General features: G+C 47.3%; 5 protein-coding genes and 1 pseudogene across 23 annotated transcripts; 2 read left to right on the top strand and 4 right to left on the bottom strand.

Moving 5' to 3' along the window:
• Positions 1-34,168: 34,168 nt before the first annotated feature.
• LOC308614029 (stress-induced-phosphoprotein 1-like) lies at positions 34,169-38,612 on the bottom strand (annotated as a pseudogene). Its single transcript has 3 exons — positions 38,558-38,612; positions 35,312-35,355; positions 34,169-35,239 (listed from the first exon to the last, which is right to left on the bottom strand). The product of its transcript is annotated as a stress-induced-phosphoprotein 1-like (transcript).
• Positions 38,613-58,843: 20,231 nt separating this feature from the next.
• Positions 58,844-68,564, bottom strand: LOC308613649 (uncharacterized protein C15orf39). 2 transcript variants are annotated; one of them, XM_081227444.1, is made up of 3 exons: positions 68,483-68,564; positions 62,270-65,125; positions 58,844-60,310 (listed from the first exon to the last, which is right to left on the bottom strand). In XM_081227444.1, exons 2-3 carry the CDS (start codon positions 65,073-65,075, stop codon positions 59,943-59,945), a joined length of 3,174 nt encoding a protein of 1,057 aa, XP_081083570.1. In that variant the 5' UTR covers positions 65,076-65,125; positions 68,483-68,564; the 3' UTR covers positions 58,844-59,942. The 2 variants fall into 2 exon arrangements, with proteins under 2 accessions (XP_081083570.1, XP_081083571.1); XM_081227445.1 differs by having other exon boundaries at positions 60,222-60,310; positions 62,218-65,125.
• A 23,587-nt stretch (positions 68,565-92,151) lies between these two features.
• Positions 92,152-213,996, bottom strand: PPCDC (phosphopantothenoylcysteine decarboxylase). Of its 14 annotated transcripts, XR_014015281.1 has the most exons (9): positions 213,973-213,996; positions 209,079-209,287; positions 196,210-196,305; positions 195,198-195,326; positions 191,189-191,357; positions 172,217-172,377; positions 159,227-159,412; positions 106,099-106,256; positions 92,152-92,389 (listed from the first exon to the last, which is right to left on the bottom strand). XR_014015281.1 is itself a non-coding variant. In XM_081227469.1 (6 exons), exons 2-6 carry the CDS (start codon positions 209,262-209,264, stop codon positions 190,714-190,716), a joined length of 666 nt encoding a protein of 221 aa, XP_081083595.1. In that variant the 5' UTR covers positions 209,265-209,287; positions 213,973-213,996; the 3' UTR covers positions 189,595-190,713. The 14 variants fall into 14 exon arrangements, 2 of the variants coding, with proteins under 2 accessions (XP_081083596.1, XP_081083595.1); XR_014015282.1 differs by lacking the exon at positions 159,227-159,412 and having other exon boundaries at positions 92,204-92,389; XR_014015292.1 differs by lacking the exons at positions 92,152-92,389; positions 106,099-106,256; positions 213,973-213,996 and adding exons at positions 116,712-117,444; positions 213,888-213,960.
• Positions 213,997-215,205: 1,209 nt separating this feature from the next.
• Positions 215,206-234,464, bottom strand: SCAMP5 (secretory carrier membrane protein 5). Of its 3 annotated transcripts, none has more exons than XM_081227467.1 (9): positions 234,346-234,464; positions 226,317-226,434; positions 223,756-223,875; positions 223,108-223,162; positions 222,215-222,343; positions 219,863-220,019; positions 218,684-218,785; positions 218,135-218,252; positions 215,206-217,869 (listed from the first exon to the last, which is right to left on the bottom strand). In XM_081227467.1, exons 4-9 carry the CDS (start codon positions 223,112-223,114, stop codon positions 217,675-217,677), a joined length of 708 nt encoding a protein of 235 aa, XP_081083593.1. In that variant the 5' UTR covers positions 223,115-223,162; positions 223,756-223,875; positions 226,317-226,434; positions 234,346-234,464; the 3' UTR covers positions 215,206-217,674. The 3 variants fall into 3 exon arrangements, with proteins under 3 accessions (XP_081083593.1, XP_081083592.1, XP_081083594.1); XM_081227466.1 differs by having other exon boundaries at positions 226,317-226,425; XM_081227468.1 differs by having other exon boundaries at positions 223,822-223,875; positions 226,317-226,425.
• A 28,616-nt stretch (positions 234,465-263,080) lies between these two features.
• Positions 263,081-264,542, top strand: RPP25 (ribonuclease P/MRP subunit p25). The gene has a single exon (XM_081227471.1). The coding sequence runs from the start codon at positions 263,244-263,246 to the stop codon at positions 263,883-263,885; it is 642 nt and encodes a 213-aa protein (XP_081083597.1). The 5' UTR covers positions 263,081-263,243; the 3' UTR covers positions 263,886-264,542.
• Positions 264,543-272,964: 8,422 nt separating this feature from the next.
• On the top strand, positions 272,965-284,128 carry COX5A (cytochrome c oxidase subunit 5A). Of its 2 annotated transcripts, XM_081227472.1 has the most exons (6): positions 272,965-273,164; positions 274,484-274,624; positions 277,641-277,757; positions 279,525-279,646; positions 281,304-281,426; positions 283,963-284,128. In XM_081227472.1, exons 1-5 carry the CDS (start codon positions 273,059-273,061, stop codon positions 281,415-281,417), a joined length of 600 nt encoding a protein of 199 aa, XP_081083598.1. In that variant the 5' UTR covers positions 272,965-273,058; the 3' UTR covers positions 281,418-281,426; positions 283,963-284,128. The 2 variants fall into 2 exon arrangements, with proteins under 2 accessions (XP_081083598.1, XP_081083599.1); XM_081227473.1 differs by lacking the exon at positions 274,484-274,624 and having other exon boundaries at positions 272,970-273,164.
• The last annotated feature ends 2,817 nt before the right edge of the window (positions 284,129-286,945 follow it).

Genomic DNA, 286,945 nt, shown 5'->3' with positions numbered 1-286,945 from the left:
TTCTAGGTATTTTTTTGATTCCCTCTTTGATTTCTTCAGTGATCTCTTCGTTATTAAGTAGTGTATTGTTTAGCCTCCATGTGTTTGTATTTTTTACAGATTTTTTTCCTGTAATTGATATCTAGTCTCATAGCATTGTGGTTGGAAAAGATACTTGATACGATTTCAATTTTCTTAAATTTACCAAGGCTTGATTTGTGGCCCAAGATATGATCTATCCTGGAGAATGTTCCATGAGCACTTGAGAAGAAAGTGTATTCTGTTTTTTTGGGGATGTAATGTCCTATAAATATGAATTAAGTCCATCTTGTTTAATGTATCATTTAAAGCTTGTGTTTCCTTATTTATTTATTTATTTATTATTTTTTTTTTTTTTTGCGGTATGCGGGCCTCTCACTGTTGTGGCCTCTCCCGTTGCGGAGCACAGGCTCCGGACGCGCAGGCTCAGCGGCCATGGCTCACGGGCCCAGCCGCTCCGCGGCATATGGGATCCTCCCGGACCGGGGCACGAACCCGTATCCCCTGCATCGGCAGGCGGACTCTCAACCACTGCGCCACCAGGGAGGCCCTCCTTATTTATTTTCATTTTGGATGATCTGTCCATTGGTGAAAGTGGGGTGTTAAAGTCCCCAACTATGATTGTGTTACTGTTGATTTCCCCTTTTATGGCTGTTAGCATTTGCCTTATGTATTGAGGTGCTCCTAAAATAGGTGCTCCTGTTGGGTGCATAAATATTTACAATTGTTATATCTTCTTCTTGGATTGATCCCTTGATCATTATGTAGTGTCCTTCTTTGTCTCTTGTAATAGTCTTTGTTTTAAAGTCTATTTTGTCCATTATGAGAATTGCTACTCCAGCTTTCTTTTGATTTCCATTTGCATGGAATATCTTTTTCCATCCCTCACTTTCAGTCTGTATGTGTCCGTAGGTCTGAAGTGGGTCTCTTGTAGACAGCATATATATGGGTCTTGTTTTTGTATCCATTCAGCCAGTCTGTGTCTTTTCGTTGGAGCATTTAATCCACTTATATTTAAGGTAGTTATCGATATGTTTGTTCCTATTACCATTTTCTTAATTGTTTTGCATTTTTTATTGTAGGTCTTTTCCTTCTCTTGTGTTTCCTGCCTAGAGAAGTTCCTTTAGCATTTATTGTAAAGTTGATTTGGTGGTGTTGAATTCTCTTAGCTTTTGCTTGTCTGTAAAGGTTTTAATTTCTCTGTCGAATCTGAATGAGATCCTTGCTGGGTAGAGTAATCTTGGTTGTAGGTTTTTTCCTTTCATCACTTTAACTATGTCCTGCCACTCCCACCTGGCTTGCAGAGTTTCTGCTGAAAGATCAGCTGTTAACCTTATGGGGATTCTGTTGTATGATATTTGTTGTTTTTCCCTTGCTGCTTTTAATATTTTTTCTTTGTATTTAATTTTTGATAATTTGATTAATATGTGTCTTGGCATGTTTCTCCTTGGATTTATCCTGTATGGGACTCTCTGCACTTCCTGGACTTGATTAACTATTTCCTTTCCCATATTAGGGAAGTTTTCAACTATTATCTCTTCAAATATTTTCTCAGTCCATTTCTTTTTCTCTTCTTCTTCTGGGACCCCTATAATTCGAATGTTGGTGCATTTAATATTGTCCCAGAGGTCTCTGAGACTGTCCTCAATTCTTTTCATTCTTTTTTTTTTATTCTGCTCTGTGGTAGTTATTTCCACTATTTTATCTTCCAGGTCACTTATCCGTTTTTCTGCCTCAGTTATTCTGCTATTGATTCCTTCTAGAGAACTTTAAATTTCATTTATTATGTTGTTCATCATTGTTTGTTTACTCTTTAGTTCTTCTAGGTCCTTGCTAAATGTTTCCTGTATTTTCTCCATTCTATTTCCAAGATTTTGGATCATATTTACTATCATTATTCTCAATTCTTTTTCAGGTAGACTGCGTATTTCCTCTTCATTTGTTTGGTCTGGTGGGTTTTTCCCTTGCTCCTTCATCTGCTGTGTGTTTCTCTGTCTTCTCATTTTGCTTACCTTACTGTGTTTGGGGGCTCCTTTTTGCAGGCTGCAGGTTTGTAGTTCCCGTTGTCTTTGGTGACCCCAGTGGCTAAGGTTGTTTCAGTGGGTTGTGTAGGCTTCCTGGTGGAGGGGACTAGTGCCTGTGTTCTCGTGGATGAGGCTGTATCTTGTCTTTCTGGTGGGTAGGTACATGTCTGGTGATGTGTTTTGGGGTGTCTGTGACCTTATTATGATTTTAGGGAGCCTCTCTGCTAATGGGTGGGGTTGTGTTCCTGTCTTGCTAGTTGTTTGGCATAGGGTGTCCTGCACTGTAGTTTGCTGGTCGTTGAGTGGAGCTGGGTCTTGGCCTTGAGATGGAGATCTCTGGGAGATTTTTGCTGTTCTATATTACGTGGAGCTGGGAGGTCTCTGGTGGACCAGTGTCCTGAACTCGGCTCTCCCACCTCAGAGGCACAGTCCTGATAACCAGCCAGAGCACCAAGACCCTGTCATCCACACAGAAAAAGAGAAAAAGGAAAAAATATATATATATCGTTGCTCCCAAAGTCCACCGCCTGAATTTTGGGATGATTCATTGTCTATTCAGGTATTACACAGAGGCAGGGTACATCAAGTTGATTGCGGGGATTTAATCCCCTGCTCCTGAGCCTACTGGGAGAGATTTCCCTTTCTCTTGCACAGCTCCTGGGGTTCAGCTTTGGATTTGGCCCCGCCTCTGCTTGTAGGTCGCCTGAGGGCATCTGTTCCCTTCTCAGACAGGACGGGGTTAAAGGAGCAGCTGGTTTGGGGGCTCTGGCTCACTCAGGCCAGCGGGGAGGGAGGGGTACGGATGTGGGGTGAGCCTGCGGCGGCAGAGGCCAGCGTGACGTTGCGCCAGCCTGAGGTGCGCCGTGCGTTCTCCCGGGGAAGTTGTCCCTGGATCACGGGACCCTGGCAGTGGCGGGCTGCACAGGATCCCAGGAGGGAAGGTGTGCACAGTGAGCTGTGCTCGCACACAGGCTTCTTGGTGGCTGCAGGAGCAGCCTTAGCGTCTCATGCCCGTCTCTGGTGTCCGCACTGATAGCCGCGGCTCGCACCCGTCTCTGGAGCTCGTTTAGGCGGTGCTCTTAATCCCCTCTCCTCCCCCTGGAGGAGGAGAAACAAAGAGGCGAGAAATAGTCTCTTGCCTCTTTGGCTGTTCCAGACCTTTTCCCGGACACAGTCCCGGCTAGCCGTGGCGGACTAGCCCCCTTTAGGCTGTGTTCACGCAGCCAACCCCAGTCTTCTCCCTGGCGTCTGACCTCCGGAAGCCGGAGCCTCAGCTCCCAGCCCCCACTTGTCCCGGCGGGTGAGCAGACAAGCCTCTCGGGATGTTGAGTGCTCGTCGGCACCGATCCTCTGTGTGGGTATCTCTCTGCTTTGCCCTCTGCACCCTGTAGCTGTGCTCTCCTCCGTGGCTCTGAAGCTTCCCCCCCCTCCACCACCTGCAGTCTCTGCCTGTGAAGGGGCTTCCTAGTGTGTGGAAACCTTTCCTCTTTCACATCTCCCTCCCACTGGTGCAGGCCCCATCCCTATTTTTTTGTCTCTGTTTTCTCTTTTTTCTTTTGCCGTACTCAGGTGCGTGGGGAGTTTCTTGCCTTTTGGGAGGTCTGAGGTCTTCTGCCAGCATTCAGTAGGTGTTCTGTAGGAGCTGTTCCTCATGTAGATGTACTTCTGATGTATTTGTGGGGAGGAAGGTGATCTCCACTTCTCACTCTTCCACCGTCTTTCTTTCCTTCCTTTTTAAGGCTGAATAATATTCCATTGTATGCATATACCAATTTTTCTTATTTATTCATCCGTCAATGGACACTTAGGTTGCTTTCACATTTTAGCTATTGTTTAATAGCAGCATTATTCACATGGGTGTACAAATATCTCTTTGAGAACCTGCTTTACATTCTTTTGTATATATACCCAGAAGTAGAATTGCTGAGTCATATGGTAATTCTATTTTTAATATTTTGAGGAACCACCATACTATTTTCCACAGTGGCTGTACCATTTTACATTCCCACCAACAGTGCACAAGGGCTCCAAATTCTTCACATCCTAAAAGGGAACTCTCCTACATCGTTGGTGGGAATGTACACTGGTGTAGCCACTATGGAAAACAGTATGGAGGTTCCTTAAAAAACTAAAAAAAGAGTTGCCATATGATCCATCAGTCCCACTCCTGGGCATATATCCAGAGAAAACTCTAATTCAAAAAGATACATGCACCCCAATGTTCATAGCAGCACTATTTGCAATAGCCAAGGCATGGAAGCAACCTAAATGTCCATCAACAGATGAACGGATAAAGAAGATGCGGTATATATATACTATGGAATACTACTCAGCCATAAAAAGGAATGAAATAATGCCATTTGCAGCAACATGGATGGCCCTAGAGATTATCATACTAAATGAAGTAAGAAAGAGAAAGACAAATGTCATATGATATCACTTATATGTGGAATCTAAAATATGATACAAATGAACTTGTTTAACAAAACAGAAACAGACTCACAGACATAGGAAACAAACTTATGATTACCAAAGGGGACAAAGGGGCATAGGGATAAATTAGGAGTTTGGTGTTAGCAGATACAAACTACTATATATTAAATAGATAAACAACACTGTATAGCACTAGTATACTGTTCCCTACTGTGGGGAATGATATTCAATATCCTGTAATAAACCATAATGGAAAAGAATATGAAAAAGAATATATATACATGTATAACTGAATCACTTTGCTGTACAGCAGAAACTAACACAACTTTGGGACTTCCCTGGTGGTGCAGTGGTTAAGAATCCACCTGTCAATGCAGGGATTTGAGCCCTGGTCAGGAAGATCCCACATGCTGTGGAGCAACTAAGCCCATGTGCCACAACTACTGAGCCTGAGCTCTAGAGCCCGTGAGCCACAACTACTGAGCCCACGCACCTAGAGCCTGTGCTCTGCAGCAAGAGAAGCCACAGCAATGAGAAGCCGCTTGCCACAACTAGCGAAAGCCCGTGCACAGCAATGAAGACCCAATGCAGCCATAAATAAATAAATAAATAAATAAATAAATAAATTTATTAAAAAAAGAAACTAACACAACTTTATAAATCAACTATACTTCAATAAAAAAAATTCTCGGGCTTCCCTGGTGGTGCAGTGATTGAGAATCTGCCTGCCAGTGCAGGGGACACGGGTTCGAGCCCTGGTCTGGGAGGATCCCACATGTTGCGGAGCAACTAGGCCTGTGAGCCACAGCTGCTGAACCTGCGCGTCTGGAGCCTGTGCTCTGCAACAACAGAGGCCGCTATAGCAAGAGGCCTGCACACCGCGATGAAGAGTGGCCCCCGCTTGCCACAACTAGAGAAAGCCCTCGCACAGAAACGAAGACCCAACACAGCCAAAAAAAAAAAAAAATTCTCCACATCCTTGCCAACACTTGTTGTATTTTTTTTTAATAATAGCCATCCTAATGGGTGTGAGGTAGTATCTCATTATAGTTTTGTTTTTGTTTTTGTTTTTGTTTTTGTGGTACGCGGGCCTCTCACTGTTGTGTCCTCTCCCGTTGCGGAGCACAGGCTCCGGATGCGCAGGTTCAGTGGCCATGGCTCACAGGCCTAGCCACTCCGCAGCATGTGTGATCTTCCCGGACCGGGGCACGAACCCATGTCCCCTGCATCGGCAGGCAGTCGGGGAAGCCCCTCATTATAGTTTTGATTTGTGTTTCACTAACGATTAGTGAGGTTGAGCATCTTTCATATGCTTGTTGGCCAGTTGTATATGTTCTCTGGAGAAATGTCTATTCAATTCCTTTGCCCATTTCCAAGTCTGGTTGTTTTTGTTGTTGTTGTTGAGTTTTGGGAGTTTTATATATATTCTGGATATTAATCCCTTATCATATGTATGATTTGCAAATATTTTCTCCCATTCTGTGGTTTGCCTTTTATTCTGTGGATAGTGTCCTCTGACACTTTTAATTTTCATGAAGTTCAACTTGTCTTTTTTTCTTTTTTTACTTGTACCTTTGGTGTCATATCTAAGAAATCATTGCCAAATCCAATGTTGTGAAACTTCTATGTTGTCTTCTAAGAGTTTATTGCTTTAGGTCTTACATTTATGTCCTTGATCCATTTTTAGCTAACTTCATTTTTTGCATATTGATATCTAATTTTCCCAGCACCATTTGTTGAAAAGACTGTCTTTTCCCCATTGAATAGTCTTGGCTCCCATGTTAAAAATCATTTTACCATATGTGAAAGGATTTATTTCTGTGTTTTCTATTCTATTCCAGTAGTTTATATGTCTGTCTTTATGCCAATACTACCCTGTTTTGATTACTGTAGCTTTATAGTAGGTTTTGAAATCAGAGTGTGAATCCTCCAACTTTGTTCTTCTTTTTCAAGATTGTCTTGGTTATTTGGGGTTCCTTGAGATTCCATACGAATTTTAGGATGGGTTTTTCTATCTCTGCAAAAAAAGTCATTGAAATTTTGATAGGGATTGCATTGAGTCTGTAGATCACTTTGGATAGTATTGACATTTTAACAATACGAAGTCTTCCAATCCATGAATATGGGATGTGTTTTTATTTCTTTATATTTCTTTAATTTCTTTCAGCAGTGTATTGTATGTTTCACTGTACAAGTCTTTCACCTCCTTGGTTAAATCGATTTCTAAGTATTTTATTCTTTTTGATCCTACTGTAAATGGAATTGCTTTTATAATTTTCTTTTCAGATTGCACATTGCATATAGAAATGCAGCTGATTTTATGCATTGACTTAGTATCCTGCTACTTTGCTGAATTCGTTTATTAGTTCTAACAGCGTTTTTTGGTGGAAGCTTTAGGATTTTCACCTTATAAGATTATTTGCAAAGAGAGATAATGGTACTTCTTCCTTTCCAACTTAGATGCCTTTTATTATTTTTTTTCTTGCCAAATGCTCTGCCTAGAACTTCTAGTACTATGTTGAGTAGAAGTGGTGAAAGTGGGCATCCTTGCTTTATTCTTACAGGAAAAGCTTTTAGTCTCTTACCATTGAGTATTATATTTTCTGTGGGTTTTTCATATATGGCTTTTGTTATGTGTAAATACTTTCCCTCTATTCCCATTTTCTTAAGTGTTTCTATTATGAAAGCATGTTTGAACTTTGTCTAATGCTTTTATGTTTTTTGTTTATTTTTGCATCAATTAAGATGATCGTGTGGTTTTTCTCCCTTCATTCTGTTGATGCGGCTTACTGATTGATTTTATATGTTGAATGATCCTTGTATTCCATGAGTAAATCCTTTGTGGCCTTAGTGTATAATTCTTTCAATATGCTGCTGAATTCTGTTTGCTAGTGTTTTGTGGAGGATTTTTTAAAAATAAATTTATTTATTTTATTTATTATTTTTGGCTGCACTGGGTCTTAGTTGCTGCACACGGGCTTGCCACTCTTTGTTATGGTGTGCGGGCTTCTCATTGCAGTGGCTTCTCTGTTGCGGAGCACAGGCTCTAGGCACACAGACTTCAGTAGTTGTGGCTCACAGGCTTCGGTAGTTGTGGCTCACAGGCTCTAGAGCGCAGGCTCAGTAGTTGTGGCGCACGGGCTTAGTTGCTTCACGGCATGTGGGATTTTCCTGGACCAGGGCTTGAAGCCGTATCCCCTGCATCAGCAGGCGGATTCTTAACCACTACACCACCAGGGAAGCCCCTTGTTGAGGATTTTTGCATCAGTGTTCATAAGCAATTCCACTTCTGGGTCTGTGGTTTTTTATAGTGTCTTTTTTTGTCTTTTGTATCAGGGTAATGCTGGCCTCAGAATGAGTTAGGAAGTATCCCTCCTGTTCAATTTTTTGGAAAAGTTTGAGAAAGATTGGTATTAGTTCTTCTTTACATGTTTGGATGCATTCACCAGTGAATCCATCAGGTCCAAGGCTTTTCTTCGTTGGTAGATTTTTTTTTTTTTTTTTTGCGGTATGTGGGCCTCTCACTGTTGTGGCCTCTCCCGTTGCGGAGCACAGGCTCTGGACGCGCAAGCTCAGCGGCCATGGCTCACGGCCCAGCTGCTCCGCGACATGTGGGATCTTCCCAGACCGGGGCACGAACCCGTGTCCCCTGCATCGGCAGGCGGACCCCCCAACCACTGCACCACCAGGGAAGCCCTGTTGGTAGATTTTTGATTCCTGATTCAATCCCCTTACTCTAGTTGTAGGTCTGTTCAGATTTTCTATTTCTTAATGATTTAATCTGGGTAGGTTTTGTGTTTCTAGGAAATTTTCCATTTCATCTAGGTTATCCAATTTTTTGGCATACAATTTTTCATAATAGCTTTATAATCTCTTTTATTTCTGCAGAATTAGTAATGTCACCACTTTCATTTCCAATTTTAGTAATTTGAGTCTTTTTTTCTTAGTCCACTAGCTAAAGGTTTGTCAATTTTGTTGATTATTTTGAAGAATCAACTTTTTGGTTTCATCGATTTTTCTCTATTGTTTTTCTAACCTGTATTTCAGTTATTTTAACAGCAGGGAAGGGTCGGGGGAAGGGATAGTTAGGGAGTTTGGGATTGACATGTACATGCTGCTATATTTAAAATGGATAACCAACAAAGACCTACTGTATAGCACAGGGAGCTCTGCTCAATATTATGTAGCAACCTACATGGGAAAAGAATTTGAAAAAGAATAGACACATGTATATGTATAACTGAATCACTTTGCTGTACACCTGAAACTATCACAACATTGTTAATCAACTATATTCCAATATAAAATAAAAGTTAAAAAATATATTTTTCCCTAGAAAAAAATCTAGTTGAAATTAGATTCTGGTCCTAATTATATCACCTGCTGAATTCTGTGATCTTGGGCAAAACTCCAGACCTGGAACTAGTGTATTTCAGTTATTTCTGCTCCATCTTTATTTTTCTTTTCTTTCCTTTTCTTTTCCTTCCTTTCTTTCCTTCTAGTTAGTTTGTTCTTTTTCTAGTTTCTTACATTGTAAAGTTAGGTTATTGATTTGAGATCTTTCTTGTTTGTTTGTTTTTGTTTTTTTGTTTTCTGGCTGCATGGCATGTGGGATCTTAGTTCCAGTGGAAGCTTGGAGTCTTAACCACTGGACTGCCAGGGAAGTCCATTTTTCTTGTTTTTTATTTTTTTTATATTTATTTATTTATTTTTGGCTGCATTGGGTCTTAGTTGTGGCACGTGGGCTCTTCATTGTGGTGCACAGGCATCTCTCTAGTTGTGGCACGCAGGATCTAGAGCATGCAGGCTCAGTAGTTGCAGTGTGTGGGCTCTCTAGTTGTGAAGCATGGGCTCAGTACTTGCAGTGCATGGACTTAGTTGCCCCACAGCATGTGGGATCTTAATTCCCCAACCAGGGATCGAACCCGTGTCCCTTGCATTGGAAGGCAGATTCTTAACCCCTGGCCCACCAGGGAAGTCCCATAAATTTTTATAATTGTTATATCTTTTGGCTGTATTGAATGTTTTATTAACATATAATGTCCTTCTTTGCTCTTGTAAACTTGTTTTATTTAAAGTCTGTTTTGTCTGATATTTGTATAGCCAGTCCTGCTCTCTTTTGTTTACTATTTGCACAGAATATCTTTTTCCATCTTTTCACTTTCAACCTGTTTGTGTCTTTGAATTTCAAGTGAGTCCCTTGTATAATTGGGCCATGTGTTTTTTTCCAATCTTCCAATCTGTCTTTTCATTGGAGAATTTAATCTACTTACATTTAGAGAAATTACTGATATGGAGGGACTTACTTCTGTCATTGTGTTATTTGTTTTCTATATGCCCTAAGCCTTTTTGTCCCTCATTTCCTGAATTCCTGTCTTTTGTTCTTTAGTCAAATTTTGGAGTGAAATGTTTAAATTCCTTTCTCATTTCCTTTTGTGTATATACTTTAGCTATTTTCTTTGTGACTACCATGGGGATTATATTTAACATCATAAAGTTATAACACTCTAACTTGAATTTGTACAAGTTTAACCTCAATAACATGCAAAATCTCTTTCTAAAAAAAATTAATTTATTTTTTATTTTATTTATTTTTGGCTGTGTTGGGTCTTCATTGCTGTGTGCGGGCTTTCTCTAGTTGTGGTGAGTGGGGGCTACTCTTCCTTGTGGTATGCAGGCTTCTCACTGTGGTGGCTTCTCTTGTTGCCGAGCACAGGCTCTAGAGTGCAGGCTCAGTAGTCGTGGTGCATGGGCTTTTTTGCTCTGCAGCATGTGGGATCTTCCCAGACCAGGGCTTGAACCCGTGTCCCCTGCATTGGCAGGTGGATTCTTAACCACTGCGCCACCAGGGAAGTCCAAAATCTCTTTTCTTTTACAGCACTATCCCTACCTCTTTTGGTTGTTGTCACAAAATGACATCTGTGTACATTGTGTGCCCCCAAACAAAAAGCTAATAATTCTTTTAAATGCATTAGTCTCTTAAATCTTGTAGAAAACAAGAAGCGCAGTTGCAAACCACTGTTACAATAATACTAGGTTTTTAAATTGCCTATATATTTACTTATATTGTGTTCTTTATCCATATGGCTTTGAGTTACTGTCTAGTGTCTTTTCATTTCACTTTACAGGACTCTCTTGAGCATTTCTTGAGCAGGCCAGGTCTAGTGGTCACAAACTCCCTCAGCTTTTGTTTATCTGGGAATGTCATGATTTGTCCCTCCCTTTTTTTCTCTCTCTCTTTTTTTTGCTGTGCTGCACAGCTTGCAGGATCTCAGTTCCCCAACCAGGGATTGAACCTGGGCCACAGTAGTGAAAACCCAGAATCCTAACCACTAGGCGACCAGGGAACTCCCTCTCCCTCCCTTTTTTTTTTTTTTTTTTTTTTTTGCGGTACACGGGCCTCTCACTGTTGTGGCCTCTCCTGTTGCAGAGCACAGGCTCCAGACGCGCAGGCTCAGCAGCCATGGCTCACGGGCCTAGCCACTCCGCGGCATGTGGGATCTTCCCAGACTGGGGCACGAACCCATGTCCCCTGCATCGGCAGGTGGACTCTCAACCACTGCGCCACCAGGGAAGCCCTCCCTCCCTTTTGAAGGACCATTTTTGTGGATATAGGATTCTTCACTGACAGTTGCTTTTTTTTTTCTTTTAGCACTTTGAGTATATTGGCCGACTGTCTTCTTTGGCTTCAATTATTTTTGTTTTTTTAATTTATTTAATTAATTTATTTTTTATTTTATTTTTAAATTTTTGGCTGCATTGGGTCTTTGTTGCTGCACGTGGGCTTTCTCTAGTTGAGGCAAGCAGGGGCTACTTTTTGTCGCAATGCTCACGCTTCTCATTGTGGTGGCTTCTCTTGTGTGGAGCACAGGCTCTAGACAGGTAGGCTTCATTAGTTGCAGCACACGGGCTCAGTAGCTGTGGCTCACGGGCTCTAGAGCACAGGCTCAGTAGTTGTGGCACACGGGGCTTAGTTGCTCCATGGCATGTGGGATCTTCCCGGACCAGGGCTCGAACCCGTGTCCCCTGCATTGGTGGGCGGATTCTTAACCACTGTGCCACCAGGGAAGCCCATTGGCTCCAGTTTTTCTGATGAGAAATCTGCAGATAATCTTTTTGAGAATCCCATGTATTTATTTGTATCTCTTTTGCAGTTTTCAGGATTCACTTTGTCTTTTGAAAGTTTGGTTATAATGTGTCTCCATGTGGGTCTTCTTTGAGTTCATCTTACTTGGAGTTCATTGAGCTTCGTGGACACTTATATTCATGTCTTTCATCAAATTTGTGAAGCTTTCAGTCATTATTTCTCCAAATATTCTCTTGGCTGTTTTGTCTCCCTCTTCTCCTTCTGGGACTCCCACAATATATATGATATCCACTTGATGATATCTCATGGGTCCTCTGGGCTATGTTCAATTTTCTTCATACTTTTTTCTTTCTGTTCCTCAGCCTTGATAATTTCCTTTGTCCTATCTTCAAGTTCACAAGTTTTTTCTTCTGCCTGTTCAAATCTGCCTTTGAATCGCTCTAGTGAATTTTTCATTTTGGTTATTTTACTTACAGCTCCAGAATTTCTTCTTGGTTCCTTTTTAGGTTTTCTATCTCTTTATTGATATTTCCATTTTATTCACACATCATTTTCTTGACTTTTTCCCATCTTCCTTTGTTCTTTGAGCATCTTTAAGACAGTTGTTTTAAAGTCTTTGTCTAGTATATTTGCCATTATGTCTTTCTTAGAGATAGTTTCTGTTGAGTTCTTTTTTCTCCTTTGAATGGGTCATACTTTCCAATTTCTTTTTATGCACTGCAATTTTTTTGTTGTTGAACACTGGACATTTGAATCTAATAACGTGGTAACTCTGGAAATCGGATTCTCTCCCTTCCTCAGGGCTGTTTTTTGTTTTTGATTTTCTTTATTGTGTGTATGGTTTTTAAAAAAATTGATGTAGCTTGTCTCTGTGCTGAGGATCAGCCTGAGGTATATAGTTAATGTCTTCTTAGGTCTTTTCTGAGCCTTTCCTTGGGCATGCTTAGTAACTTTCTAATTTTCCCTGTATACGCAGTTGTTTTTGAGAAGCCTAATTTTCTAGTTGTTTTTGAATGTCTGGCTCCTAAAAGGGGAAAAATGAAAAGTGAAAATGGTGCTAGCCTTCTGTATCTCTTGGAAATCACTTCATCAGATGGGGTGGGGTTGCAACAATGGGGGGAGGTGCAACAACAATGGCTGCCCACTTCTCTTTCTGCACCTCTGTGGTCAGAAGCAGAAATCAGCAATCAGCAATCATAAGAGATCTCCAGGAATTCCCTGGTGATCCCGTGGCTAGGACTCTGTGCTCTCACTGCCAAGGGCCCAGGTTAAATCCCTGGTCAGGGAAGTAAGCTGCATGGCATGGCCAAAAGAAAAAAAGAACAAAAAAGAAAAAAAATGATCTCCAACATTCAGAGGACAGGGTCCTTTTACCCACCTTAGCTCCCATTAGGTCCATTATACTATTTTCTTCCTTTTGTTCATATTTGAAAATTTTTAAACAAAAAGGTTTTTTTAATTTTTAAATTAATTTTTGAAAAACAGACACAAGAAACACATTAGTCAAATATAATAAAAGGGTATTTTAAGACTCTTCATTTGAACATCTATCTGAAAAAAAAAGACAAAAATTGGACTTTGAATGATGGACTCACTGAACATTTGATGATTTTAAGGAATTATTATTCATTTTACTTTTCAGGTCTTATAATAGTCCCGGGCTTTTGTTAAAAAAAAATCCTTATCTTGAAGATATACAAACTGAATTATCTATAGGTGATGTTATATGAAGTTTGGGGTTTGATTAAAATAATCCAGTATAAGCAGAGTGTGGAGAGTATATAGGAAGCAAGAGTGTCTATATGTCAATAATTATTAAAGATGAATAATGGGATTATTATATTTTCTTCTATATAGATAGAAAATTTTCATTAAAATGGGGTAAAGGGCCTCCCTGGTGGCGCAGTGGTTGAGAGTCCGCCTGCCGATGCAGGGGATACGGGTTCGTGCCCCGGTCTGGGAGGATCCCATATGCCGCGGAGCGGCTGGGCCCGTGAGCCATGGCCGCTGGGCCTGCGCATCCGGAGCCTGTGCTCCGCAACGGGAGAGGCCACAACAGTGAGAGGCCCGCGTACCACAAAAAAAAAAAAAAAAAAAAAAAAAAAAAAAAAAAAAAAAATGGGGTAAAAATATTCATTTAGATGTACATGTGTGTGAATTTATAAATAAATCTTTCTCTATATCTATCTATCTATCTATCTATCTATCTCTTTATTTCCTATTCCATACCTGACCTTCAACCTGGATAGATTTCCTTCTGCCTGAAAGTACCTCTTAGGTCTGCTAGTGACAGATTATCTCAGTTTTTATATGTCTGCAAGTATCTTCATCTTGCCTCCTTTTCTGACATATATTTTTGCTATGTCTTGAATTTGAAGCTGCAGTCATTTTCTTTTAGCCCATTGAAGGTGTCATTCTATGGTCTTCTGGTTCCTGCTGTTTCTGTTGAGAAGTCAGCTTTCAACCTCATTCTTGCTCCTTTGAAGGCAAGCTGACTTTTTTCCTCAAATTCTTCTAAGATTTAAAAAAATGTGTCTTTGATTTTCTGATGTTTTACCATAACGTAGCTAGGTGTATAATTAATTTTATTTATCCTGCTTGAAATTTATAAGACTTCATTATTTGAAAAACATTCTCAGTCATTATTTTTAAAATATTGCTTCAACCTCATTACTTCTTTCCCCTCTTTGACTCCAGCTGAAGGCATATTTGATCTACTCAGTGTATCCTCTGTATCTCCTACTCTCCCTTCTGCATATTTTATTCTTTTGTCTCTTCATGTTTAATTCGAATATTTTCTTCTGACCTATCTACCAGCTCACTAATTCTCTCTTCATTTTTGTCTAATTGACTATGTAAACCATCCATGGGGTTATTAATTATTGTACTTTTCTACTTCAAATTTTGTTCCAATCTGCTGTGCCATTTTTTTTTGTAGTTTTGTAGTTTTTGAAGTTTTCTCAGTCTTTTATCTCCTTGAACATAGTAAGCATGGTTGCATTTTAGTCTGTGTCTGTTGATTCCAATATCTGGAATCTCTGGGGGTGTTTCTTTTTTCTTTTCTCTTTTTTTTTTTATAACCATGCCTGACTGGCTTGTTTTATTAGAGAAGAGGATGTGGAGTTAACAACGTGAAGACAGTTGGTACTGATCTCGGAGAGACAGCAGTGAGTGGTGCTGAAGAGACATCTTAGTTCCCTGCCCAGGAATTGAACCTGGGTAGCCTGGACGAAAACCAGGAATCGTAGCCAGTAGCCCACCAGAGGCTAGAGGCTAGAAGCAAAGTCCCCCTGGCTCTTACCCCATTGAAAGCAAGAATGTTTCAGTGAGGCACAATCTGTAAGAACAGGTACAAAGTTTATTATTAGAGACACAGCACAACAAGTGGGAGAGCACACAGAGAAACAGTTTGTTTATTTAAGACAGAAGCAGGCAGAAATACACACCTGAAGAGAAAGAATATGGGCGTCCTTCCTAATGAGGAGGAGCGCAGTACAGAGGTGATTCAAATCACTTATATAGGGCAGTTCTTCCGGGTCTTTGTTTACCTTTGGCCAATTATCTTGTTTCTTTTTTCACACCTGACTGGTCCTAGGACCCTTCCCAACTTGCGTGCACAATTTTTGCTAAGATGGATTCCATTGCAGAGGCCTGTGGCGGTATGTCCACACTTATTATGGGGTGGCACCCTCTCCCTTTTTGACCCCCAAGGAGCCTTCCTGTGCATGTGCAGACAGGGAAGTTTTCCTTGACCTCAGGAGCGGTCATCGTATCTCTTTACTTCAGCAGAGCTCAGCTTCTGCCACTAGTTTTGTCCTTGGAGCGTCTGGGTGAGGACAAAGCTTCAATTTTACTCCACTTGACAAACACCAGCTGTCCAGCCCAGGGGCCCATCTATCTCCTAGCTCAGTATCTGAGGTTGGGAAGAACATCCTCCCTTCCCCATACATGCTCACTGCTACAAACAAAAAATAACCAACTATGAGGGAGCAGCTGAGACAGTGACTGGGGTTCAGGGGAAGGAGACATGGAAGTTAAGGGCAGCAGAAGAGACCATGCATGGGCTGGGAGGGCCCAGAGGCAGCAGCTGCATGAATAACATGAGTACAAGTCTCCGTATCTTCCACATAAGTCTGAATAAGTACGGAGAGATAAGTTGTCACTTTCCCCCACCTTCTCTCCCTTCTGCTTCATGCTGCTTGCTGCAATCCCAGCTCCTTTTTCCACATGAGGGCGAAAGGAAGGGGAATGACGAGTATGTCGTCACTAAATTGCAATCAGACTCATATCCATGATCTGGATCTTCCATGCTATTACAAGATTCTTCAATGTTCACTGAGTGCCTAGGGGTAATTCTTTTAAAAAAATTTTTTATTGAAGCATACTTGATTTAAAATGTTGTGTTAATTTTTTCTGTACAGCAAAGTGACTCAGTTATACATATGTTACCGACCAGGGTTCTTGGCCTCCTTAATCAATAGAAATTGATCAGAGGACAGACAAGAAATTCAAGTAAGGCTTTATTGGGGCCCCTGCTGCAGCAGAGGGGAGCAAGAACAAATAACAATTTCCCTTGCTAGCTCCCTCCCTCAAGGTGGTGTGAGCTGATTCCTTTATGGGGTGAGGGTAAGGGTGTGTCCAGGGTTCTGGCCGGAGGGGTGGCTTAGACTGTGTGCCTGCCCCTTAGGTGGTGCTGTGTGCTGGGGGCATGCACAGTACCCTGCCTTTGCCCTGGGCTCTTTAGAAGGGGCAGTTGGGCTTTTTGGTCTCTTTGTATCTTGTCCAGAATTTGCCCCAACTGCGCATGCACACAGTTATTTTTAGTCCCTTATAGTTTCTTTGTATTTTGTTGCTCAAGGTGATGTTTGACCAGGTCAAGCACTGCAGCACTGTGGCACTGCAGCAAAGGGTCCCAGGTCCCAGCCTGTCTCATTTCCCCCAAGAGACTCTACACCTTTATTCTTAAGGGGTAAGGGGCTGAAGGTCTCTTCTTCTGAAACTCTTCCTCCTGGACGGGCTGCACACCCTAGCCTACCCTAGAGGTGTAGAAGTCCCTCGCTGATTGTTTCAAGGACTTGTAGGGACCTGGGCCACTCTCCGCTGGAATGGGTTGAATGCCTTGAGCCGTCATGAGCCTTACTTCAAACTGTTGGAGGCTAGAAGACACAACCTTAACCAGAAGGTTAAACAAACAAAGGCTAAAAAGGGGAAGAACAATAGCCATTAAAGGGCCTAGAAAGGGAAGGAACCAGGTTAACTTTGGGAGGGCTTCCTTAACTGTTGACCAGACAGCTGAGGCGGTATCACCCCTGCCAAAATTGTGAAGCCACTTTGCTCAGGCATATATTTCCTTAATATTAACTTCTACCTGTCCTGTCACATTGATCCAGGTGCAGCAGGAAGTATTAGTTATCACACAGACTATCTGTCAATGGTGCCTGACTTTTGAATAGATATCTCAGATCTTCCACTGGCTCACAGGTGTATTGCTCTTCTGTTGTGACCTGCGGGGCTTCTGAAGGTAAAAGCTTTAGTGTGGACAAATGTACCCAACTAGATATCCTTTGAGTTTGACAGCAGTGGGAGTGGCTAAAATTACTTTATAGGGGATCTTCCATTTTGGCAATAGTTGGTCTTCAGGGATCCAACTTTCCAGGTTTTACGAACTTGGTCCCTGGGGTTTATTTGTGAAGGAACTGCTCCTTCCTCTGTGTTTTTAGTGGGAGCTGCCAGTGCTTTGTGGGCATAGTCCTGGATTGCCTTCTGAACTTGTCCTAGATTAATAATATATCTCAGGGCCTGGTTTACTTCCTCATCCAGTACAACGTCAGTAGTAAGAAAAGGCCTCCCATAGGTCGTTTCAAATGGCTTAAGCCTCAGACCACTCCTGGGGGCTACACGGACCCTGAGGGGTGCAGTAGGAAGCAAGCTGGTCCAGGGTTCATGAGTGTCTTGGCAGAGCTTTGCTAAGGTTTTCTTTAAAGTACGGTTCATTTTCTCTACCTTCCCTTTCTCTACCTTTCCTTGGCACTGGGGGTGCCAAGAGGTGTGTAGCTTGTAATCTATCCCTAGGGCCACTGTGAACCCCTGTGTGATTATTGTTATAAAGGGCCTGTTATCACTCTGCAGGGACTTTGGAAGTCCAAACCAAGGAATTATTTCTTTTAAAAGGGACATACAAACTTCCATAGTCTTTTCAGATCGGGTAGGGGAAGGCTTCAACCCATCCTGTGAAAGTATCAACAAACAGCAGAAGATATTTGTATCCTCATCATGGGGGTATTGGGTGAAATCTAACTGCCAGTCTTCCCCCGGGTATGTCCCTCGGCACTGAATTGGCCTGAGTAATGAAGGGGGGATTGGATGGGTCTGTGGGTTATTACAGGCACATAAATCACAGGCAAGTGTTACTTGTTTTACTGTTCTTTTAAGCCCCTTCCCTGAAAAAGCCTTTTGCATCAAGTCCCATAGCGCATCCTCCCATAGTGGGTGGCATCATGTAAGCTCTTACTGAGCTTCCACTGTTGGGCCTCAGTGGAAGGCCCCCTCATTAGAACCTTATCCTCCTTTTAATACCAGCCAGTGCTTCCTTTCTCATAGTCCCATTTCTCAGCATTTTCTTGTTCCTGTGGGGAATACTGGGGAAGGCTAGGGAGTTCAGGGGGCCATAATTTGTTCAGGTTCCTGAAATCAAGCTGCCTGTTTTGCAATTTGATCAGCCTTGCTCTTCCCTTGGCTCACAAAAAATCCACCCCTCTGATGGACCCTACAGTGGGCTACTGCTACCTGGGTCGGGAGCTGCACTGCTTCTAAAAGAGCCAGAATCAAATCTTTATGTTTTATGGGGGAATTTCTGGGGGTTAACATTCCCCTTTCTTTCCAAATAACAGCATGAGCCTGTAGCACATGGAACCCATAATTAGAGTCAGTAAAAATATCTAATTTCTTATCCTTCCCTAATTGCAAAGCTCTCATTAGTGCAATTAGAATGCCTTCTGGGCTGACGTCTGGGGTGGCAGGGCCTTGGCTTCTATAACTTCATCTAGACTAACTATGGCATACGCCGCCTTTTGGGTTCCCATTTCTACAAAACTGCTCCCATCAGTAAACCATTAGACCTCAGGGCTGTCAAGAGGCTCATCTAGAAGATCAGACCTGCTGGAGTAAGTTTGTTCTATGGTCTCAATACACGGATGCACTGAGTCTCCACTCTCGACCGCTGGAATCAGAGTTGCTGGGTTCAGGGTTTGGCATACCTTTAAGGGAATGTCAGGGGTACCCATTAGGAGGGCCTGATATCTTGTTAACCTTCTGCCAGTCAACCAGTGATGTCCTTTGACTTCCAGCACAGATTGTACCTCATGAGGGGTTAACATCTAAGTGTTGTCCCAGGGTGAGCTTGGAAGCCTCATTAACCCACAGGGCTGTGGCTGCTACTGCCCACAGGCAGCTTGGCCATCCCAGGGCCACTGAATCCAGTTGTTTTGAAAAGTAAGCCACTGGCCTTTGATCCAGTCCCAGCTTTTGGGTCAGGACTCCTAGTGCTCTCCCTGACCTCTTGTGAACGTATAGGGTGAAGGGCTTGTCCAGATTTGGAAGCCCCAGTGCTGGTGCTCTGCTCAACCCAGGCTTTTGAGTCTCAAAGGCCTGCTGGTAGTCCTTATTCCACTGAAGGGGTTCCCTTTCTTCTCCCTTTAGAGCCTCATATAGAGGTTTGGCTATAAGGCCATAATTTGGAATCCAGATACAACAGAACCCAGCTATCCTGAGAAAGCCTCAGAGTTGCCTCTGTGGTTGGAGATGGTAATGCATTAATTGCTGTTTTTCGATCTATGGCCAAGGGCTCATGCCCCTGGGCTCAAAAGAAATCCTAAAGGGCTTCGCTGGCGGCGCAGTGGTTGAGAGTCTGCCTGCCGATGCAGGGGACGCAGGTTCGTGCCCCGGTCTGGGAGGATCCCACATGCCGCAGAGCGGCTGGGCCCGTGAGCCATGGCCACTGGGCCTGCGCGTCCGGAGCCTGTGCTCCGCAATGGGAGAGGCCACAACAGTGAGAGGCCCGCATACCGCAAAAAAAAAAAAAAAAAAAAGGAATCCTAAATATTGAATCTGTTGCTGTGAGATCTGAGCCCTGGTTGAAGAGACTTTACATCCCCTTTTTGCCAGAAAATTTGGGACCCTAACAGTATTTTGATCTGAATCTTGTTTGGTCTCACTACTTATCAATCAATCACATCAATATATTGTAGCAGAGTTCCCTTCTCAAGGCCCAGTTTCCTCAGTTCCCTTGCTAACATGTTTCCCAAAAGGTGGGGGCTGTCCTGAAAACCCTGAGGAAACACTGTCCAGGTATACTGGGTAGCCTCCAGGGTGTCAGCATCCATCCAATTCAAAGGCAAAAAGGATGTAGGGGAATACAGAAAAACGCATCTGTGAGGTCCAAAACAGAAATACTGAGCGCTCCCCGGCACATGGGTGAGGGTGTATGGGTTTGGCACCAGTGGGTGAATAGGGATGGCTGCCTCATTCACTGCTCATAAGTCTTGCACAAACAGATATTCCCCGTTAGGCTTCTGAATGGGGAGGATGGGGGTATTGCAAGGGGATTGGCAGGGCCTAATGAGTCAGTGTTTTAGGAATTTGCTGAGCAGCAGTTGGATTCCCCTCAGGGCTTCAGGCTTTAAAGGATATTGTCTTTTCCAGGAGTATTTTTCCCCAGGCCTTAAACCCCTTTTTTTATTGGGGGAAGACGTTTTGCCCTTTCTGGCACAGATGTATTCCAAACTTCAGGATCTACTCATTCTCTAACACCTTGGGGGATGTTTTGGGGAGAATTATAATGACGAGCAGGTGGGTCATCTGGGGCTACTAATAGATGGCATTCTCTGTTTGAATTCTCTACCCCGTTGGACTTCACCCTGTCCTAAGAATATACTAGCTCCTAACTTATTTAGCACATCTCTCCCGAGGAGAGGGACAGGGCATTCTGGCATATACAGAAAGGAGTAAGTAATATTAATGGACCCGATTCTGCAGGCAAGGGGAGATGTAAATCGCCTTACTTTGGGCTGTCCATCAACTCCCATCCCAGTACACTCGGTTGGAGAGGGGGACAGCTGGCCAAGTCAGAACAGAGCAGGCGGCTCCAGTGTCTACAAGAAATTTAGTTCTACCTGCCACATCAAGGGTCACCTGAGGCTCCACTGGAGTAATGAGGATCTATCGAGTGGGATCTGGAGCCAGGCAGGTGCTCAGTCGGTGTGTGGGAATCTCTCATCAGAGACATTCACAAGGAACTGGGGCCAGTCAGAGTTGCCCCTCGGGCATCCCACTAGAGGGCGCACAGGACATTCCCCCTCCCAGTGCCCCCCTTTCTGACAAAAGGCACACTGATTCGGGCCCAGGCAGCTTCTTGGTGGTCTGTCCAGCCTCCTCAGCCCTCCAGGGTCCCCTCAAGCTGGTGGGTGGATCAGAGCAACCAAAGCTACATTTTCTTTATTAGCCTCCTCCTTTAAGTCACGGTTGTTCTAGACCTTGAAGGCCTCCTCTACCGAGGTTGACAATGGGGTTTGGGGCCCAGCCTCAAGCTTTTGTAATTTTCTCTGGATATCAGGAGTAGCCTGGGTGATAAAACGCATGGCCAAGAGTGTCCTTCCTTCTGAGGACTCAGGGTCTGTATTGGTGTTCTTCCTGAATGCGTCTGTCATCCAGCTCAGGAAGACTGCCAGGTTTTCATCTTTTTCCTGTGTAACCTCTCGGACCTTATCATAATTTACAAGCTTCACCCTATACCTTTTCATTCCTTCTGATAGGCAAGTGATATAATGTCTCATCCTACCCTGGCCTAGATGATCTTCATAGTCCCAGTGGATCATGTTCTGGGATTGTGTTCTCACCTGCCTGATAAATATGGTGGTGTAGATTGGTTGCCAGTAGGCCATCTCCATGTTCCCTGGCCTTCCTCAGTAAACGCTCCTTTTCATCTGGGGTGTGACAGTGGGCCAGGATAACCATGATGTCCTGCCAGGTGAGAGAGAATGTCAACCCAACCTGATAAATTCATCCCTAAAATTGTCAGGGTTCTCTGAGAACCTGCCAAACATCTCCTTACAGATTCCTAAGTCTCCCATTGAGAAGGGGACATGCACTCTAGTAATCCCTCTGTCCTGAAGGGGGTAAAGGCCTTGTGGGGCAGAGGTGGGGGCTAACTTTGAACCTGATTCAGAGTGACAGAAAGTTCCACTACAGGTTACCCTGGAGGGACTAGTCTCTCCCTCCTGGGGCAATGGAAGATATAAAGGGACATAGCGAGGCAGAGTTTGGGATTGGTCAGAGGGACCCAGAGAAGTAGGTGGCTCCGGGGAAGTAGGTGGGGCTTGATCTCCCCCCTGAGAGTTGGGGAAGGTTAGAATGGGGTCATCTAAAACATCGGGAGTGTTTTCTGATTCCCCAGGCTTTTGATTACAGGAGCTGCATAGAGCTGGGTTTTGGTAAAGGATCATGAACGCTTGAACGTAGGGAACCCCAGTCCATCTTCCCATCTTGTGACAGTAAAGGTCCAATTGCAAGATGGTATTATAATTTAGAGACCCATTTTCAGGGCATTTTTCTCCATTCCCCAGCTTATATAAGGGCCAGGTAATGTTACAGTAGAGTTTGTTTTTCCCTTTTCATCCCGTCAATATTGAAAAATTTCCAATTTTTTTGGTGTATATTTTTAAATTTAATTTAATTTATTTTTTTATACAGCAGGTCCTTATTAGTTATCCATTTTATACATATTAGTATATACATGTCAATCCCAATCTCCCAGTTCATCCCACCACACCCCCTCCCCGCCACTCTCCGCCCATGGTGTGCATACATTGGTCCTCTACACCTGTGTCTCAATTTCTGCCCTGAAAACTGGTTCATCTGTATCATTTTTCTAGGTTCCACATATACATGTTAATATATGATATTTGTTTTTCTCTTTCTGACTTACTTCACTCTGTATGACAGTCTCTAGATCAATCCACGTCTCTACAAATGACCCAATTTCGTTCCTTTTATGGCTGAGTAATATTCCACTGTATATATGTACCACATCTTCTTTATCCATTCATCTGTCGATGGGCATTTAGGTTGCTTCCATGTCCTGGCTATTGTAAATAGTGCTGCAATGAACATTGGGGTGCACGTGTCTTTTTGAATTATGGTTTTCTCTGGGTATATGTCCAGTAGTGGGATTGCTGAGTCATATGGTAATTCTATTTTTAGTTTTTTAAGGAACCTCCATACTGTTCTCCATAGTGGCTGTATCAATTTACATTCCCACCAACAGTGCAAGAGGGTTCCCTTTTCTCCACACCCTCTCCAGCGTTTGTTGTTTGTAGATTTTCTGATGATGCCCATTCTACCTGGTGTGAGGTGATACCTCATTGTAGTTTTAATTTGCATTTCTCTAATAATTAGAGATGTTGAGCAGCTTTTCATGTGCTTCTTGGCCATCTGTATGTCTTCTTTGGAGAAATGTCTGTTTAGGTCTTCTGCGCATTTTTGGATTGGGGTGTTTGTTTTTTTAATATTGAGCTGCATGAGCTGTTTATATATTTTGGAGATTAATCCTTTGTCTGTTGATTCGTTTGCAAATATTTTCTCCCATTCTGAGGGTTGTCTTTTTGTCTTGTTTGTAGTTTCCTTTGCTGTGCAAAGGCTTTTAAGTTTCATTAGGTCCCATCTATTTATTTTTTATTTTATTTCCATTACTCTAGGAGATGGATGAAAAAAGATCTTGCTGTGATTTATGTCAAAGTGTGTTCTTCCTATGTTTTACTCTAAGAGTTTTGTAGTGTCTGGTCTTACATTTAGGACTCTAATCCATTTTGAGTTTATTTTTGTGTATGGTGTTAGGGAGTGTTCTAATTTCATTCTTTTACATGTAGCTGTCCAGTTTTCCCAGCACCACTTATTGAAGAGACTGCCTTTTCTCCATTGTATATCCTTGCCTCCTTTGTCATAGATCAGTTGACCATGGGTGCGTGGGTTTATCTCTGGGCTTTCTATCCTGTTCCATTGATCTGTATTTCTGCTTTTGTGCCAGTACCATGTTGTCTTGATTACTGTAGCTTTGTAGTGTAGTCTGAAGTCAGGGAGCCTGATTCGTCCAGCTCCGTTTTTTTCCCTCAAGACTGCTTTGGCTATTCGGAGTCTTTTGTGTCTCCATACAAATTTTAAGATTTTTTGTTCTAGCTCTGTAAAAAATGCCATCGGTAATATGATAGAGATTGCATTGAATCTGTAGATTGCTTTGGGTAGTGTAGTCATTTTCACAGTATTGATTCTTCCAATCCAAGATCATGGTATATCTCTCCATCTGTTTGTATCATCTTTAATTTCTTTCATCAGTGTCTTATAGTTTTCTGCATACAGGTCTTTTGTCTCCTTAGGTAGGTTTATTCCTAGGTATTTTATTCTTTTTGTTGCAGTGGTAAATGGGAGTGTTTCCTTAATTTCTCTTTCAGATTTTTCATCATTAGTGTATAGGAATGCAAGAGATTTCTGTGCATTAATTTTGTATCCTGCAACTTTACCAAATTCATTGATTAGCTCTAGTAGTTTTCTGGTAGCATCTTTAGGATTCTCTATGTATAGTATCATGTCATCTGCAAACAGTGACAGTTTTACTTCTTCTCTTCCAATTTGTATTCCTTTTATTTCTTTTTCTTCTCTGATTGCCATGGCTAGGACTTCCAAAACTATGTTGAATAATAGTGGTGAGAGTGGGAATCCTTGTCTTGTTCCTGATCTTAGAGGAAATGCTTTCAGTTTTTCACCATTGAGAATGGCGTTTGCTGTGGGCTTGTCATATACGGCCTTTATTATGTTGAGGTAGGTTCCCTCTGTGCCCACTTTCTGGAGAGTTTTTATCATAAATGGTGTTGAATTTTGTCAAAAGCTTTTTTTGTATCTATTGAGAGGATCATATGGTTTTTATTCTTCAATTTGTTAATATGGTGTATCACATTGATTGATTTGCGTATATTGAAGAATCCTTGCATCCCTGGGATAAATCCCACTTGATCATGGTGTATGATCCTTTTAATATTTTGTTGGATTCTGTTTGCTAGTATTTTGTTAAGGATTTTTGCATCTGTATTCATCAGTGATATTGGTCTGTTGTTTTCTTTTTTTATAGTATCTTTGTCTGGTTTTGGTATCAGGGTGGTGGTGGCCTCATAGAATGACTTTGGGAGTGTTCCTTCCTCTGCAATTTTTTGGAAGAGTTTGAGAAGGATGGGTGTTAGCTCTTCTCTAAATGTTTGATAGAATTCACCTGTGAAGCCATCTGGTTCTGGACTTTTGTTTGTTGAAGATTTTTAACCACAGTTTCAATTTCATTACTTGTGATTGGTATGTTCATATTTTCTATTTCTTCCTGGTTCAGTCTTGGAAGGTTATACCTTTCTAAGAATTTGTCCATTTCTTCCAGGTTGTCTGTTTTATTGGCATAGAGTTGCTTGTAGTAGTCTCTTAGGATGCTTTGTATTTCTGTGTGTCTGTTGTAACTTCCCCTTTTTCGTTTCTAATTTTATTGATTTGAGTCCTCTCCCTCTTCTTCTTGATGAGTCTGGCTAATGGTTTATCAATTTTGTTTATCTTCTCAAAGAACCAGCTTTTAGTTTTATTGACCTTTGCTATTGTTTTCTTTGTCTCTATTTCATTTATTTCTGCTCTGATCTTTATGATTTCCTTCCTTCTACTAACTTTGGGTTTTGTTTGTTCTTCTTTCTCTAGTTCCTTTAGGTGTAAGGTTAGATTGTTTATTTGAGATATTTGTTGTTTCTTGAGGTAGGATAGTATTGCTATAAACTTCCCTCTTAGAACTGCTTTTGCTGCATCCCATAGGTTTTGGATTGTTGTGTTTTCATTGTCATTTGTCTCTAGGTATTTTTTGATTTCCTCTTTCATTTCTTCAGTGATCTCTTGGTTATTTAGTAACGTATTGCTTAGCCTCCATGTGTTTGTGTTTTTTACATTTTTTTCCCTGTAATTGATATCTAGTCTCATAACGTTGTGGTCAGAAGAGATGCTTGATATGACTTCAATTTTCTTAAATTTATTGAGGTTTAATTTGTGACCCAAGATGTGATCTATCCTGGAGAATGTTCCATGCACACTTGAGAAGAAAGTGTAATCTGCTGTTTTGGGGTGGAATATCCTATAAATATCAATTAAATCTATCTGGTCTTTTGAGTCATTTAAAGCTTGTGTTTCCTTATTAATTTTATGTCTGGATGATCTGTCCATTGGTGTAAGTGAGGTGTTAAAGTCCCCCACTATTATTGTGTTACTGTTGATTTCCCCTTTTAGAGCTGTTAGCAGTTGCCTTATGTATTGAGGTGCTCCTATGTTGGGTGAATATATATTCATAATTGTTATATCTTCTTGGATTGATCCCTTGATCATTATGTAGTATCCTTCCTGTCTCTTGTAACATTCTTTATTTTAAAATCTATTTTATCTGATATGAGTATTGCTACTCCAGCTTTCTTTTGATTTCCATTTGCATGGAATATCTTTTTCCATCCCCTCACTTCAGTCTGTATGTGTCCCTAGGTCTGAAGTGGGTCTCTTGTAGACAGCATATATATGGGTCTTGTTTTTGTATGCATTCAGCGAGCCTGTGTCTTTTGGGTGGAGCATTTAATCCATTCACATTTAAGGTAATTATCTATATATATGTTCCTATTACCATTTTCTTAATTGTTTTGGGGTTTTTTTTGTATGTCCTTTTCTTCTCTTGTGTTTCCCACTTAGAGAAGTTCCTTTTGCATTTGTTGTAGAGCTGGTTTGGTGGTGCTGAATTCTCTTAGCTTTTGCTTGTCTGTAAAGCTTTTGATTTCTCCATCGAATCTGAATAAGATCCTTGCTGAGCAGAATAATCTTGGTTGTAAGTTCTTCCCTTTCATCACTTTAAGTATATCATGCCACTCCCTTCTGGCTTGTAGAGTTTCTGCTGAGAAATCATCTGTTAACCTTATGGGAGTTCCCTGGTATGTTATTTGTCATTTTTCCCTTGCTGCTTTCAATAATTTTTCTTTCTCTTTAATTTTTGCCAATTTGATTACTATGTGTCTCGGTGTGTTTCTCCTTGGGTTTATCCTGTATGGGACTCTCTGCACTTCCTGGACATGGGTGGATATTTCCTTTCCCATGTTAAGGAAGTTTTTTACTGTAATCTCTTCAAATATTTTCTCGGGTCCTTTCTCTCTCTCTTCTCCTTCTGTGACCCCTATAATGCGAATGTTGTTACGTTTAATGTTGTCCCAGAGGTCTCTTAGGCTGTCTTCATTTCTTTTCATTATTTTTTCCTTATTCTGTTCTGCAGCAGTGAATTCCACCATTCTGTCTTCCAGTTCACTTATCTGTTCTTCCACCTCAGTTATTCTGCTATTGATTCCTTCTAGTGTATTTTTCATTTCAGTTATTGTATTGTTCATCTCTGTTTCTTTGTTCTTTAATTCTTCTAGGTCTTTGTTAAACATTTCTTGCATATTCTCGATCTTTGCCTCCATTCTTTTTCTGAGGTCCTGGATCATCTCCACTATCATTATTCTGAATTCTTTTTCTGGAAGGTTGCCTATCTCCACTTCATTTAGTTGTTTTTCTGGGGTTTTATCTTGTTCCTTCATCTGATACATAGCCCTGTGCCTTTTCATCTTGTCTGTCTTTCTGTGAATGTGGTTTTTGTTCCACAGGCTGCAGGACTGTAATTCTTCTTGCTTATGCTGTCTGCCCTCTGGTGGATGAAGCTATACAAGAGGCTTGTGCAAATTTCCTGATGGAAGGGACTGGTGGTGGTAGAGCTGGCTGTTGCTCTGGTGGGCAGAGCTGAGTAAAACTTTACTCCACTTGTCTCCTGGTGGGTGGAGCTGGGTTCCCTCTCTGTTGGTTGTTTGGCCTGTGGTGACCCAACACTGGAGCCTACCTGGGCTCTTTGGTGGGGCTAATGGCGGACTCTGGAAGGGCTCACGCCAAGGAGTACTTCCCAGAACTTCTGCTGCCAGTGTCCTTGTCCTCACGGTGAGACACAGCCACCCCCCGCCTCTGCAGGAGACCCTCCAACACCAGCAGGTAGGTCTGGTTCAGTCCTATGGGGTCACTGCTCCTTCCCCTGGGTCCAGACGCGCACACTACTTTCTGTGTGCCCTCCAAGAGTGGAGTCTCTGTTTCCACCAGTCCTGTCAAAGTCCTGCAATCAAATCCCACTGGCCTTCATAGTCTGATTCTCTAGGAATTCCTCCTCCCGTTGCCGGACCCCCAGGTTGGGAAGCCTGACATGGGGCTCAGAACCTTCATTCCAGTGGGTGGACTTCTGTGGTATAAGTGTTCTCCAGTTTGTGACTCACCCACCCAGCAGTTATGGGATTTGATTCTATTGTGATTGCGCCTTTCCTACCATCTCACTTTGGCTCTCCTTTGTCTCTGGATGTGGGGTATCCTCCTTGGTGAGTTCCAGTGTCTTCCTGTCAATGACCACTCAGCAGTTAGTTGTGATTCCTGTGCTCTCGCAAGAGGGAGTTAGAGCACGTCTTTCTACTCCGCCATCTTGAACCAATCGAAAATTTTCCAATTTTTAAGGATACACTCCAGAGATGTTTCTTCTGGCTTAGAAGAGGATCGTCCCATGTTGAGTAAGCTGCAGCCAAGAGCACTTCTAGAAATGAAGTCCAACATCCCAGAGACATTTTACCAGGAAGCTTTTGTCAGAAGGGGGTTGGAGTGTCCTCCTAAATCCCTCTTGCCTAATGGGATTTTGAGTGTCCTCTACTCTCCCATCACCTAACCATATGTCTCTGGTCAATCCAGTCCCTCAAGCAAGGGGTCCCCAATAAGGAACATTTGAACCAGTGCCAGTACATTGCCAGGGCTCTCCCTTGAGGGGGATCTGTTGTCTATAAAGCTTATGTCCTATAACAAGTTTCCCTATGTTGGGGTATATTCCTCCAAATTGAGCATCTATAAAGACTAGGACGTGGGCTGCTTGGAGTTGGCCAGCCCAATAGGTAGTCTGTAACAAGGTATGGGCTGCCAAGGCCTGGAGTGAAGGGGGTCCTAGAGGTGCAAAAGGGAACTCCTGGAAGAATTGGAGGTGGGCACAATGGAAGATGCCATGGGGGTCAGGACCTGAGGGCCTAGAGGTGGGAGTATTCCCACAGGGGATTTTTTGGACATAGAGTAAGGTGAGAGACTAGACAGCAGAAGAACCCCAAACCCTTTCCCCTATCTGTTTGGTGGCTACGATAAAATTGAGGAGAGCCTGATGATTCTATCTGACACAGGCAGCAGCAAGTTTGGACAGTGTTTCCCATGTAATTTAACATACCAAATGAACCCAATTAGTTTAGGATCTCTCTTTGGGGTGCTCCAGGGTCCGTTTGAAGCATCCAAAAGTTAGCTGGAGGTCAAAAGAACCTTAATTAGAATTTCATATTTGGGAAGTCTGTCAAAAATTTCAAGAAGTTTTAAAACACCTTGTCGGATAGAATTGTAGGTCGCTGTGAAACAATTATTCCTTGAGCTAAGGTGAAAAAAATATTTCAAAAGTTAAAACAGGGACTTCCCTGGTGGGGCAGTGGTTAAGAATCTGCCTGACAGTGCAGGGGACACGGGTTCGAGCCCTGGTCCGGGAAGATCCCACATGCCGTGGAGCAACTAAGCCCATGCATCACAACTACTGAGCCTGCACTCTAGAGCCTGCGAGCCACAACTACTGAGCCCGAGTGCCACAACTACTGAAGCCCGTGCACCTAGATCCCATGCTCTGCAACAAGAGAAGCCACCCAATGAGAAGCCTGCGAACTGCAACAAAGAGTAGCCCCCACTCACCACAACTAGAGAAAAGCCCGCACGCAGCAACAAAGACCCAAGGCAGCCAAAAATAAAAATAAATTTTAAAAAATTATTTTAAAAAAATAAAAATAAAAACAGATCACTTAAAGGCACAGAAACTCACACAATCTGTTATCAAAAGCAGCATTCCAGGAAAACTTTGTTCTCTTATGAGAGAGAGAAACCAAATCCAGTCTTCCATTAGCCTACTCTTAAGAAAATCCAGGGGCTTCCCTGGTGGCGCAGTGGTTGAGAATCTGCCTGCCAATGCAGCGGGCACGGGTTCGAGCCCTGGTCTGGGAGGATCCCACATGCCGCGGAGCGACTAGGCCCGTGAGCCACAACTACTGAGCCTGCGCGTCTGGAGCCTGTGCTCCGCAACAAGAGAGGCCGCGATAGTGAGAGGCCCGCGCACCGCGATGAAGAGTGGCCCCCGCTTGCCACAACTAGAGAAAGCCCTAGCACAAAACGAAGACCCAACACAGCCAAAAAATAATAATAATTAATTAATTAATTAATTAAAAAAAAAAGAAAATCCATTTACCTAATTAAATTTAACCCAACTTTAGAAAATCCTGACCATATACAAAATTCTTTTCTCAATGTTCCTTTCCCACAAACCTTCTGCAGCTTTCTGTAGCCATATTATCCTGTCCCTTATTCTTTCCATTCAAAAATAACCAGCTCTAGGACAAAAATCACCCTTTTTCCTTTAACGAAATATATTTCCATTCTTCATACCTTCTTTTCTGAAAACAAACATCCTACTTTCCTTAAGCAACCATGAACTGTCTTTTACATTAGCATTCTGTAGATTGGTAGAGAACGTCTCAAGGCGGCACCAAACAGCTTTAGTTTCTCTCTCACAAGAAGACAAAAGTAGGTAAATTTAGACCTGTTTAGCAATTAATATTCCAATATTTCATCTTATTTGAAATGGCCTGGATACTCAATGAGTTCCTATCGTTTAACTTAATTTAGTTTCACGCTACCAAAATTTGGAGAGACTATTTAGATGGACATTTCCAAAACATAATTATTCCTATAGAGTTTACCAAAAAGCTGTTATCTCAGTTACTGTTACTTAAAAATTTAATCATATGAGATTATTTTCCCTGTTGACAAATTTCATAACAGAAACAATATGCATTTATTAACTTTCAGTAACCCTACATACTGGGACTCCTGGGACTTCCCTGCTGGCCCAGTGGTTAAGAATCCGCCTGCCAGTGCAAGGGACACGGGTTCCAGCCCTGGTCTGGAAGATCCCGCATGCCGCGGAGCAACTAAGCCCGTGCACCACAACTACTGAGCTTGCACTCTAGAGCCCACGAGCCACAACTACTGAAGCCTGCGCGCCAAGAGCCTGTGCTCCGCAACAAGAGAAGCCACTGCAATGATGAACAGCCCCCGCTCGCCGCAACTAGAGAAAGCCCGCAGGCAACAACAAAGACCCAATGCAGCAATAAATAAATAAATAAATAATGTTGATGACTCTAAAGACAGGTCTGTATTAATTAAACCCATAAGCTTAAGCTAGCTCTAATATCAGATATTAATTCAATATTGAATATGTCCCAGATCACATGAACCTGAAATATATTCTGGTGAGTTTTCTTTTAAATTTCTGAGAATGTATATAAGTACTCAATTTTCTTTAAGTTAATTAAATACAGCTTATTTACAAATTAGTTTTTACATAAAGACAGAACCAGAGATCTCAGAGTTTTCCCGCTTGAATTTAAAAACCCTCTTTTTTTTTTTTCCCCCTCAGTCTGGGGGACTACAGATGAATCAGGTGGTTCCTGAGAGCCCAGGCAGAGTTACATTACAAAGGCAGAGGAGAGAGAGGCAAGCTCCTCTCTTCTTTTTTGCTCTTTAAAATCTCACTAAGTAGGACTTCCCTGGTGGCGCAGTGGATAAGACTCCGTGCTCCCAAGGCAGGGGACCCGGGTTCGATCCTTGGTCAGGGAACCAGATCCCACATGCATGCCGCAATTAAGAGTTCTCACGCCATAACTTAGGAACCCGCCTGCCACAACTAAGACCCAGCACAAACAAATAAATTAATTAATTAAAAAAACAAAAAATCTCACTAAGTAACCCAAGGCTGGAGTCTCAGTTTATGTGGGCTGCATTTTCATTTCAAGGCGTAAATGCTCCACCATGCTCACAATGTTGGCAAAGACTTGCACGAGCAGTTAGACAGACAAAACTACATAAAACAAAGGTCCTTTCAAAAACATGTACCAGGGGGCTTCCCTGGTGGCGCAGTGGTTAGGAATCCGCCTGCCAATGCAGAGGACATGGGTTTGAGTCCTGGTCCAGGAGAATCCCACATGCCGCGGGGCAACTAAGCCCGTGCACCACAACTACTGAGCCTGCACTCTAGAGCCCGCGAGCCACAACTACTGAGCCCGTGTGCCACAACTACTGAAGCATGCGCTCTAGAGCCCGTGAGCCACAACTACGGAGCCTGTGTGCCACAACTACTGAAGCCTGCGCGCCTAGAGCCCGAGCTCCGCAACAAGAGAAGCCACTGCAATGAGAAGCCCGTGCACGGCAACGAAGAGTAGCCCCCGCTTGCCGCAACTAGAGAAAGCCCGCACACAGCAACAAAGACCCAATGCAGCCAAAAAAAACACATGTACCAATGACAGAAACTTATAGATACAAACAAGGAGTCTTCAGGATGAAGGGGGATGGAAGCATAAGGGTGAGGACCAAAGGAGAGGTAAAGGGAGGAGGGACAGAAAAGACTGAAAAAGAGAAAGAGACAGAAAGAGATTGCTATTTCAACCTGCCCCCTGTCGGTGTCTATTCAGGCAACAATCTGTGCGCTTCCAGAAAGGGCCAGTGAAGGAGGGAGCACCCCGTCCACTGCCCACCGGGTGATCAAGCCTGGAAACCAGCCAATTATACGTCATCTGTGGGTTCCCAATCCACAGGTGGGACTCTCACCCACGTGTACACCAGTATATAGAAATCTGCTGCTTCAGCCCGTTCCCAACAGGACTACTATTGGAGGCAGGAAAATAAAGGCAAGAATATTGGGACGATCAGACTTCCAGGTGCTATATGATATGAGGTTTGAAGCTCTATCACTCACAAATCTCCAGTCAGGGATAGCCCACTGGACCAAGGTGTGAGGTGAGCCTCTCCCACCTCTGCTTGTCCCCTGTCAAGGTGAGCCATTGCCAGCCAGAGGGAGCAGGTCTCACGAGCTGAGAGGAGTGATGCTGTAGCTGCCTGATATCCACTCTCTTGGAAGGATAGGACAGAAGTAAAAGAGGACAGAGAGAGAAGTAGAGAGGTTTCAGGAGAGGGAAAGGGACAAAGGGGAAAGAGAACGTGGTGAGGGAAAAAGAACAAGGCGAGGGGGAAAACGTTGCCTGAATGAGGGTACTGAGGCCCTCAGGGGCCAAGAAGGCAGGCTTACCAAACGTGGTGACTCTGAAACAAGAGGTTCAGGAGGCTGCTTGTCACCACAGGGTAGCTGCGTTCAGTGGTCCCAGAGGTGCCCAGATCCTCTCCTGGGAAGGGGACAATAGTCCCTTCGTTGTGTCACCACAAAGTATGTTACTGATCAGGGTTCTTGGCCCACAAAGTATGTTACCGATCAGAGTTCTTGGCCTCCTTAATCAATAGAAATTGATCAGAGGCCAGACAAGAAATTCAGGCAAGGCTTTATTGGGGCTCCTGCCGCAGCACGGGGGAGTGAGAACAAACAACAGGTTCCCTTGCTTGCTCACTCTCTGAGGTGGGGCGAGCAGGTTCCTAATATGGGGTGAGGGTAGGGGTGTGACCAGGGGTCGGGCCAGAGCGGTGGCTTAGGAGATTTGCCCATTGCTTTGGTGGTGGTGTGTGCAGGGGGCATGTGCAGTCCCCTGCTTTTGCTTTCAGCTCTTCAGAAGTGGCAGTTGGGCTTTTTGGTCTCTTTGTATCTCGTTGTCCAGAATTTGCCCCAACTGTGCATGCACGCAGTTAGTTTTAGTCCCTTATATTGATACTTCCTTTGTATTTTGTTGCTCAAGGAGATGTGTGTCCAGGTGCAAGCACTGCAGCACTGCAGCAAAGGGGCCCAGGTCCTTTGTCACAGGATATTTCTTTTCCATTATGGTTTTTTCATATTCTTTTCCATTATGGTTTGTCACAGGATATTGAATATAGTTCCCTGTGCTATATAGTAGGACCTTGTTGTTTATCCATCCTGTATATAATAGTTTGCCTCTGCTAATCCCAAACTCCCAATCCTTCCTTCTCCTACCCACCCCACTTCAGCAACCACAAGTCTGTTATTTATATCTGTGAGTTTGGTTTTGTTTCGTAGATATGTTGATTTGTATCGTATTTTAGATTCCACATATAAGTGATATTGTATGGTATTTGTCTTTCTCTTTCTGACTTACTTCGCTTAGTATGATAATCTCTAGACCCATCCATGTTGCTGCAAATGGCATCCTTTTGCTATTTTGATGGCTGAGTAATATTCCATTGTGTATATGTACCACATCTTCTTTATCCATTCATCTGTTGATGGACATTTAGGTTGTTTCCATGTCTTGGCTATTGTAAATAGTTCTTCTATGAACATAGGGGTGCATGTTTTTCAAATTATAGTTTTGTCTGGATGTATGCCCAGGAGTTGGATTGCTGGATTATATGGCAACTCTTTTTTTTGTTTTTTGAGGAACCTCCATGCTGTTTTCCATAGTGGCTGTACCAATTTATATTCCTAGGGGTACTTCTGCACCTGTTCCAGGATGAGCTGCATGGCCGGGTCACTCATTATCTGCTGCACCTCAAGGCAGCCACGGCCCATCACTTCACATCTTCAGGCTGTCGTGTTGGTTGTACTGGGCCATGAGGTAGCATTGGTAACCATCTGCTGCTTCCTTTACAGTTGGAGTCCAGGTCTGGTGCCTTCTGGTAGACAGTTGTGGCCTTTGGGTAGTCTTTCGTCACTTCTAGGGCAGCTGCTTTCCATGTATAACCCTTGATGAATGTTGGCTCTAGCCAGATACATTACGCACAGTCCTTGAGTGCCATCTGAAATCAAGCAGGAAGCTTGATTGCTGTACAATTTAGCATCTTTTGAGTTCTGTTTGATGGCTTCCGTTTAATGCTTCCTGGCCTGGGGATAGTCCCTTTTCTGAAAACATGCATTGCCTTTGTTCTTCTCCTCTAAAGCCCACTCAGGGTTTATGTAGGCCAGTCACTCTTGCTCCTGCAGGATTTTCTCTTCCTGTTGGCATTTCTTGAGCACATCTGGGGTTCAGTGCTCTGCCAGAGACTTGTTGTAGAAATGGATGGCATCCTTGTACTTTTCTTCTTTGAAATAGGCGTTGCCAATTTGAGCATAAGCTCTGGTAGTCTGTCAGTAGTCTTCTTGGCCAACTTCAATGGCCTTCTCAAAAAGCTCCCGGAATTCACTGTAGTTGCCCTTTTCAATGTACATGGCTGCTTGGTTGGTCACGAAAGTAATGTTGGTGTGGTCCAGGCCTGTGGCTCTGTCATAGAGCTTCAAGGTTGCATCAGAATCTTTCTTCTTACAAGCATCATTCCCCAATTCTTTTCCTTTCAGTGCCTGCTTCTTACTCTCCTGAAGATCTTTTTCCATTGGCTCTGGCTTGGTCTCCTTTTTGGGAGGAAGTGGTGGTGGAGGTATTGTCCTGGGATCACACTCCAACTTCTGGTACAGACTGGACATGTTGAAAGGGTTCATGAATTTCCTCTCTGCCAGCCAGGCCTCCATACTCTGTAAACCCTCTTTGAGCTGAGGATTGTTTGCTTTGTGTTTTAAACCCTCCTCATAGGTTCACTTGGCTTCTTCAAATGGGTTTAAGGACTCAAGAGCTTCTGCTTTTCATGAATAGCCCTTGCCCCAGTCAGGCTTGAAGGCAAGAGTTTTGCAACCATCCTCTGAGAGTGTTTCTATTGTCTGTTGTTTCTGCTAGCTCTTGGTTCAATTGTCTGGTCTCCTCCTGTGCTTGGCTGCCTTAGTTGTGTGCCAAATATTAAAAAAAAAAAAAAATTAGTTTGTAGCATGTTTTGAGGATTAACACAATGTTATCTCCCTGCAGAGACAATTTTGTTTTCCTGTCCTGGTGCCTGAACTCACTGGAAATTAAAGATCATTTTAATCCAATTTTAGGGATTGAGACTCAAAGCTGGGCTGCAGTCTACGTGAGGTCTGGCTTCCAGATCACCCTTACTCCCAAGGTACAGCCTTTGAGGGTCTCAAACCAGTGGTCTGTGGATTTATAAGAGCCATTCACACACCCTTCCCCAAACTTTGGCAGGCCCTGGGCTCCTACTTTTGTCTCTGTAGTAATCTAGAAGCTGTTCAAAGTACTGCTCAGCTTCCCAGCTGCCTTTTTAGGATTGGCAACACCGCCCCGCCCCCGCTGCCTGCCATGGGAAAACAGCTCCAAATGCTGAGCCTCCCTCTCTGAATTTTTGTCTCCTCCTGTATCTTGCTCTAGGAATTCTTCACTATTGTGTTGACCCTCTGACAGCTTCAAGCAGATTTTTGTTTCTCTGCAACCAGAGTTTTTATTAAAGGTAAAAATTGCACTGCTTTTCCAATTTCTTCCTTGGTCAATGGGCAGTTCACACTGCCTACTCCTTCTTGAGACAGGAGCAAAAGCATGGAGTTGGAAATGAACCTGGAAAGGATGAGGGTTCCCACTTAGCCCAAGTGGAGGGTGCTTGCTGGGGAGACATGGAGAAGGGTGAAGAGAGGAAAATCATGAAGGGCTAAGAGCGCCTAAAAGACTGGGCTGCCTGAAAGAAATGCATGCCCCCAAAGACTGTCCACTGCCCCCATGAAGGGAGCCCCGCTCATGTTGGCTGAGTTGGGGGCTGCTGAGTCAGAGAAGGGAGGCCATGCAAAGTTTCTACCCAACACAGGTGTAAAGTCAGGGCTAGGGCAGTAAAAAAAAAAAAACCAGAAAACCCCAAATAACAGTGGTTTGAATAAGACAGACATTTATTTCTCTCTCACACCAAACAAGTTTGGAGGTGGGTAGTCCACGGTCAGTCAGGTGAATTTACAAGGATGTCTAGGACCTTCCTTTTTTGCTCCACCATCTTCCACTCACAGCCTCTACTTCATGGTCCAAGAGCTTGAGTTTCACATTTCAGTCAGCAAGAAGGAGAAGGACAAAGAGTAACACCTTTTCCTTTTGGGGACACTTACCCTACATCCCTCATGGCACTCATCCTATTGGCCAGAATGGGGTCACATTGTCACACCCACTACAAGGGAGGCTAGGAAATATAGTCTTTATTCTGGACCACCCCATGCCCAGCTAAGAATAAGGGATAGTGGGGACTTCCCTGGTGGTCCAGTGGTTGAGACTCCATGCTCCCAATGCAGGGGGCACGGGTTCGATCCCTGGTGGGGGAACTGAGAAACTAAGATGCCACATGCTGCACAGCACGGCCAAAAAATAAATTTAAAAAAATAAGGGATAGTATTAGTAATGAAGAACGGGAGGAGGAATATTCAGGGACAACTAGTGGTCTCTGCTAGTGCCCTCCCCTTTCCTATCCTGTCCTCTCCCTCTCCTCCAGGAAGCCTTCCCTGACATCTCCAGTACTTACTAAGTTCCATTTCCTCTGCTTCACAGCTCAGAGGGTCTGATCACTGTAAGGAAATTTTGAATTAAAAAAAAATTACTGGATGTTTCCAATGGAAAACTATGCATTGTTTTGATTAGAACACATTCTTCTGATGCTCTCTCTCTATATTTTTAAACAAGCATCTCTTTTTTTTACAACCTGTACCTTGTGGATGACTGATAACAGTGCAAAATAATTGTTTATAATCATGCAAATAGATTGTTCACTGGAGATTTAGACCCTCCCCCTACCAATAGAAAAAGCCAGTTTTACATGTATTTCTAAATTTATTTAAACATTCCTTTATTCCATATAAATTAAGGCTTCTTTGAATTCTCCTTTGAACTGGTTGTAACATCTGCCTGGTTCCCTCATTAATACTAAGTTAAACACAATCTTTAACATTTGTTCATTTTTTATCTGTATGAGAACCATGATTTTCCTTTTTTTCATCATTCAACGCCATACACAGCCTGACTTGGTAAGGGGGGGTATCCAGCCAGAGGTTCCAGCAGGACAGATGCCGGTCTGGGCAGAAAAACCCAGGAAAAATGGCTCTAGGTGTCAGACCCCTGACCTTAGAGGACGCACCTTTGGAGATAAAGGGCAGGTCTGGGGCCAGGTTTCCTACTTGGGCACCATTATTCCCGGGGAGGAAGGACAGACAGCAGGTGAGGCAAAGGTGGACAGGGGAGAGGCAGGGAAGAAGTCAGTTCGTCTGATTCAGCAGGGACATCTATTTGTCCTTGCCCCTGACAGGGGCTCACAGAGTGATTCTCACCCCGTCGATGTGCTTGACAGAGGTGGGTTGACATCGTGGATACCTGGGTGATGCAGCAGTGGGCAGGGCTGTAACTGGAGAACTGGAGACCCTTCCCCAACTCTGGGGGAGCCTTGACTGGGCCCCTGAGCTAGGGAACTGGGGGCTCTGGAATGTGGCTCCCTCCCATGCATGAGCTGACTCACCTGTAGAACTTTGCTAAGGCTATTCTCTTGGCCCAGAACACCCTCCCTGGAAGCACACTGAGGGAGGAAGGTGCTGTTTCCTCTCTTATACCGCCTCTCCTGTCCCTCCTCAGCCAGCACATGGCCACCTCAGCAGTCGTGGCAGGGGTGGATCGAGGGGAGAGGGCTGGAGCTGGGCTGGGGAGTGGGCCAGGACTAAGGTCAGCCAGGCAGGCTGTCCAGAGGCCTCCAATGGCTGTGGAGAATGAAGAATTCAGCAGAGGATGCAGAGGGTCCCAGGCTCCCCCATGTTCTTCTCCCTGTTCCTCCTGTGAGCCCCCTATTCTGTCCTGGTCAAGCGGCTGGAGCCCTTGGGCCATCATAGCAACACTTCTCTGAGGAGCAAAGGTAACAGATGGGGAATTAAGGTCTGGATTGGGCAGGCACATGACAAGGGGCACACGAGGAATGTAAGCTGATTCCTCGCCCCACCCCAACTCCTCCACCAGAGGGCTGGGAGCCCGGAAGAGAGAGCCAGGAAGGGGAGGCCCACCTTCGAAGCTGGAGAGGCCTTTACCTCCAGAAGGTACATAGGCAAAGCTGAGCATCTGCCAGCCCCACGGCTGGTGTGTCTAGGCAAATGTCTGCCTGGTCAGCCCTGGGACCACCTGTCTTGTTCCTCCCTTTGGGGTCCCACCTTGCCCTCTGCTGTCATGTTCTCCAGGACTCTTTGGGTCTCCACACACCCTCTCTTCTGGTGCTGGACTAGGGTCACAGGATGACCCCTAGTGCAGACCCTCCTCCTGCCCCAGGAAGCCACTGCCCCCCATGATCACAGAGAGAGAGGGTTCCCCTCTGTACTCTGCTGTGTTAGGAATGGGGCATGGGGGCGGTGCAGAGCTCTTACACAGGACAGTCAGACTATAATCGCGCTAGACTGTGGTCCTCTCAGGGCTGTGGAGCTCAGGAGGAGGAGGGAGGCACTGGCACCCGCTGCAGTGCCAGGGAAGGACCTGGTTGAGGGGCTTGAGCTGCTCCACAGGAAGAGAAATACTACCCAGCCCTTGGTGCCAGATCCCCATCCTGCCCCAGAAGCTGTGAATCTTCTAAAAGTTCTTGTATTGAAATCCTTGATCTCAAGCTAGAATTCCCACTCAATTTATTTCAGGTACGAGGAACAGTTTATTTCAGGTGTTGGGATGGCCATGCTGTTGGAGCTCAGGGGAAGAGCAGCGAGACCCCAGGTCTAGCCCAGCTCAAGTGCAAATTCCAGTACCAGCCCTGTCATAGACTGAGCCCCATCCTTGTGCATAACCTAAGCCCTGATCCTAGACACAGGCTGAGCCCTGATCTCTAGCTCCTGATTGAGCTTTCTCTGTAAAATTGTTCTTGATCAGCAGGGGCTTGAATGGGGAGAGTGAGCATGTGCTCATCTCCCACCACTGGAGCCTGAGCCCAGAGCCCTTGCCCGGTGGTGTGCAGTGGTCTTCAGGCATGCTTCTGTCCCTCATCCCTCTCCTGTCCCTGGGAGCTCCTGCTTTGACCATCGCTGCTAAGCCGGCCTCAGAGCTGAGAGAATCTTCAGCCCTGCCCCCAGCTTTGGCCCTAGCCTCGCCTAGACTGGCCTGGCCTGGCCAGGAGGGGCGCTGAAGGGGCCGGGAGATGAGAACCCAGTGTCCTAGGGTGTGAGTGGCCTTTGCTCTTGGACTGGAGCCATCAGAAATCAAATCTTCCTGGCCCTGAGGGTGCCTGGGAAGGGGGTGGCCCTGCCAGCCTGGGCAGAGGTTGGGGTTTCTGCAGTCACTCCATCCTTTGTGGAACACTGACATCTCCGGAGACAGAGACTTCCTGGCATCACCAGGTAAGACCTGGGCATCCTGGGAGCACAGGCAAGGGAGATGGAATGGGGGTGCCAGAGTGGGTTGGCTGGCCTGGGAGATGGGGTCACAGGCCAGGGTCGGGGTGGGGGTCCACTTATGGAAGGGCAGGTGGGAGAATGGGGGCAATGGAACTAGGACTGGAGGTATAAGTTGTCAAAGACCAAAGCCTGCCCTGAGGAGGGCATCCACCCCACAACCTGGCCAGGCCTGGACTCAACCTCTTCACCCTGAAGGGTCTGGGGTGCAGAAGGCAGCCTCTGGGTGTGCAGACAGAGGAGTGCAGGTTTACAAAGCAGTTGAGCTGTGATTGAACAGAGGGAAAGGGCTGGGCTGAGAGGTTTGCCTGATCCTGGGATGATATATGTGTTAGGGCTGGGTCTGACCGTGGAGGACTTTTCCCTTAGAGGGAGTGCCTCCAGGTAGGAGTTGCTGGGCGGTGGCAATAGGCAGGCGAGGAGGGTGGGAGTTTCCAGCCTGATTTCCTGCTGTGAAGGGTTCTAGGGATTATCTCCCCTTAAGGGGTTTCTGCGGTCTGCCTGTCCTGAGTGACCTGGGACAGACAGGTCACTGACCCTCTTGGAGGTCACACACAGGCCAGGAGCCTGGTGGGAGAGGCTTGAAAGAGCTGAAAACTTCCTACCGCTGCCGGGGGTGGGATTGGCGGGGGAGGGATGTGGAGCATGGTCTGAGCCCCAAGCCGAGCTGGCTCCCGTGAAGGCACCAGACCCCTGCCCTTCCTGCCCTCAGCAGCTCAAAGCTTCTGAGGGCCGCCCTGGTCTTTCTCCTCCTGTGTCTGCAGGGGCAGGGGGAGGAAGCGGGGTGGCGAGCGGAAAGCAGGAATGACTGCAGTAATGACCAGGAGGAGGCTCTGGTTGAGATTCCACACCGTTCTGGGTCTGCCCAGAATGCCAGGTCTGCGGGGGTACCCGGGAAGGACCCCTCAACCCAAAGCCCACCCATCTCCCCACCCAACATCCCCAGTCCAGGTCTCTGGCCAGGATTCCACAGGGGCCCAGTTGGGGCGGGCAAGATGGGGACTGTTCTCTGATCTGCCCTCCTCCAGACTCCCCTCCTAGCCTAATGTGGTGGGAGCAGGGACCAAAGTGCCTCAGGAGCTGGGGCAGGGGATGGGGCGTGGCTGTCAGTGTCACTGTCCTCCACTAAGTCCCATCCTACCTGGACACCAGCAGAGCTCCCACCACGGTTAGCACCTCTGCCATCATCACAGCTCTACCGTGACTGACACTGTCGCCACAGCCACCCCACCCCACCGTCAGCACCACTAACGCCCCCACCCACGCCCGGATCATCTGAACCACTGAGACCCTCACCACATCCATGAAGAGCACCCACCTCGCATTTGAAGACTGTACAGAACTTTTCATTCTTCTTCAATAGGTTTTCAGGCCTATAACCTCTCGGGCTGTGGGGCTGGCACATTCAACAGGGTCTGCAGCCCAAAGGGAGAAGGGCTTTGCTGGAGGGTCAGGCAGCAGGGGCTTGCAGCTGAGCTGCAGGGCAGAACTGTGGAAAGGGGCCGGGCAGATGCAGCTCAGGGAGTGGCTGGAGGCTTCAGCTAACCAGAGCTCACAGCTGGGCAACCTTCCTTTCCTGAAGGGGGATCCAAGCGGAGTCTCCCACCTTCCATCTTCTGCCACCTTCCATCTGGTCCTGGAGGCTTGGCAGCCTGAGCGGGTGCCTTCAGCATGAACGGGCAGTGGCTTCCAGCCGCTGGGCTTCTCCTGGCTGGTAAGTGGAGGTGCAGCCCCTGGGGGTGGGGGACCTGTCCTAGACCCCGCCCACTCACCTGGGGGACTTCCATGGCTCCCACATCAGGGCTGACCTTCCTTGTCTTCATGTCAGCCTGGCTTTGGTCAGCTCAGAGGATCCTGAGATGGGGCCACGATCCCCTCCTCAGTCCCCACACTTGGGGCTCCATGAGGGCACTCAGCGTCACCCACTTGGGGGAACCTGGCATGGGGCTGGCTCCCAAGGGGCTTGTAGCCAGGTGTGGTATTACAGCTTTCAGAGATGGGTCCCCTCCCTATCCCCCCACCCACCTTCAGCCCTCAAGAAGCATCCTGTGTTCTGGGAATGGAATATGGAAACAATGCCTTGTTTCCTTGCTGGAGGTTAAACAGCACTTCCCAGCATCCTCAAGCAGCCTGGGTCTCACCAGAAAAGACTCCTTTGAGGAGGGGTCCTGCCATGGGGTGGAGCTGGGATGGGAGAGAAGAGAGGGACCCTTGAGGTATGCCCCTTTACCCTCACTGTCCCCCTTTCTGGTGGCAGGGCAGAGTTCCCCTGTCTCTGGTGGGCTAGGGCCAGAGAAAGGAAGTTTCTCCAGAGGTAGCCCAGTGGTTTGGGGCAGAGCCAGGGCCAGGGTTTGGGTCTCCTCAGGCGCCCTAAAGGAGGGAGGAGGCAGGGAGGGCAGGCATCTAAGAGGCTGTGGGCCAATCCCACCCCACCGAGCAGCTGGCAAAACAGGCCTCTCCTGCCTTGCAGCTGTCCTGGTGGTCTCGGCTTCTGCCCTGCCCCTTCTTCCTCCTCACAAAGACCTGGGTCCGTCTCCCTTGGCTTCTGGCACATGTGCTTTGCAAGGGGACAGCAAGAAGATCCTCCTCCCATCATTAAACTCCTTGGTGACAGTCCTCGCTGGAGTCTTTCCCTCAGCCAAGAGGCCAGGGGAGGCTCCTGGCAGGAAGGCAGGAGCCCTTTTTCCAGAGGCACCTGGGGACCAGCAGGCTCTTCTAGGCTCGCTCCTGGACTTGCCTCTCTACTCGGACCAGCCTGCCCCTTTGGGAACCAGTGGGGTCTCAGGCAGGGCCACACCCAGACCAGCTCCATCAGCAGTAGCTGAGCCTGCAGCCCACAGGGCCCCTGAGTCCCAGCCAGTGTCCTACGTGGCTGGACCTGGAGAGGAGATCTTGGTCACTGGGTCTCCAGAGATAGCTGCCACGCCACCATCACAGGCTTCTCCACAACCTCTGGCCTGGTCCGTGGGCAGGCACACCTTCAGCCCCAATGCTTGGGTGCCATCTGCATCAGGGGCCAGCAACTTCAGGCCAGGGACCACCCCACTTCTGACATTGGCTCCAAAGGCCCCAGAGAAGGCCGTGTCCTCAGCACCCCAGGGCCCACTTGCGTCTACATCGATCAGTGACACGTTGGCTGCCACAGAGCCTCTTCTCCCTGTAGCAACAGTGTGGTCAGGGCTGGACACGGCCTCCACAGCACTCGCAGTGGGCTCAGGCTCACCCAGAAGTGGTCTGGCGTCCAGTCTGGGCCCAGCGCCCAGTGGTCCTTCAATGTTGCCATTGCCCTCAGTGGTACCCTCTTCACAGTCATCATCAGCATCACTGCCACTGTCGTCCCCACCCTCATCCCCGTCACCTGCACTAACATCACCATCACCAGTCCTGGCCCCAGTTTCCCCTTTCACCACCGGAGCCAGAACCTCTCCGGATGCTTCTGCATCTGAGCTCCCACCTACAACCTCAGGCCTTATCTTCAGTGTTTCCAGCGTCCCACCTGCCCTGCCACCTCTGGTGGTTACAGGAATGGCTGCTCTTTAGCGGACAGTCCAGCCTGGGCTGGTGGTCCCTGCCAACCCAGCCCCCTTGACCACCCTCCCCCTCGGATGTGCCTCTGGCCTTCCCGCCAGCTGCCCAAGTGTCCCTGGAGGTGCCACCTCCTCCCAGTCGTCTTCCCTGCCTCACCCTGGCCAGGCTGTCTCATTGCAGGACTCAGGCTCCCCCTCCCCAGGACCCAGTCGCGTGACTCACTCTGTGACCTTCAGGATCACCAATGAAGCCTTCTCAGCGGCGCTTAGGAACCCTGCCTCCCTGGAGCACCAGCTGCCGAGTGAAAACATCCGACATCAGGTGCGGGCTTCTTCCTCCATCTGCTCAGGCGTGCTGACCCCAGCCCACCCCCTATCCCACTTACCTCTGAGCACCCAGGCCCGTCCCACCTCTGTGCTTTGGCATGGGCTGTTCCTCCACCCTGGGCCACCTCGCGCCCTCCGCTGCCCTTGCTGCCTGGCGAAGGCTGCCTCCTTGGAGAGGCCTCCCCTGGTGACTCAGACCCCCTGCCCTGCAGAATCAGCATCCCTCCCTCTGTGAGCTGCCTTTCCCACATCGTCCCACCCCAACCTGTGGCTCTCCACAGACCTCAGCTCCCTGAGGGCAGCCGGGCACAGGGCTGGGTGCCCACAGGGGCTCTGGAAGTGTGGAGTCAATGAAACTCACCCTGTGCCTCTCCTCGGTGTGGGGAGGAGCATGTGGGGTGCAAGGTGGGAGCCCAAAAGGTAGAAAACTGACCCTGTCCCGTGAGTGGCTCCAGCAGGAAGGGAGAGCCAGGCAGAGACCCTTGCAGAGAGTGGGTGTGGAGAGAGCGCTCTCCCAGGAGGGCGGGGAGCTGTTACGGGATAAACAGAAGACTGATTTAGATTGCCAGGGTTAGGGGGTTGCCCAGAGAACACCTTTCTTTCTTTTTTTTTTTTTTTAGTATAAATTTATTTATTTATTTATTTATTGGCTGCATTGGGTCTTCGTTGCTGTGCGCGGGCTTTCTCTAGTTGTGGCAAGTGGGGGCTGCTCTTCGTTGTGGGGCACGGGCTTCTCACTGCGGTGGCTTCTCTTATTGTAGAGCACGGGCTCTTGGCGCATGGGCTTCAGTAGTTGTGGCACGCGGGCTCAGTAGTTGTGGCTTGTGGGCTCTAGAGCACGGGTTCAGTAGTTGTAGCACACGGGCTTAGTTGCTCCGTGGCATGTAGGACCTTCCCAGACCAGGGCTTGAACCCGTGTCCCCTGCATTGGCAGGCGGATTCTTAACTACTGTGCCACCAGGGAAGTCCGAGAACACCTTTCTGAGAAAGGGGAATTTTAACTGGGATGGAGAGAAGGCAGCCAGATAAAATGGGGAGGGGCTTTCTAGACAGAGGGAACAGCGTGTGTGAGGACCCTGAGGTGAAAAGGTGGGCAGAGGCTGAGGCCCAGGGCCACGGGTGAGAGGGGCTGCATGGAGAAGACATGAAACCCAGGGTGGGAGGGGGAGAATTAGGAGGAGGGGCTGTTGTCCAGGTGTGATGGCAGGGTGGCAGCTGTAGGGATACAGGACAATTGGATTGGAGAGTGATTTTCAATAATACTACAGAGAAAGAAAGGCCTGGGAAGGCTGTGTGTTTGCTGGACAGCGGGAGGCGCCCTGCGGTTCTCAGTAGAGGGTGATCGGCAGGTGGTCCCTGGTGGCCATGCAGGGAAGTCTTGGGTGGCCCCCGGCAGTCCAGGTGGCCAGTGGGGCCATTGCAGGGGCCAGACCAGAGATAATGAGAGTGGACGAGGGTGGGCTGATGCTGTGGAGAAGTGGGGGGCCACGATGACCCTCAAATGCCTCTGTCTGTCCTCAGCTCCAGTCCATCTATCACGAGGCCTTCTCCAGCTTTGAGGGTGTCGGTGTCCTGCTCTTTAGGTAAGTGAGTGAACCTTTCAGGGTCCACCACCTGCCTGCCAGCCGGTCTGTGTCTTCTCAGGCCACAAGAGCACTCGCCCAGGCTGCCCCGCCGTGCCCAGCCCCACCAAGGCCAGAAGCACCTCAGGGGCCAGGAAAAGCCCTGAGCGGGCGGGCAGGAGGCCCACATCTGGTTCTGCCCCTGGCTGCGTGACCTCAGGTGACCTCCTGCCTGCTCTGAGCCCCAATTCCAGCTGCAGAATTTGGGCAAGGGTGCCAGGCATTGCCTGAATGTGGTGGGAAAGGCAGAGGACTTCTCTGGGGCCAGGAGCCCATAAATGACATGTAAACAGATGCAAATCCCCTTTCTGGTTCTGAGCCCCTGGGGATGCTGGGGGGACCTAAAGCCAGATTTGCCAGCAGATGCCAGCCCTGCAATCTCATAAAAAAGGTTGAGAAGGTCCAAATCATCACATGTGAATCGTGAGCTCACCTCCCTCTCTCCAGACGCCCTGCTCCTGTGATGCCACCAAAGATGGTTTTCTCAGTCTGGCTCAGGTTGACTTCCTGATTGCTCACAGCGGCCGTCTCCCTGGGCGGGATTCCCAGTGTTCCCATTAGAACCAGTTTGTTGGGGTGTCCAAGGGAACCTGCTTTCCCGAGCACCTGCTTTGTGCTCTGCCGGCTGCACCATTAGTCATCACACAACCCTCCAGCAACGGAATCATGACCCGCGGTTTAGCGAGGAGGCAGCTGAGACCCAGAGGGGGGCTGTCACCCAGGGACTTCGTCCATGGCTCCGCCGGTGGGTTCCCCTTCCTTGGGACACTGGCCTACTTGTGCACCAGCCAGGTCCTCCTCCAGCCCCCAGGGCCCTCCCTGCCCCCACTGGACCCCTGGTAAGGATGTGTCTCTGTCCCCAGGCCTGACTCTGCAGCGTGAATGCCTCCCTTGTGTTTGGGGGCCTCACCCCGGGCCCCTCTGCCCGTGAAGTCCTCTGGACTCTGTACCGCACAGTGAAGGCCGCAGGGAAGATGTTGGGGAACCTGTCCCTGGATGAGAGCAGCCTCGCCTCTGATGGTGAGTCTCCGCCCGCCCCCCCCAACCCCCTACCTCAGTGCCTTCTTGCCTGCCCACAGACGGCTGGGGGTGCTCCCTAGAGGGGCCCAGCTCCTGCCCTGGCCATGAGGCAGCGCATGGTGGATCAGGAGGCTTCTGGGGCCTCCTGAAGTCCCAGCCATGGCTCTGCAGGGTCCAACCTGACCGACCTGGCCCTGGAGACCATCAGCACCCATCTCACGGCCATGAGGCCCTTCCAGCCCCCGCTCCTCCTGCCTGGCTCTGCCCCCTTTGTCCTGCTGGAAAAGATGACCCTCCGACAGGTGAGGTGGCCTCTTGCCCTCCCTCCGAAGCCTGGAACACCCACTTTGCCTGCCTTGACTGCAGGCCTCCGTGGCTTGGGGGTGAGGCGTGGGGCGGCACCCAGCCACGGCCCTGTGGGGGGAGGCAGGCATGGAGGGCACACAGCCCCGCCCGATGCGCCCCCGTTTGAGGGTGACGCCCCGCCTGGGGGTGGGGAGGTTGCCTGAGGGAGGCGACAGCTCTGTCCCCGGGGCTCTGTAACCAGACACCCCTATCCAGGGCCAGCACTAGGGCGAGGAAGTGAGACACCCAGGACGCAATGTTTAGGGAGGCGCTCAGTTGCCTCACCCCAGGCCTGCCCCCACCCCATCCCACGCTGGGTCTCAGGCGTGACAGTCCCCAGGCCTGCCCTGACCTCCAGGACTCCCCACAGGTCACACCCGTGGTGTCAGGATTCTATACAGCGCATCCCAGGAAGACGCCCTGCTCCTCTTCAGGTGGGTGGGGCTCTTCCCCTGCTGCCCAGCCTGCCCTGCTCCTCTCCTGGGGGCCACCCTGGGGCAGAGGGGCGCGTGACTCCGAGCCAGGCCATGGGAGCCATGGGCTGGGGGCCACCAGGGGAGGGCTTTGTCCCAGATAGCTCCAGCTGGCCCTATAAAGCTCTGCCTAGGAGGTAGGGAGCCCTAGTGCCTGAGGGTGTGCTGGGGTGGGAGGGTGGACACCTGCTTCTAGAAACATGTGCTGGCGGAGCCTGTAACCCCTGCACTCCCCTCTTACACTCGCCCTAGTAATGCAGACAACTGGGTGGGCGTTCACATCGAATACAAGTTCCAGACCCCCATCGGTACCCACCTCCCAGGCTTGGCCACTCACCTGGCCCAGAGCATAATGGATCCTGCTGTCCAGAAATCCAGCATCATGGCCAATGGTGAGTCAAGGCTGGGATCCCTGTGTGTCTCTGGCCAGCAGCCTCTTAATCTCTCTGGGTCTCAATGTTCCTCCTCTGGAGAATGGACAGAATTTCATTTCGATGGGGAGCTGGATAGATAAGCTCTGTGGGCCATCGTATCTGTCACAGCTACTCGACTGCTCCCTTACAGCTAGAAGGCAGCCCCAGACAATATGTAGACAGACGGGCATGGCTGTGTGCCAATACAACTTGATGGATACAGAAACTTGTATATCACATAACTTTGATGTGCCACAAAACACTATCCTTTTGATGTTTTTCAACTATTTAAAAATGTAAAAACTATTCTTAGCTCATGGGCTTTAGGTAAACAGGCAGCGAGGCTGGATTGAGCCTCAGACTGGATGTGGCTGACTGCTGGCTGAGAGCATAGAGGTTGGGGTGAGCAGCCCTGGGGCAGGGCTTGGTTCTCTCCTGGGATCCTCCAGGGCTCCCGGGAGAGGGGGCTTAGGCTGATGCCCACCCACCTCTCCGCCCCTCTAGCGGAGAAAGCAGAGCTGGTGCAGTATGAATTGTGGCTGCAGATCCTGGACCAACCTTTCACCAAGGCCTTACGGGACAAAAGCAGCCCTAAGTCCCAGAAACTTCGGGGGATGCTGATGAGATGGGTGAAGTGGGGGCGGGGGGGAGAGAAGGGAGGAGCAGGAGGCTGGAGGCTTCATGTGTGGGGACCTAACAAGGCTGCAGCACAGCTGTGACCCTCTTCATCCTCTCTGCTCCCCAGCTGACCACCGTCCTCAGGCCTCTGCAGAACTTCGGCCAGGCGGTGGTGGAGAAGTTCCAGTAAGGCTGTGGTGGCTCTGGGTGACCTGGGGCCCAGGGCTGAACTCTAAGGGTGGGGCCAGTGGCTCAGAGAAATGGCCTTCCTGAGACCCCCAGGCTGTCTAGCTTCCTGACACTGGTGATGATCCTCCTGCCGGGCCCAACCCACTGACAGGTGCCAGGGTGGGTGCCACCTTCTTCAGGGCCGCGCCGGCCCGAGCCCTCATGCAGGACTGCGTGCTCTGGGGTCTGCATGCCCTGCAGAAAGCTGAGGGCCTCTCCGTGGAGACGGTCAGCCCAGACCTCGGTCAGTGCCTCTCTCCCGGCTTCCCTCTCTCTGTTTCTGTGTCATCCGATTTGCATCCTCCCTCAGGCTCGTTGCCTTGCTGCCCCTGCTTTGCCCTGATTCTGAGGCCTGCTTCCCCCTCCTGCCCTCCCTTCTTCCTGGACTAGCCCCCAGCTGGCTGCTCTTTAGGGTCCAGGCCCGGCTACTCCTCTTCCCGGGAGCCCTCCAAGGTGGCCCCAGCTCTAGAGCTCTATTCCTGTAGCACCTTCTGGGCCAGGGCCCCTCGCCTGGGACTTCTCTGCAGGCCTGGCTTTGCCTTCTCAGGGGTCTGTGGTCTGGAAGAATGGGGACCCACCCAGCCATCATCTGCCCACTTTGTTCTGAAGCCTCAGGTCAGCTTTGCACCCCCACCCCCAGCTATGCTGTGGCGCTCATCATCCTGGGGCTTCTGCTTGTTGCACTCACCCTCGTCCTGGTGAGTGTCTGACTGGGCCAGGGTCTTTTCCCGGGAGACAGGCTGGGCCCTTGACCCTCTGAGTCAAGCTGAGGGGTCACTCCCCACCCCAGGAACTGAGGGGCTTCCAGCCAGGGAGCTTGGCCTGACCCCACCCTTCCCGTCCCAGGTGCTGACGCGGAAGGCCTTCTTCGGAGTGTCCAGGTACAGAGGTAAGTTCTCCCTGCCCCACCCCCGGGACGTTTCCTCTGGATGGGGTCGGCCTCCCAGCCACCAAGTCCTCGTGCAAACGTTTCTCAGTGGGTGTTGACAGAGCCTGGGTGGTACAGTCACTGTGCCCCAAAAGCTCACCCCCTCTGTCATGGGGGGGTGAACCCGGGGTGGTCAAGCGGAACCCTCTAAATGCGCTCCACTTAGCCCCAGAAATGCTGCAGAGGGTGGGTGGTCAGAGACAGAACTTAGGGCCCCACGTGGCCAGGAGAGCTGGAGCAGGGAAGGATACCTGGGGAGGGGAGCTTGCCTCTACCACCGGAGGACCAGGCAGCGACTCCTCCACGCCCAAGTGGGGACACGTGCCCCAACTCAGTGTCCCCTTTGACCCCAAAGCCAGGAGGACGTGGGGGAGGGCAGGTAGCACCATTCTGGGTACACTGTTGTTCCTGACTCCTGGCTTTTGTCCTTTCCCCACCCCCCAGGCGCCCCTTCCCGCTGCTGCTCCCCACTAAAACTGCACCCCAAACCTCTCCTCCTCCCGGCCCCGCCCCCAGCCTTCCACAGTCAGCACCTCAACCCTGACAACGAGAGCCAGAGCAGCAAGGCACCACCTGAGGTCACACAGCAAGGAGGGCTTCTTCCCTCCTAGCTCATCCAAGGACTAGACTCCCAGGGCCGCGACAGAGGCAGGGTGGGGGCGACAGCGCCTCACCACCCACACCAGGGACACCAGGCGTGCTCTAACCACGGCGGCACCCCCCTCCTCCCGGAAGGTCTGGGAAACTACTCGATACCATCGTCATACTCAGGTTCGGCCCTGGGGGGTGGAACAGGATAAGATGAAGGCCTGAAGAAGATGAGGGCAGGGGAACAGAGCTGGCGCCCTACACCTGGCCTGACACGGTGGTGGGGCTGGAGATATCATTGGTCTCAAGCCGAACTCCGGTCCTTTTGGGGTATGGAAAATTAAATGACACGGTGCAATCAGAAGCTGGTACAAAAGACTGCTTTTGTTTCTAGGCAGTCATCCAACATGAGGACACAAGAGGGGTTCAGAGCAGAGCCCACAGGAGGAGGAGGTGGGGGCAGAAGACTGACAGGGTCAAGGGTGGGAATGGGGACTCTTGGGGGCAAGGCCTGGTCCCAGCCCCACCTCCGCCTTAGGGCCGGCCACCCTCAGACCAAAGGCCTTGGGGTGCTGGTGGCCGAGGTGAGGCCTGGCTGTGTGCCAGGGAAGGTTGGCGCCACGGGGCAAGCCGGGCTCAGAGAACAGACCACCCGGCTGGGGAAGGTCTAGAACGGAAGCTGAGCCGACAGCTTCTCAGGGGTGGAGGGTGGGGCTTCGGAGGGGGAGGCAGCTTTCCTGGACGATAGCCAGGGAGGTGCAGGCCTCGGCCCGCAAAGCTCCAGCGACTCCTGGGCCCGCTGGGACGTGAGAGATTTGGTACCACAGGGCGGTGGTCCTAGAAGGGAAGGAGACTCGAGTGTAGTCTTACCCCAAAGGCTCCCTCGACCTACAGAAGAGCCGGCAGGCCCGGTGAGGGGACCCAGGAGCCCAGGGCCCAGACCATGGGCTTACCTGGCCAAAGCTAGCAGCCAGCACCAAGATCCAGCGAGGGTCAACAGGAAGGTCACCATGCAGAGGTTGACTGTGGCTGGCGGCCGATTCCTCTGCACTTCTGGAATACTTAAGCTTTCATTCATACCCCTGAAGGGCCCCTGCCCCCCAAGCCTCTACCCCTTAGTACCCGGAAGCTAGCCTGATATCTGCACCTATCTTGGGTCAGCCCCCTCTCTCCACGACTTCTGACTCAAGGGCCAGGACAGGCCAGGGACTAGGAGGCGGCCCTGCAAGATGCTCCCCCAACCGTCAGGATGCCTAAAACATCCCTGCTAGTGTTTTTCTTAGGGAGGGAGGGTTATGCCAGCCTTGTTCTCCCAAGCTGCCCCCCTTACCATGAGAGTCCCTGTAGGTGATACAGGAGAGAAGGGGGTGGGATAAGCAGGAAAGAGCCTGAGGGCCAAGGCTGGCCAGTGAACGCAGAGCCCCTCTTCTCTTCAGCCTTTGGTCACCTGGCCCTCCACAAGCCAGGCTGTGGAGCATCACGTGAGGCCTTGCATGAAGATACAGTTCAGACACACCCAGTGACCTCTGTGGGTTTGAAGGAGAAGGTACAGGGAAGGGAACCCACACGTGGGGACCTAGCATGGTCTCTCTAGTGACAGTACCTGCAACACATAAAGAGAAAGGGTCTACCTGGCAAGGGGAGCCAGCCACGCGGACACCAGCCTGGACAGACATCACCAGGGTCTACAGGATGGCGGAGGGGCCTGGCAAACGAGCAGACCCTCATGCAGACGAGTCTTTCGTAAGCAAGTCTTCTCCATGGGCCAGATGGGGCCTGCGGGACACTTCCCACAGCCCACCGTTACACGGAATTTAATTCTCAGCAGCTCTGGAACTGTGCAGTCCCATTCTCCAGCTGAATAAACAGAGGCTCAGAGATGAACATGCAGCGCGACCGTGATCACTCCGCCTGCTGCCTCCTCCAGAACTCAGTTCGTTCCAGAAACCGAACACTCATCAAGCACCTGTGAATAGGTGCTATTATCCCCATCTTGCAGCCGAGGAGAGGGAGGCAGAGGAGTTAAGTGACTTGCCCAAGGTCACAGCCACAGGGCTCCAGAGCCTGCGTTCTTGAGGACCACATGCCCACAGCAGGGCGGTGCCAGCATGTGCACCTGAGAGGTGGGAACTCACCCAGAGGACAGGGCGTGCAGCCCCAGGTTTTGGGAGGTGGCAGTGCAGGAAACAAGCCGGCCCATTGGGCCAGTGGTTCTCCAGGGTCTGAAGGGCAGGGAGATGCTGTGAGCCACGCCCCCACCCACCCCAGCGACACTCACTGGGAACCTTGAATCAGCACCTGCCAGAGAGCAGGGAAGGGGCTCAGCCCCCGCTGCACCAGGAGTGGGAGGTGGGCAGGGATGGGCACTCTGCCTCCAAGCAGCCTCAGGTGGGTGAGAGGGGACCAGATCTCTTGCCTCACCCTTCCCCCCCACCCCAAGGTGCCCTGCAGGGGAGAAAGGGCAGCTGCCCACCAGGCCATTGCTCAGATGGAGAAGAGCCTATGGGAACCATGGGGGCTGTATCCTAGAAGGAGAGCATGACCTCCTGGTTACTCCAAGGCCAGGCCCAGGCCTACCAAGGTGGCCACGTCTCCAATGAGGGCCTGGTAGATAAGAGACGCAATGTCCCTGAGCGGTTCTATAGTTGGCCCCCTTTGCTGAGGAAAGGAGGGATAATTGCCTCTCACGTGGAACCTAGGACAAAACAAAGCATCAGTACCACATGGGTACATTCTAGGGAGGGAGAGGCCAGGGGCAGCATTGTGTGTGCTTGGGGCAGGGTAGGAGATACGGAGAAAACTGCCTTCTTTGAGGGCCTAGGAGAAAGATAAGCAGAGAGGACCTCCCAGACATTCTGCCTCAGGCCCTTTTCCAGCCACCCTCTAAGCAGGCTCAGCCGTAACTTGGGTGGCACTATTCTTACTGTCAGTATGATTTCCAGGCTGAGCCGGGGGTGAGGGAGAAGCAGTGCATAGGTGACGTGCATGAGACAGAAGTGGAGAGGGGCATGGCAGCCTTGGAGGCCAGGCCTGGGGCTTCCGACACGGTACCTGCCTTGGGCACGGGCAGGCCGTGCTGGAACAACCTGCCAGCTGTGGCCTCCCACTCAAAGGTATCCAAGTGCCAGGCCGGGACTGGAGCCAGACTCCCCTCAGGGGCAAGAGACAGAGTGGGATGGGACATAGGCCACCCAGCCATTACTGGGGTTTGGGGCCTGCTGGCCAGCTGGAAAGACAGAGGGACTCTGCTTGAGGGAAGGACTGGGCCTGGACCACTCAGACCTACCTCTGTGACAGGGGCAGTCCCATCCTCCGGTTAGACTCATAAGCTGACCAGAGGGGACCTGTAGTCCCCCCAAAGTCCCCACCCCCTCCCGCCCAAGTGGGCACCATAAAAAGGGGTGCAGAAACACTAGGCACTCCTCCCAGCTGGCTGTGGCTTCCTGTGGTAGTCTCCAGGACCCCTGAGTGAGTCGAGCTGGGGGTCCCAGCAGCCAAGGTGGGAGGAGAGCTGGGTCCCCCCAGTGGATACTGGATAGGAACACAGCAGAAGCTGTGAGAGCTGGTTCCTCAGGACTGAGCAACTCTGCACAGATGTCCTCAGAGACACTCCCGCTGCCCAGTTCAGCCCAGAGAGCCAGGGCCTGGTGCCAAGTAGGCTCTCTGCTTGAGAGGAACGTCCTGGGGGTCATTACACCTCTCTGCCCAGAGGCTCAGGTGTCCAGGCTCTGGGTGGGCCAGCAGTCAAAAAGAAGGGGGCCGTGGGTCTGGGGCCCTGGTGTGTGTCCCCCAGCAGTCAGAGGTCTTGGTGGCCACAGAGCCAATGGGTAAGGGAGAAGGGGGACTGGGCTCTGCCCCACTGAAGTCGGTGGCACCAGGCTCCAGAAGGGTCCCTGGGAGGAAGACCAGCACGAGAGGAAGTATTGCAGAAACCTCAGGCATCTCCTCTGCAGGGTGGGCCCAGCTGGAGGGCCCATATCAGGGAGGTGGGCCTTGGGGCCACAAGAGAAAGGGTCTACCTGCTGGTGCCGCATGGAAAGCAAGCCTGGTGGACAGAACGTGGCATCAGCTGAGCAGGGCGAGGTCTCCCTGAGGCAGGCTTGCACCTGGACACAAGCCTCCTCCAGCAAGAAAATACAAAGTATCATTATAAGGGACTAAAAATAACTGCGTGCATGCGCAGTTGGGGCAAATTCTGGACAACGAGATACAAAGAGACCAAAAAGCCCAGCTGCCCCTTCTGAAGTGCCTGGAGCAAAAGCAGGGGGTTGGGAGCAAAAGCAGGGTACTCAGCATGCCCCCTGCACACACCACCACCTAAGGGGTGGGCACACCACCTGAGCCACCTCTCCGTCCCGACCCCTGGACACACCCCCACATAAGGAACTGGCTCACCCCACCTCAGCTAGCGAGCAAGCAATGGAACCTGTTGTCACTTGTTCTCGCTCCCCCCTGCTGCAGCAGGGTCCCGAATAAAGCCTTGCCTGAACTTCTTTTCTGGCCTCTGATCCATTTTTACTGATTAAGGAGGCCAAGAACACAGTCGGCAACAACCCCACCAGTCCTGAGGAACGCTGGAAGAGCCCGGGATGCCAGGGGCTGGGGTCAGAGGTGCCCACGACCAGGAGAGGGGTCGGAGCTACCTCCAGATGGAGCAGCACCAGGTCCGGAGAGGCTCCAAGCTGGACAACTGGCAAGGGCTGGGGTACCAGAAGCTGGGGGCCTGGGATGCACACTGGGCTGGAAGGCAGTGTTGGGGAAGCATCAGGCAGATCTGGTGGGGACCTGGTTTAGTAGCTGGGACTCGTGCCACCTGCTAGGCTTGGCTTTACCAGGGTGGTGGTGGACAGGGCTGGGGAAGATGCCCCAGGAAGCTGGCATCCGTGTGTCCTCAGGACCAACAGGTGGCAAGCTGAGGGATGGCAGGGAAGGCTGGTCAGGGCTACCTTGGCTCTCCCACACTGAGGAGGCGCCAAGCTTTGCAGAAAGGCAGGCAGGGCCCAGGACTGCCGGGGCACCCAGGCCTCCCCGAGCAGGGTCTCTTGCCCACTCACAGTGGATGGGAGCCCAGGCCTCACTGAGGACACTTCAGAAGGAAGGGCCAAGGCCCCAGCAGGCAAGAGGCTGGCGGAAGCCCCTAGCTTCTCTGCCGTGAGGCCCCAAGCCAAAGCCCCAGTCCCTCCGACAGTGGGGCTTGGGGAAGGGAGGTTGGTAGGGTCTGAGGACAAACAGCTGCCACGGTTGGAATCGCAGGCTGTGAACTATGGGGAGGAGAGAAGACCGCCCGGGCTCACCATCCCCACCTGAGAAGGAGAGGGGCTTGTAGATGATTTTATCTGGTGGCTGGTGGAGAAAGGAGCAAGAGACCCCCCCTGCCAGGCCTAGAAATCATTGGAGAGGCCTCTTGAGGTCCTTCCAAGGAGCACAGGGGCTCAGAACATCACTCCCAGGAGCCCAGGTTCTTGCTGCCCTGAGAAGGCACAGGGGCCTGGGGGTGGGGTCCCTAGAGGACAGAGGCAGCGGTGCAGGAGGCAGAGTGACCAGTTCAGGCTGAGGCTGGGGAGGGGTGGAGGGGGTGTCAGGTGGGGTGGATAGCTCCATCGATGGACATACAAGCCTCTGGGTGGGCAGCAGCTAGGACGCCCAGAGTTGGGGTCCCCAAGGAGGCAGCAGTGTACCCAAGGAGCCCCCCATCTGCCTGCCAACCTCAGTCCAGCCAGGGGAGCCAGAGGAGGGGCTCTGCAGCACCTCCCCTGCCCTGGGGCCTGGGAGGGCTGCGTTAGATTGGGCTGCGGCACCCCCTGGGCCGGGGGCTGGGGGCGCTGCCCGAGAAGAGGTCCCGAGAGCACAGAGGACAACAGCCAGAGCAGAGCCCAGCGCTCACCGGCCGGAGCGCCCCTGCGGCCTTCCTCACACCCACGCCCTCCCCAGGCTTCTTCAGCTGGGGCCGGGCCTAAGGGGCAGCAGGCAGGGCTGGAGGCACCACTCCCACTTCCAGAGGGGCCTGGGGGGTCCGAAGAGGCACATTCAGTCAGGTGGGAGTTGGGCCTTACTCCATTTCCCCTGCAAGGGGCGGAGGGAGAGCAGCCCGGTCACTCCAACCCCCTCAGTGACAAGCCAGGGAGGAAGCCGTGGAGGTTACCGAGGGGAGGGGGTTATCCTCGTACCCCTCAACCCATGCATAGCCTCGCTCTCCTCCTCCCCACGACACCCGCTCGAGACAGAGCTTCCCCCTCACTCACCTCCTTGCAAGCTTGCTCCTGGCAGCAAAACTAGCTGGTTGGGCCCCCTCAGCCTTTTGTACTGGGCTGGGAAGCCAGGTGGGGCAGCCAGGGGGCAGGGCCTCACTCAAGCTGGAGGCTCACCTGAGCGCCCTCCTCCTTTTATTAACTTAGGTCAAGAGGTGCACGTGATGTCTAGCAAGCCCACCTGGGTGGGGAGAGAAGCCCAGCCAGGGCAGGTCTGGGCCAGGCCAACAGGGGGCGGAGCGGAGCGGAGCCAGGTACAAAGGTTCCTGGGCTCCCCGCTGGCCCAGAACCCTCAGGACTGGCTCTAGGTGTTAACACAGGCCCTGACTTGATGTGACCATCAGCAAGTTCCTGTACCAGTTTCCCCATCTGTAACTTAGAGGGAGTAGTAGTCCGTGTTACTGGAACACCTGACTCGGCATCACCTTCAATTAAAACCCAGGTTCCTGGGGCTTCCCTGGTGGCGCAGTGGTTGAGAGTCCGCCTGCCGATGCAGGGGACACGGGTTTGTGCCCCGGTCCGGGAAGATCCCACATGCCGTGGAGCCGCTGGGCCCGTGAGCCATGGCCGCTGAGCCTGCGCGTCTGGAGCCTGTGCTCAGCGACGGGAGAGGCCACAACAGTGAGAGGCCGGCGTACCGAGAGAGGAAAAACAAAAACAAAAACCCAGGTTCCTGGGCTCTGCCCAAGACCCTTCTCAACGGGGCCCGGGAAACCATTTCCCAGGTGATTGTCTGAAAAGCTCTGCCTGGGCGCAGCCCAGCCCAGGAGCCTTAGCCGGTTACAGGGAACGGTGGGGTCAGAACCGAAGCAGAGTGGGCCCCACTGCAGTTTCCTTGAGGGCTGGGGGGCACCCAGCACACTCAGCTCCACACCCTATCCCCCCCTTCCTTGCCCTCAGCTCTTAGCCACCAACATCCCCACCAAAGAACGGAACAGGCTTTGTGAAAACCTGTGAGGGGCGGTAGGCTGCCTCCCTGACAAGAGTCCTGGGGCGGAGTTCCGTTCCGTCTCCACCACCTCAGGCTGGGCTCCCTAGGATGCTGTCCTATCTCCTCCCTTAACAGACCCCTCAGGCCAGGGCCAGGCCTCTCCCCTCAGACTGGGCTCCCAGGACACAGTTATCCCAAGGGAGGCAGCCACCTCCCCACACCAGCTCCAGCTCCAGCTCTGCACCATTACGGTCTTCTAGGGCCCCAGGCGGACTCTCGAGGCCTCAGATCCTGCCAGGTAATTGTGCGCAAGATGCATGCCTGGCACGTGACAGGGACAGACACAGTAGGTGTACAAGGCAGGCAGGAAAGGAGGGAAGAGGGCAGAGGAAGGAAGGAAGGAAGGAAGGAAAAGAAAATAAAAAGTAAAGAAGGAAAGAACCGGAGCCAAATCCAGCAAGGCCCTGGTAGCCGGGTGGGTGAGGCTGGCAGGGTGCAGAAGCCCAGGGCCTGGGGGTTCAGAGTGACCTCACCTACGTTGCAATCCTGTCTCTCCCGACCTACGCTAGTAGCCTGGAGTGATTCAAACTCTCCAACACTTCAGCTTTCTGTAAACATGAACCACACCCCAGCTCTTCAGGTTGCAAGACAGAGTTGACGTGGTAGGAGCAGGCTGGATTTGAGCCTTGTTTCCGGGCCCCGCCTCCTCCCATCTTGTTCCTGCACTCCAGCCACACCTATTTCCTCTGGGACCCTGCACATGCTGTCCACCTGACTCAGGAAGCACTTGGCACTCATTTACCCACATCTTCCTACTTGGCTCCAAGGCCCACTTCAGGCAGCACCTCTTCTGGGACCCAAGGACACCTCCTCACACCCCGGTTAGGCCAGGTCCCCTCTGAGCTTCCATGGCACCCTCCCCCCAGGCTCTGCACTGCAGTCACCACATGTGCTGGAGTTACCTATCTCCTGACCTGTCCCCTTCCCAGGCCAGGGGACTCCAAAGGCCTGTGTGGATAGAGTACTGGGGGCAATGGGTCTACACAAATAGTGTAGCTGAGCTCAGTGAAGACCCACAAATATTAGGATAGATGCTGGTAGGTGTGACCAGCCCTGACTGGCTCTGCCCAGACTGAGTGGGAAACCACAACGAGGAAGCAACCTCAGCAGCCCTGAGGTCAAACCTCTGTAGGAATACATGCCAGCAGAGGCAGGGTGTCTGGAGGGAACCTAAGCCCAGCTAAGGTGTAGGAGGGGCCATCCCTCAGTGGAGAGATGGGGACAGCTCTGTTTTACCTAGCCCATGGCAGGCACATCCTTGGTCCTGGCAGAGAGGCACACAATAGGGTCTGGTGACCAGCATTTCTCACTGGGCAGTGGGGCTACCTACCAGCAACCACCAGGACCCACATGGGTCTCAGGAGGGAGAGGCTTTGCCTGAGCAGGGAAATGGCTGCCCCGTGGGCATGTGGTGAGGGCCCATGTGGCCGGAGCTAGTGGGCACAGCGGGCTTGTCGGCCTCAGCATCTTCTGGGCTGGGAGCAGGGAGAGCTGCAGCCTCTGAGTGAAGGGCTAGCGATGACGTCACCTGGCGATGACATATGAAATCTATGACCTCCCCCCAAGACACAGTCAGGCCCCAGGTCCAAACACAACCCAAATGCTTTTATGTTTAATGGCCTGCCTCCAGGGCCCACAGCCTTATTACAGACCTTAACTAGGCCAAGGGCCCGGCTTGCCAGCCTCTGGCTCAGTTCAGCACTCTGCAAGAAGGTAACCCACAGCAGGACTGGCTGATGGGGCCCTGGCTTGGGGAGGGCCAAGGTCCTTAGTCGACATCTTCGGAGACCTCCCAGGACTGAGCTGTCACTCAGCCTGTCCCTTTTTTAGTCCCTGAGTCCCTGCAGCTGCTTGGCTTCCGGCAAACACACAACTTTCCTGGGAAAATGCACCAGGTTGGGGCGGCACCTCAGGGAAGTCACTGGTGTCAATTCAGCACAGGCCGGGGTCTCCCAGGGGTGAAAGCAGCAGGCCCAGGACAAGGATGCCAGCCCCAGGCTATATCCCTGCACCCCCTGTAGTAGGGGATGGGAGGGGAAGGCTCCCTCAGGGAGTTCCAGACTCAGGAGTTAGGGCCCAACCCCAAATGCTGGGGCTGTATGTAGCCCTAGGCTTTCCTGGGAAATGACTCTAGAAAGTGTGTGAGCCATATACACTGGACAACATACCACTCTCTAAGATGACCAAGTCCTATGACACATCAAGACTTTCTAGAGGAAGGTTCTGCGGGCCTCAGCCTCCTATTCCAGGCCCTGGCTGAGATCTAGGCTCCTGTCCTGGGCAGGAAGCAGAGAGCAAACCGTGATGGGTGTGTGTCAGGCATCACCCCACAACACCCCTGTGAGGTAGGCTGTGTTGTCCTATCTTACAAATGGGGAACTGAGGGCGCAAGAGAGGAAGTGGTCCGCCCATTTACACAGCAAGGAACAGGAGCCAGGATTCAAGCCCAAGTCTGTCGGGCTCCAAAGCCCACACGTTTTCTCTAAGGAAGAAATAGGAAGTAGTCCTTTCTGATAAAGGCCCTCAAGTTAAAAGTTCAGGGACTCTCAGCCCAGCCTGGGGTGGGGGGCGGGGGCAGGGTAAGAGCTGGAGAAACCCCAAGGCCATGCCCACTCCTGGCCTTCAGCAGCTGGACCGGCAGAAGCGGGGCACAGAGAGTGATCCCCAGATCTCCAAACAGCAGAGGCGACCAAGGCTACAGCTGATGGCTCTGGCTGCCCAACAACTGTGGGCGGGGCGCGGTCCGGTCAGGTCCTGAGGCCTTGTGGCCCCAAGTGGGCAGAGCCAGGCCATTGAGCCAGGCGGATTCGAGCAGGCTGCGGAAGCGCGCCCTCATCGCGGGGCCGGGCGAGCTGGCACCAGCAGCAGGGGTGGGTGAGGCACCTCGGGACCCTTCTCCAGCAGTTGCCTCTGCTTTCTCCAGGCCAGGGGTTGGTGGCTTCCTCCCCGGCTTTTTGGCTTTGGGGGCAGACAACTTCCAAGCCAGGTCTAGGCTCTCTGGCTCCTCTCTGGCCACGGTGGGCTCTGAGGAGGGCACAGATCCAGCCTCAGTGTCAAAGTCACCTGGAAAATGAACATACCGTCAGGCTGCAGACCCCCAACACCCTCAAGTCCCATCTCTAGGCCTCCAAAGCCATCTAGACCAGTGGCTCTACTGTCCCAGGTCAGGGCGGCCCTGGCAGGGTCACAGACATCATGACCCTTCCCAGCATGTGCACACTGGCCAGACTGTCATGCCCGTCAAGCCAAAAGGGTGTGCTTCTCCCCAGGTGATACCAGCACTCTATCTAATGAGGGCACCCCCCCCCAGGAACCCTTTGGGTGCAAGGACAAGAGGAAAGGGGCTCAACAGGCCAGAAACCATTGGTCTGATCCAAAGGCTCACTGAACAGGTGGGGAAACTGAGGCACAGAGGGAGAGGACCCTGCCACATATAAGGGTGCCATCATTCTTCTGCCACATCACCCCCAGAACCGGAACAAGAGCCAGGCAGGGACTGCCCAGAGAGCAGTGCCTGGAGGGAGGGAGTGGAGGAAGAGGTGGAGGGAATGGGAGGCGGCTTCTGACGAAGAGCACACCTACTGGGAAGCGAGGCTGCCAGGGGAGCACTGTCTAAGGACACCACTGAGGAGTGGCCCCATAAGGATACGGGAGGGAATGGGGACGGGGGCACCAAAATGCAGCCAGTGGTAGGAAGCTGGGCCCCAGACTCTTGTAGGCTTGGTCAGAACAGGAGGGGTCTGTGACGTGCCTGTGACCCACTGTCCGGAGGACCTGTCCCTCTCTGGGCCCCAGAGAGCCCAAATGTATAGAGAGAAGACTGGCTGGGGGGCTTGTGAGTGAGGCATGACACCCACCTTCACTCTTTCTCACCCAGGAATAGAAGGCTTGTACTTGCATTTTCTTTGCACCCCATTAGGGCAAATGCCCCAACTTTGTAAGTGCTCAGCAATGCTCATCACCCACACACCAAACTCCACATCAGCACCTCGCTGCCTCAGGCCCCCTCTCCATCCCGATATGGAGTCTGGACCAGGTAAATGCCCAGGGCAAGGCTGCCAGGATCGGGAGGGGACAAGAAAGAGTTTCTGTGGAGACACAACCAGAGGATGTAAGGCAGGGGGACTACAGAGCGGGCCTCTGGCCTCAGTGCCAGATGTCCTGAAGTAGGACAGGCAACGACAGACACCACTTGACACCATCACCAAAGCCGCGGCTGAAGAATGATCCTGATGGTACCCGCCGTGAGGCACTACAGCCACTCCCAAGAGCAAGGTCCAGCTACCTGAACTGATGCAGAAGATGCTCTCGGACACAAAGACAGCACATTGGGGAACTCTGTGCACAGGTTATTTGGTAGGGAAAAGCAAACCACAAAATGATGCTCTGACTTGCAGGCAATTTCTGTGTGTGTAAATATCTGGGAGGACTGGGGAATTACACATTTAGAAGTGTTCAGGGAGGGAGGGTGGGACCCCTCCCAGGTTTGGGATATGAGGTGCTGGATGAGTGCAGTGCTGCTCACTGAGACAGGAAAGACAGGGGTGGGAAGTGAGCTCAGGGGAAAGGTCAGGAGAGTGGTTTGGGAGGAGTTAAGGGTTGAAGAGACCCCAGGTGCAGAAGCCCAGCATGCAGTCAGGTATTTGGGGCTTGAGCTCAGAAGAGGGGAGGTGGGGCGGGACAGACACAGGGGGAGATGACCTCAGACAGGCACAACGGAGGATGAGGGGGGAACCTGGGAGGGTGCTGCGCCAGGGAAGGCCAAGTTTTCCTGGGGACAGAGCAGTTGGCATGTTCAGAGACTCACAAAGGAGGCTGTGCAGGCGTTCATTAATGCTGGGGGTGAAGAGGGATGGGGGCGTCCACAGAGCCTACCCTGGAAGGCCAGCCCCCTCCCCAGGCACGAGCTCTTTCCAGAAGCCCGGGAATCCCTCAGCCCCTGGCTGTGACCATTCACACAGCCCACACACCTGTCACTCGCTCACACAGCTCCGGTGGCTACTGGGGCTGCCCCATGCTCACCCAGCTGGCGGCGTACACAGTCTCGCCACTGAAGGCCCAGCAGGTCAGGGTAGATATCGGGCAGCTGGCGCAGCGCCAGCAGCTTCAGCATGCGCGACGTGCAGCCGTGCAGGGCGCGCTCCCGCAGGGCCCGCTCCTCCGACAGCGTGGTGGGCCGCAGCTCCACGCGATGCTCCAGCAGCACATGGTCCACAGAAGCGGGTGGCAGCCGCGGGAAGAGCCGCTCCTTCACCAGGTGGATGGGTACGAAGATGGCCCCGGCCCGCACCACGTGGGGGAAGGGGCACTGCTGCGTGCACACGAAGCTCTGCAGCTGGGACAGCAGCTTGCTCAGCAGCCCCTGCACACCCTGGCAGTCCTGCCACGCCGCCCGGCCCCAAGGCCCAGACATCTCAAGCCACTCACGCAGTTTTTCCGGCGGGGAGTGGGCCACTGAGCCCGAGATGGCGTCACACAGGGAGGCATGCAGTCCTGCAAAGTGTTGCTCTGGGGAGTCTGCTGTGGCAGGAGTAGAAGCTGGAGCGGGACCTACAACTGGAGCTGGAGCCGGAGCCGGAGGTGGAGCTGGAGCTGGAGCCAGAGCCAGAGCCAGAGCCGGAGCCGGAGCCGGTGCCGGTGCAGGCGATGGAGCCAGAGCAGAGGCCGAGGCGGGGGAGGTCATGGCTACAGCTGGAGGGCTGGGCAGCGCCAGGTTGAAGCAGGCCACGGGCAAGGGCTGGGTGAGAATCTGTAGTCCAGCAGGCACAGGTGTGGGGGTGGGTGCAGGCTGGGCAGGGGCTGAGGTGGGCACAGCTGGGACCACGGCTGGAACCACAGTTGCAGGCAAGGGTGCTGGCCGGAGGATCTTGAATTTTCGGAACATGAAGGCCACAGAGCTGTGGAAATTGGTCCTTGGGGTCACCTCTGTGGTCACTGGCACCCCAGGCAGGTCTGGTGCCTCTGTGACTACCTTTTTCAGGACTTGCCGATCTGAGACTGTGTCTCCCACACCTGGCATGTCGGAGACTGTGTTTCCCATGCCTGGCACATCCACAGCTGCGGTGGGCTTGGCATGCCCTGCGGGATGAGGGACCTTGGTAGGGGGGGCCTCTGCCGCGGTCTTCTTCACGCTCAAGTCCAGTGCCACCTCCTCCTTAAGTGAGGCATGCACACTCGAGGGGGCTTCCTGGCCAGGCAGAGATCCCCTGCAGTCTTTGTCATGGCTCTCACTGGGGGCTGGGGCCGGGTCTGGCTCAGCTGTGGCCTCAGGCGCCTGCACGTCCAGGTAGTCATGGTAGGGGGCCAGGCTGAAGACATTGTCAATAATAGGCATGGGTGGGGAGTTGGGTGCCAGTGTGCCCTCGTTCTGCGGAAGAGACTGGCGCTCCTGGGCACAGGGTGGGAGTGCCGGTGGGGTGCGTGGAACTGGACTATCTCCAATAATGATGGGTGTCCCAGGGTGCTCATCGAGCTGGGGCTGGAGCTGCTCTCTCCTGCAGCTGGGCAGCCACATCTTCTCCTCAGCTTCCTGCACTGGCTTCTCTGCAGGCCTTGCAGGCTCTAAGCATGGCTGGCTGGCAGGCAGAGGCTGGCATGCCCGCTGGAAGGCACCGGGCTGTGGCACAGCCTGCACACTGTTCTGGGAAGGTGGCGTCCCTCCGAGCCCTGGGGATGCTCCATAGAGAGAGAGGTCATCCCGGGCGTAAGGAAAGCCCAGCGTCTGGGGGGCAAAGTCCACTGGGCAGCGTGGGGCAAGAGGTGGCTCCAGCTTGAGGTCTGGCGAGGGTGCTGGGAGGGGGGCAGAGGGGTAGGAATAAGTATCCAACCCCACTGGGGGCATATAGGGTGTCTGAGCTGCTTGCTGCCTCAGGTACGGGCTGCTTAGCCCACCAGCTGGGTACCCGGCCCCCTTGTGGGCTCTCAGAGGCTGTGGTGGAAGCGTTGAGCCATAGCTGCCCTGCTTCTCTGGGCGGCGACAGGCTGGAGGGCAAGGGAGGGCCGGTGCGGGATGGGGCAGCGGATAGTGGGTGGGCACTGCATCCTGACAGGCTGGTCCCAGAGGTTGGGCCAGCTGGGTCCAAGGACTGGGGGGTCCCTCGGACAATGCCTGCTTGGGGTCCCCAGAGTAAGGACCTGCATACTTGGAGGCCAGGAAGCCCGTGCTGTGGATGGTCCGATACTTCTCCAAGAATGCCTGGCACGGGGAGAAGCTCACCGAGGAGTCTTTGCCAGATGTCCCAGCTGGCACCCCACGCAAGAAGGTGCCATCCAGGGACTGGCCCTTGCCAGGAGCTGGGGGCAGAGAACAAGATGGGTCGGCGGGGGGTAACAGGGATCCAGTCACCAGCGTCCAATCAACATCCAGAGGCCTCTTTGCTGCCCCTTCCCCCAGGCAGGTTGAGAGCCCATAACACAGAGGGTTGCGGTAGACAGGTTTGGGTGCCGCCAGTGGTGGGCCTGGGTAGGAGTGAGCCTGGGGACCGAAGGGTAGGAGCTCAACGGGGCCGGATTCCTGTACTTTCTCGGAGCTTTCTGTGGGTGGGCGGTAGAGCAGGCAGCTGGTCAGAAGGTTGTCTGCCCGAAGTGGGGGTCCTGCCATGCTGGTGGGGTACAAGGGTGGGTATGGGGTCCAGGATGCCAACCGCTCAGACCCTGTCTTCGGAGGACCCCCCATGGGGCAGGAGAAGTAGGCACCCTTGTAGCTGCAGGGGTCCTGGTTACCAGCAGAGGGGGGCAGGCTGTGCCCGGGCCCAGAGTCTGCCTCTAGGCGGGGCAGCTTGCCATACATCACAGGCCCCAGGGCCCCCAGTGGCCGCTTCTCTGCCATCACTGTGAAGGCTTCAAGCCCTCCAGGGCCCCAGCTACTCAACTGCTGACCTGGGAGAGAGAGGGAGAGGCAGGGGCTGTCAGAAAAACAGGTTACAGGCAAGCAACAGAAGGCTGTTGCTCTTACTGGCTCGTTGCCATGCCCAAGAACTTGGCACTTAGTAAATGCTCAATAAAGACTGTATGGATGAATGAATGAAGGCATGAGCCAACTTTATTTTGTAAGCTGCAGAATCCTTTGTTTAATGAATTCTTGTACAGAAGCCCTAACATACCCCCGCCCCCACTCCAGGAGCCCCTTCTGTCCAGCTTTCCTCCACATGACTCCCAAGACCCCTTCCACAATTTCAGACTTTGTATAAAACAGTCTGAGGATCGCTTCGCTTGGCTACTCCTCCTGCCCACACCTCCACCCATTTACAGATGAGGAGACCCATTCATCCCAAAGTCACTGATGAAAGAGATGGAGGAGAGGCAGGCTTCCTCTCACTACAAGCTCTTATTCCAAGATGCCATAGTGATCTCTAGATGCCTACAGCAGCCAAGACGTGGAATCAGGCACTGTCTACAAATTCAGATTTCCTGTGATACTCTAGATCTCACTTTCTGACCTGCCAGTCTCATCGAAAATAGCAGAGCCAGGCCTGGAACCCAGGTCCCTAGGCCCAGGAGGACAGATACTGGGCTTGGTTTTAGAGGGCAGTACCCCAGTGCAACCCTTTGTATAAGCCCCACCCTGCACCCTAGACCCACCCCAGACCCACCCCCAGGAGGAGAGCAAAGGCTGTCCAGCAGATGGTGCTGTGGCGCCAACAGGAAGCTCCCAAAAGGGGAGGGGAGGAGAACCTGTGCCCATCCCAGCCCCTAAACTGCAGCTATTCCAAGAACATGGGGGCAGCATAGGACCATGGAGCAGGTGGGGAGGCGAGAGGATGTGAATATGCAGGGAAGGAGCTTCCAGGGGTCACAAAGTGCTAGTTGGCAACGACCCCCATTGTATTGATGGAAAAACTGAGTACCAGAGAAAGACTAAGGTCCTCAAGCAAGGCCAAGCCAGGATTGGGACCTAGGCTCAGAGAGGTCAAGTGTGGCTTTCCTCAAGGCAGCAGGCACCCAATGGCCCAGGAGGGGGTCGTCTGAGGCCAGTCTACTAGGACCACATTGACCTGCTTCTACCTCCCCCAGTGCCCTGTTCCCCGAAACCCTCAGGTGGCTTAGAAAGGATGAATCAGCTCAATCTTGCTATCATTAGGCCAAGGGACAGGTGTCACAAGTTTCTATCACCAAGCCAAGACCAGCCCCCCCTCTCAGTCTTCCTTCCGGCTGGTGGCCAACGACACCCACGTGCTCAGAGACCAGCAAGTTTTGAGGACAGAAAAAGCCAAGGGTAATATGGGGGCCAATGCCTACCCTCATCCCAGCCTAAGTGCACCAAGGAAGCCAGACACGACTCAGAAAGAAAGCTGTCTCATCTCCGGGCCAGAATCCAACACCTCAGGCCAGCCTGGAGAAGTGGATGCTCCGAGAAGGCAGGAAGGAGCACCAGAGCAACAATACCGATAGCAGCGCCCTATGACAGGGCCCTGCACCCCAAGGGGAAAGCCCCCACCCTGCTGCACAGCAACTTTGCAAGAAGGGGTTGTATGGTTTGGGGAGTGCTGAGCCCCCCTGCCCTTGGGGAGCTCTGGGTTAATAAGTGCTAGCTCTAGTCTCACCTCCCCCATACACTCCTTGGGGGCCTTCTCCATACCCACCCCCGGCCCCAAGAGCCCTTCTCTCCTAGGTTCTGCCCATTGTGTGCCCTTGACCCTGGAGACTTCCTGAGACACCCCCCCCCCGGGACTTAGCCCAATAAAGATAAGGCCACTTGGGACCCCCAAGAGTCTTTGGGGGAGAGATGGGGGCTCCAGGGAGCCAGCAGAGGACTATGAAGGGTATGGGGGTAACATTACCTCCGGCTCTTAGGAGATGGGGAGAGCCCAATATTTTACACACTCCCTCAAGCGAGGCCCTCTCCACTCTAAACGGTAGCCAAAATGTAGGTGCCTCCTTCCCTCACACACACGCAGCAAGAGGCAAGCAATTGTTCGGAGAAGGGCGGGACCCCAGGAGGCAGAGTCACATCACCCTTTGGGCCACCGAGCTGCTTGCTGGCTGAGGTTGCGGCTGGGCTGGGAGGACCAACCTCAAGCAGCGCCCAGGACAAGAGCCCACCACCGCTGTGCCATCCCTGCCCTACGCAGCAGGGGGAGCAAACAGCTCCGTGGCTCAATTCCCTCTTCCAACGCCTAAGGGGTCTCCGGATGGACGCTGGGCAAGACCAGGAAGAAGAGAGCGATCCTGCCCAGCTGTGGCCAGCGCTTGGACTCTCTGAGAGGGCTGAATCGGCTCCCCTTCCCGTGTTCTCACACCTCCCCCAGCTGAGGCTCAGGGCCCTGCCCACGCTACAACCGCATCTAGGGGCAGCCCAGGCTCTCGTGGTGGGGGAAGGGTCGCGGGATCGGCTCCACCCCCTTTCCCCTACCTGCCTGGCCCATAACTCCGGTGCCTGGGGCCCTCAGCCGACCTAGCTTTGGGGCTGCCGCCACACCCGACCCCAGCGGCTTCCGGGTGTCCCCATGCCATGCCCTGCCCTGCGGCGCTGGGGCGCACGTGCACCCCAGCAGGCCGATATACAGGCCGCCGCCACCCATGCAAACCCGTGCCTGCAAGTATGTGCCTGGCCCATATCTGCACACACGCCCCTCCAGAACTGCGTTCTCCCCTCGTTCGGGCCCCCGCGCACCCAGCCCCACGGACCGACACCCAAAGACTGGCGGGAGAGCGGGGGCAGGGCGGCGGGGGCGGGGGGCGGCCCGGCAGCAGAGTCCGGGCAGCCACCGCCTCGGGGCGATCCCGCCAGCCTGGGCTGCGGCCAGAGGGTGAGTCAAGCCGTAGCGAGGAAACCGCAGGGCCGTCCCGTCCCAGTAGGGCGCGTCCAGGGCCCCGCGGCGCCTCAGTGCCAGACGCCCCCCAGGCCAGCCCCCGCCGCCCCCTCATCTCCGCCCGAGCAGTCCACGTGAGCCGGGCCCCGCGGGAGGCCCGAGGGCTTAGCCTGAGCTCCTCTTCGCCAGCCCCACGCCGGAGGATCGGGCGCCGGGGCCCCGCCGGGGCTCCAGAGAGCTACCAGGCCCCGGGGGCCTCAAAGTCCGGGGAAAGTTGGGGCAGCGGCGCTACCCCTGCCCCGCAGCCCGCCAGCCGGGGGTCCGCGGCAGCCAGGAGCCACGCCACCTCAGCCCAGGCCCAGAGCGCTCCATCCCCGGGCCGGCCGGCAGGGGCGCCCTGGGGCAGCGCCACCCGCCCCTTCCCCACGCGCCGCCCGCAAACTCGGCCCAAGTTTCCGCGCCCGCCGAGTGGGCGAGCTCCTACCTGCAGCGCACCGGGGTTCCCGCTGCTGCTGCCCGGGGCCGCGGCCGCATCCTCCAGCGCCGCCGAGGCCGCGGGTCCTTGTCCTGCCGGGCCCTGCACGGGAAGTCGCGGTGAGCACCGAGCCCGGAGCCACCCTCCTCGCTGCCTTTCGCGCCGCCGCCGGGCGCCGTCTGCGGTCCCAGGCGGGGCGGGCTGGGGGCGGAGCGGGGGCGGGGCGGCCCGCGCGGTTGGGGCAGAGCCCGGCCGCGCCTCTGGGAGCTTGCGCTCCCCTGAGCCCCGGGGTGCGAAAGGCCTGCCTCTGCCAGCCCTCTGGGGACCGGGCCGCGGGCGCTGTGCACAGTCTGTACCCACCGCACTCTGCGAACCATCGCCTGGCGCGCCCATCCCACGCCTTCATTCAGTTACTCCGTTAGATCATTCATTCATTGTCATTTTCTAGCTATGCGGCCTTGCGCCTGCCACTTGACCTCATGATCTTTAGTTTCCTTATTTTAGTAAAACTGGGATTATATCATAGTGGTTGTGTCGTAAGGCTTAAAAGAGTTTGTATTAAAATATCTGGCTCTCAAAAATATAAAATAGGGCTTCCCTGGTGGCACAGTGGTTAAGAATCCGCCTGCCAATTCAGGGGACACGGGTTCGAGCCCTGGGCCCGGAAGATCCCGCATGTCACGGAGCAACTAAGCCCGTGTGCCACAACTACTGAGCCTGTGTTCTAGAGCCCGTGAGCCACGACTACTGAGCCCACGTGCCACAACTCCTGAAGCCTGCATGCTTAGAGCCCGTGCTCTGCAACAAAAGAAGCCACTGCAAGGAGATGCCCATGCACTGCAACGAAGAGTAGCCCCCACTCGCTGCAACTAGAGAAAGCCCGTGCGCAGCAACGAAGACCCAATGCAGTCAAAAAAATAAATAAATGTATTTATTTATTTTTTAAAAAAAGATTCTGCAGCCCCATTGAGTCGTGTCTTAATTCAGAGACCACTTCACAAAGTATCTTCACTTAATCATTGTCTTCTCCATTCCTTTTAGGCATCACTTAGACACCTTGGACTACAAAAGAGGTATCACAGGGCAGGGGACTTGGGAGCCACTTTGTAACTTTCTGAGACTCAGTTTCCTTACCTGCAAAACAGGAACCATGAAACCTGCCTCACAGACTGCAGTGAGTGTTGAATGAACAAAATCAGTGTGGGAAATTGCTTGTAAACCATAAAAAGTTTGTAGAGCTGACTATGAGCTCCTGAAGGCGTGACCTTGCCCTCTTCTTCTCTATCCCAAGGTCATGTGCAGAGCCTGTGGGGAGAGGTGCCTATCAAGCCTTTGTTGGATAAAAGAAGGTAATCAGTACAAGGTGGCTGCTTTGGGAACCCCACCCCGGCCCCCCCAACCCCGCACCGTGTGTTTATTAGGCTGTGGTCTTGGAGAGGAGGAATGGTACTGTGGCTGGAAGGAACAGTGTGAGCAAAAACAGAGAAGGGAATAGTTTGCCCTTATGTGGGCTTCCTGGCTGGTGTTAACAACGAACAGTGGCATAGAGAAGCCTGGAAGGGAGGTTTCACACTCACCACCCGCTCCAACACACACACCAGGGCTCCACAGGCTCCACAGGAAGATTCTCCCCCTCCACCCCACCCCAGGCAGACACTGATTACTCCTCCTGGCTCCCTGGGAAGGCGAGGTAAAAGGTCAGCTTCCTGAACCTCTGCTTGTTACCTGCACATGGCTATGAATAACAATGCCATTCTCTCTAATGAGGCCACCCCTGCTATTTACAAATTTCCTTCCTCAGAGGAGCTCCTTCTCACCCCAGGGGAGGGAGATGTCGTGCTGGTAGCCACCCTACAGGCAGAGAAACAGAGAAGTGTGGTGCCTTTTCCCAAGACACACAGCAATGCTCTCCCCAATCCTTTCAGACCCAGCTATAGACATTGCCTCCTTCAGGGAGGCCCCCGGATTGCTGTTAGGGCACTCTCTGCCCTCTCTACTTCCTCATCCCTTCCCTCCTCCTGCTCAGCAGAGGAATATCTCAGTGCTGGTGGGTGGGCAAGGCAAGAAGGCAAGGAGCTCCGCCTTGAACGTGGCCCTGCCGTCCATCGCCCGATAGACATGATCTCATTTAATTCTTACAACAAACATATGAGGCAGGGGTGTGAAAAACAAGTGAACTGAGGTGTGACCTACTGAGCTGAGTCACTTTAGACAAACCCCTTAACCTCTCAGTTTGCTCATCAGTCAAATGGGAATGATTAGAAAATGTCACAGGGCTCATGCAGATCCAAGGAGTTCACAGCTTGTTTTTCATAGCAAGTCCTCAACCAGTGATAGCTCTAGAGGTGGAGGGGGAAGCGGCTTGCCCACATAGCCAAGAAATGGAGGAGCTGGGACTCTCCCCGCTGCCCAGGACTATGTGACCCCAAACCCTTCTGAGAGAAGGCTCAGGCACAGCTGGTGGTCAGGAAGCCTCTGCCACTCAAGCAAGCAGAGCCTGAGCGGTCCCCTGTACCAGGGGCTGTCAGCCTGGGCTCAGGGCATCTCAGGGGGTCTGGATTGGATAGGGCCTGGGGTGGGGCAGGTTCATAGGATCTGATCAGCGTGTGGTGAGCCACTTCCCAAAGATGTGCTGGAAAACCAGGGTTTCCTTCTGCAGGGAGGGCCAGGTTAGGGGCGGGGGGAACCTGCTACTCTTCCTGGGTGAGCAGGGAGTGGGGACCCCCCCCGCAACTCTGGAGGAGCCCGACCCCACCTCCAGAGGAAATCAGTCTCTCAGAGGGGGATCCCAAAGACCAAGAAAGGGAGAAGACTTTTCACTCGGCCACTCTGAAGACCATGCCTGCCTTCTGGCTAGAAAAAAAAGCCCGCACACAATAATTTGGGGACCTTACTGCAGGAGAGGGAGGACTCTCTGATTAATTAACAGCCAGAGTGGATTGACTGTCCTTCCCTTCCTTCCTTCCACCAACTACTGAGGACCCACAGGCTTTATGCTGGCAGTGAGTGGGACCCTGGTACTGTTTCCCTGGCTAGTGAGAGAGATGGATATAAAATAGAGCATGACACTCTCGTGTGATGTTTGCTGGTGTGGGGATGGGGCTGCTGTGGCCTGATAGAGGCCTGAGGGATAAGGTACTGGGCCTTGAGTCAGGGGAGGGTCCCCCATTCTGGCTATGCCAGAGCCCAGCCACTGGCAGGTGGGGTGGGGTAGGGGGTCTGGCTAGGTGCTGGAAGCAGTGGGAAACATTCCCTCCCTGACTCCAGAGAGGTCTTTCTAATGCCCACATCTGACCCTGTCACCCTCCCTGCCCCCAGCTTGGAGTCTCCCATGGCTCCCCAGTGCCTTCAGGATCCAGTTTCACACTCTGGCTTCTGCCTGCCTCCTGACTGACCCTCCCCAACTGGCTTGCCACTGCAGCCCCCAGAGCCAAAGTTTTTTGCCGGGTCACACCTCCATGCTTTGGAATATGCTCTCCCTGAGCTTTGGCTGCCTGTCCAGCTCTTTCTTTGCTAACTCCTGTTGGTCTTCAAGGCTCAGCTCAGACCCCTTCCTCCAAGAAGCCTTCCAGAGCTCCAGGCTCAGTCTGGTCACCTCTTCTGAGGCCTCATAGCATTCTGAACTTATCTCCATGCTAGCCATGAACTTATCTCCATTACCTAATTGCAAGCCTGGCTCCCATACTAGCCTGGGTCTGCCTGAGCGCTGGGACTCCAGTGCCCAGCACAAGGCTAAGTCAGGCTGTGGTTGTGAAGTGAAGGGTTCATGGCAAAGGGGGACTGTGCACATCCGAAAGGGAAGAAAGGCAGAAAAACCTCCCCGGGCCCAGAGGTGAGAGCCTAAGAGGAGCCTCTGCTGCCAAAATCTTCCCTGAAGCACCTGCATTTCCCCTCTCAGCCTCTCAGGACCCAAAACCGCAAACCCGAGGCCAGCAGCATCCTGCTGGCCAACATAGGGAAACTGAGGCCCAGAGAGGGGCAGCCACATGCCCAGGGTCTGGGGCAGGCGGGCCTGGAACGCAGGTCTCCTGAAGGCCTGTCCAGTCTGAACACTGGCTTCCTTCTTGTTCCGATGCTGCCTCCGCATCCCACCCCCAGGAGGGAGAAACACCTGGCTGAGCTCCACCTGCACGCCTCCTCAGAGGCCCCCAGCCTGGGACTGGGAGTGAGGCGAAGAGGAGGAGGAGCCCCTGAGAGAAGGGGAGAGGCTCATGCATTTCCCCCTCGGTGTCACAGGAGGCTGCTCCCCCCATCCTGAGCCTGGACTCCTGCCAGCCTCCCTAATCACCTCCTTTCCTTCCCCATCCAGGGCCATTCTCTGGGGATCCCCTCCCCCGGGCCTCTGTGCCCTGGGCAGAGCAGCCCAGCTGTTTCCAGGATGGTGGTTTGGGCCTGGGCAAGCTGTACCCACAACCCTGACTCCTGCCCAGTGCCCGCCTCGCTTTGGTCAGGCTTTGGCCTCCATAGGGAATTACCTTCCCCCAGCTCCCCAGTTCAAAGGTCTTGGGAGGCTGCCAACCCAGCTCCTCCTGGCCCTGCCTGGGCCCCCTCCCGCAGTGCCGGAGCACCCTCCTGTCCTACCGTGGGCAGGCCGGGTAGACTGCCCATTGAAGCCTTCCTAAGGCTGGCTGGGGCAGTGGGGTTTGGGCCAGGTGGTTAGCGCTGCCCCCACGTTAGTGGCCCTCTGGGGTTTCCATCACTTAGGGCTGGTTACCAGGCAACTGCATCCGAGGGCTCGGCTCTGTCTTTGGGCTGGCACAGCCGCTGCTGCTGAGCGGGGAAGCCTTGAAGTCAGGCCAGCTCCGGTCATGGTCAGGAGGCCTCATGTGCCTGGGAGGGATGGGGGTGGTGCCTCAGATCTGTAATCTCAGAAACTCCTTATCATTCTCTCAGCTTAGACCCATAGCCCTGCCCCACGAAAGAGGTCTCCAGGGTCTTCCACACAAACACCCACACTCAGAGCCTTCAGGTTTCTGGGAGGTTGAGGGAAGGCTGAGTGGGAGCAGACAGGGGCACTTTTCCCTCTTTAGGGACCCGGGGTGCAGCCCTGTGGCCTTACTGACCAACACTCTGTGGCCTGAGGTGGGGTCCATGAGGAGAATGGTTTCCCAGGTTACAGGCCTTGGGCTTCGTGTCTAAATCCTGCTCTGCTTCTCAGTGGTTGTGTGACCTTGGACATGCTGATTGCCTGTCTGAGCCTTGGGGTGCCTCGTCTGTAGAATGGGATGGTAACCCCTGTCTCATTAGGCAGTGTTTAGCCTGTAAAATGCTAATTAAAACTTTGGCTCCCCTGGTCCAGGAAGATCCCACATGCCGCAGAGCAACTAAGCCCATGCGCCACAACTACTGAGCCTGCGTTCTAGAGCCCGCGAGCCACAACTACTGATCCTGCGTGCCACAACTACCGAAGCCCGCATGCCTAGAGCCTGTGCTCCACAACAAGAGAAGCCACCACAATGAGAAGCCCGCGCGCCACAACGAAGACCCAATGCAGCCAAAAATAAATAAATAAAATAAATTAATTAAAAAAATTTTTTTTGGCTCAGGGAGGCCCCCTTGGGGCAGGGATTGCCTCAGTCAGCTCCTTTGGGGAGGTCCCCTAATTGGACCCCTGAGCCCTAGTAATGATGCAAACTCACCAGGCAGAGGATAACAGGCAGGGAGGGAGGGGAAAGGGGGAAGGAAACAGGTTGGCAAAAAAATAACAACCCCCCTCCCATTGTGAGGGGAGGGACTCGAGAGTCCCCAGATTGTCACTTAGTTGCTGTGTAACTTTGGATGGGTTGCTTGACCTCTCTGAGCCTCCAATTCCTCATTGACAAGTGGAGATAATAGAAACTCCAGCCCCAGAGTGTTGCTGTGAGAAGATATTCAAGGAAAGTACCTAGCACAATGCCTGGCTCAGAAGTAGGGACTCAGAAAATTGGAACAATTATCATCATGTTATTAAACCTGTATTACTACCAGTGACTGTTCATACCCATTATCTCATTGAGTTCTGAGAGCACCCTGAGAAGAAGGAGAGGGGGGGCAGGCATTCACCTGTGGGAGGTGTTTAGCCACCCAGCTTTGTCTCCTGATTACCTGGCCTGGGGGTCCTGGGCCCCCTGAGGGGTGTGGAGGAGCCGGGGCTGCAGATCAAGCAGAAGGTCACAGAGCAGTCTGGGATGCAGATGGAACCAGAGCCTGCAGAGTGGGGAGGACTTAACTAGGCAGAAAGGAGCAGAGAGGGTATGCTTGGTGGGGGAACAGCCTCGACAAAGGCCTGGAGACCAGAGAGAGTGCAGAGTGTGGTCAGGAGCCACGGGAGCCAATGGGGCTAGATGCGGAGGGCGCTGAGACACCTAGGCCGATGTGAGTGACAGTCACATACTGCCCTGCTGAGGCCTGGGGTCTGGCCCTAGAAAACCAAAGACCCCCTTGCTCCAGGGTGCTGAGAATGACTGTGCCAGAAAGGTGGGCTGTGAAGAGGGGAATCCTTTCTGGTTGCATCAAGGTGGCCACACTAACTCGCCTGCCCTCTGGCTGGAGGTCAATCTCATCCCCCATCTGTGAGCCTCCATCATCACAGAGCATAAATCCATCTCCCTGGGCTCTCCAGCCCCCTCGGGAGGCCACACAGGCCTGTTCTTGAGGGACAGAGCCCAAGCCAAGGTCCAGAAAGAGCCAGGGCTGGCATGGCATGAGCCCAGGCCCTGCCAGGATGACCCAGCTCAGTGATGTCACCGCTGTTCTCACAGGCAGCCTCAAGGGCCCCCAGCCCCACATCTGCCACCCCAGAACAGGGGTGTCCTCCCTCCTCCTCCAGTCTCCCCTGGAGCACAGCACTCTGCCTCCCAGTGCTCAGTGAACCCTTCCAACAAGTGTGGCCTCAGAGCACAAGTCTTCTGGTGGCAAGAAAGCCAGGGCCAGGGCTGAGGTGTGGAGGAGACCAGGACGTTGCAGGACAGCTGGCCAGTGCTAGTAAATCAACAATTCCTGAGCAAACACAGCCTGCTCTGAACCCAGGCCTCCTTCCTCACCCTCTGCCGGCAGCCCCCTCCCCTCGTGCAGTCCCTACAACCAGGCCATCTGTAGCCGACTCGGCTCCAATTAGCTCAGTAATTAGCACCTCATCGGCCTGTCTGCCTTTGAACAGCTCCCCTGGGAAGGGGTTTGAGGAGGTCTCCGTGACCTCAGGGCCCAGGGCTGGGGCAAGTTCATGCAGGCCCAGGGGCCAGGCTGCAAGGCCCCTGTCAGTCTCCCTGCACCCACAGGTGTCCCCAGCATTCACTGATGTGGTATTCCCAGCACAGGGCAGCGGAGCCAACTGAAAAACCCCTCTGGGATTGGAGTAGGGGGATGGGAGGCAGAGGAGCCCCTCCCAGGACAAGCCTTCTCCCCGCAATCGCTGGGACCCTTCTCAGCACCTCCTCAGCAGCTCTGCTTATTCAGGGACCCCTGGCTGGCAGGGATATCAGGGTGACGGGCAGGGGAAGCGTGAGAGGACAGCCAAGTCCGCAAAGGAAGGAGGCAAAACCGATTGGGGTCAGATCAGGGAGCTGAGGGGGGTGTGGGGGGTGTGGGATGGCCTGTGACTGGTGGGGTCAGAGAGGGCCTCCTGCAAGAGACAAAAGGAAGTGGAGAGATGTGAGGGGTTGTCAGAGTGTGTGAGGCCACAGCGCAGGGGCTCTGGCGTGAGGGGCAGGCCAAGATGTCCCCTGACTGAGCTCAATTTCCTCATCTTTTTTTTTTTTTGGCTGTGTTGGGTCTTCGTTGCTGCACACGGGCTTTTCTCTAGTTGCGGTGAGCGGGGGTTACTCTTCATTGCGGTGCGTGGGCTTCTCATTGCGGTGGCTTCTCTTGTTGCTGAGCCCGGGCTCTAGGCGCGTGGGCTTCCATAGTTGCGGCACGCAGGCTCTAGGGCGCGTGGGCTTCAGTAGTTGTGGCACGCAGGCTTCAGTAGCTGTGGCTCGCGGGCTCTAGAGCGCAGGCTCAGTAGTTGTGGTGCACAGGCTTCGTTGCTCCGCGGCATGTGGGATCTTCCCGGACCAGGGCTCGAACCCGTGTGCCCTGCATTGGCAGGCAGATTCTTAACCTCTGCGCCACCAGGGAAGCCCTCCACATCTTTAACAGAGGAACAGTCATAGTAACAGCCCCCAGGTTCCGGGGAGAATTACAAGATGTGGGGTGTGGGGCGGAGCAGCAGTGCTACAGAGGTGAGCGTCACAGGAAGCCAGCTTTTGTCTCCCTCCCCAGAGTCAGAGAAACACTGGCGGAGGGAGAGAGGCCTTGACAGGGCTGCGGGTGCCCCCAAGGTACTGCTCAGGCTTGGGGGAGGGTGTGAGGGAGGGCATGTCAGGCCCAGGTAAGCAACCAGTGTGAACGGCGCAGGAGAACCAGACAGGCGGGAAGTCAGCCTCACCCCAAGCCAAAACCCACAGATCGGGGCAACCTGGGGCTGACATCGGTCTGTGGTCAGCCACGAGACTGGAGCCCTAGCAGCAGGAAGGGCAAATAGGGTGCAGCTGGGGAGGACACTTGGCCAGGGCAGGGTCTGCCCCTGCAGTGAGTCTCCTCCGGTTCAGTCTAGAAAAGTCCCATTGTTGCCTCAGTGTTCTGGTGCCAGAAGTCCCTGTAAGTGTCTCCTTCCCTGGGATAAGCATTACCTTATTAAAGATGCTCTGGTGAAAAAATGCCACCAGCCACTTAACCCAGTCCCAAATCCCAACTTGCCACTCGTGGCTGTGGGACCTCAGGCAGGGCCCTTCACCTCTCTGAGCTACCGGGTCCTTGACTGTGGGATGATGATCCTGCCCCAAGTTCATGGTGAGGCTCCAGTGGCCAGTGTTCTCAGGCACTTGATTGGGCCTGGCAGGCAGTAAGCACTCCGGGAGCCTGTGTTCCCCCTCCTTTCTCAGGCCAGTTCCTGAGAAGGCCTTGGGACCCTGAGAAAGTCGAGGTCCACTGTCCCTTCTCTAGAAAGGAGAAGTTCTGTGAGTCACGGCGGAAAAGCCAGAAAGACAAAACGGCCTCCCCAGTCCCTCCTCCCCCCAGAGGCTCCATGCTGGAGGGGAGCGGGCAGGCAAGTCCTTCCAATAACATCTGCTTCCAAGCCTCCAGCTCCCGGCCCATCTTCATCCCAATCCTGGCTCCCAGTTCCAGTTCTATCCCCATTCCTATCCCAGTTCTGAGGCAGCCACCAGGAAACACAGCAGGACGATCCTAATAGGGCGAAAGGCCTTGAGGTGGGTTTGTTCAATTAAGGGAAAGGGACTCGGAAACCATGGCTCCTTGCCTCCAGTGGGCAATGAGGGGCACCTGCTGCCTCTGGCCTGGTCCTCCTTGCCCACAATGATCTTCTGAGTGTCAAACTCAAGTCCACGGGGGCTTCTTGTGACCCACACCACGGGTGCTGACGGTGGGGGGCAGAAGTATCAGCCTCTGGTCAGCCTGAGCCCTGCCTGTGACCATGGTCCCTGTTTGTCCCCAGAAGGGGCAGCATAAAGCCTTGAGGGCAAAGCGTTTGTGACGTCATTTGGAGCCAACTGTGGAGACTGTACTTCTCAGCTGGGAAGGGGATGCTGAGGGAAGCATCAGGGGAAGCTGGTGAACCCAGGAAGTGGATCTGGCTTGGACGTGAAAGGCCTGGGCCTCTCGCTGGGGCCCACGTGACCACAGCCGTGATCAGTCTTCTTTATTTCTCAGTCAGGGTCTGCCCAGAACCAGGGCCACCTCTCATCCACTTCTGCAACCCCTTCGGTCCCAGGCACCCCTGTGGACTTTGAGGGGCTCCCTGATTGGCTGACTCCGTGACTCCAGATCAGTGCAGGTAGAGTGCTAATCACCCCCCAGGGCTGTGGCTGGGAGCCAGTCCCTGGGGAGCCAGGACTGTCACCATGACCTGATAGGCTTCTGCCAGGATGCTGGCCTCCCGACCCCGTGACAAGTCGAGACAGGCCTCACAGAGCAGAATGAGGGCCCTCCCTGAGCTTGAGAATGTGCATCCGGGGCCACGGGACTGGAGGACAGGGGCCCACACTGGGCTGGAGAGGCCAGGGGAGATGGGTGCCCTGTCCTCAGCTCAAATCCTGCCTCTGCTGCTTCTTAGCCTTAGGCAGGACACTTCATCTCCCTGTAGCACAGCTTCTGCAGGTATAATACTAGGATAATTGTCACCCACCTTGTGGGACAATCAGGCAGACTAAGTGAGGTTGTGAATGTGAGGTACCCAGCGTGAGCTGGGGCTCAGCAATGCTCAGTGCTTCCGGGAGGTGAACCCGAGGGGTGGAGTGGACCAAGCTGGGCTGCGCAGCCGGAGGTGCGTGTGCATGTGGGGGACTGGCCTGGGACAACCAAGAGAGCCCCCTCTCTCAGTACAGGCCTGCACCGGGGTGTCCACTGCCCCCCTCCCCGGCCCTCCTTCAGCCGGACACATTCCCTCCTCTACCCCTCCCCATTTCCTGTCCAATCGCCTGTCCACCTGGCTGCCTGTGGACTCTGTCCAGGACTATTGACTCTTCTCGTAATGAGGACAACATCAGTCCAGAGCCTCACAGTTCATGAAGCTTAGCAGACTGTAGTGGACAGAAGTCTCCCGAGCTGCGGGTCAGTAGGCCAGTCTTGCAGAGGCGGAAGCCCAGGTGAAGTGACCTGCTCAAGCTCTCACTGCCAGGAAGCAGCAGCTCCAGAAGCAGACCCCAAGCTGTGGTTCCGCACTCCCAGCCCTGTGTTCCTGCCACTGAGCTTGGAATGGAGCTCTCCCAGCTAGGCCAGACTCACAGGAAGGAGCTCAGAGGACCAGGAGGAGAAGATGTTGCAACCCCACAGGAGCACAACCCCTCACGGACAGACACACCTCGGAACATGGCTTTTCATTCATTCTTTCCCCCATTCATTCATTCATTCATTGGCTCACTCCTTGGTGTTTTTTGGCTGTGCTTCACGGCATGCAGGATCTTAGCATCTTAGTTCCCCGACCAGGGACCGAACCCGTGCCCCCTGCAGTGGAAGCGCGGAATCCTACTGGACCGCCAGGGAATTCCCCCCTTGTTCTTTGTGTCCTGCACCCTGCCAGGCCTGTTATGCCAGGGTATGTGTGCCCTCTGTGTGTGCCCCCAGGACCCACTAGTCACCCAGGGCCCTAAAAGCCCCCCTGGCCTCTCCTTTCTGGCCCAGAATAAGGAGGTGTTGCGGGGAGGGTGTTCAATCACCCACTGCCCCCGACTCTGGTTTTGCTCCCCCACCTCCGCCCCCCACCCTCCCCCATCCCCAGCCCCTGTCCCTGAACTCACTGCTTTGGGGTTTACACTGAGTTCCTCCACCAGACTAGCAAAGGCAAGTTTGCATCCTGGCTGCACCCTAGCCGAGCTTTGTGACCTCAGGCCAGTCACTGGACAAGGTTGATCAGTTTTCTCATCTCTGAAATGGGGCTCATACACTTTTCTTCCTTTTTTATGGTGGAAGCAAATGAAAAGCACTGGCACAGCCCTCACTGGCTCACCCTCTCCCACTTGAAGCCCGGGCTGCCACCACCCCACCCCTACCAAACGGGAAGACCTGTACCATCTAGACGGGCTGGGTCGCAGCTATTCTTTGCCTCTCAGTTTCCTCATCTGTAATTTAAGAATAAAAACACCTAATGGTATGTTGTGAGACTAAATTAGAAAATCAATGTATCTGGTGTACAGGTTCATCATAAACAATAGGAATGAATGGATAAATAAATAAACAAACCCTTGAGTCTGCTCTAACTTCTTCAAAACCAAACCAAACCAAATCAAACGCTGATTAGCAAACTCAGATGCTCTATTGCTCATAGCGTATCACTCGGGGCTCCCATCGTGGGCCCCATCTCTGTGTCTTTGAGGTCCCATAGGCTGGACACATTTGCAGAGGCAGGCTGCCCAGAGGAGGTTGGCCTAGGGTGGCCCCAGAAAGAGGCAGGAGGCTGAGTCTGAAGTCGGGATGAGGCCCTACGGGTATTTCTCTGACTCAGGACGATCTAGCCACAGTCCAGGGCCTGTACTATGTGCAGGACCCAAGCGGCTACTGTCCGAGGGGCCTCAAGTCTTTAGCTTTCAGCAGAGGCTCCACACAGGGCTGCTGCCAGCCCACCTGGTCTGGGAAAAGGCACCACGCGGGGCAGACAGAGCCCTGTGCCAGGGCGCCTGACGGGGAAGCAGAGCATGTGCTGGATTTCAGGGGCTGGACATCCTTGTGCATTGCCCAACCTCCAACTGGCAGGGACTCAGTGACCCTCCAGTAACTCTGAGGCTGGCCGAGTGGCTTCTGTTTCTCCAGGCAGACTTCCCACCCAGCAGCTCACCCTGCGCCCATGGCCTCAGCCCACTCCTCCCCACGCTGGACCCCCACACCCTCTCCAGCCCTTAGCCCCTCAGCACTCACCGGCGCAAAGCAGTGTTGGTGTTAGGCTTTGACCAAAGGTCGGGACAATGCAGAGGAGCAACGTCACAGCTAAGCAGGTCAGACAATGAAACGGTGGCCATCTTGTCTTAAAACCCATCAGCTGTTTCCTGTCCCGCCACTCCCGACTCAGGTTGCAGCTTGCTGACATCTTCCAGGGATTCCCCCCCAACCCCCGTCTGAAATGCTTGTTCTCCCATCCTCATTCCTGGCAATTTAGCACCCCACCCCAGCAAACCAGCTATGTCTCCCCATTTCTGAGCCCGCCCAGGCAGCTTGCTAAACTAAGGGCACCTATCAGCCCAGGCCTCACAACCTTCCGCTGCAGTGTCTCTTTTAACAAGCTACACCCGTTCTCAGACAGTGCTTTCTTGCCCACCCACGTAGAGAAATGGACAAAGAATGATAGGAAGATTTATTCCTCTGGGATTTTTTTCTTCTTCCCCATGAGTTTGGTCACTTTTCTACCTCATCATTTTTAATCTGTGAAAGTCAGTCTCAGACAGGTGCTCACAGATGGTGAGCATGTGTTACAGGTTTATCATAAACTGGTTAGCAAAGGAACCAGTCAAGGAAAACAAAACACAATAGATTCCTCCAGTATCCTGGGAGAAGCTGTGTAATAAAGTGACTTGCAGCACAAACACTAAAGCCAGACTACCTGGTTTCAATCCAAGTTTTGTCCCTTTCTAGCTGTGTGACCTTGAGCAAGGTGATTTAACGTCTCTGTGCCTCGATTTCCTCACCCATGAACAATGGATAATAATAGCACATACGTCATAGGGTTGTTGTTGTGCCTGAAATCTATTGAATTCAAATTAAGTGAATTAATATGTGTACGCTACCAGCACAGTGCCTGGCACACAATAAGCATGAAGGACTGTTAGCTATTGTTATTATGAGCAAGTTTATATAGGAGAAGATAAAGGAATGTTAGATAAGGTTGTTTAACTATGTACAGGTCTGGTTAGCTTTACCGCCCGTAAAGCTGTCACATTCATATCAGCTGCATGGGTTAAACCTGGGTCATACCAACTAGGACAGCCCTCAAATTACCAGGTGTGGACTGTTAATCAGAAATACCAGCTGCAGAAGTTGCGTGGGGTTTTGTGTGTGTGTGTATGTGAGTCTGGGATATCTTTCTTTCCCAGACTCCAGCCTGCAGTCCTGTGATTATCAGGAACATCTTTTAATCAAGCAGAGCCTGGGGAATGAGAGGTGGCAGAGGAGAGAGCTGGGGAGCCTGTTCCATCACAGCCAGGTGGTACTGGCAGGGCTTGTAGAGGGCTTTGCTGCCACTAAGAGATGGCCGGGAGGTGCTGCTGTGCAGTGAAGCCTGGGACTGGGCAGCTGAAAGGCTTCTCTGTGGTCCTGGCTATGGGAACAGCTCTCAAGGGCCAGCCATGGTTTCTGGCCACTGGCCACACTGTCTTCTGAACCCTTGGCCTGTGTGGAGCTCCTTCCCTGAGTTCCCAGAGCCCTGTCAGGCTCCAGAATCCTCTGCCCAGCGTTCTGCTGGCCTGAGTGTCCTGTGGAGGAGGGGAGGCAGGACTGCAGGAGGACCCAGCCAGGCTGAGCTGGGAGCCAAGAGGGGCTTGGCAACTTGTGGAGAACTGGCACAGTGCCTCTGTGGCAACCCCCCACTCCACCCAACCCGCTGGAGCCGCTCAGGACCTGACACAGCATTCAGTTAATAAAGCCGTGTTGATGTTGCCTGGTAAAAGTAAACCCAAGACACAAGGTCACCTGACATTTAGTAGTTCTATCCAATAGAAATATAATACCAGCCATATGTGTTTTTAAAATTTTCCAGTGGACACGAAAAAAAGAAGAAAACAGGTGGAATTAAATTTTAATATATTTAACTTAACCCAACTTATCCAAAATATTGTTTCATATGTAATCAATATATGAAATTATTAATGACATATTTTACATTCTTTTACTTCAAGCTAAATCTTTGAAATCCTGTGGGTATTTTACACTTCTTGCACATATTCATGCCAACTAGCCACTGCACGGGAGGGAAAGAATCTTCCTCTATCCTCCCAGGTTCAGCTGCAGAGGCCAGAGAATTAAACTGACAAAGGACAGATTAACAGGAGAAAAAAGGGTATTTCGTATGCACACAGGAGCCAACAAAGGAAGTAACTGGCTCATTAAATGATTAAAGTTAAAGGTTTACAAACCTAACTTAGGGAAAATGGGGGGAAATAATGGCTTCTATGGGGGAAATAATAGATTTCTCTAGGAATGATAAATGGGTTTTTAGGAGAACCAACATAAGAAAGTTTGTGATAATATTTGTATATACAAGTATGAAAGGTCTCTCATCTTCTTCAGGGCCGTGAAACTCCCCTGGAGAGGGGATTTATGGTAGCTTCGTTTTCCCAGAAGTTGCTGCTTTTCGTCAGATAAGGGAAACTCGCAGGAGGCTTTTTTCTGCATCTGTTGAATCTCAAATATCTTCAGCTTAAAATGATCTTCATGCCAACTCTGGGGTTCCAAGTGAGTCCCCAAACTACACTTCAAGTGCTCAACAGGCACAAGTGGTTACCTTATTGGACAGCGCAGGTGCAGAATCACCAAATCGGTGGGTGCCGGGACCGGGCAGCTCCTAGAGATCGGGCAAGCATCCCTTCTGCCTCCTTGACCTGTTCTGGCCCACACTCTGCTTGAGAGTCTGCCCGGGGCGGGGGCCCACAGCCTCCTCAGGCAGCCTGTTGCTCGGATCAGGCTCCGAGGTGCAAGCTGTCGATATTGAGCGGCAATCTCCCCCACTGGTTGTGCACCCCAATACCTTTTCCAAAGCGCTGGCACAAACCCGCTGTGAGGGTGGCCGGCAGGTCTTCCTGTTACCCAGAGGGTCCGTGTCCCACAGCAAGTCGGGAGAGGGAGATGCTAGGATACTAGAGTCATCCTTGCTCTGCGCGGCTGAGTGGTCCCCCAGACCCCTTGGAGGGGAGGGTCTGCGTTCTGGGACACCTGGCTTTGCGAACACCCACTACACCGCTAAAGTAGAAAGCCCGGCTCCGAGCCACAGCCAGCTCGGTCGGGACTGGCCCCTCGCGCTGGGCTCAGGGCGCACCTCTTCTTCCCCCAGCTGGGAGGCACAGAACCCTAACGCAGCCCCCTGGTTTCACAGGTGGGGAAACTGGGGAGCAGTTCTTGTGCTGCCACGGCATAGTTCCTTCCCTCTAGCTGAACCGGTGTCAACGAAGTCCCAGGGGCCTCCGGAGAAAACCTGGAGGCCTTCCTGGCCTGGGGGGCCCGGGGAGAGAGGCTCCTCGCCGGCCCTCTGCTCCTCGGACACAGGCGGCGGGCGAGCGAGGGCCGCGGGGACCTGGCGGCCGGGGTGGGAAGCTCCCGTGAACCGTGATGTAACTCGGCGCCCGGCTTGCAAGAGCAGCCCCAGGCGTCGCCTAGGCTTGTTTACCTGAGTCCGGAGTTTACCGGGGGTGGAGCCATAGCTGCCTCGGCCCCGCCCCCGGCATGCCCCGCCCCGCGGGGCCCCCATACCCCTTGCTGGGCGAGCGAGGCTCCCTCCTCCGTGGGATTCCGAGGGTCCGGAGCCTCGGAACTGAGATCCAGGTCCTTGGTCTTCTTTCAGTCTTAGACGTTTGAAGAGCCGACGCAGTGGCGGTGCCAAAGGTGTGACTCTGAAAGGGCCTGAGCCCCCAAAGCAACTCAGAATAGCATTAAAACTAAGTAAAAAGCTGGAGCTTGCTCTGCCCACGCAACTTCAAGACGACTGCCCGTCTACCTGAACGTACTAGCGTCTCCCCTGCAGTGGTAGCAAGTCCCTGCATCTCTCTAGGTATCAAGTTTCCTCATCTCTACAATGGGGAGCAGGCTTCTTCCATATGATGCATTGCCATGACAGTCTCTGATTCTAGGCATTGTGGGAAGCGCGTCTGTGGGCCTTCCAAAAGTCGGCCTCCGGGGGAAATAAAACTCCAGTATTTCCCGGGGGCCCTTCCTAATTTTGCTGCCATGGAGATAGAGTTTGCTTTTGATTGGGAAAAGTTGCTAACACCCTGGAGGGCTGAAGGGCAGAACTGCCTAGGGGCTGGGACTCAAGGTTGCCTCCAAACTCTCTAGCTGCAGCCCCTCCCAGCCCCATTCCCAGGCCTGGCTCGCTGGGGCCAGTGGAGTGCCTGTGTGCCCAGCACCCAGCCCAGCTGAGCTCTCAGGCCAGACTTAGGCCTCCCACCCCCAGAGGAGAGGCAGAAGTCGAGACAGTGTGTGGCTGGATGACAGTGGGTCTGGATGGAGCCCAAGGTTGGGGTACTGCTGATGCCAACGAGAACTCCAGCAGCTGTGACCTGTGCTCACTGCCAAGGTTTTCCCACCCATACTCTCAGTTCCCTGGTGAGGCAGGCAAGCTGAGTCCAGATAAGGCAGCTGAGGCTCAGAGAGAACAGGGTAGCCCCACATCACCCAGTGAGTTGGTGCCAGAACTGCAACTAGGCCCCAGACCCCTGTTTTACTCCCACTCCTGAGAAGGACCCAGACCCCTCATGTTCCCACTCCTGAGAGGACATGAGCCCTGTGAGCAGGAGCAGTCCAGGAGGGCTTCCTGGACTGGAGGCCGGGTCCGAGCTAGGTAAGGCAGGAGGGTCAAGATTTGAGGAGGGTGTGAGATAGGAAGTGTTCTCTGAGCTGGGAAGTAAGAAGAGAGGGGAGGTTCCCCTGGGGAGAGAGCAGCCCTCGGGAGCTGTAAGAAGCGAGGGTATGGGAGGTCTGGCCAGAGAGGAGGGTCTGGGGGTCAGTTGGGGACTAGCAAGTAATAGTCCAGGCCAGTGAAGTTCAAGGGCAGTTATTGAGTAGGGGCGGGCAGCAGACCAGATGCAGGATAGAGAATGTCGGTGTTGGGGGTAAGCTTTCCCATCCTGCCTCCACTTCAGGCTCTCCCATTTCCCAGCCCTTGGGCATGTTCTCTTCCCTCTGTGGGCCTCAGTTTCCTCATCTATAAAATGGGGGTCATCTCCCTATCTCTCCCTCACGGCTGAGAAGGTGCTTTGTGATTGGACTTTACATACTTGAGGGTGTGAGGGACTTGTGTACAAAAGTGACAAAGCAAATGGGGTCAGGGAGGACTCTTTGAGGGGCTTCTCCTTCTCCTGGATTCCCTGGCTCTACAGGAAGAGGCTCCATACACTTGCTTCCCCGAACCCTGCCAGCATGTCTGGGAGGCCCCTGGGCTTAGCAAATATTTGTGCCTCTGATCTAGTCGGTGGCTGCCAGAACATTCTGTCCTGCTGCCCATTCGTCTAGGCCTCTGCCTCAGGCCATGAGGATCCTGAAAGAAGACAAAAGTGTAGGGTTGGGACTTCTGGGTCCTTCCCCCTCACCCCTCCTGCCTTTTCCTCCTGAGCCCCTCATCCCAGTTTAGTCTTGAAGTTCATAACCCTGTGCTAGGCACTGTGCAGGGGACAGGGGACAGGTGGCTCTAAAGAGCCTCTCCTAAGAGCTAGGACCTTGGGCCCAAATTTGAACTCAGTAGCTGTTCTGCTGTGTGGTCTTGGGTGAGTCCATTACCTCTCTGAGCTTGTTTCTTCATACCTGAAATGGTGGTGAAATGGTTTGGGTCAGTGCCTGGGCACTTAGTAAGTTGTTTTTTTCCCTAGCCTTCCTTCCCTGGCTCTGTACTGTGTCCGTAGAAGCTTGGGCCTGCCCAGTTTAGCCAATAATAATAACAAGAGTAAGAAGTTTCCAATGTGATCGAGTGCTCTGTGCAGTGGTGTGCTGGTAAATGTTTAACAACCAGCTCTAAGAAAAAAGGTCCTGGTTTGCAGCATTTGCCTGATTTCTGTCTTGTTAATATTATCACCAGGCCGCTTTCAAGCTTCCAACATGACATCACTGAACACGGAGTTGGGAGCCGGTGAGAGCTGGCTCCAGCACAACACTGCATACAGGATTAGCTACGTTACTCACCAGGCTCAGTGCAAAATGAAAAAATCGCAGGGTCCCTTGTTCGAAAAGCAGGGAAAAAGCTAAAGCTTTTTCCTTCTTTCTGCGATTTCTCTCTCAACCCATCCTAATGCTCTTTTTATTTATTTAATGTCACACTCCTTCCAGCATGGGGATACTCACAGGACAAGCGCAGACCCTCACAGGTGGGCGGTGGGGTAGGCAAGTCCCAAGACTTGGCACACACGTATAGGATCCACAGACTACCAGGTTGTCCCTCATATCAGCCACCAGGCACGTGCTCCAGGAAGTTGAGTCAGGCATGTTGTCTTCCCACAGGCCCACAGTCCCCACCCACGTCCCAACCTTCAAGCCGGGCTATGCGAGGCACCCATATGGGAATGGGAAAGAGGCTTGTCCTGGCCAAGCCACCCCACTGGATGCACCATATTGCTGCCTGACCAGAGAAAGGTGGCCAGTGGTTGCAGGGTAGAGAGGAGGAGAGGCCAGGTGAGGCCAGGTGTACCAGAGGATAAGAATGCGGTCTAAAGAGGCAGGAAGGTAGCAGGAGGTAGGACAGTGCTGTGAGCAGGAAGCCCCAAGCCCCTGGCACTGGCTCCATTACCCCCCTGCACTTTCTTTACAAGACACAAATTCAAAGATAAAATTATGAAAAATTTCAAGATGCCGATCAATCTCAGTGCATTTAACCAAGCTAGGTGTCCTTCTGAGTGCAGGGCCCTGTGGGCTGTCCTGGTCTCAGACCCATGAAACCAGTTCTGACTGTATGTGTCATCCAAGTGAGAGAGGAATGGCCCTACAGGGTCCTCCCTCAGGAACTTCTGTCCTCAAGTCAAGAGATACCTGGGGATCCTGGGCCAAAGAGAGGCCAAAGAGACTCGCAAACCCTCCCTCTTCAGAAAGAAATCTCCACCACCTTGGGGGAAGCTTCACAGGGCATTGCAACTGGGCAAAAACTTGTTCAACAACAGCAAAAATACAGCCTGTTATGGAACATTTATCATCAATGATCTGCATGTCTCATATTGGCATTGTACCACTTTCCTCTTTTTGTAAAAACTTCATAAAAATGTGTCTTTTGCTTCTAAACAAGTGAAAGATAACATTTTCAAACATCCAATTCACCGCCCACCTGAACAACATATAATTGGTTGCATTCATTGGTCTATGGAGCACCCACAACTGTAAAAGTTTTCTCTATACTGATATTTGTCCTGGGGATTGAAGCCAAATATTGACTCAGTTTTAGCAAATTTAGAGCAGCAGCTTCTTGGCTTAAAAAAATATTTCCACTTAGCAGGAATGGTTGCTTGTTCCTTTAAGGAGAATGACCATGGGGTCCCAGGCCTCTACTTCCTGATGATGAGAATGTGGAAGGGGCACTTTTCACACCACATCAGCCTCAGACAAGGGTGTTATGGTTTAATTTTTCAGGAGTGGCCGTATGCCCTAGGGGGCAGCTGCTGGAGGGACATCTCACCAGGGAGGAGGGCCGCAAAGTGAGGGCAAAGGATGAGAGGACCCCACAGCTCTGTCCAGGTGATGCCCCATCATGGGGGCCCAGGCTCAGCCCATGAGCTCTCAGGCTATGCTACACCAAGGAGGGGCAAGGGGGCCTTGCTGTTCCAGGTGAGCCCTCACATGCACACACAAATAACCAGGCAGGAAGCCACCCAGATACCTTAGCCTGAAGTGCATTGTGGTGCATTGGCTATAAACTACTTTATAGCATATTGAGAAAACCTGACGATTAAGGAACAGTGGGCATCCCTCCTAGCATGTTCTTCAACTGACCTCCTCATAGAAATTCAAACCATAGTGTTTTGAGTCTAACCCAGGGCCCTCTTTAACACTCTGGTGTTCTTGGGCAAGGTCCAGAACACATCTAAGCCCCTGTTTCTCCATCTGTAAAATGGAAACGTGATGCATGTCTTCAAGGTTGTGGTCAGAATTAAACAAGATGCATGAGTGCGTGTGTGTGTGTGTGAGTGTGTGTGTGTGTGTGTGTGTGTGTGTGTTTATGTTTATATGCCAGACACAAAGCTGGTGCTACAATAAAAGACGGCAATACGGGTGGCTATTATTATTATTACTATTGGCAATCAAATAGTAAAGACAGGGTCTGATTCACTTCTGGGTCCCTGGTACACCATAGGTGGTACTGGGGAATGTGAATTCAACTACTGGGCCTTGGCTGGGCTACGACTTAAGAATGGCTCACGCGGGTGTGGTCACAGGCAGCAGAGGATGGAGGTGTGAGTGAGCTGTGCTGGGCCCCCAGCGGCCTTTCCCCCCTGAGAAACAGAACTGGAGTAAGGAGGCCTGTAGGGGAAAGGTCATCCTCAGCAAGCGCTCTCATTTCACAGATGGAGAAACTGTGTCAATCTGCCATGAATGTATTACACTAATTCCACTGGCTTCAAAGTAACTTTGGAATCCAAACAGAATAGTATCTGGGGGTACAAATCTTGGGTGCTTGCTCAGATTCCCCTAACAATCTGCTTTATTCCACCTTTCCCAGCTTTATTTCTCTTTTCTTCACCCTTGCTACCCTGGGCTTGCACCTCCCAAATAAAGTATTAGCATCTTAATCCTTGCATCAAGCTCTGTTTTTCAGAGGACCCAGGATAAGACGGGCAGCATTACCAAATTATTTGTATTTATTATAGGATTATTCAACATAAAAGATCCCCATATAGAATTATTCCATCTATTCAGATAAAAGTCTCTATGAATATGTACACCACACATACACATTTCTTTGAGCAAGAGTAGAAAGACCACAGTACCTTAAGCTCCAGGTGGATGCCTGTGATGATCCACTTGCTGTTACAGGTGCTCTCTCACCAAGACTGGTGGCTGCCTAGAATGTTATTCTGCATCAGATCTCATTGGAAGCTCTTCACAGCAATACGCAGAGTCTCCTGCCAGAGATTTGCCTTTTATTTCAGAATTTTCTTGTATATTGCTGATAAATAGAGCAAGGGGGTAAGAAAGCTCTGGGTCCTTATACTCTGCAGTGGGGAACTCTCTTTTTGTAATTGGTTCCTATGGAGTTTTTTCCACACCAACAACAAATTCTCCAATGCCAACCGGGCGCCCAACAATTTAATGCAATTCTGACACTATTTACCTGGAGTTAGTGTCAGATCCTACAAGTTGAAGGGCTTAGTTCTGTAAGATTAACTTACTTGAGATGCCAGTTGCAAATGGGGTGTCTGGGGGTACCCATACTTCTGCTGGGCTGACTACAAATTCAGGAGTTTCCACAACTCCTCTCTCCCAAGTTCAATAATTTGCTAGAATGACCTACAGAACTAAGGTTTATTTTAAAGGATCAAATAAACCAAATGGAAGAGACGTATAGAGCAAGGTATGGGGTGGGGTGGGGCGGGGTGGGTGGTGGTGGTGGTGGTGAGATGAGAGCTTCCATGCCCTCTCCAGGGTTGTCACCCTGCCACACCTTGATGTATTTACCAACTTGGAAGTCCTCTGAACCTCACTGGGTAAGAGTTTTTATAATCCAATCACCAGGGCCCCTTCCCCTTCCTGGAGGTCGAATGAGGTGGGTGGAGTGGAAAATTCCCATTTTCTAATCACATATTTGGTCTTTCTGGTGACCAGTCCCCATCCGGAAATTATCTAGAGGCCCCACACTGAGTCACCGCATTAACCTGAATTCAGGTAAAGTCAAAGTAGCTTGTTATGAATAATAAAAGACATTCCTATCACTCAGGAAATTACAAGGGTTTTAGGAGCTCTATGCCAGGAATAAACAAATATATAGATATATTTAAATTTACATGTACATTTATATAAAAATATATTTAAATAATAAATATATAATTTAGAGATATATTACATGTATATTATATATAGAATATTATTTCACATATAAAATATATTCTATAATATTATATGTTATAGTATAAATATCATATATAATACATAGTATTTTTATCATACCACAGTTCCCCTCAGGGCACTGCCATTCATTTGTTTACTGGATTGGCTATGTGCAAATTAACTAAGCTTTTAGGTGTGGCTCTTGACAGGTTTAGCGAATATATGCTGGTTCTGCAATCCCTTCACATTTGGCTGTAGGTCTGATAGATATGCAGATTAGGCAGCCCTCATATGTTGATGCTGATAAGATGTTGTGATCACCATATCACTGGAACTTGGGAGTCATAATTCATGAAGTCATATAGTCCACATTTTGAGTATACTCTATACAGTTTACACCCTCTCCTTGGATCCTCTAGACTGAGGATCAGGTAGATGAGAGATGAAGGCACTGAGACTCAGAGAGAGCAAGCAACTGGCCCAAAGGTCCACAGCAAGGCAGTGGCAGAGATGGGTGGAACACTCAGCCCAGAAGCCCTCCCTCTGCAGCCATTGGCTTTCTGTCGCATGACATTCCCTCTGCTAACCATGTAGACAGGTCACACTCAAGCTGGTCTCCTTCTTGACAGCCCATGTCTTGTGATTGAGGACTGTCAGAGCTAGGAGAGACCTTACCAATCTGCTGTGAAGACAGGGAAACAGGCCAGTGGAGGCGGAGCCAGAAGTGGGACTCCCAGCACCTGTGGCTTAGCCCCCGTTCATAGGCTTGAGCTCCGGGGGTATGACTAGGTTCAAATCCCAACTTCACCACTTATTCTCTGGGCCTTAGGCAGATTAACCTCAATTTTTGCATTTATAAAGTGGGACTAACAGCAGCACTCACCTCAAAAGGTTACTGGGAGGAAGATTAAATTAGATAACACATATAAAGCTTTATAATAGGGCTGGCACACAGTACACACTCAATATATTTTTATTTTTAGTATTATTTTTATTATAATCACGGTGGGGAGGACAAACTTTTCCTCTGCCCATTTAGATTCAGTGACTGGGGACCTGTGAGTTAAACTAACAAAAGACAGGTTAACACAAGAAAAGGTAAAAGTTCATTCACAAAGGAGCTCACAGAAAATGTGGCTCAAAGAAGCAGTTAGAAATTGGGGCTTATATACCATCTTATTTTGTTTCCTGACTTTATTGAGATATAATTGACATAACACTGTATAAGTTTAAGGTGTACAATGTGTTGATTTGATACACATACATTGAAAATGATTACCACGCAGCATTAGCTAACACCTCCATTACGTCACACAACTACCATTTCTTTTTTTGTGGTGAGAATATTTAAGATCTACTCTCCTAGCAACTTTTCAGTATGTAACACAGCATTATTAACTATAATCATCATGCTCTACAGTAGACTCCCCATAACTTATTCATCTTATACAGGGAAGTTTGTACGCTTTGACCATCATCTGCCCATTTCCTCCACCCTCCCAGGCCCTGGCAACCACCACTCCACTCTGTTTCTATGGGTGCAACTTTTTTAGATTCCACGCATAAGCGATATCGTATAGTATTTTCCTTTCGCCATCTCTTCCATTTAAGCATAATGTCCTCGAGGTCCGTCCTTGCTGTCACAAATGGCAGGATTTTCTTGTCTCATAGCTGAATTATATTCCATGGTGTGTATACACATATACCACATCTTCTTCATCCATTCATCTGTTGATAGACACTTAGGTTATTTCCATGTCTTGGCTATTGTGACTAACACTGCAGTGAACATGGGGCTACAGCTATCTCTTAAAAATCTCACTTTCATTTCCTTTGGATATATGCCAAGAAGTGGAATTGCCGGATCTTAGGGTAGTTTTGCTTTTAATTTTGTGAGGAATCTCTAGACTGTTTTCCACCAATTTACATTCCCAAGAACAGTGTACAGGGGCTCCCTTTCCTCCACATCCTCACTACCACTTGTTATTTCTTGTCTTTTTGATGACAGCCCTTCTAACAACTGTGAGGTGATATCTCATTGTGATTTGGATTTGCATTTCCCTGAAGATCAGTGATGTCCAAGCACCTTCTCATGTACCTTTTGGCCATTTGTATGTCTTTTCTGGGAAAATGTCTATTCAGTTCTTCTGCCCATTTTTAAATTGGACTGTTTGGTATTTTCCATTTGCTTTGGGTTGTATGAGTTCTTTGTATATTTTGGATATTAACCCCTTATCAGATATTATATACCATCTTAATAGGGAAAGAGGAGAAAGGGCATTTATGGGAAAACAAACAGCTTTTAGGAAAGATAAGTGGGCCCTTAGGAGAAAAGCTGGGAGATGTGAGAGGTGTTGTGATAAGGTCTGTTCAGGTGAATTCTTATCCGGGTCTCAGGTGACTGGAGTCTGTCTCCTCTGGTTGTGAAACTCCCAGGAGGGAATTTATGACATGTGAATTCTTTTGGGAGGCTCTGCTTTTAGGCAGATAAGGGGAAGTTTAGAGAAAGGCCTCCTCCTGCATCTGTTGATTCTCAAATATCTTCAGCTCAAAATAATCCTTAGGACACAGTGGTAGATTTTGGAGATGCAGGCCTAGGCTGGAGGGCACCTGTCGGTTTTCAGGACACCTTCCAGACTCTTCTCCCTGGCTGAGGTTGGGGCACTTATGGCCTCTGCTCCTTATCAGAGCTTGCTCAGGGCTAAGCTGGAGCCATTCCATCCCCCACGCCTCCGACCTGGGGCAATGGGGTGGCTGTAGGCTACACTAGGGAACTTCATCCACAGGTGCATAAAGCTGGGATGGGGGGAGGGGGCACTACTGCTGGGCTGCAAAAGTCCCCAGGCCATTCCTCTATGAGGGAGACTGACCCTTTTCCCTGCCCGTCCCATGACGTCAAGGTCCCCCAGGGTAGGGAACTTGCCTGGTCCCCCTCTGCAGAGCTGCACAAGCCAGCAGCGTACTGAGCACACGTGACTCATGGTGGACCGTTCTTTAACACTTCCCTCCTCTAAGTGATTACACTGTAAAGATCGTGAAATGAAATGAATACATTCCATAATGAAGTAAAGTTTGCATTTATCAAACAAAAATATTACACCTCCTACTTGGCTCTAATTTCACAAATAAAACCTCCAAGCTGTCACACAGAGTGGCAGAATTGAAACAGAACCCTCAAGTTCTGTTTCTTTGTCTTTACAATCACTGTGCTGTCCTTGCTTATTTAGAATCCACTGTTTAAATGCGGGAATTTGTGCTGCAGGGACTGGAGATGGGGCGGCCTGGTTAGGAATGACAAATGAAACTGTGCTTGGAGCTTGGCTGGCCTGTGTGTAACAGGGAATTCTCTGAGTGAGCTTTCCTGTAGAACACAACGTTTATTAATGAATATGCAGTAAAAGTGGTAATTTGAAGCTTATTTTATTTATTATAAAAATTACAGTAATTGGAATAATTGTTTAGAACATCAACCAATAAAAGACTTTCAGAGGGGAGCATTTTGCCACTGACAGGGTTTAGAACTGCCAGTACATGGGAGAATAAAAGGCAGATAGACTTTATTCTGTTACTGTTTTAAAGTTCTCTGCATACATCCCCCTCCCCGCCTTATTGCCTACACTTGGAGTATTCAGCTTCCACCATCCTGACCTTTGCATATCAATAGCACAAGCTGTCCCCACCCTCATGACCACCCTCAGGCTCATCGCCTCTCACCCTTGAGCCAGAAGTTGGCTGGCCACATTGCTGGGATGTTAGGCCCCAAGGCCAAGATGACTTCCTACTTTCTCTGGCCTCTAAGACCTCCCCATCCCCTACTCCACCCCAACCCAGTCCTGGCTGAACAGCCTCCTAGACCTCAGTTCACTTGAAACAAGCTCTTAGACATAATTCAAGTGGGCAAACTGAGGCTGCAAGAGGGAAAGAACCTCTCCCGGCGTGAAGCTGAGGGCAGGAGCCTGACCCAGCTGCCAGCCCCCTTGGTGACTGCTCAGCCCCAGCTCAGCTTCCCTGCAACAGTTAGGCAGGAGGAAGGTGAAGAAAGGCCCTGGGATGGGCTGGGGCACCGCAGCGTTGATTTGCATCTCATCTGAATAGGCCCCTGCCTCTCACACCCAGAGCAGCCCCACTTATAGAATCCCAGGGCTCAGGAAGATCCCTTCTGGCCCCCACCACCTCCCCTGTGCAGTGTCACTGAACTCCATTCCCTATCGGTGCCCATCCATGACACAGCCTCACCCTTCCTGTGCCTGGTTGTGAAGCAGTTCTCCCTGGGAGAGGTGAGCAGCACGGGAGGGGCAAGGTCTATTGGTTCCACCCCAGGCGCTTCACCTGAGCAGCAAGCAGGTCTGGGCCTTGAGAAGGGAAACCCATCACTCACCTGGGTCCCAGAGGCACTAGAGGGAGGTAAGGCCCAGCCCTGAAGAACCTGAGGGGACTGTGGTGCTTTGGTCTGATGCTGGGCAGAGATGACCTTTGGACGCCAGTCCTGCTTTCACCTGGCTGTGAGAATGAGTTGAGTCAGGTGACAGGAGCTGGGACAGAAACAGAGCTGGGTGAGGAAGCTAAGGGCCAGCTACTGATGCCCCCAGGAGAGGCCCATCCTGAGAGTGGGATATTCAGGCAATGACCAACCCTCCAGCCCCCAGCCTTTGCTCAGACAGCCCAGTGGATTTGGGGAAGAGACACCCTTCTTGGCCATGCTCCCAGAGAAGAGTCTCATCCCATCACCTGGGGCCCCTCTGGGGGCCCTTCTGGAAGCCATCACAGCCCTGCTAACGCCCACTGTCTACTTGTACTCCTCCAGTGACAGAAAGCTCATTAGTTCCCCGAAATCGTGATCACAGCCCCTAGTGAAACTGTGCAGGTCCCTGTGGGGCTCCAGGGCATGGAAGCCTTTCAGACAGTTGCTAATCAGGGAAGGAAGGGGATGCAGTGACAAGGGTGGAGGAGCCAAGAAACAATAGTGCAGCCTTGGGGAAGGGTCCTGGTTCTGCCTCAAGGGATACACATAACAACATCTTTGAGCTCTTTACAGAGCTAAAACCCCCAACAAATGGAAGATGTTAGCATTCTTCATTCCAGAAGAGCTCATCAAGGGACTACCTGAGGCCAGATTAAAGGAGTACAGACCCTACACACACCCTAATCCTTACTAGCAATCCCGCCCTTGAACCATTGCTATAAAACTCCTCACCAAATCCTCCCAGATTGGGACACACTTTTTTTTTTTTTTTTTTGCGGTACGAGGGCCTCTCACTGCTGTGGCCTCTCCCGTTGTGGAGCGCAGGCTCAGCGGCCATGGCTCATGGGCCCAGCCGCTCCGCGGCATGTGGGATCTTCCCAGACTGGGGCACGAATCCGTGTCCCCAGCATCAGCAGGCGGACTCTCAACCACTGCGCCACCAGGGAAGCCCGGGACACACGGTTTTTGAGGGCACAGAGCCCACTGTGTCCCCCTCTGCCTGGCAAAGCAATAAAGCTATTCTTTTCTACGTCACCCAAAACTCTATCTCCGAGATTTGATTCAGCACTGGTGCACAGAGGTCAAGTTTTCAGCATCACTAGCTCTGCTGGGAAAAGTTTCTTCTTTTTGAGCTGGAACTTCTCTCTCTGGAACTCACCCCATTAGCTGGCCTGGCCCCAGACACTGCTGTAGGCCCCAGACACTTTTCCCTTTTTCCCTTCTAGGTTCTTCGGCTGGATTAATAATTAAATTGACAGAGGACAGATTAATAGGAGAAAAACAAATTTCATACATGTGGGAGCCCCATAAAAATATGAGACTCCCAAGGGCAGACAGGAGTAATTGAGGCTTATACACCATCCTGAGCTAAGGAGAAGGGTGTAGGGTTCGGGGCTTCGAAGGGGAGGAAGACAATTCACAAGGCAATGAAAAGAGCAGATGTTTGATAAACAAATGTTCGTCATGCCCTGAAGATAAGTCTTCCTGATGTGAAAAGTTATCCTTCCTGGTACAGGCCCCTCTAAATTCTTTTAGGCAGTTAGGGAGGAAGTAAAAAGCTCTTCCTGAGCCCTCCGGGGACCCCACTGTCTTCAGTTCAAAATAATCCACATGCGAAATTGACACCTTCTGGGGTGGCATATTCTGCTTCCCCTCACTGTCAAACCTGCCAGTGGTGTGGGGTGTGCCCCACAAGTTCTGATTTATGATCAGTTCCCTCCAGCCTCCCCACGCCACCACTTCTCGGCCAGTCTCAAAGTCTGCTCTGTTTTTTATCACCTCATACTCTCTGGGGGGGCATAAGACACTAGAGGGTTGCAAGCCAAGGCTAGAGGCCTGCCTATCAGAGGTCTCATAAGTGCCAGGAGCCTCCTGGGTTCCCCAGCCCTGGGGGAGGTGGGAGGAGAAATATGGGAGGCGAGGAGTTTGGGATCACTTCACACTTGGGGAGGTGAGGCTCAGAACCATTAGTCAACTCTTTCTCGCTTTCACCTTTCCCGAAAGGAAGTGAGGAAATACCTCCTGAAAACAATGGCCTATGTGCCACCTGCCAGGGTTGTGTTTGTCCAGTGAGCTCAGGCCTCTCAGACACGCAGGGAATGCAGAAGACCCAGCCTGGAATAATGCAGGAGCACCTCCACATGCACACACACACACACACACACACCCAGCCCTGGCTCGGCACCTCCCCAGACACAGGAGGGCGCTCACCCTGCACTTGATTTACCCCCCATCCTGCCCACGTGGGCTTGTGGACCACTGCCACCCAACTGCTAGAAGAGGCCAGTGAGCTGGGGCACACTCTCCTCCAGCTAGACTTAAGGAAACACTTCTCTTTTTTTTGGCCACGCCACACGGCTTGCAGGATTTTAGTTCCCCGACCAGGGATTGAACCTGGGCCACAGCAGTGAAAGCACCAAGTCCTAACCACTGGACCACCAGGGAATTCCCAAGAAAACACTTCCTGAGGCCACAAACAGTGACCCAGGCACTATGGGGTTCCAGGCTCTGGATGAGCTTTGAAAGCAGGAGGGATGCCCAAGGGGTCAGGCAGGATAAAGCTCTCTGCAGAGTAAGGAACAGGCAGGGCCGAGAGAGGGGGAAGGTCGCCCAGTGCCTGAGCAGGTACTGAGGCCTAAGCATGGAGATGGGGGCACACGCCCACACCCACTGACAATGCACGCCCCTCCCCAGGTCCTCCACAACACAGGTGGATCTTTTACTGCCTTGTCTCTCCTGGTCTCACAACAGTCCTCTTTCACAGCTAATTCCTATCAGAGACCTGGAGACCCGGAGTTTAAACCTCATGCTTCAGCCCGGCCTTCCCCAGAGCCTTTCAGACCTCTCTGGGAAGGGCCAGGTAATCCCCAGGATAGGCTGTGCAGGGGTCAAGTTCAGCTCAGGGTTCTGGTTTTCACATCAGCATTTAGTCCCAATCACTGTCTGGCCTGCTTGGTTGCCTCTGAGGGCATGTCACTCCAAGATTCCTTCAATGTGGTTTCAGTTCCTGGGGTGGGGGGGCGGGGGGGGTGTTCCCCTCTGATTCTTGATCCTGACATTGATCTCACAATCCCACCTACCTCAGACCCCTTCTTACCTCTTCTAGCTTCCCCTCCAAGAGGGGTCAGGGGCCAGGGAAGGGGGTGCCTAGGTCAGCTCAATGACAGACTCAGGATTAACAGCTTTTAGGGCATATTTGATAAGATTTGATTTCAGACCCCAGGGGCCTGAACACTCCCAGCAGAGGCTCCAGTAAGTCAAGTGAGGCATCTAGGGGGCAAAAGTTTAGGAGGCTCTCACCCTCAGCGTCCTGAAAGTGCAGGGTCAGCACGTAAGAGTGAGTGTCTCTTCAAAACAGTCTCTGACATAAATTGTACCAATGTTTTCTTAGGTCAGTCTCCCAGGCAATAGAAATAAAAACAAAAATAAACAAATGGGACCTAATCAAACTTACAAGCTTTTGCACAGTGAAGGAAACCATTAAAAAAGTGAAAAGACAACCTACGGAACAGGAGAAAATATTTGCAAATGATGCAACCGACAAGGGCTTAATCTCCAAAATATACAAACAGATCATACAACTCAACAACAACAAAAACAAACAACCCAATTGAAAAATGGGCAGAAGACCTTAATAGACATTTCTCCAAAGAAGACATACAGATGGCCAGTAGGCACATGAAAAGATGCACAACATCACTAATTATTAGAGAAATGCAAATCAAAACTACAATGAGGTACCACCTCACACCAGTCAGAATGGCCATCATTAAAACATCTACAAATAACAGCTGCTGGAGAGGGTGTGGAGAAAAGGGAACCCTCCTACACTGTTGGTGGGGATGTAAGTTGGTACAGCCACTATAGAAAACAGTATGGAGGTCCCTCAGAAAACTAAAAATACAACTACCATGTTATCCAGCAATCCCACTCCTGGGCATATACCTGGACGAAACTATAATTCAAAAAGATACATGCATCCCTATGTGCATAGCAGCACTATTTACAATAGCCAGGACGTGGAAATAACCTAAAGGTCCATCTACAGATGAATGGATAAAGAAGATGTGGTACATATATACAATGAAATACTACTCAGCCATAAAAAAGAATGAAATAATGCCATTTGCAGCAACATGGATGCAACTAGAGATTATCATACTAAGTGAAGTAAGTCAGAAAGAGAAAGACGAATACCATATGTTATTACTTATATGTGGAATCTCAGATCTAAAATATGGCACAAATGAACCTATCTACAAAACAGAAGCAGACTCACAGACATAGAGAACAGACTTGTGGTTGCCAAGGGGGAGGGGAGGGGAGGGGGAGGGATGGACTGGGAGTTTGGGGTTACTAGATACAAACAATTACATTTAGAATGGATAAACAGCAAGGTCCTACTGTATAGCATAGGGAACTATAGACAATCTCCTGGGACAAACCATAATGGAAAAGAATATTAAAAAAAATTATGTCTATGTGTGTATAACTGAGTCACTTTGCTGTACAGCAGAAACTAGCACAACATTGTAAATCAACTATACCTCAATTTAAAAAAAAAGGGGGGCTTCCCTGGTGGCGCAGTGGTTGAGGGTCCGCCTGCCGATGCGGGGGACACGGGTTCGTGCCCCGGTATGGGAGGATCCCACATGCCGTAGAGTGGCTGGGCCTGTGAGCTGTGACTGCTGACCCTGTGCGTCCAGAGCCTGTGCTCCACAGCGGGAGAGGCCACAGCAGTGAGAGGCCCGCGTACCGCAAAAAAAAAAAAAAAAAAAAAGGGGGGGGGGGAATTCCCTGGCGGTCCAGTGGTTAGGGCTAGGTGTTTCCACTGCCGGGGGCCGGTTTCTATTCCTGGTCGGGGAACTAAGACCTGGCAAGGCATGTGGTGTGGTGCCCACCTCCCCCCCTCAAAAGAGTATCTCTTTATTTTTATTTTTTTTTATTTTATTTTATTTATTTATTTTTTTAATTCTTTGTTATGGGCGGCGGTCCCTTGCATTGTCAATTTTTTTTTTTTTTTGATGTTGGAGGTAGGAGTTTTTATTAATTAATTTATTTATTTATTTTTGCTGTGTTGCGTCTTCGTTTCTGTGCGAGGGCTTTCCCTAGTTGTGGCAAGCGGGGGCCACTCTTCATCGTGGTGTGCGGGCTTCTCACTATCACGGCCTCTCTTGTTGCAGAGCACAGGCTCCAGACACGCAGGCTCAGTAGTTGTGGCTCACGGGCCTAGTTGCTTTGCGGCATGTGGGATCTTCCCAGACCAGGGCTCGAACCCGTGTCCCCTGCATTAGCAGGCAGATTCTCAACCACTGCGCCACCAGGGAAGCCCTCTTTATTTTTTTATTATTATTATTTTTTTTGGTGTAGGCACTTTGCTGGCCTTACTTTAGCCCCAGGTTAACATCAGGGGAGAAGAATTGAGGAACCGGGTCTTTCTGCAGGCAGGCAGACATGAAGGAACAGAGCTCCTTGCAGCCAGAACCCAGGAGTTCCAGGCTGGCTCCAAAAGGAGAGGAGCCACCATGCAAACACAGGCAAAATGTTATGCAAATCAGCCTTTTGGAGGTTTGCATGGGGGTGAGGGTGGGAGGCTGAAGGAAGGAGCACCAGTAGGCAGTCTGAAGGGAGGGCACCTGGGTGGATGCTGCACCCATTGCGCAAGGGGAGGTCCAAAATCACTTCAAACTCCCAACCAGACCAGGACTTAGTAAAGCACAACTTATTGAGATAGTCGATTGCCACTTTAGGTCTATTCCGGTGAATGAAAAAGACACCTTAAAGTATTTTATTTACTCAGTGATGGGGAGGTGCAGAGACAGGTGTTTGTGGGGAGGAGAAGAGTGGGGCAAAGCAGACAGGGGACACAGAATCTTCTCAGAGGCTGATTCTGCTTATCGTACCAGCCACTCAGAGTGCCTCAGCCAGACCTCCTTCAGGCCATCCCAGGCGCCTCTTCCAAGAAGCTCAAAGAAGCTCTCCTCCTTGGGGTCCTGCCTTGGGCTCACCCTGTAACCAAGCAGGACCCTCTGTGGCCTTCCCAGGATAGACCCCCTCCCCCATATCCTCTGCTGTAGCTTCTCTCTGAAGTACCCAGATAATAGTATCTCATGCATATTTCCTGAGTCTTTCAGATGCTAAAAACCACTGCTAAAAGGAAGAAATTAACTACTTGATGATCCTGAGCATGGCACCCCCAGACCTACTGGTGCCTAAGGACTGATAATGTTAACCACTCTGTTACCTCAACATCAACCAGAGAATTGTTCATGAGCTGATCACATACCCCGGCATGCCCTTCCCTCTCCTGGTCTTTAAAAGTGCTTTGCTGAAACCCTTCGGGAGTTCAGGGGTTTTTTGAGCACAAGCCACCCCTTCTCCTTGCAAGGCTCTGCAATAAATCTTTCTCTGCTTCAAACTCTGACATTTTGATTTGGTTTGTTTGGTCTCTGTGTGTCGGGCACACGAACTTGCATTTGGTAACAACCCCATCAGCGGTTTAGCCTGAGGGATACTGGGGGACAGGACTGGGAGAAGATGGAAAGGAGAAGCTGTGCTGTCCTTTTCGTCTCCCTGACACGAAGTGCTGGCGAGTAATGTGAGCATGACTGGGGAAGGCATTCTAGTCCCCTGAATGTCACTTCCATTGGGAAGCCCTCCTTGACTTACCCTCCCCACCCTCCTCAGTACCTCCTGGGCCAGGAAGAGGGGCCTGGCTGAGTGAGGCTTGGGAGATCCAGAGTTGTTTTGCTGATTGCTCTTAGGTGTCCTGCCTTCTCCATCAGACCATGTCATTCCAATCAGATGTGATGTCATCTCCCCATCCATCAGTGTCCCTTTCAGAGCAGCCCTGGGAGAGCTGGGCTGTGTGTCTGCCCGTGGATCTCCCTTAGGCTGAGCCCTCCTCCCCCACCTGTGGGGTCGCATAGAGGATCTTGTGAAGATACCCCATACACACACTCTCTCTCCCCAGTTCTCAAGACATCACTGGGGAAGGAAGAGGACAGGATTATGGAGAATTGGCCCAGAGGCCCAGAAACTGCTGGTCACACTGCGACACGTGTTCTGAGTGCAAGTCTCCCCCGGCCACCCCATATGTATCTGAAACAATGAAGCTGTATTTATTACTTGCAAAAAGAAAAAAACAAAACTGTACTTGCTATGAAAGCACAAAATCTGTGCAACGCAAGAGCTGATCTTACACAGGGTATGGAAAGCATTCTGTTCAGCAATTGGCTGACTTTCAGAAGCCAGACTGTTTGCAGACTGGCTGACTTTCAACCTTAAAGTTTAGGAATTGGTTGCCTTTCAGAAGCGGTAGCGCTGGGGAATAAGGCTGTTGCTGATTGGCTGGCTCTCAGAAGCGTGCTCACTGGAATGAGACCACCACTGATTGGCTGGCTCTCAGGGTACTGCCGTAAGGCTGTCGATGGTGACTTCTGCCAGGTTTAAAATGGATCTGTTAGTGGCTTAGGGCTTGGCCCCAGAAGTCTTTTCTTTTCTTGAATTTAGAAAATAGAAACGTTTTATTTTCACCTCCCCCACACTCCTGACTTCTTCCCTCTCTGACCAGCCAAGCACTGATCATCTGTGCCCCAACTTTGTCCAGAAGTTAGTCTGCCCAGACCGGGTCATTCATTCCTTCAACACCTCTTTCTCGGGTGCCCACAATGGGGACCAGAATTCTAGAAAGCAGACCAGATCCCTTCCCTCCTGGGGCTGGATACACCCTCCTGAGCCCAGAGCTGGGCATCCAGAGGTGTTTAAATATTTGTTGAGGGGAGGCATGGTCAGTTCTACCTCTCAGGCCTCCAGGGCAGGCAGAGGAGACCTTGTGGCTCCGGGTCTGGCTTGCACTAGGGTCCTAGAGCAGCTGGGTGAGAGAACTCAGCTAAGGGAGGAGAGAGGGGCCCTGGGGAAGTTGGGGAAGTTCAGAGCACAGCACAGTGCTGCCTGTTGCATGCTCAGATAACCACTGGCTTGGGCCTGGGTCCCAGAGCAAGGAGAGGGCTGCCTTTAAAGACAGCAAAAGCCTAGGAGGTGCGTCTGTGGAACCTCTGTCCAGTGCAGAGAGCCAGGTGGGGACCAATGGCTTGTTTCCCCCATATTATTTATAGACTCTGCTTTGTTCCAAAGAAGATTGGAACCTAAGCATTAAAAAGATTGGAATCTGTCAGTCTTCCTCACTAGACATCCCCTGCATGAGTGGTTGAATGAATGAATGAATGAATGAATGAATGAATGAAAGGCTGTAAGGGGATTGCATGGTGGATTTGGCAGAACTGGTAGAAGCCATACCCTTCAGTTTTTTTGCTCCTGTAAAATCTAGCCTCAGCACTTGCCACTCCCCCCACGCACAGCTTACTGGTTTCTCATATCTGGGACCTAGTCTGAGTCCCTTATGACCCAGCAGGGGTCCTGGTCCTCTCTGGGAAGTATTGTGGTCCTTACTCTGACTCTATTCCACCCAGCACTGGAGAGTTGAGGGTGTTCTGATGGTCTGCATTAGTTGGCTTTAACTCTTCTAGAAAATGTTGAGTACCTTTGGGAAAAAACAAAATACAGTAATTTGGGTCCTAGGTCAGAAAAACAAATTTATGTTTGGCTTTGGTCTGGGTTGGTTTTGGCCTTTGGCCACTGGTCAGGAGAGCGAGAGGGCAGGGAAGATTGTCTTGGCCCCAAAGCAGGAGAAGTGGGTTAAAGCCCAGCTCTAGCCAGAATCACATAAGGAACTGGGCCAGGCCTTCCCCTCGACTATTTATGTTAACACACATTTACTGAGCACCTGCCATGTACTAAGTATGGTGTGGGGCTCACATAGACTCTGCCCCAGCCCTCAGGGGGTTCAGAGTCTAGTGGGGAGACAGATAAGTGAGTAGGGCTTTCAGCGTAGAGTGATCAGGGAGTGAGCAGAGGGGCTGTCTGAGTGCAGTGGAGGCCCCAGATTCAGCTTAGGGTGAGAGGTGACATCAGAAAAATGTTATGGAAGCAGGACCAGCTACATAACCTGTATGGCCCCAGGCAAAATGAAAATGCAAGGCCCCTTGCTCAGATTTTGAGATGGTGATGGCAGAGCATTAAACCAAGCACTGGGCCCTTCTCAGCACAGGGCCTGTGTGACCGCACACATCCTACACCGACAGTGCAGGCCTTGCTTAGAGGAGGAGACACCTGGGCTGTGTCTGAAGCATGAGTGTGAGTGTGGGGGAGGGGAAGGGGGTGCATTGCAGGCAAGGGTGCTATGCAGGCCATGAAACAGCCCTGTGTGTACGAGGACCTGGCAGCTGTGTGGAATTCCCAGAGCCTTGTTTCCTCAGATCTGGGTCTTAATACCTATCCAGGAGCTGATGCAACCCAGACAAGGTTTTCCCAGGCCTCAGGGATTATATGAGGCTGCCAGCATCCTTTCTTGTCAGAGGATAGGGCTGGGAGTGGCACACCATCATTTTAATCTGACATTATTGGGAGATGTTTTTCTGTTTGTTTTTTGGCTATGCTGCATGGCTTGCAGGATCCTAGTTCCCCGACCAGGGATTGAACCCGGGCCCTCTTGGCAGTGAGAGTGCAGAGTCCTAACCACTGGACCACCAGGGAATCCTCCTCATCCTTTCTTAAGAAATAGAAGTTACTTTTTGTAATGTATTTGGCAAATAAATAAACATACAAAAGTGAAGTGAGAAGCCTACATTGGTTTCCCTAAAAAAACTAAAAGTGGCTGCTCTGTGAACTCCCCAAATCTAGGCTCCATGGGGCTTGCCCTCTTGATGTCATATGTCCCTGGAGAAGCCATAAGTGACACACAGCCAGCCTTGCTGAGCGCCCAGCTGGACGAGGGGCAGACAAGTTCCAGGAGTTGGGATTCAGGAAGGACCGGCTGGAAGGCTCCTGCCCCGCCAGTTCTCTACTCTCTGCAGGGTAAGGCACCAGCTCAGGCCAGGAGCTGCTGAGAGGGCAGCCTTGAAAGCCAGCAGGGAGATAACAGAAGACGGAGAAACCAAAGCCTCCCCTGATAACCCACCAGGAAGCCAACACAGAACAAAACAGAGAGATAAGGGGCAGACTGCCTTTCTCAAGGCCAAACGGTTTTAAAAGACACTCCTTGGGGTGGACATTGGGTTTAAAGACTGGGCTGATAAAGAGATCCTTTGGTGGGGAGCTAAAGAGATAAATGAGTCTCCACCAGCTGGTTTGGTGACCTCCAACAGGACTGGGCTCCTGGATGGATGGCAGCTGGACGCCTCCAGTGCTCTGAGTTCCGGCCTCATCCTCCATGGTCAAGGCTGGGTTCTCCTATTTCAGGCTCCTCGGGCCTCCCGTTTTAGTCTAAAGTGGGTACAGATTTGTTTGGTTTTTAAACAAAGGTAAGTAGACTGTATGTCTAAGAAATGCTCAATCAAGTGTCTTTGAGCCAAGGAGGGCCTTGGGGGCCATGTGGTATGACAAAGGCCACCATGCGACCTTGGCTGCTGCTGGTGTGCCTGTGCCCTGTGACTGACTTTCTGTGAGCCTCTGTGTTCTTGTGGGCAACGAAGACGATGAGCTCAGTGGGGCAGGGCTTGGGGAGGAACAAGAGACAGTAGATATAAAGTACTCAGCCAGTACTGCCGCTGCCTGGGTGCTGGGCTTTAGAAGGCCTCACTCTGGTCCTGCCCTCCCTGCTCCACTGGGACCAAGAGTAGAACCCACACTCCATTCTAGACTACACTCTGGGTCCCCTGCCTACAAGGCCCCCAGCCCACTTTCCAGACCTGAGCTGGTTTCTGCCCACCTTATGTTCCCGAGGGCTGGCCAATGGTGCTGTTGTGCAAGAGGACATAGGGAGAGTTTGAACAGACGTTCTGGGGTGCCAACACACATGAGTCCTAGGCTACTCATGGTGCTGTGATAGAATATGTTCCAGTCACTCCTGTATTTCCAACCACCCCGACACTTAGTGGTGTGAAACAGGAACAATCATTTTATTGTTATCTCTTACGGTTCTGGAGTTTGACCGGACTCAGATGGACTGTTCTGTTTTCGGGTCTCTTATGTGGTGGCAGTCAGATGCTGGCTGTGGGCACTGCGCCTCCACCTATGCTGGTGTGCGCCGGGACTTCCTTGCGGCATAGCAGCTGGGGTCTAAGAGCAAGAGTCCTGAAAAGGATCAGGCAGAAGCTGAAACTTTATATCTCAGAAGCTATAACTTTCAGTTATAGAAATCATATAGCATCGTTTCTGCTGCAGTCATAAGGCTGCCCAAATGAGAGGGCAGGGCACACAGGCTCCACGTCTTAATGGGACTTGTGTCAAAGTACATTGTAAGAAGGTACTTGGATATATTGTGGTGGCCACCTCTGAAATATGCAACATGCCACCAAAGAGAAGGGAAGTCAGCCACGGGTAGGAGCCTCTGTATGTTCTCTTGCCGCAGGCCTGCAAATGATACAGGCGGTGGCAGTCTTTTGTCACCCAGGTTCCTCTGATCTAGGTGTCCACACCTGTGGGAAGCCATTCTGTTTAAACCAGAAGGTGTCCAGCCAGGACCCCATAGCCAGTCTCCCTGACCTTGTGAGTCCAACAGCAGCAGCTAGGGTACAGGCCTCAGAGGGGAGGAATGATTGAATTAGTCCCAAGAGTTCTTTCTGGCACAAGACTCACCAGGAAACCCCACCCTTTCCCCTCCAGGAGCAGAAGGAGGGAGAATCTGCCACCTGGCCATGAGGTCTCCTATCCCGATGGAGAGCCCAAAGCCCTAAGTTCTAGGCCTCAGTCACTGTGTGATCTTGGACAACTCACTTGTCTTCCAGCCTCACTCTCTCCTCCCCTGTGAATCGGGATGGCGGGCTGGGCTGGCCCTAAAGCCTCTGCCCACTCCTCCACACCCAGCAACAGTGACTACCTGTTCACACAAGTCCCAGCTCTCTCGTTACCTCCTTAGGAGAACACATCACCCCTTCCAGAATATACCCATCCCTGGCTCTATGGGGGCAAACCTGTTCTGATTTTGATCACAGCTATTTTCCAGATCAGTGCCCAACAACAGGAGATGTTTGCTGCATCTGACTTCACACAGCCTCTCCTAGGGACTGGCCCATGGCTGGGGCTGCCTCATCCAAATCTCTCCCTCTGTGGTCTTCTTCTCAGAGAGGAACCCTGGGCTGGAGGTGCAGATTTGCACCATTCAATCGGATGGTTCAGCAGCAAGCATTTTCAGTTTCTAGGACATGGGAATGGCAGCCCAGCAGGAGGGAAAGGCATCTTCAGTTTAATATGGTGGGAGCTATACTCTCAGCAGGGAAAAGGGTCAAGGTCAGGTTAATGAGGAAAATCAGGGCCTCATGCAAGCTACAGGGTGCATCCCCCACTCTGTGATCTTCGGGAGGAAGAAGTCCAGCAGGGAGGAGAGTTTGCTCTCAGGTCCTTAAAGGGAGAAAATGCAAGCAGCTGGGGCTGGTGGAGAGCAATGGGCTGGGAGGGAGGACCCATCACCACCCCCAACCTCAGAGGGGAGCCCGCCTGCCAGGGAAATCATACACACCCAGGGGGCCATCTGGGAGGTAGCGCTGGGTTTCAGTGCTCTGTGGGGAGCGGTGGTCAGTCTTATGGGGGGAGAGTTTGCAGAGACACCAGTCCTGGAAGGTTAGAGAGAGGACTGAGGGGACTGTGGGGAGAAGAGGTGGCTTAAGAAAGGAGGTTGTGGGCTTCCCTGGTGGTGCAGTGGATAAGAATCTGCCTGCCAATGCAGGGGATGCAGGTTCGATCCCTGGTCCGGGAAGATCCCACATGCCACGGAGTAACTAAGCCTGTGTGCCACAACTACTGAGCCTGCGCTCTAGAGCCCACGAGCCACAACTACTGAGCCTGTGTGCCACAACTACTGAAGCCCGCACGCCTAGAGCCTGTGCTCCACAACAAGAGAAGCCACCACAATAAGCCCGCGCACCGCAATGAAGAGTAGCCCCCGCTCGCCACAACTAGAGAAAGCCTGTGCATGGCAATGAAGACCCAACACAGACAAAAATAAATAAATAAATAAAAGGGAAAAAAGGAGGTTGTGACCAAGCTGAAATGGAGAGCCCCCCACCCCTTTACAGGAAGAGACCTGCCCTTACCCCTAGTATCCATCCCAGCCCATGGTTTGCCTCTGTCCCCTGGGTCTGGGCAGTTTGGGGACTGAAAGTATTCATTTCAGTAAGCTGTTTAAGCTTCCCATGGAGGCGGCAAGGACTAACAAAGACAGAGGTGACATTGTGTATAAAAAGGGGTTTACCTTGCATGGGGTGCTGAAGAGTAATGGCTTGCCTAAGGTTGCCAGATCAAGCAAATAAAAATACAGGGCTCCTGTTACCAAAGGCAAGATGGTGTGCTCGACACACAATGAGGCCAACCAAACCAAAAAGTTGGAAGAGCCAAGAAAGGTTTGTTGCAGGGCCAAGCAAGGGGGACAGGTGGCTTGTGCTTAGAACCCCACGAAGTCCCTGATGGTTTTCAGGGAGAAGTATTTATAGACAAAATTGGGGGGTGGGACTGCAGGGTGTGGCGTTCTTCCGATTGGTTGCTGGTGAGGTAACAGGGTGGTTTTCCAGGAATCTTGTGCTCAGCCTGAAGTTACCATCGTCCACCTGGGTGGGGGCCTTAGTCCCTGTAGAAGAACTCAAAGATTTTGTTATGTATATTCCTTGAGGAGGAACCAGGATCCTGCTTTAATAGCTGCACTATAGTTTCTTGATTGTTCCTCCTTTGTTTCTGCATTCCCTTACTTCCCTGATTAGCAACTGTTTAAATCTGTTCCCTGGAACTCAGGGAAATCTAGGAGGCTGAAGCCTTTATCCTGCAAATAAGGAACAAGGAGTGAGGGTGGGGGGCAGATCGCAGAAAGGCTTTTGTGCCCAGGAGGGCCCCACTGGGTCCTGCTTGGCTACAATAATACTAAGACATTATTTACCCTTTTCATTATGTTATCATTTGACTGATCACTCAAAAGAATGGTGGGTAAATCTGTTAATACCTTAGCACAAATTAAGGCAGTGGCACATGAAGGGATCAGGATATGCCACCCCAAAGTATACCATTTTGGCATAAGGATTATTGTGACCTGAAGGCAACTGAGAATCAACAGATGCAGGAAGAGTTCTTTATCCTCGCTTTATCTACCTAAAAGTAGGGCATCGATTTCCCTTTGCGGAGGTGTTTCCCTCAGTACCAGGAAGGGAGGAGAGACTCATCACTGGAGATGAAGAGTGAACACAAAGATGAGTCTATGTAGACAGACCTTACTAGAATAACCCTTATCTTCCATCAGTTCCTTCATATATTTCCTAGCCACTTTCCCATGGTTTACTATTCCTCAAAGCCCAAACCCCCTTTCCTTTGTTAGAATGATATATAAGACCCCAACCCTAATAACTTCTTTGAGGTTCAGTTCTTTTCTGTAAACTCCCATACATGTAAATATTAATAAAAATTGTATGCTTTTCTCCTGTAAATCTGTCTTTTGTTTGTTTACATATTCTGGCCCCCATATTCTGAACCTAAGAGGGTAGAGGAAAAGTTTTTCCTCCCCACCACACCAAACTATACTGGTAGTCATTGTAGGCTTCATTGCTGTGTATTTGCAATATGAATGCCCTTGATGGAGCAGTAAAAAATATTAATTTTATTAAATCTCAATCTGTGAGTAGTGCATGTCTGTCTTTTTAATATTCTGTGTGAGAAAGGGGAAAGTATGCATGAAGCACTTCAACATCCAAAGTATGTTGGTTGTCTCAAGGAAACGCACTTGTGTGATTCTTTGAGTTGCCAGCCAAACTAGCTGTTTTCGTGGAGTACCATTTTTACTTGAAAAAAAGAGTGACAAACACTGATGATTCAGACTCTGATAATTTGACAGACATTTTCTTGAAAATGAATGTAGTGAACCTGTCACTTCATGGAAAATGATGGACACTAATTGTTGCTTACAGTAAAATTTGAACTTTCAAGCAAAAGTTAGAATTTTGGAAAACTTGTATTCACTATGAGCTTCACAGCTTCCTACTGCGATACTGAAACCAAGCAGGACCCTGTGGGGCTCCTGGGCATGGAAGCCTTTCAAACAGTTGCTAATCAGGGAAGAGAGGGTATGAAGAGACAAGGGAGGAACAGCCAAGAAACAATAGTGCAGCCTTGGGGCAGGGTCCTGTTTCTGCTTCAAGGGTTATACATAACAATGTCTTTGAGTGCCTTTTTTTTTTTATCATTTAAAGCTAAATTTAATTCTTGTACAACCATCTTTGTATTTTTGGATTATTTTCTTTCAATTTTTTTTTGAATTTTATTTTTTTTTATACAGCAGGTTCTTATTAGTTATCCATTTTATATATATTAGTGTATATATGTCAATCCCAATCTCCCAATTCATCACACCACCACCCCACCTCTTTGAACTCTTTACAGAACTAAAACCCTGAACAAATGGAAGATGTTAGCATTTTTCATTCTGGAGAAGATCATAGTTTAATAACCTTGAGAACTTCATCAAGAGACCACTTGAGGTCAGATTAAAGGAACCAGAGAAGCTCATTAGGAGACCAACTGAGGCCAGATTAAATGAGTGCAGACCCTGTGCACACTCTAATCCTTATCAGCAACCTGCCCTTGAACAATTGCTATAAAACTCCTCACCAAATCCTCCTAGGCTGGGACACAGTTTTGAGGGACACAAGCCTGCTGTGTCCCCCTTTGCCTGGCAAAGCAATGAAGTTATCCTTTTCTACATCACCCAAAACTGTCTCCAAGATTCGATTCAGCATGGAGGCCAAGTTTTTGGCATCAAAACTGGGATATAATAAGAAATATGTATTTGGTTTTCCTCCATTTATTTGCACAGAGCTCCAATAATCCTTGGAAGTTCCAGAGTCATAGGGGTGAGAGAAGGTCTTTTGTTATTCATCATAAACCCCTTTCAACCACACCTGAGTTTATGCTAATAAGATGATTTCTGAAGGATGTTGGGCTGGTTGCCAGAGGAACTAATCATAAGATTGAGGGGATTGTGAAACCATGCAACTCAGATTGGGACTTGAACCCATGTGCTTGGACTTGAAGCAAGCCAAAACCCAGATTGGGACTTGAACTCATGTTCTTTTTCTTTTTTTTTGGCTGCACCACACAGGATCTGGGATCTTAGCTCCCCGACCATGGACTGAACCTGCACCTCCTGCATTGGAAGGATGGATTCTCAACCACTGGACCACCAGGGAAGTCTCAAACCCACATTCTTTTAACTGAGATCACACACCTAGTCTCAGGACTTAATGAAGCTCAGGTTCTTGATGTCACACTACAGAAAGAATTCAGTGAGAGGCAAAGTGACAGGTAAGAAGTGGATTTAGAGAGAAACACACTCCACAGACAGAGTGTGGGCCATCTCAGAAGGTGAGAGCAGCACTGGGGTATGGGGTTGTCAGTTTTTATAGGGTGGGTAATTTCATAGGCTAATGAGTGGGAGGAGTATTCCAGTTATTTTGGGGAAAGGGTGGGGATTTCCAGAAATTGGGCCACCACCTACTTTTTGATCTTTCGTGGTCAGGGAGGCTAGAGAGGAGTGGGGCTCCTAGCAATACTCCTGAGGCTGGCCTGGCCCCACTCCTCCCTCTGATTGAATCTGCAGGGCTGGGCACTTCTGCTCCTTCCCACCAGGAGCCTGGAGGACGAGGGGGAAGATGGGAGGGCTGAGGCCACTTGGTGCCCACTGACTTTGATCAGCCTGTGGTCCCTTCCCCCTCCCAGGGCACTCCTCTCAGGGATTGGGGTGACCAGAGACTTGCTGCCCCAAGTTACCATTAGCCTCTAGGGCCAAGATGACTCTACTAAGTAGAGCTCACCCCACTCTCTCCAAGGAAGCTCTTGGCTCCAAGAAACAGAGACCTCACCTGTGTTTGCTTCCCTTCCTCAGGCTGTTTTGCCCTGATCCCTGGTGGCCCCTGAGGCTGCCGCTCTGAATTGAATGTCCTGAACTAGAATGCCTTGTCTGCTACAATGACTTAAGAACCATATGTGAGTCCTGGCTCTCACCTTGAGCAAGTTACTCTACCTCCCTGGGCCTCAGTTTTTCCAGCTGTATAATAGGGAGGGTAGTATCAACTCCTGGCTGGCCTCAGAACTGTCACAGTGCTGGTGGGTGTGTCACTTAGCTTATGCTATTGTATTACAATGAGCACATAACGAGGCTCGAGTTCCACTGGAAGTTAAATCTTCCACCATCTTGGATCTAGTTAGTTCTAACCAGTTTTTGTCATGTCCTGTGGCTATGTCATTCTTTTAAAGGTTGTGCCCTGTCCTCTTCTCTCCTGTTTCAGTTGGATCTTTTGGTCCATCCCTTACCTCTGGGGAGGAGAGCAGGACTTGAGGCTGACTTAATCATCAATGGTCAGTGATTTAATCAATCTTGCCTCTGTAATGAAGCCTTCATAAATACCCTTAACCAAAGGGATTTGGAGAGCTTCTGGGTTGGTAAAAATATCCATGTGCTGGGAGTTGGTGCACCCCAACTCCATGTGGATGGAACTCCTGCACTCAGGACCCTTCCAGATCTTGCCTTATGTACCTCTTTATCTGGTTTTTCATCTCTATCCTTTATTTTATCCTTTATAACAAACCGGTAAATTTAAGTGTTTCCTTGAGTTCTGTGAGACATTATAGCAAATTATCTAAAAGGGGGTTGTGGGAACCCCAGACTTAATAACTGATTAGTTGTCAGTACAAGTGACAACTTGGGACTTGTGGCTGGCATCTGAAGTGGTGGCGGTCTGTGGGACTGAGCCCTTAACCTGGGGGTCTGCTGTAACTCCAAGTAGTTAGTGTCAGTTGGTGTCTAGAAAACTGGTTGATGTAGGAAAAAAAATCCATACATTGTGTATCATAAGTGTTGTGAAAAACAGCAGTTTTTTCTTTTACTGGTACTTAAAGACTTTCCTGATGAGATTAGTAGTGATAGTAACAAATGTGATTTTTCAATATTGTATAATTAAATGTGTTAAGATTTGGAAGATCTGTATAACTCAATCAGTATTTTCCAAATGACAAATGTATGATGTTACAAAGTCATGCACATATAAAAGATTCATTCAAAGTGCAAGACAGGACAATAGATTTTAAGGTAACAGAGTATGAAAAATGTTCTTGCCGTGGTTTCAGATTTACATTGCAACTAACCTTTAAGAAAATGCCACTTGTTGAATTTTGATGTGCTATCAGAAAAGAACATCCACAAAAGGCTATTAGAAGGTTCCTCCTTTTTCTAGCTATATATCTTTGTGACAGAGTTTTCTTCACTTACTTCAACCAAAAAAATGCATTGCAATAGAGTGAATGCAGAAGCAGATATGAGAACCAAGCTGTTTTCTATTAAGCCAGGGATTAAAGAGGCTCTCAAAAAATGCAAAACAAAGCCATTCTTCTCATTAAATTTTTTTGTTTTGGAAAAAATAGTTTCTTTTCATAAAAATATGTTCTTTACATTAATATATAATTGGTTTATTATAGTTATTTTTAAATGAATTAATATATGAATATTTAAAAATTTTCTTAGTCTTAATTTCTAATAGCCCTCATTAATAAAAGTGCTTTTGGGTCCTCAATAATTTTGAGTATAAAAGGGTCCAAAATTAAAAGTCTGAAAACCGCTGCAAAACAGAGTGAATGTCTTCATCTCACTCCTGAATCTCAGCCTACTGTTTGCTTCTCTCCAAAGACCACTGCTGTGGACAATGTCTTACCTATCCTTCCCTACATTCTCTGTCTTTATACCCAAAAGGTACTCACTATTCTGCACCTGGATCTTCTCAGTAGCAAAATAATGGACCACAGGAACTAGTCTGTATCAGTATATATATATTTGCTATGTTCTTTTTAATGGCTGCATTATATGCCTATTATAAGAATTTAATGTAATCAATTAAACCGTTCCTCTGTTGCTGAACATTTGGGATTGTTTCTAATTTTTATTTTATTTTATTTTTTAAATAATTAAAACAATGATGCAATGAACATCCTTAGAAAAGTTTTAAACAGGGAAGTGATACAATCAGATTCACCTGTTTAAAAAATCATGCAAACTGCTGAAATCTGAAGTAGACTGGTGGATTGTATCCATGTCAATTTCCGGGGTGTAGCTATTATTACTATTACAAGAGGTCATCATTGGTGAAAGCTGGGGGGATGGGAACCAAATGAAGGGAATCTCTCTATTATTTCTTATAACTGCATGTGACTAAAATTATTACAAAATAAAAAGTTTAATTAAAAAAGAACCCTGACACCCATTAGGATGGATGCTATCAAAAACAAACAAACAACAAAACAAAACAGAAAATAACAAGTGTTGGTGAGGATGCAAAGGAATTGGAACTTTTGTGTACTGCTTGTAGGAATGTAAAATGGTACAGCCATGGTGGGAAACAGTATAGAAGTTACTCAAAAAATTAAAAATAGAATTACCATATTCTCCTTCTGGGTATGTACCAAAAAGAATTTAAAGCAGGGTCTCAAAGAGATATTTGTATATCTATGTTCATAGCAGCATTATTTAAAATAGCTAAAACATGGAAGCAATTCAAGTGTCCATCAACAGGTGAATGGATAAGCAAAATGTGGTATATATATCCAAAGGAATGTTACTCAGCCTTAAAAAAGAAGGAAATTCTGACATATCCTACAACTTGGATGAACTATGCTAAGTGAAATAGGCCAGTCACAAAAAGACAAATACTCTGTGATTCCACTTATATGAGGTTTCTAGAGTAGTCAAATTAATAGAAACAAAAAATTGTGGTTGCCAGGGACTGGGTGGGGGGTAGGAAATGGGGAGTTGTTGTTTAATGGGTATAGAGTTTTGGTTTTGCAAGCTGAAAAAATTTTGGAGACTGGTAGCACAAGAATGTAAATACACTTAACACTACTGAGCTGTATACTTGGAAATGGTTAAGTTGGTCAGTTTTATGTTATGTGTTTTTTACCACAATTAGGAAAAAAAAACTGGAGGAGGACTACTGAAAAAACATCACTCTGGCTGCAGCAAGGTTTGGAACGACCAGACAAGAGGCAGGCAGGGCTCCTAGCAGAATGTTCCTATTGTCTAATGCTAGGGCTTGAACCAAGCAAGTGGCATGGAGCTGAAGCGGCTGTGATAATTGAATTATTGGTCCAAATCTTTGCTCCCTGTAAAAGAATTCTCCATCCATACCCTTGTCATAGTCGACAGAGAATACTTTCCCACCTTTTGACTTTGTGTTTGGCTATGCGACTTGCTTTGGCCATTAGGAAGTTTGTGAATCTGACAAGAGAAACTTTGAAATATGCTTGCTCACAGGACATGCCCTCTTGTGCTGCAGTAACCTATCATGATAAAAACATTCCCTGGACAGCCACTGCTCCATCAGTCTGGGTCCTGGAATGAGTGTCCAGGAACAGACCATATGCCCTGGGTAGCCACTGGTCCAAGGAGAATGAGAGACATGTAGAGCACACCTGAACTCAACCTGGTTTGGAGCCTGAAGCTAGATGATTCAAGGTACAGCTGACTCACAGACCCATGAGCATGACAATGTATGGTTATTGTTTTAAGCTTCTGAGTGGTTTTTGTTTTGTTTTGTTTTTGGTATAGCACAAGTAATCATTTTATAATGGCACTTTAGGTACACCTTGAACTTTATACAGTGTTGTATGTCAATTATATCTCAATAAAGCTAGAAAAAAAATAATGGCATTTAGCAGGCTTTTATAAACTCAACCATCATTTTGCTGACAGCAGAGCTTACCATCAAGCAACATTTAACCCCCAAACACAGAAGACATTCCAAAGGCAGTCAGGAGAGTGCTGAGATGGTTCAAGTTCACATACAGACTGCTAGTGAAAGCACAGAGCGAAGAATCCCAGGAGACCATTTCACAGATGGGAGTATAGAAGACTAAGACCTTAGCTATAGTTCATACCAGGGTGTTGGTATAATTGCTGTAGGAAAATACAATCAATACCTCTTAGCATAATCTTTCTGGAGTGACTTGAGTCTGGGAATTGAAATGAATATATTCTTACTGGTTGGGATTATTTGGTTAAGATGCTATTTGGAATAAACATTATCCTGTGATAATGAATCACTGGTCCTTGCAGGATGGAAGAGGCCCAGAATAGTTAACTTGCCCTCAGGTTAACTTGCCACCAAGGAGGCAATTGGTCTTCTGGAGAAATGGTATTAAATAGGGGACTTGGTGTTCATCTCTGTTGCTGGCAGTTTGGACATTCGTTAGCAACAGTAGTTAAGTCAGCCTTGGTTAGTGGGAACCTACACTGTTTGTTGGGTTCATGCATGGTCTCCATCCCTCTGACTGTGGCTACTTCCTTCATGTGTCCATTGTGACAGCACCAGAGTGACCAATGACTGAAGTTGGCTGATGTCAGATGGCCAAGTCATCTTGGTATCTAGTGCCTTTTCCATGGTGAATAAGTTTCTGAGTTTTGGGAGGTCATTTATTACACAGCCACATTTTAGCTCTTAACAGACTAATAGAGAGGCATTAAAAATTTATTATGGAAAATTTCAGACATATACAAAAGTAGGGGAAATAGTATGATGAACCTCTGGGTATGTGTGTGTCATATGGCCAATCTCGTTTCACCTATACCCTTGCCCACTCCTCCCTCAACTCCTGGATTATCTTGAAGCAAGCTCAAGAGATCATATTATTTCATCTGTAAATATTTCAGTATGTAGCTCCAAAAGATAAGGAATTAAAATAAGACAATACATTATACAAAAAATCATTAATAATTCATTAACAGAAACAGCAATCCAGTCAGCATTTATATTTCTTTGATTATCTTATAATTTTCTTCTCTTCTTTTCTTTTTTATTTTTATTTTATTTTTAAAATTAATTAATTAACTTAGTTATTTATGGCTGTGTTGGGTCTTCGTTGCTGTGCGCGGGCTTTCTCTAGCTGCGGCGAGCAGGGGTTACTCTTTGTTTTGGTGCGCGGGCTTCTCATTGCGGTGGCTTCTCTTGCTGTGGAGCATGGGCTCTAGGTGCATAGGCTTCAATAGTTGTGGCATGCCGGCTTAGTAGTTGCGGCTTGCGGGCTTAGTTGCTCCGCGGCATGTGGGATCTTCCTGGACCAGGGCTCGAACCCGTGTCTCCTGCATTGGAAGGCAGACTCCTAACCATTGTGCCACCAGGGAAGTCCCTTGTAACACTGTTTTGTGAAAGAAATTGGATCATTCATCATTGTAGTTTGCCACAGTCTGGACTTGGCTGATTTCATCCTTGTGGTACCATTTAGTATGTTCTTTTGTCTTCTGTATTTTCTGTAAATTGAGCAAATTCAGATTCAACTTTTTTTTTTTTTAAAGACTGCTTCTTAGGCGGTGATGTGTGCTTCCATCAGGAGCACCTAATCTCTGGTTGGCTCTCTTTTTGTGACATTTGCAGCCATTGATGTTCACTGCCTGGATTCATGAGGGGCTGTGATATTTTAACCACATCACTTATTCTTCTTTTATTAGCAGGCATACTTCTACAAAGTGACACTTCCCCTCATTGATTATTTACTTACCCTGAGGGAGAGATCATATATAAAAGACAGGCTGAATATTTGATGCTTTCCTTTTATTTACCAGTTGCCTAGCAGCCTCCTAAAGGGACAAATGAGTTACTTTTAAAAATGCATATGAATCAGTGGATTTAAACATGTTTCATGGGTGTCAATCAGTCTATTACAGTTATTATTCTTACTGATGCTCAAGTAATCCTTCCTTTGGCTAGTGGAAGTGTATTCAGGTTGGCTCCTGTGTTTTGATTTGTTTTGTTTTAGGCCGTGTCATGTGGCATGCGGGATCTTAGTTCCCGAACCAGGGGTCGAACCTGTTTCCCCTGCATTGGGAGTTCGGAGCCCTAACCACTGGCCCACCAAGGAAATACCAGCTCCTATGTTCTTTTGACACAATCCTGGTAGTGTTTCACAGATCCTTATGACATGACAAGATGTGAGTTATCTACTTTTCAGAAGCACTTTTGCATCGGCAGTGCTTGATGACTGATTGCATGTCAGTGGCAGTGGGAGGGAGACTCACTCCTAGTTTTGTTTGTTTGCTTGTGTTGGCTGCACCACACAGTCTGCGGGATCTTAGTTCCCTGACCAGGGATTGAACCCAGGCCCGTGGCAGTGAAAGCGCAGAGTCTTAACCACTGGACCGCCAGGGAATTCCCTCACTCCCAGTTTTATGACTTGCAAAGCTATGTGGACAGTGGTGTCACTCGCTGCTTGAGAAGAAGGAGCAGGTTTGGGGTCAAGGTTGAGGCTGAGACACCTGGGGCAGAGGTATGCTCTGTGGCTCTGCAGCTCTGCTTGCTACCTTCCATCCCATCCTGTTTTAGTCACACATTTATCAACCCATCCTTGATAAAATGCCAGGTCTGTGGGGGTCATGAGAGAAGTGATTCTTGCCCCTGAGAGCTCTAGGTCCAGATGCAGAGACAAGCTTCTTTCTCCTGAAATAACAAGGGCTGGGGGCGGGAGACCAGAGTGGTCAGAGAAGACTTAGAGGGCACTGTGGGGAGGACATACATCTCCGGCCATCCCTTAGGGCCTTGGGGACTTGAGCAGTACAGCCCTAGCACACAGGAAGGGCAATGGCCATCACTGCAGACGGCCATGGGGTGGCTGAAGACAATGGTACTCCAAGGCCCCAGCCAGCTGCAATCTTCCACATGGCCCAGGGCACAAGTCAGCACAGCCATGCAGGGCAGCCACGAGGGGTCACTTTCCTCCTCTGGTGTCTGGGCATGAGAAAGCACTGCTCTTCTCCAAACATGGCTTGGGCTCCAAAGAGGGATGTGTCTTGTTGTTGCGGTGTGCTCAGCTTGGTTATATAACCCTCCCAGCCGCTGACATATACACACACTTGTGCATTCACTTGTGGGACACAAAGCACATGCGTTCAAATTAATAAACTTGCCTCATGTACAGTCACGCACAGCCACCCACTGCCACATACACATACAGAGGAAGTGCAGAAGAGGAGAGCTGGCCCTGTTCAGAGGGTGAGAAGACTGTGTTTGAATCTGGCTCCTTCACTAGGCCCCTGGTGTGTGGACCTCAGATTACTGATCTGTAAAACAAGATGTTGGCCTTAATGTCCCTGTCCCCGAGGTCCTTGCTCATGCTGACAATCAGGTTCTATGGTTTTCAACGTACATATGCATTCCTAGGAACTCTGGGGACCCCCTGACCAAGCCAGAGGATTACCCCAGAGATGCTCTAATTTCCCTAGAATATTTAAGTGTGCTGTCCCCCCATCACAAAGGCACATTTTAGCCAGAAGGAGCCCTACACCTTCTGACTCCCCAAGCCCTCAGGCTGAACCTTGCTTTTTCCCTGAGTACCTCAACCCAAGGAGAGTGAAATGCTCACCGCGTGGGCCCCCAGCTGGGATGGAGGGGCAGCTGGCTCTAGCTCTGTACCTGCTCCCTGGGCCTGGATTCCCCACCCACTTCCTCAGACCTCCAGCAGTGACAGTAACCAGTCTGTAAGTTAGCGGGGGAGGGGGTGGGGGGGCAGGTCACTATTTGCCTATGGAATTGGGATTTGCCAGCCTTCGAAGGCCTATGGGGCCCTGGTAGGTTTCTTGGGTGGATAGGAAAGCTCTGTGTGTGCCTCCTGGCTCCCTCAAGCTCAGTTTGCTCACTCCCAGGCAGCTGCCAAGGGACCCTGAAGCTTAAGGGATCCTCTAGGTTGAATGTGGTTTTTCGGAGAAGTCCTGTGGGGAGAAGGGAAGACTTTTCCACAGAAAGGCAGACTATGTAGTGAAATTGGGGAAGCTCTGAACTAAATCAACAACTTATACACTATGTGCCTTTGGGCAACCTCTAGGCCTCAGTTTACTCATCTATAAAATGGGAACCAAAGTGACTATCCTAGTACCGTCTGAAGGATTCACTGAGAAACTGCCTATAAAGCACTCAGCATGGTGTCTGGCACATAGTAAGTGTTCAAAATCTAGTAGCTGTTGTTATTATTATTGACTGAACTGTCTTTCAAAACAGGGCACAAAGGTAGGTTCTGGGAACTCCAGAAAGGGATGCTTGATTTCTATATTCAACAAACTTTGAAAGGAATATTAAAGTACATTATAAGCATTTTGAAAATAATGACTTTTACTTCTGTATCTGGCAATATGCAGACAAATTGAGTAGTGAAATCCCTCTCTAAAAATGTTGAATATCAAAAATGTGCATGTTAAAGCATAGATGAACTAGTGTAAAGTAAGAGAAACAGGCCGAAGCCAGAATAACAAGAGAGCATGATCCTAGCAGGGTAAGCCTTAACTAGAGCCGGTGCTCCCCTGAGGGACTGGGCTGTAGATGGACCTCCGGGCACCACGTGAGTACTTCTGACCCCCACTCTGATTCTAGCCACTGCAGAGGTGACCATTTTCATGTGGACCTCGACCAGCCTCATGTAGGTGTCACCTCATCTTGGGCACTTGTGATCTACCTCTCGTTCCTGTCTGAGACTATTTGACTCTGCAGGGCAGGATGACCTTGGGAATCTCTTGGACCTTCATACATGTGCAACCCCTAAGTTCAGAGGACTTAATATCTGTAGGGCCACTCTTGATCAGTGGGGGACAGGAGCAAATAATAAATGCTTCTCCCTTTAGTCTCCATGTCACAAGGCTCCTCAGAAGATCCTGTGAGAATCAAGAACATATCAGAGGTCCCCTTGATAAGGCGATCTTGTACTGGCTTTTGTTTCTTTGTTTCACTTTTCCCAACCCTCACTCCTGTTCCCTGGGGTCAAATTAACTGCATGCAAGTTTTGTCTGAAGCTCTGCCTTAGGAGAAACAAAACAGAGCAGGAAAGAGAAAGAAAATGTCTTAAGTCTGGGCCTGGGAAGGAGGTTATCAAAGACCCCTCCCCTCCCCCCAATTTGGGACTTCTCAAAAGTCAATGCTCTAGGGGAGAAACAGGGGGAAAAATACCAACTCACACACAGAAGACTTTCCCATATTTGCTTAGCTCTGGGTGGAGCAGGAACACAGGGGATAAAAAAAGCCCACTAGTTTTCCTGATATAAAACAACATTCATGGGCTTCCCTGGTGGCGCAATGGTTGAAAGTCTGCCTGCCGATGCAGGGGCCGCGGGTTCGTGCCCCGGTCCAGGAAGATCCCACATGCTGTGGAGCGGCTGGGCCCGTGAGCCATGGCCACTGAGCCTGTGCGTCCGGAGCCTGTGCTCCGCAACGGGAGAGGCCACAACAGTGAGAGGCCCGCGTACCGCAAAAAAAAAAAAAAAAAATTCATGTGGAGGGAAGCCCTAAATCATATTCTTTGTGAGAGTGGAAAAACTCCAAGCAAAAATATATTTAAAAGTTGTTCTGGGGCTTCCCTGATGGCGCAGTGGTTAAGAATCCACCTGCCGGGCTTCCCTGGTGGCGCAGTGGTTGAGAGTCCGCCTGCCGATGCAGGGGACACGGGTTCGTGCCCCGGTCTGGGAGGATCCCACGTGCCGCGGAGCGGCTGGGCCCGTGCGCCATGGCCGCTGGGCCTGGGCGTCCGGAGCCTGTGCTCCGCAATGGGAGAGGCCACAACAGTGACAGGCCCGCGTACCGCAAAAAAATAAAAAATAAAAACAATAAAAAAAAAAAAAGAATCCACCTGCCAATTCAGGGGACATGGGTCCGAGCCGTGATCCAGGAAGATCCCACATGCCGTAAAGCAACTAAGCCCGTTTGCCACAACTACTGAGTCTGGGCCCTAGAGCCCACAAGCCACAACTACTGAGCCTGTGTGCCACAACTACTGAAGCCCGCACACCTAGAGCCTGTGCTCTGCAACAAGAGAAGCCACCACAATATTAGGCCCACGCACTGCAACGAAGAGTAGCCCCCGCTCGCCGCAACTAGAGAAAAGCCCGCACACAGCAACGAAGACCCAACGCAGCCAAAAATAAAATAAATAAATTTATGGAAAAAAACAAAGAGTATAGTATTGACAAAAGGGTTGATACATATATCAGTGGAGCTGTTAGTAATTAAACAAGGAGGCCTTCAGACTGAGGTGGCTCTAATGCGTTGTAAGCAAACCAAACCTAATCCAGAGTAAATTCCTGTAAATGCCCCAAGGTTAAAAAATTGAAAGTGAAGAACAACCAATCACAAACAGTCAACTAGGCTTTTCCAAATAAGGCAACTGCTTAAGGTATAGCAAATCAAATAATTTCCTTGTTTTGCTTCCATCTCTGCTCTATAAAAGCCTTTTCCCGCAGCTCCTGCTGGTAGAGTGCTCTTAATCACCCTTGGTTTGGTGCTGCCCAGTTTGAATCCATGTTTGCTGAAATAAAGTCTTCCAAATTTTAATGTACTTTAGTTTATCTTTTAAGAGATCAGAATTGAGATCCTAAAGGTACGCTCATGCATATATGGTCAATTGATTTTTGATAAAGGTGTCAAGTCAATTCAATGGACAAATAATATTCTTTTCAACAAATTGTACTGGGATAATTGAACATTCAGTAAAAAAAAGAAGAAGAAGAACCTCAGCTCATAAATCACACCATATTAAAAAAATCAACTCAAAATGGACCATAGACAAAAATGTAAAACCTAAAACTATAAACCTAAAACACAGTAGAAAAATCTTTGTGACCATGGGTCAGGCAAAGCTTTCTTAGATATTATACCAAAAGCACGATCCATAAAGAAAAAAATCAATAAACTATATTTCATAAAAGTTTTTTTTTTTTTTTGCGGTACGCGGGCCTCTCACCACTGTGGCCTCTCCCGTGCGTTGCGGAGCACAGGCTCCAGACATGCAGGCTCAGTGGCCATGGCTTACGAGCCCAGCTGCTCCACGGCATGTGGGATCCTCCCACACTGGGGAATGAACCCGTGTCACCTGCATTGGCAGGCGGACTCTCAACCACTGCGCCACCAGGGAAGCCCATTTCATAAAAGTTTTTAAGGTTTTGCTCTTCAAACACTATTAAATAGATGAAAAAGCAAGTCTCAGACTGAGAGAAAATATTTGCAATACACATATCTGATATAGGACTAGTATCCAGAATGTACAAAGAATTCCCAAAAGTCAGTAATAGGAAGGGGAACTTCTGGCTGAAGTGGCATGAAGAGGTTGGCAAATACTTCCATCCCAAAACAAGTATAAAACTGGACACATAAAAAACCAAAAACCAAAAACAAACCAAAAAACCTTTGCAGTGTTTTGGAAATTAGCCAAAGGCAAACAACAAATTGAGAAGCATTTATTCATGAAAAAATGCTAGAACTTTGAGCAAAAACAGTGGAATTTTGCAATCTTTTTGCCTAGGGTTGCTCCCATTACCCCCCATTGACAATGATAGTGTTAACAGGGTGTGGATGAAAACCAGAAGTATATCCACAAGAGGGGATACACCTGAAATGAAATAGGCAAAAACAAAAATTTTTATAATGTATTTGTTCATTTTGACTGTGCCAGGTCTTAGCTGCTGCACACGGGATCTTTGCTGCTGCATGTGGATCTTAGTTGTGGCATGCAGTCTCTTAGTTGTGGCATGCAGACTCCCAGCTGCAGCATGCATGCAGGATCCAGTTCCCCAACCAGGGATCAAATCAAGGCCCCCTGCATTGGGAGTGTGGAGTCTCACCCACTAGACCACCAGGGAAGTCCCCAGATAGACAAAAACATAAACCAGCAGCATTGTCTGTAAAAGTAGGAAACAAATGAAAAAAAACCTGTAGTTTTGCTAGCCTGGCTGGGAGAGCAGCACACCAGCAAGAAACTGAATGGGGAGATCCTGGAAATCAGAGAGCCATAGAAGGGCTAGATCAGCTCTCCGTACATTCCTGGCTGACTGGGAAAGTATGCACATTCACAGAGGAGATCTACAAGAGCCCTAGCAGAAAGTGAAGGCCAAGGCAGTCCTGAGAACTAGATGAACTTTGAGTAAACTTACAACCCACATACAGATCAACTGGCAGAATGGAAATCTTACAGAGTCAAGGTATTTGAGCACAACCTCATTTAAGTGGAATCAGACAGTATTTGTCCTTTTGTGACCAACTCATTTCACTTAATTTCTTTTAGAAAGCATAAAATTATATAAAGCAATAATTATAACATAACATTGTATTGTTAAGTTCATAACATATATAAATTACATATGAAACTAATAGCACCAAAGAGGGGAGAAGAAATGGAGCTGTATTGGAGGAAAGTTGCTATATTTAAGCAGAATTAAATCAATATAAAAGTAGATAGTGGGACTTCCCTGGCAATCCAGTGGTTAAGACTTCGCTTTCCAATGCAGGGGGTGTGGGTTCAATCCCTGGTTGCGGCGGAGCTAAGATCCCACATGCCTCGCAGCCAGGAAACCAAAACATAAAATGGAGGCAATTTTGTGGCAAATTCAATAAAGACTTAAAAAAAAAAATGGTCCACATCAAAAACAAAATCTTAAAAAAAAAAGTAGATAGTGATGTTAGGATTTTAATCCTTAAGCAACTACTAAGAAAATAACCTTTAAAATATAGTTAAGGTGCTTCCCTGGTGGTGCAGTGGTTGAGAGTTCACCTGCTGATGCAGGGGACATGGGTTTGTGCCCCGGTCTGGGAAGATCCCACATGTCACAGAGCGGCTAGGCCCGTGAGCCATGGTCACTGAGCCTGTGTGTACGGAGCCTGTGCTCCACAACGGGAGAGGCCACAACAGTGAGAGGCCCATGTACCACAAAAAAAAAAAAAAAAAAAAAAAATATATATATATATATATATATAGTTAAAACAATCAACAGAGGCGTGAAGGTAGTACACTAGAAATATTTATTTAACACAAATGAAGGCAATAAAGGAGGAACAGAGGAGCAAAAAGGACATGAGACATAAGAAAATAAATAGCAAAATGGATTGACATAAATGAAATCATATCAATACTTACATTAAATATAAATGGTCTAAACATTCCAGTAAAAAGACATAGACTGTCAGAATGTCTAATAAAGCAAGATCCAACTATATGTTGTCTACGAGAGGCACATCTTAAATTCAGAAGTATAAATAGGTTGAATGTAAAAAGGATGGAAAATCATATATCATGTAAACAGTAACCATAAAAGAGTGGGAGTAATTACATTAATATCAGGCAAAATTAGACTTTAAAGCAAGAAACACTACTACAGACAAAGGGATACTCCATAATGATAAAAGAATCAATGTATCAAGAAGATAAAACAGTTATAAACAAACAAATAAATAAGCAGTCAGTAACAGAGCCCCAACACTTATGAAGCAAAAGCAGACAGAATTGAAAGGAGATATAGACAGTTCAACAACTATAGTAGGAGATTTCAATATGCCTCTCTTGGTAACTGATGAGCAAATGATCAGAAAATCAGTAAGGATATAAGAGACTTGAACAATGCTCTCAAGCAATTTGACCTAACTTTGACAGAAAATTCAAACCAAAAACAGTTCAATACATAGTATTTCCAGGCAAACATGTAACATTCTCTAGTCTCTAAGACTCTCTAAATTTTAGACCAGAAAACAAGACTCAAGAAATTTAAAAAAGACTTAGATCACACAAGGTATGTTCTCTATACACATTTTTTTGATTAAATTAGAAATCTAAAAGAGAAGAAAATTGAGAAATCTCCAAATATTTGGAAATTAAGACACTTCTCAATAACTCATGGATCAAAAAAGAAGACAAAGTAGAAATTAGAGAATAAATTGAACTGAATGAAAATTCAAACACAGCATATCTATATTTATTGGATGTCATTAAATCAATGCTTAAAGAGTAATTTACAGTTTTAAATGGCTTAGGTTAGAATGGGAGAAAAATCAAATATCAATAATCTAAGCTTTTGTTTCAAAGAATTTGAAAAAGAAAAGCAATCAAACCCAAAGTAAGAGGAAGGGAGGGAATAATAAAGATAAAAGCAGAAAGCTATGAAATAGGAAAAAAATATAATAATAATAAATAAAAGAAAGAAAAAGATAATCAGTGAGGGCTTCCCTGGTGGCACAGTGGTTGAGAGTCCGCCTGCCGATGCAGGGGACACGGGTTCATGCCCCGGTCCGGGAAGATCCCACATGCCGTGGAGCAGCTAGGCCTGTGAGCCATGGCTGCTGAGCCTGCACGTCCGGAGCCTGTGCTCCGCAACGGGAGAGGCCACAACAGTGAGAGGCCCGCGTACTGCAAAAAAAAAAAAAAAAAAAAAAAATCGGTGAAACCAAAAGTGGTTCTTTAAAAAGATCAACAAAACTGATAAAGCTTACTGGTCTAACCAAGAAAAAAAGAGAATACACAAATTACCAAAACCAGCAATGAAAGAGGAGACATCAGAATACACCATTTACAAAAAGCCTGCAGCTGACTTGATACTTAATAGTGCAAACAGAGTGCTTTCCCCCTAAGATCAGGAATAAGGGAAAGATATTCTCTCTCTCTCCCTTCTATCCAGCCCTGTACTGGAGGTCCTAGCCAGTGCAAACAAGGGAAGAAAAAGAAATTAAAGGCATGCAGATTGGAAAGTAATAAGTAAAACTGTCTTTAACCACAGAGGTCATGATTCTGAATGTAGATAATTCTAAGGAGTGTACTTTAAAAATTAGTAGAATTAGGACTTCCCTGGTTGTCCAGTGGTTAAGAATCTACCTTCCTATGCAGGGGACACGGGTTTGATCCCTGGTCGGGGAACTAAGTTCCCACATGCTGTAGGGCGACTAAGCCACATGCAGCAACTACTAAGCCCATGTGCTCTGGAGCCCATGCACCACAATTAGAGAGAAGCCTGTGCACCACAACTAGAGAGAAGACTGCACGCCACAACTAAGAGCCTGTGTGCCACAACTAAGAGCCAACACAGCCAAAAATAAACAAACAAAATAAAATAAATACTTTTTTAAATTAGTAGAATTAATAAGCAAGTTTAGCAGGGTCACGGTATGCAAGATAATTATGCATAATAAAAAACTTCCCATAAATAAAAGCCAAGGCACAGGTGACTTCACTGGTGAATTCAATCAAACATCTGAAGAAGGATTAACACCAATTCTCCACAAACTTTTCCAAAAGTTAAAAGAGGAGGGAACACTTACAACTCATTTTATGAGGCCAGAACCAAAGACATCACAAGGGAACAAAACAAAACAAACAAAAACAAAAAAACTATATACCAATATCTCTTATGAATATAGATGCAAAAATCTTCAACAAAATACTATCAAACTGAACCCAGAAACATCTAAAACAGATTATACACCATTACAGAGTAAGATTTTTCCCAAGAGTGCAAGGTTGACTCAACATATGAAAATCAGTCATGGAGTGGTCAAGATGGTGAAGTAGGAAGACCTTAAATGCACTCCTCCCACAAGCACACCAAAATTACAACTATTTACAGAAGAACTATTGATGAGAAAAACTGGAAAACTAGCAGAAAAGATCTTCTACAACTAAATATATATCGGAAAAATCACAACAAGATGGGTAGGAGGGTGAAGACACAGTATAGTCAAGACCCATACCCCTAGGTAGGCAACCCACAAATGGAGGATAATTACAATTGCAGAGGTTCTCCCCAAGGAGAAAGTGATATCTGAATCCCACATCAGACTCCACAGCCCAGGGGTCTTGGACTGGGAAGATGAGTTCCCAGAACGTTTGGCTTGGAAGGCCAGCAGGGCTTACCTTCAGGAGAGCCAGAGGGCGGTGGGAAATAGACTCCACTCTTAAAAAGTGCACACAAAATCTCACATGCTCCAGGACCCAGGGCAGAAATAGTAATTTGAAAAGAGCCTGGATCAGACCCACCTGCTGATCTTGGAGAGCCTCTTAGAGAGGCAGGAGGCAACTGGAGCTCACACTGGACACAGACACTGACAGCAGCCATTTCTGGGAGTTTGTTCTACCACTTGGACATTGGTGCTGGCAAGCGATATTTTGGAATCCTCGCTGGAGCTTATTAGAACCAGGACCTGGCCTCACCCACCAGCCTTTCTGGCATTAGTCCTGGGATGCCTCAGGCCAAGCAACTTGATGGGAAGGGATGCAGCCCCACCCATTAGCAGGCCTCCTGCCTTAAGACTCCCTGAGTCCATCCCAGGTCCTGGCTCTGTCCACTAGAGGCCCAGGACCCAGACCTGCACGCAATGCACAGGCACTAGACCTGGGACCCCCAGGGTCCTGCAGCCAGAGACCCTGGGACTCAGTTCTGTCCACCAGTGAGCTGGTACTAGCCCCAGGGCCCCCTGGGCCTTGGACCTGCCCACCAGCAGGCCAACACCAGCTGTGGGACCCCCATGCCCTGCAGCCAGAGACCCAGGAAACTAGCTCCACCCATCAGTGAGCTAGCAGTAGCCCCAGGACCCCCTGGGCCCCAGTCCCACAAACCAGCAAGCCAATACCAGCTCTGAGACACCTTGGACCCTTCAGTCAGGATCTAGCTTCACTCACTAGTGGTCCAACACCAGCTTTGGGTCACCCCAGACTCCACAGCCAGCTGTGTCAGGAAGAGCCCACCAGAGGGCTGACACTAGATCTGGGACCCCCAGCGCCATAACCACCCACTCCAGAACCGAGCATCACATACCAGTGGGCTAGTACTAGTCCCGTGTCCCCCCCAGAGCCCCAAAGCCAGCAGCCTCGTGACCTGGCCCTGCCAACCAGTGGCTGGCAGCCTCTGCACAAGGCAGGGCCTGGCAACGAACCTGACTGGGGGCCAGCCACAACTACCATACTGCCCATTATAGTTAGCCCGCCACAACAGAAGGATCCATGCAGCCAAAATAGGAGGTACCGCTAGAGCATATAGCTCTGGTGACCAGAGGGGAGTGTGCTGCAGGGACGCATAGGACATTTCCTAGACATAGGACACTTTTCCAAGGTTAGGAAACATAATCAACTTACCAGATACATAGAAATAAAAACAGCAAATTAGGCAAAATGAGGTGACAGAGTAATATCTTCCAAATGAAGGAACAAGACAAAACCCTAGAAGAACTAAGTGAAGTGTAGATAGGCAATCCACCTATAGAGAGTTCAAGGAAATGACAGTAAAGATGTTCAAAGAACTCAGGAGAAGATTGGGTGAACAGAGGGAGAAGTTAGAAGTTTAACAAGGGGTTAGAAAATATAAAGAAGAACCAAACAGAGATTAAAAATACAATAAATGAAATGAAAAATACACTAGGGGCTTCCCTGGTGGCACAGTGGTTGAGAATCTGCCTGCCAATGCAGGGGACACAGGTTCGAGCCCTGGTCTGGGAAGATCCCACATGCTGTGGAGCAACTAGGCCCGTGAGCCACAACCACTGAGCCTGCGCGTCTGGAGCCTGTGCTCCGCAACAAGAAAGGCTGCGATAGTGAGAGGCCGTGCACCGCGATGAAGAGTGGCCCCCACTTGCCGCAACTAGAGAAAGCCCTCACATAGAAACGAAGACCCAATGCAGTCAAAAATAAATATAAATAAATAAAAATTTAAAAAAGAAAAATACACTAGATACACTAGAAGGAATCAACAGTAGATTAAATGATACAGAGGAACAGATCGGCAAGCTGGAAGACAGAGTAGTAGAAATCACTGAAGTTGAACAGAAAAAAGAATAAAAAGAAAAGGGAACAGTTTAAGTGACCTCTGGGACAATATCAAGTGTACTAACAGTCGCATTATAGGGGTCCCAGAAGGAGAAGAGAGAAAGGAAGAGAGAACATATTTAAAGACACAATAGCTGACAACTTCCCTAACTTAGGAAAGGCTACAGACTTTCAGGTTCAGGAAGCACAGAGAATCCCAAACAGTATCAACCCAAAGGGGACTACACCAAGACACACTGTAATTAAAATGGCAAATATTAAAGATAAAGAGAGAATATTAAAAGCAGCAAGGAAAAAGCAACAAATTACATACAAGGGAGCTCCCATAAGGCTATCAGCTGACTTTTCAGCAGAAACTCTGCAGACCAGAAGGGAGTGGCATGATATATTTAAAATGATGAAAGGGAAAAACATACAACCAAGAATATTCTACCCAGCAAGGCTTTTGTTCAGATTTTATGGAGAGATCAAAAGTTTTACAGACAAGCAAAAGCTAAAAGAGTTCAGCACCACCAAACCAGCTTTACAGGAAATGATAAAGGGAATTTTCTAAGTGAGAAAGAAAAGGCCACAACTAGAAACAGGAAAATTATGAAAGGAAACATCTCATCAGTAAAGACAAATATACAGTAAAGGTAGTAAATTAGCCATGTATAAAGCTAGTAGGGAGGTTGAAAGAGAAAAATAGTAAAATCATCTATATCCGCAATAAGTTGTTAAGGGATACACAAAACAAAAAGATGTAAAATACAATGTCAAAAACAGTAAATGGGGGAGGGGAGGAGTAAAAATGCATGGTTGTTAAAATATGTTTGAACTTAAGAGATCAGCAACTTAAAATAATCAAATATATATAATGCTATGTACAGTGTGGGAAAGATAGTCAAAACTATGTAATATCTTTGTATGGTGACATAGCATATCTAGACTTATCTTGGTGATCATTTTGACATGTATAGAAATACCAAATCACTATGCTGTGTTACAGGAACTAACACAGTGTTGTAGTTATACTTCAAAAAACAAACAAACTCATAGAAAAATAGATCAGATTTGTGGCTACCAGATGCAGGGTGGGGAGGGATGAAGGTGGTCAAAAGGTACAAACCTTAACTTGCAGTTATAAGATAAATAAGTACTAGGGATGTAATGTACAACACAATAAATATAATTAACACTGCTGTATGTTATATATGAAAATTGTTAAGAGAGTAAAGCCTGAGAGTTCTCATCACAAGAAAAAATTTTTTCTATTTCTTTAATTTTGTATCTATATGAGATGATGGATGGTCACTAAACTAATTGTGATAATCATTTCATGATATATGTAAGTCAAATCATTATGCTGTACATTTTAAATTTATACAGTGCTGGGACTTCCCTGGTAGCGCAGTGGTTAAGAATCCACCTGCCAATGCAGGGGACATGGGTTCGATCCCTGGTCCAGGAAGATCCCACATGTCACAGGGCAACCAAGCCCATGTGCCACAACTACTGAGCCTGCATTCTAGAGCCCGCAAGCCACAACTACTGAGCCCATGTGCCACAACTACTGAAGCCTGCGTGCCTAGAGCCTGTGCTCTGCAACAAGAGAAGCCACAGCAATGAGAAGCCCACACACCGCAACGTAGAGTAGCCCCCGCTCTCCGCAACTAGAGAAAGACCACGCACAGCGACGAAGACCCAAGCCAAAAATATATAAAATAAAATAAAATAAATTAATTGAAAAATAATAAACTTATACAGTGCTGTATGTCAATTATATCTCAAAAAAACTGGATAAAAAATCAATCAGTGTAATACACTGTATTAATAAAAAAATGAACAAAAACCACATGAGCATTTCAATGATGCAGAAAAAGCATTTGACAAAATCCAACACCCTTTCATTGATAAAAACACTCAGAAAACTAGGAATAGAAGGGAACTTCCTCAATCTGATAAAGGGAATCTATGAAAAGCCCATAATTAGTGGTAAAAGACTGAAGGCTTTCCCCCAAAGATCAGGAACAAGACAAAGATGTTCAATGTCACCACTCCTATTCAAACATGTACTAGAGATAATAGCCAGGGTAATTACAAAAGAAAAGAGAGAGGGAAAAAAAAAGAGGATTCATATTGGAAAGGAAGAAAGTAAGACTATCTCTATTTTCAGGTAACATGATCTTGTATATAAAAAATCCTATGGAAGCCACAGTAAAACCTATTAGAAATAATAAATAAATTCAGCAGATTTGCCTTGAACAAAATTCAAGTGCATACAATAGCAATGACCAATCCAAAAGTGAAATTAAGAAAACAATTCCATAAAAAAGAATAAATTACTTGGGAATAAATTTAACAGAAAAGTGCAAGACTTGCACACTGAAATCTACAGAACATCACTGAAAGAAATTAAAGAAGACATTTATATATTTATAGAAAGATATCCCATGTTTGTGGATTGAAAGACTTAATATTGTTAAGATGGCAATACTACCCAAATTGGTCTACAGATGTAGTGGAATCCCAATCAAAATCCCAGCTGCCTTTTTTTGCAGAAATTGAAAAGCTGATTCTAAAATTCATATGGAAATGCAAGAGACCCAGAATAGTCAAAACAATCTTGAAGAAGACGAACAAAGTTGGAGGAATCACACTTCCTGATGTCAAAACTTACAACAAAGCTACAGTAAGCAGGACTGTGTAGTATGGCATGAGAATAGACATGTAGATCAATGGCATAGAATTGAGAGTCCAGAAATAAACCCTGACATTTGTGGTCAATTGATTTTCAGCAAGGGTGCCAAGACAATTCAGTGTGGAAAAAATAGTCTTTTAAAAAAATGATACTAGGATACTAGATAACTACATGCAAAAGAATGAAGTTAACCTCTTCCTTACATCATACACAGAAATTAACTCCAAATAGATTATATTCCTAAAGGTAAGAGCTTAAAAATCTAAAACTCTTAGAAGAAAACATGGGCATAAACTTTCATGACCTTGGGTTAGGCAAAGCCTTCTAAGATGCGACAGCAAAAGCAAAAGCAACAAAAGAAGAAATAAATGAATTGTACTTCATCAAATTTTAAAACTTTGGGCTTCAAAGGATACTGTTAATTAAGTGAAAAGATAACCCAGAGAGAAAATTTTTTTGCAAATCATGTATCTGCTAAGGTACTTGTAGCCAGAATACATAAAAGCTCTTACAACTCAACAACAGGAAGACAAACAACCCAATTAAAATTTTGGCAAAAGGTTGAATAGATATTTCATCAAAGAAAGATTTTTAAAAATTAAACATGTACCTACTATACAATCAAGCAATTCTACTCCTAGTGATCTGCCCAAGAGAAATGAAAGCATACATTTACCAGACAAAAACTTGTTTATGAACATTCATAGTAGCATTATTTATAATAGTCTAAAACTGGAACAATCCAAATGTTTATCAATTGGTAGCTGGATAAAAAAATGTGATATATCCTTATAATATAATACTATATATCAATAAAAAAGGAACAAACTATTGGTAAATGCTATAACATTAAAGAATCTCAAAAACATTATGCTAAATGGAAAAGAACAGAAATAAAATATTACATAGTGAATCATTTTATTCATACAAAATTCAAATAATGTAACTATAAAGATATAAAACTGATCACCAGTTGCCTTGGGGTGGGAGCAGAGACTGAGAACAAATGGGCACAAGGGAATTTTTGAAGTGATGAAAATTTTCTAAAACTATATTGTGGTGATGGTAGTACAAATTTATTTATTTTCTTTTTGTGATTGTACAACTTTAAACTTAAAATGAGTGAGTTTGATGGCATATAAATTAAAAATCCTCAATCACAAGACAAAAAAGCCCACAGCTTAAAAAATATGGAAAAGATTTTAACAGAAACCTCACCAAAGAAGATACATAGATGACAATAAGCACATTTTAAATGCTCAGTATCATTCAACATTAAGAAAATGAAAATTAAAACTACAATATGATACCATTACAAACCTATTAAAACAGCTAAAAGAAAAATGGAGAGAAAGGAGAGTACCTGGAATTCTTATGCATTACTGGGTGAGACTATAAAACAGCACAATCATTTTGCTGGATGGAATTATACAATGGTACAGCCACTTGGAAGACAATTTGGCAGTTTCTCATAAGGTAAAACATATACTTACCATATGCCCCAGCAATCTGACTCATAGGTGTTTACTCATGAGAAATGAAAACATACACCTACCTCTCAAAATCTGTATATTAATGTTTATTCCAGAGTTGAGGAGACAGAGTTGAGAATTCGGGAAGGAGAGGTGGCTAGAATTTGCAGGGCAGAGTATTGGAAAGAGAAAACTTTACAGAGAAAGAGAGCTCCAGTAATCTGTAGTCTTCAGCTGAGTAACTGAACAGCACGTATATGTGAGAATGCTACCAAGGCCAGGGAAAGAGCCACTGAAAAGGACAGGAGGAACAATCACCAGAACTGACAAAACTGGGAATAGTTCATGTTCCCAACAGCTGTGTGCAAGGACCTTCTGACAAAGTACACAACAGAGAGAGGTTTCAGAAAGGTATTGCCAATGAGCCCTAGAATAAAGACTACTCTGGAGCCATGTAAAAAAAAAGCTCATAAGCAAGTCTCAAAAGGGTCGCATTGTTTCCAAATAACTGCATGTAAGATCAAAGATCAAAATCAAAGAAATACAAAAAACTCCAGAACACAATTTTAAATTACAATATCTAGTATCCAATAAAAAAGTACCAGGTATAGAGGAAGATTCTGGGAAGATATCAGAGTAGGAAGCACCAGGAATCTGTCTCTCCACCTGGAATTGCATTGGCATAATCTCTCTGATGTAACTATTTTGGAAATCTGGAGTCTATTGAAGGCTTGCAGCTTCCAGGGGAAGACTTGGATGGTGAATTGTAGCTAATTTCAGCCAACTTCAGCTCTTAGCACAGTAGCAGCTACCCATCTTCCACACCCACGGCCACATGGCAGGCAACTGTGTACATATTCCTGCAACAGCTTACATGCAGTATGTGGAAGCAAGGGGGTACAAAAAGGACCCTGTCCTCCAAATATCAGGGATCTCTTTTCTGATGGCTGATTGCTGCTTCTGATTACAGAGGTGGAGACAAAGAGGTGGGCAGCCATTGTTGTTGCACCCCTCCCATTGTTGCAAGCTCCTCCCTCTCTAGCTGAAATGACTTCCATGGGATTTAAAGGGATGGCACTTTTCATCCACCCTTCATTTTTATCTTTTTCCCCTTTCAGGAACCAGACATTGAAGACTAGGACATTCAAAAACAAATTCATATACAGGGAAAATTAGAAAGTGACCATGAATGCCCAGGGAAAGTCTCAGAAAAGATATGAGAAGACATTAAATTCATAACTCAGGCTGATCTTCAGCACAAAGACTGCCTACAACAATCAAAAAAAGAAAATAATAAAACAAAACCCAGTAAACTCTGGGGAAGGGGATAATCTGATTTCCAAAATTACCATATTATTAGATTCAAATATCCAGTCTTCACAGAAAATGACAAGCCATACCAAGAAACAGGAAAGGAGAAAAATTACATCAACAGAAACTATCTCAGAAAAAGACATAATCGCAGATATACTACACAAATACTTTAAAACAACTGTCTTAAAGATGCTTAGAGAACTGAAGGAAGATGGGATAAAGTCAAGAAAACGATGTGTGAACAAGATGGAAATATCAGTAAAGAGAGAAAACTTACGAAGGAGCCAAAATGAAATTTTGGAGCTATAAAGTAAAAAAACTGAAATGAAAAACTCACTAGAGTGATTCAAAGGCAGATTTGAGCAGGAAGAAGAAAGAATTAGCCAACTTGAAGATAGAACAATGAAAATTATTGAGTCTGAGGAAAAGGAAGAAAAGAGATTGAAGAATAGTAAACAGATCCTAAGACACCTATGGGACACTATCAAGAGGACCAAAATAAGCACTGTGGCAGTCCCAGAAGGAGATGAGAGAGAGAAAGGGATAGAGAGAATATTTGAAGATATAATGACTGAAAACTTAATAAATTTGATGAAAGACATAAATATGAACATCCAGGAAGCTCAATAAACTCCAAGTAAGATGAACTCAAAGAGATTCACACCAAGACTCATAATCAAACTATCAAAAGCCAGACAAAGAGAATCCTAAGAGCAGCAAGAGAGAAGTGAATAATCACACACAAAGGATCCTTAATAAGATAATTGTCAGATTTCTCATTAGAAATTTTTGAGGCCAAAAGACAGTGGGCCTCTATATTTGAAGTACTAAAAGAAAAAAAATGTCAACCAAGAGTCCTATATACACCAAAACTGTTCTCCAGAAGTGAGGGAGAAATCAAGAAATTCCCAGATAGATAAAAGCTGAGGGAGTTTGTGACCAATGGACCTGCCCTGCAAAAAATGCTCAAGGCAGTCCTGCAAGCTGAAAAAAAAGGATACTAGGCAGTAACTCAAAGTCATATATATAGAAAAAAGATATCAATAAAGGTAAATACATGGGCAAATAAGACGCTAGTGTTATTGTAACAATGGTTTGTAACTGCACTTTTTGTTTTCTACTAAAATATTTAAAGAAAAAAGCAATTATTAGTGTAAATGCTAGTATTACTGTAACTTTGGTTTGTAACTCTAAATCTTGTTTGCTGGATAATTCAAGAGATTAATGCATTTAAAGAATTATTAGTTTATGTTTTGGGGCACACAATTTATAAAAATGTCATTTTGTGATATCAGTACCTGAAAGGGGTGGGGATGGAGCTATAAAGGAACAGAGTTTTTGTATGTTATTGAAGTTAAGATGGTATAAATTCAAATCAGAGTATTTTAACTTTAAAATGTTAAATGTAATCCCCATGGTAATCACAAAAAATAGCTATAGAATATACACAAAAGGAAATGAGAAAGGAATTCAAACATTTTACTACAAAAAAAGAACTAAACACAAAAGACAAGAATGCATAAAATAAGAAACAAAAAGGCTATAAGGCATATAGAAAACAAATAGCACAATGACAAGTAATTCTCTCTTATAATTACATTAATATAAACACTCCAATCAAAGACAGAGATTGGCAGAATGGATAAAAACACATGATCCAACCATGCTGTCTATTAGAGACTCACTTGAGATCCAAAGACACAAACAGGTTACAACTGAAAGGATGGATGGGCTTCCCTGGGTTAAGAATCCGCCTGACAATGCAGGGGACACAGGTTCGAGCCCTGGTCTGGGAAGATCCCACATGCCTCAGGGCAACTAAGTCCGTGTGCCACAACTACTAAGCCTGCGCTCTAGAGCCCACAAGCCACAACTACTGAGCCCACGTGCCACAACTATTGAAGCCCACATGCCTAGAGCCCGTGCTCCACAACAAGAGAAGCCACTGCAATGAGAAGCCTGTGCACCTCAACGAAGAGTAGCCCCCGCTCGTCACAACTAGAGAAAGCCTGCACACAGCAACGAAGACCCAATGCAGCCAAAAATAAATAAATAAAATAAATAAATTTATTTAAAAAAAAGATTTAGAAAAAGAAAAAGCAAAACTGAAAGGATTGAAAAAGGTTTTCCATGCAAATTGTAACCAAAAGAAAGCAAGAGTGGCAACACTAATATCACACAAAATAGAGTTTAAACCAAAAAAGTTTATAAGAGCAAATGAAGGACATTATGTAATAATAAATGATTCAATAGAGCAAGAATATGCAAGCAGTATAAACATTTATGCACCTAATGACAAACCATCAAAATATATGAAGCAAAAACTGACAGAATTGAAGGGAGAAATAGGCATGATTACACGAATTGGAGGTTTCAATATCTTCTTCACAATAATGGATAGAACAACCAGACAGAACATAAGTAAGGAAATAAAGGACTTAAACAACATGATAAACCAACTAGATCTAACACACGTATACAGAACATTCTACCTAACAACAGAACACACATTCTTCTCAAATGCACATGGGACATTTTTCAGGGTAGACTATATGTTAGGCCACAAATCGTCTCAATAGATTTGAAAAATAGATATCATACAAAGTATCTTCTCTGGTCAAAATGGGATGAAGTTAGAAATCAATAAAAAGGAAATTTCACAAATTGTGGAAATTAAACAATACACTTCTTAAAATAAATTTATTTATTTATTTATGGCTGCGTTGGGTTTTCGTTGCTCTGCGCAGGCTTTCTCTAGTTGAGGCGAGCAGGGGCTACTCTTTGTTGCGGTGCGTGGGCTTCTCATTGCGGTGGCTTCTCTTGTTGCAGAGCACGGGATCTAGGCACACAGGCTTCGGTAGTTGTGGCACACAGGCTCAGTAGCTGTGACTCGCGGGCTCTAGAGCTCAGTCTCAGTAGTTATGGTGCACAGACTTAGTTGCTCCGCAGCATGTGGGATCTTCCCAGACCAGGGCTCAAACCCGTGTCCCCTGCAATGGCAGGCAGATTCTTAACCACTACACCACCGGGGAAGTCCCTAAACCACACACTTTTAAACAACCAGTGTATCAAAGAAGAAATCACAAGGAAAATTAGATAAAAAATTCTTAGAGATGAATGAAAATGAAAATACAACATACAAAAACTTATAGGAGGCAGCAAAAGCAGAGCTAAGGGGCAATTTGTAGCTATGAATGATTACATTAAAAAAACAAGAAAGATCTCAAAACAACCTAACTTTACAACTTAAGGAACTAGAAAAAGAAGAACAAACTAAACCCAAAGCTAGCAGAAGGAAGGAAATAATAAAGATTAGCACAGAGATAAACAAAAAAGAGAATAGAAAAATAACAGAAAAAGCAATGAAACCAAAAGTTGGCTCTTTGAAAAAAATCAACAAAATTGAGAAACTTTTAGCTAGATGGACTAAGAAAAAAATAGAGGACATTCAAATTACTAAAATCAGTAATGAAAGTAGAGATAACTAACAATTCTACAGAAAAAACAAAAAGGATTATAAGAGAGTACAATTACAATTGTACACCAACAAATTGGATAACCTAGATGAAATGGAAAATTTCCTAGAAACAGAAAACCTAACAAGACAAAAGCATGAAGAAATAGAAATCTGAATAGACCCATACCTAGTAAGGGGATTGAATCAGGAATCCAAAATCTACCAATAAAGAAAAGCACTAGACCCGATGGATTCACTGGTGAATTCCATCAAAGATTTAAAGAGGAACTAATACCAATCCTTCAAACCTTTTCAAAAAAGTGAACAGGAGGGACATTTCCTAACTCATTCTATGAGATCAGCATAACCCTGATACCAAAGAGAGACAATGACACTATAAGAAAAGAAAACTACATCAACATCCCTTATAAACATTGCTGCAAAAAATCCTCAGCAAAATACTAGCAAACAGAATTCAGCAGCATATTAAAAAGATTATGCAGCATGAACAAGTGGAATTTATTCCTGGAATGCAAGGATGGTCCAACATAGCAAAATCAATCAATGTAATATCCCACATCAACAGAATGAAGGAAAAAAACACATGATTATCTCAATTGATGCAGAAAAGAATCTGAAAAAATTCAAGACCCTTTTATAATGAAAACAGTCAACAAACTAAGAAACTACCTTGACATAATAAAAGTCATATATGAAAAACCCACAGTGAAAAAAAAAAAAAAAACCCACAGTGAACATCATACTCAATTGTTAAAGAAAGCTTTTCCTCTAAGATCAAGAATAAAGCAAGGGGGACTTCCCTGGTGGTCCAGTGGTTAAGAATCTGTGACCTACTAGAGAATGGACTTGAGGATATGGGGAGGGGGAAGGGTAAGCTGTGACAAAGTGAGAGAGTGGCATGGACATATATACACTACCAAATGTAAAATAGATAGCTAGTGGGAAGCAGCTGCATAGCACAGGGAGATCAGCTTGGTGCTTTGTGACCACCTAGAGGGGTGGGATAGGGAGGGTGGGAGGGAGGGAGACACAAGAGGGAAGAGATATGGGAACATATGTATATGTATAACTGATTCACTTTGTTATAAAGCAAAAACTAACACACCATTGTAAAGCAATTATACTCCAATAAAGATGTAAAAAAAAAATGTGTGTAACCTAAGTCTAATCATAAGGAAACATTTGACAAGCCAAACTGAGGGATAGTCTACAAAATAACTGATCTGTATTCATTAAAAAAAAAAAAAAAGAATCTGCCTTCCAATGCAGGGGAGGTGGGTTCGATCCCTGGTCAGGGAACTAAGATCCCACGTGCCATGGAGCAACTAAGCCCACATGCTCTGGAGCCTGCCCACCACAACTAGAGAGAAGACTGTGCACTGCAATGAAAGATCCTGCATGCGGCAGCTAAGTCCTGACGCAGCCAAAAATAAAAATAAATAAATAAATATTAAGAAAACACCTAACATGATGAAAAAGAAAAGAATAAAGAAAGGATGTCTGCTTTCATCACTTCTGTTCAACATAGCATTGGAAGTTCTAGCCAGAGCAATTAGACAAGAAAAAGAAATAAAAGCATCCAAATTGAAAAGAAAGAAGTAAAATTATCACTGCAGATAATATGATTGTACATGTTGAAAACCCTAAAGATTTCACAACAACAAAAGAAACATGATAGATCTAATAAATTAATTCAATAAAACAAGATACAAAGTCAACACACAAAAATCAGCTGCATTTTTATACACAAACAATGACCAATCTGAAGAAGAAGTTATAAAAACAATTCCATCTACAATTGCTTCAGAAAGAATTAAATACTTAGGAATTTCCTTAACCAAGGAGGTGAAAGATTTGTATGATGAAAACTATAAAACATTGTTGAAATAAATTAAACATATAAATAAATGCAAATACATCTCATACTCAAGGATTGGAAAACTTTATATTGTTAAAATGTCAATACTATCTAAAACAATCTACAGATTCAATGCAATTCCTATCAAAATCCCAATGACTTCTTTGTGAAAATAGAAAAAAAGAATCTTAAAATTCATATGCAATCTCAAAAGACCTCGAATGCCCGAAACAATCTCGAAAAAGAAAAACAAAACTGGAGGGCTCACAGTTCCTGATTTCAAAACTTACAACAAAGCTACAGTCATCAAAACATGAGGTATTGGCATAAAGATAGACATATAGACCAATGGAATAGGATAGAGACCCCAGAAATAAACTCTCACATATATGGTCAATGATTTTTGACAAAGGTGCCAACACCATTCAATGAGGGAAAGTACAGTCTTTTCAACACTGAGAAAATTGCATATCCACATGCAAAAGAATGAAGGCGGATCCTTAACACCATATGTAAAAACTCGCTCAAAGTGGATGGAGGACCTGAATGTAAGACCTAAAACAACAAAACTCTTGGAAGAAAGTATAGGACCAAAACTTCACAACACTGGATTTGGCAATGATTTCTTGGATATGACACCAACAGTACAGGTAACAAAAGAAAAATATAGACAAATTAGACTTCATGAAAATTAAAAATTTTTGTGCATCAAAGACGCTATCCACAGAGTAAAAAGGTAACCCACAGAATGGGAGAAAATGTTTGCAAATCCTCCATCTTATAAGGGATTATTATCCAGAATACATAGAGAACTCCTAAAACTCAACAACAACAACAAAGCCATCTGATTCAGAAACAGGCAAAGGACTTGAGTAAACAGACATTTCTCTGAAGAAGATATATGAATGGCTAACAAGCACATAAAGATGCTCAACATCACTGGTAATTAGGAAAATGCAAATCAAAACTACAATGAGATACCACCTCACACCCATTAGGATGGCTACTATTAAAAAACAACAACAACAGAAAACAAGTGTTGGTGAGGATGTGGAGAGATTGGAACACTTGTGCACTGTTGGTGGGAATGTCAAATGGTACAACTCCTGTGGAAAACAGTATGATGGTTCCTCAAAAAGTTAAAAATAGAATTACCATATAACCCAGGAATTCTACTTCTGGGTATATATCCAAAATAATTGAAAGTAGGGTGTCAAAAACATATTTGTACACGCATGTTCACAACAGCTTTATTCACAACAGCTGAAACACAGAAGCAAACCAAGTGTGCACTGATGAATGAGTGGATGAGCAAAATGTAGCATATACACACAATGGAATATTATTCAGCCTTAAAAAGGAAGGAAATTCTGCAATATGCTATAACATAGATAAACCTTGAGGACATTACACTAAGTGAAATAAGCCAATCACAAAAAGAAAAATACTGTATGAGTCCACTTAGATGAGGTACTTAGTGGAGTCAAATTCATAGAGACAGAAAGTAAAATGGTGGTTACTAGGGGCTGGAGCTAGGGGAGAATGAGGAGTTATTGTTTAATGGGTCTAGAGTTTCAGTTTTACAAGATGAAAAGAGTTATGCGGATGGATGGTGGTGATGGTTACACAACGAACGTATTTTAATATCACTGAATTGTGCACTTAAACATGGTTAAAATAGTAAATGTTATATTATGGGTATTTTACCACAATGGAGAAATGAAGAAACTAGAGAACATTGTGGGCTACACTTTATGACTACAAGCACAAGGGGTTCATAGAAGACTTCCATGTGGGTCTGGAAGGATAACTCAGTAATGGTGAGAAGGAGAAAAAGAGCCTGGCTCCTAGGGAAACTGAGAGGAGGCCAGGCTGACAGGAACAGAGGTAAGGCTGGAAAGCATCAAAAAAATTCCATGGCATAGTCAGAGCCAAACCCTACTGCAGACATCATTAGTAGCCATATATATATGTGTTTTTTTTGAGTGGATCATTTTATTTTATTTTTTGGCCTCAGGGCATGTGGGATCTTAGTATTTTAGTTCCCCGACCAGGGATCCAACCCACGTCCCCTGCATTGGAAACACAGAGCCCTAGCCACTGGACCACCAGGGAAGTCTCAGTAGTGATATTTTTTAAAAGGTCATCAGGAGTATAGCATGTAAGGTGGAGTGGAGGGGGAAACCTGTTAAAAGCTGAGCACAAAGAACCTGAACTAAGGCATAGAAGCAGAAGTAGGAAAAGGGGGGAAGGAAAGAAAGGAGGGAGAAGGGAAGGCAAGGAGTGTGAAAGAGGGATTGATTTAGTGAGAGAAGAAATGGTAGGCCTGAAGAAGAAGAAGGCAGACAGGAATCAAGGTTTCTCAGGTGGGATCATCACCAACAGAAGAGGGGTCCTTAGGATTAGTAATAAATCATCCTACATATGCTCATCAAATCCTACTCTCCCAACAAGAGTTCAAAAGAGAAGCTGTTCATATAATATCATAGTAAAAGCATTTCTCCCTCTTCCCTTGTCCACTCACTAAATACCTAGAATGGGCAGGTACTGTACCACCGGGTCTGCCCGCTGGGGTCCGAGATAGGGCCTCGGGGTAGGTGGAAGGGATCACGCGAGGAAAGGCAAGGGGTCCGGTGCCAAGAGACTGCACACTGCTGGCAACGCGGTAAGGACGCACTGGGAGAGAGACACTGTATCCGGGCTGAAGCCAGACCCGGAGGAGGCTTCAATGCCATCACCCCGAAAGTGGCGGCAGACCACAGAGGGCTGCCAGCAAATAAGCCACATAGAGGCAAAACGGACTAAAGCGGGCTGCTGCGGTGCATCAGAGGCCTCTCCAACGCGCCCACACTGGGGATTCCAGCTAAGAAATGAAGTTGCACAGGAAGATCTGCTTGTCTGCAAACTAAGGGATGGGCAACCTGCATACACTGCATCCTCTGAGGTTGAGAAAATGCACTGGGGGTGGCCTGCCTGTTTATCATTCCCTCCTGTTGCTCTGGGGCTGGCTGTTTGTCTGGGGTGACACTGTTTCCTGCCTTCTGCTAATTGGCCAGTGAGACACACCTTGGGGGTGATGAACCTTGTGGTTTCAATTCACACACAAATGTGTCCTGATCATGTGTTTCTGCTCCTGATTACAGGTACCTCAGGCCGCTTTCCACAAAGGCCCTCTCTGTGACAATTGATAAAATGATAGAGACCTAATGTTGCTACCATCTTGCCAAAAGACCTCATTCTCTTCCCTGCTTAGGCAACATTCCATTTAGGCAAATGATCTGTGTCCATACTATCTCACTACTCCTCCTCATACCCTCTCTGAAACAGCATACTTTGGTCACCTTGCTACTTCCTTGCTTGCAAGTTAATAAAATTGACTTATTCTCAAGAAAAAAAATTAACAGGTACATGAAGAAGTAGGAAAATGTGACCCATAATGTAAGAAAAATAAATCAGTAGAGACAGACTCAAAAATGACAGAGATGATAGAATTAGTAGACAAGGACATTAAAACAGCAATTATAAATATATTGCATATCTTCAAAAAAGTAGACAAAGCCTGAGCATAGTGAGACATGAAAAGTATTTCTTCAAATGCAAATTTAGGGACTTCCCTGGTGGTGCAGTGGTTAAGACTCCACACTCCCAATGCAGGGGGCCCGGGTTCAATACCTGGTCAGGGAACTAGATCCCACATGCATGCTGCAACTAAGGAGCCAGGAAGCTGCACTAAGGAGCCTGCCTGCCACAACTAAGACCCAGCGCAACCAAATAAATAAATATTTTTTAATGCAAATTTAATTACTAGATAATAAAAATATGATATGTGAGATTACAAATGCACTGGTTGGGGTTAGTAGTAGACTAGACACTGAAGAAGAAAAGATTAGTGAATTTGAAGACATAGCAGTAGAAACTATCCAAAATGAAATATATAGAGAAAAAAAGACTGGAAAAAAAAAAGGAGTTGAGCAAAAGTGAGCTGTGGGACAACACCAAGAAACCTAATATACATGTAATTGCAGTTCCAGAAGAAGAGGAGGGAGCAAGCAGGACAGAAAAACATTTGAAGAATCCAAATTTGTTGACAATTACCAACAGTTACAAAAAAGCTCAATGAACCCCAAACAGAAGAAACATGAAGGAAACCACACCAAGGTACATCATAAACAAATTTCTTAAAATCAGTGATCTTCAAAAGACACTGTTTACAAAATGAAAAGGCAATCTACAGCCTGGGAGAAAATATCAATTCAGTGTCCAATAAATATGTCTAATGAATTTATAAACATCAGCAATAAAGTCAGAAAATGCAATTAAAAATTTACAATAGCAGGGGCTTCCCTGGTAGCGCAGTGGTTGAGAGTCCGCCTGCCGATGCAGGGGACACGGGTTCGTGCCCCGGCCTGGGAAGATCCCACATGCCGTGGAGTGGCTAGGCCCGTGAACCATGGCCACTGAGCTTGCACATCCGGAGCCTGTGCTCTGCAACAGGAGAGGCCACAACAGTGAGAGGCCCGTGTACGGCAAAAAAAAAAACAGCAATGAAAAATATAAGGTAATTGAAAATAAATCTAACAAAAGATGTGCAAATATTTATGTAGAAAACTATAGCACTTTATTGAAAGGCAATAAGAAAACCAAACACAGCAACACCATGTTCATGGATAGAAAGATTCAATATTGTAAAGTTGTTATTTCTCCCCAAATTGTTCTATAGCGTTATTACTTTTCCAATCAAGTCCTAACAGAATTTTTCACACATAAAGCCAAAAAAAGATTAGTAGCCGGGCCTCCATGGTGGCGCAGTGGTTGAGAGTCCGCCTGCCGATGCAGGGGATACGGGTTCGTGCCCCGGTCTGGGAGGATCCCATATGCCGCGGAGCGGCTGGGCCCGTGAGCCATGGCCGCTGGGCCTGCGCGTCCGGAGCCTGTGCTCCGCAACGGGAGAGGCCACAACAGTGAGAGGCCCGCATACCGCAAAAAAAAAAAAAAAAAAAAAAAAAAGATTAGTAGCCAAATCCTATAAATCAATTAGGAAGACAAACAATCCAACAGAAAAATTTTCAAAAGCACAAACAGGCATTTGCGTTTTTCACAGAAAACACAAATGGCCCATTAAATTTATGAAAATATACTTAACCTTGTTAGTAGAAAGGGAAATGCAAATAAAAACACGAATTACCATTTCATGCCCACTGGTTTGGAAACATTTTTAAAGATTGACAAAATGTTGGCAAAATGTAACTATTAAACTGCTGTGGGACTAAAAATTAGTACACTCACTTTGAAGAACAATTTTACATAATTTGGTGAAGGTGAACATTCACATACCCTTTGACCCAGCAATTCCACTCCTGCAGACATGAACAGAATATTCCCAGAGCACTATTTAAAATAGCAATAAAAATGGAAACAACCTAAATGTCCATCACAGTAGAATGAATAAAAACTTATGGACACAGATACACCAGAAATACAGCTACACGTGGAACAACTCCTACAGAACACCTACTGTACGCTAGCAGAAGACCTCAGACCTCCCAAAAGGCAAGAAACTCCCCACGTACCTGGGTAGGGCAAAGCGGAGAGATTCCCGCACAGAGGATCGGTGCCAACCGGCACTCACCAGCCCGAGAGGCTTGTCTGCTCACCCGCCAGGGCGGTCGGTGCTGGGAGCTGGGGCTCGGGCTTCAGTCGGAGCGCAGGGAGAGGACTGGGGTTGGCGGCGTGAACACAGCCTGAAGGGGCTAATGCGCCACAGCTAGCCGGGAGGGAGTCCGGGAAAAAGTTTGGACCTGCCGAAGAGGCAAGAGACTTCTTCTTCCCTCTTTGTTTCCTGGTGCACGAGGAGAGGGGATTAAGAGCTCTGCTTGGAGCAGCTCCAGAGACGGGCGCGAGCCGCGGCTGAAAGCGCGGACCCCAGAGACGGGCGTGGGACGCTGGGGCTGCTGCCGCCGCCGCGAGGCCTGTGTGCGAGCGCAGGTCACTGTCCACGCCCCCCTTCCAGGGAGCCTGTGCAGCCCGTCACTGCCGGGGTCCCGGGATCCAGGGACGGCTTCCCTGGGAGAACGCACGGCGCGCCTCGGGCTGGTGCAACGTCACGCCGGCCTCTGCCGCTGCCGGCTCCACCCGCACTCCGTGCCCCTCCCTGCCCCCCGGCCTGAGTGAGCCAGAGTCCCCGAAGCGGCTGCTCCTTTAACCCTGTCCTGTCTGAGCGAAGAACAGACGCCCTCCGCCGACCTACACGGAGAGGTGGGGCCAAATCCAAAGCTGAGACCCGGGAGCTGTGAGAACAAAGAAGAGAAAGGGAAACCTCTCCCAGCAGCCTCAGAAGCAGCGGATTAAAGCTCCACAATCAACTTGATGTACCCTGCATCTGTGGAATACATGAATAGACAACGAATCATCCCAAATTGAGGAGCCAGGAGTCAGTGCTGTGCCTCTGAGGTGGGAGAGCCAACTTCAGGACACTGGTCCACAAGAGACCTCCCAGCTCCACATAATATCAAATGTCGAAAATCTTCCAGAGATCTCCATCTCAACACCAGCACCCAGCTTCACTCAACGACCAGCAAGCTACAGTGCTGGACACCCTATGCCAAACAACTAGCAAGACAGGAACACAACACCACCCATTAGAAGAGAGGCTGCCTAAAATCATAAAAAGTCCACAGACACCCCAAAATACACCACCAGACGTGGACCTGTCCACCAGAAAGACAAGATCCAGCCTCATCCACCAGAACACAGGCACTAGTCCCCTCCACCAGGAAGGCTACACAACCCACTGAACCAACCTTAGCCACTGGGGACAGACACCAAAAACAACGGGAACTATGAACCTGCAGCCTGCAAAAAGGAGACCCCAAACACAGTAAGATAAGCAAAATGAGAAGACAGAAAAACACACAGCAGGAGAAGGAGCAAGATAAAAACCCACCAGACCTAACAAATGAAGAGGAAATAGGCAGTCTACCTGAAAAAGAATTCAGAATAATGATAGTAAAGATGATCCAAGATTCTATTTCCAAGATCCAAAATCTTGGAAATAGAATAGACAAAATGCAGGAAACAGTTAACAAGGACCTAGAAGAACTAAAGATGAATCAAGCATCGATTAAAAACACAATAAATGAAATGAAAAATACTCTAGATGGGATCAATAGCAGAATAACTGAGGCAGAAGAACGGATAAGTGAGGTGGAAGATAAAATAGTGGAAATAACTGCTGCAGAGCAAAATAAAGAAAAAAGAATGAAAAGAACAGAGGACAGTCTCAGAGACCTTTGGGACAACATTAAACGCACCAACATTCGAATTATAGGGGTTCCAGAAGAAGAAGAGAAAAAGAAAGGGACTGAAAAAATATTTGAAGGGATTATAGTTGAAAACTTCCCTAATATAGGAAAGGAAATAGTTAATCAAGTCCAGGAGGCACAGAGAGTCCCATACAGAATAAATCCAAGGAGAAATACGCCAAGACACATATTAATCAAACTGTCAAAAATTAAACACAAAGAAATCATATTAAAAGCAGTAAGGGAAAAACAGCAAATAACACACAAGGGAATCCCCATCAGGTTAACAGCTGATCTCTCAGCAGAAACTCTACAAGCCAGAAGGGAGTGGCAGGACATAATTAAAGTGATGAAGGAGAAAAACCTGCAACCAAGACTACTCTACCCAGCAAGGATCTCATTCAGATTTGATGGAGAAATTAAAACCTTTACAGACAAGCAAAAGCTGAGAGAGTTCAGCACCACCAAACCAGCTTTACAACAAATGCTAAAGGAACTTCTCTAGGCAAGAAACACAACAGAAAGAAAATACCTACAATAACGAACCCAAAGAAATTAAGGAAATGGGAATAGGAACATACATATCAATAATTACCTTAAATGTAAATGGACTAAATGCTCCCACCAAAAGACACAGATTGGCTGAATGGATACAAAAATAAGACCCGGGGCTTCCCTGGTGGCGCAGTGGTTGAGAGTCCGCCTGCCGATGCAGGGGACACGGGTTCGTGCCCCTATCCCGGAAGATCCCACATGCCGCGGAGCGGCTGGGCCCGCGAGCCATGGCCGCGGAGCCTGTGTGTCCGGAGCCTGTGCTCCGCAACGGGAGAGGCCACAGCAGTGAGAGGCCCGCGTACAGCAAAAAAAAAAAAAAAAAAAAAAATAAGACCCATATATATGCTGTCTACAAGAGACCCACTTCAGACCTAGAGACACATACATATTGAAAGTAAGGGGATGGAAAAAGATATTCCATGCAAATGGAAATCAAAAGAAAGCTGGAGTAGCAATTCTTATATCAGACAAAATAGACTTTAAAATAAAGACTATTAGAAGAGACAAAGAAGGACACTACATAATGATCAAGGGATCAATCCAAGAAGAAGATATAACAATTGTAAATATTTATGCATCCAACATAGGAGCACCTCAATACATAAGGCAAACACTAACAGCCATAAAATGGGAAATCAACAGTAACACACTCATAGTAGGGGACTTTAACACCCCACTTTCACCAATGGACAGATCATCCAAAATGAAAATAAATAAGGAAACACAAACTTTAAATGATACATTAAACAAGATGGACTTAATTGATATATATAGGACATTCCATCCAAAAACAACAGAATGCACATTTTTCTCAAGTGCTCATGGAACATTCTCCAGGATAGATCATATCTTGGGTCACAAATCAAGCCTTGGTAATAAGAAAATTGAAATTGTATCAAGTATCTTTTCCGACCACAATGCTATGAGACTAGACATCAATTACAGGAAAAGATCTGTAAAAAATACAAACACATGGAGGCTAAACAATACACTACTTAATAACGAAGTGATCACTGAAGAAATCAAAGAGGAAATTAAAAAATACCTAGAAACAAATGACAATGGAGACACGACGACCCAAAACCTATGGGACGCAGCAAAAGCAGTTCTAAGGGGGAAGTTTATAGCAATAAAATCCCACCTGAAGAAACAGGAAACATCTCGAGTAAACAACCTGACCCTGCACCTAAAGCAATTAGAGAAAGAAGAACAAAAACCCCCCAAAGTTAGCAGAAGGGAAGAAATCATAAAGATCAGATCAGAAATAAATGAAAAAGAAATGAAGGAAATGATAGCAAAGATCAATAAAACTAAACGCTGGTTCTTTGAGAAGATAAACAAAATTGATAAACCATTAGCCAGACTCATCAAGAAAAAAAGGGAGAAGACTCAAATCAATAGAATTAAAAATGAAAAAGAAGTAACAACTGACACTGCAGAAATACAAAAGATCATGAGAGATTACTACAAGCAACTCTATGCCAATAAAATGGACAACCTGGAAGAAATGGACAAATTCTTAGAAATGCACAACCTGCCAAGACTGAATCAGGAAGAAATAGAAAATATGAATAGACCAATCACAAGCACTGAAATTGAAAATGTGATTAAAAATCTTCCAACAAACAAAAGCCCAGGACCAGATGGCTTCACAGGCGAATTCTATCAAACATTTAGAGAAGAGCTAACACCTATCCTTCTCAAACTCTTCCAAAATATAGCAGAGGGAGGAGCACTCCCAAACTCATTCTACGAGGCCACCATCACCTTGATACCAAAACCAGACAAGGATGTCACAAAGAAAGAAAACTACAGGCCAATATCACTGATGAACATAGATGCAAAAATCCTCAACAAAATACTAGCAAACAGAATCCAACAGCACGGTAGAAGGATCATACACCATGATCAAGTGGGGTTTATTCCAGGAATGCAAGGATTCTTCAATATATGCAAATCAATCAATGTGATACACCATATAAACAAATTGAAGGAGAAAAACCATATGATCATCTCAGTAGATGCAGAGAAAGCTTTTGACAAAATTCAACACCCATTTATGATAAAAACCCTGCAGAAAGTAGGCATAGAGGGAACTTTCCTCAACATAATAAAGGCCATATATGACAAACCCACAGCCCACATCATCCTCAATGGTGAAAAACTGAAACCATTTCCACTAAGATCAGGAACAAGACAAGGCTGCCCACTCTCACCACTCTTATTCAATTTAGTTTTGGAAGTTTTAGCCACAGGAATCAGAGAAGAAAAGGAAATAAAAGGAATCCAAATTGGAAAAGAAGAAGTAAAGCTGTCACTGTTTCCAGATGACATGATACTATACATAGAGAATCCTAAAGATGCTACCGGAAAACTACTAGAGCTAATCAATGAATTTGGTAAAGTAGCAGGATACAAAATTAATGCACAGAAATCTCTGGCATTCCTGTACACTAATGATGAAAAATCTGAAAGTGAAATCAAGAAAACACTCCCATTTACCATTGCAACAAAAAGATTAAAATATCTAGGAATAAACCTACCTAAGGAGACAAAAGACCTGTATGCAGAAAATTATAAGACACTGATGAAGGAAATTAAAGATGATACAAATAGATGGAGAGATATACCATGCTCCTGGATTGGAAGAATCAATATTGTGAAAATGACTCTACTACCCAAAGCAATCTACAGATTCAATGCAATCCCTATCAAACTACCACTGGCATTTTTCACAGAACTAGAACAAAAAATTTCAAAATTCGTTTGGAAAAACAAAAGACCCTAAATAGCCAAAGCAATCTTGAGAACGAAAAACGGAGCTGGAGGAATCAGGCTCCCTGACTTCAGACTATACTACAAAGCTACAGTAATCAAGACAGTGTGGTACTGGCACAAAAACAGAAAGATAGATCAATGGAACAGGATAGAAAGCCCAGAGATAAACCCACGCACATATGGTCAACTTATCTTTGATAAAGGAGGCAGGAATGTACAGTGGAGAAAGGACAGCCTCTTCAATAAGTGGTGCTGGGAAAACTGGACAGGGACATGTAAAAGTATGAGATTAGATCACTCCCTAACACCATACACAAAAATAAGCTCAAAATGGATTAAAGACCTAAACGTAAGGCCAGAAACTATCAAACTCTTAGAGGAAAACATAGGCAGAACACTCTATGACATAAATCACAGCAAGATCCTTTTGGACCCACCTCCTAGAGAAATGGAAATAAAAACAAAGATAAACAAATGGGACCTAATGAAACTTCAAAGCTTTTGCACAGCAAAGGAAACCATAAACAAGACCAAAAGACAACCCTCAGAATGGGAGAAAATATTTGCAAATGAAGCAACTGACAAAAGATTCATCTCCAAAATTTATAAGCAGCTCATGCAGCTCAATAGCAAAAAAACAAACAACCCAATCCAAAAATGGGCAGAAGACTTAAATAGGCATTTCTCCAAAGAAGATATACAGACTGCCAACAAACACATGAAAGAATGCTCAACATCATTGATCATTAGAGAAATGCAAATCAAAACTACAATGAGATATCATCTCACACCAGTCAGAATGGCCATCATCAAGAAATCTAGAAACAATAAATGCTGGAGAGGGTGTGGAGAAAAGGGAACGCTCTTGCACTGCTGGTGGGAATGTGAATTGGTACAGCCACTATGGAGAACGGTATGGAGGTTCCTTAAAAAACTAAAAATAGAACTACCATATGACCCAGCAATCCCATTACTAGGCATATACCCTGAGAAAACCATAATTCAAAAAGAGACATGTACCAAAATGTTCATTGCAGCTCTATTCACAATAGCCCGGAGATGGAAACAGCCTAAGTGTCCATCATCGGATGAATGGATAAAGAAGATGTGGCACATATATACAATGGAATATTACTCAGCTATAAAAAGAAACGAAACTGAGCTATTTGTAATGAGGTGGATAGACCTAGAGTCTGTCATACAGAGTGAAGTAAGTCAGAAAGAGAAAGACAAATACCGTATGCTAACACATATATATGGAATTTAAGAAAAAAAAATGTCATGAAGAACCTAGGGGTAAAACAGGAATAAAGACACAGACCTACTTGAGAATGGACTTGAGGATATGGGGAGGGGGAAGGGTAAGCTGTGACAAAGCGAGAGAGAGGCATGGACATATATACAGTACCAAACGTAAGGTAGATAAGATAGTGGGAAGCAGCCGCATAGCACAGGGAGATCAGCTCGGTGCTTGGTGACCGCCTGGAGGGGTGGGATAGGGAGGGTGGGAGGGAGGGAGATGCAAGAGGGAAGGGATGTGGGAACAGATGTATATGTATGACTGATTCACTTTGTTATAAAGCAGAAACTAATAAAAAAAGAATAAAAAATAGAAAAGAGGGGATAATAAAAAAAAAAGCTTAAGCTCGTCTCTTTCTGTCACTTGGGACCTCATGTATGGAGAAGTGAAAATAAATTATGTGGAGTTTATGTAAAAAAAACAAACACACAAAACAAAACAAAAACTATAGCTCCATGAAACATGGATCTTATTTTCTAAAGATGACCATCACAATATATCCCATCCTACATGTTCTTCTCTCCTTCTTAGATGCCAGTGATTTGAATACTAGATTTTTTTTTTATAGTCCCCTGGGTCCCTGGGGTTCTGTTCACCTTTTTTTTTCCAGTTTATTTTCTCTCTGCTGTCCAGATTGGGTAATTTCTAGTGTTGTATTTTCTAGTTCATGGATTCTTTCTTCTGTCCCCCTCCGTTTTGCTGTTGAGCACATTCACCAAGTTTTTTATTTGGTTATTGAATTTTTCAGTTCCAAAATGTCCATTTGGTTCTTCTTTATAACATATTTCTTTGCTGAGACTTTCTCGTTTTTCATTTGTTTCAAGTATGTTTGCAGTTGCTTACTGAAGCATTGTATGATGGCTGCTTTTAAATCTTCATCAGATAATTCTAACATCTCTGACATCTTGAGTTTGGCATCTATTTCTTTCTTTTTTCCTTCAGTGTGAGGTCTTCTTGGCTATTGGTATGACAAGTAATTTTCTACCCAAACCTGGGTATTTTAGCTATTATGTCATGAGACTCTGGATCTTATTTAAATGTTTTGTCTTAGCTGGCTTCCTCTGACACTGGTCCAGCAGAGGAAGGGAGGTGCTACCTCATTATGGCAAGGCAGGGTTTGACATCCAGGTTCCCCACTCAGCCTCCATATTAGTCATCTCAGGCTTCCATAACTAAACACCACAGACTGGGTGGCTTAAATGACAGAAATTTATTGTCTCACATTCTGGAGGCTGGAAAGTCCAAGATCAAGATGTTGGCATTTGCTTTCTAGTGAGACCTCTCTCCTTGGCTTGCAGTTGGCCACCTATTCCCTCTGTCCTCATATGGCCTTTTCTCTGTGCACTTGCATCCCACGTGTCTCTTCCTTTTCTTATCAGGACATCTATTGGATTAGGACCTCACCCTTATGACCTCGTTTAACCTTAATTACCCCCTTAACAGCCCTATCTCCAAACATTGTATCATCAGGGGTTACAGCTTTAACTTATGAATGGGGGAGGGTACAATTCAGTTCATAACAGCCTCCACTGACTCTTGAGTCGGGGGTATTATGTGTTATTTCTGGGAGGGCATGGGAATTCTGGCTCCCATTACACCTCCCTGGCTGTGAGGAGTAGGTCTGTCTCCTACTGCCCCCTGTATTTATGACCTCTACTTACACTATACTATTCAGGATAGTAGTAACCTCTGGAGTGGTGAGAGCAGATATGATTTGGGAAGAGATATAGAAGGCTCCAAGGAATTGGATGTGTTTTATTTTCTAGTTGGGAAATAAGTATATTGGTATTAATTATACTATTATTATTTAAACTTGTACATATATGTTATATAAGGCATATTCTTTTGTATATATGATATATTCCACAATTCAAAAAATAAAAAGATAGAAAAACCCAGCCACAACAAAACAGAAATATGGTCTCTGTACTTAGAATATTTATAACCTAGCCGAGGTCCTGAGAAATAACAATCTACCATCTGTGGTATTAAGCATTATCTATGTGCCAGGCATTATACTAAGCACTTCATAAACATCATCTTACTTATTCCACACAACTCTCCTAGGAGGTAGATATTAATCCATTTCACAGATGAGGAAGCTCAGGCTCAAAGAGGTCAGAATCACAGAGATGGAATTCAAGCCCAGGCCAGTCTGCAGAGCCCATACTCTTCAGCCCCTTAGCCCCCTGAATGAGGTTAAAACTAATTAATATCATTCATCCCAGTTGTCATGTGCCACACACCTGCCACAGCTAATAAAATCTCACAGAGAACATTAGACTCCAGCAAGACAGATAATGTCTCTTGAGAGAACATTGTGGACAAGGTGACTACTAGTGGTGGCTCTACCAAAACTAGCCCAGGTTATGACCTGGAGTGGGTCAGGATCTGCCCAGGTGAGCAGGGGTAGGGACTAGCCAGGCAGGCAAAAGCTGTTGCTGAGGCCTGTCAAACCATATGGGCAGGGCCTTGAAAGTTTGCAGAATTGGGAGGAAGGGGAGCCATAGATGGAGAACAATGAAAGGCATCTCACCTGCTCTTTCAAATGGAGGGATCCCAACAGTGGGGCAGGAGCAGTTGGAGCTGGAGGGATGGAATGGTGCCTGAAGGATGAAAGTGCTAAAGATCAGAGCTAGTAATTGAGGCAGGAGCCAGGCATATGGCCACAGACAGACCCAGACATAGTGTGGCCTACCCTGTCCCACTGCTTTCTCTGTGGCATAGAAGGGAGGTCACAGAAATTGAGAGATGATTGTTTAGGTATATTAGCCATGAACTGTGGCCCTGTTGGGGAGCTCCATGTCCTTTCCTATGCAGCCTGCCCAACATGTTGGTAGCAAAGACCTGCCTGTCCACTGGGGTGAGGGAAGAGGCTGAGCCACAGTCATGAGCCCACATGGTCACTGTTCATGAGAACGGTGCCTAAGGCCAAACAAGATAGGATTTTCCAGGGACTGTCAACCCCCACTATAAGGCCATGGGCTCTGGGATGGGGACCCTGGCAGGACTGCAGCTCAAAGTCAAGCTTGGAATGTTGTACACCCCAGATTCAGACTGAGATCCTAGTAGCTGAGCACTTGCCTAGGATGAGGGAAGCATGGTCAGTCACACCTGGGTACCCTTTTGGACATTAAACACAGAGAAGTTAGGAGCAAACCAGAAGGAGTGGCAAGGGGCCCACACCTTCCTCCTTAGAGCTGCTGAAAGGGCAGCTCTCCTTAGCACCAGTACATCCTGGGGATGGGAAAGGGCACTCAGTTCACAGCTAGTGGCTTATAACCTGCTCTGGCTGTACTAGTTGGGCCAAATAGATAGTACTTTAGGAATTTGATTATTATGACATAGTCTTCTTTTTCTCTCATAATACTTATTAACTTAAAATTTCTAATGTTCATGTGTCCATATCAGCTTTTTTGGGGTTAGTATTTATATGACATTGCTTTCTAACCTTCAACTTTAACTTTTCTGTGTCCTTCTATTTAAAGTGAGCCTTTTGTAAACAGCAGAGTTAGATATTGTTTTTTACCTAGTCTGATAATCCTTGTCTTTTAAATGACATATTTATACTATTCACATTAATTGTAATTACTGGCATAGTTGGGTTTACCTTGCTATTTGTTTTCTATTTTCCTTTGTACTTTTATTCCTCCCTTTTGATTTTCTTTTGGGTTAATCAAGTTTTTAAATTTTTATTATTTCATTTTGCTCTACTATTAGCTTTTTAATTCCATCTTATTTTATTATGATTTTAGTGATCATCCTGGATATTACAATATGCATCCTTGATTTATGTCAATTTATTTTAAATTAGTATTTTTATAGTTAGTACTTAATGCAAATACCTTAGAACTGTTAATTCCCATCTTTGGTGCTATTGCTGACATATATTTACTTTTATGTTAAAAATCTTATGAGATATTATTCTTTTTAAGTTGGTTTTTATTTATTTTTAAAATTAGTTAATTAATTTACTGGCTGTGCAGTGTGTGGAATCTTAGTTCCCAACCAAGATTGAACCTGGGCCCTTGGCAGTGAGAGCATGGAGTCCTAACCACTGGACCACCAAGGAATTCTCTATTTTTGTTTTAAATAGTCAATATTCATTTATAATTATATACATTTTTGTCTTTTGCTATGCCTTTCATTCCTTCCTGCAGTTCCCTCAGGGATCATTTTCCTTCAGCCAGAAGAACTCCCTTAAGAATTTCCTGTAGTGCTGATGTGTACTAGTGACAAACCAAATTCTTTGAATTTTTGTCCACTTGAACACTTTTATTTTGTCTTCATTTTTGAAGGATATTTTTCTGGGCATAGCATCTAGATTGGTAGGGTTTTTTTCTTTTAGCATTTTAATGATGTCATTTCATTGTCTTCTGGCTTCCATAATCAGCCATCAGTACTGTTAACTGATAACTAACTCTCTCTCTCTCCCTCTCCTTCTTTCTTTAAAAACATGGTTGCTGGGCTTCCCTGGTGGCGCACTGGTTGAGAGTCCGCCTGCCAATGCAGGGGACGTGGGTTCGTGCCCTGGTCCGGGAAGATCCCACGTGCCACAGAGTGGCTAGGCCCGTGAGCCATGGCCGCTGAGCCTGAGCATCCGGAGCCTGTGCTCCGCAATGGGAGAGGCCACAACAGTGAGAGGCCCACGTACTGCAAAAAATATATATATATATGGTTGCTTTTAGGATTTTCTGCTTTGTCTTTGATTTTCAGCAATTTACCTATGATAGGCCTAGGTGTAGTTTTCTTTATACTTATCCTTCTTGGAGCTCACTGATATTCCTGAATCTGTGGCTTGATGCCTTTCATCATATTTGGAAAATTGTCAGTCATTATTTATTCAAGTATTTGAGCATGTCCCGCATATCTCTTCTGCTCAGCTCTGTTTATTCCTCAATTCTTTTTCACTCTTGCTTCAATCTGGATAAGTTCTATTGATTGGTCACTAATCTTGTCTTCTGCTGTATACAGTCTCCTGTTAAACCCATTCAGTGAGTTCTTAATTTCAGATATTGTATTTTGCAGAAAAGTATGCCAATTTTTTTCATTCTTATAGATTCAAGTTTTCTGTTTAAATACTCAAGCTTTTCACCCATTTTGTCCATCTTTTGCTCTATCTCTTTAACATATTATTCTTACTTATTTTAAAACATTTGTTTGAGATGTCACCTCCTGCTTGGTCTAGCTTCCTGCATCTCAGTTTGGAAAATGGTCTCAGGAAGAAAAGTGGGTAAGTATGGGGCTCACCTTGTGTGCCCTCCATCTGCCAAAGATCATAGCCCTGCTTTGCCTGCTGTCTAGTCCCTGCAAACTGTTGTCACATATATTTTGCTCACATTCATAGTTGTTTACCATGGAAGATTCCATCTAAAACCAATGACCCTACCATGACTAGAAGTTCCTCCCTTAGGGATTTGAGAGGTTGAGGCTAAGTTGAAAGGGTGCATGTCAGAGAGGCCATGAAGCTGTCTGGACTCTGAGGTCATGCCCAGCAAGCTAAGAGATTAAGAGGTAGAAACAATGAGTTTGAAGAAGCTGTGAGGAAGAGAACAGCTGAACATATGGTGTGGGGGCGGGGAGGGGGCTGTGTAAGAGAAGGGGACAGACTGTGAAGGAGATCAGGGAGTGCCACAGAACCATCCATGATGCCCTGTTGTCCTGACTCCATAGGGCCCTGAATCCAGTGCCACACTCCATCCCCAGGGTCCATGTAGCAGAGAGAGCAGAGTAGCAGGCAGTAGCAGGGGGCCTGGAGTGCCAAGCCTTAGGGCTCCAGTGGGCCACAGAGGCCTCTGCAGATGACTGGAAGAGGGAGCAAGGAAGCAAGAACAGCCTTTGGGCCTGAGTCTCCCAGCCAGAGGGGCCATGTGGCCCCTGGGAGGAGGATGGGGCAGCTCTCTTGGAACTACCTTCCAAAGAGGAAGCCAGTATCCCATGTCTACCAGGCGCAATGGGGCCCTCACTACTGTCCTCATTTATTTGCATCTTTTTGCATGTCATTTGTCATTTGCATGGGGTCTCATTTTATGTCAAATTCACAGTCTCTGCTTATTCCTCCCTATTTGGGTGTAGGGAAAAGTGGACCTTCAGCTAAATCCCCCTTGGGGAATTTTATTTTAACTCTCAGTATACCATCAGGGTCCTTTAAACCCAATTTTAATTTTTAAGTTTCTTTTTTGAGCAGTTTTAACTCTTCATAAGGATTGATATTTTATGACTTTTATCCTTTCACAGGGGTCTTTCAAAAACCAAAGAGAAATTTCAATTATCTTTTTAATAGAATAAAGCTTGTTCTATCTTACAATTGCCATAACGATCCATTGGATCCTTCATATATCCAAAATGTATCAATTGCCATATTGATCCATTGAATCCTGGATAAATTCAAAATTTATCCTGGGGCTTCCCTGGTGGCACAGTGGTTGAGAGTCCGCCTGCCAATGCAGGGGACGCAGGTTCTTGCCCCGGTCCGGGAAGATCCCACATGTCACGGAGCGGCTGGGCCCGTGAGCTATGGCCGCTGAGCCTGCGCATCCGGAGCCTGTGCTCCGCAATGGGAGAGGCCACAACAGTGAGAGGCCCGCATACCGCAAAAAAAAAAAAAAAAAAATTTATCCTAGATCTTAAAACATTTTGCTATTTCATCCTCCTAGGAACTATTTTTCATCATTACTCATTAATTATTCTCAACCATGCTTTTTAAAAACAGAGACTAAAATAATAAAAAAAACAGAAGAATGATGGAATTACCTGGAAGGATGATTCAATAGTTATATGAATCATTACTATTCCACCATCTTTCAATTTTCTTATTGTTCTGTCCAAAGCATTAGACATCTTTCAAGAAGATGGAAATAAGAAGTCTAGAAACATTATCTTTGTTTGTTTGTTTTAGCTTTCATTGTAGAAGATGAGAATTCAGAATAGTTCATTTTCCTACAAAGAAGAAAGAAAAACAGACATTTCATAGTTACTGAGGAATCATTAGATGAATGCAATGTGACAGATAGCAGCCACTCTAGACTACAATGATGATGGTAAAATTATATATAAGCAAAGTTGTGGACTATGAGTTTTCAGATATCTTAGATGAATTTTCTCAAATTCAAGAGTTGTCCCCATTTTCCCAGAGAGTGGAGAGCTAGAGACCAGAGAGGGATAGTTCTTTTCTAGGGTCACCCAGCTCTTGCCCTGTTCTGTTGCACAGAGATGTGCCATTGAGCCAGCCTTTCTCATGGCAGGCATACGGTAGGTGCTTCCCTGCAAGCCTGAACAGGGCTGGCCCTTGAAGTAAGGAGGCTGTCCAAATCCCCGCTCCTGAGACCTGGCACTTGCCCAACTCATCTGCCACCCTTCCTTGGGCCTTGGGGCTCTTGAAGCTGTGGTTTTCCTCTGGGTGGTGACTCAGTGCCCGCAGCCCACCCTGCATGTGAACCTCCCTTCCCCTGGGCCTCACTGACCGCCCTAAACCACAGGCAGCTGTGGTTTTCCCTAAAACAGCAACCACTAACTGCCAAGCCCACCCCACCTACCCTCCACTCTCCACTCCACCCGTCAGTGCCCTAGCCCCAACCTCAGGGCATCAACTGAAAGAGAACTGAAGGGAGTTGCATACATCCATGGGACATGGTGTTTATAATGAGCTTTGCCTTTTATAGCATGAGTGTAAAAGATATACCCATTTAATAGACAGGGAGAATGAGGCCAAAATGTTTTAGGGGCTTCTTTCAAAGCAATCTATGCATTCCTTCAACTAGCATTCCTTAAAAGCCCACTAAAACACAGGACAGTAAACACTGAGATGCCCATTTTCCCCTTCAGGGAAGGACTTGGTACCCAGGGGCAGGAGTACTGTGGGCTGTCAGCCCCTCAAGGGATTGCTTCAGCTGCAGATACTTGCTTTACTAGAGGTCATGCCCTTCTCTGGGTGTTCTATACACAAAGACTAATCTAGTTGGGGTATAAATGCCCAGCTATTTCAACCCAGTGTGGGATTGTGACAGGCCATTCTGCTCCAAGCTCCCAATGAGGCAACCAAGGCTGGGGTGGGGCCTGCAGTGCAGCTCTGCCCAGTTCTGCCTCTTCCCCCTCCCTTCTACAGGCATCAATCTCAAGAGCTCTCCCTAAAGAACATCCAGCATGCTAAACTTTGAGTCATAGTCTGTTTCCTGGAGAACTCACCCGCAATACTTGGCTTTCAAAGAGCTGCCAGCCTAGTGGCAGAGAGACACGTAAACAACCAAAGTGGAGAAAGGATGGCCCCAGGGTGACACAGCCACCAGAGGCCCCAAAAACAGGCTTTGGTGCACAGGCAGGGAGGATCTGGGAGGCACTGGGTAGCAGCATTGACGCAAGAGCCTAAGCACCTCTTGCCACCCTAAAGCTGCAGCACAGACCCTCGGCTTGGAGGAGGGACAGGGTTCCCACCTGCTACCATGATTTTCTCTCACCTAGTCTGCTCCCATAAGCAACACCCCCCAGGGTGGCCCTCTCCCAACTTTCCTCCTCAAATACATATTCTAACTATGCGTCCAGGTGCCTCTTACAGCCCCAGTACCTTGTGGCCAGCCAGAGGCAGCTGCAGAGCTCCAGGGCTGCTCAAGGGAGCTGTTCTGGACCTTGAGGGCTCAGAAAGGAGAGCAGACCCTTAGGTCAAGCAAAGGAACCCCAGGATTGTGGGGAACACAACTCGGTTCCAGTTCCACAAAAAGAAACACGGCCAAGGGAGCAAGCAAGCTCCCCTCACTGTGGGCACATCCTCATACTATGGTCCAGCCTGTACTTGCTATGTTTCTGATGATCAGGAACTCTGACCCTACGTCCCCTCCAACCAGAGGTCCCAGGGCTGGACAACTCAGATAATAAGGAAGGTCTTCCTTCCCTGGAGCCCTTCCCTCTGTCTCCCTGGGCCTTCTGCAAGAGTCCTCTTCTGGCCTTAGGGGCCATGGAGTCTGCCCCCTCTGCCCGAGGCTAATCTTTAGCACAAAAAATCCACAATTTGGGCCCCCAATCTGATCCCAAGTCATTGTGGGATCTTAGGAACATTCCTCTTGCAGGGAGCTAATTTCTCCATCTGTTTGACACGGGCAGGAGAGGAAGTCTTTCAGCTTCCTGACTGCCCTGACATTTTTGACCCAGTGGTATATCAAGACCATGATCCTATGCCTGGCCCCCACCCCACCCCTTTGTCTTCCCTCCAACTTTCCCAGACCCAGCATCTGCCACTGCCCCTTCCCTGACCTTCCACCTCTCCTGGGACTGACAAGAGATGAGAGGGTTAAAAGTCAGCCTTGCCTCCCAACTGACCCTAGAGGACTGCTCGGAGGGCGTGCCAGTCACTAAGCGCAGGGCAGCAGCTGCAACAAGCCAGTGTTCTGGCAATTCCTGGAAATCATGTTGGAGAAATGCTGCCCTGGTGAGGGATGGGAGTGAAGAGTTCAGGGTGGGAAACAGCCAGTTTACTTGAACGTATGTGTTGGTGAGGTTACTCCCTTGCAGCAGAGAAGTCAGAAAAACTGCTATCCATGCTAGACTCCTCTGTTGTGAGGAAGGATGACTCATCACAGACAATCTCTGCTCAAAGTGTACCATGGGCCCCACAATCCCCCACCCGCACAAGGAACAGCAGTGGGAGGGGACAGAAATGGAATGGGCACAGGCTGTGGCTTTGAGTCTAGTCCAGGATGGAGGCAAACCATGTCACAGACTTTAGCCAGGCCACAGTTGCACCAACCCTGACCCTGAGACAGCACTGGAGAGGGATGGAACCCAGCCATCCATGTCTTCTAGGCCAGGCCCAGCTTGTTTGGTTGTAAATATTATTAAGGGATTTAGTGGCAAGGGATGAGGCGCTCAGTCTGCAACCAGCATCAGGGATCAGTCTATGACCAGGATCAGGGCTCAGAGTGTGACCAGAATGAGAACTCAGTCCTGATGACAAGGGCCCTCACATTAATCACCCTCCAGGTGAGGCTCAGAGCCAGGGAAGTTGTGGAAAGTGTCTGAGGGCAAGGGTGGGGTCAGCTGGGAGAGAGGGGAGGTGGGGAAGCATGATTGCTAAGAGGTCCCTGGGCCTGTTGCCAGCTGAGTGAAAGCCAGACAGGGAGTCAGAACTCCAGCTCCGCCAGCTGTGCAATTTGGGGGACTACTTCCATTTTGGGCTGGGGGGGGTCTCTGTTTTCCTGTGTGTAACGTGGGGATATTTCCTTCTGTCCTGCCTGATAACAACCATTTAAACCACATGCAACTTCATGTTTTACGAAGCAGCATCTCTTTTGGCCCTCACAAGAACCCTTATCATACATGCCTCACAGGCTGAGAATGCAATTTATGAGATGGCTGAAAAGACGGATGGGGTTGTTTGCTCAGTTTTAAAAGGGGAATTCAGAGGACAGAAGTGTCTCAAAAGGTAAGACTCTTACTGTTGTCATGTTTCTTCTCATCTGTCTTTCAATTAATTTTTTTTTTTTTTTTTTTGCGGTAGGCGGGCGTCTCACTGTTGTGGCCTCTCCTGTTGCGGAGCACAGGCTCCAGACGCGCAGGCTCAGCGGCCATGGCTCACGGGCCCAGCCGCTCCGCGGCATGTGGGATCCTCCCAGACCAGGGCACGAACCTGTGTCCCCTGCATCGGCAGGCAGACTCTCAACCACTGCGCCACCAGGGAAGCCCTCATTGTGGTTTTGATTTTCATTTTCCTAATCGTTAATGATGTTGAACATGTTTTCATGTTGGCCATTTGTATACTTTCCTTAGAGAAAAGTCTATTCATCTCCTTTGCCCGTTTTATTTTATTATTATTATTATTTTTTTGGCCATGCCACGTGGCCTGTGGGATCTTAGTTCCCTGACCAGGGATTGACCTGAGCCCTAGGCAGCAAAAGCACAGAGTGCCAACAACTGGACTGCCAGGGAATTCTCTCCTTTGCCCGTTTAAAAATGGGGTTAAATTACGCACTTCCCTGGCAGTCCAGTGGTTAATACTCCACGCTTCCGCTGCAGGGGGCATGGGTTCGACCCCTGGTGGGGGAACTAACATCCAACATGCCACATGGTGCGCCCAAAAAAAAAAAAATTGGGTTAAATTGTCTTTATTACTGGGTTAAGAGTTCTTTATATATTCTAAATACAAGTCCCTTATCAGATACGTAATTTATAAGTACTTTCTCACATTCTATGGGTTGTCTTTTCACCTCTGATAGTGTCTGTTATGAGTTGAATTATGTTTCCCAAAAAGATCTGTTGAAGTCCTAACCCCCCAGTTTCTCAGAATGTGACCTTATTTGCAAATAGAGTCATTGCAGATGTGATTAATTAAGCTAGGGTCAAACTGCAATACAGTGGGCCTTAATTCAATATGACTGGTATCCTTATAAGAAGATGTTGTGAAGATACACATGGAAACCCTGTGTCCATTATCAGTCACTGTGATGTCAGAGAACACCATGTTATGACAGAGGTGGAGGTTGGAATTATGCAGCTGTAAGCCAAGGAATGCCAAGGATTGACGACTATCACCAGAAGCTAGGAAGTGGCAAGGAAGGATTCTCTCCTACAGATTTCAGAGGGAATGGTTTTGTCAATACCCTGATTTTGGACTTCCAGCCTCCAGAACTGTGACAAGATAAATTTCTATTGTTTTAAGCCACTCAGTTTGTGCTACTTTGTTATGGCAGCCCTAGGAAATTAATATAGTGTCCTTGTAGTATAAATGCCTGACATTAAGATTTTATGTATTGTAATGTAAGTGCCTGGCATTAAGCTTTTGATTTCTGAGGCATCCATTTCAAGACATCCATCTCAAATAAACATGTTGCCAGCTGTATGACATAACTTCTAGTTAAACAAATAGATAAGTAGCCAGGCGACCCCACCCATGAAGTTCTTCTTTCAGAAAGCCCTGGAGTAACTGGACACTTGATTGACTCTGCTTTTCCCTTCCCACGCCCTAATTCCCACTCTTATGCTTTAAATTTGCCAGTAAAGAGTGAAGCCACGAAATCCTAGGCACCCCACCCTCAACCCCAAGGGCAGAACCCCCGGTCCGCACTTTCTCTCTCCCCACAACCTCATTGTGTGATCCTTGGGGATGCCCTGTACTTTCCAGGACCTGTGAATAATAAACCTTGATTTTTCAAAGTTCTCTGATAGTTGTTGCTGAGGTGCATCTTGCAATCATAATAGAACCACAAGGGCCAGTCCAACCTCAACACTGGCTCCAGTCTGGGAAACGTCTACGGGGGCTTGCCACAAGTAGTATGAGGTCAGGAGAATGCCTAAGGCATTTTTAGCCAATAGCATCACTACTGATAGGCTGAAACCAACACAAAACAGTTCTTTGAAGCAAAAAGGATTTTAATTTTGATTAATGTATCTATTTTTCCTTTTGTTGCTCATGTTTTTAGTGTCATTTCTAAGAATACTTTGCCAAATTCATGGTCATGAAGGTTTACCCTAAATTTTCTTTTAAGAGTTTTTTAGTTTTACGTCTTATATTTAGGTCTTTGATCCATTTTGAGTTAATTTTTGTATATGGTGTGAGATAAGGATTCAACTTCATCCTTCACATGTGGATACTCAGTTGTCCCAGAACCATTTGTTGAAAAGACTATTCTTTCCCCATTGGATGGTCTTGGCAACCTTGTTGAAAGTCAGTTGACCATAGATGTGTGGGTTTATTTCTGGACTGTCAGTTCAATTCCATTGATCCGTATGTCTATTCTTGGGCCAGTACCACACTGTCTTGATTACCATTGATTTGTGGTAAGTTTTTAAATCAGGAAGTGAGTTCTCCAACTTTGCTTTTTTTTTTTTTTTTTTTGCGGTACGTGGGCCTCTCACTGTTGTGGCCTCTCCTGTTGAGGAGCACAGGCTCCGGACACGCAGGCTCAGTGGCCATGGCTCATGGACCCAGCCGCTCTGCGGCATGTGGGATCTTCCCAGACTGGGGCACAAACCCGTGTCCCCTGCATCGGCAGGCGGACTCTCAACCACTGCACCACCAGGGAAGCCCCCAACTTTGCTTTTTTTTCAAGATTGTTTGGCTATTCAGGATTCTTGAATTTTCATATGAATTTTTTCATCAGTTTATCAGGTTCTGCAAAGAAGCCAGCTGAGATTTTGATAAAGACTGTATTAATCTGTAGATTCGTTTGGAGAATATTGCTATCTTAATATTTTCCTTCAATTCACAAATACAAATATCTTTCTATCTATTTAGGTCATCTTTAATTTCTTTCAACAATGTTTGAGTATTCAGAATATAAGTTTTGAACTTCTTTTTAAAAATTTACTCCTGGGTTTCCCTGGTGGCGCAGTGGTTGAGAGTCCGCCTGCCGATGCAGGGGACACGGGTTCGTGCCCCCGTCCGGGAAGATCCCACATGCCGCGGAGCGGCTGGGCCCGTGAGCCATGGCCGCTGAGCCTGCACGTCTGGAGCCTGTGCTCTGCAATGGGAGAGGCCACAACAGTGAGAGGCCCATGTACCGGAAAAAAAAAAAAAAAATTTACTCCTAAATATTTTATTCTTTTTGATGCTATAGTAAATGGAATTGTTTTCTTAATTTCATCTTCATATCATTCATTGCTAATGTGTAAATATACAGTTGATTTTTGTATATAGATATCATACGCTGAAAACTTGTTGAATTTGTTTATTGGTTCTAGCAACTTTTTAGGATTTTCAATATTCAAGATCATGTCCTCTGCAAATAGAAATTCCTTTTCAATTTTAATGTCTTTTATTTCTTCTTCTTGGCTAATTGCCCTGGATAAAACCTTCAGTACCTTGTTGAATAGAAGTGGTGGGAGTGGACATCCTTGTCTTGTTCCTGATTGTAGGGGGAAGTTTTCAGGCTTTTGCCATTAAGTATGATGTTAGTAATAGATTTTTCATAGATTCCTTGTATCAGGTTGATGCAGTTCCCTTCTATTCCTAGTTTACTGAGTTTTTTTTCTTTCTTTTTTTTTAATCATGAAAGGGTGTTGGATTTTGTCAAAAAATTTTTTTCATCTATTGAAATGATTGTGTGGTTTTTGTCCTTTATTATATTACCATGGTGTATTATATTGATCAATTTTTGTATGTTGAGCCTTGTATTTCTGGAGAATATTCCACTTGGTCGTGGTGGAAATCCTTTTCATCTTGCTAGATTTAGTTTGCTAATATTTTGATGATGATTTTTTGCATATATATTCATAAAAGATATTGGTTCATAATTTTATTTTCTTGTGATGCCTTTGTCTGGTTTTGTAGCTGGGTAGTACTAGTCTCATAGAACAAGACAAGAAGTTTTCCCTCTTCCATTTTTTGGAAGAGTTTGTGAAGAATTGGTGTTAATTCTTCTTCAAATGTTTAGTAGAATTCACCAGTGAATTCTGGGTCTGGTCTCTCCTTGTCGAAAGTTTTAAAATTACTGATTCAATTTCCTGTTATAGGTCTATTCATATTTTCTATTTCCTCTTGAATCAGTTTCAGTAGTTTTTGTCTTTCTAGGAATTTGTCCATTTTATCTAAATTATCCAATTTGCTGGTATAGGTTGTTCATAATATTCATTTATAATCCTTTTTTAAAATTAATTAATTAATTTATTTATTTATTTTTGGCTGTGTTGGGTCTTTCTTGCTGCACACAAGCTTTGTCTAGTTGCAGTGAGTGGGGGCTACTCTTCATTGCGGTGCACGGGATTCTCCTTGCAGAGGCTTCTCTTGTTGCGGAGCATGAGCTCTAGGTGCGCAGGCTTTAGTGGTTGTGGCTCACAGGCTCAGTAGTTGTGGCTTGCGGGCTCAGTAGTTGTGGCGCACGGGCTTAGTTGCTCTGCAGCATGTGGGATCTTCCTGGACCCGGGCTTGAACCTGTGTCTCCTGCATTGGCAGGCAGTTTCTTAACCACTGCGCCACCAGGGAGGTCCTATAATCCTTTTTATATCTCTAAAATCAGTATTGATGTTTTCTCTTTCATTCCCAATTTTAGTATTTTGAGTCTTCTTTCTCTTTTCTTTTGGTCAGTCTAGTTAAAAGTTTGTTCAATTTTGTTTGTCATTTCAAAGAATTGACTTTTTGTTTCATTTATATTCTCTTTGTTTTTCCACTCTTATTTCATTAAATTTCACTCTAGTTTCTGTTATTTCCTTCCTTTGCTTGTTTTAGATTTGGTTTGCAGTCCTTTCCAGTGTCTTAAGGTGGTAAGTGGGGTTATAGATTCGTAATCATTCTTATCTTATAATAGACACATTTGAAGCTATAAATTTCCCTTGAAGCACTGCCTTAGCTGCATACCATCAATTTTGATATGGTGTGTCTTCATTTTTATTTACTTCAAAGTATTTTCTACTTTGCCTTGTGATTTCTTCTTTGGCCTATTGATTTTTTAGAAGTATGCTCCTATTTTCCACATATTTGTAAAATTCTCAAATTTCTTTCTGTTATTGATTTGTAATTGAATTCCATTGTAGTCAGAGAACATGCTTTTTATAATTTCCATCCTTTTACAATTATTGAGGTTTGTTTTATGGCCTAACATATGTTTTATATCAGAGGATGCTCTATGTGCATTTGAGAAGAATATGTATTCTGCTGTTTGAGTGGAGAGTTCCCTAGATATCTGTTAGGTCTGTTTGGCTTATAGTGTTATTCAGCTCTTCCATTTCCTTGCTGATCTTTCTAGTTGTACTACCCATTATTTAGAGTGGGATATTGAAGTCTCTGAGTATTACTGCTGAATTGTCTATTTATCCCTTCAAGTCTGTCAGTTTTAGCTTATGCATGTTGGTGTTGTCTTTTCAGACATAACAATTATATGTTTATAATTGTTATGTCTTCTGATGGACTGGCCCTTTTATCACTATAAAATGTTCTTCTTTATCTCTCGTTGCAAGTTTTGTTTTAAAATCTATTTTGTCTGATATTAGTAGAGCCACTCCAGCTTACTCTTGTTTTGTTTTTTTACATAAGAGACCTTTATCTATACTTTTACTTTCAATCTATTAGCATCTTTGAATCTGAAGCATTTATCTTTTAGATATCATAGGGTTGGATCTTGTTTCTTCAGTCCAGTATGACCTTCTCTGCCTTTTGACCAGATTGTGTAATATACTCACGTATAGTGTTGTATTGATATAGCTGGATTTATGTCTCCGATTTTACTTTTTGTTTTCTATGTTTTATATCTTTTTTGTTCCTTTCTCCTTCCTTTACTGCTTAGTTTTACACTAAGTGAATACCTTCTGATATAACATTTTAATTTCTTTAATAATTTTTTCACTATTTTTTGAGTTATTTTCTTAGCACTTATCAGAGTCTGATTCAAATTTATTTTAATTTAATTCCAGTGAGCTGTAAAAATATTACTCCTACACATTTATTTATATACTCCTTTTCCTTGTGCTATTATTGTTATTATAGTTATTTATTATTAATTATTACTAATTTATAAAATAAATAGTATACAGTGTATTGTATATGTCTATATAAGTTATAAATCCAATAATAAATTGTTATAATTCTTACTTTTTTAATATTTGTATGTCTTTTAAAGAAGCTGAGAGAAGAAGGGAGAGGATATATAATTATAGAGTTTGTTATTTACCAATTCTGGCTCTCTTCATTTGTTCCTGTGGATCCAAATTACAATCTGTTGTCATTTCTTTATTCTAATACAAAGTTGTTTCCACCCACCTCCTTTGTGCTGTTATTGTCAAATACACTGCATTTCTATATGTTATATAACCAACAATACAATTATAGACATGTTTTATATAATTGCTTTTTAAATCAGTTAAGAGAAAAAGAAGAAATATACACTTATACTATCTTATAAATTACCTAATTGTCTTTAACACTCTTTGTTTTCTCATATAGTTTCGAATTATTGCCTGAGGTCACTTGCTTTCAGTCTCAAGAACTTCCTTTAGTATATCTTGTAAGGTAGGTCTGCTAGCAACGAATTCTCTCAATTTTTTTTTACAATAAGTCCCCTACATATGAACCTTCAAATTTCAAACTTTCAAAGATGTGAACGTGTGTTCCATCAATGTCAGGCATGAGTGATATTGCAGCTTGCCCTCCATCTCCTATTGCGATGATCCTTCAACTCCACTATCCCCCACCTCCTCTCCCTCCTCCAGTCAGTAACTCTTCTTGTCTGTTCACTTGATGCCAGCCCCTGTATGCCAGCTGCTGTACTGTAATACTGTACTTTTCAAGGTACCGTACTGTAACATTGAAAATGTTTCCTTTATTTTGTGTGTTTGTTTTTTATGTTGTGTGAAAAGTATTATTAACCTATTACAGTACAGTACTACATAGCTGATTGTGTTGGGTACCTAGGCTAACTTTGTTGGACTTACGAACAAATTGGACTTAAGAATGCACTCTCAGAACGGAACTGGTTCGTATGTAGGGGACTTACTGTACTTGGAAATGTCTTTATTTCACTTTCATTTCTGAAAGCTAGTTTTGCTGAAAGATTTTTGGTTGACAGTTTTTTTCTCTCAGCATTTCGAATATGTCATCCCTCTGTCTTCTGGATTCCATTGTTTCTGATGAGAAGGCAGCTGTTATTTTTATTAGGCTTTCTTTGGACATGACAAATCATTTTTCTCTTGCTGTTTTCAATATTTTCTCTTTGTCCTTGACTTTCAAAATTTTACTACAATGCATATGGGTGTGGCTCTCTTCATATTTATCTTACTTGGAGTTCACTAAGCTTCTTAGATGTGTAGATGAATGTTTTTCATCAAAATTGGGAAGTTTTTAGCCATTACTTCTTCAAGTATTTTTAAATTTTCTCTTCCTCCTCTTTTTCTGGTACTCCTATTATGCTTATATTGGTACACTTAACAGTATCTCACTTTTCTCTAAAGCTCTGTTCTTTTTTCTTCATTCTTTTTTCTCTCTGTTCTTCATATTACATATTCGTTATCAACCTATCGTCAAGTTTGCCGATTCTTCCTTCTGCCAGCTCAAGTCTACTGCTGAGTCCATCTATTGGACTTTTCTTTTAAATTCTTATATTTTTCAAACTCAGAATTTCCAATTGTATCTTAATGTCTTTCTCTTTATTGATATTATCTATTTGATGAGATACAAATGAAACTGAGCAGGGCCCTATGGGGCTTCCAAGTACAGAGGAATTTTTGTCCCCCATTTCTTGTAGGCAAGACCCCAGCCTCCATGACCTTCCTTGAGTTCCAAAGGGCAGATTGCAAATCAAGGGAGGAGCAGCCAGAAAACCACCTGAGGCAAGATTAAAGGGACCAGAGAAGCTCATCAAGATAGGAGACTGACCACCTGAGACCCTGCACACACCCTAATCTTGTCAGCAACCCCACCCTTTTGAAACTCTGCAGAAGAAAGAAGAATGCAGGACTGTTACTGCCTTGATCCTTATTGCATACCCCTGACCACAAGCCCCAACTATAAGACCTCTCCCTATTCCCCAGGGAGGGGGGCACAGTTCTTGAGGTGCTAGCCTGCTGTGTTCCCCTCTTTGCCTGGCAAAGAATAAAGCCACCCTTTCTTTCTCCTCCAGAACTCTGTCTCCGTATCTCATTTCGGCATCAGTGTACAGGCAGCCAAGATTTTGGCAACACTATCATCATACTTTACTTCTTTATGCATGGTTCCCTTTTGTTCTTTGAACATATTTGCTGTGAAATCTTTGCCTGCTAAGTCTGATATCTGGACCCTCTCAAAAGCAGCTCTGTTGACTGCTTTTTTTTTTTTCTTTTATATTGGTCACATTTTCCTCTTTCTTTGTATGTTTCATAATTTTTTGTTGAAAACCGTGTGTTTATAATTTTATTATATTTGTAATAAAATTTTAGATAATACATTGCAGCAACTCTGGATACTAGCCATCCTCCTCTCCCCCCAGCTTCTTCTCCTTGCTGTTTGTTTATTTATTTTGTGATCTGGCTAAACTATTTTGAAATTTACTTCCCCCGCAGTGTGTAGACTGATTTCACTCCTAAACTGCATAGCCTTGGATATGTGCAGTCACTCTGGAATGACAGTGGTTTTAAAAGGGCTCTGTTCATCTCTTTCCTTGACCATTCTGTTAAGCTGTCTCTATTGGTATCACACCCAGCTGTTTGCCTCCACTAATTGCTGACTAATTGCTCTATTGTTTTCAACAATGCCCTGGGACATAAATTGCTCCACAGTCTGATCCAATGAAATGAAGACCCTTTGCAGAAGTAGTCTTTGAGGTCAGTCTCTGAAGTTTGTTCTGACCTCAAGAGGGCTCTTAGTTATCTCTTTGCCTGCTTCTCTCTGGCAAACTTCTACTTAGTCTAATTTTTAGCTTGTTTTTCTCAAAGCACTACCAGACTTTGTTTACCATCAATATCTCCATTGTTTTTGAGAGCACCCATGTGCTTGTATTTCCCCACACTCTGTTGCAAATAAGTCAGTTCCCTTGCGGAGGGCATCAGAGTTCTTATGTTCTTATGGAGTCCCTCTTATGGACTTCCTCTCTCCCTGTACAAAACTTCTGTGCCACTGCTCTGAAGCTGGTGTCTTGTAAAGCACCCCTGCTTTACAAGGGTTCTGGGTTGTGGCAGTAGCCTTTGGTCTTCTAAACTGGCCTCTCCCAGAATGGAACCTCCACTCTATAAGTGAACCAGGTTGAGGGAGATCAAGGCCTCAGTATCCTCAGGCTTCCATACCTAGGGTAGAGGTTCCACCCTATAAGTTGGGAATGGGTTGAGGAAGACAGCCCCAGCCCTCTCAGCTACTCTTACCTGGAATAGAGCTTCTGCAACACAGAGGTGAGGGAGATGAGAAATGCTGGTGGTCTGCCACTCTCAGGGAGATACCTTAGCTCTCAACTGGGCCCTGGGGATAGAGAGAACCCTGTGTTCTTGGCTGTAACGGCCTAGAGCAGAGCTTCTTTCACAATGACCTGGAAGGGGAGAGAGAGAAAGAAGATCATAGCTCAAATGCCATGGCCTCTAACTCTTCTTACTGTTACTGAAAGCTCGGCCTCTCTGTACATCGGTGCCAAATCAAATCTCAGAGACAGAGTTTTGGGTGAAGTAGAAAAGGACAGCTTTATTACTTTGCCAGGCAAAGGGGGACATAACGGGTTTCTTATCTCTTTCATCCTATTATCCATTTCTGTTTCTTTCTGTTTAACTTTCTGAAAGGTTTCCTTGACTTTATCTTTCTACCACTTGGTTATCACATTTTAAATTTCTTACTTGTTCGCTGATTGTTCCCTTTTTATGGCATCCTGTTCTTGTTTCAGGATGCAATATCTCTTCCAGTCTAAGATTATGAACAATAGTTTCTTTGAAGTTTTCATCTGCTCTTTGCAGCATCTTTGTTTCTGAGTTCCCTTTTTCTATTGTTTTGGCCTCTCTTACATGTTAAAGACTCTCCTCAGGGACTACCCTGGTGGTCCAGTGGTAAAGGATCTGCCTTACAATGCAGGGGACGTGGGTTCGAACCCTGGTCAGGGAACTAAGATCCCACGTGCTGCGGGGCAACTTAGCCCATGCGCCACAACTACTGAGCTCATGCACCTCAACTAGAGAGCCTGTGTGCTGCAGACTACAGAGCCCATGGGCTCTGGAACCCATGTGCCACAACTACAGAGCCCACATGCCCTGGAACCTGCATGCCATAACTAGAGGAGAAAAAATCCGAATTTCACAACTAGAGAGAAGCCTAAGCGCTGCAAGGAAAGATCCCGCATGCCTCAACGAAGATCCTGTGACGCAACTAAGACCCAACGCAGCCAAAAATAAACAATTAAATTTTAAAAAAGACTTCCCTCAAATGTCTGAAAACTGGCTCTTTATTTCAGGGCTGACATCCCAGCCTGAAGGCATGCTCATATCACCTGGAGATCACGTTCTATGGAGGAAAAAGAGGGCCAACCATGGAGCTGGACACACCTGGCTCAAAACCCATCTCCACATTTTTTTTACTCTGATTGGGTAAATCCCCTGAGCATCAGCTTCCCTTTTAGTAAAATAAGGATAATAATATACCCTTGCAGATCACACATAAGCAAGTGCTGGGCACACCACAGATACTCAGGAAATGTTAAGATCCCAGCCTTCCCCATTCAGAAGTTGGTCTAAGATACCTCAGTCAGTCCTTATCCTCTGCACTGACCGACGCGCACTACTCTTCCTCTGTCTCTCCCTTCCTATTAACATCATATGCTCACGATCATGCCTCTACCAACCATGGAGGGACAGCCCATCCCTGATAATAAGACTATGCCACCATGCTGCCTTAAAACAAATTTGGTGTCAGGTGGAACTGGGATCCAATCTCTGTACTGAGCCTTGAAATAACAGATATCATGTAAAATCAGAGGTTCACCCAGTGTCCCCAAGCCTTGGATGAGACCCCTATTTACTACAGTCAAAGAGATAAGAGGAGGGACTTCCATGGTGGTGCAGTGGTTTAGAATCCGCCTGCCAATGCAGGGGACACAGGTTCGATCCCTGGTCTGGGAAGATCCCACATGTTGCAGAGCAACTAAGCCTGTGCGCCACAACTACTGAGCCTGCGCTCTAGAGCCCGTGAGCCACAACTACTCAGTCTGCATGTGACAACTACTGAAGCCTGCGTGCCTAGAGCCCGTGCTCCACAACAAGAGAAGCCACTGCAATGAGAAGCCTGCACACCACAATGAAGAGTAGCCCCCACTTGCCGCAACTAAAGAAAGCCCACACGCAGCAACGAAGACTCAATGCAGCCCAAAAAAACAAGAGAGAGATAAGAGGAGACAGGAACAATATGGTCTAAGGGACTCAGAACATACCCAAGAGGAAGACCCTCAGCGACAACTGGCATCTGGACCTCAGAAAAGAGGTTCTTCTCTGCTTAGAGCAAAGAGGGTGTCTTCAAATCTTCCAACAGTCTGGATACACAATTTTTCAGGACAGCTGTTAGACTTCATGTACCACATCCCCACACTACCCTGCCTCCCCACCGCCCTCCAGCTCCTTCCTGCTGCACCCATTTTGCTGCTCAAGCCCAGGCCACGGCTCTATTTCCTTGAGGATACCATCTCCTAAGCAAGGCCATAAAGCAAGAGGAGAAAAGGGATAGCCTCTCCTAAGCCAGCAGGGGAGGTCTTGGCGTCCAACTGAGAATCTGTGTGCTCTGGCCTCCTTCAGAGCATTCTGCACCAGGCATCTGACTTCAAAGGCTCCCTGAGCTGGGCCTGGCCCTATTCCTTCGGCTCTCTGATCCTGCCATGGTGGGTGCTCAAACCTGAAGTTCCTGGGGCCGGGATGAGACCTTGGCCAGCTCCATGCTGTAGCCAGTGCCATCTAGGAAGGGCATTCCACACAAGGAGTTCTACACACCTGAGCCCTCTGCCGGGAATGTGTGCATCCAGGCCTGCACACATCATCCTGGGGGTGACCGGTCACCTGAGCAAAACCAGCACACTTGATGCTCAGGGCTTTTCCTGCACTCTGGTGACCGCATCCTTCATCTGTCACCTCTCCTGCATTTCTGAGGGGCAACTGAACACATAAGCTAAAACACACTTGGGAAATTCCACACCCTTCCATCTAATGGACCTAAAGGAGCACCTCCTATGGGCCCTACACTGTGCTAGGTCAGGTGGGGAGAGGCAAAAATGGTGCACAGGATGCTTCCCTCTCCTCCAACTAGCTGGCATGAAAGGTAACACCTGCCAAGTGTCCAATAATAAAGCTGTAGGAGACTAGAGGAAGGAGCCGTTTTAAAAGGATGAACCTGAAAGTGTTCTCTAGCTTGATCTGGTTGGTATAATATATGTTATTCTTCAATTAAAAAAAAAACTGTGACTGGCCCTAGCCCCCAGAACTCAGCAGAGACTAGACAGGCCAAGTGGAGAGAAGACAGAGGATAGAAACGTTGGGGGACCCAGGTCTGGAGGTTGGTGGATGGCAGTGGGAAGTTTCAGAGGGCATGGGTTGGGGCCCTTGTCAAAAAAATGTCTGGGGACTAACAGAATGTCAGAGACAGAGGGGATCAAGAGTGAGAGTTCTGCTATGAGACTGGACATCAATTACAGGAAAAGATCTGTAAAAAATACAAACACATGGAGGCTAAACAATACACTACTTAATAACGAAGTGATCACTGAAGAAATCAAAGAGGAAATTAAAAAATACCTAGAAACAAATGACAATGGAGACACGACGACCCAAAACCTATGGGACGCAGCAAAAGCAGTTCTAAGGGGGAAGTTTATAGCAATACAACCCCACCTGAAGAAACAGGAAACATCTCGAGTAAACAACCTGACCCTGCACCTAAAGCAACTAGAGAAAGAAGAACAAAAACCCCCCAAAGTTAGCAGAAGGAAAGAAATCATAAAGATCAGATCAGAAATAAATGAAAAAGAAATGAAGGAAACGATAGCAAAGATCAATAAAACTAAAAGCTGGTTCTTTGAGAAGATAAACAAAATTGATAAACCATTAGCCAGACTCATCAAGAAAAAAAGGGAGAAGACGCAAATCAATAGAATTAAAAATGAAAAAGGAGAAGTAACAACTGACACTGCAGAAATACAAAAGATCATGAGAGAGTACTACAAGCAACTCTATGCCAATAAAATAGACAACCTGGAAGAAATGGACAAATTCTTAGAAATGCACAACCTGCCAAGACTGACTCAGGAAGAAATAGAAAATATGAATAGACCAATCACAAGCACTGAAATTGAAACTGTGATAAAAAATCTTCCAACAAACAAAAGCCCAGGACCAGATGGCTTCACAGGCGAATTCTATCAAACATTTAGAGAAGAGCTAACACCTATCCTTCTCAAACTCTTCCAAAATATAGCAGAGGGAGGAACACTCCCAAACTCATTCTACGAGGCCACCATCACCGTGATACCAAAACCAGGCAAGGATGTCACAAAGAAAGAAAACTACAGGCCAATATCACTGATGAACATAGATGCAAAAATCCTCAACAAAATACTAGCAAACAGAATCCAACAGCACAGTAAAAGGATCATACACCATGATCAAGTGGGGTTTATTCCAGGAATGCAAGGATTCTTCAATATACGCAAGTCAATCAATGTGATACACCATATTAACAAATTGAAGGAGAAAAACCATATGATCATCTCAATAGATGCAGAGAAAGCTTTCGACAAAATTCAACACCCATTTATGATAAAAACCCTGCAGAAAGTAGGCATAGAGGGAACTTTCCTCAACATAATAAAGGCCATATATGACAAACCCACAGCCCACATCGTCCTCAATGGTGAAAAACTGAAACCATTTCCACTAAGATCAGGAACAAGACAAGGCTGCCCACTCTCACCACTCTTATTCAATTTAGTTTTGGAAGTTTTAGCCACAGGAATCAGAGAAGAAAAGGAAATAAAAGGAATCCAAATTGGAAAAGAAGAAGTAAAGCTGTCACTGTTTCCAGATGACATGATACTATACATAGAGAATCCTAAAGATGCTACCAGAAAACTACTAGAGCTAATCAATGAATTTGGTAAAGTAGCAGGATACAAAATTAATGCACAGAAATCTCTGGCATTCCTGTACACTAATGATGAAAAATCTGAAAGTGAAATCAAGAAAGCACTCCCATTTACCACTGAAACAAAAAGAATAAAATATCTAGGAATAAACCTACCTAAGGAGACAAAAGACCTGTATGCAGAAAATTATAAGACACTGATGAAAGAAATTAAAGATGATACAAATAGATGGAGAGATATACCATGCTCCTGGATTGGAAGAATCAATATTGTGAAAATGACTCTACTACCCAAAGCAATCTACAGATTCAATGCAATCCCTATCAAACTACCACTGGCATTTTTCACAGAACTAGAACAAAAAATTTCAAAATTTGTTTGGAAACACAAAAGACCCCGAATAGCCAAAGCAATCTTGAAAACGAAAAACGGAGCTGGAGGAATCAGGCTCCCTGACTTCAGACTATACTACAAAGCTACAGTAATCAAGACAGTGTGGTACTGGCACAAAAACAGAAAGATAGATCAATGGAACAGGATAGAAAGCCCAGAGATAAACCCACGCACATATGGTCAACTTATCTTTGATAAAGGAGGCAGGAATGTACAGTGGAGAAAGGACAGCCTCTTCAATAAGTGGTGCTGGGAAAACTGGACAGGGACATGTAAAAGTATGAGATTAGATCATTCCCTAACACCATACACAAAAATAAGCTCAAAATGGATTAAAGACCTAAACGTAAGGCCAGAAACTATCAAACTCTTAGAGGAAAACATAGGCAGAACACTCTATGACATAAATCACAGCAAGATCCTTTTGGACCCACCTCCTAGAGAAATGGAAATAAAAACAAAGATAAACAAATGGGACCTAATGAAACTTCAAAGCTTTTGCACAGCAAAGGAAACCATAAACAAGACCAAAAGACAACCCTCAGAATGGGAGAAAATATTTGCAAATGAAGCAACTGACAAAGGATTCATCTCCAAAATTTATAAGCAGCTCATGCAGCTCAATAGCAAAAAAACAAACAACCCAATCCAAAAATGGGCAGAAGACTTAAATAGGCATTTCTCCAAAGAAGATATACAGACTGCCAACAAACACATGAAAGAATGCTCAACATCATTGATCATTAGAGAAATGCAAATCAAAACTACAATGAGATATCATCTCACACCAGTCAGAATGGCCATCATCAAGAAATCTAGAAACAATAAATGCTGGAGAGGGTGTGGAGAAAAGGGAACGCTCTTGCACTGCTGGTGGGAATGTGAATTGGTACAGCCACTATGGAGAACGGTATGGAGGTTCCTTAAAAAACTAAAAATAGAACTACCATATGACCCAGCAATCCCATTACTAGGCATATACCCTGAGAAAACCATAATTCAAAAAGAGACATGTACCAAAATGTTCATTGCAGCTCTATTCACAATAGCCCGGAGATGGAAACAGCCTAAGTGTCCATCATCGGATGAATGGATAAAGAAGATGTGGCACATATATACAATGGAATATTACTCAGCTATAAAAAGAAACGAAACTGAGCTATTTGTAATGAGGTGGATAGTCCTAGAGTCTGTCATACAGAGTGAAGTAAGTCAGAAAGAGAAAGACAAATACCGTATGCTAACACATATATATGGAATTTAAGAAAAAAAAATGTCATGAAGAACCTAGGGGTAAAACAGGAATAAAGACACAGACCTACTTGAGAATGGACTTGAGGATATGGGGAGGGGGAAGGGTAAGCTGTGACAAAGCGAGAGAGAGGCATGGACATATATACAGTACCAAACGTAAGGTAGATAGATAGTGGGAAGCAGCCGCATAGCACAGGGAGATCAGCTCGGTGCTTGGTGACCGCCTGGAGGGGTGGGATAGGGAGGGTGAGAGGGAGGGAGACGCAAGAGGGAAGGGATGTGGGAACAGATGTATATGTATGACTGATTCACTTTGTTATAAAGCAGAAACTAAAAAAAAAAAAAAAAAAAAAGAGTGAGAGTTCTGATGTATGAGAGCCAGGGCAGCCCTCTCTTTAGGGAAACCAAGGAGTTCTGGGAAGTCTCAGTATACACACAGTTGATGGGGAGGTGGGGAGACGTTTGTTGGCTTCTCCTAGGTTCTGATTGAGTGGAGACTCCGTGGTGGACGGCTAGAAGGTCCAGGGTACTAGAAAACACTCAGGATTCTGGAAAAGGTGCCCTAGGAAGTGACCTCAGATAGTGACCAGCAGCTGCCAGCCCACAGGTCCAAGACCTCCACCATTCCCAATGCCTGGTTTCCCCAAAGCAGTCTAAGCAGGACAAACCCAGAGCCCACCCCATGCTAGGCAGTGTCAGCCTCACCATCTGCATGGCCCAAGACCCTGTGTTTTGGGGACATGTGTGGTGAGCCTCCAGCTCAGAGGTGGAAGGGAGAAGGCAGACACTATGTGCTCAGTCAATGCCAAGGACTGAATCTCGACCACACCTTAAGCTAAGCAGGGGCCCTCTCCACATCTCTGGTCCTCTGGCATCTGCTCCCCAGCACAAGAGGCTCACTACCTCACATTTTCACTCCATATTTCATAAGCCCTAACTGCCAGGATGTTTCTCCCTTTATGGGGTTGAACTTGGCCTCTAGGAGATTCCTTAGAGGTCTAGGACATACTCCTGTCTCCTGAGGCTGCTCTTCCCTGCCCATCCAGTCTGGTTTTTGTACACCTGTTCGGTGTGCTGGCTCTTCTTCTGCAGATGTTGGGCAGTGGGGGCCCTGAAAGGATCACAACACTTCACGTGCAGTCTGAGTCAGAGGGAGGAATAATCTCCTCCTTTGACCTGCATGCTACGCAGCTATTAATGCAGCCCAAACTTCTGGGGAAGCTACGTGCATTGTATGTTCACTTTAGCTCACGAGAAAGAAAGTTCTCATTTCATAGGCACCTGCCTTGGTTTCCCACAGTCACTTGCTGTGGCCCCCAGGCCCTGTCCCACTGGGCCTCTGCCCACCTTATCCCGCTTTAAACCACTACCCTCTGCCCTATTCACGACCCTTCTTTCAGTTCCCCCAGCTATCCCTCTCCTTCCTTCCTTTTCACACACATTAGCCTCAGCCTGGAACGTTCTGGTTCATCTTTCCCTGGGTAACTCCTGCTCACTCATCTTTCTTCTGCTCACTTCCTCCAGGAAGTCTTCGCTTGAAGCTCCCCTCTCCCCCTCACTAAATTAGGCCCCATGGTTACCCCTCTCATAGCACCCTTATCTTTCTTCCATGGTACTTATCAAAGTGTCTCCTCTTCCTTGTCTGATAAAGGTCTATCCCTCCCACTAGACATCTAGCCCTGAGAGCAGGGAGCACATCTGCTTCTGCTCCACACTGTATCCCCAACACTGAGCACAGTTCCTGGCTTGGGGTATATGCAGAACAAAGTTGGATCAAGTGAACGAATGCATGACCGAGGCACAGAGTTATTTTGTCTAATTAGGCGAAGCCCCTTCATTACCACACCACTCCGTCCTGCCCAAATGGAGCAAGAAGATGAAGAGCAGAGGGTGGGCGTGGAGATAGGCAGACCTGGGCCTGAATTCCAGCACTGCCACTCACCAGATTGTGCCTTTGGTGAGTCACTTCACCTCCCCCAGCTTCAGTTTACTCACCAGTAAAATGGGGATGGGGATGGTAATGGTGGGCACCTCACAGGATGATGGATGAAGTACAAATCATGTATGCAAAGGGCCTAGCACACAATGCTCAGAACATGTGAGTCTTCTCTCCCAGAAGCTTGTGAGAGGGGTGTGTTCACATCCCAAGACCTCTAACGGGCAGGTAGGTTCTCATCACCTGGGTGGGGCTCCTCTGCTGCAGGCAGAGCAGTGGGGACAGGGAAGCAGTTTGTCTCTCACCACCAGATCGCTCTGGGAATTCTCTAATTGGGTCTGGGACCATCTTTGCTCTCTGATGCCTCAGAGCCCCATATCCTCATCCCACTTTCAGAGTCACAGGGAAAGGGCACACTTTACTGTCTCCATTTTCTAAACAAGCAAGCAGAGGCTCTGAGCCTCGGCTGCATGGGGCACTCTCACCTACTCTAGTCCTGGCTGCTGCCCCTCCCAGGGGGCTCAGGCTCTGCCTCTGGCATGCTGGGGTGAGGGGTCCAAGTCCTTGCCCTCCCTGTGCCTTGGTCAGCTTGTCTATTAGAAAAGGGTTCCTTTTTCTCATACCCCTCTTCCCTTGGAACCACCACAAGGGACGAATACGTGGAGAAAACCTGACATGATGCGAGAAGTTCTTCTAGGCACAGACTTTCGCCAGGTGGGCCTCGTCTGTTTCTTTGTGAGATGTGAGACGGTTACCCAAGGCTATATCTGGGCAGAAGTGAAGCAGGCGTTAGCACCCAGCCATCAGAAAAATGATCCTGTCCTCAAGGGCCTGGCAATTGAGGCATCAGTGAAAACCCCTGAAGCATCCTCAGGACACATTTAAAGCCATAACTGCACAATCCAGCACCTGAGCTTTCCAACTCTTTCAAGGGCCATTGCTGGCCCCGCTCACACTGGTAAGCCCCTCCTGCCTGCTCTGGCCCAACTGGACCCTTCCTCCTCAGACTAAACCCCTTGGCTTTGGGCTCTGCAGGATGAGGTTCCTCCCGCCTCCACCTACCATGTCCAACTTCAGAGCCAGACTCAGAACCTGGTTCAGGTGTGCCATCTGGCCCCAGGCCTTTGCACACATTGCATCCCACTCCTGCCATTCCTACTCTTTGCTAATGCCCACACCACCTTTAGAATTCAGCCCGGGTAGAACCTCCTCTGAGATCCTTCCTCGTCCCTCAGACCTCCCCGGCAGGGTGGGTGGGCTGTCCTGCTGGTTCACTTGGCACCCTAGGCCTACTTACCGCCATCCCTTCCTCCCTCCCTGGGCTGGTCTTTCTGCTCTGCTGTCTATTCACTGAACCGGAAGCGCCTTGATGACAGGGCTGGGTCTTTGGTCCAGGACACTGTCTGGAACACAGACTTTGAAAAATGTGAATATGGGGAGGTTGTGCATGTGTGGGGTGGGTGGTATGTGGGAACTCTGTACTTTCCACTCAATTTTTCTGAGAACTTAAAACTGCTCTAAAAAATAAAGTTTATTAATTCAAAAAAATTTTTTTAATGAATGAAGAAACATGATCAGCCCTTGATTATGCAACACTGGCTTGCAGAGGCCGCAGGCTACTGTATTTGAGGGAGGTACCCCAGGCAGACCTGTCATCTCTGAGGGCAGGAACTTCTCTTCCCTTATCAGACCTGCCAGCCCTGTCAGCCCATGTCTGAGTGCACACAGGTGGTGTGGTCTGACTGGCTGGATGACCAGCGACCAATTCCCTGCCCATCCACCTGTGATGCAACAAGTTAAGGAGCCTGCAAAGGCCATATGAGGTTTCAGCTGGGCGCTCCATTGTCAGCGCTATGGCCACTGACCCATTCCTGGAAGGTCAGGCTGGCTGGTGAACGTAGCAGGAACTAACCCCAAGGTTCACAAACCCTCCATATGTGTGTGACCTTGCAGACTTTTTGCCCCTGATCTAGAGTATTCCTGTATCCCAGACCTGCACAGTCTCTCCAGGACCCCCAGAGGGACTGAGCTGGAGCCAGAACAGGCTCTGTAGACCAGAGGGGACAGTTCTGACTCCAGGATACCTGTCATTCGATTTCTCAGTGTTCCTGTTCACCACTCATAGACATGGGGCAACACAACGATTTATTTTCCTAGAAATTCCCGGCCTTGGCCACTGCCCCCCCTGGAGGTCCAGGAAGATCAGAGAAGGCTGCAGAAGTCTGTGGAGCCTCCACCCTTCCCCAGCCCCCCGCCACACACTCACCCACCTTCCTCAGCCACTGCTCACATGCCAGTCCTGGGAGAGGCCACACAGAGACTATCACATGGTCTGCCACACTCCAGCTCTGTTTCTCTGTTTGGTCTCTTTCTCTGGTCTTCCTCCAAAGGCCCTGAGCCTGGGAGGCAGCATGACCCACAGGAAGAACCAGGGCTTGAAGCCAGCCAGAGCTTCCCCGCTTAAAAGCTGTGGGACCTTGAGAACATTAAGTAACATCTCTGAGCCTCAGTCTGCTCATCTGTCAAATGGGGATAATAAGCTCCCTCTTAGGGACTGCTACGAGGATTATGTTATAAATGGTAGCTGTTACTTCACAGAGCATGGCTTCTGAGCAGTACTTCCCTCTGGTGCTCTGTGGCAGGGTGGCAACACATCCTGGTTTTCCCAGGACAGTCCCAGTTGATGCCTATTGTGCTGGCATACTTACTGCCCCTTTTCACTCTCAGAAGAGCCCACTTTCTTTTTATTTATTTATTTGGCTGCGTTGGGTCTTGGTTGCAGCATGTGGGATCTTCGTTGCGGCATGCAGGATCTTTCATTACGGCATGTGGGCTCTCTAGTTGCGGAGCGGGGGATATCGAGCACATGGGCTCTCTAGTTGTGGCGCACTGGATCTAAAGGGTGCAGGCTCAGTAGTTGTGGCACACGGGCTTAGTTGCCCCATGGCATGTGGGATCTTAATTCCCTGACTAGGGATTGAACTCTCGTCCCCTGCATTGGAAGGCAGATTCCTAACCACTGGACCACCAGGGAAGTCCCAGAAGAGCCCACTTTCGACAACAAAATACATGGTCAGCCTACCTGCACCTCTCTCCATTCCCAACTTAGGTCCAGCCTGTGTGAGCAGCACCATCACCCATTTCTACTCTCCCCTCTAAGAGGCCACGTCTTGGTTTATAGTTAGGAGGATTTTTATATCCTTCTCTCTGAGCTTCAGGTTATTTTTTTTAATGGGGATAGCAATGCCTATCTTGAAGGCTGCTTAGAGGATTAAATGAGATAAGGTATGCAAAGCACTTGTCTGGCATAGGCCAGGTGCCAGATAAACATGAGTCCCCTTCCATGGCCTTCTCTCCCCGGTTCCCATCATGCTGGCTTCCCCCCAAGAATGGGGCTCCAGAGCTAAACTTCTCCCCTACCAAGAGAGTGATTTTTAGAAGTTCCAAGTGACATATGAGTTCCCAATCCATGATCTCTCCCGAGAGCAAGAAACGATCTTCACCTCCACCCTCCACTGAAGGCCCTGAGGAGCATTCCAGCCTCTCCTTCCTGCGTGCATCCACGTGTTTCTGCTGGCAGCTTCCAAGCCCATCGCTATAGCTGGAAACCCTTCAGCCCTCAGCTACCTTGCCCACATGAACAGAAGGCACCTTTGAACTCTCCCCGCTCTTCCAGGAATCCAGAGGCCCAAAAAGGAGTCTGCTGGGCCTCCAATCCCCAGGGACCTGCTATCTGGGCCAGCAGGCAAAGGGTAATCGTGTAATCTCAGCAGATAAAGCCACCATGAGACCAGCCTGTTGCAGCAAGGGGATAACATGCTCCCGGATCACACCTGGATTAGCAACTTGTCCTCCAAAGACCCTGAAGCTCAAATCTCCCATCTGCCTTTTGCCCTGACACCCACCTGCTCCTGGCATTCCTTTGCTCTTAGACAGCTAGCAGTTCTCCTGGCCTACTCCTTCCCCTTGCCTTGCCCCAGGTGGCACGAAAGCCTGCCTCGAATATTATATTCTGTTCCACCAGGAAGCTCTCGGTGTAAACAACCTGTCAGTCACTAGGATCTGACTCTAGGGTTCTTTGTTCAGAGGCAGTTGCGCGACGTTTCAGATTTTCATGCTGCCCTAGAAACAATATATGTATGAAGGAAGCTACAGGAAGAAAAACGTAATGAAGCAGCTGCTAAATTGGGACTAAAAAAAGGTATCTGGTGGTGGTGGTGTGTGGTGGAGGGGGTGCTTCAACAGATCGCAGGGAGGTAAATGCTAATGAGGGTGGGAGCTCTGGTTCTGCAGGGGCGCCCTATTTGGAGGCAGCTTTAGGGCAGAAAGAGAAACTGGCTGGGTGACCCTCACTTTCCCATCTATAAAATGGAATTAAATACACTAGTTGATTCTGTCATGAGGCTTTATGTTAGGAGGGTGAAGTGAAATCAAGGAAACTCTCAGCAGTATAAGGAACACATAACACATATACATAACCCAGACATAATCTAGGGCTCCATATGGCTCAATCCTGCACAGAGTCACACTCCAAGAAGCACAGACTGGCAAAGGAATTTGAAAGACCCGATATTCTAGTGATTGCCAGTGGGGAGAGGGAAGGGGGGAGGGAAAAGATAGGGATAGGGGATTAGGAGGTACAAACTACGATGTAGAAAATAAATGAGCCACAAGGATATATTGTACAGCACAGGGAATATAGCCAATATTTTATAGTAGCCTTAAATGGAGTATAATCTATAAAAATATTGACTCACTATGTTGTATACCTGAAACCAATATAGTATTGTAAATCACCTATACTTCAATATAATTAATTAATTAATTTAAAAGAAGACCCAATATTTACTTGGGTTTCTTGAAGAACATTAAAGTGTGTCAAACTCACAATCCCCAGCAACATTCCTCAAAAATCCTTTTACTCCCCACCCCCATCTTCTTGTACTTCTTAGCAGCTTGGAGACTCTGTTAAGCCAATTCCCAGAATGTACCCCAACTTCTGGCCAGCCTGCATGGCTCTGCTGCCATCCCTCCACTCAGGCCCCTCTCAGCTCTTTAGGATGGAGTTAACCAAGTCTATGCTCCATGCTTTACTTTTTTTCTCCCTTTACGCATTACCAGAATTTGTCACAATAAAGGAGACTCTGGGACCAACCCCAAAAGATTCCTTCCCTTTTCCTCCCATCTTCTCAGTATCTATATCTCAGTTCTATATCTCAATCTTGTTTTTTCAAATTCTACACCACAAAATGTCCGGGAACCATGAGGGCAGGCTGAACAATTCTGAAAGAAAAGACTGTGGTAAGCAAAGCAAAATTCTTTTCAGTGGGTGGGACTGGGAACCATTACTAAGTCTTGCACCACCATGCACACAATTGTCATTAAGATCTCCTTCCCCCCACTTGCCACAGGACTGTGGCTTTTACACTTTCTAATATTTTCCTTCACGCCATCACTCACTTTTGCATCCCTTCCCTTTCTAGAACCATGGGTGTGGCCAAGGCCTTCAGCACAGCCTGGCTTCCCTGACTTAGCATCTGGCTTCCTCCCTGACTCCAGCTTCTCAAGTCTCCCATCTGTTCTGCACGTACCACGCAGCTGATCTTTACTGCACTCCATACTCACCATGTGGCTCCCCTGCTGTACAGCTCCGACTTCAGCACGTGGAGTCTAAGATCCCATCCAGGTATCCCACATCGAGCACGTGGCAGTGCATCTCCACCTTTGCCTGCACTCTAACTACACTGGCCCTCCAGTGAGCTCCAGCCTGAGTGCCACTCCCTCCAAAGGGCCCACCCTGGCTGCTTCTCAATTCTGAATCACGGCACTCAGAGAGTCTGTGCCACACAGTCTCACTTTTGATTTTCTCTGTCACTTGATTGTTTTAAAGCCTTAAGTCTTCTTCCCATAAGAGCATAAGGTCCTTGAGATCAGAGACCTCAAAAGCTTATAGGGAGCACCCAGGGATACTCAGAAGTCATCTTCCTCTATTAGCTCCTGACAAGAAAAACAAACCGTTTCTACTCCAAAGGCCTTGATGGAAATCTCCAGATGCCCCTGCCAAGTCATTCTTAAGAACTTCTGGATAAAGGGCAGAGGGAACCCTTTAAAAAATGTATGGGGCCTCCCTGGTGGCGCAGTGGTTGAGAGTCCGCCTGCCGATGCAGGGGATACGGGTTCGTGCCCCGGTCTGGGAGGATCCCATATGCCGCGGAGCGGCTGGGCCCGTGAGCCATGGCCGCTGGGCCTGCGCATCCGGAGCCTGTGCTCCGCAACGGGAGAGGCCACAACAGTGAGAGGCCCGCATACTGCAAAAAGAAAAAAAAAAAAAAAAAAAATGTATGTAATTGTGGCTTTTGTGGTGGATAATATATTCATCTGGCTCAAAACTTAAAATGAAGTCAGCCTCCCACCTTTGTTTCTCAACCACCCAGTTCCCCCACTGAGAGGCAAACAATGGACTGGATTCTTATTTATTTTTCAATAAGTATTCCAGCAAATACAAGCCAATACGAATAGATCCTCCTTTTCTCCCCTCATTTTTTTAATACACAAGCTAACATGCAATACACATTGTTCTCCACCTTGCATTTTGTTTAACAATGTATCTCAGACATCATCCTGTTTCAGGCCTAGAGAACTTCCTCACTCTTTGTCTTGCAGCTGTGTGGTGTTCCAGTGCAGGGATGACCCTGATTTATTTAACCAACCTTCAGTTGTTAGATGGGGAGAATGTTTCCAGTCTTTTACTACCATATGCAATGCTGCAAAGAATAGCCTTGTTCAGACTTAATGTCATATATGTGAGTGTACCTGTGGGACAAATCCCTAGAAGTAGAATTGCTGGGCCAAAAGGTAAGGTGAATATGTAATTTTGATTGTTCTCCAAAGAGGTTGTATCATTTTACACTCCGACAAGCAAAGTATGAGGGTGCGATTTCCTAACACCCTTACCAACCTAGTATGTGAAAACTTTCATTTCAGTGTAGTTTGATTTGCACCACTCTCCTCCTGAATGTGGCTGAATAGCTTTTATAGTCGTGTGTGTGTGTGTGTGTGTGTGTGTGTGTGTGTTTATGTGGACTCTGTTTTTATCCTCTGCTCACTTTTCTTTTGTGATCTTCCACTTCTTCTAATCAATGTAGAGGAACTCTTTGTATATTAAGGGATTTAGCCCTTTGTTATATGACCTGTAGATAATTTCCCATTTGTTGTCTTTTGACCTTGCCTTTGGGCTGTTGCTAGGTGGAACTGTTTATTTTTCTATAGTCAAATTTATCAATCTTTGCTTTTATGGCTCCTAGGTTGGGTGCCTGGCTCAGAAACGAGCAACCCCCCAAATACACACACACACAGACAGACACGCACACACACAAAGCTTTTAAAAATTCTGTCAGTACAAAAAAGCTTGGAATGACTTGCCAGGTTTTGTGAGGAACAGGACAACTCCTGCCCTCCACGAGATCCCAGTTTTAGGGAGACAAACTGACTATTGCAACTCCATGGTATAATAAATAAGAGGGGGCACAATGGGAGCCTGGCCTAGGACCACCTAATCCAGCCTGAGTTGGCCAGGCAAGGCTTTCCAAAGGCAGTGGCACCCAGGTACATCCGGAGGCATGCGTAGGAGGCAGCCAGGGGAAGAATGGTCTTCCAGTAAAAGCGGCAGCATGTGCAAAGGCAAGAAGCAACAGGGCTGGGTCAAAGTTGTCCAGTCTGGCAAGAGGACAAGGAGCCCTGCAGGGTTGGTGTGTGGTAAGGGGTGGAGCTAGGAAAGTAGACAGGGGCCAGATTACAGAGAGCCAAGAGGATACTGCCCCGAAGTCAGGGCCTTACCCTGAGGCAGTGGGGAGGTGGCAGGGGGACACATCAGCCGTGTGGAGGAAGAGCTGGAGACGATCCAGTGTGGAGGCTGGGCCCTGGCTCTAAGGCTTCCGCCTCTTGCCCAGCAGCAGCCACGGCAGCCTAGAGGCTCCAGGCTGCCAAACAAGACTGAGAATTTCAGACCCAAATGTTCTGTTCTGTCAAACTTCCAGAATTCTATAAAAATCATCAGGGAAGCTAGCACCTTCTCTGAGAAACATTTCTACCCAAGATGATGACAACTACAAGAGCTCTGATTTTTACTGGGGAAGGCGGTGGTTATCACTCCCACCTCAGCACCCCGCTGGCAGATGGGGCCAGGTAAACGCAGCTCAGACACTAATTGCCCTCTCCTCAGCTTCAGCCTGGCTCAGGAAATAGCTGGGCTCTTCAGCCCCCGCCCATTCATCCAGACCCTCATTCAGAATGGGCAACAGGATGCGGGACTGCCGTGATGGAGTGGTGGACCCCAGCTGGCCCATGTCCATGGGGACATCTCTTTCCTTCTAGCCAACAAGGCTCTGTCCCGCTATGAGCAGCCACAGACAGGCCTACGAACTTCTCTGCTCCTGGGACTTTTTAAAACAGGCATTTTGTAGCAGGTCTCCTGAGAAACTGTCCTCGCTAAAGTGCCCAGCACAGAGCCTCGCACACAGCAAGCACTCAGCAGCAGTTTCTGTTAAAACTGGAAGCCTCACCATTCATTAGGAGGTTGCTGAGGGAAAGGAAGGGCGATGTGGACAGAAGGAGGGAAGTTGGAAACCACTTAAACGGAACTTTGGGATTGCCTCTGGATTTCAGTTATCCAGGCCCTCACCATGCCCGACCCCCAAACCAGCCAAAGAAGTTGGTTCTTGATGCTACCATTTTAGTTATATTTTCTTTAGTGCCCTAAGGCAATTTTATCCCAAAGGATCACTTGATTAAGTCAAGTGCTATAGAGATAAAGGCTCTTAGAGGCTGCTGGAGGCTTGGTTCCAGCCAGCAGGCTTCCTGGGTCCTTCTAAGGCGCCTCTATCCCCCAGTGGTCCGAGGGCATGCAAGGGGTACCCACTCACCCCGGCCTGGAAGGCAAGAGGGCAGGAAGGCAGCCCTAACCTCAGCTCCAAACAGTCAAACAAGTCCCAACCCACAGGAGCCACCAAACAGCAGTAGGTCAAAGGCAGGGTAGCAGAGGGTTTCTAGGGCAGAACATGTGTCTCTCTGGAGTCTACTTCCTCCATCCATGTGTGCCACTGTGGGGGCAGGGGGAGGTACAGACACCGAGGACCCCATCTCAGGCACAGAAAAGCTGATGAGGATGACACCAGGAAGCAAGGGGCCTGGGTTGCCGGTCAGGTTCCAACCCTGCTGGCTGTGTGGCTGTCACTTGTATAAAGTGCATGTCAGCTTAGGGTCAGGGATTTTATTTTTCCCAAAATGAGACAGTCTATTTCAGTAAACATTAGAAAAGCTCACTGGTATGAATACATATCTAGCTTTAACTTTCATTTTATTTGACATTTACTATGTGAGAGGTAGTAGGGTAGGCATTTTGCACACATTATCTCATTTAATCCTCTCAACAACTCCACGAGGAAAGTGAGGGTCCGAAAGGCTGAGCCCTGAGCCCTAGTCCCACTGCTAGTATGCGGCAGAGCTGGGATTTGAACTATGGACTGTCTGGCTTCTGAACCCTTTGCCCTTACCTTTCATACGATATGGGAACTAAGGAGAGTCAGTCAGTTGCCAGCCTAGACCCTTCCCCGGCCCCGGATCTCTAAGACCACAGAGAGGCTCTAAAGGAAGGACAGAGTCTCCCAAAGAGTCACTTTTCTTTATTCTCAGTAACCCCGATCTCACAGCACGTTCTGTGGGAAATCTCAGGGCCTTGCCAACTCGCAGTCTTCCTTGCACCCCACCAAGAAGCTGAAGCTCCAAAGGCCTGGGGATCTCCAGCTGTGGCTCTTTCTAAAAGCAGTTCCTGGGCACAACATTGGATCAAGGTTTCTTGGTCATTCCTAAGTCCCCTTCCCAAAGCACAGGAACAATACAGCAGCTTGCTCCCCTGGCTTGCTGTGCCCATCCCAGGGAAAGGTGGGGAGGAACTCCAGAAAGCGGGTGTCTCTTGGTTGAAAGAAGTTGGGACCTGGGCCTTTGGTCTAGTTTAACCTGGGGCAGGTCAGGCTCCTGGGGAGGCTCCCGAGCAGGCCCAGGCCAGACCACTACTCAGAAAATGCAGAAGTCTTCACCATATTTTGCCAAAGTCCACCTTCTTCACTGACTTGGCCTGAAAACACCTGAGTTCAGAGGGACATGCGTGACAGAAATTCCCGGGTTCAATTCTGCTGGAAGCCACCGTGCTGGGAGAGGACTTCTTTCACTTTGTCCACAATGGTGCCCACCTCAGCCATGGCCCCCAGACCTAGGGAGCAGAGTTCGGCTATGACCCTGCAGACTGAAGCAGGGGACCATCCCCCACCCACCCTCACCCACTGCTCCCCGAGTGTCCCACCCAGAGCCCAGTGCCTGAGAAGGCCAGGACCAGGCCTGAGCCAGACCCAGCAAGTCCCTTCTGAGACACCCACAGGACAGGCCCCAGGAATAGTTACAGCAGCCATCTTGAACTGTATGGGCTGCATGCCAGGGAGGATACCAGGCAGTTTACCTAACAACTCTGAGAGACAGGAATTACCATTTCCATTTCCCAGATGAGCAAGCTGAGCTGGAGGTCACAACAGGCTGGGATCTGAAGCTGAGCCCTGTCGCGGCCCAGGCTGTGGGAATGAGCCGTGAGCCTGGCCAGACACCCACCTTGGTCTCCACAGACCAGCTTCTTGGCCACACAGGGTATCTCGACATAGCCGAAGGCCTTGAGCTGGCCCACCTGCTGCTCGGTGATGGGGTGCTCCCACATGGCGGTGTTCATCGCCGGGCAGAAGAGCAGGGGCTTGCTGCGGTCCCAGGCCCGGATGACACAGGTCTGTGAAAAAGGTGGGGGGTGCCTGCTGCTCTGCCTGCCACCCCACCCCGGCCTTCCCAAATCCTACCCACCGCCAGCTGAAGACTTGGGATGACTGGGAGCCACTGTCTGAAAGGAGCTGTATCATATACTTTAGGGGTGGGGCTGTGTCTCCTGGTCTCTCTCACCTCCCCATAGGCTCTGTCACATGGCCCTACACACAGGAGGTGCTCTACCAATGTTAGCAATGGCCTAGCCACCTCCAAGCAGACCTTCCTTTCTGTGCAGAAAGGGCTCCCTCTGCCCAAGCCTCTGTCTTTCTCACAGTCAGCCACACCTCACAGACTGAAGCAACCCTGGGAAGCAGGGGGCAGGCCTGTGGTTCCTACAAAGCTAAGGACCAGACTGCCCAGCAGGTGGGCTCATCTATCCTGACACCAGCTCTACTTGAGGCCAACTAAAGCTTGGCCATGAAAACAACATCTTCCACATGACAAAATCCTCTCCCATGTGTTATCTCATGAACCCTCACTGTGGCCCTGTAACGAAGTTGCTGTCCCATTTCACGGAGGGGAAGCTGCACTTCCCAGAGGTGAACCATTACCCAAGGACACAGCAGACGATGATCCAGGGCAAGGCTTTGCACACCGCCCATGCCATCCTCCACTGCATCGTGCAACCTCACTACCTCTCGATGTCCAGGCCATCCCACCAAGTCACATACCAGAGCAGCTATGAAAGGGACAGACCAGCTCAGAGTCTTTAGCGCTGTGAGCTTTGCAATCACATGGACCTGGGTTCAAATCTTGCTGTGCTATCTGCTGTTACTAGCGATGAGAACTTGAACAAGTTCTTTCATACTGGGAGTATCAGCTTCCTCTCTGCAAAAGCCCTCTCACTGGGTGGTCTTGAGGGCAGAGGGTGAGAATACTTATAAAGCTGTTTGCACAAGGCCTGGCACAAAGTACAGGCTCCAGAAATAGTAGCTCCTGTTATTATTACAGGCATAGGCTCTCTGGGCCAGGGGCTGCCTCGGGGAGAAATAAGCTCTGGGGCCTGCAGGAGTGTGCTCCCCTGGGCTCTGACTGCTTCAGGCGCCTCTGCCTGGGCTGTGGGCCCCTCAGGGAGACAGCGGCTGGCACACCCCTTCCCTGAAGTGGAGCCTGTCTGCAAAAAGAGGGGGAGTCCAGAGAACAATGCCACGAACAGGCCAGGGAAAATGCCTGCCCTCCTCAGTGCCCCTGCCCTCTCCTAGGGACAGGAAGGAAGTTGGTCAGCACACAGCCTCAGGATCTGGGGGCTTGCGTCATCCCAGACACAGCGTTTGTTTCCCACCAAGTCCTCACAATGAGGCAACCTGGCTATGAGTGGACAGTTTCAGTCTACACTTCCTCTTGGCCCTGTGCCACCTGCTGCTTCTGCAGAAGTCATGAGCATACCTAGAAGAGTCCCTTGACTGTGTGTGGGGTGGGTGTTGGCAGGGCTGGGGTTCTCAATGACCTCAAAGAAAAGCACACCAACCAGAGCAGAAACTCAATACCTCCATGTCCCACACCTCTCTAGCTTTCCCCACCTCATCTCAAAACTCAGCACTTCCTGGACAAACCACAGCTCCTCCAAACCTTCCAGCAGCAGGAGGGCTGAAAGGAGGCATCAGTTCCCAGAGTCACTTCTGTTTGGCCAATGTTGTGTGCAGCACCTCAGGCTCTGCCCTCGGGAATCCGCTTGGGTGGAGAGAAGGCTTGGATCCGGGTCAGGAGACCAGCTGCCAGCTATACTGGTGACCCAGGGAAGTCACCTCCTCTTTCCGGATCTGCTTGGTTATTTAGCGCAAAGAAGGGCTAGAGCCTGAGTGGGCCAGAGAGCAGACAGAGATGCACATCACCCAGGCCAAGGGCCCTGAGACTGGGAACACAGGTTCATACCTAGCGCACGGCTCTAATGGCACCCCAAGTTCTGGACACTGGAAAGGGAGACAATCTGAAGGAGGGAGGAAGCAGGGCAAGCTTCTTTTGGGGAATATAAAGAAAAAACATCTTTTGAGAGAGCACAGAGCCACAGACCATGATGACAGCAGTGTAAGATTTGCAGTTTTTTTCTTTTTTTTTTTTCTGTTGCGGCACGCGGGCCTCTCACTGTTGTGGCCTCTCCCGTTGCAGAGCACAGGCTCCGGAGGCGCAGGCTCAGCGGCCATGGCTCACGGGCCCAGCCGCTCCGCAGCATGTGGGATCTTCCCGGACCGGGGCATGAACCCGCGTCCCCTGCATCCGCAGGCGGACTCTCAACCACTGCGCCACCAGGGAAGCCCCTGCAGTTCTTTGAAATACTTGCACCTTCTAGGGAAACCTTTGAGGCAAAGGGCCTCAGGGCTGGTCCTGGGAACATATTCCATTGCTCAGCCAACTCAGTAGGAGGGAACCCCAAAGATTTCAGGGAGTGGTGGCAGCTTTGAAGAAAAGAGGGAAGCAGAGCTTTCGGGAGTAAGGAAGGAGCCCTCAGAGAACTGGCCCGGGCCGGGGCTTAGCTCCTAGAGGTCAGCGTGCTTTGTCACATCAGCTGGCTACTGACCGACCAGTGGGAAGCCTGGAGATTTGGTGAGATGGTGCCGGTTACACACAATGCTGACGCACGTAGATGAAAGTGGCCAGGAGCCTGACCTGCTCCGCCGTCCTGCCAGCCAGGCACTAGCCCCACCAGGAAGCCTTCTTGATAACACTGCTCCTAGGCCTGCCCTCCTCTGCACTCCCCCACCCCTGCTCCTGCCACACAATCTGTGTTGCTCTTCTTCTGATCACCCGTGCTCTATTTCAAATGATGCTTAAATCACTAGCAGCTTCTTCGAGAAGTACCTTAAGCACCAATCAACAAACATATGAGGAGACTAACCTCCTATCTAACCCCCAAAACCTTGACCCAGCTTCATTAGTCACTTCATTGACTTTGGCTGTTAGCCAAAGTAAAATTACTGATTGCCTCATACATACATTAAGCATTTCCTGAATGCCTACTACATGCCCAGTACTGTGCAAGGTGGTGACGCCATTGTCAAAGGACTGACTGTACCACACACCAGAGCATACTCTAAAAACCCTCTCCTTCCAGACTGTCAGCTCCCTGTGTCCTCTGTGTCCCTTCACACAGGGCCTGACACATGGCAAGTTAAAGCTCAATGGATGAGGGAAGAGGGATGATAAGGGAGAGGGAGGGGGATCACACCCAGTCTTCCCAGGATGATCATGTAAACAAAGGCTCTTTAAGGACAACAGCTCCCTGGAGGTCCCTCAGGCCTAAGACAATCCCCACTCTGTACAGCTGGACTTCTCTTCCTCTCCTCCACCTTGGGCCTCTTGTCCTTTCTCCTTTCTTCCCCTTTAAGCTTTCTATAATATACAGGAAAACCACATCTCAGCTTTGTGGCTAAAGCTACAGGAGAGATAAGTGTGCCTAAGAGATCCATGCGGAAGTAAACGCTCTTATCCGATTACCCATGTGGATATCCAGGTCCTGGTGGGAAGGCAGAGCTAAGGTGGGCAGGCAACGGGGCTGGGCAGGGAGACCAGCAGAAGAGCATGTTGAGGGCAGCCCATGAACTATGGACAAAGAGGAGCTGAGCATCGAGGGGCAGGTGAGAGGTGGACACCCTCAGAGGGCACCCGCAAGTCGAGTTAACCCATCAGGACCAGGCCTTCTACCCACTTGCTGGAGCACAGGTGAGGCCAGGTGGAGGGTTGTCCAGGGGACTGTGTTCTGAGCAAACAGGCCCACCATAAAGGGATTCCAAGGTGAGAAGAGAAGCAGTCTGCAGCTCAGCAAACTGGGAGTGAGGCCCAGGGAGGCAGGAGGGCCCAGGGAGTCACTCACAAGCAAGTTGTCACAGATGCCACTGGCCACCTTTCCCATCGTGTTGGCATCGAGAGGAGCTACCAGCATGAGGTCTGCCCACCTCCGCAGGTCAATGTGGAGAACTGGGTCGGATCGGCACTTCCACATCTGGCAGAAGGAAGGAAGTGGGGTCACCGGGACGGCCATTCTCTCAGGGTGGAGGGAGGAGTGGCAGGTGGGGTGAGGGCCAACGCAGACCAGGTACACTAAGTCAGGAACCCAAGGGAGACCACCTGAGCGACCCCTGCCCAAGTTCACTGCCACCCCTCTTGCAGCTAAGCTGGTGAACATTGGCTGTGGAGCCAACAGCCTGAGAGAAACCAGGCCTGAGGAAACAAACGCCCCTTGTCTCTCTGAGCTATTCCCTTTATGGTTTGGTTTTCAAGAGAACTGACATCTGGCAGGGAACTCCTGGCCTGTCTGCTTGAGGCGGATGCTTGGGTTGTCCAAGCCAGTGGAAAGGCTCTGGGCGGTGAGAAATGGAGGGGGCGGGGTTGGGAAGACGGGCCAGCCAGAAATGTTCTAGGCTGAGAATGTTTAAAAATGCCTGGCAGGGCACCCCTGTGAGGCCCACACTCGATGTCTAGTGAATCGGCCAGTGCCCGCCCCTCTGCAGGAGAGCAAAAGCAGAGCCCGGCAGCCGTGGGAAGTGAGGCGCTCTCCACAGCCCCGACGCTGGGAGCCGCGTGGACAAGGGTGGTGGGAACAGAGCTCCTCTGTGGTTTCATCAGCCCAGATAAATACAAGGACACTCAACCTCAGGCACAGGGCCAAAGCTGAGGTCTGTCTGAGGTGGGAGGAGACTGTGGGCCTCCTGCAGGCCAGAGCTAGACAGATGTTTTCCTCATCGCCTCTGCCCAGAGAGCCCTGACCGCTGACTTGAGCCTGGCCTGTCTGCTCCGGCCACCAGAACCATAGGCTGCAGGGAGGACGGTCCTGTCCTATTGGTACAAACACGATGGAACTCAGCCCTGGGTCCCCCAGCACTGACCTCCCATTCATCAGCGTCGCTGTAGAGGGTGACAGGAACATCCTGGGGACTGTAGAAATGTTTGGCTCGCTCAGTTGTGACCACTGCTACTTCCAGCTGTCACCAAGAAAAAGTGGAGTGGGGGTGGAGAAGGAAAGAGAAAATTACCAGAGCCACCGGCCTGGAGGCCACACGGGGCCAGGCCAGCAAGAGCTTTCCTCACAGCCTGGCTGTGGAGAGGACTTCTCGCTCTGAGGCAGCGAGCCCCATGTTTGCATAGCTACTTCCACTGTCACCCAAAGGTCAGGCCTCACCAGGTGCAGCCGTTTCACTTCCCTATCTGAGGGGCTGCCGAGGAATGAGTCACCAACTGCCCAGCGTATATAAAGCTGCAGGCTTCTGCCGCTCAGGCAGAGACAGACAGGAAGGGAAATTAGGGCAAGAGGGCCACGCAGGCCATGGCAGGCAGGAGGGGCCACCCCAAGGAGGCTCACAGGTCCTGAGCTCTGGGCCACACTGCAGATCTGCCCTCTGCAGGCAAGGCACTGGGGAGCTGGGGTCCTGCATGTGGTGTCTGCAGCCATGGCCCAGCAAGAAAGCAGGCAGAGTCCCTTGCTGTACTTCTAGGAACAAGGCTTCGTGGGCTCTGGCTGAAGACAGGCTCCAGGAAAAGCAAACCTGTGTGTCCTACACTCATGGGGCAAGAGTGATATTTACCTTCACACTACTCATTCAGCAGATAAATTAAAAACGCAAACAAGAGGGATGGTTAAGGTGCTTAACAGAACAGAAATAGCACATGATAGGGTGAACAGCACTAGACCAGTTCCCATCACTGGTAAAACGAGATGTCAGACTAACAAGCATGCAGATTAAAGGGGCCCAGAAGAGGTGGCTGGGAGGGGAGGGGTGTAGGAAATCACATCTTTGTGGGACATTTATCGAGGAGGGAAAAAAGTCAAGGGTGACAAGGACAGAATCATCAACTAACCAGAGCAAGGGTCATGGGTGGCAGTGTCTGGGCTAGATGTGCTATTTGGCCTGCATAGGGTTACAAACTTTTTTTTTTTTTTTTTTGCTGCGCCACGCAACATGTGGTACCTTAGCTCCCCAATCAGGGATCGAACCTGCACCCCCTGCAGTGGAAGCACAGAGTCTTAGCCACTGGACCACAAGGCAAGCCCCAGGTTATAAACATTTTTAAGCCAAAATATACAAATTGGGAGATTTCACATAGAAAATCCAATTTCCTGGCTCCTTTTAAAAAACTGAGTGGGACTTCCCTGGTGGCGCATTGGTTGGGAATCTGCCTGCCAATGCAGGGGACACAGGTTCGAGCCCTGGTCCGGGAAGATCCCACATGCCGCGGAACAACTAAGCCCGTGAGCCACAACTACTAAGCCTGTGCTCTAGAGCCTGTGAGCCACAACTACTGAGCCTGAGAGCCACAACTACTGAAGCCGGTGCACCTAGAGCCCGTGCTCTGCAACAGGAGAAGCCACTGCAATGAGAAGCCTGCTTGCCACAACCAGAGAAGGCCCACGCGCAGCAACAAAGGCCCAACTCAACCAAAAATAAATAAAATAAGTAAATTTATTTAAAAAACCCAAAAAACTGAGTGCTCTGGCACTGCTGGGCCCACATTCCTGCTTGAAAATGACTTGGTGGGACTTGGTGGGGCTGCCTCTTTGGATGGGCCGTGCCCATGCCATTTCAACCTAGTCCCTGTCCCTCCCTATCATCTCACCAGGCTCCCTCTCCTCATTTGTTTGCTGCCTTTTGTGGGTTGTCAGACACTGTTCTGCACAGTACCTAGGAGTAAAGCTGGAACCAGGGAGTAGAAATCTCAGAGAGGCAGACTGCAGAAGAACTTCAGAAGGTCTGGTGCTCCCAGCTCTGCTGAAGAGCTCTCAGATTTGTCCATTCTCCCGCTCACTCTCCCTTGGAACCTACCATCCCCCAAACTTGCATAAAACCTGAGGGACCTTTTTAATGGTCATTTAAACCAAACTCCTGCTGAGCAAGGGAGTCCCTTCTAGGATAGCCCTGAACGAGCCTGGTCCAGTTCTGAACAAGATGGCAAATGAACAGGGCTGCTGTCCCTCCATGGAACCCAGCCCTTGAAGATGTCACAGGACCAGCCAGGTAGGGAGAGCAGAGAAAGGCAGGATGGTGCTGAGACTCTTAAGACACAAGACAGTAATGACGTAAGGTGTGGGGCATAGTAAGTTAGAACTAACCACAAGAAGAATAATATATAACTTTCGAACCAGCAGAAGAAAATTCAATCTACACAATAAAGGGATAGGGAAAGGAAAAAAAAAAAGCAGAGAGAACACATGATAAGTGGAAAGCATTAAATAAGATGGAAGAAGTAAGTCCTAATAGAATAGCAATTATAGTAATTATATAATTGGCTAAACTCCCTGATCAAAATTCAGACTCTCATACTGGATGTTTTAAAATCCATCAATCACTTCAAAATGTGTCTGAAAAGACACATTTAAGACAAAAAGATATATAAAGCTTAAATAAAAGAATAAACTTTCAGTTAAATAAAGTGGATTAAACTCTACTCCCTCTCAAAAGCCCACTGAAATAAAAGTAAAGGGATTTTTTTAAAGGATTTTTTTAAAAGATATGAATCACCAGAACAAAGAGAAGAGGACAAAAACATAAACAAAAACCCAGCAGTTAAGATATGGAAGTGGAAGGAAGCATTAACAGATCAGATTAGATCAGACAGGATCAGATCTTTTTTTTTTTTTTTTTTTTTTTTTTAATTATTTATTTATCCATTTGGTTACACTGGGTCTTAGTTGCGGCAGGCAGGCTCCTCAGTTGCAGCACAGAGGCTCCTTAGTTGTGGCATGCGAACTCTTAGTTGCAGCATGCATGTGGGATCTAGTTCCCTGACCAGGGATCGAACCCAGGCCCCCTGCATTGGGAGCACAGAGTCCTAACCACTGCACCACCAGGGAAGTCCCAGATCTTTTTTTTTTAATGAACATTCAGGGAACAAAAAGGAACTCTTGGAAATTAAAATTACAAATAGTCAAATAAAAAATTCAATATAAGTTTAGAAGAAATTTTCCAAAAAGTAGAAGAGAAAGATAAAGAGATGGATAATACTATTAAAAAAGATGAGGTGGTCCAGTGGTTAAGACTCCACGCTTCCACTGAAGGGGGCGAGGGTTTGATCCCTGGTTGGGGAACTAAGATCCCACATGCCGCATGGCACAGCGCCGCCCCCCCCCCCAAAAAAAAGATGAAATCAGAAGACCAACTCAAGAGGTCCAAAATCTGACTAACAATGAGTTCCTGAAAGGGAGAACAGAAAAATAGAGGGGTGAAAATTACAAAAGAAATAAAATGAAATTTCCCCAAACTGAAGAACTCAGAGGTAGGAGCCATCTCTTCTGCCTACAGAGCTCTGAGAAGGTGGCAACCTGTTAGGCTCAGGGAACCTGAAGTCTCACGTCCCTGGCATCCACTGAGTGTAAGTCAATGGAGCCTGAGCCCACATCAGCTCTCCTGGAAGCCACATCCTCCTACTGAAGTATATGGGGTTTGCAATCAGCAAAACCTCACAAGTTCTTTTCACCCATGTTGCTACTAAACCACAAGCCCCAAACTGTACTTGCATTTGTTACTTTCCCAAATGTAGTCCCTCACATTTCCCTGGTGAATTCCACCTTTCCAGAGTTGGCCCAGTGTTTGCTCAGTCTATGTAAAGAGCTCCAAAAATCTCAATCCTGTTCCTCCTGGCCTGTTCTCAGCCAGTACCACCATCAGTAGCCCCAAGACACAAATCCAAATGATGAAAAGGACAAGGTCAAGAGCAGAGCCCTTCGCCAAGGTCCACAGGGCTGCGGTGGGAAAGAATCAAGAATGAACCCTTTCCAAGTAGGATCTTTCCCTGATTATAAACATGCTGATAACATTACCAGGTGGTCCAGGGGGATGTCCTAAGATTCCATCAAAGTCCTCACCAAATCCAAAAATACTTTGTCTAATATCCAAAATAAAATAAAATAAAATTGATATGGCTTGTCCCCAGTGAGCCCAATCAAACCCCAGTAACAACCATTTTCTAAGTGCTTTTCTAAGGGCTCACAAGGTTTTTCTAATTTGTGGAGCCTACCTCTTCCGCCTTTTTGATAAATGGACATTAGTCATCTCCAGCTTCTAGCCCCTCTGCTGTTTCCCACACATCCTGTAGGTCACCAACCACAACCTCAGCACCCCAGGACAGAACTTGCCAAGTTCAGGAGATGAATCACCCAACTTGGGTTCAAGTCTCTTCTACCACCATTGGTACTTTTTCAAACTCAAAAGAAAAAAAATGGAAGCAAAGTGGACTCAAGAGTCCCTGCCATTTCTTTCTGTCCCCCCACTAATGTTATACCATTGGCCTCCAGGACCAGGCATTGTTCCATTGCTCTTTTTCTAAATATATGTAACAGCCCTCTTGGTCATTCTGAGTTTCACTGCAAGCTTCAGCTCACTCTGGTGACCTCTGGACCATATTCTACCTTTATCTTTGGTTATATGTCCTCCTTTCCATTTAACTGCTTTCCAGTCTCCTTCAACAGAGGGCTTCCCAGGTAGCCATATCAGTTTCTGGTCACTGCCTTCTTTTCCTTAAGAGGACTACTCTCTTTCATTTCTAAGAGCTTCCTGACCATCCTGAACAATTTGCCACTTAAGATCACCCCAGTTCATCCTCTCTCTATTCTGAAATTTGGAAAGCTGCTTCCTGAAGATCGAGTTCCCCTATTCTCCCCAACTCCCCAATGGCCTGCCAGTTCTCAACGTGAGGATTGTGCCTAGGGCCAGCCTTCAGAAACATTCCCAGTTTGGTGATGGCCCTGTTCAGGGGCTCCCTCCTCCCTCTCAGCTCTACCCTTTCCTTCCCTCTACATCCCCCTCACAGTCTCCCCCTGGCTCCTGGGGAATTCCAACCAGGGGTCCAAGTAGGCCTCCCACCCTGGTCCATAGCTGCAGCTTGAGATCTTCCCCTTAAGCTCTTCCCCTAGTCTCTCAATCTATCCGTCTCTGGCTACCCTCCCAGGTTACACTGTCATTGTTAGGGAGCTTCTTGGGGTCAATGTTTTTCCTAAAGAGTAATGTGAAGAGTATGTAATAAGCCTGTTCTTCCCAAAGTCCCTCCCTTGACCCCTATCAAGCAGCCACCTCTCCTTGGCAGTGACCCTGACCCCAGTGTTGTCTGGCAGGCCCAGGCTAGTTTTTCTGGTTTTAGAAGTATGTCACTTGATCTGATTCTTCAGTGCTGTGGGCTTTGTTCTTTCATTTTCATTCACTCTGTAAAAAGGTCCTGGGAGCCAAGAGCTCGGCCCTGGGTTGGCACACATTAAAAAAAAGAAGGCATGTTGTTGTGTTACCTTCTGAGATACTAAATAACTTGGACTAGTCACTCATTCACCCTGACCTTTCCCTCAGCAAATGCTAAGGAGTCTTGGCAAAGCAGAAAACTCCTGAGGACAGGAACCCTCCCTGGCTTTCTCTTACACCCTCCTGGGTCATCGTAGAAGCGGGGCTGGACATTAAAACAATCTCTCACACACATCAGAGTTCCTGAAAGGCAGCTCTGTGCTTGGCCCCCTGGCGAGACCCCGGCCAACAGTTTTTATGTCTTAATATTTTTAACCTGAACTTCTGTGTGATGTGACCAAGGCTTGGCCAGACCCTATTATATAAGCTGCCTGCATATTGCTTAGCATTTATAGAGATTTCTTCCTGAAACCAGTTGGCAAGTCTGGTGTTCCTTTCTCTGTTGAAAATACATCAGCAATCCCATCTGGGGCTTCTGGGGAGTCAGGGAGGGGAAATGGAAAACAGAATTTGGGGCAATACTTCTATTTTTACTTTTAGACCCCTGGTCTGGCCCAGGCTGCTTCTGGGGCAGATATCAAAGGGATCTGTGGAGAAGCACTTTCACAGCCACAGGATGAGATAAATCCCATGGCTTGAATGTCCACCTCCAACCTCATCTCTGGCCTCTATCCATTACAACCATGAGCCAGTAGCACCCTCTCCTCAAGTATGACAACCAAAATGACATTGTCCAGTGTTCCCTAGGAGGCAAAACTGTCCCAGTTGAGAACCACTACTCTACAGAATCATCCAATAGAACTCTCTGCAGTGAAGGAAACATGTCACACCTGTGCTGTCCAGTATGGCAGCCTCTAGCCACATGTTGATATTGAGCACTTGAGGTGTGGTTGGTGTGACAAAGGAACTGAACTTTTGGTTTTATTTAATTTTAATAATTTAAATTTGAATGTGGCTAGTGGCTACCATGTTAGATAGCATAGCTCTGGCATATACAAGTAAAGAAGAGCCCCAGCTGGAACCCCCAGCTCAGTGGCTAGAAAAGAGCAGGTGTTTCTAGTAGGGCATGTGATGATGGCTCCACAGGAGACTGATGAAGACTCTCAAGAGGAAACACCAGCTATGACTTAACCTGGCACAAGGCAAGGAACGCAGAGTTTTAGTGGCTTAGTCCTCTGGGCTTAAACACACAGCAGAAGACCCCGACATTGGGCCTCCCAGTGTTGACACTGGTAGTGCCCGGGGCCTGGGGGCCAGCCAAGAAGCTGGCATGACCCTGAGCATGGGGGTGGCGGGCATACTCTAGAAAAAAGGACTCTGGGTGCCATCAGCACATGGGGTTGGGGTGGGGGGAAGCTGTGGAGGAGGTGGCTTCCTTAACAAATCCCTGAGGGAGCTCCAGTTGGCTGAGTGGGTGTCCCAATGGCTCTCAATGATGTCTCCACTTTACAAACATTTACTGAGCCTACTACACACATGGGAGCCAGAGCTGGTAAGGGCTCAGTGTGTCTGTCTAACAAGTGGGTGAGGTATATATGACCCCTGACTATAAAGCAAGACAGACCAGGCAGGAGTCCACAACTGCCTGGGGATTCTCAGCCTCATGGCCGTGTTTAGGTGGAGTAGAGAATGCCCATAATCTGAGCTCAAGTCCACTTGCTGATGGTAGTCAGGAAACCGGCCTTGAGCCCCAGTTCTGCCAGCCCACTGGCTGGGGGAATCTCTGGTAAATTCTTCCTCTCTGGCCTGGTTTCTCCTCCGGAGCCATGAGCCATCTGGACCACAGGGCCTCCAGGGGCCCCTCCAGCTTGCTGCGCCTCCCAGCCCTCTTGTGACCCTTGTCCTTTCCCACCAGGCTCTGCCGTTCTCTCCTCTGCCTCCAAACCGGCCTCCTGGGGGAGCTGGTATTCTAGTCGCATGGCCCATCCTGCCATTCAAGCAGGGCATAGCTGCCAATCCCTCCCCAACTAGACAAATTTCTAAAGAATTAAACTAGAGAAGCAGACTGCAGAGGCTCTCCATAGGGATGCTATTCTGGAGTAGCAGGGAAGGACCCTGGGTGCAAGAGCCCTCGGCCCAGGGCTGGCTGCCTCCAACCAGTGGCCTGCAGAGGTCACTCCCTGGGGGAGCAGGCCAGGGAAGGATGGGGCTAGCCAAGCCAGCGCAGGTCCAGAAAAATGCCTCAGAGTGCTACTGCTGAGTAGACTAGTTTCCACAGCAGGAACACAGAGCAGGCAGGTGGCCCCTGCCTGGAAAGAAAGAAAAACCTCAAACCAGGCCACGTTTCTCCTGCTCTCCTTTCCTCAGTGAGCATTATTTAAAAAAAAAAAAAAAGGATAAAATTACAAAGAACATTCCATGATATCCCTACTAAAAGCCCCACTGACTTTAAAAAATAAAATAAAATAAAATAAAATAAGGGGACCTCCCTGGTGGCTCAGTGGTTAAGAATCCACCTGCCAGTAAAGGGGACATGGGTTCGATCCCTGGTCCGGGAAGATCCCACATGCCACAGAGCAACTAGGCCCGTGTGCCACAACTACTGAAGCCCGTGCGCCTAGAGCCCATGCTCCACAACAAGAGAAGCCACCGCAGTGAGAAGCCCGCACACCGCAACGAAGAGTAGCCCTCGCTTGCCACAACTAGAGAAAGCCCGTGCACAGCAACGAAGACCCAACGCAGCCAAAAATAAATAAATAAATTTATTTAAAAATAAATTAAAAAATTAAAAATAAAACAAAATAAGTACACAAAGAGGTTAGAGAATCAAAATTGAACAGAATGACACAAAATGCAAGTCTCCCTTCCTGCCCCCATCTCTCCACAAGGGTAGCCACCTCCAGGGGGAAGACCACAGGCAGTAACTTTGATATGTGAACACACAAAAGGAATCATACTATATGCCAGCAGTTGGCAAACCTTTTCTATAAAGGGCCAGATACTATTTTAGGCTTTGTCACAACTACTCTACTCTGTAGTAGCAAGACTGTAGCCATAGGCAATACTTAAATGAATGGGTGTGGATGTGCTCCAATAAAATGTTACAGACACTGAAACCTGAATTTTATATAATTTTTTATGGCACAAAATAATCTTCTTTTGATTTTTTTCAACCATTTAAAAATGTAAGTAGTTTACATATGCATGGTTCGCAGGCCATACAGAAACAGACAAGAATTTGGCCTGTGGGCCACACTTTACTAACTTCAGCACCTTGCTCATTTCACTTATATCTTGAGGACTGTCCTATATCAGCACACAAGATCCACCCATTCTTCTGAACTGCTGCCTCCGAATCCATCAAGAGGCCGAACCACAACTGCACCACAGCTCTATTGTTGGATATTTTGTTTGTTTCAGTTTTCTTTTAAAATTATAAACAGTGCTAAAATGAACATGCTTGTACGTTTGGTGAACTTTTGTACCCTATAGCAGCGGTCCCCAACCTTTTTTGGCACCAGGGACTGGTTTCATGGAAGACAATTTTTTCACTGGTCCGGGGCGGGGGGTGGGGTGAGGGGAGAGGGATGGCTCAGGCTGTAATTCGAGTGATGGGGAGAGGCAGGCAGATGAAGCTTTGCTCAGTCGCCTGCCGCTCACCTCCTGCTGTGCGGCCCGGTATTGGTCCGTGGCCCGGGAGCTGGGGACTCCTGCCCTATAGGGTTCAATCCTATGGGTGAAGCAAGGGCTGTGACCATTTTTGCTTTCTCTAGATATTGCCACAACAGTCCTCCAGAAAAGCAGAATTTATTTCATTCTGCGTACGAGCAGGGCCTTCTTCCTGCACCCTTAACAGTCCTGAATGTCCCGACAGGCATTCTGGCAACAGCCTTTTCTAAGGCCAAGGCCTGCCAACTCCCTGGGTGGGAGATTTTTTCCACTTTTAGAAATCCTCTTCTGGCTCTCAGCCCTGCTGACACCTACCCGGCAAAAGCTAGAGAGGTGTTCTGTTTTCTCCTCCATAGTGAGGAGGGTACCAACCAAAGGGCAGAAACTGACTAAGCTAACTGCTCAGATGTAAGTGCCACTCAATTACATGACGATCACAGAACTGCAAAACAGCCACAGCTCCTACACCCCAGGACCTTCTCTCAGGCTGCCTTTGGTCCTAGTCCTTTTTGTCCTCACATTTAGAATCTTCTACCACTCACGCCAGAAGAGTCCTTGGAGATGTATCATTTGGGTACCTGGCCCCCACTTTATTGCAGGGATAAGAAAACTGAGGCCATAAAAAAGACCTGACTTGCCCAGAGTCCCAGCGTGAGAAATCCTCTATGTGCAACGCCTCTTTTGAGGGAGGGCTGGCCCCCCACTGTCCAACTCCTCCCACCTCACACAAAGCCTCCAAGGCTTCTTTGCTGGTGGCCACTCTCTCCAACTGCTGGTGAGTGAGGCAGAAAACCAAACCTACCCCTCCCTATCACTCCCCCATAGTCTCCTTGGTCTGGCTCCAGGTCAATGGTCCTCCTGGGAAGTCTGAACACACTGGTGGATCAGGAGTAATCCTGAGCCAGGTCCGTAGAATCACCCAGCTCCCTGCCGCCCATATCCCAGCTGCTCGTTTGCTAGTCAAGATCTAGGGATCCCTAAGGGAGCTCAGCAAAGCCTCAAGCATGTGAGTCCATGACTTAGGCAAAGAGCTGAGAAGGACTGCTCCAAGGGACAAAGACTACTCCTGGAGGTGATCCAGAAGGGGGGCACCGGGGAGATCAGTACAATCAGGGAGTGTGGGGAAGAGCCAGGGGAAAGGCCACCCCCCCCCCGGGGCCAACACAAGGCAAGCAGGGATCCCCCTTTGGTTACCAACACCTCACAAGGACTCCACTGAGTAAATCCAGGCTCTCTGGAGAGCTGTCTACCCACAGGATGAGAGGGATGCGGGCCCCTCCACATAAGCGGATGGACGGTGGCTCCACGGCTCTTCCCACATGGGCCGTCTCACCAACCCCAACACCCCACACCACGTGTGGCTGCCCCAAAGGACACGACAACAAGGGAAAAGGAGAGGGGGATGGACAGGAAACAAACAGTGTTAAGCGCTTCCGTGTGCCAGGAGCTGCGCCTAGCCGTGGGCACAAGATGGCAGTTTCATCTGTGTCCCCTTCCCCCAGCCTTGCAAACATTCCCGAGGGGATGGGTGGCAGCCATCATCTTTATTTTAAAATGAGAAAGGCAGGCTCCTAGAGGCTAAGTCAGGGAGTCCTCTCTCCTTGTCACTGCCCTTCTGGCTGCCTGACCTTCAGCTTCAACTCCAGCCAGAGACGGAGAGCCAAGTCCCATTCCACACGTGGCCTGTCCCCCACAGAGGCTGGACTAAAAGTCCTAGGGTAGGCTGGAGAGCCTCCCTGCTTCAGGCAACCCTTTCCTCACACCCGCATAAATGCTGGCTGTGTGGGATGGCAGGAAGCGGTGGAGCTGCCATTTCCCTCTGCCCTGAGGTTGCTCATCTGTTTCCTGGGATAGGACTCCCTGCCCCCACCCACCCCAAGTCCGGAAATTCACTTGCTCTGGGGCTATGGGAAAAGGGAACTGCATGGCTCCCTCCCTCCCCAGAGGGCGGTGGCAGAGGCTGTTGCTGCAGTAACGCTTGCAGGCCTCCCGCCCTCAAGGCTCTAGCTGGCCAGCTCCTACCAACGGTTCTGGGCACATGAGGAGGGGGCAGGCCGAAGGGGTTACTGCCCCAAAGCACCAGTGCCCAGCCTCAGAGCAGCCACAACACTCTCCTCCCTTCCCTCTTCTGGCCTGACTGGCATCCCTGGCTGCCTGGAGGGTGGGGTGAGGGGGTGACTTTCTGGGTATAAGTTTGTGGAAAGTTTAAAAAAAAAAAAAAAAAAGCCGCTTTCCCGCCCTTGCCTGTGACTCCTGACATAGTCATCTGCAAGCGAGCACTGCTCCCTGCTGGACATTTAGGGTACACCCGCCTGCGCCACCCTGAGTTAGGTGCTATGCAGATACAAGCAAGGAAAAAAGCACAGCCTGGGCCTCAACGGCTTAACACTCCAGAAAACTAGTGTCTGACAACACAGGCAGTGTCAAAGATAACCTATGGTTCCACAGCTTGGTCAAGATTCTCTTCTTAACCAAACTTTAGTCAGGCTCCTTTGAGCCACTTTTTCAACTAGGCCCGTCTTTGGGTTTTGTCCTCCAGAGCAAGATTCCTGCTACGTTGGTTTAGCCAGAATCCCCTACACTCGATATCTGATCAGCCTGGATCTTTCATCAGGCTCCTCATCCCCCAACAGCCCCCAGATCATCCTGGGCTGCCTTCAGCAAGAATCCGGTCAGGACAGTTTTGCTAAAACCTCCCTTACCCCTGATGTTTCCTCTTAGTAATTTTCCATCCACTGACACACACACACACACACACACACACACACACACACACACACACACACACACACACACACACACACACACACACACACACACACACACACACACACACACACACACACACACACACACACACACACACACACACACACACACACACCCCTCCTTGGCTACAAATCTCCACTTTTCCTTGTTGTATTCAGAATTAAACCCAGTTCTATACTGAGATCTATTTTCCCCTATTGCAATAGTTTTTCTGAATAAAACCTGTTTTTACCACTTCTAGTTTTTCTTTAATACATCAAATGAGTTTTAAAAGGAAGGGAGCAAAACCACATGGGCTGAGGCAGGCCAGGAAGGCTTTTACATGAAGTGTTTGTGGAGAATTTGAAAAGGCAGGGAAAAGTAGGCAGGGCGGCACAGCCTGGAAGGGGCTGGGCCAAAGCAAAGGCCATCAGGGTGGAGCGTGGGGTAGCTGGAGAGTGGCAGACCAGTGAAGGGCCTAGGTTACCAGACGAAGAAGTGGGGTTATCACCATCTGGCTTTCACATTTTTTAAAGCCTTGAACTTTTCCTGCAAAAGAATATGCCCCAGAACCCCTACATATAAAACTGATCAAAGTTGAGGTGATCTGACCAAAGGCAGGGGGCCAAGCCCCCCACCTCCAACACACTGTGGTGGCCCCTGGGCATCTCTGAACACCTGAAGGAGCAGAGTTTGAAACCAGAGCTGCGGGCAGCGGGGAGCCCCTAAGGTTCCAGTGCATTTGGACTGACAGGACACCCATGGTGTCTAACAAGGAGGGAGGACAGAGCCACAATGTCCAGGATGGAGTGAAAGCAGAGGCAGGGAGCCCAAGGCAGCCAGCGGGCGCTGAGAACTTGCCACACTTCTCCAGCCAGCTCTTCTCTCATGCTAGGACTTCATGGAATTCAAAGCAAATGTTTGGGAACCCCAAACCTCCATTCACCACAGCGTTCCTTTTGCAGTCTCCCCTCACTCTCTGTCTACTACCTAATCTAGCTCCTGGTTATACAGTCACACTGGTCTCTGTCTCCGCGTCCCCCACATACCAATGCACACAGAGGACTTCCACAAACACCATGATTAAGAAAAAGAAAACCCTGTGCACTGCACAAAAACAGGCTGGCCCCAGAGCATCAGCCCTCTAATGCCCGAGGCTGTCTAGTAAGCATACTCACGCCAGGAATGTCCAAAAGCCTTGACACCAGAAGAGGCAACTTCAGGGCAGCAACACTCCCAGTGACACCCACAAGAACACGGAACTGTCTCTCCACCAAGGGTGCAGCAGCTGAACATGTGGCCCTGGGTTCCATGTGCGGTCTGGTGGCTTCGAGTCCTGGGAGCCTGCCAGAACTGGGCTCCATAAAGCTCTGCCAGGATTTAGGATCTAAAAGCAGAACGGGGGTGCCTGCTTCATTCATACATTCAACCAAAATGTATTGAGCACCCTGTATTAGACCCTGGGCCAGATGCTAGGGTTCCTGAGGGGTCAACAGTCCCAGCTTCTGGGAGCACACAGTGTGATAAGAAGGTCAGACACCCTCACCCAACGTGGGTCAGTCACAATGTAATGCGGTCAGTGCCATGAGGCTGGGCTGCCTACAAGTTACTGTCTGAGTAAGTCAGAGACCAAAAAAAATAACATTCAGGTTGAGTCCTGCAGGACGAGGAAGTTTTTCAGAGAAACAAGGAAATAACTTTGCAAGAAGGAGCAATCTTGCAGAGGTGAAGAGGCCTGAAGGAGGGTGGCAGGTCTGGGGAACAGAAAGCAGCTTAGCAGTGAGGCTAAAGCGTGATGGAAGGTGGGGGGGCAGTGGGGCGGGCAGGAGGTAAGGCTGCAAAGTCAGGTCAAGGACTAAATGTCAAGAACAGTGAGGGCTATGGTGCGTTTTCATTTTAGAAAGACGGTGCTGGTGAGAAGTGTGGAGGGGGCCTTGGTGGTGAAGAGACTGGAAGGGGCAGACAAAGGAGCCACTGCAGTGGGCTAGGCTGGCTGAAGAGAGTAGCAGGTCAGGGTAGGTTCCAGGGATGCCTGTGGGGTAGAACCCTATGCAACAAAGGGGTTTGGGTGCTCCAGGGAGCTGAGAGATTTGCCCCTCTGTCCCTCCCTGTGGATCAGGCACCACCCTACAAATCCAAGGCCGAGAAGAGACAAGCATAAAAAGGATAAAGGCCACCCCATGAGACCAGCTGCTTGGTTTCTTCCTCTGGCCCTCAGATGTTGCTAGAAGTGAGTGTTCATAATATGGCTGATGAACACATCAAAACCTACATTCTGGCAGACTGGGCCAGCAAAACATACTCCATCAGCAACAATTATCAAGGACCAACTACATCTAGCACCGGCAAAGAAATTGTGGAAGAGACAGCCGCCGCCTTTAGGGAATCTGTGCATGAACTGAGAAGACAAGAGTCACACCTGAAATCACTTGAGATGGGTCCTTCTCTGGGATGCACCTTTTTGGTGATCACTGATTCAATCTGTACATCAGTTTCCTTGCCTTTCCCTCTCCACTTTCCCACGACCACCAACACCCCCAGCAAGCTCCCTGAATGTGCAACCTGGTCTAAACACCAACTGCCAGACAGGTATTGGGCCTGTAGTAGGTCCTGAACATCTGCTGAATGAGTAATAAACTGTACCCTCTGAAGCAGAGTGGGGCAGAGAACAGAAGCCTGGCCTATGAATCAGGAGCCCTGGGCTCTGTCCATGGTTGTGCTCCTGACCTGGGAGATGTACTCAAAAAGGGTAGAACCAACAAGGGGAAGGGAGACCAAGGCAGACCCCGAAGAGGAAGTCCAGTGAGTCACCCAATGGCTATCTATGTGGCTGCACACCCATAAGGGCTCCCTCTTCACTCCACAGGCCCCTTGGCTCCTTAGGGCCTCTTTGTCCATTTTTTGCCTTCAAGACTCAGGCACACAACCACATGAGCTGAGGATCATGTTTGGGTCTATTACTCCACTTCTACCTGGAAGGGTCTCTGAGGGGCCCAGACCCTTCTCAACAGGCATTAAGCACAGGCCAGTTCCCTAGAACAGAACTTCCCCCGAAGTTCCATTCCATTTGAGTAGCGATCTCAACCTCTACTCTACGTCAGGGCCTCAGCCAGGGGCCATGCTTGCCCAGAGCAGAACTGAGTCTACTCTAGGACCTGGAGTGCCCTGTTAGCAACTGACAAGGTCTAGAGGGCCTATCAGCCAGCTTCCCAGAACTAATCAGTGTGCTAGTGAGCACCCACAGTAGGTGATAGAGGCACATTCTGGACTCTCCAGGGAAACCCGCCTGCCAAATCCCAAACCTTGACCCTGTCCTACCCCAGCCAACCGGTGCAAGGACATGGAGATTCCTGCAAAACCAGAAGCTGAATTTAAAACCTCCTCCAGGGAACTCCCCAGTCGTCCAGTAGTTAGGACTTGGCCCCCTCACTGCCGAGCGCCCAGGTTCAACCCCTGGTCAGGGAACTAAGATCCCACAAGCTGCGTGGTGCAACAAAAAAAACCGAAAAAAATTTAAAAATTAAAAAAATAAAAATAAAACCTCCTCCAAATCAAATTGATATCATTCCTAGGGAATAGGTTACTGAAAGCAGTCAGTTAAACTTGGGGCAGGAATCCATGCTGGTGACTTCAGCTGCTTCCCCATAGCAGGTGGTACAGCCCAAGATTTACTACTTAGCCTTCTGAGCGATCTTTGTTAAGGACCAAAGACTACCTTTCTAGAAGGGGGGTGGGGGTAAGGGATATGTACTTGAGGATCAGAAAGTGGAAAATTTAACCAACATCTGAAAGCAAGGTCAAATCAGTTCAATCTGACAGTCCCATGTAGGGTGACAGCTGGCAGGAGTTCTTTCTTTTTTTTTTTTTTTAACATGTATTTATTTATTTACTTTTAATTCTTTTTTTTTTGGCCATGCCACGTGGCATATGGGAACTTAGTTCCCTGACCAGGGAGTCTTAGCCACTGGACCACCAGGGAAGTCCCTTTTTTAAAAAATATTTATTTGGTTGCACTCGGTCTTAGTTGCAGCAGGCAGGCTCCTTAATTGCAGCACGTGGGCTCCTTAGTTGTGGCAAGTGAACTCTTAGTTGTGGCATGCATGTGGGATCTAGTTCCCTGACCAGGGATCGAACCCGGGGCCCCTGCATTGGGAGCATGGAGCCATATCCACTGCACCTCCAGGGAAGTCCCAGCAGTTCTTTATGTTTACTGTCAAAAAAAGATCAAATCCCAAACCAGTAAGTCTATTACTCTACCCAGTCCCTGTTAGAACCATCTATTTGCACAGCCAAGGTAGCTGTAGACAGCACCTCATTTTCCTGAGCTCTGCTCTACTCATAGGAATTCTTGAGCAGCAGAAAGAGTTGGCAGGCAGAGAGGTTATAGGGCTGAAGGCTGTGATTACTGAGCCTCAAGCACCCAGGGCACCAGCCATGCAGGTAGCCACATGCATACAGTCACAGCCAGAAAAATGACAGTTTCTCTGTCCTTTAGAAAGACAAAGCCAGACAGAGTAAAGAGCCTCAGTTGTGGCAGACTTGTGATGTGTAAGTCTCCTTCTCTGATGAGTTTAATTAGGACAGAGTTAAGTAAAAGTTTCAGGAATACTTGCCAGTCACAATATGGGCAAGTGTGCAGCCAGGGCAGGACCAGGGCTAAAAAAAAAGCCAGATGGGGTATGAGCCCAGCACAGCACAGGAATGATGAGGAACTGGGGCCTAGGAAAAAGCAGAACCAAACTTGGGTGGGTGGGCAGGGATCCAGGATCCATTACGAGCTTGAATCCTTTAGCCTGACGTCAAAGTTCCTACTACTGGCCCCAAGAGTCTGTTCTGGCCTCATCTCCCACCGGTCAATACAACTCTGCCCCAGTAATAATGAAACACCTATAGTTCCCCATAGCGGTACTCTTCCCCCAAACCCAGTCATTAAAAGGAGTCACGTGGCCACAGGGGCACTTTAAACCCCTTCCTCCAAGGAAAGGCAAGGAACTCTTCAGGGAGAGCTCAAGGTCTTGACATTCTGCTAAGACTGCTCTTCTCTCAGGACGTCTCTGGCGGGCCAGTGGTTAAGACACCAGTGGTTAACACGCCGAGCTTCGAATGCAAGGGGCTCAGGTTCTATCCCTGGCTTGGGAGCTAAGATCCCATGTGCTGCCAGTGCAGCCAAGAAAATTAAAAACAAAAAACAAACAAACAAAAAGACTGCTTTTCTCTCAAACCAGAAGCAGGCATGCTTCCAGAGTCTGCTACTCCTGGAATCCCATTAGGCACCCCTCCCCAAGGCCACATGTTGGGGATATATACATATATATTACATTCACACGCGGTGACTACTAGTGAGGGAGTGACTGAGAACTGCCATCTCTCAGTCACTGGGAGAGATGTGGAAAACTCCTGCCCCAAGATACCCACCACTTCCCCAGCTTGGAAATCTCCCCTGCCTATTATCTGGCACAGGCCTCCAATACTTCAAAGTACAGCACGAAGTTTTTCTCTGACAAAATTTGGCCTCACTTTCATTTTCAATGCCGTTCGGCACTTTTAGGTGGAGCCAGGGTACAACTGCAATATCCCAGGGCTTTACTTTTTCTATTTTACCAACTTGTAAAATATAGTTTGTACTTTGGGCCATCCCCATTCCTTTCTGGAGGCAGGCTCATGGATTTTGTTTCTGTTTCTTTAAGGCAAAAGGTTAAGTGTGGGTAACCGATAGGACCACCTTTTAAACTAGATTAAATGGTACTGGTTAATTGCAGAGCAGCACAAAGCCGGGATGGGAGCGTGTATATATATATATAAATGCCCCACTTCAGGATGGAGACGGGAAGGGGTCCATAGCGCTCCGGCCCCACAGGTTCCACAGGCCCTACACACACACACACACACAGCCGCAGACCCGCAGCGGCAAGCAAAGCTTCTCGGGCACCGATAGGAGGGAGAGGACACACACACACTCACACTCACACACACACAGAGCCACAGACCCAAAATCGCGAATGAAGCTTTTCCAGCCTCCCTCCTGCCCCACCGCGAGAAACCAGCCTCCAGAGGGCCCCCCAGACTCCTCACCCGCGTCAGGCGCGTCTCGGAGCAGCCCCCAAATATCGCGATACCTCGATCGCCCCTCCCGCAGATTCTGACTGGCACGCCGGCAGCCTCCGCGACTGCGCAGACCTCTGGGAGTTGCAGTCCACTTCTCAGCCTTCTGGGAACTGTAGTCCATTTCGGGGAGTCCTGTCGGGAACACCAGCTCCCAAGTTCTTGGTATTTCCTGTGCTCATCTGGGCCTGGCCCAGATTGTCTGACCTACTTACCACCGCCCCAGCCCCAGCCCCAGCCCCATCCCACACTGCTCATCACTGCAGCACTTAATACTTAACATTTACTGAGCCTCTTGTATGGTTTTTTTTTTTTTTTTTTTTTTTTTTTTTGCGTTACGGGGGCCTCTCACTGTTGGGGCCTCTCCCGTTGCGGAGCACAGGCTCCAGACGCGCAGGCTCAGCGGCCATGGCTCACGGGCCCAGCCGCTCCGCGGCATGTGGGATCTTCCCAGACCGGGGCACGAACCCGCGTCCCCTGCACTGGCAGGCGGACTCTCAACCACTGCGCCACCAGGGAAGCCCCTTGTATGTCTTAAGTGCACAGGATACAGAGCTAAATCAGACTCTTCCCTGCTCTTGAGACAAAGAGGGACACAAAAAATTACAGAATAAGGTCCATGAGGAAGGAGAGGGTCCTAAGTAACAATCAGAGGCAGAGAAGCCCTCTCAGAGAAGGAGTCACTCAAGGTGAATCTTGAAGGATGACCAGGAGCTTAAATAAAAAGTGCCAGAACGGCCCTCCAAGTGGAGGACACAGCATTGGCAAAGGGAAAGCAGCAGAGGAAAGCACGTTGGATACACCTCCCTGCCTTCTTCATTCTCCAGCATCCACAGGCCCCTGGGTCCTCAATCAGCTGCCAGTCTCCTTCAATGAGGGCTGAGGGGGGGCCCTCTGTGCTCTACCCCTGCCCCTGCCTACAGGGACCATCTGAACCAAACCACCCCTCACCCACTGATCCAGCCTTCTACTTCTTCCTCAGGGAACTCAGAACTCCTCCTCCTAACAGGCAGAAGACCTCTGTGGCAATTTCGAGGCTGCCTCAGAGAAAGAACCACACAGAGGTGTGTGACTTTTGGCCTCTGGGAATGACAGGCCACAGATCCACTCAAACCACCCTACCCCCATTGCCTACAGCCCACGGTGAGGCTCCACACAGGCCCACATGAAGACACATGACACAGCAGGACACAGAGGGCCAAATGTTCCCCTTTATTATGGTTCATTCAGTTACCACTGACAGACACATTGGCTCAGGCAGGTCAACTGCCAGTTGGAGAATGGTCTGTGTCTCCCAGAAACAAGGAGGGGCAGGGGGCACCAGCAGAATGCAAAAGCAGGTGACTGGCTGGCCAAAGACCTGAGGATTTCCAGACTGACCTGGGCCTTCTTCCACCCAACCCTCAAGCCAGACCATCCAGCAGAGATGAATCTGTGCCCAGCCCCCACTTCTCATACTGGCTCCCTCCCCAGGAAAGTGCATAGTTGCCTGGAGATGCAGCATCCCAGGGCCTGGACAAGCTGGGCCACACACAGGTAGCAGGTCTTCCTAAGGGCAGAGCCAGGGCATGGCCATACAGGTCTAAGCCAGGAAAGAGAAAGGGCGGGTAGGACAGGAAATCGACTGGAGGTGGCATCCAACAGGTCAAGGATGCTGGGCTGGCAACTGGACCACAGGCCTCCTGGAGTTACCACAGAGACAAAGAGGAAAGGGAGCCAGAGGTCTGGGAGGGGAGAAAGGAAACGGGAGGAAGAACCTAGACCTAGGGTCTCTTTTCAGATACTAGGGGCTGTGACAACTGCTTTCTGCAGAGAAAGTGGTAGAGGAGAGAGCCAATCACATTCTGGCCCAAGCCTAAGGGACCATTAGGAAGATAACTTCCCAGAGGCCCTAGCTCCCCTTATAGGAAAATGAAGTACCTGGAGCTCAAAGCTCAGGATGGCACCTGGAAATCCAGGTGTTAGGTTCTAAGCTGGAGCCACCCAGAGTGGCCAGGCGGGGTTTGGTTTTTTCAAGACAAATAGCCCAGGTGGGAGGTGGGGGCAGTGAGTGAGAAATGGGCAGCTGCTCCTTGGGTGAGAACCCACTCCCCTCCAGGCCTCCGAGAGAGCCAGGGCCTCTACCAACAACATTCTCACAATGCCTGGGACAGAACAGGCCTGCAGTCACTGGCCTGGAAAGGAAAGGGGTTGCTGACAGGGTGAGGAAGGGCCAAGAATCAAGTCTAGTAGGCAGAGGGAAGCAAGTAATCTTGATTTGAAAAAAAACAAGAGCCAGAGAATCTCCCCTCCCACCCCACCTAAACTGAAATCACATTCCAGCCATTGTGCTTCCACATAGGATTGGGCCTGTGCTTCTTCCTGGGCCTTGAGTTCAAGTGCCCAGAACTGCCCCATGACCAAGAGTGAGCTGGGGTGGGGGCGATGCATGATCCCCTCTCACCGGGCCCTGCCTGCCTTCTCCTCTGATCTTCCCTCCAGAACCAGCCCTCTGAGCCTATCCCTTCTATCAGACCCAAACAGAACAGCTATTGCTCCCAGGAATCCAGTGGTCATTCAGAGACACCTAGCACCTGCCCAGTGGGCTTGGGCCAAACAAACGACACCCAGGGACCAGTAGCTATTTACATACCCTCTGCTCCAGCTGCACCTTTACACCTGAAAATTGCCTGGACACTACCTAGCTCTTCAGGGAAGGTAGTGGAATCTGCCCTTATGGATGGCAGATGCAACCTAGAACACAGTAGGGGTAGGGTAGGAGAAATCAGGCCACAGCCGGGACATAAGCAGACGGGGCTCAACGGGGCTCTGGGAAGAGAAGGAGGGGAAGGCAAAGCAGGGAAGAGAGGAGCCTGCCTTGCATTTCCATCCCCTGGGATTCAGGTACCCAGGTGGGCTCCACACCTCCGGCTGTGGGCCCTCCCACATCAGGGCTAAGGCTCAGCTCCCCTGTCTGTTTCCTGGATCTGGGAAGGGGCTCAGTCTCAGGAGCAGATACAACTGGGACACTCAACCTTGGAGAAGACAAAGAAAAGCCACATAGAGAAGAGAGAGACCCTGGGCAGGAGAAGGGACCACAGGAATCTGACAGCAGGAAGAGAGGAGGGGAGGAGGAGGTTGGGGGTGGTGGCGGGGAGAGACCTGGATCAGAAGGAGCAGAAGATCCTCTGCAGGTCTCCACTCTCCCCACTACCATCCCCATGAGTTCTAAATACTGCTGCTTCCCAATAAGACCAAAAGTGAAACAGTTTCAGCTCATAACCCTTGGGAGGGGGCCAGGCTCTTCTGCTATGCCTCCCCCTGCCCCATGAAGGGTCCCTGGGCCAAGGTCAGAGGGGGCAGCCTGGTGGAGGGTGGGGGGCTGGCTTAGTTCTAAACGTACATCTAGCACCACAACAACAGAGACCTTCACTGCACACTATTCACAAGGGGACACAGACACAGCTATCACCGCACGGGACAGCTCCACGTGAATCCAAGGGTGTGGGGGAGAAGATAAACATATATATACATATATATATATATATATATATATATATATGTATATCTGATTCTTTGTACAAAGTGGAGGAGGAGAAAAAGAGAAGGGGGAACCCTGCTTGGTCACCACAACGTGTGGCTTGAGCCCCCGTTCCACCGGCCCCCAGCCAGCTTCTGGTAGGCTTGGCTCGTTCACATCTCATTGGAGTATGTGTAGTTGGGGGTGGCAGAATACTGAGTCTGCGGCTGATTCATGGCACCCTGCGCCGCCCCCATGGCTGCATTCTGGGCCGCCTGCTGCACGTGCGGGTTCTTCCATGCCCCCGTGGTCCACTCCTCCTGAGCTTTGCTGAAACTCCCCCCGCTGCCCCGATAGAATTTATGAACCTGTAGAATGAGGAGCACAAGGAAGGGTTAATCAAAGGGAAGAGGCAGCCCATCCAGAAAAGACATGGGAGCCAGAGAAAAGTCACCGTAAAAGCCAGTCCTCCCTCCCACCCATGCCCTGTGCACTGGGAGCAAAGTCCACCAAGCCATTCCAGAGTGAGTCCCTTGGAAGACCCCTGGGTCCTCTTGTAACTTGGGAGAAGGGTTGTTACAGATCACAGTCCCTCCCCAACACCACCCTCTAACCCTTGAGGTGACCACATACCATGCTGAGGGCAATGAAGGAAAAGACAGCCATGACCGTGAACATGACCGTGGGAATGAGCATCACCACCGCTGAGCCAACGTTTGTTCCGAAGAAGGAAATGGTAGCGATCCAGCCGCTGCAGAAATAGGCCAGCTGTGGGGCTGCCTTGCCTGGTGAGGGGTACCCAGGAGCCTCCCCACTAGAGTAAGGGACCATCTCATTGTCACAGGGAGAGACGATATCATTGGATGCAAAGGGCCTGTGTCAGTGGTTCAGAAAGAACCCTTGGCTCAGGAAACAAGCTCCTCAGACATAAGGCTTCCTTCCCTCAGTTTAATCTCATGATGTTTGATACTCCTCAGCACTCCTAAAAACCATTGCAAGGTTCTCATTCCCCTCTGATGCTATGGCTCTGTTTACTATAAACTATCCTGAATCCTTTCACACTTCCAATAACTCATGGTGTTCCCACAGGCTAGGCAGCTTAGCCCACAGAAGTAAGCAAAGGACACACCCCAGGTGCCACCTTGCTAGCCCTGGGTCAGTCCCAGACACACCGTCTCTTACCAGACACCCCAGCCTGGGATGCCCACAGCCTGGATGATGCTGATGACCAGCTGGGCCATGAAGGTGAAGAAGAATGCCATGAAGCTGAAGGAGCTGTCAGTCCTGCAACAGAGGAGATGGTTTCCATCACCTGGGTAGAGAGCCAGGGCTTCCCTGCCTTCAAGACTTCTAAGTCCTTCCAAGTTTAAGTGGGTACACAATAGAGAGAAGACATTTAAAGGCCTTAGTTAAGAGGCCAAAATAGGACAGCGTTTACCCATGGATCTTTGCAAGTTTCCATGTGTTAGGCCTGTGTGTACAACATTATATAGGGAGAGATCTCCTTATGAATGCACCACTCACTGGTACATGGATGGTTGGCCCCATTGGCACAGAAATAGATGGGTCCACTGTGGCAGGAATAAACAAACCCATTGTCAAAGGGTTGGACAGCCCTACTGGCACCAAGACATCTAGGTACATGGATGGATGGTCCCATAAGATAGAAAGTGTCATTGGCACAAGAACGGACACACTACTGGCACCAAGATTATAGCCTAATTGGCACATACATGGATGGGTCCAATAGGCAAAGATATTTGAGATCACACTGGCACTGAGAGGGACACTCCATTGGCACAAAGATTGAAAATCCCACTTGACACAAGGCAGACACCCATTGGGACTAAGACAGCTAGCCCTACTGATACATGGGTGGGTAATCCCTTTGGCACAGAGTTGGATGCCCTCATTAGCACATAGTGTCAGTGGCACATGGATGGCTTGTTCCATTGGCACGTAGATAGATGGTCCACTTGGCGCCAAATCAGCTAGCCCCACGGGTACAAGGATGGACAGCTCCATCAAGAGAGGTGGCCCCATTGGCAAAACTTATCATGCAGCTAGCTGCCTGGGGAAGGGTAAACAAGAACAGGCCTGGTTTCTATGTTGCCCCCACCCAAGGGAAGAGTGAGGAAGGAAGGAACTAAGAGAAAGGTTCTAACTTCCAGCCCTCTCACCCCAGCCTAGAGCTCTCAGGAAGCCTAAATCCTACCTGGCAGTTTGAGCTGAGGGTAAACAAAGGGAAAGTGAGTTTGCAGGATGGCAAAAAAAAAAAAAATTAAAAATATGTAGAGAAGAGACAGTGGAGATGGGCAAAGAGACAGGGTTAGGAGCTGGGGTTCAGCACCCATCACTTACTTGAAGGCCTTGTAAATGGGCCGAAACCAGCAGACGTAGGAGCAGGGTGTGAAGAGGATGAGCCAGAGAAAGGCGAGGCCAAAGTTGGTAGCTCCCCCGCCTCCGATCAGCCACGCGAGACAGCCCACCAGGTTCACGGTCAGCGTTACGCTATTCACTGCAGACCCAGGAGCACATGCACACACAGAGACAGACACCAGACACACACACAGACACCAAGGCCCATGAAGAAATATATGAGCACCCAGACACACACACATCCCCCACAACTCAACACAGACCCACAATCAAACACAGGCAAACAGCACAAGCACAGAAAGATGAAGACACATACAAACACACATGCAAACCGCATTTGTACAGATTCACACCCACAAGTCACATCAGTGAATACACACACACAGGTACACAAGACACACATATACATACACACACACACACAGGGAGTACAGACTGTGAGAAAGAAAACTGGGAGCTCAGACCAACCCCTTCCCACACCCGTTCCTGGGGACCTGAGAAATCCAGAGAACAGAGTCTCCAGATCAGGAACTCAGAGCCTCAGCCCAGCAAGCCCTGTTGAAGGGCCCCAAAGCCTCAGCCTGGGAGAAATGCTCTTCTCCTTATAAGAATTTCTCCTTATAAGAATGGCCTCAGCCCCTGGCCATCCCCGACCCATAGCAATCACCAAGCCCAAGGCACAGGAAACCCATCTTCCATCTTCTCTTGCAAGGTAGGGCATGAAAAGGGGAAAGTAAAAGGTAACATCTCTTTAAGCCATTGTACCATCCGCTGCACACTTAAATAGGGCAGGCAGCAGTGGCTGGGATCTGTCTTTCTTTAATCCATTTCTTAGACAACTATTATGCCACCTCCTCCAAGAAGCCTTCTTTCACTACTGCAGCCTTATTCATCTCCCATCCCTCTGACCTGAACATTTGGGCACTCTCATGCTTCCCCAAGTACAAATCCCAGCCCATCAACCAAACTAGAAGCTCCCCGAGAGTGACACCCAGGATCCCCCCACTCTGTGCCCACATGACCTAGCTGACCCTCGGAATCACTGCATCCTTGAGTCACAGCCAGCAGGGACCTCAAGTCTCCTCATCTGATGGTGTCACTCACACACACCCAGGTCATCTGACATAAGGGTGCTCCTTTCCTCGAACATCAGACTGAGTCCATTTAAGGCCCCACAAAGACTTATTGAATAAATAAAGGAAGGCACACTTAATCTTGGCCTCAGACAGCCAGGTATCTATGGTCTTGGCTTCTGAATAGAACCCTGAAGCACCTCAAGGGTTATATACACTTCCTTGGGAACACAGCATCTGGCGGGCACCTAGTGAGGACTTAGAAAGATATTTATAGCTCTTAAATCCAGCTCCTGGATGAGATCCTCTCAGGGGCAGAGTCCCCAGAGCCCAGGGCCAGTGCTCCGCAAGTCGGGCCTGACAACGCTGTCACCTGTGAAGGTACACCCTTCTCAGGGCCCCTCACATTGAGGGTAAGCATTTCTTTCTGTGAGTTTCAGCTGTATTTCCTCCATCCCTGTTTATTGCCCCCAGATTTCCTGGAACCTTGGTGTTCTCACTGATTTTATTTGCTCTTTACATAGAACAGACATTAAACTGCTTTTATATTGGTTTACATCTCTCTTCCCAGTCCCACCTCTCTCCAGCTCACTTGATCTAGTGCCCTGGCCGTAATTATTCTACTGCCACAGACCATGAGAAATTGGGGCTTTTAAACTCTCAACCTCAAAATCTTAGAACATTAAAACTCTAGACGCAACACAGAGCTACGTGGAACCACAGCGATCACTGAGACAATACCCTCTTTCCTATAAATGAGGAACCTGCCACTTGGGAAGTGGAGTGACAAGCCCAGCCTCCTCCCATATCTCCTAAATCCCAGCTGAATGTTCTTTTTGAGCAATTTTCCAGAGAAAGCAAGAAAAATGAGGCTTTGAGGGGAGGATTCCTCTCCAAATCCAGAATCCTGAGGCAGTCATCAGAGGTTCCCTGGAAAACTACTCCAGTGAAAAGGAAAAGGAGAGGAAGAAATGAGGAATTACACCGCAGACAGAGACCCCCACCCAGCTGCTCTGTGATTGGGAGATGGGGAGAGGCCTAGATGGGAGGCTGAGGGAAACTGAGGCCTAGCTGGGGAGTCGGCCCAGGAGAGGAGCCTGCAGGAGTCAGGGAGGGAAAGGCTTACTGGCCCACACAGATGCTGCAAGTGAGGCTGAAGGACACCGGGCCTGTGGGGACCCCGTCCCAATGCCCAGCACCCGCCAGCCTTCCCCCTCCCCCATTCCCCAGCTATGGCCCACCCCCATCCCACAGCACTCACGCATCCAGAGGTAGTAGAGGCGCTTGGTCATGCTGAGATGCTGAGGAGGGATATCCGCCTCAAAGTCTTGGTAGAAACATGGCTTGAGCGGGATGAATTTGGGCAATGGTGGGAAGTTGTTCACTTTCTCTGTGGGCGAGGCACATCATATGGTATCACCCTGAACGTTCCCCTCCCTGATGATCCAATATGATCACTCTTTCCCTGGCCTGGGCTGCCCTCTTGGCCCCTGTGGGCACAGGCCACTTTGCTATCCCCACCCAGCTATCCCCACTGCCTCAAGTCTCCCAAAGTAGCCCTGAGGCAGTGTCACTGTCTCTCAGAAGAATAAAAACAATAAACACTGTCCATCAGGGGTGCAGCACCCTCTTCAGTGGGGGACCAGTTCCAGGTAGAGGAAGCAGCATGATGAGTCTGGGTACGTGGGTTCTAGCCTCCACTCCAACACTCATGCTCTTGGGTGAGTCACTACCCCTCTCCAGACCTCAGTTTATCCAGTGGGGTGGGGGTCAAACTAGATAGTCCCTACAGGTCCCTCCAGCTCTGAGCCTTTGGAAACCAGACAACTCAGAAACCAGAGGGAAAAGGTCTCAGAGTATTAGAGAGTAATGGTGACAGAGAGGATGGAGACTGAGCCACCCATGCCACTTATCAGTCAGACAGACAGTAGGACCAGAGCATCAGGATGCGCTACCCCCAGTCCCCATGGTCAGAGGTCTGACAGAGGGCTAGACAGTGAGGGTCTTGGATAAATAGGCCTCCATGGGGAACCAGGGGAAATCCAGGGGCAAGAGGACAGAAAGAACCTGACCTTCAAAAACTAGGGGGCGTATAGGGACCCCTACCCTAAGTTTACTGTTACATCCTACGCAAGTGGCCCACCCTCTCCTTACCTGACATGATGGCACCAGCCAGCCCAGCGGCCTGTCCACTTCTCTTTGTCCTGAACTGGAAGGAAAAAGAGCCAGAGAAGGTTGAGGATCATGGCTCACCCAACCTAGTCCTTCTCTTAGTCCCAGCCAGGCTGGAAACTCCCTGGAGCAGGATTCATCTCACATTTTCATGGTGGAGTGAACCGGAGGCAGCTCCCACCTCACAGAGCAGCAACGAAGACCCAATGCAGCCAAAAATAAATAAATAAATAGATAGATAGATAGATAAATAAATAAATAAAATCTGTCAAAAAAAAAATACTGACATGGAAAGAACTCCACAATTATAAGTAGTTGAAAAAATGCAAGACATAGAATAGTTTATGCTACCTTTCATATTGAAAAAAAGAAAAAAAAGGAGGAGAGAGGAGAATAAAAACATTTTTTGCTTTTATCCCCAGAATCCTACTTCTAGTTATTTACCCACAAGAAACAACAAATACATGTTATTCAACATGACACTATTTTGCAACAGCAAAATGTTGGAAACAACCTAAATGCAACTGTTTGAATAAACTATGGTACATCAGTCAATGGAGTAATATATAGATGTAAAAAAGAATGAAGATGATCTCTATGAACTGCTATGGAATGATTTCCAGGACATACTGTTAAGTAGAAAAAGCAAGGAATTCCCTGGTGGTCCAGTGGTTAGGACTTGGCACTTTCACTCACGGGGCTGGGTTTGATCCTTGGTCCGGGAACTAAGAACCCACAAGCCTTGAAATGCTGCCCAAAACAGAAACAAACAAAAAAGAAATTGGAGAGAACCATTAAAATTGAAATAAACAAAAACAAACGAAGCTATCTATACTGTGAATTGATAACACAATCACACAGGAAAAAGAATTAGCCAAGTGACTTCATCTCAGCACTCTGTGTTCTCTTAGAGGGATACATCTCAAGATCAAAAACAACTGGAAAGAAATCTGAAATCTTAGCAGGTTTACTGTTACTGTTGGTACTAGTGTGATGATTCTGAAACTCTGTCATGTGAACTGTAGCAGACAGCATATGAGAGAATGTGTCATGTTGTTGGAACCTGGGTTCTCAGTGTTAGGTATGGAGACAGAATATGGAATATAGGAAGGTAAGACAGAGTCCTGTGATGTTGGATTTGAATTGGAGGCATCAATATGAACTCATGACTTTAAAAATATGTGGCTGGTCCCAAGCCAGGACAAGGAAATACAACATTAGCCTAAAACATCTTGTGGTGCCAGAAGCAAGAAGGAATTCAACTAATTGGTGTCAAGAGGACACCAGTTTGAAGGAGCGACCACCAGCCATATTTGGGAGAATTAAGAGCATGAAAAATAATGACAGTAATGTAACATTATTAAAAAATAATCCATGAGTCCAAAGTGACACTCTTATTTTTAAAAAGAAGAGGGAGGAAGGAAGAAAGAAAGCTATTCTTTTCAGAAGAATGCTAGCACTAAGTGTAGGAGTGACAGAATTAGAAAATCTCTTAATTTTGCAGTCATGAATGTAATAGCTGATTCAGACAAGGATCCTCAGTGGCCGCTAAATCTTTCACTGGATGAAAGGTTGTTGGGGAATTCCCTGGTGGTCTAGTGCAGCGGTCCCTGACCTTTCTGGCACCAGGGACTAGTGTCGCGGAAGACAATTTTTCCATGCACGGTGCAGGGGTAGGGGGGTGGGGGTGGTTCAGGCGGTAATGCAAGCGATGGGGAGCGGCAGATGAAGCTTTGCTCTCTCACTGTGCGGCCCGGGTCCTAACAGGCCTCAGGCTGCAGACTGATGGGGGAGGGGGGTTGGGGACCCCTGGTCTAGTGGATAAGACTCTGCACTCCCAGTGCAGGGGACCCAGGTTCGATCTCTGGTCAGGGAACTAGATCCCACGTGCATGCCACAACTAAGAGTTCACATGTCACAACTAAAGAGCCCAAGTGCTGCAACTAAAGATCCTGTGTGCCGCAACTAAGACCTGGTGCAGCCAAATAAATAAATAAAATATTTTAAAAAAAAATAAAAGCTACATGGCAACAAAAACTGATGTGTAAACCTTGATTGAACCCTGGTTCAAGAGGGAAACACTGGGATATCAGAGGAAACTTGAATATAGACTCTAGATAATATTATTATGTCTATGTTACATTTCTGGGGTGTGATAATGTTATTGAGGTTATGTAGGAAAATGTCCTTTTTCTTAGGAAATATGTGCTCAAGTGCTTAGGGATAAAGTACCGTGATATCTGAAACTTGCTTCAAATAGTTCAGAAAAATAAGAAATAATGAATGGATAGATATAGACAGAATCAAAGCAAATGTGGCAAATGCTAACAATTGGTGAATCTGAGTGAAGTTATATGAGTGTCCCTTGCATTCTTTCAACTTTAGTTTAAAGTTTTCAAAATAAAAAGCTGGAGAAAAAATGAGTAATGTCAGTAATGGATCATAACACACTGAAAAGAATGCATAAGTGAACTATAATACACAAAAGAAAGGGAGGAGGGAAAGAAAAGTTCTAATATAGAAAGAATGACATAATTTTTTAAATCATTATTTTGCAACCCCTAAGCAGAACTGATACAGGTAAGGATTATCAATGGCTGCTTAAACCACTGGGTGGAAGGTGGTTAGGGAAGAGGGGAGTCACACAGTCTGAGTGTCACCCCCAGATTATTTATTCATCACAAGAGAGAAAAGGTACTTCTATAATGAGAGGATCTGGCAGACCAAGTGACCAAACTTAGCATTTCTGATAATGGGACAAAAGGACATTATGTGCCTCATGATGTGATACACACAGAAGGACATAACATCATCAATGCAGTATTACTGCCAAAATCTTTAATCTAAAAATAATTATTAAGAAAAAGAATCTGACGAATCCAGACTGTGGGAAATTCTCCAAGATAAACGTTAATGTAGTGAAAGATAAAAATTGGTAAAGGGACTCATCTAAATTAAAGGAGACTAAAGAGACATGCAACCAACTTCAATGACTGGTCCTGGATTTTTAAATCACAGCTATAAAGGACATTTTTAGGACAAGTAGAGAAATTTGAATATAGACTGAACAGTAGATATCATTGTTCAATGTTAAATTTCTTAGGTGTTGTGGTTACACAGGAGAATATCTTTGTTCTTAGGAGATAACATGCTGACATATTTAGAAATACAGTGTCTTGTCTGCTACTTACTTTCAAATGGTTCTGCAAAAAAATCAGATAGGGAATTCCCTGGTGGTCCAGTGGTTAGGACTCGGCGCTTTCACTGCTGTGGGCCCGGGTTCAATCCCTGGTCAGGGAGCTAAGATCCCTCAAGCCACGAGGCACGGCCAAAAAAAAAAAAAAAAAAAAAAAAAATCAGAGATGTTGATAGACAAAGCAAATGTCACGAAATGTTAACAGCTGGTGAATCTAGGTGAAGTACCCTAGTACAGGTGTTCATTGCACTGTTCTTTAAACTTTTTGTAGCTTTGAAATTTTTCAAAATAAAAAGTTGGGGAAATAGACATACAGATGGCCAACGTGTATCAATACATGAAAAGATGCTCAACATCACTAATCATCAGGGAAATGCAAATCAAAACCACAATGAGATATCACCTCACACGTGTTAGAATGGCTGTTATAAGAAGGATGAGATACCAAAGGTTGGTGAATGAAATCTTGCCATTTGTGACATGAATGGACCTTGAGAGCATTATGCTAAGTGAAATAAGTCAGACAAGGAAAGCTAAATACTGTATGATCTCACTTATTTGTGGAATCTATAACAAAATAAAGTTTTAAAAAGCAAACAAACAAAAAACCAAGCTCATCCATAGAGAACAGATTGGTGGTTTCCAGAGGCAGGGGCTGAGGGGTGGGTGAAATGGGTGAAGGGGGTCAAAAGGTACAAACTTCCAGTTCTAAGTAAATAAATCACAGGGATATAAGGTACAGCATGGTGACTACAGTTAATAACACTGTACTGCATATGTGAAAGTTGCTAAGACAGTAAATCTTAAAAGTTCTCATCACAAGGAAAAGAAATTCTGTAACTATGTGTGGCAGTGGATGTTAACTAGTTTTATTGTGGTGATCATTTCACAATATATACAAATATTATGTTGTATAAATATCATTATGTTGTACACTTGAAAATAATGTATGGCAATTATACTTCATAAAAATAAATAAAGGGACCTGGTGGCGCACTGGATAAGATTTGGCGCTCCCAATGCAGGGGGCCCGGGTTCAATCCCTGGTCGGGGAACTAGATCCCACATGCATGTTGCAACTAAGAGTTTGCATGCCACAACTAAGAAGCCTGGAGCTACAACTAAGGAGCCCGCCTGCAGCAACTAAGGAGCCCATGTGCTGCAACTAAGGAGCTGGCGAGCCACAGCTAAGACCTGGCACTACCAAATAAATAAATAAATATTTTTAAAAAATAATAAAATAGGGCTTCCCTGGTGGCGCAGTGGTTGAGAGTCCGCCTGCCGATGCAGGGGACACGGGTTCGTGCCCCGGTCCAGGAAGATCCCACGTGCCGCGGAGCGGCTGGGCCGGTGAGCTATGGCCGCTGAGCCTGCGCGTCCGGAGCCTGTGCTCCGCAACGGGAGAGGCCACAACAGTGAGAGGCCCGCGTAACGCACAAAAAAAAAAAAAAAAAAAAAAAAAATAATAAAATAAAAATTTAAAAATAAATAAATAAATATTTTTAAGTCAGGAGGGGGATATATACAGTTGCATTTGGTAATATATGCACAAAGAATCTCTAGTAGGACATCAAGAAAAAAATAGTTGTGGTTCCTGGGGGCCAGAGGAACTGAATACATGCGGAGTAGGGGAGTAGGAGGGAGGAAATTTTTACTATGTATCTTTATACCATCAAATCCAAGACACCATCAATTTTAAGATAGATCATTATCTTATTGAACAAAAGAAAGAAAAAAATGCCACCAACTTATTATAATGATAAGATGCCAAACTCTTAAAGACACAGACATTAAAATGTTTTCGGAAATATCAAAATGTTCATCTTAGAATTGATGAAATTTAGGACATCTTTTTGAATTATGAATCAGGTAAATGTATTACCTGTTTAAAAAAAAAAAAGAAAAGTCAGGCAGAAGAGGATGAGCTGGCAAAGAATGAGTAGGAGCAGCTGATGAGGCAGGAGGAAAACCAGGAGAGTGTGAAGTCTCCAAAGCCAGGAGTAGAGAGTGGACAAATATGACAGATGCCACTGAGAGGTCCAGCATGGAAAGGGCTGGACTGAAAAATGTTCAGTACGCTCAACAACAGCAAGTCACCTGTGACCCCAGCAAGGACTACTTTGGTGGCGGTGGTAGCTGGGAGTTGGGGGGAGGGGTGGAAGGGGGTAGTAGCAGCCAAATTAAATAGTTGAACACGTAAGCTGAGAGCAGGTGTGGACAGCACGTTGAAGAAGCCTGCCTTGGAAGAGAACAGAGACAGGGTACTACCTGGGTGGGCTATGGGGTCCAGGGAAGACTATGTCTGAGGGTTGTTTGTTTAGGATGTTAATAAGCTAGAGGTGTGAAAGATCCAGGGAAGAGGTGCAATTACAATAGAGACAGAGGTTAATTAATGGAGCAAAGCCCTGAAAGGGGGAGAAGCATGAGGTCCAGTGCAAAGAGGTGGGACAAGCCTCAATCCTAACAGGTGGGAAGGAGAACATGACACAAGCAGATGGGGGAGGTTTGAGGCCTTGGAAAGGACAGTGCATGTCCCACATATCTGCTTCAATTTTCTCTGTAATAGGGGAGACACGTTTGAGTTGAAAGTGAGGTGGCAAGAGTAGAGGATGCAGCTAAATCAAGGGGCAATTACACCACAGCCTGAGAGGTGCTCCAGGAGAGCAAGTACACAAAGCTGTGGGAACACAGAGGACCTCCCTGGTCCATCCTGGAAAAGCCAGGGAGGGCTTTATAGAGGAAGCGATATCAGAGCTTAATCCTGGAGGATGAATAAGAGTTTGCCAGGAAAGGAAAGAACCAGGAAAGCACATGCAAAGGGAAGGTCAGGAGAGTAACAGCATGGTGAATTCAAGGAACAGAAAGAAGTAGAGCACACACTGATAAAGTCCAAAGTGGAAGGAAGGAAGAAAAGGCAACAATAGGGTTGAAAGGTGGGAGGGGCCAGTCATCCTGGCCTTGAAGGCCATGAGCAGGATTTGAGCTTTATCCTGAGACTTGCGAGCCACTGAAGATTTCTATTCTTCTTCTTCTCCTTTTAAAAAATATAACCTCAAAGTTTCTTTTTTAATAAAATGAAATTATGTTGCTTTTTAGTAACATGTATAAAAATATCTGCAAGTTAAAAAAAAATCAAAGTGCATAAAGTAGAAAATACAAGTTCTTCCAAAATCCACCTTCTCAGTGGTCACCGCTTTAACAGTCTGACCTTTAGGTTTTTGGTTTTTATGTATACATAAGCATATATGACAAAAATGAGATCATTTTATACACGCTCTTTTATAACCTGTTTTTTTCCACTCAATATCTCATGAAAATGTTTAATGTCAATGAATACAGGTTATCTCAACCTTTTTTTTTTTTTTTTAAATATTTATTTATTTATTTGGCTGTGCCAGGCCTTAGTTGCGGTACGCGGGATCTTCGTTGCGGCGTGAGAGAACTTTTAGTTGCGGCATGTGGGATCTAGTTCCCTGACCAGGATCGAACCCGGTCCCCCTGCATTGGGAGCATGGACTCCCAACCACTGGACCACCAGGGAAGTCCCTCAACCTTTTTAATGACTGGTCAACCAGGTCAACAACATCCGTGGCCACAGAGTGGTCAGGTGTGACATGGGCTGATTTGGTAATTAGGAGGTCACAGCTTCAGGAAGTGGTGGGGTAGAGGTCAGCTGCCCAGAAATGAGGGAACATGAGGAGAGGAAGAGGAACGAGTCTAGCAGACTAATCTTTAAAAAAACTCAGCTGAGGGACACCCCTGGTGGTCCAGTGGTTAAGACTGTGCCTTCCAGTGCAGGGGGTGTGGGTCTGATCCCTCGTCAGGGAGCTAAGATCCCACATGCCTCGCAGCCAAAAAACCAAAACTTAAAAAAACAGAAGCAATATTGTAACAAATTAAATAAAGACCTAAAAAAATTTTTTTTAATCAAAAAACTCAGCTGAGACTTTAATATAACATAGAGGATATTAGTGTCAACAAAGAAACACCATACACTAAAGGATTAATAGTAGCGATCTCTTGATAGTGACATTACAAGTTATTTGCTGTCTTTCTTTTATCTTTATTTTCTAAAATTTCTGCAACAGTCATATATCACTTTTCTAGTGAGACAAAGCCAAAGGTTTAAAACAGCAGCTAGAGGAAGACATACAGTTAGAAAGGTTTTTCCAGATAGGAGACTGGGAGGAAGGTATTATTAAGGAAAACAGTGGAGAGGCTGAAGATACAGTAGAGGGGGAAAGAGCTGACAGACACTGGTATCTCAGGAGATAGGTAGGGCCAGAACCCATAGCACAGAGCGGGCATGTTAGATTAGGAGCCCTCCTTCTACTAGGATTCAAGAAGTAGAGAAACATAAGTGTGGTTCCAACTCCCACATACAACCCCCCCCCCAACTAACCCTCTCCATGAGTAAAGGGCTTTGGGATAATAGTCCAAGTTTGGAATACTCCTCCCATGGAATAGAATGGAGAGCTGATGGGAAGAGGAACGGGGTTTCTAGAAGTGATGGAGGGACAGCTGAGGCTGGAGACCCTCCACGGAAGCAGAACCAGACTGCCCTGGTATGTGATGACCACCAGAAGCTTTCCACATTCTGAGTGTAGAATCCAGAATTGGGGGGTCTGCTGCTGGGGTGGGACACACAGGCAAAGTGGCATGGTCATTGAAGGTATGAGCCAGAGAATGGTTAAAATCCTGGACCATGGAGTCCAGGAACGACACAGAAGGTGTCATGCTCATGAGATAGAGAAAATGGAGGTGTCAGAGAACTTGAGGTCTCCTTGAGGTCCCAAAGTAGGTAAAGCAGAAATTGGACTGTGGTCAGAGAATGATACTGGAGTTTAAGATTTTGGAGGTGGCCACATGCCAGTGATGACCAGACTCAGGTGTAGCTGGTAGAAAGGGTGGCCAAAGGAGCCATTGCCCTCCATGAGACAATGGGATGTGGAAAGGGAGACTGTGGTCCAGCACTGATGTCCTCCAGGGAAACAAAGAAGAGAGGCAGGGGGAGAGTGGGCAATAACTAGATTGTAGGAGTCTCAAGGAAGGAGGCTCTAACCCTGGCTCCTACCTGACCCCCGTCTGGTCCCAGGCTGTCTCCCAAAGGTGTGCCCATGGTTACAGAAAAGTCAGTGTAGCAAAGTATGGATGGTGGGAAAGCCAGCACTCAGGGCCAGAGCACAGAGCAAGGCTGCCTTGTTTGTACATGGTTAGCCCAGAGAGAATTTAGGCTTGGGAGGGCTACAGGAGGCTGAGGTCACAAGAATGGAAGGTTCCAGGCTCTTCTGCTCTTATAGCAGGGCTTAGCCTTTATACTTGTGTTGGGGGAGAGGGGAGCAGCAATGACTGGCCTCTGCAAACCAAAGTTCTTAAACTGCAAAATGGGATAAGTAGCAATTTATTCCTCAACTGAGAGTTTTCATAACGCTGGGAGGCATTGGGGGTGCTACATATCCCCCCAAAGATGTAGGCCTAAGGAAGCACCTCCTTAGTTATCAATAAGAGAGCAAATACTAACTGAATTTTGTTCAAAAAAACAGACTATAATTTATTCCATTTCTAACTGTGAAGTTGGGAGGACAGAAGTTCCCACAGTAAAGAGAGTGAGGCCCGTGGCAGAGAGGAGTCAAGTCTGGCCTCAGATCAGGACAGGGACCTGGGGTTAGTTCCAGGACTCCCTACTCACCAGCCCTCCCTCCTCCCCAGCACGAGCCCCCATCCTTGGCATAGAAATGGTCATTTTCTTGCTGTCTGCCCAGAGCCTATCTGCTAAGATGGAAGTTTCCCCCTCTTGCTCTACCTCTGGTCCCCTTATCCCACACCCAATCCCATATCTCCAGCCCTGATGTCCCCAAACTATGAATATTCCTCATTGCTATCACTGTCCTATGATGACTCTTCAGTAGCCCCTACTGATCCTGTGCTTGGCAATCAAGACCTTGTGTCAATCAGCTACAAACCTCCGACCCACCACCTTTTGCTTCTCTACCACAGGCTGACCTGCTTCCCACACAACCCAGCTTCATGCAGAACATATCAAGCCATCCTGTCTGCTTCCAGTGACCCTAAACCAGAGCCCTATCAGCGCCTCTGAGTCCTTCTATTTTTCTCACATCCCACCTCTTCTGGGAAGCCCTTCCAGACATCCCTGCTGTGCCTCCCACTGCTTACATTCTGAACCAGTTATTGGGCACCAAGTGCTCACTCATTCTCATCCAATCTCTTCCTCGTTCCATCATGGATGGGGCTTCCAGGAGGGACCCAGCACAGGGCAGGGCACAGAGAACGGTCAATCATGTTCTTGCTTAAGCCTGCTCCCGGGATAGGAGTGGAGCAACTGATGCCCTCCCCAAATCAGGCTAAGCCCACAGCTTCTGTGAACCCTGCTATACCACACTTCCTCCAGGAGACCTTCAGAGACTCCGGGCTGTCAGCAAGGAAGGAAGTGCAGCCTGTAGAGGAACTGCTGTGGGGAGGGGGCAGGGACAGGGAGAGGAAGGCAGAGGGAGGGGGGAGAAAAGGAAAAGGAAGAGGTAGAAGAACTGAGAAGGACGCTCTAAACTAGAACAAGCAGCTTCCTCAAGGGAGGTCGGTACTTAGTCCTATTATTTCATCCCTAGAGAAAGGTGCTGGCAAAGAGATACCCAGAGAGAGGAATCAATTTGTTCAGAGGTGGCCAGCCAGCCCACCAGAGAAAGGGTTAAAGAAACAGCAACAGAGCCCAAGGCCCCTAACCAGAGATCCCCTCCCAGGACCCTGCTAACTCTCCATGGGTTTGCTAGACATAAGAAGACCCTCTTTCTGTGGCCCATGACCAGTCAGTCCTCTCAGCAACTCAGGCTCATCAAACCCAGATCAAATATCAACTAGCACGATCTGTGCAGCCCCAGACAAAATCTCTCTGCCAGTCATGCCCCTGCAAGAACCATTTCCCTCTCTCAGAGGCCTGCCCCTTGGAGGCCGAACAGTTAGGGCACAGTCTGCAAAATTCTCCAGACTTCTCCACCCCATGCGCACAGTCACGTGGCTGGACTCACAGGCCAGGCTCCCCAACAGCTATGCTTAATTCCCACCTCTATGCCTTTGCCCAGACTATTCCCCAAAAATGCCCTCTGTTACCTCTCCTCTCATCCCAATCTCACTGCCTCCAAGAAGCCTCTTATTTACTGCCTCTTGCCCCCCTTTCTCCTTGTGCTCCTAGTGTCCACGGGAAAGTCTGCCCGGCCCCCCCTCAACTCCTTATCCTGGCATTGCCGGTTTGAACTGCCTGAGATAGTGAATTCTCAGTTCAAGACTATACTTGGTTTTCCCAACCTTTGGCTCAGGAGCTCCCAGAGGCAGGGGCAGAGACGGGTTCCCAAACATCTCACCCCAATCCTCGTGACTGACTCCTGTCAGCGTTGGAATGAGCTTCATCTGGCGCCCCCAACACACCACCCCAAAGTCCTGGCGGCCCACAGGCTTAAGCCAATGCACCCATCCCATGAAACACTGAGGCGGTTCAGACGAGCTGTCCAAAGGTCCGCCGCTTCGCTTAGGCGGGGTCTGGGAGGTGGGGAGTACAACCTGCATCCACCTGCAGGCGCCTCTTGTGAGGAGGGACCCAAAGGAGGCCACAGTCACCCCGCCTCCAGACGCCCCCATCCCAGGCCGCGTGCGCCATCCCCAGGAGGAGGAGGAGGCCTGTTTCCAGGGAACGCCAGGTGGGGCTGAGGGGGTATGGAGGGCCCAAGGCCCAGGCTCCAGAATCCAGGGGTCTGACGTCATCCAAGACTGGGTTCCTTCTGTGGGAGCCGGGAATGGGGATGGCGGGGGTTGGGGGGTCTGGGGAACCCGAGATTCTCTTCCCCCGCCCCAACAGGGAAGGTCACCTCGACTCTGCGCCTCTCCAGCTCGATCTGCCCCCGGCATCCAAAGGTGAAGCGTAAGGTGTACAAAGCTGGAGATGGGGTGACCCCCTCTCGCCCTGCACCCAACTTCCCTACAAAGCCCTTTTCTGGCCCTTTAGGCCCGGGACTCACCCGCTGCTGTCGCTCGGCTGCGGAAAGGCCGCCGCGCTGCGCTGCTATGCACCCAACGATGCGGCGCGGAGCCGGCCGCGAACGGCTCCGGGTCTGGGGACGGGGTGCGCGAGCGTGCGCGCGCCTCGGGGCCAGTTCCTCGCGCGCCCGCGCCGGCCTGCCTGCAGCAGCCGCTCTCGCGAGATTCCCGAGCTTCCTCTAGGGCCGCTCCTCCTGAACTCGCGAGAAGGAAGGCCTGGCCATCCCCTCACCTTACAGGAGCTGTCCGAGGTGCTGAGTTCCAGGGACAAGGCCAGATCAGGTGGTCGGCAGGCACGGGGACAAGAGCAAAGCGAGAACGTCGAGGAAGAGACCCAGAAATGGGAGTCTGGTACCAACAATCAGAGCCTCAGCTTCCAAATCAGTAAACTGGGGAAAATAACCTCCCATGCCAGTCCCAGGAGCCACTGGGACGTACCAGAAAGTAAGAATGAGAGGGAGCTTTGTGAGCAGGAGTGTGATGACTGGTGAAAGCCCTTCAGATCCACAGACCCAAAGTGACAGAGAGGGGTTGGAGGATGGTAGATCAGAGATGAAACATAAAGAGACAAAAACAAGACATAGACAAGGACACACAAATCCAAAAAAGATAGACATAGAAAGACAAGAAAGGAGAGCCATGAACATAGAGACATAGAAACACGAAGAGACAGAGACATGGAGAGATCAAGATTTGGAGAGGGGAAAAAAAAGACAAAGAAAGATAGAGGGGAGAGAGCATGAGGAAGTGAGAGATAAGAAATAGGGACTGACAAACTACCCAGAGGGATAGAAAGGGAGAGGTCTGGAAAGAAAAACAAAAAAAGAAAGAGAGAGAGAGAGGAAGAGAGAGAGAGAGGAAGGGAGAGAGAAAGAAAGAACCTGTGTTGTGCAGAGATGAACACTGAAAGTGAGTAGAAATCAGGCTAACTGTTTAAAAACCCAGAACCAATGAGGGTTGAGAGAGACCCACTTGGAGAGATGGGGCTGGGAGTGAAAGACAGACTGGCTTTTATTGTGAGTGATGTTTACATTGTAAACTTCCTGTGGGATGTCTACAACCAGGGCCACCCTCTGTCCTGCCAGCCAATGGCTCCTGCCCTCCACAGTGCCCTCCGCCCACACCATCCTGGGCCTGGAAGGGGGCCTCAGTGGGTGGGAGACACTGAGGGGATTCTTTGCCCAGAATAAGGGTCCATTGTCTGGTCTCAGCCTGCTGGGAGTGGGGCCTCACTCCCACAGCTGGGATAGAATGGGGGCCAGAGTGAAGAAAGGCAGACAAGAATTAGTGCAGGAGAGGCAAGGAAAGGGAGGGAGCCTCAGGGGCTATGGAGTGTTGTGCAGGAAGCATAATCTATGCCAATCAGAACAGAAGAGTCATGGACTACAGGGCAGGACAAAGAGGTTCTGCTTTTGATCCTGTCCCTGGTTCACTTGCATAATAACTGCCCTCTATCCTGCTATAAGACAAGCTTTAGCTGACTTACAGAGTTGTGAGAGGACCCAATGAAATGAACATGACCCTGAGGAGGTTATCAAACATGGCTCCTGCAGGAGAGATGTTGGGAGTCCATGTGGGCCTCAGGAAAGATATAGGGTTCACATCAGCCTCCAGGAGAGGGGTCTGAGGTCCATGTTGAAATCTACAGTGGAGATGTCTGGGATCCACAAGGAATTTACAAGAGATATCTTGTGGTCCGTGTGGGTCCTACAGGAGAAATATTTGGGTTCCCATCTGAAATCCACAGATGACTTTTCCCGAATCAAGAGAATTAGAAGGGCCTCCTATTTAGCTAACAACTGAGGCAGGAAAAGTGCTCAGGTCCAAAGTCAGAAGCCCATCTTTGTCCCAGGGGATTGTACGTTCAGAATCTGGGTAAATAGAAGGAAACAATGCTTCAGGATTTACAGCCATTTAAACAAACTTTTACTCAACAAGCATTTGTTGATTAACTATGAGAAACAGCATAGTGCAATCATTAAGAATATGGACCTAGAGGGGCTTCCCTGGTGGCACAGTGGTTAAGAATCTGCCTGCCAATGCAGGAGACACGGGTTCAAGCCCTGATCCGGGAAGATCCCACATGCCGCACAGCAACTAAGCCCGTGCGCCACAACTACTGAGCCTGCGCTCTAGAACCCGTAAGCCACAACTACTGAAGCCTGCGAGCCACAACTACTGAAGCCCATGTGCCACAACTACTGAAGTCTGCGCGTCTAGAGCCTGTGCTCTGCAACAAGAGAAGCCACTGCAATGAGAAGCCCTCGCACCACAACGAAGAGTAGCCTCCGCTCGCCGCAACTAGAGAAAGCCCGCGTGCAGCAACAAAGACCCAACACAGCCAATAAATAAATAAATAAATAAGTAAAATCTAAAAAAAAAAATAAGAATATAAACCTGGAAGGCAGACTGCCTGCCCCTTCCCAATTGTGTACATTTGAGCAAGGCACTCACCCGTACTGAATCTTAGTTTTCCACATATGTAAAATAAGGATGATAATAATACCTATGTCTTAGAGTTCCTGTGAGGATTAAATGAATTAACACGTGTAGACATAGGTAACAATTGAGACAGTGCCTGGTACACAAAAAGTGTCTAATAAGTGCTGGCTCATACTGTGTGCCAGGCTCTGGGGACACGTCTTTCTCATGGTGGAGAGCAGGAGTAAAAGAGCCAGAGCCAAACCATGCAATAACAGTTAAAGTTTCTTCTCAAATGGGGTGGATGTCACATCTGCTCACATGCCACTCACCAACACATGTCCTATGGCTAATGCCAGGGCAGCAGGGAGACTTGCTCCCTCTAGAGGATGCAAGACATGACAAACAGTGGTGATGTTTAATCCTATAGCAGGGAGAGAGCAAATGACTGGGAACAGTAATCCAGTCACCTACAGGGCCAGTTGCAGGCTGCTTATCTTTTCCTGCTCAGCTGTGGTAGGAGGCATGTTGAGGCGTGTCCACCCAACAGTCTCTGGAAGAATATCTATTTACAGGACAGTAAACAACTGGAAAGAAAAGAGGATTAGCATTTACTGAACCCTATATATATCTGAGTGAGATGTTAAGCCTCGAGACTATCCTATGAAGTAAATGCTTTTATCTTCATTTTGTAGATAAGGAAAGTGAGGTCCGGAGAGGTAAGGTGATCTGCTCAAGAAAATAGAATTGATGTATCTAAGAAGTGGAAGAACCAGTATCTTTAGGTTGGGTTTCCCCAGAAGCAAACACTGCTGTATTTGAGAGATGATCCCAGGAAGCACTAGTAGAGGAGTGGAGGAAGTTGAAACAAAGAAATGAAAGGAACTCATTTCAGGGTGCAGTAATGAGCAGGTTACCACTGTGGGCAATTCTACTGGGGACCTCCAAGACACAATGCAGAATACAATGAGTTATCCCACCAAAAGAATGAGGAAACTAAGGGTTGAGGGCTGCTCCTGGAACTTGCAGATTTCCTTGTGTACCTTCTAAGCAGAGAAAGCCCTTAGGCAGAAAATCCCAGGGGCTCACATACAGTAAGAATATAAGAATAAGAATATAAACATATATATGGAAAGAAGATAAGAATAAGAATATAAAAAGCCATCAGGAATGGCTAAAGGGACACTATGTAGTAGTATCGACTACAACCAAGATCTAAATCCAAGCCTGTCTGCCACATGCCACAATTAAAGATCCCGCATGCCACAACGAAGATCCTGCTTGCCACAACTAAGACCCGGTGCAGCCAAAGTAAATAAATAAATAAATAGATAAATAATATTTTTTTAAAAAAGGGATGGGGAGAAATTGGAACCATTATACAGTGCTGGAAGGAAGGTAAATGGTGCAGCCACTTTGGAAAACAGTCTGGCAGTTCATTAAAGAGTTAAACATAGTTAAACCTATCAGTTCTACTCCTAGCTATATACGCAAGAGAAATAAAAACATATATTCACAAAAAACTTGCAAATTCATTGTAATTTTATTCGTAGTAGCTAAAACCCAGAAACAGCCATCAACAAGAGAATGGATACATTATTGTATATTCAAACAATGGAATATGAATCAAAAATAAAAATGAATGAGCAATTAGTAACTACAACACGAGTGAATCTCAAAAACGTTATGTTGGGCAAAATAAGGTAGATCAAAAAATACATGCTAGGAGGAATTTCCTGGTGGTCCAGTGGTTAAGACTTCAGCTTCCACTGCAGGGGGCCCAGGTTCGATCCCTGGTTGGGGAACTAAGATCCTGCAAGCTGTGCACGCAGCCAAATAAACAAACAAAAACCATATTATATGATTCCACTTATATTAAGTTCAAAACCAGGAAAATTAATGTGATAGAAAGCAGAATCGTGGTTCCCTGGTTGGCGATGGGGGTAGATTAGATTGACTGGAAAGGGACAAGAAAGAAATTTCTGGGTGGTGGAAATATTCTAGATCTTGTTTGGGGTGATAGTTAAAAGGTATATAAAACTGTCAAAACTTACCAAACTGAAAACTTATTGATTATAACTCAGTAGAGGACTGTTAGCTTAAAAAAATGGGGATCCCTGAGGCAGCTTGAATCTAGAGAACAAGGGTGATTCCAGACCTCCAACCTCTTGCCCATACATGAAACCCAGGTCAATGACCACCTCTCATTGCTTCTCTTGTACCAACAGTGCCCCCCATAGACCACTTGGGGGCGCCCACGCCTGCACTTGCACTTGGCATCCACTAACACTTGCAGAGCTAATTCTCTGCAGGCAGCTAGAAGTGCTGGGCACTGGGTAGCCTGCTGGCCTACACACAGATCATTTTCATCACCACCACCTCTTGCAGCCTTGCCAGCAGCTCTGAACATGCAACACCCACTGCTCACTTGTCGAGTTAGAACAGGAGTGCCCCTCCCAACTTGCTCCAAATAACTGTCAGAGAGAAAAAATACCTTTCACAAGTCCCAGCTTGGGCCTGGCCTGGTAAACAGTGGCCTCGGTCACTGGCTGAGCCCATGGATACCAAAACCACAGGACATGTTCCAGTCCTCACCTGCCTGAAAAGTTATATTGCAAAGCCAGTCTTGCTTCTACCTCTTCATCCTGATACCTTCTTCCCCTGGCAACCTTGCCCCCTGCAAAGTCCTCCGCTACCTCTAAGGAGCCCAGGGCTCCCAGAGCTCTGTCTCTGGTCTGAATTCTCCTCTGCATTCCAGCCCCGTCCCAAGCTGGAACCCCAGATATTTTCCCTATATTTGTTCCTCCTCCTGTGATCCTGCCTCCAAAAATGGCCCTATCATCAGTGATGACATGTTGACATCATGTACCTCCTGATAGGCTTCACTGACTTCTATGATTTTCTTGCCCCCCAAAAATGCATAACCTCAATTTAATCATGAGGAAAATATCAGACAAACCAAAGTCAAGGAACATTCTACAAAATAACTGACCAGTACTCTTAAAAAAATGATAGTGTCAACCCTCAGTTACCCAAGCCCGACCCCTGGAAATTAAGTCCTATCAATTCTGTTTCCCCATACCCACTACCCAATTCCATCACCACTGCAATAGTCTCCTCAAAGACATTACATCCTTTAGTGCAGCAGTCCCCAACCTTTTTGGCACCAAGGACCAGTTCTGTGGAACACAATTCTTCCACGGAAGTAGCAGGGGGAATGGTTCAGGCAGTAATGCGAGTGATGGGGAGTGATGGGGAGTGACAGATGAAGCTTTGCTCATTTGCCTGCCACTCACCTCCTGCTGTGCAGCCCGGTTCCTAAGAGGCCGCGGGCTGGTACCGGTCTGCAGCCTGTGGGTTGGGGACCCCTGCTTTAGTGTTTCCCCACCTGACACCCTCTCGAGCCATTCTCCTCCACGCAGTCACAGGAATCTTAGCTATGCCACTCTCTTACTTAGGACACTCCCGAGGCGCCCCACTGCTGCTGCCACCCAGCACAGCTTGTAGTCCTAAGAATTCAGATTCTCTTTTACCTCCTTGCTTTTGCACATGCTGTTCCATCCTCTCCTCTCCTCACCTGACTCCCATCCCTGTCCCTTTGTCCAGAAATCCTTACTGTTTTTAGGACTGGGATCCAGAGGATCCTCTCTAGTAGATACTGCTCTTACTCCACCCTCAAGGTACCACAAGGCCAGGTTGAGCATCCTATAACCTGCCGGTTTCTCCCTGGCAGACACACGATGGCCTGTGTCCCTCGACTTGCCACTCTCTGTCCTTCATTGTTGCTGTCAACAGCTGGGCTTAGCTCGCGTTGCTCCTCTGGCTGGCTGATTCCTACTCATCCTTTGATGAGTCTCACTCCTCTGGAGGGCTCCCTGGACTAGGTACCTCTGCTTCGTGCTTCTCTCCCTGCCACCCAGTGCTGTGTTGTTATCTAGGTGCCTGACTCCTCATGAGCCTGTGAGTTCTGGAGCAGGAGGGAGGGAGCAGGTCCACATCTGAATTGTTCACCATCACCCCAGTGCCAGTCTCAGGGGAAGGAGACCTTAGTTGAGAGGTATGTTTGCTAAATGTTTGACAACTGGCTCTTTAGGGGAAAATGTGTACATAAATATACACATATATTTATTACGTTTTACTGATATGTATGTGTAACAAATAACTTAACACATAATAAAATATACAATACTCCTTATTGTAAATTTCATATAGCCAGTTGATTCTCAGAGAATGTTTTCATTGGTTTTTCCTTAACTCTTGTATCTATAGCCAACTTACAGTTACAGTTGATGAAGGAGTATAGATAATCAACAAAACAATAAATCAAACTGTAATTATAGTATTTCTAACTTCTGTGATGTAAATATTTTCATCATGGCTGATTTTGAGCTACCAACATGATGTCACTGAATGCAAAGTTGAGAAAAGATGTACCGTAGCACACCATTATGTAGTATTTCCACCACACAGAGACAAGAAACATAAATAACTTAAAGAGCATGAACAGTAAAATGCTGTAAAGTTATTAGAAAGTGATGAGTTTTTTTTTTACAGCTCAAAAAATATGATTTGTTACCAACATGTTTATTTTAAAGTTTATGGAAAAGCTTTTCTAAGGCATGGTAGAAAGTGAAACAACATATCTGTTTTGTTTTTTCGTAATTGAATTTGGTTTTTGAAAGCTACATGTTCTCACAAATTCTTGGCACCAGAGTAATGTTGATAGAGATCATTCCATACAATGAACTTTTTAAAAAAATAAATTTATTTATTTACTTTTGGCTGCATTGGGTCTTTGGTGCTCCGCGTGGGCTTTCTCTATTTGCAGCAAGCGGGGCCTACTCTTAGTTGCGGTGCGCGGGCTTTTCATTGCAGTGGCTTCTCTTGTCATGGAGCACAGGCTCTAGGTGCGTGGACTTCAGTAGTTGTAGCACGCGGGCTCAGTAGTTTTGGCTTGCGAGCTCTAGAGCGCAGGCTCAGTAGTTGTGGCGCTCGGGCTTAGTTGTTCTGCAACATGTGGGATCTTTCTGGACAAGGGCTCGAACCCGTGTCCCCTGCATTGGCAGGCAGATTCTTAATCACTGCGCCACCAGAGAAACCCCATATACAATGAACTTTTAAGCAACACCTTTTCCTGGATCATCTATATTTTTATAAACATAAAAAATACATAATCATGAAAATTATTAATCTGTTGTTTAAAGCTGAGACATGAAAAACAAACATATTCTACCTTTAGAGCTCTGTATCTTAAACACAACTTGTTGGAGAAGTAATAGTGTGCAGTCATAAAGAGACAAGGTTGGATTTGATTTCTAGCTCTGCCATTTATTAGCTGTGTGACTTTAGGCAAGTTACTTAACTTCTCTGAGTCTCTTTTTCCTCATCTGAAAAATAAGGCTAAAAAAATATTTTTATTTCCATAGGGTGGCCATAAGACATGAGAAATAATGTATGAAACTCACTTAGCTCAGTGCCTGGTACAGAGGAGAAAAAGGAGAACCCACAGAAAAACGTGTGGGAAGCTGAAATTCACACCCTTGCCTCATCCCCCTAGGGCCTGTGCTTCCTTCTTCCTCTGTGCCAGCACTACCTTACATATAACTCTACCACACTCAGAATTTAGGATTGTTAACTGTTCTCATGTTTCTTCTCCTTGAAGACAAATAACAAACATGTCTGAAAGTGATGAGTTTTGAATATTTTATTACCTTTGTTTTAACATAGTTGACTCATTGTAAGGTAATATAATTAAAATTTTAGTAATGGCTGTGTTTACCAAGCAGATCACAAAATTGAAATTTTAACAATTGGCTCTCATGAGCCAGTACGAGCTGCTTCCAGCACATCACTGGTCCCCCATTTCTCCTCCAGGCCCAATCTTGCTGCCAGCCTAGAAGACTTCTGAGTTCACTGGGTGACCCACTCAACACCCTGGGCTTATGACTCCTCCTCACTCCAGTGACCTTTGTTTCTCCTTCAGCCATCACCCTGTTCCCATGGTCTCACTATGGGACTTGTCATCCCTCACCAGGAACAGTTTTGCCCAAGAATCTCATTCTCCCCTCTTGTCTCTTGGACTATAGCCTGCTCTTCTTCCAGTCCTCTCGGCACTGCCAAACAGGTCCTTCAATCTTGAAGGACATTATTCCCTGAGCCCTGTTTATCAGCCTCTTCCTGATGCCTGAAACGTCCTCCCTTCTCTGCTCATCCTTCTCCTGTAGCTATACTCAAGCCTTTCACCCTGAGCATATAATAATTGGGCAATAAAGGAATTCACATTTACTATCATTATTTCAGTAGAAGCCCTCTTATCTGATGCAATTGAAACCAGAAGTTGGTCAATTCAACAAAAAAGTCAGCTTAAAAGGAGTATCATAGGGCTTCCCTGGTGGCGCAGTGGTTGAGAGTCCGCCTGCCGATGCAGGGGACACGGGTTCGTGCCCCGGTCCGGGAAGATCCCACATGCCACGGAGCAGCTAGTCCCGTGAGATATGGCCTCTGAGCCTGCGCGTCTGGAGCCTGTGCTCCGCAACGGGAGAGGCCACAGCAGTGAGAGGCCTGCGTACCGCAAAAAAAAAAAAAAAAAAAAAAAAATTTACCATCTTAAATTATATTGTGAAACTTTTGAAAATTGTAAAGCGCTGTAGAAGTTAAAGAATCTTTCACTCAATTAAAAGAATTTACTAAACAACATTGTAAATCAACTATACTTTGATAAAAAAATAAAAAATAAAAAATAAATGTACCATGTTAACCATTTTTAAGTATTCATTTAAGTATTCAGTGTTAAGTATATTCACATCGTTGTACAAAGAACAATTCATCTTGCAAAGCTGAAACTTTTTACCCATTAAACAACAATTCCCCATTTCTCCCTCTGCCTCAGCCCTTGGTAACCACCATTCTACTTTCAAAACCAAAATGAATTTGATTACTTTAAATACCTCATATAAGTGGAATCATATAGTATTTGTCTTTTTGTGAACAGCTTTTTAAACAAATGACTATCTTTTCCAAATTTTCCTAAGCAGTAAAGTTAGTTTTCATAGAAATAATAACTAACTTTCCTTTTGCACTCATATTTCTTTGGTTTAGTTACACTTTATTAAATTATGTATTTACAATAATGAATACAAAAGGCATAAACAGGTTTGGGAATGTGTTAGTCTGAGTTCCCAGAGAAGCTGACACCAAGATGGGATTAAATACCAAAGATATTTATTAGGGGAAATGATTGGTTAGAGAAAATGAAGAGGGAGCCAGGTGAGCCTAGGAGAACCATCAGACCATGCTACAAGTCTGAGCTTGAGTGAAGGAGAGAGGGAAGGAAGGAAGGTGGGTGGAAGCATTTTAGACTGCGGTTCAGGAAAGTTCAGCAATGCCACTGGGGAGTCCTCCAGCAAAAGCCACCCATCATCCACATTTTCCCAGGAGTGGGCCTGCTTTAATATCCCATCTATGCTCATTCATTAGCCAGAAGCAGCCCATGGGAAATTTGGCCTTGTAACAAATGTAGTGATGGATTTCAGAAAGCAGCAGCTGGGTCCCTTGTTCAATTGCGCTCCCTGTTATGAAAGATGAGAGAAGTCATTCTCATGGCCACAAACACAGATGATTCTTGGTGTATCATGTATGGATTTAGCTTGGCTACATGTAACAGAAAACTCAAATAACAGTGGCTTAAACAAGATAAGTCTTTTTCTCACATAATGAGAAGTCCAAGAATAAGTGAGTTGGCTTGGTGACTTTAAGATTCAGGGTAGAATTCCCTGGAGGTCCAGTGGTTAGGACTCTATGCTTCCACTGCACTGGACACAGGTTCAATACCTGGTCAGGGGACTAAGGTTCTGCATGCTGTGCGGTGCACCCAAAAAAAAAAAAAAAAGATTCAGGGTAGACAAAGTGGATATAGAGGGAGCATATCTCAATGTAATAAAAGCTATTTATGACAAACCCACAGCCAATATAATACTCAACGGTGAAAAGCTAAAAGCCTTCCTGCTAAAATCTGGAACAAGACAAGGATGCCCACTCTCACCACTTCTATTCAACATAGTATTGGAAGTCCTAGCCATAGCTATCACACAAGAAAAATAATTAAAATGTATCCAAATTGGAAGATAAGAGGTAAAATTGTCATTATATGCAGATGACATGACATCATATACAGAAAACCCTAAAGACTCCACACAAAAACTACTAGAACTGATAAACAAATTCAGCAAGGCAGCAGGATTCAAGATTTTTTTTTTTTGGATTTAAGATTGACATACAGAAATCATTTGCATTTCTTTATACTAACAATGAAATATCAGAAAGGGAATGTAAAAAAAAAATCAATCACATCCAAAACAATTATAATACTTAGTAATAGACCTGGCCAAGGAGGTGAAAGACTTATATGATGAGAACTATAAAACATTAATAAAGGAAATTGATTGCTCTTGGATTGGAAGGATTAATATTGTTAAAATGGCCATACTACCCAAAACAATCTACAAATTTAATGTGATCTCTATCAAATTACCCATGACATTTTTCACAGAACTAGAACAAATAATCCTAAGATTTATATGGAACCATAAATGACCCAGAATTGCCAAAGCAATCCTGAGGAAAAAGAACAAAGCAGGAGGCATAATCCTTCCAGACTTCAGACAGTACTACAAAGCTACAGTAATCAAAACAGTATGGTACTGGCACAAAAACAGACATATGTATCAATGGAACAGAATAAAGAGCCCAGAAATAAACTCTCACAACTACGGTCAATTAATCTTAGACAAAGGAGGCAAGAATATACAATGGGAAAAAGTCTCTTTGGTAAGTGGTGTTGGGAAAGTTGGACAGCCGCATGTAAATCAATGAAGTTAGAACACACCCTCACACCATTCACAAAAATAACTCAAAATGGCTTAAAGACTTAATTATAAGACATGACACCATAAAATTCCTAGAAGAGATCACAGGCAAAACATTCCCTGACATAAATCATACCAGTGTTTTCTTAGGTCAGTCTCCCAAGGCAATAAAAATAAAAGCAAAAAAATTAAAAAACGAGGGGACTTCCCTGGTGGTCCAGTGAATAAGACTCCACGCTCCCAATGCAGGGGGCCCAGGTTCGATCCTTGGTTGAGGAACTAGATCCTGCATGCATGTCACAACTAAGAGTTTGCATGCTGCGATTAAAAGATCTCACATGCCACAACTAAGGATCCCACATGCCACAGCGAAGATCCCGCATGCCACAATGAAGATCCCGCATGCCGCAACTAAGATCCAGCACAGCCAAAATAAAAATAAATAAATATATTTTTTAAATGGGACCTAATCAAACTTACAAGCTTTTGCATAGCAAAGGAAACCATAAACAAAATGAAAAAACAACCTATGGAATAGGAGAAAATATTTGCAAATGATGCAAATCCCTGACAAGGGATTAATTTCTGAAATATACAAACATCTCATACAACTCAACAACAACAAAAAACAAATAACCCAATCAAAAATGGGCAGAAGACCTAAGTAGACATTTCTCCAAAGAAGACATATAGATGGCCAACAGGCACATGAAAAGACGTTCAACATTGCTAATTATTAGAGAAATGCAAATCAAAACTACAATGAGATACCACCTCACACTGATCAGAATGGCTATCATTAAAATGTCTACAAATAACAAAGGCTGGAGAGGGTGTGTAGAGAAGGGAACCCTCCTACACTGTTGGTGGGAACTTAAGTTGGTGTAACCATTATGGAAAACAGTATAGAGGTTCCTCAAAAAAACTAAAAATAGAGTTGGCATATGATCCAGCAATTCCACTACTGGGCATACATCCAGACAAAACCATAATTCAAAATACATGCACCCCTATGTTTATAGCAGCAGTATTTACAATAGCCAAGACATGGAAACAACCTAAATGTCCATCAACAGATGAATGGATAAAGAAGATGTGGCACATATATGCAATGGAATACTACTCAACCATTAAAAGGAACAAAATAGTGCCATTTGCAGCAACATGGATGGACCTAGAGATTATCATACTAAGTGAAGTAAGTCAGAAAGACAAATACCATATGATATCACTTATATGTGGAATCTAAAATATGACACAAATGAACTTATCAATGAAACAGAAACTGACTTACAGACATAGAGAACAGACTTGTGGTTGCCAAGGGGTAGGGGGGTGGGCAAGGGATGGAGGGGGAGTATGGGATTAGCAGATGCAAACTAGTATATATAGAATGGGTAAACAACAGGGTCTTACTATATAGCACAGGGAACTATATTCAATATCCTGTATAAACCATAATGGAAAAGAATATAAAAAAGAATGTATAGGGAGTTCCCTGATGGCCTAGCGGTTAAGACTCCATGCTTTCACTGCCGTGGCCCGGGTTCAGTCCCTGATCAGGGAACTGAGATCCCTCAAGCTGCACGGTGCAGCCAAAAAAAAAAAAAAAAAAGAATGTTTATACATATAACTGAATCACTTTTCTGTTCAGCAGAAATTAACACAACACTATAAATCAACTATACTTCAATTTTAAAAAATGATACAGGGTAGAAATCTCTGCATATCTCTTGGCCTTTTCCTCAGACTTTTGAGATGGCTTCTCAACTGCAGCCACCATGGCTGCATTGCAGACAGCTGGAAGGAGGAAGGGCAAAGGGCTAAAGGGCATGCTAGCTGAGTCTGCACCCTTATTTAATGAGCTTTCCATGAAGCCCTACCCAACAATTTCCATTTATCTCTCATTGTCCTGAGCTGTCACATAGTCACTCCTATTTGGCAAGGAAGTGACTGTGTGGCACATTTTAACTTTTTAACTGGGCACAATTGTCTCTGCCAGTAAAACCAGGGTTGTATTAGTAAGGAAGACGGGGAGAATGGATACTGAGGAGGGTACCAGCATTGTCTGCCACACTTGGTGAGCACCAACTGGGCATATTCAGGGGGCCATGGGCTTCATTCTGTGTACTGACTGCAGAGGCAATCAGGAGTTCAGTTCATCTGACAATTCAGCGCCATGGAGGTGGTGATGAGCACATCTACTGGGCTATTTTTATTTCACTAGAATGTGAGCTCCACTGAGCAAGTACTGTTCTTGTGTTGTTCACTGCTGTATCCCCAGCACCTACATCAGTGCCTGTCACATAACAGAGACCCCATACATATTTGGAATGAATCAATGATCAATAATAGTGTTGCTGGGCTTCACTGGTGGCGCAGTGGTTGAGAATCTGCCTGCTAATGCAGGGGACACGGGTTCGAGCCCTGGTCTGGGAGTATCCCACATGCCGCAGAGCAGCTAGGCCCATGAGCCACAACTACTGAGCCTGCGCGTCTGGAGCCTGTGCTCCGCAACAAGAGAGGCCGTGATAGTGAGAAGGCCCGCGAACCGCGATGAAGAGTGGCCCCCGCTTGCCACAACTAGAGAAAGCCCTCGCACAGAAACGAAGACCTAACATAGCCAAAAATAAATAAATTAATTAATAATAGTCTTAAAAAGAGAGGAAGATTGCAATAAATCATTCTAAAAAAAATTAAAAAATAATAGTGTTGCTTTCTTCCCTGGGTATCCTTTCAATAAACTCCTATCAGCTGATGTCCTTGAATGTGGACGTTGCAAAAGCCCATTGGGGATAATTCCTCCCAATAGTGCCCACTCCATTTAGTCTCAGCAGGTAACCTCAACTCTTTCGGTGGAAAAATTAACATGCCCCTATATCTGTTCCTCCTTCCTACTTGTCTCAAAGGAAGAGATGTTGCTATAGGCTGAATATTTGTGCCCCCTCCAAATTCATATGTTGAATCCTGACCCCCTAATATGATGGTATTAGAAGGTGAGGTCTTTGAGGAGAGACTAGGGATTAGTGTTCTTATAAAAGAGACCCCCAAAGAGCTCCCTAGCCCCTTCCACCATGTGAGGATACAACAAGAAGTCTACATCCCAAAAGAAGACCCTCACCCCACCGTGAGTGCATCCTGACGTTGGACTTCCAGCCTCCAGAACAGAGAGAAATAAATATCTGTTGTTTATAAGCTACCAAGTCTGTGGTATTTTGTTACAGCAGCCCAAATGGACTGAGACAGATGTCTCCCCATCTTCTCCCAGGCTAAGGACAGCCCCCCAACTTTGCTCTGATTTCCACCCCTCCTTAACTCCTCAGGGATTTTTTTTTTTTTGGCTGTGCCTCACTGCATGCGAGATCTTAGTTCCCGACCAGGGATCAAACCTGTGCCCCTGCAGTGGAAGCACAGAGTCTTAACCACTGGACCACCAGCAAAGTTCCTCTTCAGGGATTTTTTTTCCTTTACTTATTTTTTTAACATCTTTATTGTATAATTGCTTTACAATGGTGTATTAGTTTCTGCTTTATAACAAAGTGAATCAGCTATACATATACACATATCCTCATATATCCTCCCTCTTGCGTCTCCCTCCCACCCTCCCTATCCAACCCCTCTAGGTGGTCACAGAGCACCCAGCTAGTCTCCCTGTGCTACGTGGCTGCTTCCCACTAGCTATCTATTTTACATTTGGTAGTGTATATATGTCCATGCCATTCTCTTCATCCCAGCTTACCCTTCCCACTCCCCATGTCAAGTACATTCTCCATGTCTGCGTCTTTATTCCTGCATGCCCCTAGGTTCTTCAGAACATTTTTTTTAGATCCCATATATATGTGTTAGCATACGATATTTGTTTTTCTCTTTCTGACTTACTTCACTCTGTATGACAGACTCTAGGTCCATCCACCTCACTACAAATAACTCAATTTCGTTTCTTTTTATGGCTGAGTAATATTCCATTGTATATATGTGCAACATCTTCTTTATCCATTCATCTGTTGATGGCCACTTAGGTTGCTTCCATGTCCTGGCTACTGTAAATAAAGCTGCAATGAACATTGTTGTATATGACTCTTTTTGAATTATGGTTTTCTCGGGATATATGTCCAGTAGTGGGATTGCTGGGTTGTATGGTAGTTCTATTTTTAGTTTTTTAAGGAACCTCCATACTGTTCTCTATAGTGGCTGTATCAATTTACATTCCCACCAACAGTGCAAGAGGGTTCCCTTTTCTCCACACCCTCTCCAGCATTTATTGTTTGTAGATTTTTTTTTTTTTTTTTTTTTTTTTTTGCGGTATGCGGGCCTCTCACTGTTGTGGCCTCTCCCGTTGCGGAGCACAGGCTCCGGATGCGCAGGCTCAGCGGCCATGGCTCACGGGCCCAGCCGCTCCGCGGCATATGGGATCCTCCCGGACCGGGGCACGAACCCGTATCCCCTGCATCGGCAGGCGGACTCTCAACCACTGCGCCACCAGGGAGGCCCCGTTTGTAGATTTTTTGATGATGGCCATTCTGACTGGTGTGAGGTGATACCTCATTGTAGTTTTGATTTGCATTTCTCTAATGATTAGTGATGTTGAGCATCCTTTCATGTGTTTGTTGGCAATCTGTATATCTTCTTTAGAGAAATGTCTATTTAGGTCTTCTGCCCATTTTTGGATTGGGTTGTTTGTTTTTTTGATATTGAGCTGCATGAGCTGCTTGTAAACTTTGGAGATTAATCCTTTGTCATTTGTTTCATTTGCAAATATTTTCTCCCATTCTGAGGGTTGTCTTTTTGTCTTGTTTATGGTTTCCTCTGCTGTGCAAAAGCTTTTAAGTTTCATTAGGTTCCATTTGTTTATGTTTGTTTTTATTTCCATTTCTCTAGGAGATGGGTCAAAAAGGATCTTACTGTGATTTATGTCATAGAATGTTCTGCCTATGTTTTCCTCTAAGAGTTTGATAGTTTCTGGCCTTACATTTAGGTCTTTAATCCATTTGGAGTTTATTTTTGTGTATGGTGTTAGGGAGTGTTCTAATTTCATTCTTTTACATGTAGCTGTCCAGTTTTCCCAGCACCACTTATTGCCTCTTCAGGGATTTTAATCCATCAATTATCCTCTTTCGTCAGTGCCCTCAACTTCTTCTTTCTTTTATTTATCCTTCAAACATCCCCCAAAAGGAAAAGCAAAATTGTTATTCTGTCCATTGAGCACTCAAGCTATTGTTTAACTCACATCCCCCGGTGATTTCAGCCACTCCCAAGGCAGTAAGTATCCCATGTGTGTTAAAGATGCCTTGATCAACCAAGGGTTCTTGGTTGTAAATGTGAGGAAGCCAACTCTGGCTAATGTGAGCAGAAAAGGTATTTATTGGAAGGGTAACTGGTAAGTCATATGACAAACTCCCTTGCTCTGACTCAAGAGCCATCAGCCATAACTCTGGTCATTACCTTGCCTCCCATGGACCTTTCTTAGGGGTGTGATCAGTCAGAGGATGTGACTGCCAGACCCTTTGACAGTTCCTGTCTGGTTTATTCATCAGTCTCTTGAGAGCTAGTTTGCTATAAGTCAGCCTTCCTTTCATGAATTGATAATTTTATGGCCACCCATTATTTAATAAGAAATATATATATTACTTTCCTTGCTTGGCTTTTAATTTTAGAAACTGAAAATTTGCACCAGCGTTATGCTTTTCACTTGTGAGTTCAAGGATCTGGTTGCTTTATTCTTTTGTTATTATATGTAAATTACTATGAAAATGACAATATTTTATGCATATTCCCCCAAACAAATTAAATCTTTTTGGATCAATTAAAACAATAAACAGTCAATAACATACCTGACTGTCTCTAGAACATTTTTGGTCATTCCTGAACTCAGATCCTGATGCCCTGGCCTTGTTCCTCCATGGGTACATGGGCCACCGTGATGCTTGACTCCTTTGCACACTTCAACTCTTCCCTGGGTCCAGACCCCTAGGCCTCCTCCCAACCCTCATCTCTCTGGAACTGCTGATGATCAGCTCCACAATCCCCAATTCTGTAATATGGAAAATAATTTAGCTTCTCTGCTTCCTACCCTCTCAAACATTTTAGTCTCAGAACCACTTTTCATTCTTAAAAATTATTAACCCCATAGAACTTTTTTTTAATCAGTGAATTTTATTTTATTTTTAATTTTCTTAAAAATTTTTTTATTTTTTATTTTTTTCACACACACACACTGTATTTTATTTTTACAAGAGATAAATAAACTGACACCAAGCATTGTAAATGGATGACCACAACAAAAGCAACAATGATTGCAATTACCAAACATGAAACACACTCATACTATGTCATAATATCGACATTCAGTCCAGTAATCCTCCACTGTAACAACTCCTTTACTTTGCAGTGAAAATTGATTTGTATATTTTTTGCTCTGAGTCCTTGTGGGAGTTTTCCTATTTTTATTAACCCCATAGAACTTTAAAAATGTGGGTTATTTACCAATATTTACTGTATTATAACTTAAAACATTAAAAAAATTTATGTATTCATCCATTCAAAATAATAATAATAAATTACATGTTAACATAAAAAACATAATTTTATTTAAAATAATTATATTTTCCAAACAAACACACATAAAAAAGTAGTGAGAAGAGTGGCATTGTGTTTTTGTTTGTTTGTTTTGTTCTGTTTGGGTTTAAATGAGAAATGTATTTCTCACAGTTCTGGAGACTGGAAAGTCTGAGATCAGGGTGCCAGCATGGTCAGGTTCTGGTGAGGTCCCACTAGCAGAGCACATTATTTTGCAATTCTGAAGATATCTTTAGTGTCTGACTTAATAGAAGACAGCTGGAGTCCCATATCTGCTTCTGCATTTAATTTGTTGCAATATCACGTCATGCAACCTTTGGAAAATTCCACTGTACATTCATGAGAGAATAAGGATGAAAAAGGAAAATAATATCTTAGTGTTCCCAAAAATGTTTGCTCCCACAGATCCTCCCTCCCTCCATTTCCCCACCAAAATCCAGGGACCTCCAAAGATCCCTGAATCACACTTTAAGAACCACTGTTTTAGACCATGTTCTGGGAGTGAGTTGCTGATTTTTCATACCCAGTGAAGCCCATCATTCATTCACTCAACAAATATTGACCACCTTCTGAGTATCAGACACTGTTTTGGGTGCTGGAGATGCAGGTGAGAACCAAACAAAGTCCCTGCCCTCATGGAGCCTACATTCTAGTGGGAGGAGACAGGTAATAAACAATTTTTAAACTATAATTAGGTTAGGCAATAAATGTCACCAAGAAAAATAAAGCCAAAGAAGGGAATAGAGACTGAAGTAGGGGGATTTGTGTTTGTTTGTTTGTTATGTGGTCAGGGAAGCCTCTCAGAGGTGACATTTGGGCAGGGACTGAAGAATATGAGGGAGAGAGCCAGGGGGATATCAGAGGGACAGCATTCCAGGCAGAAGGAGAAGCAAGTACAAAGGCCCTGACATGGAAGTGTGTTCATTGTGTTTGAGGGAAAGCAAGGGAGCTGGTGAGGCTTCAATGGAATGAGTAAAGGGGAGAGTGGTGGGAGATGACATCAGAGGAGGGAGGAGTGCAGATTTTGGATGTAATGGTGGTTTCACTGAATTAATGCCTCTTTAAGGCCATGGCAGATTATATTCTCTAAAAATGGCCACAGCAATATTTCTAGTCCTACATGCTCTTCCAGAACTTTGCCATTCTCCATCTAGAAATGGAGTCTACTTCCTTTGCCCACAAGCCTGGGCAAAGGCTTAGTGACTTCCTTGGTAAACAGAACATGGCAGAAGTGACACTGTGTGACACCCAAGGCTAGGTCATAAAAAGCAATATGGTTTATGCCTGGCTCTCTCTCTCATTGGATGCTCACCCTGGAATCCAGCCGCCATGCTGTGAGGATGCTCAAAGTACTCTAAGCAGAAAGACCACATGAAGAGGCACACATGGAGATCTGAGGCTTTCATCTGACAGCCAGCCAGAACCAACAGACATGCAAGTAAGAAAACTTTCAGATTATTCTGGCCCCCAGCCTTCATATGAGTCTTTTAGCTGAAACCACAGACACGGGCAAGAAAGAGACAAACCTCCCTTGCTGCCCTGCCTAAATTCCTGTCCCACTGAATCTGTGAACATAATAAATTATTGCTTTATACAACTCAATTTTGGATAATTTGTCAGGCAGCAGTTGGTAACTGGAACAGAGGCATCTTAGCATCCTAAGTGAGCATTTCAAAGTACTAACCTAATCAAAACAGGCCCGATTAAAATCCTTCAATGATTTCTTAGGCAAAAGCGGATGTACCTGCCAGGGTATTTAAAGAAATCCTAACAATCATTTAGCCTTCTTCCCTCCAAGTTATAACTGGGGAGCTTTGGGATTCAGGCTCATTGATGGAAGTAGTCCCAAAGTAGGTTGATAAGAAGGAAGTAATAATAGTCAGACATGGGCAGTGCCTAGCTTCTGACTTCATCTCTTCCAATGAAAAAAGGCTTCATGAACACCAGAGAAAGCCCAGAGTATCCTTCTCCTGCTAATCCCCACCCTACCTCCTGTCATAAAAAGCCCCTGGTCATGAAGGATTTCCAGTGAATTTCTTAAAAGTTTCAAGTAGAAGTTACATCTGTGGACCACACTGACCTGCAGATATGTGTGTTTTAATGACAGGAGTTAGTTGATATGGTAGACTGTCCAGAGAGGTGGCTCCCGTGCCTGTATATACATGTCAGACCTTCCACCAAGAGGTGGAATTTATTTTCCTGCACCTTGAATCTGGGCTAGATGTGCATCTTAGTTTGACCAATGGAATGCAAAGGAGGTAATAATGTGTGACTTCTGGGCCTAGAACTTAAGGGTCTTTGAAGCCCCCATTTTCATCCTTTTGGGATCAAGCCACTTAAGAAATAAGCCTGGGCTAGAGATCATGTGGGGACAGGCCCAGCCAGCACCCCCAGCCATTCCAGCCACCCCGTCTGAGGCACCAGACATGTGAATGAAACCATCTTGAGTGTTCCAGCCCTGGTCAAGCTCCCCGCTGAATGTCTATGAGTGAGTGACCCCAACTGATACCATATGGAGCAGAACGGCCAGGCTGGGCCCAGGCAAACCACAGAAGCATTAGAAACAAGAAATCATTGTTATTTTTAACCACTAAGTTTTTGTTTGTTTGTTTGTTTGTTTGTTTGTTTTTAACCACTAAGTTTTAAGGTGATTTGGGGCTTCCCTGGTGGCGCAGTGGTTAAGAATCCTCCTGCCAATGCAAGGGACACAGGTTCGGGCCCTGGCCCAGGAAGATCCCACATGCTGCAGAGCAACTAAGCCCATGCGCCACAACTACTGAGCCTGCACTCTAGAGCCCGTGAGCCACAACTACTGAGCCCATGTGCCACAACTACTGAAGCCTGTGCACCTAGAGCCTGTGCTCCTCAACAAAAGAAGCCACAACAATGAGAAGCCCACACACTGCAACGAAGAGTAGCCCCCGCTCACCGCAACTAGAGAAAGCCCACGCGAAGCAATGAAGACCCAACACAGCCAAAAATAAATAAATAAATTTATTTAAAAAAGAAAGTTTAAAGGTGATTTGTTAGCCAGCAACAGTTAACTGAAACATTTGGTAACATTTAAAAACATAAACCGTCACACAAAAATATGAAATTTGGGCTTCTTTTTTGTTTGTGTTTTAATATTTATTTATTTATTTATTTGGCTGTGTTGGGTCTTTGCTGCGGCACGCGGGATCTTCATTGCAGCATGCGGGGTCTTTTTGTTGTGGCGCACTGGCTTCTCTCTAGTTGTGGTGCTCAGGCTCTCTAGTTGCGGCACACAGGCTCTCTAGTTGTGGCATGCAGGCTCTAGAGCATGCAGGCTCAGTAGCTGTGGCGCAAGGGCTTAGTTGCCCCACAGTATGTGGGATCTTCCCCGACCAGGGATCGAACCCACACCCCCTGCATTGAAAGGCAGATTCTTAACCACTGGACCACCAGGGAAGTCCCTGGGCTTCTTTTTTGAAAACACTGGACCTGTTTTGCTCACTTGAACTTCAGGGAAGAATCTGAAAGGTGTGCCAATACCCAGAGTGAAGATCTGTGGATACAACAAGACAACTGCTTTAGAAAGGGGAGTTCTTCCTGTTCCCATGGCTTCCCTGGAGGCAGAAATGATGGGAGCTGGTGACACCCAATCACAACTATTATCTTTCCCAAAGAAGGTTCACTGAGCAGTTCATTCATCAGCAAGTATGCATGATTTCTGGGCAGAGAGAGGGTTCTCCCAGGAATTCTGCAAACAAAATATGCTCTTTTTCCTTGTTGAAATATGTAAAATTTAGCATCTGAGACAGTATGCACAAGGCACCTTGTGATTCAATTCAGAACAATAGAGGGCAGGCACACTTGGTTAACTTCATCTTTTGCTCAAAAGAAGGGAAGACAATTAATTACCTGGTGGTGACAGGGGACCCTCATGGCCATAAAGTTGGATTTGACCAACTAGCTCGTTGAACTGGGATGAACCCCAGTTGGGATGAACCCTGGGATGGTGGTGACAGGAGTATCATGTGAAAAGAGCTTCTTCCATTCTCACCACCATGAGGAGGTGGGGAAGGGACAATTGCCAGGAAAAGAGGCGGTGCAGGGAAGAGGAAACTATTTCCTGGCTTCTTCCCAGTGCTCCAAATCCTAGGGGTCTCTACAGAAACAAAATTACAGTTTATTATAAGCCTGACTCTCACAGGATGTGATGGGAGAAGGGATCTACGCATGTAACATTCAGAAAAGCTGATACAACCACTCCCCATTGAAATGAAGCAGAAAATGTCAAATCACACAGAAGCAAAACAAAACCACTGGGTCTGCATTCCTACCTGTCAACAAACAGCTGGGGCCCAGCAGCTCCGGCTGCCCCATGAGGGCTGACATTCTGCTCTGCCTCTCTCTCTCTTTTTTAATTTTTTTAACCCCACCCACCAGGTTTGCCTCCAAGCTTTGCTGCTCAGTAGCTGAGTCTTTGGACAAGGGATTTAGCCTATATCTGCAAAGTGGGAGTGATGATCCCATGGAGGTACTGGGACATAACCTGAGACAATTCCAAGAAGTAAGTCCTATTATCATCCTCATAGATTCCATTTTATAATAGAGGAAACTGAGGCACAGAGAAGTCCCATAGCTTGACCAAGAGCACAGCTAGCAAGCTGCAGAGCTGGGATTCAAACCCAGGCAGTCAGGCTGGAGTCCATGCTCTTAACCACCTCACCAGCTGCTCATATATGTTAGATAGGCAAGCATTTTTTAAGTTGTAGAAAAACTCAGTGCATCCCTGAAGGATAATTGTAATTCTGGGAAGGCATAAACCAAGCACCCTAGCTGTGGCCCAGGTCAGAGTGGGAGGAGGAGGAGCGGCCCTGGTGCCCCCCCGCCCCATCCCAGGCAAGCACCTGGCTGAGCAGAATTCTACCCTGGAGTTCCAGGACCTTCGTTGTGGGTAGCTGCGGAGGCCTAGAGCTGGTGGTTTTCTGCCCTGTTTCCCCTTTCTCCTGCAGATGGTCTAATGCCATGATTAAGAACAGGCTCAAGCCATACTGACTCTGGATCTGGCTCTACCTCAATTATGAAACAGGTAGTGGCTTCACTGTTGTATGAAATGAGTTAATATGTGTGAGTGTCCGGCACAAAGTAAGTGCTAAGTAAGTGTCCGCTACAGTTGGTAACTATTCGCACACCTTATCAGCTCTATACTTTCCTCCCACCCCAAAGTTCTCAAACATGCTGATTCTTTTGTTTTTAATCAATTCCCACCTTGGAATTAGGAGTATAACCTTATCTTCAGAGGGCAAAATTGACCTAAAGGTGGAAGAAATAACGGGGGATTTCAGGCATCCCAGCAGGCTCTTGGGAAGTCTTTTGGGGACAAGCACTCTCCGGGGAACTCTAACTTTGCCCAGGTGAGTGGCTTTTTACTATACTTGCCTCTGGAATCTGGAAGGAAGATGGACGACTAGCAGTAGCACCCACTCCTGAAGAGATGGAAAAGGAGCTCCAGTGGCTTCTTTTGCCTCTCCTTTCCCCATCCTACAGACCCCTCTCCTCACTCATTCTAGGCCTCACATACCCCCTCTGACCCCTCCCTCCCAGGACTCAGGTGACTTAGCCTGTTAGCTAGAAAACAAGCGTATTTCATGCTAGGTTAATGGCTTTTGTCCGCAAAGGTAAGCACTCACTGGGTCTGCTATGCAAACCCCTGTTCCCCATCTGTGGGGCCAGTCAGCACAGCAGGAGGAGTGGTCTGAAGGTAGAGGCTTTGGGGGTGTTGGGACTCCTGGGTCCTATCCTGGCTGGCCCAAGGGGAAGAGCATTGATGGAAGTGAAACATGGTGAGGAGGCTGGACTATGGTGGAGACAAAGATGGGGAGTTAGAATCAGAGCACTGGCCCAGGGCCCCGGACTCACTCTAATGGAGGAGGTACCTGTCTGTTATAGCAGAACTCTCTCCCAGGCCACGCTCACCTCCAGGCATCATTGCCTAGCAGTGTTAAGTTTACAAAGAGCTCTGATAGCCATAATCCTACTCAACCTCCAGGAGAGCCCTGTAGAGTGGTGACTGCTCTTATGCCCATGACCAAAAACAATCTTGGAAAAGTTGTCACTCTTACATCCATTTAACAATAAACAAATAAATCCAGCTCTCCTGATTCAAAGTCTTTCCACATATTTGCTTCGATATGTTGAGTCCCAATTCCCTCTCCTCCTGAATTTGCCTCCCAAACACTCCCCTTCTGTTGTGGTTTTGAAATGTCTACAAATTCTTTGATACTGCTCCCTTCAAGAATTGGAACCAGGGGCTTCCCTGGTGGCGCAGTGGTTGAGGGTCTGCCTGCTAGTGCGGGGGACGCGGGTTCGGGCCCTGGTCTGGGAGGATCCCGCATGCCGCGGAGCGACTGGGCCCGTGAGCCACGGCTACTGAGCCTGTGCATCTGGAGCCTGTGCTCTGCGGCGGGAGGGGCCGCAGCACTGAGAGGCCTGCACACTGCGATGAAGAGTGGACCCCACTCGCCACAACTAGAGAAAGCCCTCACACAGTAAAAAACGAAGACCCAATACAGCCAAAGATAATAAATAAAATGTGACACCTTTATAAAAAAAAAAAAAAAAAAAAAAGAATTGGAACCAGATTCCCCTTCAGAGGAGGTGGGGCCATAAAAGGCATTGTGGTTCTCTCTCTCTCTCTCCCTCCCTCCCTCCCTCCCTTTCTCATTCCCCCTCTCTCAGCTCCAGGGGAAGCCAGCTGCTTGTCATGAGATCTGTGGAGAGATCCATGGGATAAGGAACAGAAGCCTCTGACCAACATGTGAGTCAGCTTGAGAGCAGATGCTCCAGACCCAGCTGACATCTTGGCTGCAACCTCATGAGAGGCCCTGAGCTAGAACCACCACTATAAGCCGCTCTTGGATTTCTAGCCCTCAAAAACTGGGTAAGAGAACGAATGTTTTTGTTTTAAGCTACTGAGTTTTGGGGTAATTTTTATGCAGCAGTACATCTTCCCCACTGTAGGAACTGCCTCTCTCCCCAAAACCAACTCACACGTTTACTGGGGAGCTCAAATCATTAAGAAGTTTCTTTTTTTCTTAAACTCAGGTGAGGTAGAACACCTGCATTCAGGTATCTGTGATTGCTGCTTTCTAGCTGTGGTATATTGGGCCAGTTACTTAATCTCTCCGTGCTTCAGTTTCCACATCTGTCAAACAATGATAGAAAGGAAGATTTCAAAGGTTAAATCAGGGAAGAGATGTGAGTACCTGGCCCAATGCTGGGCACTTGGTGGGTGCCTGATAAATCTGACCTCCCTCTGGCCCTCTCTAACTTTCTAGTTTCTGACTCCTTTGCATGCCCCCAAGCCCCTGCCTGGACAAGCTGGGACTAGGACCAGGAGTTTTAGGGGATCCCCATCCTCTTCCTGCCACTGGAGACAGATGAGGAAGAGACCTGCCCTGCACCAGGGATCTTCTCCCAGTATTGGGGTGACAGGCAACTTGTCCACGAGAGGCGGGATGTACAGCTGGAAAGGTCCCGTTGCAGATCAGGGGCTGGTGCTGCATTGGCGAGGCTTGGACTCCAGCCTAGTCACCCCTCCACCTCCTTGGAGGGTGAAAGGAGTCTACTTTGCCATGCACTAGTCCCCAACATATTAGGAAAACTGTTATTTCCAAGGCTTTGCCCATTTCTTTTCCTTTTCACCAGGTTTCTTCCTCCCCCTCCCTTTTAAAATTTTTAAAATTTATTTTAATCATAAATAATGTATGAAAAATAACATTAGCCAACATTTCCTGAGAACTTACCAGCCAAGGTTTTAATTCTGTTATGTGTCTCACAACCACTTTATGAGGCAGTTTCCTGTATTAGCCCCATTTTACAGCTAAGAAAACCAAGGCATAAGGATTAAGCAAATTGCCCAAGGTCACAAAGAGGCAAAAAGAAACTAATGGAGCTCAGGCTTCAAGGTCAGGACCTCACTTACACAGACTGTTCTAAAACTCTGGGCTTAATTTTGTATTCATATTTAGTAGTTCTTTCCTTAGAGAGGCCCACAAAATGCGGCTTCAGCGGTAACAGATGCAGTGTGCTGTTTTCTTGCAGATATTTTTAAATTATTTAAAAAATACATTTACATCTATAAACATGCACACACGGAAACAGACTCCCTAACTTAAAAAAAAAATACTTGTGGTCCTACTGTGTGGATAGCTGCCACCCGACTTTTTAAACAGAAAGTCTTGACTGTCCACGTTTCCAACTGTCGCGGAGTGAGCGCCACAGATGCTCACATTTATTTACCCACGTTCCCAGATTTGAGCCCTCTACTCCCCTCCCAACCTCTTCCGCCCTGTCCTCCCGGTTCCTCCCTGCCTCCCCCAGCGCATCCTGCCTTCGCCCCGCTCCTCATCCCGGTTTCTCTATCACAGCGCCCCCTTCCCCAGCTATCCTCGCTACCTCTGCTTCGCCTCCATTCCTAACTGCCTCGTGCATTTCTCCGCTCTCCCCGCCCCGCTCCCGCACGCCACCATCGAGCACACTGGCCCCTTTCCCGCCCTCGCGTCCTCTCAGCCAACCTCGCTCCCCCCATTCACAGTTCCTCCCCCGCCTTAAATCTTTCCGCTCCCCTCCTCGAGTCCCCCGCCCCCCTCCCATCCCTCACTCGTTCCCCACCGGGCCCTGCCACTCCGCGGCACGGCAGGAGCGCACAGCCGGCTGGCTACGACGCGCGCTGACAGTGTAATGAATGGCTTCAGCGGTAATTAGCGACCCGGCGGCTAATCACGGAGTACATTTACATTTTAAGTGCTGCAGAGGGAGCTGGGAAGGGGAGGGGAGGGACGGGAGGGGATGCGGGCCTTTTCCGCGGTCTCCCTTCACTGACTGGGGAGCGTAGTGAATCGAGACTTCCACAGCTGGCGGCAGTGGAGGGGGATGGCGGTGGGGCGCTTTCCAGGGCCAACTCAGGCGGACGCATAACGGCCTCACTCTCACCCGACGTAAACTGGGAGCTCCCTTCCTCCAAATGGCAGACTCCCGCGTAATCCCCTCCAAGTGAAAGTTCAGCCTAGGCTTGCATACCTGCGTGGATGGAGAGCTCGCTTCTTCCCTAACCAACCCGTTCGAACATAGATTCCAGCTGTTCGGGGACTTTTTCTCAGGCCTAGAGAAACTGATGCCTTTTAAGTCCCACAACTGCCCGAGCCTTACAAAGCTTGAGGTTCCCTGCGCCCCGCCACGCGCTGCAGACTCTTGTCTTCTCCGGAATGCTGTGCCTCCGACCCCTACGGCTGCACCTTGTGGGGCCCGCGGGAGCTGGCGAGACGGAAATACAGGTTCCGAGGGTAACGCGACCTTGAGGGCCCCTGATCCCAGAATGCGAGAAGATCCGAGAGGGGGGTGGTCATTCATACGCCTGGGCTCAAAGGTCCACCTGCTCCAGTCACTCCCAAGGGCGGTAATGGGGTCAGCCCCGGGTTCCAAACAGGAAGGCTGGGAGATATAAGATGGGAGCTGGGAGATATGAGATGCTGAGGAGGACGCGAGGGGAGGGAGGGGGACCCCGGCAGTCCCGTCTCAAGACTGGGGCCCAGCTCCCCCGGGTACTGTCATGCCCCCAGCACTTCAAGGGCTTCCCGCCCGCCGCAGCTCTCTGCGCTCCTCCCCGCCAAGCCCCGTCGTAGTCACTCCCGCCGGATTAGGTCTGGCCCACTCTCGGTTCCGTGCGTGCGCGAGGGGGTGGAAGGATGAAGAGCGAGACGCTAGGGCAGTTCTAGGGAGGGTCCAGCTCTTTCTCAAACCCCCTCCCTCTCATCAGCAGTCCTTCAACCCCAACTTCACCTCTCCTTTCACTGTTCATCTCTCCTGGCAGGAGATCCGGGGCCACCCCCTCAGTCCTGCGGAGTTCCCGGGGAGGGACACCCAGTAGCTTCGTAATGGCCCCGGGGCTTCAACTTCCCACCTACCTCCCTTCTCTCTCAAAACCTGCCCTCACCCAGTCTCCTTTCTGAAAAAGGACCCTGCTGGGTCCCAGCAAGCCAGGCTAGCAACAAATTCCACTTGAGAAAAAGGGGGACCCACTTTAGCAGGGAACAATGCCTGGCTTACCCTAAAGCATGCAGCTCTAATACTCGACTTTCAGGCATGGATGGAGGGAGCTTAACTCCCCTTGAGAAGGGGTCTCCTTGCTCTCTTCCCATTCATCTCAGGGAACAGCCTGGCCCAGAGCCTCAGTCCCCACACCCTAGGGGTGTGCGGGCGTCCAGGAGCCTCCAGCCCCAGTCAGGCACGGCGAGGCTGAGACCTCAGTCTCCGGCTGCCCTGCGAGGACCACGCCGCGACGTAGTCGTCGAAGGCAGGCGCGGAGCGGAGCCGGAGACAGCGCCTCCCGCACTCTGCTGACGGTGCACAGGGCTGTCCTTGAGGCGAGAATAGCGTCTCGGGAGCCGAAGGGACGAAGGTGGGGGTGGGGGGTTCCACTGAGGAGTGGGAGAAAGAGGTCCCAGCCCCCAGCAGGCCGCTTTGAAATCTCTCCTTGGGAGGGGGCAAGGGGTGGCCTTCAGCTGAAACGCGGAAGGGCTCGGGGACCCGGGTCGAAGCGCCGTTTGCCCTGCAGACGCAGTTTTTATTTAGGTTGCCCGTTTATCAGGGTTGGCTCTGGGAGGGCTGATGGCGATTACAGGGAAACTTCACCTGACAGGTCACCCCCTAGCGCTGCCACGGCGCCCCACGGTGCGCGCAGCTCTCACGCCCCGGTAGCTGAGGACCGGACTGGATCTGAGACGCTGGTGAGGCTGGGGCCCCAGCCAGGCTGGCTGAGTTAGGGGCGGGGCCTGGCTGTAGGGGCGGGGCTCCTAGGCTCTTAGGCGGGGCCTCAGCCAAAGGCGCGGAGAGCGCGGAGTAGAGCAGCGCCCAGTGGAGAGAAGTGGAAGACGAGGATCGCACCGTCCTAGCCCGCCCGCCAGCGTCCACGCAGCTCCCTCACCCTTACCCCGGCCAGCCCTTGCCAGACGCGACCGGCCGCCATGCAGCCCCGGGGCTGAGGCGGCCCAATGGCGAAGCCTGCGTCCCCGCGGTCCCGGCAACGACGGCGCATGGAGAACTTCCGTAAGGTGCACTCAGAGGAGGCGCCGGTGGGGAGCGGGGACGAGGGAGGCGGCCCGGGCTCGGGCCCCTTCGCAGACCTGGCGCCGGGCGCCGTGCACATGCGGGTCAAGGAGGGCAGTAAGATCCGGAACCTGCTGGCCTTCGCCACCGCCAGCATGGCGCAGCCAGCCACGCGCACTATCGTCTTCAGCGGCTGCGGTCGGGCCACCACCAAGACCGTCACGTGCGCCGAGATCCTCAAGCGCCGCCTGGCGGGTCTGCATCAGGTCACGCGGCTGCGCTACCGGAGCGTGCGCGAAGTGTGGCAGAGCCTCCCTCCGGAGCCCACGCCGGGTCAGAAGCCTGGCGAGCCAGCCGCCAGTCTCAGTGTACTTAAGAACGTGCCCAGCCTCGCCATCCTACTTTCCAAGGATTCACTGGATCCGCGCCAACCCGGCTACCAGCCCCCGAACCCCCATCCTGGCCCCTCGTCCCAGCCAGCTGCATCGACGTCCAAGAGGAGTCTAGGGGAACCCGCAGCTGGAGAAGGCTCCGCGAAGCGGTCACAACCTGAGCCAGGTGCTGCTGAAGAGGACCAGACCGCCTGAGAGCTCCGGCCTCTGGGGCACCTAGGCGGGCTGGATCTTACCCCCAGAGCTTCGACCTTGAGATGTACCTCCAGCCTTTCATGCTCTGGTACTCTGGAACCCACGACCTGGCAGCATGGACCCCAAGGCGACAATAAGGGGACCCCAGGGAAGCTTCGTGGTGGGGTTGCTCCTTCACCTATGTGGACTGACGACACAGAACTCCACCTTCAGCTTTTCTGAACCATACGGGGACCTTCCTCAGGGAGGGAATGGTGGGCAGTGGGACTCTTGAGCCTTGCTCAGGACCCCCAAGGGTTAAAGGCACCTAGGATTCTTGAAATGGACCTGGAGGGTGGAAGCTGAGGAAGGCTCTTGGAATCACCCCACCACTGTCAGCAGAGGGCAAGGGGTTGGAAACCACTGCCTGAGGGCAGCGGATTATGAGTTGTGGGGGTGGCCTGTTGTGCCCCTCACCTAGGACACAGTTTCCTTTCTAGTTTCCCTTCCCCTGCTTTTAAGGAGCATCCTGAGGTCATGCTGGCAGGGGCATCTCCATAGGTTCTAGCTCTTTTAACATCCCCCTTTCCCCATGCTGGCCCAGAGGGAGAGACCCAGGACAGAACTTCCCACGCTTCCTCCCCTGAGCCCCACAGCTGGAGTCTTGCTTCCAATAAAACGAACACAAAAATGGCTCTGTCCCTGGGTTTTTTCCTAATCAGTTGCCTGTGCAGAGACTGCTCTGGTCTGCCCCCTTGTGTCTCAGTCCCCTCCAGCCTGGATCCTTAGCCTTTGTAGTCTTAGGGGTTAGGCACAGAAACTGGACAGCTTCAAAATGGTGCAGGGGGCACATTACCCAGTCCCCGGCTTCTCCCTCTTTCTCAGCCCTCCCTGGCTGGCTCTAGCTTCAGGACTTGTGGCCAGAAGGGGACCATTTTCACCTTACACATTACCACTAAGGGAAAGGGAGCAGCACATTGCTTTTCTGGAAGGGGAAGGAAGGTGAGCATCGATGAACTCTCCTGTCACTGCCAAGGGTGGCAGATCCAACTGGGGTCCCGAAACCTGCAGCCTCCTGCCAATAGACAGCCTTATCCAGAAAGCTGGCACAGAGACTCCCCATCCCCATGGATAGGATCTACCCTTCACTGCTTTCTCTCTCTGAGAAAGGACAGCACACCCTTGGGAGAGGGGGAGGAGAGATGGAGCTCAAATCCACTGCTGGAAATTACTATTCAGCAGAGAAGCTGGGACTTGGGTTGTGAATCACTGCAGGCTCCCTGATAAGCTGCTGCCTCCAGCCCTGCACGGCTGTCTGTTGAGAGATAATGGCCTTATAAGCCTTTCTGCCCAACTCCAAGTAAGGTGGGAGGGTGGAGAGAGTGCTGTATACTGGAAGCACTCTAGCAGGTAGGGCGGCAGCGGTGGGGGGCACATAGCCCTGGGATCTCAGGGGACCTGCCCCCTTGCAACTTAACAGCATCCTTGCAAAGGAGGAGATGGGGAAGTATGTAAGTCACTTGGTAGGTAGAAACCTGAAATAAATCCTGCTGGTAACAAGAGGTAGGTTTCTGCAGTTGACAGAAGGGGCTCTTCAGGGAGTCCACCCCCACCCCCCTATCTCGGCTTCAGCTTTGGATCAGAGAGCCCTGCCATACAGATTCTGACACTGGTTGACCTCCCCAATTTCTTGTTCTTGATAAGTCCCTAGGAGGGCCAAGGGGTTTGGGTGTGCTTGTCTGACTCTCAGGGGTGGCCCAGGAAGTGTGGAGAGAACGTAAACTATCCTGACAACTAAGGTGCCCTGGGCTGGCACTGGGCGTCTGCATCTAAAGTACATGATAAAACTTGGACGAGTCCTGCATGGTAGGATCTTAAGAGAGACTGGTCTTGGTTCTGGAAAAGGGCCAACTTTCCAAGACCACCAGTGTCTGAAGTCCTGATTGCCAGGTCACCAGGACTATGCAAGAAGAGACTTTCTCTTTTGATGCCTTGGGTCAGGTAAGTCCCCTTCATGTTGTTTCCCAACCTTTAGAGCGTTAACCTGTTCACATGTGGGCTGTTTCTGCCCCCATGCTGGAAAGCAGGTTATGAAACTGGCTTTCTTTTGTGCACCCTCTACTCTACCCCAGCAGCTTCAGTTCCCAGGATTTTGATAGGTGCTCATGGGTGCCAATGGAACCCAGCACCTGTGAGCTCCCCACCCCTGCTTTACTGGACCCTCTGGCCCTGCTGACCCAGGAGCAGGCTCCAAAGGAAGGTGACAGATATCCCTATACATCCCCACGCCCAAGGCTAAGGTGGGAACTTGAGAAGTGCTGGAGTAAGGCAAGGAGTGGCAAGGGGAGCATCTCAGAGACGCTCACTTTGAGAACTGACTAGTGGCAGAATGGGAGGGAGTGGGAAACCCCACGACCACCACCACAACCGTGAGACCTCATCTTTCCAATAGTGGCCTCTAACCAAGAGCTTCCTGGGCCCTGCCTTGGGGCACTTCCAGGCTAGGGGTGGCAGTGAAGACTCACACCCACAAAACTGACCCGTCACACAATCAAAATCCATTTGGGAACATAAATGTGTATCATCCAAGGCCAGAGCATGTGGTCAGATGGGCAGTGGACCACCAGCTGGACCTCGAGGGACTTCATTATTATGCCAAGTCTCAGTCTAGGCACAGGGTAGGACTGGGGTGGAAGAATCGGAATAATCAGACATTGTTTCTGCTGCAACGATGTCCCACTCTAGGAGAGAGAAAAAAGAAAGTTACAGCACAGTGCAGTGATAGTGGGAGAAGGGAGCTCTGAGAAGAGGCATTTAATTCAGTCAGAGGTGCTGATGGAGCTGGTTCCCCAATGATCGGAAGGAATTAGCCCGCTGGACAGGACTGGACAGGGAATTCCAGGCAGAACACAGAGAGGTGATGCTTGTCTGGTGTTGAGGCAGCCACAGGTGTCTGAAGGAAGCATGGCTAGAGGCAGGTGGGACTGGAATACCAGGTGGGAGCTAGGTCACAAGGAGCCTCCCTGAATAAAGGGGAGGGGGCAGGGAGTGGAAGCCAAGGAGTGCCCTGGTCTGATTGATGTTTGAGAAGGATCCCTCTGGCACCTGTGTAGGTGGGAGGTGGATTGGAAGGGGCCTGACTGCATTCCATATACTGCAGGGAGATAGGAGATGGGACAGTGGGAGTGGGGACAGAGATAGGGACAGATTTGAGAGCTACCCAGGCTAGGTAGGATTTCACTGCCATTACAGCCAGGATAGAGAAGGGTTTCTCCTTGTGGCTTTAACCCTAGCTTAGCCAGGACTTAGCCTGCCTTCCTGGCATCAAACAATAGATGGATTTTGGTGGGGAAGGGGAGTGATGTAGGGGGGTCCACAGCTTCAAATTGGTAAAAGCTTTAGAAGCTCTTGTCCACAGCCCATGAATGTGCCAGGGCATGTTCACTGTACAGCTGGGGGAAGACCTGGGTCAGACACTCCCACCCTGCCACACCCATCTCCCCTCCCAGCTCCCTTCATGTCCCAGCCCCCACTCCATAGTTCTGCAGTTTGGATCATTGCTATACCCATACTGGCCACTAGGGACTCTCTAGTCCCCTCTATTTCACTGAGATGTTGAAATACCTACAGGTCCCCCAAAGAGAAGGGCAATTGAAGAAAGGGAAGGAGGAAATATAGTCACAGGAAGGTCTCCTTGGTGACACCAGGTTTCTTCCTGTCAGAGCACAGACCTTAGTTTGTAATTGTGCCCTCATTATTGTGAACCTCTGGTTGTCAGTCACCCCAGTAAACCATAAGCCATGATTGAATGGATCCTGCCTGCCTTGCTCCCTACCCAGATCTTGGAACACAGGAAGCCCACAGAGAGCTGTTGACTGAGTGAATAAACACTGGCTGAACCAGATTTCTGAACTGTTCTGATGCCACATCAAAGTCCTTAACTGTCCAGCCCCATAAACAGTGACAAAATGTTCCCCTTTTCCCCACCACTGCTTATCCCCTATCCCCACCGTCTGGGCCCTTGGGTTCTACCTTCTCTTTGAAGAAGCTAAGGGTCACCATGGTGATATCTAACTTGAGGATTCTGACACCTGCTGACTATTATAGATATTGTGAGTTGAACTGTGTCCTTCCAAAAGGTATTTTGAAGGCATAACCCCTGATACCTGTAAATGTGACCTTATTTGGAAATAGGGTCTTTGCAGATGTAATTAATATGTAAGATGAGGTCATTCTGAAGTAGGATGAGTCCTTAATCCAATATATCCTTATAAGAAGAGGAGAAGAAACAGAGACAGACACATGGAGGGAAAAATGGCATGTGAAGATGGAGGCAGAGATTGGAGTTTATGCAGCTGCAAGACAAGGAATGCCAAAGATCACCAGTGAACAACAGAAGCTAAGAAAAAGGTACAGAATGGAGTCTTCCCTAGAGCCTTCAGAGAGAGCATGGTCCTGCAGACATCTTGATTTTGGACTTCTAGCTTCCAGAACTGAGAGAATACATTTCTGTTGTTTTAAGTCACCCAGCCTGTGGTACTTTGCTAAAGCAGCCCTAAGAAACTAATACAATAGGTGTTCCCACCACCTTCAGTGGGAATAGGGAAAAGGAATATGGGGTGTTAGCCAAGGTCCAGTCTTGCATGGACAGAGGGTCTCTGCAGGTTTCTGCTAGCAAATATGAAGCCTGGTGTCATATTGAACAGATCATAGGCTTTGCAGGAAATGAGGCTGACTCTGATCTGGAGCAAGTTAATTCTTCTCTGAGCCTCAGCTTTCTCATCTACAAAATGGGACAGATTGGTGTGGGGACAATACCAGGCTTCCCAATCATTCATCATCAGAATCACCTAGGGCACTTGTTAAAAATATAGATTGCATGTTATATGTTAATTATACCTCAATTTTTAAAAAATACAGATTGCCGGAGTTGAACTCCAAAGCAACGGGGTCAGAATATCCCAGGAAGGACCTGGAAATGGGCAGTTCAATTAGATCCTCAGGTGATTTTGATGATTCATCAAGGTTGCCTAGTCCCTGAGATAATATATAGAAGGAGCGGCACTCACACTGGTAAGAGACCCAAAGCTAAATCCCCTTCTCTTTCCCTTCCCATTCAGCCATGGAGAGAAACTCAACTGTTCAAGAACTGTTGAGAGCTGCCCCCTACAGCTGGTGCTGGAAAAGAGAGTCTCCTGGCTCAAGGAGCTGGGGGACACAGGAAGAAACCTTTAGAAGAGCAGCTAATGAACTCAGAACACAAAGTACCCCTGCCCTGGGCCCTGTTTCCTGATTGGAAACTGTGGGTGTGGGGCTCAGTTCAGACAGCTACAAAAACTCAGCTTTCTTTGTTTAAAAAAAAAAATTATAAGGATGTGGAAAACATGGAATCTGCATACATTGCTGGCAGGAATGTAAAATGATGTAGGCTGCCTTGGAACAGCTTGGCAGTTCCTCAAAAAGTAAACACAGACTTACCTTATAACCCATATAATACTCCTAGATATACATCCAAAATAATGGAACACGTGTCCACACAAAAACATGTCCACAAATGTTCACAGCAGCCTTATTCATAATAGCCAAAAAGTGGAAATAGCTCAAATGTCCATAAACTGATGAATAGGCAAACAAAATGTGGAATATCCATATGATGGAGTATAATTCTGCCATAAAAAGGAATGAAGTACTGATTACAACATGGAGGAACCCTGAAAACATGCTAAGTGAAAGAAACCAGACGAAATAACATTCATATTTATATAAAATGTACAGCATAGGCAAATCCATAGAGATAGAAAGTAGATTAGTGGTTGCCTAGGGCTGGTGGGGTAGGGGGGATGGGGAGTGACTGCCATCGGGTATGGAGTTTCTCTTTGGGGTGATGCAAATGTCCTGGAATTAGATAATGATAATGCTTATACAACATAGTGAGTATACAAAAAAACACTGAATTATACACTTTAAAAGGATGAATTTTATGGTTTGTGAGTTCTATCTCAATCAAAAATGATATCCTTTAATGATGTTCTGATCATGAAAGAAATAATTTAGGAAATTACATAAGTATTAATTAATTAATTATGAAAAAGTACCATTAGAGCTCTCCTACCCATACTGGATGGTGGCCCCCCATAGGATCACCTTTGAAGGCTCCTGCCACCCTTTCTCCTTGATTCCCAGGTAATCTATATGGTGTGTTTATCCCCGCGCCCCACCTCCATGCCTTGTCCCTCATCTCACAACATGCGATACCCTGGGAAAAGAACTTTCTATAATTTACAACAGAAGAATACAACACTCACCATTTATTGAGCTCCATTTATTGAGTTATGTCCAGCCAGGACATAGTATTTTACATGCATTATCTTATATAATCTTCCCAATAACCTATTAGGTAGGTTCCATTGTTATTCTTTTTTTATATAAATTTATAAATTTATTGGAACTTCCCTGGTGACACAGTGGTTAAGAATCCGCCTGTCAAAGCAGGGGACACGGGTTCGATCCCTGGTCCGGGAAGATCCCACATGCCTCAGAGCAACTAAGCCGTTGTGCCACAACTACTGAGCCTGCGCTCTAGAGCCCATGAGCCACAACTACTGAGTCCGCGTGCCGCAACTACTGAAGCCCGCGTGCCTAGAGCCCGTGCTCCACAACGAGAGAAGCCACCGCAATGAGAAGCCCACTCACAGCAACGAAGAGTAGCCCCCGCTTGCCAAAACTAGAGAAAGCACAGGCTCTAGGCGCACAGGCTTCAGTAGTTGTAGCTCACGGGCTGTAGGCGCACAGGCTTCAGTAGTTGCGGCACGCGGACCTAGTAATCCATTTACTTTGAATTAATCAAAAGAGAGATAACGCTGGATGTGCCTGACCTAATCAGATGAGGTCTTTAAAGGCGGGTGAAGTGTCAGAGATACTATCCTGCTGGTTTAAAGAAATAAGTGGTGGTATTGTGAGAGGGCCTATGGAGGGTCCATGTGGTAAGGCCCTGAGGGTGGACTCTAGGAGCTGAGAGTGATCCTTGGCTGACAGCAAGAAAAAAATGGGGACTCAGTCCTACCACTGTAAGGAACTGAATTCTGCCAACAACCTAAACAAGCTTGGAAGAGGACTCTGAGCTCCAGATGAGACTACAGTCCTGGCTGACATCTTGATTTCAGTCTTGTCAGAAGACCCTGAGTAGAAAACCAGTTATGCTATGAAGGCATAATTGACTTACAGAAACTGGGAAATAATAAATGGATATTGTTTTAAGCTGCTTAATTTGTGGTAAATTGGTATGCAGCAATTAAAAAAACCTAAAACAAGTGATGAGGGCTTAGAACTGCCCTCACAGTAGCGGGGGATTCAGAATTTGCTGGGAAGCCAGCAAAGCCTACCTTTATGGGTGGTGGGAAAAGAAAATTTCTGGAGTCAGACAAAACTGGCCTCAAGTCTAAGCACTACTATTTATCAGCTGTGTGATTCTTGGGCAATGTCCTCTGAGTCTATTTCTTCATCCATAAAATAGGGATAAATACTTATCTCACAACAATGTTAGAAGGCTTAGATGGGATAATAAATAGTTTGTAGCATGCAGTGGCACATAATAAATTATGGTCATAATTGTTTCTGAAAACAACAACAAAAACACGCAACACTCCTGTAGCCAATCTAAGGTCCTGTAGGCCAAGTGGAGAGACTGACAGCAGAGACCAGTTGGGATTCAGTTGCCATATACCCCAGTGGGTTTTTTTTTTTTTTTTTGGCTGCGCAAGACTTCAGGGATCTTAGTTCCCCCACCAGGGACTGAACCCAGGCCATGGCAGTGAAAGCGCCGAGTCCTAACCACTGGACTGCTACAGAACTCCCAGCCCAGTGCTTTCTTTCTTTCTTTTTCAAGTTTTTATAGTTTTTTGTTTTGTTTTTTTAATTCTTATTGGAGTACAGTTGATTTACAGTGCTGTGTTAGCTTCTGCTGCACAGCAAAGTGAATCAGTTACACATATACATATACCCACTTCTTTCTAGATTCTTTTCCCAGTGCTTTCTTAATTATGGGAGCCCTGACCTCATCCTGAGCTTCCAGCTCTTGGAGATTTGATGAATATTAATTGAAATCAAAGAGGCGAAACCTTCCCCAGGTGTTCTTTCGTTAGGTTGGTGGGAGAAGTTGAGGACAGGTGCTTTGAAAAAAAGCTTTTTTTATCATTTTCCCAGCCAGGTTCATACCCCCTAAAGCACTGCTGGGTAGGAAACAGAGAAAGGCCAATACTGACACCCTGGAGACAGGGCCTAGAGTCAGGAAGTGGAGAGTGAATGTCCATCTTTTCTTTCCTCAGATCCAGGCATAGAGAATGAGGGATAACAAGAGATAATGAGACTTGTCTCATTAACTCCTTGTGGCACCGAGATAATTCAGGCCTGGAGAATGTGGTCTCACTGCCCAGGAGCTCTCTCCCTGCCCAGGAGCTCAAGGTCAGAATGCAGTTAGTGAAGCCAGATTAGACGTTAAGAGTCTTGGAACTTAATCAACGGCCTCCTGTAGGGACTGGGGGAGGGCCTTTCACCAGAAATATCCAGGTGAGTCCTGGGACTGGGGATTAGGTGAAAAGAGCCTTGATTGCCAGCAAGGAATCTAATTTCTGAGCCCGTTTCCTTCTCTGTAAAGTCAAGTGGTTGGACTCATTTTTTGAATGCTTGCGGGTTTGTGGTATAAGAATAGTTACTAATAGGGTCCCTTATAGGTAAGCAGTCGTTCTGTCCCACTCGTTCTCTTATTTTAGGCTCAAACAGGGGGGTAAAGCAAAGAAGGTATTTTTATAATAATTTGTCGTTGTTATTGTTATTGTTCCCATGTTGAGGTACTAGAGTCGCCTCCCGAGCCAGACTTGAACCACGCTACGGTCCACTGACGGCTCTTTGCCTTCTTCCTTCCATCCTAGCTCCACGATGATCGCCGCTGCAGTACAGGGGACCAGCGAACCGGCGGAAAGCGGGGCCGAAATAAATTGTCCTGAGCGCGCCGCCGTAGGCCGCCCGAGGCCGCGTGGTGCCCCCTTCCGCCAAGGCGCGAGCGCCGCAGTGGGCGGGCCCTCACGCTCCGCCCGCTGTGCGTCGGTGCGTGAGTCCGGCCCCCACGAGCTCGCGAGCGATCTTGAGCTCACACCCGGCTTCTCCTCAGCCTTATCCTGCGCGCCGCCATCACCGTCATGCTAGGCGCCGCTGTCCGCCGCTGCTCGGTAGCAGCAGCCGCAGTCGCCCGGACCAGCCCTCGAGGCCTCCTGCACCCCACTCCGGCCCCCGGCCCCGCCGCCGGTAAGGCCCCCGCCTGCCACTGTCCGCGCCCGCGTGTCCTTGCGGTGACCTGGGCCCCCGCTGCCACGCGAGGGCAGGCTCGCCCAGAGGCCTAGCTCCTGCCCTGCGGGCCGGCGGCCGAACCTGGTGACCGCTGGCCGTTCTCTCCGCCGCCTCGAGTTGTGGAGGACTCGAGGGCGCGCCCCCGGGGCCTCCCTCGGCGTGACTTCCTGGTGCGGTCACTGCGGACGGGTCAAGTGTGGACCTGCTGTGGGCGCCAAGGAGGGGGCGCAGCGCACCTCCAGCGCCCACCGAACCCCTTCGGTCCCCGGGCCGTGACCTTGCCCCGGCGCTGACCCCGCGGCCACCTGACTGGGAGTGGCCACCGCCGGCCTGCAGCGCTTCGGCGAAGGTGACATTGAGCTCAGGGTAGGGGCGGGGGGGGGTGGTCCCTCCGGGGACCCCGGCACCGCCGCCCCCAGCGTCTTCCGAGAATGCGTTATACTTCCGTGTGGAACGCAGTATAGTCGTTTCATCCGACATTTCTCGGTTAGCGTTTTGTTTGTCACTTTCTCAGACCATTCTGTTATTTTTAGAGACTGCTGTGCCACGTTCTAATTCTTCCATTTTTACGATAGATCGACGTGTGTGGTTGCTTCCTGAGGTCTGGAAGAAAGCCTGACTGTTGATAGGTCTTATGATAAGAATATTACTCTTTCGAAAATTGGGTACCACAGACCCAGGAATACTGGCTTCTGCAAACATGGGGAAGCATTATTTTTGGCTTCTGGTTAGAAACCTGATTGTTGGAGTATGAGATGGTCTGCTGATTGCTGTCTCTTATTTTGCCTTCCCCTTATATGTGTTCCGGGAAACTTTGTGTCCAGCACGGAACTTTTAATTATTGTAACTGCACTTTGATTTTGGTTCATGATGGTAGTATATGCGACATTATGAAATTTGGCCCCTAAGCATGCATATTTAAACATGTGAACTCAAACGCTTAGTAAGTTGGACATAGTGATTTATCTTCTAGGCACTCTAGTCACCCCCTTTAGTATAATTCATAAAAAGCTTTATTTTAGGTGTTGTCCTATAAACCTAAATGTTTGCCACAAGGAGGCAGTCTTGGTTACATTTGTGTCAGCTACTTTCTAGCTGTGTGACCATGGACTTATTAATTAAACCTTAAGACTCAGTTGCCTCATCTGTAAAATTGGGATAATATTTAGTAGTTGTGAGGTTTAACTGAGATAATGTAACTCATAGCACCTTTCCTGGCACAAATGCTTAATACATATTTGCTTTTTTATAGTGCATTTCATTTTTGCATATTATAGGTGAGGTTTGTTATCAATATGAGATGAAGAGGTTTTATGCAATTAAAAGTCAGAAAGGACTAAGATTCTTGGATGAGGCTATCCAAGGTCAAGTGAAAGAGCTCTGGAGGGGTTACCTGAGGGGCCTGAAGTTTGCTGTAGGTAAGTAGCAACCCAAATTCCATATTTGGTCCCAGGAGAAGTCTCCAACTTGTAACAGAATTGTTTTCCAACAACTGCTGAATTAGATAATTAAATGCTTTGAATAATGGTTAGATTCTCCAGTCAACCGTTAAAAGTTACACAATCCTGGCACCTGTCCTTACCCTGATAGCTCTGAAAAGGTGGGAGGAGTTTCCGCTTTTCCTTTCTTGGTGCAGGGCTAATTTTTTTTTTTTTTTTTTTTTTTTTTTGCGGTATGTGGGCCTCTCACTGTTGTGGCCTCTCCCGTTGCGGAGCACAGGCTCCAGACGCGCAGGGTCAGCGGCCATGGCTCACGGGCCTAGCCGTTCCACGGCATGTGGGATCTTCCCAAACCAGGGCCCAAACCTGCATCCCCTGCATTGGCAGGCGGACTCTCAACCACTGCGCCACCAGGGAAGCCCGGTGCAGGGCTAAATTTAAGTAGCACTTTTTATTACCTTCCAACCTTTTCTGCACCACTCCCACATTTATAGATTTCCAGCCTTTGGACCCCAAGGTTCATGACTGCTCTTAAGCCTTACACCTCTGCAACCCTGCCTTTGAGCTTGTTCATGTACCCTCTACATTATTCACTTCTTTCCATTACTCCTAGAATCACCACCACCAAAATGTCCATTCTCTGAGCCTTGTCTGAGCTGATTAGTTATTGAAGGGGATTAATGAGCCCCTTAATTTTTCTAAATATATTGTTAGCCTTTTTTTAAAAAAAGATTGCTTAACGAATGCCAGAAAGCAGTGTTAGAAATAGATTTTTAGATTGTAGCCCTAGAAATGTCCCAATTTTTTTACAGCTGCTTCCCTTTTCCTACTCTGGAATCTTTAGTTTATATAAAAGCACTGAGTAATTGTTTTCCAAAATAATTTACCATACAAGCCTCAAAACTAGGTGGAAATGCTGTACTTAAGTAGGGGTGGTGTGGGGGAGGGAAAAGATGCCTATATAGTTTACCTAAAAATCAAAATGTTAAGCATGTCCATAATAACTACAAGAATAGATCCTGCTCTACCCATTACTGGAATTAGGAATATAATTTAAACCATGTGGGAGAGTATGTTTTTCCCAACCTGGAAGCTATGTGTGTTCCCAGTGCTTGCTGGGTATTCTAAATACTTGTCTCATACAGGGTTTTTGTTTTTTTGTTTTTGAATACAACCAGTTTGTAATTTGGGACTCTCAAAAGGAAAGTGAACAAACTGTCGAAGGTGATCCATTGATCTCCCTGTCTAGGATTTGTAGTTGCTAGCCATCTTTTTCATAGTTAGAAAACAAAACAAAGCCACAGTCATCCAGTGACATCCATGCCCATGCTCAGCAGTGAGCAAAAGAAATTTGTTATCCTGAAATGCTTTTCTGGGTGGTTGGAGAGAATTATATACTTCATTTTTCTTGGGTAAATACTTAGAAGTGGAATTACTGGGTATGGTAGGTGTGTATTTGACTTGATAAGGAACTGGTAAACAGTTTATACTTTGATTATATACTTGCACTTTATTCTGCTAGGGATAAGTTTAGTTTTTAAAAAAAGTAGTTTACAAATTTTTGGTAACCGTGGGCTAAAGCGTTATTTTTGGTATGTTAAGCCTTTAAAAATAACTAGAAATTATACCAAGCTTGTCTAATTCGTATAACAAGAAATGCAGTTTGAAGAATGTTTTATTTCTATAAGTTAGGATTTCCATAAATAGAAGATCAATTAAGACATTTCTAGATAAGGATTAATTTAAAGCTACCATTCATTGAGTACCTACGTACAAGGTACTAAACCCTGGGCAAAGTGTTAGCTTGCTTTCATTTTTAATCATCATACTCTGCTAAGGTAGTGGTATCCTCATTTTATACATAAGGAATATAAAACGAGTTAATTTTACCAGGGCCAAACAGTGGGAGAGTGAAGAGCCTAGAAGCATCTGACCACTAGGCTCCACTGCCTCCTAAAACCCAAAGGTAAAAATGCCTTCTCCCACCTCCTGCTCCATTCAGAGTCTGTTTAGATAGAATTCAGATTTCTTAACTCCCAATTCACTGTCCATTTGATAGGCAGAAACTAAAAATGGGAAGGCTTTTCATATGGTACTAGAAAGGGTATATTGATTGAGAGCAGAATACTAAGTGTTTCCTACTTTCTTGATAGTGTTATATTAATAAATCTCACTTCTTAGAAATCTAGTAAAACTTTTTTCCATTGGGTGTAAGTCACTTTTTTAATTAGAATTTTCAAGGAGGAGGCTGTAGTTTGATAAAACAATTTTTAAATTACCATTGATTTGTCAGGATGTTAATTTATTTTGGGATATAATTTAATGGAGAGCATACGTTTTTTTTTTAATTTATCAAGAAAGTGTATCTTATAAATTTGCTTAAGAATTAGAATGGACATTGTTTTATTTTATTTTGTCCACACCGAGTGGCTTGTGGGATCTTCGTTCCCTGACCAGGGATTGAACCCGGGCCCTCGACAGTAAAAGTGCAGAGTCCTAAGCACTGGACCGCCAGGGAATTCCCAAGAATGGACATTATTTTAAATTAAGAATTAATAATTGCTTATCATAAAAATAAGTGTATAAAGAAATAAAGTTTTTCCTTCCAAAGATAACTGCTGTTGACAATTGCATGCCAGCATTACACATTAGTGGGATAAAAGCATAAACATACGTACATAGTACTTTTTGTTCTGCTTGCTTTAATGTGCTTAATTTTTAAGATTTTTTTCAAATCAGTACATAAGATTTGTTTCATTTGACCTGCTGAATAGTTTTCCTACCATGACATACATAGCTGATTCAAAACTTCATGCATTGAGTGTATTTAATACCACTGAACTGTACATTTAGAAATGGTTAAGATGGTAAATTTTATGTTATGTGTATTTTAAGACACACCAAAAAAAGAAAAAAACAAAAAACTTTATGTATTGGCAAGATATGTCAAGTACTACTTCTATACATTGAAGTTTTTGCTCTCTCTCCCCTATAGCTATCCAGTCAATTCGCTGCTACTCCCATGGGTCACATGAGACAGATGAGGAGTTTGATGCTCGCTGGGTGACATACTTCAATAAGCCAGATATTGATGCTTGGGAATTGCGTAAAGGTAATTGGAACATAGGCATATGTGTCTATTTTAGTATAGAGTTATGAACTGCTGTGTAGTTTTCCACTACTTTGTTGAAAGTAACTACAGTTAACCCTTGAAAAACTTGGGGGGTTAGGGACACCAACACACACCCCCACGTAGAAAATCCACATATAAGTTTACAGTTGGTCCTCTTTATCTACAGTTCTGTGTCCAAGGTTCTCCATCTACGGATTCAGCCAACTTCAGATCATGTAGCACTGTAGTATTTATTGAAAAAAATCCACGTGTAAGTGGGCCTGTACAGTTCAAACCCATGTTGTTCAAGGGTCAACTGTATTTTGCAAACATGTATCATGCAAACTGGGGATTGTCATGCATCTTGCAATTAGGAAAGTTTATAGTTTCCAGAGTAAGTATTTCCTGTAAAACAGGGTTTTAAAGGAGGCACAGTTGACATTTTGGGCCAGACAGTTCTTTGTTGCAAGGGCTGTCCTTTGCATTGTAGGATATTTAGCAGCATCCTTGGTTTCTACACACTAGATGCCAACACCCTCACACACCCCCAGTTGTGACAACTAAAAATGTCTCCTGGGGGACAAAATCATCACTGCTATAATGATAGGCCAGGGTGAGCAAGATTTAACAGTTGTGTAATTTTTAGATAATTTACGCAAGTAGTCATTTGGTTCTCTTCCCCTCTTGGTAATAGTTTGGGATTTTTGTTATTTTTATTTCAGTTGTGATTTGTCTTGCCCTGAATAAGTGTCCGATCTGAATAAGCTAGAGCTTGTTTATCCTAAATTTATAAGTACACATTTAACATAAGCAAGTAGCATTAATAATAACCAGGCTAGTAGACTGGTAGATAACTAATTTTAAGTGTAAGAAGTTTATCTCAGACCAAGAGTTCATTCTCTATGACTATATTCTAGCATTGCAGTCACTGGTGTCCTTTGTTTAAATATTTTAAAATAAATAAAAGCAAGAAACCTAAGTGCTTCATACTTCTCTGCAGGAATGTAATGACACTATTTTGCTGCAGCTGGGGAAATTCTTATTGAATAATCTTGAGTAGAAGTAATGAAAAGAACAGCAGTTGTGCATTCCCATTAAGAGAATCTTAAATTTTATGATTATCATTTTGTGCCAAGCCAAAAGGAATCATGCCCAGTCATTTTCTGGTTGAATGTTTGTGACTGTGTGCTAATGGCTCTCTGTATCTCCTTAATGTCCTTATTTGGGCTTCATTACCTCTCCTTAAGCATTTCTCTGGTGGTTTTTAGATTATTTTCCAATCAGATCTATTTTAAAGCAATCGAAGTACATACATCGTACCAAGAGTTAAAGATATAAGTTAAATGGCTCTCTTGTTTGAAAAGAAACCAGCTACTTTTGAAAACAGGGTTTGCATTTAAGAAAACTCTTGAGGTTTTTTTCCTTCCGTCTGCATGCTACTGCATAGTTCTTTTCACTAACTCACTGTGGAAGATCCACTATGATCTTATTATCTAGAATATTTTATTTTCGGCTGCGCCATGCAGCTTACAGGATCTTAGTTTCCCAACCAGGGATCGAACCCAGGACCCTGGCAGTGGACCCGCTGAGTCCTAACCAGTCCTCCCTAGCCAGGGAATTCCCAATTATCTCATTTTAGAGATAAGAGAATAGAGGCTCAAACAGACAAGATCACATGTCTGTGGTTCAATAAAAATACAGATAACTAAATCATAGTTTAAGTGAGGATATTCCAGGTTGATATGACCCCTCTTTTTAATTTGACAGGGATGAACACCCTTGTTGGCTATGATCTGGTTCCAGAACCCAAAATCATTGATGCTGCTTTGCGGGCATGCAGACGCTTAAATGATTTTGCTAGTGCAGTTCGCATCCTAGAGGTTGTTAAGGTCAGTAAAATAACAATGCTAAAGTTGTTTTGGAAGTAGGTGGACTACTGATTAGGTATTAGCATACTCTGTGTTTTTGGATTTGTTAAAATACCTAAAATTAGTTCTTATATAGCTAGAGGGAATGTACATTGCGGTTACAGTCTTTTTGGAGGGTGGTTTGGTAGAATTTATTCAGAGACTGAAAAATTATGCTTGATACCCATTTGTTCAGCAATCCCATTTGAGAATTTACCTTAAGGAAATAATTTAGAGTGTACAGTTTATCTTGGTGCTGTTTGTGATATGAAATTAAATGTTGCTAGTGGTTTCTTAAGGTGGGACTTCCCAACGGAGGTTATTATTAATGTTGTAGAAATGTGTTTAACATTAAAGATATTCATAGTATATTAACTGAAGGAAATTATGAAATAATTTTTTCAGTGTATGACCCCATTTTATTAAAAAGTATAGAGAGAATGATCAAAATGTAAGAGGATATATACTTATTCTCCTCCCTCTTATTTGATTATAGTTTCTAATTTTTCTGTAATGAACAAATTAATGCATGGAATTTTAAATAAGAATTTTATAATTTAGCAAATACAGCTAAGGGACCTAGAATTTGTTAAAGACAGAAGAGTAATAGCTTGGCACTGTCTTAGTCCATTTGACTTTTTAAATATTTGTCCCTGAGGAACAAATATTATGACAATATAGGTGTGATTGTATGTTATGGCGAGTATTCATCAAAACTCTCTTGCCTTGGAAATAAGTATTCTCTAAGTGTGGCTCTCCATGAAAAGACATTGTGTTCTATAAGAAAGAAATTCAAGGTCTGTAAGAGGGAAAGTATGATATTACTTTATCTAAAATGGGTAAGATAATTAAGGGTTCTGTAGGCTATCAATCCATTCAGCACCAGTAGTTAATTCATTTAGGGTCTCAAATTGAGGCAAATCAAAAAACTTTTTTCTGTGATAATTTAATTATTACTGTTGCCTGCTAGGCATGTTTAATTGCCTTCACAAAATTCTGTCATCACCACCTTCTTTTCCAGTAACTCAAGGCTTTAAAATGTTTTTTCCCTTGGTTTTAGTCCGGTTGTCTCAGTTAGTCTCCAGGTGTCTTAAAAACCTACCTTCAATAGTGCCTATATAAGTTTCTGTCTTGCTTTGTTTTGTTTTTTTATTTTTGGCTGTGTCGGGTCTTCGTTGCTGCACATGGGCTTTCTCTAGTTGCGGCAAGTGGGGGCTACTCTTCGTCGAGGTGCGTGGGCTTCTCATTGCAGTGGCTTCTGTTGTTGCAGAGCACAGGCTCTAGGCGCGCGGGCTTCAGTAGTTGTGACACTCAGGCTCATCAGTTGTGGCTCACGGGCTCTAGAGCACAGCCTCAGTTGTTGTGGCGCACGGGCTTAGTTGCTCCACAGCATGTGGGATCTTCCTGGACCAGGGCTCAAATCCATGTCCCCTGCATTAGCAGGCGGATTCTTAACCACTGCACCACCAGAGAAGTCCCAAGTTGCTGTCTTTTTTGAACAAATATGTTAACTTAAAAGTAGGTGACTTGTATTCTCTGCTACTAGCCTCTGCATATGTGATTAAAAGCATTTTCAAGTTCATTTTGTTAATAGAGACAGCTTTTCAGAGCTAAATGTGACTATTTTCTTTGCCATCAGGACAAAGCAGGACCTCATAAGGAAATCTATCCCTATGTCATCCAGGAACTTAGACCAACTTTAAATGAACTGGGAATCTCCACTCCAGAGGAACTGGGCCTTGACAAAGTGTAAACCCCATGGGTAAGCTACATACTTGAAAAAGGCAGGAAAGAATCCAGGGAGGGGTGAGTGAGTGGCATCTCAGTATTCTCAGTAAGACCTTTTCATGGCCTTTTTAGAGGCTATGAGTTTAGAGATTGAGAGAGTACCTATGATGATTAAGGAGCTAGAATTGTTGTTTCTAGTTGTCATAATTATTCTTTTACTGGCGTAAAGGCAAGTGAAAGCCTTATTTTAAAATCTATATAAGGGCTTCCCTGGTGGCGCAGTGGTTGAGAGTCTGCCTGCCGATGCAGGGGACACGGGTTTGTGCCCCAGTCCGGGAAGATCCCACGTGCCGCGGAGCGGCTAGGCCCGTGAGCCATGGCCGCTGAGCCTGTGTGTCCAGAGCCGGTGCTCTGCAATGGGAGAGGCCACAACAGTGAGAGGCCTGTGTACCACAAAAAAAAAAAAAAAAAAAAAATCTATATAAAATATTTCAAGCATAATGAATAGCATAGGGAATAAGTGTAACCACACCCAGATTTTGAGATATTATTATTTTTGCCATGTGTGCTTTAGTTTTCCCCCTCCCCCAAGAAATGACAGGTTTCACATAGAGTTGAAGCCCTCTCTGTACCTCTTCCCTAATTCCAGCCCTTTAACCTCCCCCAACTAAAGGTAATCTACTACATAGAAGGTGTTTATCATGCATGCTTTTATACATCTGTTTATTTTTAATAGGGTTTTATTGATTTGATGATTCTGTTTTTGTGTGCCCATGTTGGAATATGATAGTTAAGTAATACTCATTGATAATAAAAGCTTATTTGATAGCTTGTCCTCTATGGAAAGACAGATTAGGTAATAAAACGAGCCACAGGATTTCCTGGGTAGTGAGCAGTATGCAGAAAATCCTTTGTAAAACAGAAAATATATAAGTAAAAAGTCATATATTTATTTTATTTAACAAACACACATAGTGTATATAACTCTTACTATGTGTCAGGTACTGTTTTATGAGCTTTATAAGTATGAACTCATTTAATCCTCAAACAGTCCTGTGAGGTATGTACTATTATAATTATTCCCATTTTACTGTTTTACTGATGAGGAAACTGAGGCACATTGTCCAAGGTCATACAACTAGTAGAGGAACCCACATTTAAACCCAGGCAGTCTGGGTCCAGAGTCCATTGCTTTTACTATGCCACACATCCTTTGCATTGCAGTACTGAGGCATTTACTAAGGCCATACTCTTACTTCGCAGAGGTAAATGATGAGGCTTAAGTAGAGGATTTGCTTCCTAAGAGTAGGAAGAAGTTTATTTTTAAAAGATGGAACTAAACTATCTTATAAAAGTTTTAATAAAAGTGGACCCCAAATTATTTAAAGAGCTAGTATCAGACTCCTCACAAAATAAAGAGCCGGGTTAGGATACCATTAGTGAACATCTAATTTCACACCTAATAAGCACTTATTTAAAAATCAGGGCTTCCCTGGTGGCGCAGTGGTTAACAATCCACCTGCCAATGCAGGGGACATGGGTTCGAGCCCTGGTTCGGGACGATCCCACATGCCGTGGAGCAACTAAGCCCGTGCACCACAACTACTGAGCCTGCGCTCTAGAGCCTGCGAGCCACAACTACTGAAGCCCGCGCACCTAGAGCCCATGCTCTGCAACAAGGGAAGCCACCGCAGAGAGAAGTCTGCACCATAATGAAGAGTGGCCCCTGCTCGCTGCAGCTAGAGAAAGCCCATGACAGCAACAAAGACCCAACGCAAATGGATGAAGAAGATGTGGCACCTATATATAATGGAGTATTACTCAGCCATAAGAAACGAAATTGAGTTATTTGTAGTGAGGTGGATGGACCTAGAGTCTGTCATACAGAGTGAAGTAAGTCAGAAAGAGAAAAACAAATACCGTATGCTGACACATATGTATGGAATCTAACAAAAACAAAGACCCAACGCAGCCAATAAATTAATTAATTCAATTAAATTTTTAAAAAATCTTAGAACTCAAAAAGAATCCCTACATTCAATCTTCCTGCTGACAAAGTGAGCAGGAAATGCCTGAGGTTTTGTAATCCAATTTTGAGTTCTCTTTTCACAGCTTGCTTTGGAGCAGGAGTCTTAATTTTATCTTTGTCCACCCCTATACCACTACCACCTCCTCCTCCTCCCTGAAGCCTGATAGCACATCTTTGTAAAGCGTGGAAAGGCTTTCATTTATCAAGTATTAGTCCAAGGAGTCCAGAAGATCTTTGTTATGTAGGATACTTTGTAGCAGCAGTAACACTGTATTCTTTTACTTAAAATTTTTTTAAGAGGGCAACTCCCCAACACTTTTCTGATTGGAAAAGAAGACTACCCCAACAATTACCGGCTGTATGACAACAAAAAACTAAGCAGTTAGTACCTGGTGTGTTGATTGCAGGCAGGATTAAGTAAGAGCAGAAGAGACTACACAGAGACAGTGATTTTCTTGGGCTGTTGCTCTAAAAGTTATTTTTAGTAAGATTTCTACCTTTTCTTTATTTTCTATCTAATTTTTCATGTTTTCTCTTACAGATGGGCTTCCTAAGGATTTATTGATAATGCTACTTGATTGTAAACAATCACCTGGAAATACTGATGAAAACATATTACCTTATTTGAACAAGTTTTCCTTTGTTGAGTACCAAACCATGTAATGTAACTTGGACTTTAATAAAAGGGAAATGAGTTTGAACTGAAATTAGATACTGTTTCATGTGTTTGCATTGAAAAGCAAAAAAAAAAGAACTATTATAGGGTCGTTGGTTTCACTGGTTGCCACGTCATCTGCTGAGAGAACTTCAATTCTCTGGAAACCACCCAACATGAAAGTCAGCTACATAAACATATTTGGGTGCACTGGCTGGTAAATTAGCTAAAAATTAAAAGTCATTTATATAGAATTTTCTTGCTGACAGGCCAGCAAGTACCTTGGACTTAGGGGATTGGATGTCTGTGGGGATAGATCAAATTGTGTACCTTCCCAAAAAATGGGTGAAATAAAGTTTTAAAGTGGTCATTAAGATAGTCTTGAGGATGTGCTGATAATAGCCAGCTCCTTAGTGCCTCTTTTTTTTCCCTACCTGTTCTTCCCTCGCAGTACAGTATTAGCCTTGGACATCGAAGACTTTGCTGGCATAGATTTGAAGGCTTTCTGCTTAAAGAACTGAGTAAATGAGATTTTTTTTAAAGTAATTTTATTTATTTTTTATTTTTTTTGGCTGCATTGGGTCTTTGTTGCTGTGTGCAGGCTTTCTGTCTAGTTGCGGCCAGCGGGTGCTACTCTTCATTGCGGTGTACAGGCTTCTTATTGCTGTGGAGCGCAGGCTCTAGGGCGCATGGGCTTCAGTAGTTGCAGCACGTGGGCTCAGTAGTTGTGGCTCGAGGGCTCTGGTGCACAGGCTTAGTTGCTCTGCAGCATGTGGGATCTTCCTGGACCAGGGCTCGAACCCGTGACCCCCCACGTTGGCAGGCGGATTCTTAACCACTGCGCCACCAGGGAAGTCCAAGTTTACTTGAGAGTATAAAATACACAAATCCTGTTTTACTTTAGAAGCCCCATAATAGTAGAAACCAGCTGCTGGATAAAGAGGTTTTAGGTTTGAGTGACTTGAAATACAGCCAGTTCAGACTGCAGCATCAGGTGAATTGGATTAATAGTAGGTTGAAATTTAGATGTCTTCTCTCCTAAAGCCATGTAAGGAAATGTTAGTAAAATCAGTTTTCAGGGACTTCCCTGGCGGTCCAGTGGTTTAGACTCCACGCTTCCATTGCAGGGGGCATGGGTTCGATTCCTGGTCAGGGAAATAAGATCCTGCATACCACGCGGTGTGGCCAAAAAAAAAAAAAAAATCAGTTTTGGTAAGATTTAACACAAATGACCTTTTATAAAAGGCTGATTCCCTACCAAAACGTCCCCCTTTCCTCCTTTTTAAGAAGTAGAGATGTGAAACTAACAATATGGTCTACTTTTAGGTAGAGCTAGAACACAGTCACAGCTTCATGTTGGGTAGGGCTTCTACCCTAACAGAATGGGGTCTCTAGCTTTTTCTTTCCCTGCTCTTTGTTTTGAAAAATTTCAAACCGATTAATGGTTTGCTACATTTATTTAGTTGTAGTATATATACACACTTTTTCCCCTCAGTCAGTTGAAAGTGAGTTCCAGACGTGACACTTTACCCCTAAATACTTTTTTAAAAATAAATTTTATTTATTTTTGGCTGCATTGGGTCTTCGTTGCTGCAGTTGGGCGTTTCTGTAGTTGCGGCGAGCGGGGGCTACTCTTCGTTGGGGTGTGCAGGCTTCTCATTGTGGTGGCTTCTCGTTGCAAGCACGGGCTCTAGGCACATGGGCTTCAGTAGTTGTGGCACGTGGGCTCAGTAGTTGTGGCTCATGGGCCCTAGAGCACAGGCTCAGTAGTTGTGGCACACGAGCTTAGTTGCTCCACAGCACATGGGATCTTCCCAGACCAGGGCTCAAACCCGTGTCCCCTGCATTGGCAGGCGGATTCTTAACCATTGCGCCACCAGGGAAGCCCCTACCCCTAAATACTTAAGCAACGTCTAAGAGAGAGGCATTTTCCTCCTAAATAACCACACTACCATTAACATGCTTCAAGAAGTTTGGCATAAAATATATACAATTGATTTTTCTGAAGAGGCCAGGCCAGTGGTGTAGAATGTCCTGCATCTGCATCTTCCTGATTGTTTCCTCATATTAAAATCCAGTTAAACGTTTCTGGCAAGGATATAGTAGTCCCCTCCCTTATCTGCAGTTTTGCTTTCCGCAATTTGTTACCCATAGTAAACTGAGGTACAAAAATATTAAATGGAAAATTCCAGAAATAAACATGTTTTAAATTGAGCACCATTCTGAGTAGCGTAATGAAATCTTCTGCCTTCCCTCTCCATCCCATCCATCCCATTAGTCACTTAGTAGCTGTCTTAGTTATCAGGTTGACTATCGTGATATCACAGTGCTTGTGTTCAAATAACTTTACTTAATAATATCCCTGAAGTGCAAGAGTAGTAATGCTGGCAATTTGCATATGCTAAAGAGAACCTGAAAAGTGCTTCCTTTAAGTGAAAAGGTGAAAGTTCTTGACTTAAGGAAAGAAAAAAAAGTCCTATGCTGAGGGTGCTAAGGTCTAAGAACAACTCCAGTCTGTTTTATTGTGAAGAAGGAAAAAAATTTGTGCTAGTTTTGCTGTTGAACCTTGAACTGCAAAAGTTACAGCCACAGTGAGATAAGCGCTTAGTTAAGATGGAAAGACATTAAATTTGTACAATAAGATATTCTGAGGGAGAGAGAGAGACCACATTCACATAACTTTTATTACACTACATTTTTATTAGTTATTGTTAATCTCTTACTGTGCCTAATTTATAAATTAAACTTTATCATAGGTATGTATAGGAAAAAACATAGTCTTTACAGGGTTCATTCGGTACTATCCCCAGTTTCAGGCATCCACTGGGCGTCCTGGAATGTATCCCACATGGGTAAGGGGGTACTACAG

The sequence above is a fragment of the Mesoplodon bidens genome (genome assembly GCF_964165515.1).
Source record: "Mesoplodon bidens genome assembly, chromosome: 3".
Classification (NCBI taxonomy): Eukaryota; Metazoa; Chordata; class Mammalia; order Artiodactyla; family Ziphiidae; genus Mesoplodon; species Mesoplodon bidens.
The sequence above is the reverse complement of the archived record's forward strand: the minus strand, read 5'-3'. Positions and strand labels throughout refer to the sequence as shown.

Bases quoted from the DNA above. Each gene is read 5' to 3' on its own strand.
- LOC308613649 (XM_081227444.1), bottom strand. From the start codon at position 65,075: ATGGCAGAGAAGCGGCCACTGGGGGCCCTGGGGCCTGTGATGTATGGC. The intron at 60,311-62,269 runs GTGAGCATGGGG...TTCATTTTCCAG, and splicing joins CTGTGTACGCCGCCAGCTGG to GTGACTTTGACACTGAGGCT.
- PPCDC (XM_081227469.1), bottom strand. From the start codon at position 209,264: ATGGAGCCCAGTTCTGGCAGGCTCCCAGGACTCGAAGCCACCAGACCG. The intron at 195,327-196,209 runs GTCAGTGCTGGG...TCCTTCTGCCAG, and splicing joins GCGACGCTGATGAATGGGAG to ATGTGGAAGTGCCGATCCGA. The intron at 191,358-195,197 runs GTGAGTGACTCC...CCTTTTTCACAG, and splicing joins GCATCTGTGACAACTTGCTT to ACCTGTGTCATCCGGGCCTG.
- SCAMP5 (XM_081227467.1), bottom strand. The intron at 220,020-222,214 runs GTGAGTGCTGTG...CTGGGTCTGCAG, and splicing joins CCTCTACTACCTCTGGATGC to TGAATAGCGTAACGCTGACC. The intron at 217,870-218,134 runs GTATGTGGTCAC...CTCATTCTACAG, and splicing joins CCTTCATTGCCCTCAGCATG to GTTCATAAATTCTATCGGGG.
- RPP25 (XM_081227471.1), top strand. From the start codon at position 263,244: ATGGCGAAGCCTGCGTCCCCGCGGTCCCGGCAACGACGGCGCATGGAG.
- COX5A (XM_081227472.1), top strand. From the start codon at position 273,059: ATGCTAGGCGCCGCTGTCCGCCGCTGCTCGGTAGCAGCAGCCGCAGTC. The intron at 274,625-277,640 runs GTAAGTAGCAAC...TCTCCCCTATAG, and splicing joins GGGCCTGAAGTTTGCTGTAG to CTATCCAGTCAATTCGCTGC. The intron at 279,647-281,303 runs GTCAGTAAAATA...CTTTGCCATCAG, and splicing joins GCATCCTAGAGGTTGTTAAG to GACAAAGCAGGACCTCATAA.